Source organism: Panthera tigris, chromosome A3 (assembly GCF_018350195.1).
Source record: "Panthera tigris isolate Pti1 chromosome A3, P.tigris_Pti1_mat1.1, whole genome shotgun sequence".
In the NCBI taxonomy this organism is placed as follows: domain Eukaryota; kingdom Metazoa; phylum Chordata; class Mammalia; order Carnivora; family Felidae; genus Panthera; species Panthera tigris.
In genome coordinates, this window is record NC_056662.1 from 99,329,718 (window position 1) to 99,608,443 (window position 278,726).

A 278,726-nucleotide genomic window follows, 5' to 3' on the forward strand; every position below is an offset into this window, starting at 1 on the left:
TTGAGAGGAGAATGGAGAAGAAAATGGCAGAGTAGTCCCATGGTAGAATGTTCTACAGCTGCATGCCACAGCATGGACAAGTGTCACAAGCAGCATATTGCGTGGTGAGAAAAACAAGTCAAAGAATACATACCATGTACTTTATTTTATATCAAGTTCAAATGCATGCAAAACAAGCATATTTTTAGGGTAAAATTATGAAGAAAAGTAAGGGAATAATGAACAGAAATTTGGGAGGGGGCCAGGATGGGGAGAGGGTGGAGGAGAGGTACCCAGTGGGGCTTCAGTGGTGGGCGGATTGTAACCTCTATCTAAGTTGGGCTGTAGGTAGTTGGATGTCTGTGTTTTACATTTTGCCAGATGATTATTCTTTTGTATGCATTTAACATTTGATTTTGAAAACCTAGATAGGGGCGGAAGTCTCCTGCAAAAGATGTGATTGCAAAGCCTTATCCTCATCATCCCGGAACTCATCAACTCTGTCTGTTTAACCATCACACAAACAAAACGAAAAGGCCAAGTATATGTACGGAGCAAATATAGACGGAGAGGCGTGAGCCAAGAGCCTCGAGATACTCTGTCTTCTGGGTCGCGTTTGCCTTTCACATTGCTTCTTTTTTATATTTCATTTACGATTGCGGTCAAAAACATATCCTGAGTATCTCCTGCGCTAGGCCCGGCTTCAGTAATCAGGACCAGACAGTGGAGAGCAAGAGCGACATGGTGGAGAAAACATAATTAAGCAAATACGGATAAACCAGGGCAGGTGGCACACGGAAGTACAGGTGGCTAAGGGAGCACATGGCAGCAGACAACCACGGAGCCTTGGGAGATAGCTGTACTTCAGAGAGTAATAACAGACGCTTACTGCGTGTTGGACCGGGTTCGAAGCACTTTACGAATTCTGTACACCATAAGTCAATTCACTGAATCCTCACAACCCTGATGAGGTAGGTGCTATCATTATCCCCATTTTGCAGCTGAGGAAGTTAAAGGACACGGGGGGTTAAGTGACTAGCCCAAGGTCACACAGCGAGGAAGTGCTGAGCCAGGATTCAAACCTGGGCACGCTGGTGTCCTTAAGCACCGCACTCTGCCCCTCAGGCTTCCCTAAGAAAGTGGCATTCTGGCTGATAGCTGAGATGTGAAGAGCAGGCAGGCCGGTACAGAGGAGGGCGATGAGAGTTCTGGGCAGAGGGCCCGTGTATGTATCACTTGAAGGTGTTACAAGGAGCTAAAATAAATATTTAACCACAAAAAATGTGAAAGAGCCATCCAGCTGAGAACAGTCTGCCTTCATTTCTTTTCTCTCTTTCTTTTTTTCCCCAGACTTGGCCTAGAAGTAGCAAGGCAGGGATGAGCTGAGGTCTGGGGGAGGTGGTTCAAGCTCTGGGCGAGACGCAGACCCTGGGGCCAGGGCTCCGAGGGTTTCTAAAGGCCCATGGCAACAACTGCCAGGGCTCCTGGGAAAGTCCCCAGGCATCCAGGATCCTGTGGCTTTGGCAGTCCCTCTGTCCCCTCTTGGCCTCGTTTCCCAAATGGACCCAACATCAATCAAGGACAAGAACCTAAGGCACGACCTAGCAAACAGCTGGCAGACTATTTTTAAAATCCAATTTAAAGTTGTGTATGTGTAAGCCCCAGTGTATTTCTCTGGGGGATTCTATCTTTCAAGTGGAAAAAAATTTTTTTAAGTCAAATAAGGTTATCTCTATTTTGATTCCCATCAAGCCCTAGTGCAGGGCCCCACAGCCTACCGTAAGTGCTAATCCACATTAAGCACAGGCAAGTTGGAGCTCAGGAGTCAGGGCGACTCCAGGACGCAGAGACAAAGGTCAGGACTGCTGATATTTATCGTGTTAACACTGTTAGTGTGTGTTTTGCTTTGTCCGGCAGAAGGGAAGAAATAGAAGACATTAATTATGGCTGCTGGAAGGTGGGGAGAGCGAGCCTTCTGGGATCTGTCCATCTGTTGTCCAGCTTCCTGAATCTTGGACTCTCTCTGGCCCCTTCCAAAAGAAAAAATATGAAAGCACTCAGAAGAAACGAGAGTGAGGCGAGAGCAAGGTCTGGGGCAGCGAATGGGGCAGAGAAAATAAGAGGGAGGGTGGAGAGGGGTAGGGTGGAGAGGGGTGGGGACGCAGCCGCCAGCACTTGACAACGCCTGCTTGTCTAACTGCGGCCACTGTTTTTTTGGTGTTCTACCGCCAGGCCTTGGCTTCAGGCGCCAGTGGCAAGATAAAGCATCTTGTCCCCGCGCCAGCAGCACGGCGTATCCTGTGAGGATGACAGCATTTTGCTTCTTCTAACAAATGCCTTTTGCATTCAGCAACCCAGATTTATTTGTCTGGGCTTTTCTTCTTTCTGAGGCCTACGCTGGCTAGATACATCTAGGGAAGGATTTCTCCAGCTTTTTTTCTTTTTCTTCCTATTTTTTTTTTTCCAGGCACTTGCTAAGTTTCACTTTTCCTCTCAAACAAACAAATTCCAGGATAACCCCAAACGACCCTTGGCTACCTGAAGAGTCAAGCCTGCTGTGGCCACCAACCCAGTCCATGTCATCATCCAACATCCTTGCTTGGTGAACATTTTCAGTCACTGGAAGGAGACAGCAATGCTGGACAGGCTTCCTGGGGTAGGGATGGGCCTGGAGCAAAAGGAAGCTTCTGACAGAAACACTTTATACTTTGCTTGTGATGAGACCCAGGGAGGCGCTGCAGGAGGCTGCTCTCAGGAAAGAAGGCAGTTCTGTTAGGAGGGGAGCAGGGCAGGGAGCCAAGTCAGAGGAAGGCTTTTCAGACAAACCATGAGCCTATAAATGTAACCTCCCAGGGCTCCCCGTCACCAGGGTCTGCAGCAATGAAGTGGTCACAGTTTCACCAGGCAGCTCATGTCCAAGTCTCAATCACTAGAAAAGTCATTCTTGGGGTGCCTGGGTGGCTCATTCAGTTAAGCACCCGATTCTGGATTTTGGCTCAGGTCATGATCTCGTGGTTTGTGGGATCAAGTCCTGCGTTGGGCCCTGTGCTGACAGTGTGGAGCCTGCTTGGGATTCTCTCTCTCTCTCTCTCTCTCTCTCTGCCCCTCCCTGGTTCATGCTCTCTCTCTCTCTGCCTCTCTCTCTCTCTGTCTCTGTCTCAGAAATAAGTGAACTTAAAAAAATACATAAAATTTGTTTCTTACAAAGTCACTGTTATATTGAATTAATGGACACCAAGCCCTAAGCACATGCAGGGGCTGGTGCCTGATTAGGTCTCTAAAAATGAGCCAGTCTCATGAGTATTATTGAGCAGAAAGCTGCCTCCCACAAATATTTAGCCATTGGCCCAGTGCTCTCTTCTAAAGCAACCTGGTCCATGTCTGATCCCCTGTTTCCATTTCCGTGATAAACATCTTGAGTGTTTTCCAGCATGTGTGATCCTGCATGGCTTTCAGAAACAGCACTATCATTGCTCTCTGTAAACGATTCAAGTCATCAATGGCCCTTTTTGAACATTTTAATCCTGGTGCCCAGGACTGAATCCAAAATTTCAAGCAGCATCTGATCATCCAAGAATACAGTGGAAAAGCACCCCTTGAATTCTCCCACCTGTTTAGGCACAAACCATTATGCAGGCATGTGTGAAAGGCTGAAAATATGAAGATGAATAAAACATAGTGCCTGCTATTTGCAAAAGCCCCAAATGGGGCGACTTATCATCACACCCAATGGATTAACAAGTTGTGGTCTGTTCACGCAATGGAATATTATACGGCCATGGAAATGAACTACGGCTTCACACAACAATATGGATGACTCACAAACATGATGTTGATTAACATTTATTTAATTTCATTTTATTGAGAGACACAGAGAGACAGAGTGTGAGCAGGAGAGGGGCAGGGAGAAGGGAGTCACAGATTCCGAAGCAGGGTCCAGGCTCTGAGTTGTCAGCACAGAGCCCAACGCAGGGCGTGAACTCATAAACCATTAGATCATGACCTGAGCCGAAGTCGGATGTTTAGCCGACTGAGCCACCCAGGCGCCCCAAACATGATGTTGATTAAAAGCCAGACACGAAAAAATAAATAAATAAAATAAAAGCCAAACACGAAACAGTACATATGATTTTTTTGGCCCTTTTTTTTTTTTTTTTTTAATTTACAAAAACAGCCAAAACTAATCAATGATTTTGAAAGACTGGATAGTGGTTGCCTTGGGGAGGGAGACGGAGAGTATAAGAGAGCACAGGGAGGGCTCTGGGATGCTGTAATGCTTGGCTTCTTCACCTGGGTGCTGATTGCATGACTATGTTTAGTTGGTGAAAAGTCTGTGAGGTACACATTTACAACGTGCATTCTTCCTCATGGATGTTGTGTATCAATAAGAAGCTAAGGGAGAGAGGCATCTGGATGGCTCAGTTGGTTAAGCATCTAACTCTGGGTTTCAGCTCAGGTCTCGATCTCAGGGTTCATGGGTTCCAGCCCCACGTGGAGTTCTGCAGCTGACAGTGCGGACCCTGCTTGGGATTCTCTCTCTCGCCCTCTCTCTCTGCCCCTCCCCCATTCATGTGAGTGCCCACACACGCTCTCTCTCTCTCTCAAAATAATAAGCTTAAAAAAAAAGTAGTTGGGGTTCCTGGGTGGCTCAGTTGGTTAAGTGGCCAACTCTTGATATCAGCTCAGGTCATGATCTCAGGGTTCCTATGTTCGAGCCCTACATCCAGGTTCCGCACTGACTGTATGGAGCCTGCTTGGGATTCTCTCTCCCGCTATCTCTCTGCCCCTCCCCTGATCGTGCTCTCATTCTCTCTCTCCCTCTCTAAATAAATAAATAAATAAAACTTAAAAAAACTGTATTTAAAAAAAGAAGTTAAGGGGAAAATAGGATCAAGTTAATTGGAGGAGACAGTGAGATAACTTCAGTTCAGCATGGCAGGTGCCATGAAGAGAAATATAAAATGTGTGATACAGTGAGACAGACAGAAGAAGGAGCAATAGCCAAGACTCAGGGATGGAACAGGGTCAGTGAGGCTTCTTCAAGGGACCCTGGTGCTAAACAGAAGCTGAACCTCATCCTTGGACTGAATACTTGGGAAAGAAGGCGAATATAGCTTAAATATATTTATAGAGAGAAGGCTGAGATGTTAAAGGCATTCAACATGGGGGCCTTGCTTGTTCCTCGGAGCAAGACCAGAGAGGTCACAAAGATGAGAGTAGAAGTAAGATGTGAGAAATGAACATGGTGATAATTTAGAATAATAGGGATGAGAGCCAGAGCCAACCAAGGGTAAGTAAAAATAAATTGATGGGTGGCACAGAGAGAGCCCAGTGGAGGTATAAACCCCTACTTGGAATGGGGCCATGCTCATTGGTTAGGTGGTTTTTTTCAGGAGCAAAACCGGAAAATCCAGGGTTGGGATTTTACTGGGCAGATGTAGCAAAAGAAGGGCAATTGGCACTAGTGAGGGAGTAGCTTCAAAAATCTCCCAGTGTCCAGCCAGGAGCAGGGAAGAGTCATCTGTGACTCCAGTCCCTCCTGTTCCTCTCACGGCTCTGATCATTCACTCCTTAGCCTCACTGTGGGTCCTCTGCCCCTACTCAGCTCTCAAAAATAGGTGATCTGTAGAGTCCCACCTTGAACCAGGCATTTTTGTTTTTTGGTCTACACAACTTCCTTATACTCCATTTTCACTACCACCTGATCTGATCTGTTCCATCTCCAACTCAGAATGTGTTGAGCTCCATACTTCTGTGTTTATTCGACATGATCAAATTCAATGTGTTCCTCAACTCAACACGTTCAAAACTGAACTCATTATTTTCTTCCCCATCCTCTTCTGGCCTCTAGCCCTCTCCTTCCTTCTGTGTGTTTCCTTGAGCAGCATCACCATCCACTCAGCTGCCCAAGGCAGACGGCTGGGCCTCCTCATCCAATCAGGCACCATGGCTTTCAGTTGTCCTTTTTTTTTTAAAAAAAAAAAATTTTTTTTAACGTTTTATTTATTTTTGAGACAGAGAGAGACAGAGCATGAGCGGGGGAGGGGCAGAGAGAGAGGGAGACACAGAATCGGAAGCAGGCTCCAGGCTCTGAGCCATCAGCCCAGAGCCCGACGTGGGGCTCGAACTCATGGACCGCAAGATCGTGACCTGAGCTGAAGTCGGACGCTTAACCAACTGAGCCACCCAGGCGCCCCTCAGTTGTCCTTTTTAATAACTCTCCTACTGATATGAGGCATTCTCCACCCCCACCATCACCACCTAAATTTGAGCCCTGCTCTGTTGCAAAAACCTCTGACCAGGTGTCCTGACTCTAGTCTCCCATCTCCCCTCCATCCTCCAGCCTGCTGCCTGGGTGGTCTTCCTAAAACCCCAATGATCTGGTCACAATGCTTTTATTAGTACAGCTAAAACAAGGTGGTCCTGTGGCTGGACAAACCATAGTCTTCCACCTAAGGGATCCTACTTCTTACTCTTCCTTATCCCTCCAGATTCCTTGTCTGCTTTTTTTTTTTTTTTTTTAACGTTTATTTATTTTTGGGACAGAGAGACAGAGCATGAACGGGGGAGGGGCAGAGAGAGAGGGAGACACAGAATCAAAAGCAGGCTCCAGGCTCTGAGCCATCAGCCCAGAGCCCGACGCGGGGCTCGAACTCACGGGCCGTGAGATCGTGACCTGAGCTGAAGTCGGATGCTCAACCGACTGAGCCACCCAGGCGGCCCCCTTGTCTGCTTTTAAAATATTTAAGAAAAGTCTTCCATTCGCATGGTACAAACATACCAATATTGTGGAAAAGCATCAAATAAAAAGCAAAATTTATTTTTTTCCTCCCTCCAACCCCCCAGTGCCACTCTCCAAGTTTCCGACACGTCTTACGTGGTCTTCCTGAAAAAAAGTCTGCATATACCTGTACGTGTTTGAAAATTTAACACAAATGAGATCACATTACTGTGCACATTGTTTTGTTTAAAACAACACAACACATTTAGAAGATCTTTCCATGTTGTATCTCACGTTTTAATGATTGCATACTTTTCCATTGCATGGCTGTATTTAACTGGTCCCCTGCTGATGGATGTGTAAGTGCTCTACGGTTTTTTGTTATTACCAACAGTGTTGCAGGGATCATGGTTTTGCACATGGTTTTGGCATAATTTTGCCAGTATGTCCCTAGGGCAAATTCCTAGGGGTAGAATTGCTGAGTCAATGAAAACAAGCATTCAAAATGTTGACAGACATTGCTAAATTGCCCTCTAGAAGAGTTGAATCTGTTTACACTCCCAGGAACAGTACATGAGGGTGCCTATGTCACCATAACTTGTGAACACTGGCCATTCCCAAACTTTTATTCGTTTGCTGAATTGATAGATCGCAAATGGAATCTCATTGTTTCATGATGCATTTTTTTAAAGCTATGAGTGAGGTTGAATATTTTTCACATATCCACTAGCTGTTTGTGTTTCTTGTAGATTGCTCATATCCTCTGCCTTTTGGGTATTTGAACCATGGTCTAGTCTCCCAGGGAAGTTAACAGATTGATAGAATTCCATGAATTTTTTTTTAATGTTTATTTATTTTTGAGAGAAAGAGAAAGAGTGTGAGCAGGGAGGGGCAGAGAGAAAGGGAAACAGAATCCGGAGCAGGCTCCAGGCTCTGAGCAAGCTGTCAGCACAGAGCCTGACGTGGGGCTCGGACCCACAAACCGTGAGATCATGACCTGGGCCGAAGTTGGACGCTTAACTGACTCAGCCACCCAGGCACCCCAAATTCCATGAATTTTATCTTTGCCCAAATATGAGCCTCAAGCCATCAGAGGATTGAGTGGCCCCTGAAAGTTCAAGTAAGGGCCTACTCCTGGAACTTTCTGTCCAGTGATGTTTGGCCCAACCAGCTGACCCCTCTCTACCTCTTGTGCAACCATCACCCCAAAAAGAAACCCCATACTCATTAGCAATCACTCTCCATTCCCTTTTCCTCTCGGTCCCTGGCCACCACTATTCTAATTTCTGTTTCTGTAGATTTGTCTACTCTGGACATTTCACATACATGGAATCATATAAAATGTAGCCCTTTGTCACTGGCTTCTTTCACTTAGCATAATGCTTTTAACGTTCATCCAGGTTGCAGTATGTATCAGAACTTCATTCCTTTTTATGGCCAAATAATTTTCTACGGGATGGCTATGCCACATGGCATTTCTCCGTTCACCTGTCGACGGACATTCAGTTTGTTTCCCCCTTTCAGCTATCATGAAAAAGCTGCTATGAACACTTGTGTACAAGTTTTTGTGTGAATATGTTTTAACTCTCTTGAATATATATATATATATATATATATATATATATATATATATATGCCTAAGAGTGGAATTGCTGGCTCATATAATAACTCTGTTTCACTTTGTGAGAAATGACCAAACTGTTTTCCATTTTCCATTTCCACCAGCAATATATCAGTGTTCCAATTTCTCCACATCCTTGCCAACACTTGTTATTACCTCTTTTATTTCACCCATGCTAGTGGGTGTGAAGTGGTATCTCATTGTGGTTTCGATTTGCATTTCTCCGATGGCTAATAATATGAACATCTTTTCCTGTCCTTATTGGAGATTTGTATGCCTTCTCGGAGAAATGTCTATTCAACTCCTTTGCCCATGTTAGAGTTATATTTCTTATCTTTTTCTTGTTGAGTTGTAGGAGTTACTTATATATTCTGGATACTAGGCCATTGCCAGATAGATGATTTGTGAATATTTTCTCCCATTCTGTGGGCTGTCTCTTCATTTTGTTGATAGTTACCTTTAAGAACGAAAAGTTTTTAATTTTGAGGAAGTCCGATTTATTTATTTCTACTTTGGTTGCTTATACTTTTGGTGTCATATCCGAGAAACCACTGTCTAGTCCGAGATCATGAAGAGTTACTCCTGTGTTTGTTCTTCTAGGAGTTGTGTAGTTTCAGCTCTTACGTTTAGATGTTTGATCTATTTTAATTTTTGTATATGGTGTGAGGTATGGATCCACTTTCATTCTTTGGCATGTGCCTATTCACTTGTTCTGACACCGTTCATTGAAAAGATTCTTCCTTCTCCCATTGAATGGTCTTGGCACCTCTGTCAAACAACAATTAGCCATAGATGTATGGGTTTATTTCTGGACTCTCAATCCAATTCCTCTAAACTTTCTTTAATGTGCTTTATTACTTTAATATATATATTTAAAATAAGCTTCAAGAAATAACTGTAAAGAGGAAGGGATATCCGTATTCATTATTCAGCTTGCAAGAGGAAAACCTACATGAGGTCCATTTACTATTAAAAATTATCTTCGATGATTTGGTTGCTTAGAGCAAGAGCAAAAATTGAGTGTGGTACAAGAGTCTTCACCGCCCACTCCCCCACTTCATGTGTTGCCAGGTGTGTCTGAGGGAACTTCAGGATGGACACATGGCAGGAGGCCAAGGGGAGAGGGTCAGAGTCTGGCCAAATCACAGGTGGTAGCAGTGGGCCTGGGCATGGGCAAGAGTTCAAGGAGAGGGCAGCATCTGTACGTATCGGGCCATACCCGTAAGGGCTACCCATGGGGTAGTTTGTGTAAGTTGGTTCTCAGGGCCTAGCCAGAGTTTAGACACCATGAATGTACTCCAATCTCCAAGTAAAATTCTCATTCCAAAGGAATTACTAGGGGAGCACCTCTGTAATAGATAGATACCACGGAGCCACAGGAAGCTGGCATTTTCCTGTGGCTCTGGACCACAGGTAGTGAATTTGCAGGTCTTGAGCAATTCTTCCAAATAGGTACTTGTCCAGCAAGGGCCACTTACTGTCCAAGGTCCAAGATCACCCTAAAGGATAACAGATAGTGGCATTCACTAGTATGTTTTGCCCCCAGAATAAAGGTGAAGCACCACACAGACCCACAATCATGGCCTCACATACTCCCTGTGTTCTCTAAGTATGTGTGGCCATGATTGTGTGTCTATATGGTACTTCACCTTTAGGGCTCAGAATGTGTGGTCAGCTGGTGTTCTTGGTTCCCAAGTTGGGAGGCCATCTTCACACTACTTACAGCTTGCCTCCGGGCAGTGAGGGCAGTGCCTGCTTCACCATCCCTCTCTGCCCACGCTGCTCCCATACCCAGTGTCTATAAGCCCATCAAAGTGAGACTATTCCTTGTCAGAGGCAGAGACTCAAGTCTGTACTAGTCCATAGACAAGGCCTTATAGTCAGTGGGGTTACGGACTTCATCTAGTATGCTTCTAGGGACTTAAAATTTCATTCCAATCCTCAAAGTGAATGAAAGCAAAGCTGACTTCCAGACAGAGTACAGGTAATTTGGACCCTGATTTATGAACTCCAGCATTAACAATAACCCTTCAAAGATTCCAATAGCTCAGTGTTTCTCAACTGGGGAGCCCATTTTCCATTGTCACAACTTGGGGGAGTGGGGCCAGGTACTATGGTCATCTAATGGGTAGAGGTCGAGGATACTGCTACATATCCTATAATGCACAGAATAACTCCCCATAACAAAGAATTATCCAGCACACGATGTCAATACTGTGAATGTTGGAGAAACCCTACAAAATATCTGATTGATAGCATCAGCACACTATGCGGGACCAGAGAATGATCATACTTTTACTAACATTTCTGCATGCTACTGGCTCACATAGAGTTTCTGCCTGGACCATCCTGAGTTGTCTCTTTCACAATCACTTCCAAATAAACTCTAAATAATTCGAGGTTCAAATCTTGGAGTACCCTCTCCTCTCAAATGGGTGTATGTAGGTATTCTTTTAGTTGTTGTGGCATTTTAACTCCAAAAATAATGTTTTAAAATTATATGCTACCAGGGGCACCCAGATGGCTTCGTCGCTTAGGCATCTGACTTCGGCTCGGGTCATGATCTTGCAGTTCGTGGGTTTGTGCCCTGCATCGGGCTCTGTGGTGACAGCTCAGAGCCTGGAGCCTGCTTCAGATTCTGTGTTTCCCTCTCTCTGCCCTTCCCCAGCTCACATTCTGTCTGTCTGTCTGTCTGTCTCTCTCTCTCAGAAATAAATAAACATTTAAAAAAGTTAAAATTATATGCTACCAGTATATATATATATATATATATATATATATATATATATATTTTTTTTTTTTTTTTTTAATGTTTATTCATTTTTTGAGATGGAGAGAGACAGAGCATGAGCAGGGGAAGGGCAGAGAGAGAGGGAGACACAGAACCTGAAGCAGGCTCCAAGCTGTCAGCACAGAGCCTGATGTAGGTCTTGAACTCATGAACCGTGAGTTCACAACCTGAGCCGAAATCGACCACTTAACTGACTGAGCCACGCAGGCATCCCTACTACCAGTATATTTTAATTTAGATATCTAAAGTTTTTCATCACAAGTATATTTGAAAGGTTGTAACTTTGGGGCACCTGGGTGGCTCAGTCAGTTAAGTGTCCTACTCTTGATTTGGGCTCAGGTCATGATCTCAGTTCAGTTCAAGAGATCTAGCCCCAGGTGGGGCTCTGTGCTGACAGTGCAGAGCCTACTTGGGACTCTCTGTCTTCCTCTCTCACTGCCCCGACTCCGCTCATGCTCTCCTCCTCCCCCACTCTCTAAACAAACAAACAAACATTAAAAAAAGGTTGTAACTTTCTGGGAATGCAAGCTGGTATAGCCACTCTGGAAAACAGTATGGAGGTTCCTCAAAAAACTAAAAATAGAACTACCCTACGACCTAGCAATTGCACTACTAGGCATTTATCCACAGGATACAGGTGTGCTGTTTCAAAGGGACACGTGCACCCCTATGTTTATAGCAGCACTATCAACAATAGCCAAAGTATGGAAAGAGCCCAAATGTCCGTCAATGGATGAATGGATAAAGATGTGGTATACATATACAATGGAGTATTACTCAGCAATCAAAAAGAATGACATCTTGCCATTTGCAACTATGTGGATGGAACTGGAGGGTATTATGCTAAGTGAAATTAGTCAGAAAAAGACAAAAATCATATGACTTCACTCATATGAGGACTTTAAGAGAAAAACAGATGAACATAAGGGAAGGGAAACAAAAATAATATAAAAACAGGGAGGGGGACAAAACAGAAGAGACTCATAAATATGGAGAACAAACTGAGGGTTACTGGACAGGTTGTGGGAGGGGGGATGGGTTAAATGGGTAAGAGGCACTAAGGAATCTACTCCTGAAATCATTGTTGCACTATATGCTAACTAATTTGGATGTAAATTTTTAAAAATAAAAAATAAAATAAAAAAATTAAAAAATTAAAAAAATAAATGAATAAACAGATTAAAGGTGTAATTAAAAAGAAAAAAAGGTTGTAACTTTAAACATATTTTAATTAAAAAAAATTTTTTTAATGTTTATTTATTCTTGAGACAGAGACAGAGCATGAACAGGGGAGGGGCAGAGAGAAAGGGAGACATAGAATCTGAAACAAGCTCCAGGCTCTGAGCTGTCAGCACAGAGCCCAACGCAAGGCTCGAACCCACAAACTGTAAGATCATGACCTGAGCCGAAGTTGGACGCTCAACCGACTGAGCCACCCAGGTGCCCCCGACATATTTTAAATATTGGCATTTAAAATATAATAAACCATCATTCTTAAATATGTCCAATGGAATCTAAATACCATAGAGTTAATACTCACCATCATTCATTTTAGAAAACACATGAACAAAAAGTACTAATAAATAAAAATTAAAATATATTAACAAATTCCTCTTTAAGAGTGCAAAAATTCATATTGTTCCTTTTTCTCTGTGAACTCCAATCTATTCCCTAACAGAATCTTATACTACTGAAATATATTTTATATTTTATTTTGAAAGTCTTTTATTCATCACTCTATCATGTACTCTGTTCTAAAATGTGTATATAAATTGAAATATATTAGAAAATGTTTATTATAAGTCTCTGAGAATCAGCCAAATTTCCTTTGGCTTGACTTACCAAGATAATAATAAGTACATGATTCATCTAAATCATAAATGCATTATAATCTTTCATAATTATCACTCAAAAAAGGAAAAATATATACTCGTGTGTGTGTGTGTGTGTGTGTGTGTGTGTAATGAAGTGGGTGGGTTTTTTCTTCCTTATTAGTTTATTTTTTAAGTTATTTATTTTTGAGAGAGAGAGAGCACGTACGCGCACACCCACCCACAATTGGTGGGGGGGGGGGGGGTGGGACGAGAGGGAAGGGGAGAGAGAGAGAATCCTAAGCAGGCTCCACACTGACTGTCAGCACAGAGCCTGATGCAGGGCTCAAACTCATGAACCATGATTTCGTGACTTGAGCTGAAGTTGGATGCTTAACCGACTGAGCCACCCAGGCACCCCTTCCCTTAATTAAAATCCATGGAAGACTATTACATATTGCAAGAAAGAGACAGGATTCATTATTTATTCTAATCTGTTTTTCATTTTACAGGTATAAGTACTAAGGAAACTTGTTCATATAAATAGATATGAAAAGTTTTGTTAGAGCAATTTTACTAAGTGTTCTTAATTCCTTCTAAATGCCAAAAAAAAACAAAAAACAAAAAAAACACAAAACACCCCACCACACAACAAAACCATATAGTGATTTATCATCCAAAAGTATGTGTAATGATCAATTTGCTAATAATGTCATTAAGTCATCCAGTTGTGTAGAAAACAAAGGATTAAAGAAGATTTAACTTGAAAGAGATTTGTTAGTTATTGGAATCATTCATTTTCTCAATACCGATACCAATATTTCAGTGTGTTCCCTTGTTTAGCACCCCAATGTGGATTCAGCTGGGTGAGAGGTCTTCCCTTTCTAAATACACTTAAGAGAAGGGCCACTGTGAAAGGGACTTGGGAGAATGGGAACCCACTCTTTCATCTCAGGTCTATTATCAGGCAGATTCATTTTAGAAAATAGCTGATATGGAAGTTGGGGGATCTGGAAATTGATTCATTTAAAACTACCAATATCTAGACAGACCTTGGAAGTTTCGTGTATCCTATTCCAGTTTGCAGAGTGCTGGTCTAGATTCTTGCTTCTCACTGTGGTGCATAGTCCGGATCAGCACCTCCCGGGAGCTTGTTAGAAATGCAGAATCCTGTTAAAATATGTGATTTAAAACGATCCTCTGGTGATTTGTATGCACATTAAAGTTTGAGAATCCACTGCTTCCCACAAAGGTGTCCACGGTCCTGAAGAATAACATTCTCTTCATATATATAATAGGGATCTTGCAGGCCTCTTGAACATGTAAGGTCATCACCATTGATTCAATCAACAATTGGCTAGCCCAGTAGTTTTCAACCCTGGTTGTCCATTAGAATCACCTTTTGCTTTGAAAACCTACCTGTGCCTTGTCCCAAGCACAGAGATTCTGACTTAATAAATCTACAGGTTTAGGCATCACTTGATTTAAAGTGCTCCAGCGGATTCTAAAGTGCAGCCAGGGCTGAAACCACAACACTATTCCTTTGAATTATCTATTCGAGAAAGGTTACCCATTACTCTGAATCCCAGCTGATGCATTTGCCAAAGGACTCCAGAAACACATCCTACTAGATCTAATCTACATACAAGCTAATCCATGACAGTTGGGTTGATGTCTGCAACCCAGCTGGAAGCCTGGAAGGAAGGTACCAATGTAGGAACCTTCACAAAGGAAAGCATGATCCCAGCAGGACACACTGGGTGATCACTCTGGCAGATCATCCCATGAACCCTCTGAGATGGTTTATAAAGGGTAACATCACTCAGACCACGTTTGGGGGCAAAGACCAGAACCCTGCTTCCCCGTGTCTGAGAATATCTCAACCTCATAGATCCTCACCATGGCCTGGTTTGTATGCTCTTCCTCTGCTAGGCCTTTAATCACAGAATACAGTTAAGCCAAATTCTCTTTACATTTCTCCTTTGTGGATTGCCTTTTTCAGTTAAATGCGATTGTAAGAACATCAACTATTCAGGCTTCCTAGGGGAGCCTGAGGACTGAAAAGTTATCAAAGTATGGCAAAAACCCCAGCAAGTGTATAAGGTCTCTGTGAATTGTGAAGGCAACGCCATTGAGGACAGGGCCAAGTTCTTCCAGTTGCCCCACCACACCAGCAATCTCTGCCCTAGGGGCAGCTGTGGCCTCTCACAGAGTAGAGTTGGGTGACAAAAGACACAAGAATTCCTTCCTACTTCTACTCCAACATCCTTAGTTGCCCAGGGAATGGGGCAGGATCTTCCTTTGGCTGCCTGTGGAGGCAGTTTATAGTGGAAGGACCCTGAGGCCAAATCAGATATCAGTTAGTGGGAAGTCAAGCCACAATCATTAAGCCAAAAAAAAATTTTTTTTAAGTGGGGGAAAATGAGAGGAAAAGGGAGGTCAGGGAGGCCCAGGTACCAAGCAAACAAAGCTGGAAGCAAAAGCAAGTAGGTGTACTAGTCGGACAGAGTTGGCATTCATCCGGGGGCAGATTTTGCCCTGAATTCAGGGCAAGTCTAAACTAGGACCAGTCTCAAAAGATGAGTATGTGCCTTCCTGAAGTGTTGGGGTGAGGTCTAAAGAGGTAAGTCCCCAAATGATAGCTTGTCTGTGGAAATGGCATTGGCTTTCAGATAAAAGTTGAGGATGGCTGGTGGTAAGTCTACATAATAGCAAAAACAATTTCAATCTGTCCCAATAAAGATACTGATGATTCAAGTGGACATGACTGTAGACAATAGCCAAGTGGTGGGACTAAGCAGCAATAGAAATGGTGAGAATAAATTCTTACAGGAGTCTCTTGATTAATGAGCTGTAGCCTTTGACAGCAGATACCCACATGAATGGCATCATTAAGAAATTCTGGAAAGCATCATCAGAATCACGAAAGCTTTACCAGAGGCCAAACTCATAGAAGAGCTAAAGACTGAGCATCCAATTATTTAGATTCCTCCTCTGCCCTTCCCTCACATGGAGTGTGCCTCCTTGTTCCCAAACTTACCATACAAATGAATTAATTAATTTACTGATCAGTGCGGTTAAGCATCTTTTCACGTTTATGGACAATTTGCATTTCCTCGTTGGTGAATTACACTCTTTTTCCTAGTTTTCATTGGGCTGTTTGTCATTTTCTTATCAATTGGTACTAACCCTTTGTCATATGTGTTGCAAATGTTTTCTCCTATTGTTTGTCTTTGGATTTTACTTATAATTTTTTAATGTTTATTTATTTTTGAGAGAGAGAGAGAGAGAGAGACAGAGTGTGAGTGGGGGAGGAGCAGAGAGAGGGAGACACAAAATCTGAAGCAGGCTCCAGGCTCTGAGCTGTCAGCACAGAGCCTGACACAGGGCTCGAACTCACAAACCGTGAGATCATGACCTATGCTGAAGTTGGACACTCAACCGACTAAGGCACCCAGGCACCCCGGATTTTACTTATATAGTAATTTTTCATTTTAATGTAGTTAAGTTTATCAGTGTTTTCCTTTGTGGCTTCTGGATATTCTCTTTTTTAAAAAAATTCTCCCAAGGGTAAAAAATATTCTCTTAACCTTTTTCATTTGTCATACTGACAAAAATTTTTTTTTAATATAATTTATTGTCAAGTTAGCTAACCCACAGTGTGTACAGTGTGCTCTTGGCTTCAGAAGCATGATTCATTTCTTACATACAACACCCAGTGCTCATCTCAACAAGTGCTCTCCTCAATGCCCATCCCCCATTTTCCCCTCTCCCTTGCCCCTCCCCCCAATCAACCTTTAGTTTGTTCTCTGTATCTAAGAGTCTCTTACGGTTTGCCTTCCTGTCTGTTTGAAACTATTGTTTTCCCCTTCCCTTCCCCCATGGTCTTCTGGTAAGTTTCTCAAATTCCAATATGAGTGGAAAACATATGATATCTTTCTCTGCCTGTCGTATTTCACTTATCATAACACCCTCCAGTTCCATCCACGTTGTTGCAAATGGCAAGATTTCATTCTTTCTCATTGCTGAGTAGTATTCCATCATGTATATAAACCACATCTTTATCCATTCATCAGTTAACGGACATTGGGACTCCTTCCATAATTTGGCTATTGTTGAAAGTGCTGCTATAAACATAGGGGTACATGTGCCCCGATGAATCAGCTCTCCTGTATCCTTTGGATAAATTTCTAGTAGTGCTATTGCTGGGTCCCAGGGTAGTTTTATTTTCAATTTTTTGAGGAACCTCTACACTGTTTTCCAGAGTGGCTGCACCAGTTTGCATTCCTACCAACAGTGCAAGAGGGTTTCGTTTCTCTACATCCTCGTCAACATCTGTTGTTTCCTGAGTTGTTAATTCTAACCACTCTGACAGGTGTAAAGTGGTATCTCAATATGGTTTTGATTTGTATTTCCTTGATGATGAGCGATGTTGAGCATCTTTTCATGTGTCTGTTGGCCATCTGGATGTCTTCTTTGGAAAAGTATCTATTCATGTCTTCTGCCCATTTCTTTATCAGATTGTTTGTTTTTCGGGTGTTGAGTTTGGTAAGTTTTTTCATAGATTTTTTTTGTGCTAACTCTTTATCTGATACATCATTTGCAGATATCTTCTCCCATTCCACCGGTTGCCTTTTAGTTTTGTTGATTGTTTCCTTTGCAGTGCAGAAGTTTTTTATCTTGACGAGGTCCCATACTGACAAAATTTTTTTCAAATGGTAACACTCAGCTCTGGCAAGAGAGTTGGGAAATGATATTGTCATACCCTCCTGGTAGGAATGTGAGTTGTGACAGCCATTTGGAAAGTAATCTGGCTGTAACTAATGATATGTAAAAATGCACTTTTCCTTTGTCTCAGCAATTCCACTTTGGGACATCTTTTCCACAAAAATAAAAACATTGGTTCACAAAAGTATATGTACAAATATGTTAGGTTCATCGGCATTGTGCAAAGGGCAAAAATGAGAAATAATTTGAATATCAACCAGTAAAGGTAACAGCTGAATGAACTGAATGGCAGTCATACTATACTATATTTCACTGTTATTAGAAAAATGAATTTGCAGAACCATGTGAATGTACTTAATGCCACAAAACTGTACATTTAAAAATGGTTAAAATTATAAATATGTTTATTTTACTACAATAAAAAAAAGAAAAAAATAGAATGATTTATCTCCACAGTTTCTGGAAAAGTGGCCATGAAAATTTTTAAGAGAAAAATCCATGTTTCACATTACTTTCACATAAGTGACAGGATTGTTTTTCAGAATTTGGCTAATCTTCTGAGCGTTAAGCAGCTGGAGGCTGTTCCAAGAGGGTCTCATTCAGTTCCCCAGTGTGTGCATGTGTGCCTGTTAATAGAAAAAGGTATGAAAGGATACAAACTAAATTTTACCATTAATTATCTCAGGGAGTGTGAAGTATTTATTGTTTGACTTGTAACAAAGAGCGTGAATTTAGAGCTTAGACCTAGGCTCAAGTCCCAGCTTCACTAATGATTTGATATGTGACCTGGGTTACTTAAGTGCTAGCACCTTCATTTGTAGAACAGGAAGAGAAACAGTAACTTCTTCCTTAGTACTGTCATGAGGCATAGATATTAGAACAGTGACCACCACAATTAGATATAAATTATATATAATGTCATCATTATATAATTGTCTTTTTTAGTGTCTTCATTATACCCTATGAGTTCTTCATCCCTCACGACTTTAATTGGGATTGTCAAAGATGTGATTAAGAACTAGGAGAGAAAACGAGAAACAAAAGCAAATTCCAAGAAGCCTAAAAACGAGGGGATTCACGCTGTATTTGTTTCAGATCCCTCTACAGCTAGCTTGTGTCTGAGGCCATCTGAGATGTCTGAGCTTTGGCCCTATAGGACTGGAACAGTTACAGAGACATCTGGTCTAGATTTCTTTCTTCTTGGCCTGTCATCACATAGAAGGTACTCTTAAGATTCATAGCCTCACAGCTTTCTTCTCAATATCTCCACACCTCCTCTATTGCTCTTTGATATACCTAGTGTCATTTTCCTCTTTTCTCCTGCCCAAACACTCCTTACACTGCAAATGCTTTCTCTTAGTTATTGGAACTCTCTTCTTCACTGGGAAACTGATAAGACCTGGAGTTGTTATAGTTGCTATGTGAGTCACAAACATTAGTTTATCCAATCCCAACCTTGCCTCTTTCAAAGACTACTGCCACATTAATATTCTTTGAGAAATCTGGAGCCTTTAGCCAGTGATTAGGTTTTTTCTTGTGCTTTACAACATTTCACATTCAACAAATCTCATTAATATTAAATATGAAATAAACCAATAACTTCTCGGGTTTATTTTACCCTTAAGGGCACTAATGTATGGAATCAGAAATCCCTTCTCAGAGCAGGATGGCAAAGAACTTCCCTGTTAGTAAAGAGCCCTCAATTTTATTATAATGCTTGCAACTAAGATAAAGCTGTAGCTCTTTTCATTGATTTTACATGAGCCCCAAGATTTCCTATTTCCCTATTTCCTTCTGCCATCCCTTATCTTTATTTATTCTTTTTTAATGTCTCCTTTCCTCTCTCCAGCTCTTCTCGTTCCCTCTCCTCAAACATTCCTAATCACCTTCTGTGGGTCAGATAGTAACAAAGCTTGAGCAAAACAGACCACCTTCCCAGTGTCATGGAGCTTACAAATTACAGCAAGAAGTGCTGTAATTTCAAATACCACTTAGTAGGAAACACAGGACCCTGTGAGAAATTAGTGTAGGGGAAGGCTTCATCCAGGAAGTAGTAGCTGAGCTGGGGAGGAAGGATGAGGAGGAGTTAGCCAGGCATCTCCTCCCATTTAGAGCCCGGGGTGGGCAGGGACCAGGAATGTCATAGTACCAGTCCCTGGGTCTGCCTGCCAGAAGGGCTCATAAATATTTGTGGGAGTAAGGGACAATGTGAAAAATATAAAATCAATGAAAATGTCTCTGCCTTGTTTCAAAACTAATCAATTAATGAATGTAACTGTTACTAATTAAAAGAAATCCAAAGTAAAAAGCAGAAAGGAAGAGAAAGTGGCATAAGATGAGCAGCCAAATCACATTCAGGATATATAGGGATTGTAGTTTCTAACCTAACAGCAATTAGAAGCCACTTAAGGGTTATTTTTTACAGATGATGTTTATTTATTTTTTTTATTTTTCAGAGAGAGAGACACGTACAGCGTGAGCAGGGGAGGGGCAGAGAGTGAGGGAGACACAGAATTCGAAGCAGGCTCCAGGCTGTCAGCACAGAGTCTGACGCGGGGCTCGAACTCACGAACCATGAGATCATGACCTGAGCCGAAGTCAGCTGCTCGACTGAGCCACCCAGGTGGCTGATTTACAGCTGATGTTTAAAAAAAGTACCTATTATGTTCTAGATACTGAGCTGAAGACTTAACTTGCATAATTTTATTTAATCCTTGAAGCAATCCTATGATAGTACTATTAGTAAGCCAATTTTACAGACTGAGGACACTGAAATATAGCGGTTGTTTGCACTGCAATGTTACTAAGTGGCAGAGGCTTGACTCCAAAATTCCTCATTCTTAACCACTATATTACACATGCTATGAGCTACAAAGAAAAGTAGGTAAGCAAGTATGAACAGCTGATACTAATCTCCTTGGCAGGAACAACCCCACTGTGGAGTTGGTAGCATAGGGGTATCAGGGTTTAATGAGCTAATCATTAAATTTAACTAATCCCCTTGTTCTGCCTCCATATTAATCAAATAACCTTCTAATTATATTCTGGCTTCCCATATAGATTTTTCTGCTGGGAGATAATACACTGACCAGCCTACACATGCAATTTGTTCCAGTGGGCAATTTTATTACTCATTGTGAGTTAATAAATTGGCATTCTGCTTAAAAATAAAAAAAGATGAAATACACTAAAACAAATTATGAAAGTCTTATACAGTTGCTTTTCAGTAGTTTAAAAATTAAAATAAAAATAACATGTTGTCTCTTTTGTGATTCAAACTTGCTGCCTGCTTTGAGTCACCATGGATGTGGTCAGGAAGTCTAGAGATGATGAGCCCTTTCTTAACCTTCTTTGTCAAAGCCTCTAGCATAGCCCAAGTGCTTCCATTGTTTCCCAGTGGCAAACTCCCACCTTTCCTCCCGCGCTGACAGGATTGTTCCTCAGAATTTAGCTAATTCTCTGAGAGTTAAGCAGCTGGAGGCTGCTCCAAGGGGTCTCATTCATCTCCCCAGGGTAACGTGCATCTAATCCTAGGAGCGGGCAGTTCCCCGAGTAACATCATTAGACCCCATGTTAATGCACTCGGGGCCACCGGGACAGCAGCCCTTGTCAGACCTGCACTGAGTCACAGCCCCTGAACCAGAGGAAGTTGACACTTGCCCTCCTTTCCACTTGTGGGCTCATTCCAAACGGGGACTCCATGAAATCCGTTTCTGACTCCCTACTCCTTGTTGGCTCAAGTTTTGTTCTTTTTTCTTCTCTCCCTAGAATTCCCTTCATGGGCAAAGCTGGGACAAACACAGGTGGATATTTTAAAGTGAAAGCTTCATGAAACGGACCTTATCAAGGTCCATTTCACCTTATCAAGAGATCTGGTTAATCACATACAAGGGCTAAAAAGGGCTTCTCCCCCAAGAAAAATATGAAAAGGACACTCTAAACATCGATTATTTTCCCCTCAAAGACATAGGAAAGTCCGCAAGTGCAAGGTCAGCCTTGTGAGAGGCCTCCTTTCTTGGACAGAGAGAAGGCCAGAGCTGAAGGGCAGGAGCGCGGCCTCCACTGCAAGAGCAACAAAGGGTAAGGGCCTCTTTCAGAAACTTTAGCGCTGGGGTGCAAGTAGGACGGCAATCGTTTGAATCGATGACAGAACTCTCGTTATTCTCCTTTTCGGCCATTTCTAACACTGAGGCATGAACCAATAAATTACTAGCAAGCCTCAGAATTCCAAGTCGGCAGCAGCGCGCGGGGCGCGGATGAATAAGGCCGTGAGAAGAATCGTGCGCTGGTCAGCCAAAATGGCTACTTTCACATGGCTGAGGGCCACTGGCTCCCTGTCACCAGGGCATCTTAAGGCGGGGCGGCCGGAAAGACCCTCAGGCATAGCTTGAGGACAAAACCTCCGCCGATTCTCGCAGTCACCGCTGGGGGACGCGACCTCGCGGCCAGATAGCCCGGTCAACGGTCGGGAGGGAGGTGCCATGTCACAGCAAGGGGAACAGGCCCATAAAGTCCACGTCGCATTTCCTCCCACTCCGAACACGGAAGGGCACGAGGACGCGGTATACTCGCATGTCCACTTTATCCCTCGTTATAAGTGCTTAAGATAACTAAATATTCGCAGGAGGGGCGAATCCGCTTCCTCCCCCTGCCTCGCACAGTGGTTCAGCCCGAGCTCCCGCGTCCGCGAACCGCCCCTTCTGCCTGCCTCCGCGCGAGTGGCGCAGTGGCGCGCGGCGCCGAGGGGCGGGGCCCGGGCCGGGCGCGCGCTGGCGCTGTGTATAAATACTGGGCCGCACCGCCCGCCGCCTCGTTCGCTCCGCGCCGCCCGCCCGAGCAGATTAGAGCGCCGTCCTCTTGTGCATTTCGCAGCCGTCGCCTCGCCGCTCCCTTTTTCCTCAACGCCGCTTAATACTCACCACTACGAACCCCAGAATGAACGGGCAGCTCAACGGTTTTCACGAGGCGTTCATCGAGGAGGGCACGTTCCTCTTCACCTCAGAGTCTGTGGGGGAAGGCCACCCAGGTGAGGTGACGGGCCCTGGAGGGAAGTGAGAGGCGGGGCGTGGGCAGGGCCGGGCCCGGCCGGCCGAGTCCGGCCGGCGACGGTGCCCGTGCTAGGTGCCTTCACCCGCCGGGCGGTGGGAAGAGCGGCGGCCGCGCGCCTTCCTCGTGGCGCCGCCGGTGCCGAGCGCGTGGCCGCCGCTCCCCTCCCCCTTCCTCCCCTGCCCTCTCCTCCCCTCCCTTCCCATCCGGCCGCGCGCCTCGGCATGCGGAAGATTCTAGAAAACGAGAAGGGCGGGGGCCGGGACAGCTGTGCTCTACCCAGGGAGGGCACTATTTCCTCATCTCCGCCCTGCCGTCTGAAAGCCCTCGAGTGGGCGACCGGCCCCGAGTGCTCGCGGCCGGCCCTCGGGAGCGCGCGCCCCGCATTGCAGCCGCAACCACGTGTTTGCCGCATGTGGCATCCGGGCGAGAGGGAGCCGTCGGGCTACCGGAGCGCTCGGGTGTGCGGAGTGGGGGGTCCGTGCCTCGGGACGTCTGCCGAGTCCGTTAATTCTTGCCTTGGGCTATTACGGTACCCAGGAGAATACGGATGTGTCCTTCGGCAGTATATGGCCTTGCCGTCAAGGTGACAGCCGCCAACTAAATATAGCGCGGGTTGGGGAAGGCCTGCCTTATTTGGACCATGTTTGAAAAGGATTGGAAGCGTGAATTAAGTGTAAGCTGCCATTGGGTTGGATTTCCCTTTAAAGTCTTTGGTGCTTTACCGTTGGGCAGGGTTTTACCGAACATCTTCTCTGGGCTTTGTCCACTAGTCCGCCATTATGGAGATCAATTTACACGTGAACGAGTAAAGCTATTTCAAGGAACTTTGAATCTCAGTCTAGTAAAGATGAGTCTTTTGCTCTACTGGTTCTACCTTTTTTTAGGATGACCACAATGATCTGGTAATCTAGTCTAATGGCTTTAAAGATGCATTTCTCTAGTAAGTCTACTGTGCCTATGATGAAATCCCACAAGCAGCCTAGTGATCTAGGAGAGGACAAACCCCAAGAGCCTGATGAGTGAAGGTCAGGTGTTCTGGTGTGGGTTACCCACCTTCCCTCAGTTTTGAGAATTTGACAGGTATTTGGCCCACCTTTTATTAATTTAATACTTTAAGTCAGGCGTTTATACCAGTTTGTAGATTAAGTCTTGAACTTCTGATTTGACTGCAATGTACATTTTGCTTTAATTCCGGATGATTGTAGAAAATTCAGGAAAGTGATCTCTCTGGGAAAGGGATTTCTGTTCTCCCTGTTTTTAATAAATGGTGATACAGTGGGGGAGGAAACAAGGATTCAGAATACATGGGACATTTCCCAGTCTATTCAGCTCATATTCCTGGACTACTCCTTTGGCAAATCAAAAATGTTTCCCTGCTTTGCTTTTGGGTTTGAGGATAAACACTTCAATTTGATTAACTTGAGTTATATGGCTGTTCTGCATAACAGTGGAAATTGTTCTGCCTGGGAACTTAATTTTTCAAAATGTCTGAAATACTTAAGAGATGGAATAGAGTCCTCCTGAGGTGTAAAGTGCATATATCACAATGAATTTAAATATGTTAAACGTGCTGGGTATTCTGGCTAATCTGAATTGGTGAGTTTGTGGTGCAGCTATATTAAGACTATGGTATCAAGTTTTCAAGTAACATGCAGTATTATATCCAGCATTTATTCTTCAGTCAAAAGGTTTCTGGTAAAGCAGTGCTCTATTTAGCAGTTAAGATCTCCATACTTCGAATTGCTGAATCGTATGCTTGAAAATGGTTAAGTTCGTAAATTTGTGTTCTGTAGGTTTCACCACGATTTTTGAAAGAAAGCTTTCCCAAAGGTCTTTACAGCTGTGTTTATAAGGGCATGACAGTGAGATTGTCTATTGACAATGAGACAAATTGAGACAAATTTTTTCCCCAGATAAGATTTGTGACCAGATCAGCGATGCTGTCCTGGATGCCCACCTTCAGCAGGACCCTGATGCCAAAGTGGCTTGTGGTAGGTTCTAAACATTGCTTACCAACTGATGAAAAGGTAATCTCATGGAAATTACTTTGTAAGAGTGGCATTTGATTGTGAATTTCTCTTTTATTAGAAACTGTTGCTAAAACTGGAATGATCCTTCTTGCTGGGGAAATTACGTCCAGAGCTGCTGTTGATTACCAGAAAGTGGTTCGTGAAGCCATTAAACACATTGGATACGATGATTCTTCCAAAGGTGTGTTTTAATGAATTGGCTTTTCTAAGCTCATTTTTCCGGATATTTTCAACACTCTCTAGCTCTTTTACTTTAAAGTTTATTTATTTTGAGAGAGTCTGAGTGCATGCCAACAGGAGGGGGAGCGAAAATCCCAGACAGGCTCCTTGACCTGTCAGTGCAGAGTCTGACGTGGGGCTTGATCCCACATGAGATCTCAGTTAGTGAAAACAAGTACTAATGCAGGTCTTTCCTAAAAGTGAAGTGATGAAACAATAACTTTCAAAACGTGGGGGGATACCTGTATTTGATTTCTATAGCAGTATTTGAAATTTTAAATAACTCTTGTAAATAGAAGGCATGGGTATTGCTATGGTTGTTTTTTTTTTTTTCCCTCCTTCTTCTTAAACAAGACATTGTTTTGTTTGTAGGGTTTGACTACAAGACTTGTAATGTGCTGGTAGCGTTGGAGCAACAGTCACCAGATATTGCTCAAGGTGTTCATCTCGACCGGAATGAGGAAGACATTGGTGCAGGAGACCAGGTAGCTTGGTAGACTCTATTTGCATCTCTTCTAATGTGAAATTGTGAAGCTTGGATTGATCACATTGGTGACTTTTTCCTTTTTTAGGGTTTGATGTTTGGTTATGCCACTGATGAAACTGAGGAATGTATGCCTTTAACTATTGTCTTAGCACACAAGCTCAATGCCAAACTGGCTGAACTACGCCGCAATGGCACTTTGCCTTGGTTACGCCCAGATTCTAAAACTCAAGTAAGTGATGATCATAAAGATAGATTACACGTACTGCTTTGGCACAGAACAGTAATGTTTTTACTAAAGACTAGTATTTATCTTGTATTGTCACTTAGCTTTGCCTTGGTTCTCTATCCTATCTAGTAAACTGATGTTCTGATCATTTGCTTTGCCTTCAAGGTGACTGTGCAGTACATGCAGGATCGAGGTGCTGTGCTTCCCATCAGAGTTCACACAATTGTTATATCTGTTCAGCATGATGAAGAAGTTTGTCTTGATGAGATGAGGGATGCCCTAAAGGAGAAAGTCATCAAAGCTGTTGTACCTGCAAAATACCTTGATGAGGACACAATCTATCATCTGCAGCCAAGTGGCAGATTTGTTATTGGTGGGCCTCAGGTAAGGCCTTGCAGTATCAATTCCATTTACTTTTTTGGATTTTCTGTAATGGTTACTTGCAAATTTGGCTGCTACCACCTTTTTTTCTAGATTTGTTAAGTCTGCATGTGAATTTTCTGAGGGTGTATGTTGAGTGATACAGAAATAGGTATTTAGGAAACTTGATCTAGAACCATTTATTGGAAAGGATTAGGCATAAAGTGACTTGAATTCTTTAATTTCAGGGTGATGCTGGTTTGACTGGCCGGAAGATCATTGTGGACACTTACGGTGGTTGGGGAGCTCATGGAGGAGGTGCCTTTTCAGGAAAGGATTATACCAAGGTGGACCGTTCAGCTGCTTATGCTGCTCGTTGGGTGGCAAAATCCCTTGTTAAAGGAGGTCTGTGCAGAAGGGTTCTTGTGCAGGTATATACTTTCTTAAATAATTGGAGTGATTAGAAGGCATGCTAGTGGGAGGGCTTTTAGTGTAGTTACTTCTGTTTTTTAAATACCAGCGTATTGTACAAATGGGTGGGTCTCTTAGTCACTGACTTTTATGACATTTGAATCCTTTTAGGTCTCTTATGCTATTGGAGTTTCTCATCCATTGTCTATCTCCATTTTCCATTATGGCACCTCTCAGAAGAGTGAGAGAGAGCTATTAGAGATTGTGAAGAAGAATTTTGACCTCCGCCCTGGGGTCATTGTCAGGTAAAGATGGTAAAGCCTATTGTTAGTGAAAAATGAGGGTGTGTGTGTGTGTGTGTGTGTGTGTATTTGAGATCTGTTCAAATCGGAGAAGGTGAAGGTGGGTGTGAAGACTCCTCAAGTGGGGAAACCTTTTAATTCCTAGAATGGTTGATGTTATCTAAGTTGCCTTTCATAAAGGCTTATATTAAGAAAAATCTAAAATTACAGTGTTCCATTGCTTAGATTAACCACCCTAGAAAAAGTCTTTCACGTTTGATATTGGGCTTTGTGCTCATGTTATCTAGGGATGTTTATTTTACTTAAATTAGTACAGATAAGTGGGGATATTTATTCAAGGCCGCTATAAAGAAAATAAACAGGGTTTGGGCATGGGACCTTGGTAAGTATGCCATGATCTCAGATGAGCTTTTTGACACTTGGAATTTCTCAGAATAATGACAAATTTTCATATTTGTTGAGCCAAGGATGGAAAAACAAGAACTGTAGTTACTAATAAGGACTGTGCGAGGAGTTTGGACACCAGGGAAGTAACAAACACTTCTGCCACAAACTTTTTTCCTAGCAAACCCCAGAGAACTGAACTCATTTGCCAGAACTCTTGAAAATGAGTCTTGCTGATTGTTTTGCTTTATTTTAATTGAATGCTACATATTAAGTTACGGACTTGTATATTCCAGGGATCTGGATCTGAAGAAGCCAATTTATCAGAGGACTGCAGCCTATGGCCACTTTGGTAGGGACAGCTTCCCATGGGAAGTGCCCAAAAAGCTTAAATATTGAAAGTGTTAGCCTTTTTTCCCCAGACTTGTTGGCGTAGGCTACAGAGAAGCCTTCAAGCTCTGAGGGAAAGGGCCCTTCTTCCTAAATTTTCCTGTCCTCTTTCAGCTCCTGATCAGTTGCAGTCACTCTAGTCAATGACATGAATTTTAGCTTGTGTGGGGGACTGTAAGTTGGGCTTGCTATTCTGTCCCTAGGTGTTTTGTTCACCATTATAATGAATTTAGTGAGCATAGGTGATCCATGTAACTGCCTAGAAACAAACCAACAACACTGTAGTAAATAATGCTTTGAAATTGAACCTTTGTGCCCTATCACCCAACCTTCTAAAATCCTAATTGCATTGACTTTCCCACCAAATGCTGAAAATGTCCTGTAATGTGCACGTAAAGTATTTGTAGTTCCATTATAGCCTGTCTGGCAATGCCATAGCCCTGTCAGCATGAATTTGTAATGTCTTGAGCTCTATTCAGAATGTGAAGCCTTCCCTTATCTTCCTTATAACTTGATCCATTTCTAATTATGTAGCTCTTTGTCAGGGAGTGTTCCCTATCCAATCATTCTTGCATGTAACGCAAGTTCCAGTTGGAGCTCTAGCCTGACGTTAAAAAAAAAAAAAAAAAAAGGCAGTTACCATTAAACCATCTCCCTGGTGCTTATGCTCTTAATTGCCATCTCTTAAATAGCACCAAATCAAAATCTCTCCACTTTTCAGCTGTCTTTTGGAGGACGTACGTAATAAGGTTTTTATTTAGTAAACCAATCCTATGCATGGTTTCAGCACTAGCCAAACCACCAACTCCTAGCTCTAGAAAAACAGGCACTTGGCACCCTTGTGATGTCATACAGAGAAGTCACAGGGCAGTACCTGAGGGTCTGTAGGTTGCACACTTTGGTACCAGATAACTTTTTTTTTTTCTTTATAAGAAAGACTGAGTACTCCACACTGCACAATAATTCCTCCCAGGGTTTTAACTTTGTTTTATTTTCAAAACCAGGTCCAATGAGCTTTCTGAACAGCTGGTGTAGCTACAGAGAAACCAGCTTCCTTCAGAGAGCAGTGCTTTTGGCGGGGAGGAGGAAATCCCTTCATACTTGAACATTTTCTAATTGCTTATTTATTGTATTCTGGGGTATGGCGTAAGTACAGAGAAGCCATCACCTCAGATGGCAGCTTTTAAAAGTTTTTTTTTTTTTGTTTTGTTTTTTTTGTTTTTTTTTTTTTTTTCCTCAACACCATGATTCCTTTAACAACATGTTTCCAGCATTCCCAGGTAGGCCAAGGTGTCCTACAGAAAAACCTTGGGTTAGACCTACAGGGGGTCTGGCTGGTGTTAATAGAAGGGAGGGCAGAGCTGGTGCGGCTGGCCATGGAGAAAGCTGACTTGGCTGGTGTGGTACAGAGAAGCCAGCTTGTTTACATGCTTATTCCATGACTGCTTGCCCTAAGCAGAAAGTGCCTTTCAGGATCTATTTTTGGAGGTTTATTACGTATGTCTGGTTCTCAATTCCAACAGTTTAATGAAGATCTAAATAAAATGCTAGGTTCTACCTTAATTGTGTCCATTATTCTTTGGTTTGAATATGACCTGAGAACATACTCCTTATCCCTGAATAATTGTAATCCTTCCCATGGTTCAGGGAAATCATCTCAAACCCCTTCATCCAGGACTGCAGGCGTTTCAGTAGGTTTGTATATCCTATTCCTAGCACTAAGAAAAACCTCCCAAGATCTTACCTGTCTAGCATTGCTTTTTCTGGTTGACGCAGTGGACAAAATCTCTATGTCCTTACTATGTAGCAGCTACTCAACTGCCAGTAACATTTAAAAACTGTCCAAGATTAGGGACGTAAAAGGGACAGTGATGTTTAGTCTTGAAAATTTAAACCCCTTTTCATCTTTCCAATGTAGGGGGGAAAAGTTTATTATGCCTGAAGTGTTAATCCCTTTATTATAAACAGGTGTTAAAGGCTGCAAGTTACATGTTCAGTACATGACACAGCAAAATTTGAGCAGTGGTGAGGGGCCAGCTTCTAATTATTTTATGAGCTAGAATAAGTGAGCTACAGTGAAAAATTGAGCACAATTACAGTGATGATATTACAAGTTTCTAAAACCCTTATTCTAAATTTGTGGCAGTTTGTAGGGGTTTACAACAGAGCTTGAACCATCCCTTTTTAACCAGGAGCTAAAAGTAGAGACCAGAGCCACTTGGCACAGGTTTACACCAGCATGTATGCAATCATGTGGTTCATCTTTACTGTTGATCTGAAAATGTGAAACCCAAAAGAATGCTTGATTACACCTATCTGGAGGCTTAAATATAACTATGTTGGCAGGGGGGCAAGGTTAAGTCCTTGTATCGTTTAAAGTTTCAAAAAGCTCTTAGATGCCAGTGCACTGCTGGCCAAATAAGGGGGATAGGGATGCACTGGATGCCTATAGGCTAGTCGGATAGTACTAGAAAAATTAAGGTTAGGTTCAGTTTTTGCTTCTGCCTAACGGGAAAAATTATTTAAAAAAAGTGAAGGTGAAGAAATAGTGACCAGCCCAGGGAGAAGAGTAGAAGCAAAGGTAAAATGGAGTGATGGTGATTATAAATGGTTGAAGATCAAAGTATTAATATGGTATGGAAGGAAAGCTCAATGTGCAGGTAAAAAGGAAATCTGTACTGGACTTTATACAGTTTAAAGGAACAACTTGGTCCGGGACAAATGCCGAGAGGAGAAATAGAACACTAAGGCCTAGCAAAAAGGACATTGATAGTCCCATTTCCATAACAGCTGCACAAGACCTGATTTCTAGTGAAATCTGAATCCCGATTTACTCAGTTGAATAGCTTTTCTTAAACAGTATTAAAAAGGACATTGATAGTCCCATTTCCATAACAGCTGCACAAGACCTGATTTCTAGTGAAATCTGAATCCCGATTTACTCAGTTGAATAGCTTTTCTTAAACAGTATTAAGATGACCACCTGTCCTCTCCATCCCATCCCAACATTTTCATTGGGAAGAAGAGGTGATGCACTAACAGGTTTGGGACAGTAGCATCCTTGCCTATATTAGAACTACCACGGAGTCCCTTCCCCAAATACCAGTCATGTAATGGGCAGGGCGTGGGGGCACTGCAGGGGAAGGGATGGCTGAACTTAAAAGGACATGGTGCCGAGGTATATTGTGTCAGAGATCTGCAAAACTATTGAAAACCAGTGTTTCCCCCACACTTAACAAGTGACCAAGATACCTCGTGGCACAGTTATTGCTAGCTAACCCACACAATGCCTTGTAAGAATGAGGTCCCACTTGACTTCAGTGGGATGCCCTTATTCAGGCCCAACTTGCACAACTGTATCTGCTCAGGTCTATCTCCAACTAGATTAGAACGCAGAGGTAGTAGAAATGAATAGATTCAAGAGGTAGAACTGATGCAACTTGAAATTTAAGAAATGTGAGAAAAAAGGAAGAATCAAGGCTGAGGACTCAGGTAGCTTGGTCAAAAAATGCCATTCACTAATGAGAAGGAGGCCTGAGTTGGGGATGAACAGAAGTTGTTAGAATTTGAAAGCTTTGTGGGATATCCAGATGGAGCTAGTTAGATATATAGGTCTAGGGCGCAGGAGGGAAATTTAAGCATCATCACTGGAAACCACTGGAGAGGACATCATCAACCCAAGTGTGTACAGTGAGAAGGCAGCTGCCTAGGAAAGGCCCCCTGAGACCACTGTCCAAGGAAGTAGGGTAGGGTGGGGTGGGGTGAGGCATGGGAAGCAAAGCCTGAAAACACAGATGTAATCCTTTATCAAAGTTACTGGGACTGCCAATATACTGCCATGACCGTCTTTACTGCAAGACCATGAGCACCCAGAGCAGGGGCCTTTTTTCTTCCTTTTTCTCTATGCATTCTTACTTTCTAGCCCAATGCCAGGCTTTTGTTCATGGAATTGAGGTGCCTCCTGAGTCCCCCTGTACATCAAAGCCTACAAAATAACGGCAAACATGCCTTAATCCCTCACCAAGTTTGGTTAATTCTCTTTACATCACTTTGTGCTCACGAAAGGGTAGAAGGATGCTAAAATTTAATTTTGAGAGAATGCTAAAGCTTATTTTGAGAGAGCTAGTACCAATCATCTGAATTTCCTTATTTAACTTGGTCCTACCTATTCTCATAGCTGCTACTGAAAAACTCACTGGCTATAATAGGAACAATAAAGGAACCACAACAGTAGGGAAGAGAAAATTACTCTGTGCATTTAGAACTTGATCACCATCCTAATCTTACCTGTAATTAACAAGACAAGTTTTAGGCTAACACTATTTCATGATTCTTGTCTGTGAGTCTGCAAATTACAAGAGGCAGGGTACATCTCTTATAAGAGGGTTGTCTTTGAAATTATATGATCTCTGAGCCTTACTTTCTCCAACTGTAAAATAGGGGGCTAATGGCCACTAAGGATTAAATGAAATAATGAAGGCATATAACAAGTACTTGAGAATAGTTTGGCATTATTGTTATCATGGCACATAAATCTCTTTCCCCAAGGAGCTGGTCACTTTAAACCTGACTCTTAGCCCTTTATCCTAGAATGGCTGTCCTAGCCCCTCAACCTTGAATTGATAAATTTTATCCTTGCTTTACTTTCTTGGCTCCTCTAAGATATCCTCTCTGAATTTAAAAGAACTATGAATAAAGAAGAAAAATATATAAAATATCAATTTCTTCACATTTCCAATGCATAGGTTGATGGTCCTATGACTGGCTGCTCCCACATCTGTACCCAACATCTGCCCCCCCTCAGAACTCTGAGTGCACAGGGTCAGAATTTGGCTCAGGGGGATCAGAATTCGAAGAATCTGTGTTTGAATGACTTGACTCTCCAACTGGCTCAAAGGGTCGCAAGTTTGCATAAGTCACCTCTTGGGCCAGCTGCTCCAGGGAAGGGCGGCCTAATACCAGATTTCGAAGTGAGATGCAAGTCATCAGGAAGCTGAAAAAGAAGAAAAAGGCCAGCCAGTCCAAACTCCTGTTTCTACATAGGGATTCCTGCTGAACCCCTCATGGCCACCTGGTCCTACCTTCTTTCACTCAGGCATAAATGAAAATCTCCCCCCCCCCCCCCGTGACCCACCCATCCCAGCTGGAAGGGCACACCACTCCTTATATGGTCCAGTAAAGGATTCTAGAGTGAGGTAGGAATAACCCACAGGGAGGCTGGCGGTGAGCTGAGGCAGAACAAGACAGCAGGCCATCAGACACAGATCATTTAGTCTTCCATTACATCAGGGGGAAAAGAATGGAGAGGAAAAAGTATTTAGCACTAGACTGTCCTTTCTTGGGATTGTCCCTCCCGTTACCTTCACCAGAGAAAAGTTACCCAACTTGCAAACATCTGACGGCAATGACCAGTACTGTTGTCAGTATAACTCACCTGCGGCGGAAGATATAGAGCTTCCGTAGCAAGAAGCGGAAGAGCCGCTCATGGAAAGGGGTATTTCTCCGGCGTTCAAGCTCTTGGAGCCGTCGCTGGCGTCTAAGAAAAGTCTGAACCAGAGGTGTTGGCTCAGGGCCCCCTTTTACTTCCCCTTCCAGCAGAGGTTGCAGTTCTGGAGGTAGAGGCCCCATTTCTGCCCAGAAGATGGCAAAAAGAGGAATCACTGAGGTCATTCTCTCTTTTAGAACTCTCCTTTCACCAGCCAGAAACTTCAAGTTCATTCTTTAGTGGCTAGATCCTCATTCACAACCCTGACTTATAACCAGGTGCTTTCTTAGCCCAACTCTTCATATACTCACCAGTTCCATTCTCCACCTTCTCCTTTAATTCTTGCAGATATGCCAGGTCTTGCTCCAGTGCAAGCTCTGTAGTGTTGACATAGATGTACATGTAGCAGGAAGGACTGGGTGACATCGTATATACCTTATGGTACTCACCAGCAGGCAACTGACAAGGGAAAAGAAATGGACATACTTCACTCTCTAACCTTTCCCAGGCAGCCTATGGGCTTCCTACATTCCCCACCCCAACCCACCCCCCCTTCCCCCCTACCTAGACGTCTTTCTTTTCATTGTATTTTGGAGTCCGAAGGAACTGACTTCTAGAATCCTGGGTGAGGCTGTTCACAGCCCTGGGGACCCTTGATTTTTGAGCTCCCACTTTGGAGTCTATAGTAAATTAACTCCACTCATCTAAACTTTTCTGCCATTGTTAATTCCAACAAAATACCTGCATTTTTTCTCCCTCCTTTAGAGTCTGATTCTTTTGTTCTGCCACCAGCTCCACAATCACCTCCCCCTGCAGCAGCTGAATGCTAGTGTTGCCCAGGTCTTCACTCACAAAATTCTCCAGGTGCAGCCCTGCCAGGGGCAACAAAGTTCCCCAGCTTACCCCATGGAAGATGAAATAATTCCCTTTACCACTACCACCCTTCAGGTCTCAAGAACACTCCTCCCATCAGGAATGCCCCTCCCCTCTCCATCACAGGCAATGTCGCTGGCCAAGGAAACCACAGGGAAAGACAGCAAAGGTTCTTTGCTTTCCTCCATACCAGGGAAATCTGCAATGAAAACCACCTCAGTGTGGTTGTCCAGGCTGCTCTTGATTTCTTGTAACTTGGTCCTCCAGGGAGACAGGTCCATCAACAGTGGCTGCAGCCAAGATGTACGCTGGAATGGGGACCAAGCGGCCTGCACGATGTCCACACGAGGGTCAAAAATCCTTAGGAAAGAAAACCATGTTCTAAAGAGACCACAGCACCTACCCACCAGAATTTCTGGTTCTGTTCCCTTCATCACTGCTCCCAGATAGAGGGAACAGGGTTTCCAAATAGAAGAAATGGCTTATGTCAGCATATTATTGCCAGTCTGGGGCAGAGAGAGAAGGAGAAAGAGATTCTGGAGCATTGGGAAGAATAGGGGTTAGTGGTCACCTGAGGAGAATTGTGTTAACAGCATCTTAGGGGGAAAAAAAAAAAAAAAAAAAAAAGTCAGTTACCTTTTCTGCTGGTTGATGGTGCCCCCTGCTGGAAGCAATCAGCTATGCCCACAACCAATTCAACAGGGACATGCACCAGAGGACAGACAGCCTTTCAAGCAAGACAACACTGGGGAGCATGGGCTGTTCATCTTGGCAAAAGGAGTGGGACTTCATTTTTCCCCTTCTCTGTTCCCTGTGCCCACCTCTGCTGGAAGCGGTCATTGATGGAGACCCAAATATCAAAGTAGATCTGGGGCTGAGTGACATTGTACTTGGGAAGCAGTTGACTCAGGCAAGTAGCATATTGCTTCAGCATGTCTGCATGATCCTTCCATCGCCGGCTCTGTGTGAATACCTGCCCCAAACCCCCACATTAGTCCCACCTCATCATTATCAACCTCCCAGATGGGTCATGCACTGTCAGTGGCACTAAGAGAGTCCTGTCTGGTGCCTATTTTGACCAGGAAAAAAAAACCCTCAACTCGTCTCTGGGGAAGAATTGTTTATTGCTGGGCTTGATATACTTACCTTTCCTAAATCTAATTTCAATTCAAAGGAAGTGAATGACACTGCCCTATTTGAACTCACACAAAAGAAGGGTCAACCCGGCTCCTGAGAGGACAGAGTGGGCAGAGTGGACCCAAATTTGTTTTATTTTATAATTATATTTAGGACCAAATCAGACCCCAATGCTCAAGGGAGCTCTGAAGAACAGTAAGTTGTCAGCATCAGACATCTCACCCCAGGGTTAAGGTAGCCCAGCTCGCCAGTGCGGCCGTCACGGTAGGTGATCTTCACGTGCTGGTGGGAGCGCGAGTGTACCATCATGTCCCAGGAATAGCCATACAGCCCATTTGTCCAGTTGTTATAGCCCTGAAAAAGCAGGACAGAGGCAATCGGCCCAACAGTTCTCCTAACCCCATTCTCAACCGACACGGCCCCATACTTCCCTAACGTTGTGACCTCTGCCACTTCCCAACCTAACCCCCAGCCCACACATACCTGGGTGAGGAAATGAGAATAGGGCAGGAAGAGCTGCTCCAGGAGGTAGAGCAGGGTGAAGGCGGCACCAAGCTGATGGCGCAGCCCTGGCTTCTGGCCACCTTTGGCTCGGCTCCTCTTATACACGCAGGACACACTGGGCTGAGGGGCAGCCTTGAGGGGCAGCAGTTCTTGCAGCCTCTCAGGGAAGTGAGATACCAGCTTCCGGGGCCACTCAGGGGAGCAGAAGAGAGGGCTGCTGGCGAGCATGACGTAGGGGAACATACCTAGGAAGGCAGGGAGAAAATAAGCGTTTCAGGAGTTTGGTTGCAGGGAACATGGGTAATCCCCTCCACTCCCCTACTTCAGGAAGCCTCTCCCAGGTATTCTACTTGTGACGAAAGAAGTTCTTAACTAGAGGATTCTTACTTCCCCGAGATTCCTTCCTACACAACACGCTAGCTGAGCCCAGAGGCCCCAGTCCTCTCTTCCTGTTTACGGCCATTTTCCAGTGACTACATCTGGCTCAGTTTAACTCCAGTTCCCGTCACCATCTCCCACTCCCAGACAATGTCTCCGGCCAGTCCCTCCCCACAAACCTGTGGCTTCCCATCTCCTACCAGACCACAGGTACTGACCGATGCTGAAAAGCTGGGAATTCATGCAGTGGAAGTAGGACACGAAGAGGAGGCCAATGGACCTCGAGGCATCAAAGAAGAGCAGGAAACCGGCTGAGAGGTCGAGCAGCAGTCCACACCAGTGCACCACTAGCAGACTAGTCATCTCCTCGGACAATACCAGTCTGTAGAGACCAGGAGCAAAGGTCAGGCACCAGCCCACCGGAGAACCCAGCATTCACAGCAAACTCCACCACCCTGTCCTTGCCAAAGGATGTACCATAGCAGGTGGATAGAACTCTGCACAAAGACACCCTATGAGAGTTTCCAACCCCTTTTCATTTCCACACACTTTAGCGGTTCAATTTTTTTCCACATGCCCTATGTAATAAGTAGGGGCAGATTCCACAGAGCAAATTTGATTGAGAAGTGAGTGTACTTTAGGGAGTAGGTGTTTTTTTTTTTAACGTTTATTTTTATTATTTTTAAAAAAGAAATTTTTTTTTTAACATTTATTCATTTTTGAGAGGTGGAGAGAGACAGAGCATGAGTAGGGGAGGGGCAGAGAGAGAGAGGCAGACACAGAATCCAAAGCTGGCTCCAGGCTCTGAGCTGTCAGCACAGAGCTTGATGCAGGGCTCGAACTCACAGGCTGAAATCATGACCTGAGCTGAAGTCAGATGCTTAACCGACTGAGCCACCCAGATGCCCCTAATGTTTATTTTTGAGACGCACACACACACACACACACACACACACACACACACACACACACAGTATGAGCAGGGAGGGGGCAGAGAGCAGAGAGAGAGAGACAGAATCCAAAGTAGGGTAAGCTGTCAGCACAGAGCCTGATACAGGGCACGAACCTACGAACCATGAGATCATGACTTGAGCCAAAGTCTGAATCTTAACTGACTGAACCACCCAGGAGCCCCGGGAGTAGATTCTTCATGGAGTTTATAAATGAGAAGAAACTGGGGTACCTGGGTGGCTCAGCTGGTTAAGAGTCCGACTTGGGCTCAGGTCATGATCTCGTGGTTCATGGGTTTCAGCCCTACATGGGGCTGAGTGCACAGTCTGCTTCTGATTCTGTCTCCCTCTCTCTGCCCCTCCTCCCCAGCTGATTCTCTCTGTCAGAAAATAAACATTTAAGAAGGAAGGAAGGAAGGAAGGAAGGAAGGAAGGAAGGAAGGAAGGAAGGAATTTTAAAAGGTGAATGCCTGACAGGGGCACCTGGGTGGCTCAGTGGATTAAAGTGTCCGACTCTTGATTTCATCTCAGGTCACGATCCCACGGTTCATGAGTTCGAGCCCTGCGTCAGGTTCCACACTGAACGTGCAAAGCCTGTTTGGGATTTTTCTCTCTCTCCTACTCTCTCTGCCCTTCCTGTGCAAGCGCTCACTCTTTCTCAAAATAAATAAACATACTTAAAAAATAAAAAAATAAAAAGCGAATGCCTAACATAATAAAGTCAAACTTTTGGAACTGGGAAAGAACAGGGAAAAAGAAAGAATAAAGTAAAAGAGGCAAGGAAAAACAGAAGGAAAGGAGAATTCAAGAGAGGCAAACCTCTGTTTCCTAAAGAGCTTGCAACAATGATTTTGTCAGAGCAGGGCCGCTGACTGTCCATCTATGTACACTGGCTGAGGAGTCCCGGCGAGAGGCCGGGGCGGCAACACAAGGCACCACCTATGGCGGCTGCAAGGAGCACGGACTCATTCACCAACTCACTTCATTCTGACTTTCGTCTTTTAGTTTGTTCCCTTTGTTCTTGCCCAGGGACAGGTAAGCCTAGATCTTTTGGTATCACTGACTCTGCCTTCTGCTGAATAGGAAGATAAGTGGCCAGAGGAAAGCATGTGGCAAATTCAGGCAAAGCAGGGAGGGCAGTTGTTACCGTAAGCCTGGGGGAGGTGAGTCACCTGCTGTGTACCTGTGCCTCAACGAAAACTCTGCCCTGACTGCCACTCACTTGAAGGGACTGAAGAGCCAGTGCCGGGACAGGTACTCCATGGAATAGCCTTCAACCCAGTCTGCGTCCAGCTTTTTCACACCCGCAATGAAGTACACAATGAAGATCTGCAAACACAAAATGCAAAACGAATGTTCAAACAAAAAAAAGAACCCCGTTTTCTACAGACTACTGGCAATAACACAAGTTCTGATCTGAGTTCAGGGCCTAAGGAAGATTAGATTCACTCAACTGGGATAGTCACTCACCCAACAAGTATTTATTGACATTCTACCAATGCCAGGCACAGTATTACGTACCAAAGAAAGTCATGAAGCATATATCTCTCATAAGGATGTCAATCTAGCAGGGATAAAGCTCTATTCTTTCCATGACAAGGTAAGAGAACCCAGAGACTAGAAGACAGAAGAGGTGGCCTAGCTTTTCAGCAAAAGGAATCCAAGGAGGCAGAGAACAGTGGAGTCCGGCAGCAGGATGGCCACGCTGACAGTGGGTATCAAAGATCACCTCCCTCTTTCCTCAAATCCTGTACCTGGCCCCGCAGCACAGCATAGTTCCAAAGGGGCACGTGGGCATTCCGCTTACGGGCATTCAGCAGGCCGTCCACAGACCTACACGAAGAGAAGCAAGCAGTAAGGAGAGTTTCTTAGTCCAGCACATTTCCACCTTTCTTTTTAAATGTAATAACCTCTCTATCCCAGGAAGTCTTCCCATATCCTCTTAGGTTCTCTGGGCTATTCTAAAGGTCTTTTAGAATTACATGAGCAAATTTAACAGTGACTAGGTCATGACAGAAATGTTACTAGTGAGTGATAGTGACAAAGAGTTCAGTGTTTACCATTAGTTAGTAAATTAGTTTGTCCTAATGGAACAAATCAGGGAAGGGACCATAGTGCTAGAATATGACTGAATTTGAAAAAGAATGAATTTGAGAAGAACGGTTGAAAAGCTAAAGGTATATGTAAACATATACTGCATTAAAAAAAAAAATTCCAAAATCTAAGACAAACTGACATTTCATAGACCTAGATGCCAGGATGTAGTGCTGGAGGGTACCTGCTAACAGCTACCTTGGGAGAGATACCCAAGACACTAAGACTAGATGTATTCTAGGGAGGCAGCAGCAAAACAGGTTTTCAAGAACACAATGAATGAGCAGAGAAGTTGGGGAAGGGGCACTTTACACTTGTGGTCAAGAGCACTGCAGTCTGTAGTTAAGGAGACCTGGATTCTCACTTGTGCCTCTTAGCCTGGTGGGTGACCTTAGGCCAATCCTTCCCTATGCCTTAGTTTCCTCATTTATAAATAGAACAGCACTATAGACCTCATGGCATTGTAATGAGGAAAAATTTAAAGTATTTAGTATAGTGTCTGGCCATGTGCAAAGCCTTCAGTAAAGGATAGGTATTTTTTCAAATTGTGTAAAAATTATAAAAATGAATCTTTTTAGGAGTATTCTGTCAAAACTGTCTTAATTTTATATGATCAGAGCTGGCTATTTTGAATGAATTTAAAGATTTACCAAAGGGGCATCTGTATGTTATATTAATAAATGAAAGTTAATTAATGACTGATAAATCAGTAACACACTCAACATTTGAGATTTTTTTCCCTATACCCATCTTACTGACATTTCATATTTGCATATTTGCTTTCACTTAATGCGGAGGGTCCCTAGAGATCATCCGCCCTGCCACCCTGTCTCCAAATCCCTTCACCACCTCCCATAAAAGATGGTCGCCTAAGCCGGAGGTGGGGGAGGGTTACCTCCTCCCAGGACAGCACTGCTGAGCGGCCCTGATGGGCCCTCTCCTTCTGATATGACTCTGCCTCACAGCAACCGCTACTCTTGGCTCTAACTCTGCCCCCCTGGGCTCACACAGAGAAAGTCTGCTCCCTCTTCCACATGACCACCCTTGAGGTATCTGAAAACATCTATGTCTGGCTTTAGTCTTCTCTTCTTCTAAGAGGATTACAGGAAGTGGATAGATCAAGGCACCTGGGGAGATACGGAAAGAGTGGAGGGTTGGGAATGGAGCCATTTTCCTTTTTGTCATCCCAAGTGCCCCAACTCACTGATCCTTCCCCCTCCCGAATTCATCCGAATCAAAATGTGACCCTGTAACCACACTTTGCAAAGCACGGTTGAAAATATGCTTGCTGGGGCAAATTCTAGGACCTCACTGGGCCCCTATCACCAGTAACCATCCTGACCCGGCCAACCCTTCCCCCTTTCCCCTAGACTCATACCAGTAGTGGTTCGCATCCATGAATGTCAGCTGAAAGGCCAACAAACCATACAGATAGGAGTGGTTGTTCCATGACGTCTTGTCCAGGAGAAACACATACCAGTATGGCAGCAGGAATAACACACAGCTTATCCGGTAGCACAGGCCCAGCATCATGCCCAGTGCCCCTGGGATTTGTGGGGGAGAGAATTAAGAGATCAAAGGGTCACCACAGGCCCAGCTCCCCTGGGACAGGCTGTGGGTGGGATCAAGAAAAGTCATAGGACATTTTATCATCGGGTAAAACTAAATGAAAATTAAATGTTACTCTAATATTTTAAAAAGACTTATGGGATCACAGCTGAGATGACACACAGGTCAGCAAGATGAAATTATGAATCACAGCGGAAGTGAAATAATGAACCCAAGACTTTGGTCATTCACCAGCATGCTTTGTATTTCTTTGTTTTAGGTAGGCCAGGTAATACTCCCATCTCTCCCACACTTTCCCTCACCCAGAAACATGATGGTATAGACAAGATACATCCAGTCAAGTGGTAGTGGCTGCAGGGCATCCAGCAAGGGGAAGCGGCACACCTCCAGCCCATCCAGGTATCTTCGGTCTAGGGAGCTGAGCCCCCGTTCCTGGGGAATGTCCAACACCATCAACAGCCCTGAGAAGGTAGTCAAGGAGGGGCTGTTAGCCCTCAGCAAAGGAAGAGGTGGAATACACTGGAATACAGTGGAATGCACCCAGCTCCAGGGTCAGACTTCTTACCTAACCCTGGCTCTGCCACTCACTCATTCCCTCAACAATAATTACTGAGCGCCTACTCTGTGCTAGGCATTATGCCGGTTATGTGATCTCAGACAGCCACCGCACCTCACTGAGCTAATTCTTCATTCCCTATTTGAGAAAGGGGCTCATCTTTTACAGGGTTACAAAGAGGATTAAATGGGAAAAGTGTACAAAACGCTATAAATACTGTTTAGGTTTTGATAACTTAAAGTCTGTCCTATGAGGCATAGAAAGTGTTCTAGGGTGGTGCTTCTCAAACTTTTTCTCTTCCTAGCACACCCAGAATATAGTACTTGGCTTACACACTAGAGCAAACAAAAGCAGCTACTCAGGTTCGGAGGACAGTTCCAGTTTAGGCAGGGTTTCTCAACCTCGGGACAATCACATTTTAGTCTGGTTAATTATTTGCTGGGAGGGGCTCTCCTGTGCACCATTAGGTCACAGCATCCCTGGCTCCTAAGTACACACCGGTCTGTGGCCAACTACTTCCTCTTCCCCCAAGTTGTGACAAATAAAAATGTCTTCTGGACAGCAAAACTGCCACCAGTTGAGAACCACTGGGCTAAGGGGATGGATATCTCAGCACATCTGTAACCCGTTCCAAGCATCCTTGTGTGGCCTATGAGTTAGGAAACTCTGGATTCAGGATTCACAGCCAAAATGTCTGCCCTGTCACCTAGCCATTTCTCTGAGGTCTAGTCCTCAGTATAGTTACTGGGCAACTTCATGCCACAAGCAAAATGGGTCTCTGTTCCTCTGCCTCTGTATTTCCTATGACCTCAGATCAAAGGATTTCTGGCCTCCAAACCCTAATCAGAGGAGACAAAGCTGGATTTGATCCTAAACTCCACAAAGATCTCTTCCAGGATATCAGTATCTTCAGCTCTAAGGCAAAGGGAGGCAAATCACTAAGTAACCAAGAAATGCACAAAGGAGGATTGTTATTCTCTCACCCAGCACCACACTGGCCCCTCCCAGAAACCGGACTTACCAAAGAGAAAACGGAAGACGGCCAGGCTGGCAGGATCCGTTGGTCGGTTCAGCAGGGTCACCAGCCTCCCCCAGCTGGAAACATCTGTCCACTCAAAACCCAAGAGTTTCACCATTCCGCTGCCCTGACTGGGCCCCGAAGTCCGTCCAGCCTTGTCTTTCTGTACTTTATCTGCAAACAACAGAGAAAGCGTGTGTGCAGGTGTGGGGATGGAAGTGCTTTAAAATCGACTTCTCCCCAAATCACAGAAATCACAGCCCCAACAGCCTCAGGGTTTCTGCCTACCAGGTTATCCCACAGATTCCTAAGTACTCTAACACCCTTGCAGTGCAACCCCTCCTTCTGGATCCTCCAATGCCCCAGAACCTCTCGCGCCCTGAGTGTCATCATCAGCCCAAATCCTCGGGCTGCAATCTCTCTCTACAAGCTCCTTCCTAACAGAGGCCCCCTTCCCGGGGTCCCACAGGGCAGTGCTACCGCCCCCGCCCCTCTGACACCAGCGTCCCTCTCTCTCTCTCTCTCTCTCTCTGTGCCGCAGGGGAGGACTCTGAGCCTACGTGAGTCCGACGGGGCCCGCGCGGACCGGGCAGACACCGCCATGGCTCCAAGGAGATAACACCGCCACAGACGCGGCGCGGGAGCAGGGAGCGTCCGACGGATCACTTCCCTGAGCCCCGCCTCCCCGACACATCAGCACGCGCACGGCTGGCCGCAAAGCGCCGGGACTGTCGTGGAGGGCTTTGGCCAGCTGCGCCGGCTCCCTGCTTGGCGGCAAAGGGAGGAGCGAAGAGCCTTAGTGCAAGCGAGCCAGCGCTTCAGCGTGCGTCGCCTTGCTTTGTGACAGAGGAGGGGTGAGGATGCCCTAGACCCGCCTCGTTTCAGCCGCCAGACCTGTCTCTCCCCCGAAGCGTTCCGAAGCCCCTCTATGCCTTCAGCCTTAAGATATCTCGGAATTCTGGCAACTTCCCTGGGCTCCTCCCGCCTCCATTAGGCGTCTCCAAGTTATGGTGTCCCTGCGGTGCTCCCAGACATGAGCGATGCGGGCGCAAATGTCAGACTGTTCCCCAGAAAGGTTGACCTCTGAGTTGAGGACACACCTCGAAGGGCTATCCCGGCATAGGGAGAGGGTGCGAGTTACTTTATTCTCTCTTCCGGTACCTGCCAGGGACCGGAGGTTTGAAATCAGCTGGGGAAGCGCACAACTGCAGAGGGGATGTAGAATATGGGCAGTGTGTAGATAAAGTGTGGTCGATCAGGGAGGATTCCTAAAGAGGTGAGGCTTGACCAGCACTGTAATATCTATTTACTGCGCTGGGATTGGCCAACTGCATCACTGGAGGGCATCCTAGAACAGCGGTTCTCACATTGTTTTGGTCTCAGGACACTTTGACCCAGCTGCACATTATTGAGAACCCTAAAGAGCTTTTTTATTTACCTGGGTTTTCTTTTTCCACGTTTACCATATTAGAAATGTACACTGAGAAATGTTTAAAATATGTATTGATTCTCTTAAAAAGACAAATAAACCCATTATACATTTACATAAATAACATTTTAAAAAATGTTTATGTTTGAAAGAAACAGCTGGGAAGGGGCGGGTAGAGAAGATCTAAAGCAGGCTCCCCGCTGACAGCAGAGAGCCCCATGTGGGCGCTGGAACTCATGAACTGTGAGATCATGACCTGAGCCGAAGTCAGATGCTGAGCAGACTGAGCCACCAAGGTGCCCCTACAGAAATAACGTTTTTATGCAAAAAGCATATTTCCCACAAAAAGTTACACAAGTAACACTACTACTACTACAGTAGTACTGTATTGTTTTACATGAAAATCTCTTTAATGTGTGCCTTAATTGGAAACAGCTAGATTCTCCTATCTGCTTCTGGATTTGATCTGGTGTTGAATGAAGTATACGAAGGAAATCTGGCCTCATAGATACTCAGTTGTAAAAGGAAAAAAAACATTTTAATAACTTTTTTAGATAATTGTGGGTCTCCATCTTTGATACCTCACCTAAACTTAAAACTGGTAGTTTTTTAAAGGTTAGTTGGATGTGGACTCTGAAACCAGATCAATGAACTTTTATGCTTTGTTACATTAAATCATGGTATATCTTACACTTTGAATGGACCTTTTACAAAATCATGCATTTAGTCATTTGGAAAACATTGTTTCACTGAGTTATGCTGCTCTTCCAAATTCAGAGTCTTTTAAATGTTGGGAAGCTGCCAAGCTCACAGTGGCAGATACAAGTTTTCCAAAACTTTAATTTTCACTTGAAAGCTCAAATTTTATCATTGGCAACAAATGCTGTCTATTGTTTTCCTTTAAGGAACAGTCACACTCCTTTCTTTTTTCAAAAACTATCTGCCAAATGTGCCAGTTGGAATAACCATAGTCTGTCCAATATCCTCAAGTAAAATGATGTTTCATTTTTTTAAAAAAGAAAGAAAAGGGGTGCCTGGGTGACTCAGTCAGTTAAGCGTCCCACTCTAGATCTCAACTCAGGTCATGATCTCCTGATTCGTGAGATTGAGCCCCACATTGGGCTCTGTGCTGACAGTGTAGAGCCTGCTTGAGGTTCTCTCCCTCCCTCTCTGCCCCTCCCCCGTACATGCTTCCTCTCTGTCTCTCTGAAAATAAATAAATAAGCATGAAAAAAAAGTCTTAAAAAAAAACCAAAGATACCCAACATCTTATTTTATTAGGGAATTGCAAATTAAAACGAGAGAATTATCAGAATGGTTGAAATCCAAAGCACCACCACCAACTAATGCTGGCGAAGACGTGGAACAACGGGAAGTCTACTTCACTGCTGATAGGAATGCAAAATGGTATATAGCCCCTTTGGAAAAACAGTTTAGAAGTTTCTTAACAAAACTAAACATGGTTTTACCATGTGATCCAGCAGTTGTGCTCCTTGGCATTTACCCAAATGAAAAGTTATGCCCACACGAAAGCTGTGTCCAAATGTAAAGCAGCGTTATTCATAACTGCCCAAACTTGGAAGCAACCGAGATGTCCTTCAATAGGTGAGTGGATAAACAAACTGACACATCCATACAATGGAATATTCAGTGATACAATGAAATGAGCTACCAAGCCACAAAAGGACCTGGGGAACCTTAAATGCCTATCCCTAGGTGAAAGAAACCAATCTGAAAAGGCTATATACGGTATGACCCAAACTGATAACCCTGGAAAAGACAAAACTGGTTTTAAGGCAAAAGATCTGTGGTTGCCAGGAACTGGGGGAAGGGAGGGAGAGATGACTAGGTGGAGCACATGGGGTTTCTAGAGAAGTGAAACTATTCTGTATGATACTGTAATGGTATCATGGTACATACATGTCATTATACATTTGGCAAAACCCATAGAATGTGAACCCTAATTAAACTGTGGGCTTTGTTAATAATAATGTATCGATATTAGCTCATCAATTGTAACAAATATACCACACTAATGCAAGATGTTAATAATGGGAGAAAAATGGGAGAGGGCTAAGAGGTGTATGGGAGTTGTCACATTTTAACTACACAAGTGGTTTTTCTTAGAACAACTGTGAGACGGCCGTCATCCTTGGGTATGCAAGGCGCTGTGTGCGTATTTCCCATTTCTTCACCCAAAATAGTAAAGGATGTGTACCCCAGTGTCAAGAATTAATAAAATTAATAATTTATACTGCTTCAGGGTGCCTGGGTGGCTTAGTTGGTTAAGCATCCAACTCTTAATTTAGGCTCAGGTCATGATTTCATGGTTCATGGGTTCAACCCCACCATGTCAGGCTCTGCGCTGACAGTGTGAAGCCTGCTTGGGATTATCTTCTCTCCCTCTCTCTCTGCCCTTCCCCTGCTTGTGTGTGCATTCTCTCTCAAAATAAATTAAAAAAAAAATGTGTACTGCTTCACTGGGGATGTCCTTAATTGAAAATGGCATTATTTGAAAATGCAAGTGCACAGCAGGGAGGAATACAATGACTACTACAATTTGGTGTCTCATTCCTGCTAAGTTGCCAACAATTTTATTACCCATGGTTGCTTTTGTATCATCAGTGCACATTGCTTTTGTATCAGTGCAAATGGCAACATAATTAAAAGGACAAATAATGGATCCATATTATTACAAAGGTAGTTTTGTCCTTGAAGACCCCAGGGTTTTGTGGACCATGTGTTGAGAACATTTATCCTAAAGGGAAGGAATGTCAGGAATAGATATAAAAGTAGGGATTACTAGGGACAGATGTGTTTGGCAGGTAGAATCACTGGGCTAACTGTTCCTGCGGCTGAGGGTCTGGCCCACTTCTAGGTTATCCTAACAGACAGGGTAGGCCAAGTCACTTTGGAAGCCATTGATCTATTTATAGGGGGGAATCACTTAATCTGCTGTCAGCCCCAGTCCAAATGAATTTGGTGTGGGTTGGAAAGTTTGGGCTAGCTCTTCTAAGACCACTCAAATTAGATGGTTCCATTAAATTCAGCAATTATGATCTGTTATGTGACAAGAACTGTACAGGTTACAGAGAAAGAAACAAATTAGTAAGCTGTGGCCTCTGTCCTCTTCCTTGAAGGACAAGGAAACATAATAATAAAAGAATATAGAAATAATAGGATAATAACAGAATATATAAAATTCTGTGTATTTTTTAAAGTTTATTTATTTTGAGAGAGAGAGTACGTGCATATGTGGGGGGAGGGGGCAGAGAGAGGGAGAGAGAATACCAAGCAGACTCCATGCTGTCAGCACAGAGCCTAATGCGGGCTTGATCCCACGAACTGTGAGATCACAACATGAGCCAAAATCATAAGTCAGATGCGTAACATACTGAGCCACCCAGGCACCCCTATAAAGTCCTAAGTATTAAGTGGGGTTTAAAGTACTGTGGGAGCATTGAAGAGGAAATGAATTATGACTGGAGAACTCAGGAAAGTTTTCTGAAAACGTGAGCTGGACTTTGAAGGATGAGTATAATTTTGAGAGAAAAGAGGGAAATCAAAAGTTCTTAGTAGTCTTGGGTGAACGAAGAGCATTCTGGGTAAGAGAAGTACAGCTAATAAATGAGCTGTGGGAACTCAGTACCTCTCCACCCCATGATTTTAACTTGTTTTTGTTGAAGGGGTTGATTTCCAGTTTATCCTTTCAGGACCAGTATACAAAGACTCATGCCAGTTAGCATTCGTTTATCCATAAAATGGCCCAAAATCCAGGAAAGAGATTTCTTCATGGATCTTTTCTAATAAAAGTTATCTTTTTATATGCACTGGAGACAAGCCCTCTTTCAGATCTCTTGATTCAGTACCCCAAACATTAAATGAGTGCCTACTATGGTTATGGCATATATTATTTTCTACAAGGGTACCAAAGTGAAGACATAGCCCCTATCTTCATAGAAGTTAGAGTCTTGGAGGAGTCAAATGTATATGCAGCTAATGGCAAAGCGTATTATAGATTCTATAAAAGATAAAATGTAATGGAGATCAGAAGAGGAAGAAGTTAACTTCAATGGGGAAATCTTGAAGGCTTCACGCAAGCAATGTCTTAAATATTAATAGACTTAGTGATGAGTGAAGCAGGATATTTGCTCATCATAAGAAAAGTCTGCTTGGACAAAGATATAAAAGGGGATGGTGTGGGGGCTCCTGGGTGGCTCAGTCAGTTGGGCGTCCGACTTTCTGCTTAGATCATGATCTCACAGTTTGTGGGTTCAAGCCCCATGTCGGGCTCTGTGCTGACAGCTGAGAGACTAGAGCCTGCTTCAGATTCTGTGTCTCCCTCTCTCTCTGCCCCTTCCCCACTCGCACTCTGTCTCTGTCTCTCTCAAAAATAAATAAACAAAAAAAAAGTTAAAAAAAAGGGGGAGATGGTGTGTTTGAGGAAGCACATATAATTTGGTATGATTGAGGGGAGTGGGAGGTGAGTCTCATGGGAGATAAGCTTTGAAAACCGGGTTAAAAAGAATCTTGGGATGCCAAACCGGGAACTTTGGGCTTTACTCTGGAGACCAGGTGGAGCATACTCAAATCTGTGTTTGGGAAGATAACAAGCAGCCCTGTGAGGAATGGATGGGAAAAGAAGGGTCAGTTTGGAGGTGGATGGAATTGTCCAGAGAGGAGATAATACTGGTGTTACCTAGGAAGCAGGAGCTGGTGTGGAAAGGAGAGAGTGGATAGAGAGATGTGACCAAGATAGAATCAAGACTTAGTGATGTCCCATTGTGGGTGTAGGATGGTTTAGGGATCCCTAGCTTGGGAAACTGTGAGTTTCCCAAGAATGGGAGTGCTGCTACCCAGCAGGAGGAATATGGGGAAAAGATAAAGGGCTTGCTTTGACTGTCAGAGGTGTCTGTGGAGAGGGCATCAGAGCCGCGGTAGTAGCAATTGAAAGCAAGGTCAGGGCTGGAGATACAGATTTGGGGATCATCCAGAAATGGCTGCTACAACCATAAAGCGTTGCACTTCCCTAGAGAGACCAGGGTTTCAGCCTTAGAACTATTGACATTTTGGTCTATGTAATTCTTTGTTGTGAGAGAGCTGTAGGAAATTTGGCACCCTTGGCCTCTACCCGCTGGATGCCAGTAGACATCCCCTCAGTTGCAACAACCCAAAATGTTTCCAGATGTTGTCAAATGTCCCTTGGAGGGCAAAATCAACCTCATAGAGGACTATTACTCCAGGAGAGTGCAGAGTCAGAAGTGAAGATGGCCAAGGGCAGAACCTTCTGCTTCTAAGGTCACAGTCAGAAAGGAAGAAGGCACATTAGAAGCAATGGGGGGAGGTGACTGTGTCACAGATGGGGTGGCCAGCAGTGTAACGGTCGACAAAAGGATTTGGAGACAAAAGAGGCCTTGGCAGTGGTGAGAGCTTTATGATCCCTCAGGAAGCAATTCCTGTTGTGCCTCCTGAATGTGCCTTTCCTTACTTTCTAGCCTTTCCCCAGAGAGGGAGTAAACTGCCCACTTGGGCCATAAGTAAGAAGACTGGGACAGATGTCAGTGTACCCCCAAAGTTTGCCTGGTTGCTTTGCAGACTGTTAACTATTCCTCTTCCACTATTTTCTCATTCTACTTTCTCCATTAGTTTCTTTTTTCATTCATAAAGTGGTTTAGTAGAAATATAGAAATATATATCCATACCATTTAATCCAAATAATAACCCTGCAAAGCACCTTCATTCTTCTTCCCATTTTGCAGATGAAGAAACTGAAGCTCCCAGAGGGAAGTGGCTTGCCCAAGACTCTACAGCCAAGGAGTAGGAGAGCTGATACCCAAATCTTCTGATCACATAGGGACTGAGAATATTCTTCATCACACCGTGATTGCTTCTTTGACTGCCACTCCTACCACCTAGCATTTTTCTTTTCAGAGTGACTGATATTCCATCTCTCCTGGGATAGAGCCTTCCTTAACTGTAAGGGAATCGATGACTTGTTTCTCTTCTTGCACCCTGCCCATATTATCATTTCTTTTTCCTTTCTTTTTCTTTTCTTTTCTTCTCAAGTAAGCTCTAGGCCCAATGTGGGGCTTTAACTCATGACCTCAAGATCAAGAGGCACATGCTCTTCTGACTGAGCCAGTCAGGCACCCCCATCCGCATAGTACCATTTCTGCTCATTGTGCATTGTTTGGTGCCTGAGTGTCTCATCTTGTGAGGGCATTAGCAAGGTGGTCTTCTGCCCAAGGGTAGCATTGTGATGTTTGCACAGTGAGGTGAGGCCAAGCCTGCAGGGATTCTGCATGGTGAAGACAAGGTGGAACAGGTTGCAGTCCCAACTCTGGGCCCTAGAGAATCTCCCTAATGGCTGCTGGATCTAGGCCAAGGGTCAGCTCCCTCAGGGACATCGATGTATATCCAAGGCTGGCAGTGGCATGCTAGACCCCAGTAACTCCTCAAATACTGTCACCTTGATTTCCACCCTGGAAATCCTCCTTCATTTCTTTCTGCTCTTCTCAGACATTCTACTCTGGCCCTTTGTTTCTTGGCACCTTTCATGTTCCCCTATCCACCATTGCCTTAGCATTTGGACATTTTTTTTTTTTTTTTTTTGAGAGCGAGAGGGCGCCAGTGAGCTAGGGACACACACAGAGAATCCTGTGAGGGGCAAAGAGAGAGGAAGAGAGACACAGAGAAGGGGGACTGACCCAAAGCAGGGCTCCAGCTCACCCGAAGTGAAGCTCGTGCTCATCTGAGGTGGGACTAGAACTGATGAACCATGAGATCCTGACCTGAGCCTAAGTCAGATGCTTAAGCGACTGAGCCATCCAGGCGCCCTGGCATTCTTAATAATAGTAATCACAATAGCCACCATTTACTGAGGGTTTTTTCAGTGCCAGGCACAGACAGTGAGGTAACTGAGGCTTAGAGATGTCACATAAGTCTATCTAAGGTCACACAAATATTAAGGTATGGATCAGCATGTCTAATAGTAAAAGAAAAGAAACAGGTGAAATTAATTTTATCAATTTTTAAAATTTAATTCAATATACTACGACATTATTTCAACATGTCATCAGTATGTAAAATGACTAGTGAGATATTTACATTCTTTTTTTCATAACAACTCTTTGAAATACAGAGTGTACTTTATTTACTCTTACATCACTTCTCAGTTCATTCTAATTTGTTTAAAAATTTTTTTTGAGAGAGAGAGAGTAGGGGAGGGGCAGAGAGAGAGAGAGACAGAGAGAGACAGAGAATCTGAAATAGACTCCGCACTATCAGGGCTTTGCCTGAGGATGTGGGGCTTGAATACAAGAGCCATGAGATCATGATCTGAGCCAAAGTCAACCACTGAGCCTTCCAGGGGCCCCTCACTTCTCAGTTCAGATTAGCCATAGTTCAAGTACTATGTTCACAGTATACAGTACATAGTACTATGTGCACATGAGGTCAGTGGCTACTGTACTGGACAGCACAAGTACAGATCAAGGATTCTGACCTACCTCCACTTGACCACTTTATAGCTTTTTTTTTTTTAATGTTATTTATTTTTGAGACAGAGAGACGGAGCATGAACGGGGGAGGGGCAGAGAGAGAGGGAGACACAGAATCTGAAGCAGGCTCCAGGCTCCGAGCTGTCAGCACAGAGCCCCACGCGGGGCTTGAACTCACTAATGGTGAGATCATGACCTGAGCTGAAGTCGGATGCTGAACCTACTGAGCCACCCAGGCGCCTCTACTTTATAGCTTTTCTAAGGATGGTGAAAGCAGGCTGGTACTGTCCATCGAAATTCAGGTTTGCAAAATATAATATCTAAATTGGGATAAGATTTCATTATAAAGTAGAATAAAGTGTCTCAAAACTGAGGTCCAAAATTTGTTAAATCCTTTGAAAAAGCATGTGTTAGAGAAGCTGACATTTCCCTCTTAGAACTGATACTTCTGGGATGGGACAGGAATGTTTGTTCCCTTTTGTGTGACCCTGTTATTGTTCTGTCTTCATAAATACCATCCAGGAAGACTGGATTTTCTCTGGCCTGGAGCCAGGTGGTGGAAAAATCCTTTGCCCTGGGGCCCTTCTCTGGTCCATAGGGCAGGCATCTGACCATTTCTGACTCGGCTCACCAACCCCTCATGGTGGCTCCTGAAGGGATTGTTGAACTCTGGGAGGAAAGAAGGGGTTGGTTAGCCATCATTTCCTGGTTATAACAGTGGATAGGTCTTTGTTCTGGACACTTTGCCAGGCACACTGCATGTGCTATCCTTTTATACCTCCCCACCATCCTCTGACATCATCACTAGCACCTGCAAAACCCAGAGAGGTGAAGAGGTTCATTCAGGGTCACACAGCTAATAACCCAGAGCTTTCTGACACCACAGGCAAAGATCACAGCATTCCAGACTTTGGAGGTTTTAATACTTTCTGACCAACCATAAACATGGGAACAAGGGTTGCCGACAAGAAATTTTCATATCTGTGTTCTGTTTCTATGTTAATTAGCCCTGGCAGGGTGCTTAGGGTTGATTTCAGTCTGTAAGTTTTGGGGTCAGATATTCAGGACATTAAAAAGAGAGAGAGAGAGAGAGAGAGAGAGAGAGAGAGAGAGGGAGAGAGAGAGAGAGAGAGAGACAGCTTCCCTTTCTATATCGGGAGGTCCAGCGTCAGGAAACCTAGGAGGGCTGCTTGATCTTTCTTTTCTTGTTCCTGATGAGTTAGAAGACCTTTGGTGCCCGGGAGCCCTGTTGCTTTAAGCCTAAGCCCTGGTTTGGGAGGAGACTGGGAGGGCAATGGAGGGTGCCCGCCTACCTGGGGGAACCTGCCGGAGGTGAGGCTGGAACCGCTCGGGATGCGAGGTGGGCGGGGGCAGGCTGAAAGTTGGAGCAAGCAGGAAGTGAGCCGAGGGCCGCCCGGGAGGAAACAGACTAGGCGAGTTTGCCGCTGACAGGCCTGAGCCGCTTGGAGACATGGTGAGCGAGCTGAAAACCAGGAAGGGGCTGATTCAAAGACGGGCCAGAGTGGGCTGGGGGCTGGGGATCAGGAGAGCGCGGCGGCAAAGTCGGAGGGCTGGGCCAGGGCTGACTGGCCTTTCTCCTTTGACAACTTGACTGCAAAAAGTTCGGAGCTGCCTGGGCGGGTGTTCCTGCTTCTTCTCTACTCCCTCCCCTGACCTCTGTGCCGGCCTGGAGCAGGGTTTCGGTGGGGGTGGGGGATCCGAATTCCAGGCGAGGAGCTGCTGAGAAGCCTTTCATCTCCTCCTCCAGCCCTCCAGCCGCCGGGTGTTGTGACACCCCTGGGCAGCACCTCTGAAGTTCTCAGGGCGGATTCCAGCCCAGCGGCAGACACCCCCCCCCTCCCGCCCCCCGCGCGCCTCCCGCCTGCCTTTCACTTTAGCCCTATACCGAAACCCTAGGAATCTGTCTCTCTGCCGGGTCTGAGGAATCAGCCCCCTCTCCATAAACGTGAGGAAGAGAACTAAGGGTTTGTAAAAGAACCAGAAGTTGGATTTCTGTGATAACCCATTTAGTTTGGACCCACGGCTCCTGGCCTGTTTCAAGAGGTCTAGTGGGTCAGGGTGGGAGGAGCTTAATAATGGTTTTCCCTCCTTGTTCAAAAACCTTATCATCAGCCAGGGCAGACTGGCCCTCCATTTCCCCCAACACCCAGGCTGCTGTTTTTATTTAATATCTGCTTAAGCAGGCAGTCGTGGCTTGGTGCCTGCGCATGGTGCTGTGTGGTGGGGAAAGCAGAAGTTTGTGGCGCAATGACTGTCCCTCATGGGGCCTGGTGAGGGACTTAGAGCCTGGTTGCTGTTGCTCTGGGTCACAGCAGTTAGGCTGGAGGCCTGGGACCCGAACTGCTCTCCAGCTACTCTCTTGCAGGGAAGGGGGGGTGTGCTAGCTGAGGGTGTTCTGCTGCCCAGCACACATATTTGTAACAAGGACCCTTTGGTAAGTAATGGTTTAGGGTTTCTACTTTGTAAGATGCCTGCTCAGCAGTTCCCTCTAACCCAATCAGAGGAGCAAGGAAACAGTGGAGAGGGATTTAGTGCTGTGTTTCTTTTCCTCATCAGGGGCCCTGAGAACCTGAAAAGAAATTTGATCCAGTCTGTCTAGCATCAGCACTCAACTTCCGAGACTTAAAAATGCATTTATTTTTTGATTACATGAGTAATACGTGAAAACATTCTTTTTGTAAACAGTTCAAACATTAAAAAAAAAAAAAAAAAAAAAGCTAAAGTCCATCTTAGGCCTCCTTCTTCTCCTCTGAGGCTGAGTCTCAGTTCCTCCACTGCTTGACCTAATTAACCCCTGTGTTGCTGCCCAGGAGGAGGCCAGTGGAGGTGGAGGAAATGATCGTGTACGGAACCTGCAGAGTGAGGTGGAAGGAGTCAAGAATATCATGACCCAGAATGTGGAGCGGATCCTGGCCCGAGGAGAAAACCTGGACCATCTCCGCAACAAGACAGAGGATCTGGAAGCCACAGTGAGATGGGGAGCCCACTGGGGGTAGAGGAAGAGAGGGGAGGGTAGGATTGTTGAGGTTTGGGGGTTGGTGGTGTTGGGGGCAAAATGAATAGGAGGAAAGTCTGCCTTTTCACTTGTTTTGGGAATTGATGAGCGAGTCCCCAGTTCTGATTCTGCTCTATTCCACTGATTGGGACTGGGATCCAGGGAAGGGGTCCAACGATGGGGGAGGGTGGATGGGGCTGACTGTTGAAGGTATTTTCTGAGACAGACGACCCTGGTCAGGCCTTGCATTCTTAGGCTTCTCTCCCATGAAACTGATTTTTCTCTTTGAAGGCTTCCCTTGACAATCATTTGGAGCTGACCTCCCCAGGGCAAAAATATTGGCTCTGGAAAATCCTCCTAGGGCCTTTGGCCTTCTCTGGGAGTTATTTGGCAGGGGGTAGAAAACTGCTGGAGTTTTGCTGAGTCTGCTTTCAAAAGAAGCTGGGAAGAGCAGTGAAATTCTTTGATCAAAGGGTCCTCTGCTAACTGAAGGCTAGAATAATATCTCCCACACATCTTGCTAGACCTCATTCCTCTCTCCCTCCAGCCAGGGGCTGAAGCCAGCTGCTCAGGGAGGGAGTAACTCTAACAAAGTAACTCCAATAAAGGCTGGAGCCTAAGGTTCCACGTCCACAGGGAGAGACTGGCCATGGCTTTCTGAGTCCTGTGTGTAATTTTGGGTATAGGTCCTTTGTCTCCTGTCTCCCTGGGACTTAGTGTTTCTTTCCATAGCCTAATCAGGGGAGCATGGCCCAGGGAAACTTAATTTCTGCAACTTGAGTTGAGGAGAAAGAGCAGTTTCTGTCACCTCCAACCTCCATGCTGCCCTGGCCCACCCTCCAGCCTCAGTAGTCCCCGTGGGGTGAGGGGTCATGGATCCAGGGAGATGTGACCATCTGGAGCTTGCACCCCTTGGCCCCAATGTGTGCCCTCCCAAGGTGGATCGTGCAGACAGTATCGCACCCCTGGGTGTGAGCATAGGTGCTTCAAGGTGCATGATGGTGCAGGGTAAGAAGAGAACGGGGAAAGCAGGGGGCCAAAGGGAGTCCAAGAACTCTAAATTTGAACGTGGCCCACCAGACTGTCATGAAGGCAGGAGGACAGAACATTTTTTGTCTAACAGTCTGTTATTTCAACCGATCACTTAAGTATTTAGATGTACGGCGTGTGGGCCTCTGTTCCAGTGGGAGGATGCACTGGTTCACTCTGCCTTATCCCCCAACAGTCGGAGCACTTCAAGACCACGTCACAGAAGGTGGCTCGGAAATTCTGGTGGAAGAACGTGAAGATGATTGTCCTCATCTGTGTGATTGTTTTTATCATCATCCTCCTCATCGTGCTCTTTGCCACCCATGCCATCCCAACTTAGGGAGCCCCTCCCCTGCCCCCCGTCTTCCTCTTCAGGGAAGCCCTCCATAGTGGGTGCCAAGAAGGGCCCTCTCTCCCATCCTCAGCAGGAAATGCTGCTCTGTCCTCCCTCCCCTCATTCTGAGGCCCCGCTGCCATACTGTCTGCCCCAGGGAGCACCTTGGTCCCCTGGAAGGAGAGAGCCGGACCATGGCTGCATTTCATGGGCTCTCAGAGTTGGTTGGAGAGACACCCAGAAGGCCCAGCATGTGGCTGGGAAACTGATGGTGGCCGGTGGGCAATAAAGACCTTTCAGTATCTCTACACATGTGAGGTAATTTCTCCCCTTCCATTTTGCCTTTGGCCCTTCTATTTCTTTTCCCCCTGGGCACGCCTTCTGGCTGAGATTCTCGTATTTGAGGTCCAAGTTGTTGGAGGGGTAGAGAGTGTATATTTGGAGAAGAAAGATGGAGCCTCCTCATTCTTCTCTATTATCCACAGGTCTCAAGAACCAGAATTTTCTGAGGGTCTCAGCAAATGGAAAATTCAAAATCATTTTAGGGTGGTGTGCAAGACTCCTAAGTGTCCATCTTGGGTCTTGCCATGCTGCAGGAAGCGTTAGCCGAGACAGCCTGAGGGCCTCCTGCCTCTCCTGTCATTGCCATCTCTCTTCTGTGGCCCTGTTGCAGTTGAGTGAGGGGTTGGAGGAACCGGGCTGCTTTTCCTTCTCTTTGGTTCTTCAAAGTTCTTTTTTTTTTTTTAAGTAATCTCTACAACCCATCATGGGGCTTATCCTCACAACCCCGAGATCAAGAGTCTCATGCTCTTCCGACTGACCCAGCTGGGTGCCCCTGGTTCTACAAAGTTCTATTTGTCTTTTGTCTGCCCCTGCCCCTTTGGGACTTAGCAGGGCCTCTGGGTCTCAGCTGAGGGGGCGAGCATCTCTCCCCATGTCTCGTGGTTGGGCCCAGTCAGTGTCATAGGACAGGGCCTATGGCCCTCCTTCCCCTCCATGTACAATGGGCCTCTTTGTCTTTGGGCTTCCCTCCTCCCCACCAGGTTCCACCTCATCGCCACTCTTTCCTCTCTCTTGGTTTGGGGAAAGGGTTCTTGTCATTTCTGTCCCTATTTCTCCCCTGGGCTTTCCAGTATTAAAAAAAACCCCAAAAACCTGTTTTGGGGAGGGGGTGTAGAAGGAACAGGTTTGGGAGACAGAATCTGGGACTCCTACTGGCAAGTCCTGGAATCATACTCTGAAAGCCAGGGAGGAAAAAGAAAAAAAGAAAAAAAAAAAAAAGCCCTCTGGGCTGTCTTTGTCCTCCTAGGTCCTCCTAGGTCAGACTACAGCCATCCTCTCTCCTCAGGCCACTCCTGGACTCAAGGTCCACAGAACTGGGGTGAAACCTCTTCCCTGGGACCCAGAGTGCCCAGGGTGGGGATGAAGGCTGTGCTCACAGGGGCTCAACCCAAGGAGGGAAGCCCTCAACCTCCTTCCTCAAGAGCAGCCACAGTTGTGTTGGTAGTGGCAGGGGGTGGGGTGGAGAACAGGTGGCTGTGACTTGTTTGCAGCAGTGAGAGGAGAGGGCGAGAACGGGTAGAGTCAGGAAGGCTCTGGAGGGGTGGCCTCGCCCATCTTCCGATGGAGGAGCAGGGTCATATGAGGGCAGGGCTGCAGCTGCCCTTGTGGTGAAGAGGGAAATACAGAAAAGCCAGAACTAGCACCTTCTTCGTGGGGGTCCGTTTTCTTTTTTAAGCGAGGCGCCATTCACACAACATACAGTGTATACGTGTACGTACAATTGTAACACACAGCGGTGCCGTTTCAAAGTAGACAATTCAGTGGTAGGTAGTGCATTCACAATGTTGATTGTGAATAAACTTTCTTTCGTTCCAAAACTTTCTTGCGGAGTCGGTTTTTGGGTACCGGTGGCATGCATTCACCGAGGTGGCAGAGACCCCGCCTGGCTGGCGGTCCGCGTCGTCTCTAGCACAGCGCCATCGCCGTGGCACTGGGACGGTTGCTTGTTGCGGGCGATGCCTGTCTCCAGAGCCCACTTCACTGGGCCCCCCGACGTGTGGGGGTGCCGAGCGCAGAACGAGCCCCGGGCTGCTCAGGCACAGGCGCCCGGTTCCGGGGGCTGGGGAGCCAGGCGAAGCTGGGCCGGACGCCTGCAGCTTTCGCTTTTCGTTGGCCCGGGTGCGGGCTCGGGGCAGGCGCGCCCCCCGCCCCCGCGGCCGCGGCCCCGCCCCTCCGCTTCCTCCCGGGTGTGTGGCACCGCGGCAGCTCGGCGACAGAGGAGCGGGAGCCGGCCCAGCGGCGGCAGCAGCGATGGTGAGGGCCCCGGGCGGGGCGGAGCCGACCGCGCAGGGAGGCAATGGGCGACGTGTGGGTGGGAGGCCGGAGTCTGAAGTCCGAGGTGGGAGGCGACCTCCGGGATCCGCGCCGGTCCCCCGGTGAGGTGGCCACCGCCAGGAGCAGGATGGGGGCCAGAGCCTCCACTCGGGGCGCGCGGGCTGGGGAGAGAAAGTTTGGCCGCCTTGGCGCAGTGAGCGCGACTCGGGCTCCCCCCTTCCCTGAGCCTCGCGATTACGGAGTCAGACTCCAGGCTGAGATCCTGGTCGTGGCCACTTACCGGCTGGCTCTGTGAGCCCGGGCAAGTCACTTAACCTTCCTGAGCCTCCTTTTCCGCATCTGTGAAGTGGGGTCAGCAATACCCGCCTTGCCGGTCCTTGTGAGGTTAAGGGAGATCCAATGGCAGAGCCCTGCCTGGCACTCAGAACCTTCTCCTGAGAAGTGGTAGGTAATGTGATGACCTCTTCAGCCTTTCCTGGAGCTGTGAAGAGCCAAGTGTGGCCTGGGAGTTGGAAACCTGAGCAGATGGGCTGCCAGAGGCTCTGCCAGCCCCATGGCAGGGTGTTGGAGGGCACACTCCTTCCCCTGGGGAAAGATCAAGGGAGATGTTTACCATGAAAGTTCCACTGAAGTTACCAGAGTGTGGCACAGGCCTGACTCCTAACCTCTGCCTAGGGACACATTCTGGAGGTGAGTCATCCCCCACTCCTGCTGCAGACTCTGGCCTGTGTCCCCACTTGCCAGCTATGAGGCAAAGGTGTCAGGAACAGGTGGTGCCAGTTGCTTCCTCTGTCCCCTGGACTCCTGGGAAGATGGGCTGAGCAGGAAGCAGGCTTGGTGCTTTAAGATTCTGCCCTGGAGAAGCTGGCAGAGGTGTGATGGATGTGGCCTGGCTGGGGGTTATGATGCCTGGATGGCCTCATCTCTAGGGAACTGGAGGCAGGAAGAGGAAGTGGGGCAGGAAGGTTGCACTGAGCTCTAAGGCCATGCCAGGAAACTGAGGGAGGCTCCAAGAATGGGACAGAGCTCAGAGCCCACTTCCTAGCATGCAGGGCAAGGGATCAGCCAGGGCTAGGGGTGGGCTTCCAGTTGGCCTCTAGCACTTGGGGAGAAGAGGAAACTCCTGAAATGAAGGCTGAGGCCAGGATAATTTACTGAGGGGTACTGGAAAACTCTGGCACTCTCATAGGGTCATCTGAGGCAAATAGTGAATCAGAGCCCAGGGAAGGTACATTGACCTTTCTCCCCTACCCGTCTCCTAGCCCCATCCCTCTGTTTCTTTCAGTCTTGCCCCTTTCTCTGCCCCCAGCGCTTTCCCTTCCTTCTTCCACCCCCTTCCCTCCTTGGTCTTTCTTCCTTGTCCTCTCCTCTGATTCATTCAATCAACAAGTATTTCTTGGGCATTTCTTCTGTGCCAGTCATGGTGGCAGGTATAGGTGATAGAGCAGGAACAAAGAGTGATGGGAAAGATGACAACTGAATGGGTAAGAGCTTGAATTCATTCATCTTCTGGACGGTCCTCTCGTATGCACTGTCCAGTGAACGTGGGTTTTGAACCATGGGCTTCCCTCGTGTGCGCACAAGTGGAACTGGCAGCATCAGAAGGTCTGGGGAGTCTTTACCTAGCCAGCTAAAGTATTTGACCTCCCTGTACTTGCATTCACTTTAGCACAGTGGTTAAGAATGTGATTCTTGGAGTTTACAGTGTATTGGTTCAACTCCCAGATCGTCTACTTACTGCCTCTGTGACCTTGGACAGATGGTTTAACCCCTCTGAGCCTCAGTTTCTTATAAAACTGGGATAACAGCATGCCTTCGGTGGGTTGTGAGGATTAAATAAGCTAAGGAGGACAAACAGCAGGCAGTGCTTAGCTCTGTGTCCATTGAATGGTGGCCGTTATTACTGTCAGGATGTACAGCCTTCTCAGCAGCCTGTAGTGCTTGATGGAAATACTCGATGCAGGTTATCAAAGGCCCCTGTAAAGTTAGAGACAATTAAGCACACAGGTTTGCAATAAGGAAGAACTTGCTTGGCTGTGTATTTTGTAAAAATATCTAAGAGGTTTTAATGATCACATATATTGTGTAGTTCTTGAGATCTGACTGCTAAGAAAAAAAACATCAGTGAGGGAAGATTGGGCTTCATTAATAATAATAGCTCTTGTTTATTGAGCACTTAGTATGCGACAGGTATTGTGACAAGCACTTTGTTCGTAACATGTCACGGGCCCTAGCTAACATTATGGTAGATATTATTCCTGTCACCACTTTACGGATGAGGCAGTGGAGGATCAGAAAGGTCATGTAGTGGACAAGTGGCAGAGGCAAGATTTGAAGGAACCCAGGGCTGCAATGCTGAGCCCTCGTTCTTAACTCTCAGCTCAGGTAAGTGCTGACCTAGGAAGGAGCTGATACGCCCCTTTGCTGCCCCAGTCCTCTGACTATAACAACAGTGACAGCTGGAATAGGGATTCTTGGGCACTAGCCAAGAAAGAAAGGAGACGGGAGAGTTACGACAGGGAGGTTTGGGAAAGCTTTGTTTTCAGAGGCACCTAGGGTATTTGGCCTGGAGAAACCGGAGATGTTTGAGGGTTGAAGGCAGGATATTCTGTACAGAGGGCTAACGGTCTATCAAGAACATTTCCTGTGTAACTGCCACCCCCTGTCTACCAACCATGCTGATGCTCCCCCTCCACTGCACAACCTCAGCCCTGCAGACCCCAAGCAGGGCTGGCAAGTGCTCCTCCCACCCATCCTTCCTCTCTATGCTCTTTGCTCCCCATTACCTGGCAACCCCACACCCCTGCTGGTGGCATTTGTCCACCTCTTCTGGCTGTTCTCTCTGCCTGGGAGTTTTCTCACTGCCGTCTACCACCAATAGAGAAATTATTCTGAAGCCCCTCTCCAGTGTCCCCCACTTGGCTCAGAAGTCTACACTAGGTCGTGTTCTGTTCCTCCAAGTGACTGTCCCCTTCTTGACTTTTACCGCGTGTGTTCTCTGGCCCCACCCTGCCCCCCTCCGCCCTTACCCTCTGCCTGGTGTGTCTTTGCCTGAATGCCCCAACTCCACCCCATCCTGCAAGGGCTCATCCGCCCGGTCTGTCTCAGTTCACAGGAATCCACTCTCTGAGGGAGGCTCCAACACTGGGTATGTGTATCTCACAGCACAGCCCTTCACTCTTCTCTCATGATGTCCTATATGTCTCTTTCCTTCAGTCTATAGTGGGCTTCTTAAGAACAGGCACAATTCATTCAGAAATTTTTTTCCGCGTGTCCACTGTGTGCCAGGCACTATGTTGAGTTCACTGTGGCAGGTGTAGTGTGGCCCTGCCCTCTGGTCCCTTACCTCCTTCCACATTCTGTGGTTATTTCTCACTGTGCCAGTAGGGACCTATGCATACAGTGTCCTTTTTCTGCCAGTTGAGAGAGGACCCAGGAGGGCCAGGGACTTGAGCCCGGGGCCTCTGTGTTCCCTGGAGCGAATGTGTTCTTTTAGGCCTGGTCCCACCTTGGGGCCTCCGGACAGGCCTGGCTTCGCAGTGGGGGGAGGAGGCTGCAGATTGCAGCAGGAAGCACAGCCAACTCTCTTGGGGAATGTGACCCAATGTCACCCCACGTTGGAGAATAAGAGAATAATAGCTGGAGTTTTCAGAGTAGAAACACAGTCATATTCAGCATCCCACCAACCTCTAGCAGTGATTTGTCATTTCGGATCTTTGTCCATTCTCAAGTTTTTGCCTTGGGCTGTTATGAATGGGGGGATGCCTTGGGCCGTGTGAATGTGAACTATGTGAGCTCGTTGACTAAAGTGGTAGTAATAAGAGTGGTGATGATTACTGGGGAAAAGTTAGCGATGGGGGCAGCTTCCCTGCTCTCTGCATTATTGCTTTGTTCCCCAGTTTCTGCCGCCCCCCCCCCCAGCCTGTGAGTGTACCCCTCTGTCATAGTTTGCCTGCCCCCTCTCCAAGCAGGTTGCTTTTCTAAGCTCATGGGTAAATATTGACCTACTTGGGTTTCAGATGCCTGCCCCACGAAACTCCTGCTGGGCTAGATAAACACACTGGGAAAACATCTCTTGAGACTAAGAGCTGCTCTTGGATAGGCTACAATGCGATGACCCGCTCAATGAGTCCTTGCAATGGTCAGCACTGTGCTGGCCCCCCCCAGGTCACCAGGATGGGGGACAGACAGAGGCAGCCCTTCCCCCTGGGGCCTGTGGTCTAGCTGGGGAGATAGGACTCATGTACTGGGAATGCTTGGAGGTTGTGTGCAAGACAGCTGCAAGGATCCTGAATGCGGATTCTCGCCTGAGTAGGAGTGGCTCTCCGTGAACACTGGATCCCTCCCCTTTCTCTGGTTTTAAGTGGAATTCAGTCAAGTGCCAAAATGTCTGCTGCAGACAATGGGCAATATGGTCTGGCAGGAAAGGGAGCTTGGCTAGTGCTCTGTGGGGAGGAGATGAGAACAGGGACGGGCTGCGGGGGAACTAGGCTGGGAGAAGGGAGTTGCTGTGGTTTGTTAATCTGCTGGTATTCATCTCCCTGACATGTCCCTGGACCTGCTCCTGGACTTACAGTTTTTACTGGGCCCTCCTGCCCTAGATCTCACTCAGTTGCGTGTGTCCAAAGCCCAGTCCCTTTCTTGCTTGTGATGCATGCTCTCTTCCTCTCTCCTGTTCTCTCAGCCCCCCGCCACCTCCCCACTTGAACCCTGCATCTGCCTTCCTCTGAAATTACCTGGGTTCTTCTGTCTGGTGTGGTTGCTGCCCAAGCTGAGAAGTCTAAGAGTAGGTCTCATCTCTGTGAGTTGGACCCTAGTGAAGACAGTGGGTGGCTGGAAGGCTGAGGCCAAAGGCCAGGGAGGCTGAGGTTCCCAGGCAGACAGGGAATCAGTTTTGAGCACTGATACGGGAGCAGGGTCATCCCAGGAGGCAGAAGTGGCCTGACCAGTCAGAGGGAGGGTTGATCTTCCCAGTTTGTTTCTCTGTGTGTGTCTGTGGGGTTAGGCAGAACCTATGATGTGTGGTGGTCTGAAGTGACCTTCCTAGCCCCGTGGGGGTAGATCTCCTCCCTGTCTGGCTTCTAGCCATGTAGCTTGGTGCCCTCTTCTTTGGTGCTTCCTTAGGCCAGTGGGAAGCCACAGGGCAGGTACACATTGGGGAGAGGCCATCCTAGAGCGGGTGAGCAAAGTATCTACTTTGTGGGAGGGTGAGATTCTGGGAGGTTTCCATCCTGAGGCATCTTAGAGGATGCTGAGATGCTGAAAGCCAAGGCTGACCTAGGACCTGCCTTGATGGGCAAGGAGAAGAAGCTGTGAGAGCAGAGGCAAGCCACACACACTCAGGAGACTGGTCCTTCCCTCTGTACATATCATACCCTTGCATGTAAGATGCTGTTACCCTATCCATACATCATCCCCACCCCACACACAGTGGGGGCAAGGAGGCCGCTAGGTCTCAGGATCAGGTGGGGGCCTCCTGCAGTTCTGACCTTGGGCTTGGCGCCCAGGCAGGGAAAGAGTTGGAACGGTGCCAGCGGCAGGCGGACGAGGTGACGGAAATCATGCTCAACAACTTCGACAAGGTCCTGGAGCGCGATGGAAAACTGGCAGAGCTGGAGCAGCGTTCTGACCAACTCCTGGACATGGTGTGAGGCCTGGGGAAGCAGGGATGGGGGAGGGAGAGGCCAGAAGGGGTCCTCAGAGAGAAAGTTCTCAGGCCGTGCTCAGGGTCTCCTTGGTGGGGTCTGAGGCTTGCCTGTGGGGCAGTGTGAGGCCTGTGAGTTTGTTGAGGCACCTTTAGCCTAGATATGCTCCAGGTAGGCCTCATGAAGTAAGAAGTCCTTCGTATGGAGCTGTGGAGCTTTGTAAAGGGCTGGTATTGTTAACTGGGGGTGAGTCTGTAGGGCTGTGAGTCAAGGGCTATACCAGTGTCTGAGACAAAGAGTCAGGCTGGGAGGGTTCCAGGGCAGGCTATGTGGAGAAGGGGAGCAGACAGGCTGGGAAGATGCAGAAGGAGACTAGGCCCTTCCGGGGAGGTGAGGTTGGGAGACCCTAGCCCTGGATCTCTAGGGGAACCACTAACTCCCACCCTGTGTCTGGCGATGTCCACAGAGCTCAGCCTTCAGCAAGACAACCAAGACCCTGGCCCAGAAGAAGAGCTGGGAGAACATCCGATGCCGGATCTACTTGGGGCTGGTGGTGGGTGGCGGCCTGCTCGTCATCCTGATTGTGCTCCTGGCCATCTTTCTCCCACAGAGCAGTGAGGGCAGCAGTGCCCCACAGGCCCAGGATGCAGGCGCTGCCTCAGGGCCTGGGGACTGACCCAGCTGGGCCTGAGGAGAGGCCGATGGCCATACTGGCTGGTTCTGGTCTCCAGAGAACCCTGGTGTTTGCTCCCACCTGAGCCACCCAACTGAGTGCTGAAGAGCATCCCTGATGTGTGCACCTTTGCATTTCCTATCACGCCACAGACTGGCCCTTGAGGGCAGCCTGCTGCACTGGCCATGCCAGGCCAGCCCCACCTGGAGCTCAGTAAAAGCTGCTGTTTGGTTAAAAGCTGCTGTTTGGCTAAAAGCTGGAGTGTCTGTGTGTGTGTATGTCTGAAGCTCTCCAGGTTGCCTACACTCCTGGGGTTGCTTAGAAAGTCTACCGTCCAAAGGACTTTATCCCTGGGAGATGGCCCCTCTCCTTTCCCTTCCATACTTGATTCAGCCCTACCCAGACAGATCCTTCTGGAGTGCAGGTGGAAAGACAGAGTGGTTCTCAAACCAGACCCTTCAACCAGCACCTTCAACCAGCACAGGGAAACCAGCCTGTTTCCCTAGGAATGAAATCTATTATTTTTCTGATGTCTTGAGGATACTCAGTATAGGACTCCAGGAGAAGAAAGTACTTCAAAGATGTTTATATGACAAGGCTCTCACCTTTGGATAGGCTTTTCCCTCTCTGAACCCCACCCGCCTCCCCAGCTCAATTTCTCTATGTTCTTCCTCAAGCTTGACACCTGATTACAGATGAGGCAGACAGCAGTGAAAAAGGGAAGGGCTTCAAAGGTGCAGCAGTGCGCAGTCACAAGGGACGGCCTAGGGTTTGCCCTGTAGGAAAGAATTTGGCCTTTTCAGAGCTCCATGGCCACACAGGGCCAAGCAGGCAGTGCCTTCAGGGTCACAGGAAAGAGGATGAAAGAGTAAAAGCCATGGAAGAAGGAAAGAAGGTCCTACCAAGACTGAGGAAGCTGGGCAATCTCTGCCTGGCTACTTGACTGCCTCCCAAACTCAAGTGTGGGTGGAAGGAAAATTCAGGGTCAAGTATGTAACAGAAGCAATTCCTTGTTAGGCAGAGTGAGGACTACTGACAGAGAAATAAGAACAAACCTGAGAGTTGTGTGAAGCTTTACCCATCACAGGGCTTGTTACTTCTACTGGGCTCATTACCATCTTCTTTTCCTGAGAAAGATGGAGAAAAACACTTGGCCCTGCAGTTGGTCAGCAAAACCACTTAGAGGCCATGTGAATTTGGGCAAGCCACTTCCTGGACTTGGGTTTTACATATGTAAAAAGGGACAACTTAACTCCCAGAACAATCATGAGGATTGTTTATACTGAGTGTAAAACATCCATCAATGTAATGGTTCTAGATGCCAAATAAATGGTAGCTATCATCCAAATCATTTAGTGCAGTAGTCCTCAGCCCAGCCTCACAGTAGGAATCACCTGTAGAGGGGCGGCTGGCTGGCTCAGTCAGTAGAGCATGCGACTCTTGATCTCATGGTTGTGTGAGTTCAAACCCCATGATGGTGTGCAGCCTACTTAAAACAAACAAACAAACAAACAAACAAACAAATAAATAAATAGAATCCCCTGTAGAACTTCTAAAAACACCACCCCTAGGCCTCAATCAGTACCAGAGCTAAGATTTAAACCCAAGTTTGTGGGATGCCTGGGCACACACATTAGCCACTGCCCTACACAGCCGCCTTATGGGGCCTAGATCTGTTAAGTCAGAATCTTTGAGGGTATCTGGCAGGGTTATTTTCTCTTAAAGCTGCAACCCCTCATTCTCCCTCCAGAATATTCATGGGTAGCCAGGGATGCAAACCACCTTTTGAATTCAAGCCAAAGATTTTACAGAAGCTAGGGGAGAAGTTGAACAACGGGCTGAAGGTCACACACATAGTCTCATGAGCCGGTAAAGTCCCAGATTTCCCGGCAGGGATCTTTCCTCTTTCGGTTGGGAAGTTTTGCTTTGCTCTTTATTGGGCCTAATAGAGAAGAAATGAACAGGAAATTTTTGTTTTGTGGGTATGGGAGGAATCAAGCGCCAACTCCTGAACCAACTAGAGTGCAGGAGGTGCAGAAGTACCTGGCGGGGCCGGACAGAGCAGCGGGAAACGCGGTGATTCCAGGTTCGCAGTACCCTCAGCCCCTAGGCCAGCGCCTCCCTTTCTCGGAGGGCCTTTAACACCTGTGCGTCCTAACCCCGCTGAACCGCAGAGCGGACTCAGGACCCCCTACAGCCTCGACACTTCCCTTTTCACCGCTCTGTGGACGCGAATTACGCGACACTCCCACGTACCTACCCCAGGTTAGGAGTCCAAAACAGACGTTTCCTGACCAGCCCCAGATCCTGCCATTGGCTTTAGCCTTTGGTCACCTGACTTACTCGAGCCAACGAGAGGCGGCAGAATTAATACTTCCGCTTTCAGTGCGGCAAACGAGCCTCTGTTCCCGCCTTTCGGGTGCTCTGATTGGTCTTCCTCTCTCAGCTCGTCAATTTATTGGCCAGAGCCACGGGGCCGCAGTCCAGCGGGGTTCGAGGGCTGTGTGAGACAGCACCGCTGCGATGGCGTCCTATTTCGATGAACACGACTGCGAGCCGTTGGATTCCGAGCAGCAGGCCCGAACCAATATGCTGCTGGAGCTCGCAAGGTGGGTACGCGATGCTGGGAGGTGGGGGCGCAGGCAGCAGGTTTCTGGGCTGGGGCTGGCTGGAGAAGGCTGATCATATAGGGCCTCCATTCTGAGGAGGAAGGATGAGTAAGCTGGAGAGTTAGTCCAGAGACGATATTCGAGGGAGATCAATAATTTGGATCATCCATAGACGGGCCGGGCAAAGAGATTGTGGGAAAGACTGGAACTGGAGAGTAGGGGGAGTAGGGAGCGGGAAGGCAGCCGGTTGTAGCAGGTGAGGGAGAATATGGGTGATGGGGGTAAGGGAAGGGCCGTGTGGGTGTGAGTAGGAACGTTAGTTAGGAACACCAAGCACGGCAGCCAGCGCTGCCACTGGGAATCTGGCTTTACCAGGTCATTCCTACATAGCCTGAGTAACTTCTAAGCCTGTTGCCTCATGTGTAAAATGGGACTAAACTGCTTGCATGCTTGGGGTTGTCTTATAGCAGCTGTAAACCACTTCCCACTGTGCTTTTAATCTAGTGAGCACTTCTGCAGGGTACTAGCTGCAGGGCATTTATTTGCTATAATGCCTAGTGGGCTGTTGGGGCAAAGAGAAAGTATGGTTTTCTGTGGTTCTGACCATGCACCGTTCTTCCCAGGTCACTTTTCAATAGGATGGACTTTGAAGACTTGGGGTTGGTAGTAGATTGGGAACATCACCTGCCTCCACCTGCTGCCAAAGCTGTGGTTGAGAACCTTCCTAGGAGAGTCATCAGGGGCTCTCAAGCCGGTGAGAACACTAATTCTTTCCACTGTTTGGGGCAGGTTTGTCAGACCCACTCCCTCCCAAGCTAGACTGGTCTGGCCCTTCAGTTTTCCAGGTCAGGTTGGGGCAAGAATGTCCTTGAAGAGTGGGAGCTGGGAGGTAGGGCCTGTAGCGGCTCTCCTGATCAGCACTCCCTCCTAAAGAGCTCAAGTGCCCCGTGTGTCTTTTGGAATTTGAGGAGGAGGAGACTGCCATTGAGATGCCTTGCCATCACCTCTTCCATTCCAGCTGCATTCTGCCCTGGCTAAGCAAGGTACTACTTCCTTTTTCTCAGCCCTCACCTTGCCCTGGGCCCAGTTCTCAAGCCTCTCGAGTTCTGTTTATGAACTGTTAGGGGATCAGAAAAGGGAGAGGGGTAGGGGTGGGTATTGGGAGCAGGGGACGAATATTAACTTATGAAGACCAGACTTGGGCTGGAACACTGTCCTCCTTTCCTCAGACAAATTCCTGCCCCTTGTGCCGCCATGAGCTGCCCACTGATGATGACACTTACGAGGAACATAGACGAGATAAGGTAGGGGCTGGTGGTAAGTGGAGAGGGTGGTAATGGGGCCCCCCAGTCGCTGTCCTTTTGTTCTCATTTCCTACCTTAGCAGGTCTGGGTAGGCTTCAGGGTCCTTGGCTCTTGTTGTCTTCCTGGTGACTCTGGTGAGGGGCAAGAGCCTTGGCAATGCACATGCTAGGAGCCTGAAAACAGTGATAGCTCCATGATAGCTGTCCCATTGCTCCACCCACAGGCCTTCACATATGGCTCTTGCCCATTGTGCTCTCTTTCCTTCAGGCTCGCAAGCAGCAGCAAAAGCACCGACTTGAGAACCTCCATGGAGCCATGTACACATGAGGTGCCTGGGGCTGAGTACCAGTCCTCCACATCTTTCTTTTGCACCTCAAATCCTCATTAAAATTTTCTTTACCCACCCTGCACTGCATTGCTCACAAGCCTGGGCAGGGGTTCCGTACCCTCCATGAGGTCCCTACTGCTGTTGGGGAAGGTGGTCCTGAACCGCAGAAAGCACCAGGCTGTGTGTCCCTTCCTGTTAAGTGTACACACTGCTCAGTCTGGCCTGAGAGAAGTGGAGCCCAGGTCAAAAACCTGGCTACTAGATCAGCCAGGGCTTGGGCCTGTGCATTCATTGTTGGAAAGCAAAATGTGTCAGGGTCTGGCATCCAATAGTTACTTACAGATGGTAAAGAAAAAAAAGAGAGCCTACATCTGTCCCCTGCAATTTTTAGTAAATCTTGGAATCCCACAGGCTTTCTTTAGGTTCATTGTGAAAACTGCTCCTATCGGTTTGAAGTTGCTCTGTGGATTCCCTCCGCCCCCACCTCTGCCCCACCCCATTATTACCTACTGAGGAAGCAAACTTCAAACCACACTCTTGAGTAGAAGAAGGATCAGGTCAGTTCTTTAGACTGTTTAAAGTCCTAGAAAGGGTTTCAAGCCCTTGAGGGGTATTTGGATAGCACCTGGCAGTCTTTATTCTTGGCAGCCCTGTTCTCAAAGAGCAGTGGCCACTCAGGACTCTTTCTGGGGGCAGGAGATTTTGCCCATCCTTTGCCTAGGGAAAGCCAACCTGGGTTAGTCTCTCTCTTGACTCTTCAGAACAGACTACAAACATGCAAATTAGAATTCTTTTAATAGATATATATATATATATATATATATATATATATATATATATGTATATATATATAAAAGTACTAAAATACCCACATGGTTCTGCTGTGTTATTTGCCCGAAAGAAAGAAAAGGGCAGAGTGAAGAATCCCAGTGCAGCTCAGTGGGCCCCAAAGTGGGCCTTCCCACAGTCTAAGGAGTGCCTATCCCTCCACCCCAAATTCTATCCTTCTTGCTGTTCCCAGCCCCCAATTCCTGCAGCAGGAAACCCCAGTGGTTTGGCTTCGGCACTGGGGAGTAGAAGGCACCTGAAGGGCTGGCTGGGTGAAATAAGAATATGTGACCTTTGAACATAAAAACAACAGTGCAGAGTAAGGGAGTAGGTTGTGTGCAGCCCAGGCACCTGCCGGGCCTGTTCCTCCGTGGCACGGGTGGGTGTGGGATGGCCACTGCTCCAGCAGCAAGGAAGCCTATATCCCGACAACACTTCCTCAAAACCATTTTTGGTACAAAATAAATGCAAAGTTATGAGGTGGGGAGCTGGTGAGGCTGGCCCGGCCACCCTCCGCAGACCTCAGATCATGGCGATGCTTTCGGGGGCACAGGTGAGGTGAGTGGAGGTGCGACCGCTTCCAGAGGACTTGGCGGCCCGGCCAGGGGCAGGCTGCAGCGCAGCCACCAGCGTCTCTGACGACACTGCTCCGAACTCATAGCTGAAAGTGCCGTAGAAAATGAGGATGTCAATGACAAACACCCACTCGCACAGGGCTGCCCCATGCTGCAGCTGAGAGCTCTCGTGCATAAAGAAGACCGCACCTGGAATGGGGCTAAGGAAATGTTCAGTAGGATGTGTGGAAGCCTGTTGACACTCCTACCTTCCTAGATAGATAACTAGGCTGGGGCCAAGAGCCAGGTCTCACCTCCTGGGAGGGTAAGTAGGAAACCACACCAGGCAGTATTTTCTGGATATATGTGTACCAAGCTCTCCTCCAACCCCACAACGCCCCCCACCCCCCACCCCAGGTCTTGGGTGGGGAAAGGCTGAGATAGAGGATTAGTTCCTGGCTGCCCTGTCCTGGAAGGATACTGAGGATCAGGGTGACAAAGGCGATGGCTGCCAGCACAATCCGCACGTAGGCCATAGCCAGGTCCTGGGGGGCGGTGGCCCCGTGGTAGCAGAGGGCACAGTGCAGGCAGACAAAGAGCAGCCCGGCGGAGAAGGCCACACCAGTTCCGATGTAGTGCAGAGACTTAGCATGATCCACCTGGTCCGGAGAAAGCACCCATCTGTGAAGCAGCCCTACCTCCTCCACCCCCATCCCCTTTCCCTCTCAGAACCCCCTATCCCCACCCTCAGCCTTGTAGGGCTGTCTCTGTAGCTTGGGGCAACCTTCAGCTGAGGACACCCGTTCGTGAAAGTTCAAGAGGCAGGCAGGCGGGCACACCTGGAAGTTGCCGACCACCACAAGGCCCGCAGCGTTGGTGCAGCCTGTGATGAGTGTTGTGGTGTTGACCCAGGAATGACGACTCTGCTCCAGGAGCTGCCCGTAGCGCAGCAGGCAGATCAGAGCCACTGGGGGAAGACAGCACAGGTGGGGCCAGCACTGGTGCTCTCCTCCCACCCCATCCTGGCCCAGCCAGCCCACCAACTGCCCCGGCCTCTGCCCCTGCCCCCCACTCTGGTCTGAGGGCCAAAAGGGAATAGAAGGGCAGGTGGTGAACTGGGTGTCCTCAGCCTCCAGCCAGCAGGGTGGCTGTGTGAGACACTTTGGCCCTTGTTCAAGAACAGGAGAGATGTGACTCCTCTTGCCTTAGCCCTTGGTGGGGTGGGCCGCACTAGGCAAGGGCTTCCTGGGCCCTTCTGGGAGGGGGGTGGGGGAGTGGGTTGGATTGGGCTGGGCTGGCTAGGGGGGGCTGAGGGCACAACTCACCCATGAAAGCACCCATGTTGCCAATGAGGCTGAAGAGGCAGCTCTCTGGGGGATATGTGCCACACTTGCTGAGGGGGGGGGGGCAAGGACAGAGTGAGAGAGGAGCAGGAGCACTAGCACCCCCATTCTGGCCCATCTGTCTCTTGCTTTAACCGTGCCTGTTCCTTAGCAGCAAGCCACTGATTTAGGAGAAGGGCCAGTTGTGTTCTATAAACAACTGGCTGCAGGCTGGGCCCTCCCCCAAAGCAGAGCACATGTGTGTGATGGGTAAGGGAGTGCCCAGGATTGCTGGGCAGAGCCCAAGACTCCTTGGACTCCCTGAGACTGTCAAGGTCTGCAGCCAGTCTGGCTTTCCTTGGGCCAGAACTGGGCTGGGCAATCAGAGGGCTTCAGCTTAAATCCAGGTGCCTCCACTTACTAGCTGTGTGACCTGGACGGATGACATAACAGTCTGTTTCCTTGCCTATAAAACAGTGAGAACGATAGCTGCCTCAATGTCAGGATTAAATGGTGTTCTGCGCATAAAGCATTCAGCACAGGGCCTGGCACACAGTGATTGGCAAGTAGTATTGTTATTAAGTGCTTTTAATATACTTAGTATTTCTGAGACCCAGGGATAGGGGTTTGAGGGGCTGGGGTCTCCCTTACCTGCCCAGAGTCCAGGCCTTACCTGATGAGGGGGACATCATCCAGGGTGCAGCAAGTCTTGGGGCCCCCTTGTTCAGCGGGGTCAGGAGAGCAGGACTCGTTGTAGGACCTGGCAGGCAGGACAGAGAGTAGACTGGGGGAAAGGGGTTCTCCCAGCCTGTACCCTCCGGCTTCTCAGAGACTACCCTCCCAGTATTCTCTTGGCAGGGGCAGGAGAGCCCACCTCCCAGAACTGGACTGAGACAGATGCCAAAGGGGTGAAGGGATGGTGGGAAACAGGTGGATGGGCTTGAAGTCATGCCTGGGGAGGGGCAGGCATTGCCAGTGTCAGCTAAGAGCAGTGAGGGCCAGGGTCTCCAACTGGCTTGCTCACAACAGCCCCGACCCAAGAGGGAGCAGAGATGAAGGGAGCTTTGGAGGGAGGCTGTCTGCAGAGTGCGCCATACCAGTTCTCCACAGGGCATGCGTGGCGGTTCATCACGGCCATGGCATACCTGCGGGAGCAGAACTGTCACCTCACACCCGTGACCCTCCCAGCCCAGCTTTCCCCCCTACTGACTCTTCTCTCTTGACTCTTCTGTCCCCATTCAGCCTCATTGTCCTTGTTGGGGACTCAAGTTGGGGTGGCCTGAGAACTGACACCACATCAGAATAGCATGGCCTCAAACTAGAGGACCTCGGGGTGTCCCTGGCTAGAAGTATGTCAGGGTCACCATACCGGACAGCATCGGTGCCAGCTCGCCCGAAGTAGCTCTGTGCCCAGGCACCAGGCCAGGCTTTGGAGACAGCTAGAGTGATCCTGGGTACCACCCCAGAGCGTGCACAGGACAAGGGGCTCTGTGTGTGCCATCAAGCTCCTGTTGGGTCCTGGCTGGGCCCTATCCTCCTCAGCCTGGGCCCATTCTGTCCCCCGTTGTCTTCCCCCTTCCCTCTATTTACTCACACAGTCCATAGGCCAGTGATAGAGAATGCTGACAAGCTGACAGGAAGGAGGATCCAGGCGGTCATGAGGGAGGGGAGCCAGGGTGGTGGTGGTGTGGGGGGAAGGGCAAGAGGTAGGTGGGAAAGAGGGGGCCGGCCCAGCTACCTTAGGGTACTTCGCCAAAACCATCAGCGGCCCAAGCCTGGTGGAGAGAGACAGGTCAAAGTCCAGGGCCCAGTGACTGGCCAAGGCCGGTGGTGGGCAGAAGGTGGTCAACACCTGATTCACAGCTTCTGCTGGGGCTCCGAGGGCCTACATTTTGGGCTGAGCCCACGCCAACACGTGGACACCTTCTGGCATCCCCCGGGGGCCTCCGCGTTCCACCCGAAAGCCACCGGTGGGCCCAGGCACTCAGGCGGGGCCGTAACATCTGGGGAGGGAGTCGCGCTCCCTCGCCTGCGGGACCGGGCTGGGGGAAGGGTGCGGTTAGGGCAGTCGAGGGGGCCGCGCCGAGGAGAGCCTGAGAGCGGGTGCCGGTCCCGGCGGAGCGGCAGCCACGCGCAGGCAACCACCTGACCGCCGGCGCCCCGGGGGAGAGGTGGGTTCGCGCAGGAAGCGCGGCTCGGCCCCCGCCCGCGTGGGCGCACGGAAAGCGCCCCGGGAGCCGGGGACTCGAGCCTCCCCAGGGGCCCAGTACGCACCTCCCTGGAGAGCCCCGCCGCCTCCGCTCCCTGCTCGGCCACGCTTGGTATGGTCTCTGGCTGCGGCCCTCGGAGCAGCCCTGGAAGGTTTAAAGGGCCGAGCGGCCCCGCCCCTGTCGCCCGGGCAGCGCCGCGCCGCCCGCCGGGACGTGGAGTCCGCGCCGCCCCGCGCCGGGCCGGAGACTACAACTCCCGAGCCCCCGCGCCCGCGCTCCGGTGCAAGCGTGGATGGCGCCCCGACTTCGGGGAACCTGAGCGCCGAGGGACTCGGGTGGAGGCTCTGACTCCGAGATGCCGACAGTCCCGCGTACCCTGTTCCTGCGGTGGAAGCTTCGGGAGGCGGGAAGCTCCGGGGCTGCATCGCTGTGATTGCCATCGCCTACAAGGCTGGAGGAAGCCTCCCTTCGCCGCTGGGCACATTTTTGCAGCCTGGACTGTCCGGCAGTGAGACTTCCGGGAGCCTCCCTCAATGTGGCCGGGCCTGCCTCTCTGTTCTGGGCGAGGTGGGTCCGCGGAGAAGCGAGCACAAAACCTTGGCTGTTAAGTTTCAAGCGCCTTGGATTTGGCTTATGCTTCCCCTCCGCCCAGCAAACCCTGGAGGAGGGCTACTTTCATCAGATACTTTTTTTTTTTTTTAATGTTTATTTTTGAGAGAGACAGAGTATGAGTGTGGGAAGGGCAGTATGAGGACAGAGAGGGAGACACAGAATCCGAAACAGGCTGCAGGCTCCGAGCTGTCAGCACAGAGTCCGATGCGGAGCTCGAACTTGGGACCGCTGAGATCATGACCTGAGCTGAAGTTGGACGCCCAACCGACTGGCCCATCCAGGCGCCCCCAGATACTTTTTATTTTCAAGGTACAAGTACACAAAGTACTGTCAGTGTCATGTTTCCCGACTGATGAGCGCTTACTCGAAACAAGGCCACGGAGATAGTAGATATCCATGGTCACACATGGCCAGGTGTTGGTAAGAGAGGCAGGCTGGAGACCCAGAGCAATCTGGGAAGAGGAAACAGGATAGCGTGGGAATAAATTACCATTGGCTTCACCAAAATGTACAGGCCAAGGGTGCCTTCCTGGACATTCTTTTCATGATAAAAAAAAGAGTGGGAATACTTCTTTCTCACATAGCCAAAGGGAACAGAGGCCCAGACTGCCAGGAACAGGGGAAGCTTAGGTGTGGCAGCACTGGTGAGTCAAAGGTAATGTGCAGAAACAGGGGCCCTGTACTGTGGGGAAAATGGAGATATACTGGGAAAGGGCTTGAAGGAGCAACCTTTTTTTTGACCCAGTGGAAGGTAAAAATAGAAACAGGAAATCTGTGGGAGAGCCCTTTTCTGAATTGCAGCAGGACAAGTAGTTAAAGCAGGGCCAATAAGTATGGCTGTGCAGAGAAATCACTGTACAATGAAATCACTGGCTGAATGGACTAGTGGGGTATAAAATACAGTCCACTTTCTGGGCGCCATGTTCTGTGCCCCAGAATACAGAGGTGCCTCTTGCTAATTCACAGAGAAGCACCACCTTCCTGCCCAGGTGTGTTCCCATTGGAGCAGACACCTTCTTTTCACCTGCCCAACGGTACTGTGAAACCTCAGCATTTCCTACCTCATTGGAAGTTTTGCAAGTCTTAGTCAACACTTAACTACACTCAGTTGAGCTGGGTTTGAGTTGCTGTCCAACCGTTATCATGGGAAGACCTGAGAAGCTACTTAGGTCCTAAACTGGCTGTTCTAATGTAAAGTAGAGGTAAGACAAGCACTCTAGAACTGTGACCGAGACAGATTTTGGCTTAATATGACAATCTCAGTAATCCCGAAAGTAGAATTACCCCAAGACAGGACTCCCTATGACAGAAGGGCTCTTTGTGTGTAGTCGGTAGGGAGGAGTCACTTATCAGAAAACAAGTGGGACCAGACATCTTTAATAGTCCCTTCTAGCTTTAATGCTACGTGAGTCTAGTTGTTATGCTCCAACCAGGACAGTTCTTAAAATAGTCAAGGCAAAGCAAGAGATGAGATTTCAAGTGCTGATTTGGTGGTGCTGAATGACTTTAGGGCAGGCATTTAATCTGTACTTCTCTTATGTACACAAGCGATTTCAAAACTCTTGGCAAAAACAGTGCTGTAAAAATAGTTAAGTTTATTGCTCAAAAAGAATACTGTTTTTGAAAAGTACCTTTCTTCCAGGATTTTCAAATAATTTGCACACTTCACTTCATTAATCCATCCACACAGCAGAAACATTGGAAATGAGGAAACAGAAGAACAGATGGCTTGTTACACATTTAACACCACAACTCAACCAGTTGAGCAACCAACCTCTCATCTGGTGGCACTGAGAAGGCAAAGGAGCCATTTACTCAGGTTTTTACTTCTAGCGTCACTCTAACTACTGGAGAAATTTGGGGTACGTGCCTATGGCGTCTTGGCCATCTGATTTCTCAGGGACAGGGCAGAATTCAATGAGGGAGCTTAAAATGTTTCAAATAATTGTCAACATTCCATGCTGATTCTCCCAGAAGGCTCAGAGGTAGGAAGAGAATTGTCCTCCTTCCTCTTCCTATATGCAAGGGCCTCAGTTACACTTGGGAACCGGCTGGGGATCCACTACTCTACTATCCACGCATCCTGGCAAATGCACAGCAGGCTGGATAGTCACTACCCCAAACGGTTTCTTCCAGCCCCACGGGCTGATCTCTAGTTGGCAGTGTCTTGCAGAGTGGATCATGAAGGTGGAATGCCCCTTTCAGAGTCTCATCCACAGGGAGAAGTGTTTGTTATTGCCCACATTGGTCCTACTGGCTGGCCAAGCTCCACAGACTCCTACACTCAGTACAAAAAGCTTTACGTTCTTCTTTTCCATTCTTGCATTACATTCTTCAAAGACTTCTATGCTTGCCAACTGGCTAGAACTCAAACTCTAGTGTTTACTCTTATACAGCCGAAAGCCCCTAAAAACTCGATTCCTTCTATTTATAATATCAGCCATCATGGCCCAGGAAACACAAACCCTTAAACTCCAAGGCCTACCCTCGGTAAGAACATTCAGGGGCGTGAGATAGGTCTATGAGGCTCCCAGACTTTTTTTTTCAGACAGCCAAAAAAGTACCTAGTCAAATTAGGACTGATTCTGAAGCAGCCTGCCAGAAAGCTCCAGTTAGTCCGACATGGTTGCCACTGTACCAAATAGCCATGGCAGACCTTTCTGTGACATCTCTAGAGCCCATGGGAAATGCTCTGGAACATGCTCCTTGATGGCGAAGCACTGATTTTTGAAAACTGCCGGAAGATGTCTGGAGGCAAGTCTGGTGAATACACTAGAGGGTGCCAGTACCATCATGGAGCCCTGCTGAGGGGTGGCAACAAGCAAAGAGCCTGAGCTAGAAGGCTGTCAGCTGGTAGAAGGCCATCACCAGAGAAGCATTTCAGGCACATCTGGAGCAGTGGCAGCAGCATCACCAACAGGCCTCCCCTAGAGGACAACCTCTCATTTCAGTACCAGGCTTAGTGGTTTCTAGTCCTGTTGCTTAAATTAGCTAAGAGTTAGGATGCTTTCTTGGGTGGAAAATATTTTATATGCACTTGATAAGCAAAATGCCTCAAGAAAAAAGCTCACAAACAAGAAGTTCCTGTGAGTCTCTTACCTGAGAGTGTGAGGATTACATGACAAACACATAAAAGGTCACAATAGGTACACACTTCCCTTCTCACAAACAGGAATGGAGGCTAAAATTTCAGGTGCCATGCCCCCAACCTCTTCTTCTGGTCTTGTTTCTAAATTCTGTAATAAATCCGTGAAACAGGCCATCCAGTTGTGAGAAGACAGATGCAAAAAGCATTTCCAGACTAGGAAGCCTAAGAGTTCCAGTGAAATCCTATGTCCAAGTAGGAAGGTCAGTTGAAGAGCTGGAAGACTAAAATCCCCAGTCCTCTGAGCTGCAGGAAGATTGGGGATAGAGTATGGCACAGCCTCCCTGACCTGGGAGGCTCTGGAGGGTAGTTAACATTAGAAGTCAAAAGGCACTTCCAGCCAGGCTGAGTTAAGTAGAGGGCAGACTTTCTCCTCTGAAAGTACAACCGAGCCCAGGACTGGCAAGTTAAGGCATTTAACCTTAGGCCAGCTCTATGGGTCAGGAACCTTCTGGTCCTTGGCCTAACTTATCCACCTCACTCACCTTCCCAGAATTCCTCTGGTACTGCAAGCTGTGGCTTGCTAGATTCTAATGATGTAGTTTAAGTAGCTGCCTTGCCCCATTCCTGAGGCGGTAGATTTTCAGGGGTGTAGGGCACAAACCAACAGTGCCCTCAGGTGTCCTTTAAGAGAAAAGCTGCTGAGATGGAAAGGCCAGACTAATCTTGAGACCCTGATGTAGAGAAACCCCCGGGGCAGGGGGACTTTGGTTTCAAGAAGTCTTAGTGTTCATGGGCTCACTTAAACCCCATACTTCAAGTCACTTAGGTCAGGTCAGTTGCTGGAAATCTGAAGTGGCTTGGAACTGCAGTGCACAGGATGTCTTGTGGACTTCTCAGATCTCAACCTAACCCTGTATAAAGGAAAATGTTCACTGAGGTGAAAGCAGTGATATTCCTAGGATCTTTAGTCTAAGGATCTCAGTTTATATACTCTTGGGAGATAGGAAAGGAAAAAGACTGAGGCAGGGGAAGGGCAGAGGGAAGAGGCTCATTTTACTGCCCTTTGGGCCTTTTCTTCTTCCTCCTCCTCCTCCTCTTCTTCTTTTTTGCAACCACGGCTCCCAATAGGCAATTATTGCTTATGTTGAATTTCCCTTTGTATGTACATTCAAGACTGTTATATCACATTGGGAGAGTCGTTTCACGCTTGTTTTGCTGATCCCTCTCTAGCCTGAGCAGAGGATGGTCTGTTCACAGCTGGGGAGGCTGAAAACTGGAATCCTGTAGCCATATCCAAGGCAGGTTGTGCTGCAGGGAACCCCTGCAGTTTGGTTCTGCCATCATCTTCTAGCTCTATCTAGACAGTGCAAAGCAGGGGGGTGTGAGAGGAATCTGCAAAAGCCATGCAATCTGCAAAATGAAAATCTCCCACTTCACTGGTATCAGAGTAAGTGGGAGAGCTTGTCCACAAGGTAGACCTGCAGAACTCCCCACCTCCACAGTCCTGAGCAGTTGGGAGGTGCACAGTCATATTGGGAGGTAGGGTGGAACTCATGGATTCTGAGACCAAAAGAGGAGAGAATGGAAAGAACAAAGAAACAGCTGAAAAAAAAAAAAGACCTAGGAAAACATGGATGGAAGTGAGCAGAAGCTAGGAACAAAGGAACCATGAAGCAACAAACACAGTTCAGTGAGCTGGGTGGAGTGCAGCAGCTAGGTGTCCTATGGCATCTGACCTCAGTAAGAAAGCAGCATGTTAGCACAAGCTATTATAAACCTCAGTTCTCCCTGGAATCTCTGCTTCCAGGACACCAAGCTAGCCAAACAAAATTTTTGAATTCCAGAATACTAGGCTGGTCAAATGGGCCAAGATACAAGAAAGAATGGCTGCAAAGGAGGTGGCCAGGCTTGTCTCTGCAACACCTTATTCCTATGGATGTGTCAGCTTGGGGTGTGTCGGTGTGCGTGTGTGTATGTGTATGTCTCGAGATCAGTTCAAACTGATCTTGGCACCCCCAAACCAGGAGTGAGCTCCCTGGGCAGTGAATCCAGCCTGGTGAGAATGCCTTCAGTCTGGTCAATGTCGGCTCTGGCGCTTTGCAATCTCCTCCTGGATGCGCAACTTGAGGGCCTCTCGCAGGGGTGGGTCCAGAGGCGTGTGTGCTGACACCTCCTCACTCACCCTTCCTGGATCATCGTCCTACGTGGAGGAAGAGTCGGGAAGCTCAGGGCCTGGCCTCTTCTGGAAAGGCGACCTGCCCTGTCCCTAGACAACACTCTCACAGAACTCCATTTGACTCATAGCTTCTTGCCAGTGCCTGTCATTTCCCAGGTGTCCCCTGTAATAGTGATTTTCACCTGGGGGCCACATGCCCTCCCTGTTGCCCGCTGAGAATCACTGTGTGACAGGTGTGAGTTGTGCTCAAAACATCACCCAGCAGTCTATGCTCCTAACTGGAGCCGACACTTCCCACTGGCCCTGAGGAAAACAGTGGCTGAGGCTCTGGCAGTGATTTCTAGCATGGCCCAGGACCTTCAGGCTGCAGCTGCTTCCACGAGGCATACCTGATACACGATAACTGAGGTGACCTCTCCGCTGTCTGCCTCATATTCTAAACAGAAGAGCTGATGGCCAGAAGGCTCTGGCTCGGAGCTGCCACTACTGCTGCTTTCACCGGATTCCTCACAGTCTGGATTGCTTGGGTGGGTAGAGCCATCTGGAGGGATGAATCACAGTGAGAGGGAAGAGGGGAGGGCTGTTGGAGCCCCTGCCCACATGTATGAAACATGAAAACATACCATAAAGAAAGTCCCAATCTTCCTATGGACCCTGTATGTGTGTGCATGTATTAAGTGTGCTGCCAATCAGTAGTTTCCTTTACCTTTGTATCCTTGCTCTGGGGCCAGCAGTCTTGTCACACACACAGTAGATATACAATGTACAGTCACATAGTAGATATACAATGTACCTTCGCAGGAAAGTAGTGGAGAGGTGGATACAGCCCTGCCTGGGTTCAAATACAGGCTCTGCTATTTATTAGCTCTGAGATCTTGGGCAAGTTACTTAGTCTCTCTGTGCTTCTTTCCTGATTGTGAAACAAATGATAATAGTTTCCGACTTATGATATCCCATGAAAACTAAACGAATGAACATACCCAAGATCTAACACTAAACAAATTTAGTAATGCTAAACAAATCTAGTGCCAAGTTAGGTACTGTTATCTCTAGGTATCTGGGAAGCTTGAGAAATGGCTTTTATTGTTTTTCTTTAAAGAAAAAAACATTTTAAATACTGACTTTTGAGTTTCATTCCACAAGTATGTCCTGGTCAAGTACAGCTGTGCCAAGCTTTCTCTCCGTCACGGAGTGAGAACTCTCAAGTATAGCATGGTGGGCAAACCGGTAGACAAACAACTTCTTGCCGGCTCCCAGGTATTTCCTGTAATAGTGATGCTTAACTGGGGGCCATGGAGCCTTCCCTGTTTTCAGGGAGATTCAGGGAGCGGAGAATGGGGAGCGTCGAGGTGGGGGTTCCGGGAAGGGACGACATGAACTGAGCCTTGGGGAATAAAAAGTGTTTTTTTGTTTTTGTTTTTGTTTTTTTTTTCCATTTAAAGAAAAGAGCGCATAAAGGCTAAGGGCTGGGGGCCGAAAGAGCGCGCGGGCTGGAGGAGGCAGGCGGGGTGGGCGGCCTCACCTCGGTGTCGCGGCAGGTACACCTGCAGGTCGGGCTTTCGGGGCCGCGTCGGCGCCGGCGTGTGCCGCTTCCTCGCCTTCTCCTTGGCTGCTTGTTTCACCTTCTTGTCATAGTCGTCCCTGCGGGGAGCCGAGCGGGAGTCAGAGACTGCCGGGCCAAGCTAGGCTGGGGGTGGCGGCGGCAGGGCGGGGCGGTACCGGGCGAGTTGGTTCCGTCGGATGTGGTGCACGAAGCCGTGGCTCATGTCCAGACGCCCGCCCGGCTTGCAGCAGAGTCCCGGCCCGGGATCCGGCGTCGATTCCATCTGGAGCCTTGGGGTCGGAGCCGCCGAGAATCAACGGCCCCAACGGCCGCCCTCCCGCCTGGCGAGCTTCGCACCCCGACTTCCGGCCCCCGGCCCTGGACCCGCCCCGAAAGAGCCTGCCGGGCCGAGCGGCCCGGCGCGCGGAGTTGCCTGCGCGGGTGCTGGGATGGGGCATGCGCGGCTTCCACTCTCCGTCGGGGCTTTTCTTTGTGAAATTAGCAATAGGAAACAGGACTTAGGCTTACTGCTGATGCATCAGAAAATTCAGAAAAACACAAACGCTGACTCCACTCAGCGTTCGGTGTGGAGTCTTCCTTTGCTTTTTGTGTGATAAAATGCTGTGAAACTCCCATCGCCAGTTGCGTGACCTCAGCTATTGAGCTCCGGTGCTTCAGTTTTCTCATTTGTGAACAAGGTAACTGAGAGCATCTACCTCAAAAGAGGTTGTGAGGAGGTAAGTGCCCTGGCAGGGCACAGAGCAGCACCCCGCCACCAGGCAGCCCCAGGAAGACTGCTGGGGACCGGGACACCCCTTCCAGCCGGCGAAGCTCCTGAGCCCACCCTACCCATGTCTTAACTGTCCCTGCAGAAGGACTCAGCGCTTGTAGAATATGCAGGACTGGTTTTCTAGTCTTTTTTTTTTTTTTTTTTTGAGGTTTACTTATTTATTTTGAGAGAGAGAGCAGCAGCACAGGAGTTGAAGGCGGGAGGGGCAGAGACAGAGGGAGAGAATCCCAAGTAGGCTCTGTGCTCTCAGCATGCAGAACCCGCCGTGGGGCTCCATCCAGCACTGTGGGATCATGACCTGAGCCAAAATCGAGAGTCAGAGGCTTAACCGACTGAACCACCGAGGCGAGCCAACAGCTTCTACACCAATGAAAGGTTCCCCCTGTGTCAGCTGCAAATTTTGGGAAAGGTGGCAGTAGGCCCGCATGGTGTTCTCAGGCCCCCGCCCAGACCTAAAGGGACCACAAGAGGCGCAGCACTTCCCAGAAGTTTCTCCAGGGGAAATGTGTCCACAATGCGGACTCGTAGAGAGCCCTGGGCTGGCTAACAGCGCCGCTCCTGATTGGATGCCTGCCGCGCGCTCTGGCGTGCTTTGAGCTTGCGCAGAACGACCCGGCCGGTAGTGGCAATGTCCGGTCGGTCCAAGCGTGAGTCTCGTGGTTCCACCCGCGGGAAGCGCGAGTCCGAGTCGAGGGGCAGCTCGGGTCGCGTCAAGCGGGAGCGAGATCGGGAGCGGGAGACAGAGGCGCCGAGCTCCCGGGGCAGCCCAGTGCGTGTGAAGCGGGAGGTCGAGCCTGTGAGCGCGCGCGAGGCCCCGACGCCGGTCGTCCCGGCCGTGCGAGTGAAGCGGGAGCGCGAGGCTGACGAGGACTCCGAGCCTGAGCGGGAGGTGCGAGGTGCGCGGGGCTGGGCCGGACGCGGGCTCCACTCTTGCGTTCTCCTTTTCCTCTCGACTTCCTTTCCTTGGGAGTGAGGGTGGGGGTGGGGCATTCACCCTCCACTCGTGTCGGCGACAGGCCTCCACTGCGTTTTAACGAGGACAGCACTAGTCTTAGTGACAACCGCACCTTTGATGTTTTAACAGTAGAAATAACAGCGTCTGCCCTTTATCGAATACCTAACGTGTGCCAGGCGCTGTGCTAATTACTTTTGTAAATAACTGGAAAATCACTTACTAAATTATGTTATCTCCTTCAGTGTTTACAAAACACCTGATTTGTGAGTTCTGTTGTAGTATCTGGAATGTGACCATGTAGCGTCAAGATCCTGAACCCTGGGCACCTCTGCCACACTGCTTTGCCATTCTTTACCTGGACTGAGTCACTGTGGTTTGGGAAAGTGGGTCTTACGTGGCTGTCCCTATGAAAATTAGTGGAGGTAGTTCTGGAGGCTGTGACCTTTGGGAGCCATTCTAACAACTGCTAGTGAGTCTTAACTCCCTTCCGTGACTGCAGCCTTTTGCCAGCTTTCTCTGGATTCCTGCTTCGCCTGACACTCTCTGATTCCTAGAGACCTCTTTACCCATCCTTGGCTTCCTTTTAGTGGGCTGCCTTTTCCAATTTGTTGATATCCTACCAGTTGTTAAGTACATTTCCACCACTTGTGAAGCTTTCCCTTTTCACTGCAATTACATTTCCTTCACTGAACTTGAAACTCCTGACTTGAACCTGTTCCTGTATACTTGCTTTGTGGAGAGTTAGTAAAAGCCTACTGAAGTAGCAGGTGAATATATCACTATGCTTACATGCTAAGGGTGGGATTCATGGGAGGAGTTCCTAGTTCTCCAAGACTTTATAATTCTGCCTTCTGGTCCTGGTTATCTGTATATGATTATATTTTAACATTAACTCTTAAAGTTCTTACAGTCTTCTGTTTGACATATTTTTGTATTACGCGGAGGGTCCAGAATAGCACCTTACTCATAGAAAGTGCTTGATAAATATTCTTGAGTAATTAATAATTTCAGGGCATTCTTTGCCCTTCTTAAATACCTTATCAGCTTCTGGTTTCCCTTTCTTTGGAAGAGAAATTGTTTTTTAGGTATCTTGCTTAGTTGTGATAAAGGAGATTATTTTCTTTGGAACAGGCTAGAATCCCAGTTGCTATTCTGGCTTGTCTCCCCCCCCCCCCCCCCACCCCAACTCCCTTTTATTTTTATGGTGAAATAGATCACAGGTACTAAGATGGATTGAATATAATGCACAATTATAGTTTAAAGAAGAAAGAGCAATCCCTATCAAAATAACACCAGCATTCTTCACAGAGCTAGAACAAACAATCCTCAGATTTGTATGGAACCAGAAAAGACCCCCAATAGCCAAAGCAATCTTGAAAAAGAAAACCGAAGCTCGAGGCATCACACTCTCAGACTTCAGGCTGTATTACAAAGCTGTAATCATCAAGACAGGATGGTACTGACACAAAAGCAGACACTCTGATCAATGGAACAGAGTAGAGAACCCAGAAATGGACCCACAAACTTATGGCCAACTAATCTTTGACAAAGCAGGAAAGAACATCCAATGGAATAAAGACCGTCTCTTCAAATGGTGCTGGGAAAACTGGACAGTGACATGCAGAAAAATGAATCTGGACCACTTTCTTACACCATACACAAAAATGAACTCAAAATGGATGAAAGACCTAAATGTAAGACAGGAAGCCATCAAAATCCTAGAGAAGAAAGCAGGCAAAAACCTCTTTGACCTCAGCCGCAGCAACTTCTTACTCAAGACATCTCCGGACGCAAGGGAAACAAAAGCAAAAGTGAACTATTGGGACCTCATCAAAATAAGAAGCTTCTGCACAGCAAAGAAAACAATTAGCAAAACTAAAAGGCAACTGACAGAATGGGAGAAGATATTTGCAAATGACATATCAGATAAAGGGTTAGTGTCCAAAATCGATAAAGGACTTAACAAACAACACTCGAAAAACAAATAATCTAGTGAAAGAAATGGGCAAAAGACACGAATAGACACTTCTTCAAAGAAGACATCCAGATGGCAAACAGACACATGAAAAAAATGCTCAATCAACATCACTCATCATCAGGGAAAGACAAATCAAAACCACTATGAGATACCGTGTCACACCTTTCAGAATGGCTGACGTTAACAACTCAGGCAAAAACAGATGTTGGCGATGATGTGGAGAAAGAGGATCTCTTTTGCACTGTTGGTGGGAATGCAGACTGGTGCAGCCACTCTGGAGAACAGTATGGAGGTTCCTCAAAAAATTAAAATAAAACTACCCTACGACTCAGCAGTTGCTCTACTAGGTATTTACCCAAGGGATACAGGTGTGCTGTTTCAAAGGGACACGTGCACCCCCATGTTTATAGCAGCACTATCGACAATAGCCAAGATATGGAAAGAGCCCAAATGTCCATCGACGGATGAATGGATAAAGGTGTGGTGTGTATATATATATACAATGGAGTATTACTTGGCAATCAAAAAGAATGAAATCTTGACATTTGCAACAACATGGATGGAACTGGAGGGTATTATGCTAAGTGAAATTACAGTCAGAGAAAGACAAATATATGACTTCACTCATATGAGGAATTTAAGATACTGAACAGATGAACATAAGGGAAAGGAAGCAAAAAGAATATAAAAACAGGGAGGGGAACAAAACATAAGAGACTCTTAAATATAGAGAACAAATGAGGATTGCTGGAGGGGTTGCGGGAGGGGGGATGGGCTAAATGGGTAAGGGGCATTAAGGAATCTACTCCTGAAATCATTGTTGCACTATACGCTAACTAACTTGGATGTAAATTAAACAATAAATAAATTTAAAAATATATATTAAAAAAATAAAGAAGAATGAACATTTACATCCTTAAATTTACCACTTGTCAATAACTGTGAAGGGTTTGAGATTTTATTTGCAAGCTGCCTAATTAGCCTGCTACAGTTTTTTGGATGCTAATGAAGATGGGACTAGTTCCTATAGTGTCATTTCCCACAGTGCAATATGAAGAGGACACATACTCACAGTGGGTGGCCTTACTGGAGAGGAACTCTGGGCTTACAGAACTTAAATCTTTCATAATAGTCTGAATTTGCCTCCCCTTTGCTCTGTAGGGCGACTCTCTGTCTTCTAATGCTGTTTGGTATACAAATATTCTTGACAAGATAGTCTGGAGGCAGACAGTGCCTTTGATCACAATATGGGCAGAAACACGAGAGACCTATGGAGAATTGTCTCCTAATGCTATTCAGCTTAAGAAGCTGAGTGGTATGTAACCAGTACCTTAGGAAGGTCCCTTAGGCCCCTTCCTAGTTGTATTTGCCTTCCTTGTTTGGGAATTCACTATTCTATATATTGGAATACTCTTATGTGCTATTTTGAATTTTTTTTCATTTCTACTTTTATTTATTTTTTAAGTTTCTTTGTGTTAATTTTTGAGAGAGAGAGACAGCACAAGTTGGGGAGGGACAGAGAGGGAGACATAGAATGTGAAGCAGGCTGCAGGCTCTGAGCTGTCAGCACAGAGCCTAGTGCAGGGCTCAAACTTGTGAACTGCGAGATCATGACCTGTGCCGAAGTTGGACACTTAATTGACTGAGCCACCCAGGCGCCCCGTATTTTTCGTTTTACTTCATATATGTATCCCTAAGTAGTACTGTGTTTTATTTTGTATTTGATGTAAATGGAATCATATGTATGTGGTCTTCTGATTTACCTTTTTTTTTTGCTAACCATATTTTTGAGGTTCATTCAAATAGATATTCATGGCTACATAGTGTTCTATTGGTGATACCAGAATACATTTATTTATTTTATTTGTGGCGGATATTTGGTTTGTTTCCAATTTGGGCCCTTTCAGATATGCTGCTATAAATATTTTTAGTTAAGCACTTCCAGTGTACATGTGCAAAAGTTTCTCTCAGGTTTATAGGTAGAGATTGCTGGGTCAGAGTTCTGCATATTTTCAGCTTTGATCTTGCTGTACTATTTTCCAAGAGGTTGTAACAGTTTACATTCCCACCAGCAGTTACAGGAACATTTCAATTGCTCTATGTATTTGCCAACACTTGGAATTTTCCGATTTTATTTCTTTCCTTCTATGGTAGATATGAAGTGGTATATTATTGTCCAGGGAAATTTGCATTTTCTTGGTTGTTGAGGATATTTTCCTCATTTTCTGTTGGGTTGTCTTTTATTGTTTCACCAATTTCTTTATGTAATCTGCAAATGAATTGTTTTTTGGTTCTATGAGTTTCACATATCTTCTCCCAATTTGGCACTTGTTCCATTAGTGGGCTTTTTGGTGTATTGCCATGCCTCCTGTGTAGGAGCTCATCCTGTTTAGTTTTTCTCATTTCTGGGTTTCTTTGTACTAGTAGTTCACCCTGAGTACTGGTTTCCCATTTTCACAGCCTGTGATGATTTTCCTTTCAGCAAAGAATGGCCGCGTGGATTCTGAGGACCGGAGGAGCCGCCATTGCCCGTACCTGGATACCATTAACAGGTTAGTAGGACAGGGATGCCAAGGGCAGCACAGAATGATGGAATCTATGCAGGAAGTGCATAGATTTGACTCTATGTCAAATGATCACAAATTTTATTCTTTTTAAAGCTTTCTGCCCAGAAGATTGTGCTTCTTGCCGTATTTATTAATCTTTGTTTTTTAATATAAAGTGTTAGAGGGCATTTTTTTTTTAAGGGTGGGCACATGCATAAAGAGCTTTTAGCTTAGTTTGAATTTGGTGGAATAACAGAGTGCATAGTATACTTAAAATGACGGTAACAAATTTAAATATTTTTTGAGCAATCACTACGTGCTAGGTACTACTCTAGGTGGCTGGAATTCAACAGAGAAAAGAAAAACAGATATGTCCTAAAACAGGTAGTCATCTCATCCCTGTTTCTTTTCTTTGATTCCAGATGGCATCTTACAGTGCTTTTCAACTTATGCTCTAAGGTTGTAGTGCTAATAGAAGTTTTCTTAGTAGTGGAGTTACTCTTCATTTTTTTTTATTTTTAATTTTTTTTTTAACGTTTATTTATTTTTGAGACAGAGCATGAACGGGGGAGGGTCAGAGAGAGAGAGAGAGAGAGAGAGAGAGAGAGAGAGAGAGGGAGACACAGAATCTGAAATAGGCTCCAGGCTCTGAGCTGTCAGCACAGAGCCTGACGCGGGGCTTGAACTCACGAACCGTGAGATCATGACCTGAGCTGAAGTCGGACGCTTAACAGATTGAGCCACCCAGGCGCCCTGTGGAGTTACTCTTTATAAGGGCTAGCTGTTGTGGCAGGCACAAGCCATTTATGGCTAATGAGGACTTGAAACATGGCTTGAGGAACCAAGTTTCAAATTTTATTATTTTTTTTAAATGTTTATTTTTGAGAGAGAGAGAAAGAGAGAGCACGAGAGCATGTGCACAAGTTGGGGAGGGGCAGAGAGAGAGGGAGAGAATCCCAAGCAGGCTCCACACTGCCATTGCAGAGCCCGACCCAAGGCTTGAACCCATGAACCGTGAGGTCATGACCTGAGCACAATCAAGAGTCAGATGCTTAACTAACTGAGCCACCCAGGTGCCCCAAATTTTAATTATTTAAATTGAAATTTCAGTATCAACTTGTGGCTCTTGCTTCCTTTAATGGACAGTATAGCTTTACTGGGACCAGTACCAATTAATTAGAGTTAATATTTGAGGAGAAATCTCTTTGTCACCTGTGGATTCAATAAAAGTAAAGTTTTTTTGTCCCTTAACCTACCTGGTACTCATATAGCATTACTTTGCAGTTGAATAAGTAGATCGATTTGTAGGTATTCTCCTAATACTCAGGTTTCCCATTTACTTTTATGGACAAAAATAGGTTTTTCTTCTATAAAAGGTTTTGTTCACTCTTGATATCCTTCCACCCCCAGCCTTTTAATTTGGAATGCTGTTGAGGTCCTGTCACTTTAGTCCTACTTGTAGCTTTTCTTCCAGAGAAAGCGACTGCAATGAAAGGTTCTCTACTGGTTGTAAATTTAAAAAAAAGAAAAAAGATGGTCACTGGCATTGTGTGTCTAGTACAGATACTTTTTGATACTGCTTTGGGACTTGGTGGGTGAGGTTGCTATAGTAAATGTTGAGGGGAGGAATAGTTAATGTTTCCCACAGTTTATAGAAGGTTGTTGAACTATCTCTGAAGGATGCTATGTGACATTGTGCAGTGTGGAGCCAATGCTGCTTCTCTTGAGTGCTTTCCTAGACCTCTGTCCCTATTAATTGTTTTTTTCTTTGGTTTGGTTGTTTTAGGAGTGTGCTGGACTTTGACTTTGAGAAACTGTGTTCCATCTCCCTTTCACATATCAATGCATATGCCTGTCTGGTGTGTGGCAAGTACTTTCAGGGTAAATAAGCATTGTGCATTTTATTTTATTTGTTTTAAATGTTTAAACAATGTTTATTTGTTTTTGAGAGAGAGAGAGAGGGATCGTGAGCTGGGGAGAGGCAGAGAGAGAGAGGGAGAGAGAGAATCCTAAGCAGGCTCCATGTTGTCAGTGTTGAGCCCTATGTCGGGGCTCGATTTCATGAACCGTGAGATCATGAGCTGACCTGAGACCAAGAGTCAGATGCTTAACTGACTGAGCCACCCAGGCTCCCCAGTGTTGTGCATTTTAAACTTGTGAAGTTTTCAGTGCCAGCTACAGGTCTCCTCTAGAGAGATTTTTTTTTCTTCAGTTTTTAATGTTTATTTTTTGAGAGAGAGACAGAGCTCAAGTGGGCGAGGGGCAGAGAGGGAGGGAGACACAGAATCTGAAGCAGGCTCCAAGCTCTGAGTTGTCAGCACAGAGCCTGATGTAGGGGTTGAATCCATGAACCGTGAGATCATGACCTGAGCTGAGGTTGGACGCTTAACCAACTAAGCCACCCACCCAGCCCTCCCTAACCAGTGTCTTAATGCCATCCAAGGAATAAAGTACTTATGTGCTATTCTTTCTTGCTAACTTTTGTGGTGAGAAAAGTTCATGTAGGAGATTCATTGCACAGATGGTGTAGTACTTTGTTTTTGCCGATATTAATACGTTCCAGTACAAAATACTGAAGGAAAATCAAATCTGATTTGTCTCTCTCTGGCATCTGCCCTACACTGCCTTTCATTCTTCCCTACAGGCCGGGGTTTGAAGTCTCATGCCTACATTCACAGTGTCCAGTTTAGCCACCATGTCTTCCTCAACCTCCACACCCTCAAGTTTTACTGCCTTCCAGATAACTATGAGATCATCGATTCCTCGCTGGAGGATATCACAGTATGTATCCAGGAGGCTGGTTTGGAACTAGTTCTCTTGGGAGCCAGCCTAGGGCTCCTGGGGATCTGCCCGCCCCAAGGTTAGGGAAGAATCTCCATTTCTCGGGCTTGGAGAGGCTTCTTTCCCTTTGGGAGCAGCAAGAGAGACCTTAGTAAGAAGGTCTGGATTCATAAGTGTGGCCTATGGTCTGCAATCTAGCGGCTGTTTCTGCTTCTAACATTGTGGGTTAGGACTAAAGAAATGCAGCTACTTTCTAATTGGGGTGAAAGCATTTTTGTGAAGTATATTACCTTCCACACTTAGGAGGAAGGATATGAATTAGGCCTGGTGTAGGATAGTGGATACCAAGCTGCATACCAGCTCATGACTACTTTTGATATGATGCAGCCCAAATGGCCAGTGCCTCCCATCTGTGGGCTCTGGTGTGTGATCTGTGCCAAGAGTCATTGTACTTAGGAAGAGATCATAGAAAGTCTTCTTGGGTTTGATTAATGTTGGAACTATTGATTATTGTTTATTTTTTAGCAAGTGTCTGTGTATTCATGCTGAATGCTTTGTTCATTTTTAAGGAAAGCTTAGTGTCGAGTGTTTGAAACACTATGCTACTTTTATAAATTTTATATGCCTGTTAATAGTTGAGGTTAAAGTAGTTATGGATAGTAATTAGAGAGAGGAACTGAAGTAAGTACAAGGTCCCCAAGAGACTTAGTAGAGACCTCTCTTCAGCCCTTTATGTGATGACCCTTATGGGTCTAGGACCGGGGAAGGTTCTGCTCCTGCCCTTCCAGCCATAGGGAGTATGAGATCTCAGATTTGCACAGAGGTGGGGAGGCATTCCTGCTTCTGCGCTGGGTCCATACCAGTCCTGTGTGAGGTCTCACCCGGCACTCAGACTCCTGCTGCCTGCAGAGACGTGTGTCCTCCAGTTTTGGACCGTTTATCATGGAGTTGGCCAGATGTGAGGTCTGAAGAAAGACCTGGGGATTCAGTGATTTTGGGTTAAACACAGAGATCCCCTTCTAGATTAGTAAGGAGAGGGCCTGTTCAATGTTACCTCAGCTTTTATACCTATTGTTGGGAGCTCTTTGGTTGGGAGCCCTTTGGTTGTGTGTTGAGACATTCATGACCAAAGTATTTTTTGTTTTTGACAGAAATTGCTATTTCACATAGCTCTTGTGAACTCCGTAGACAGTCCTGAAACATCTTGGAATTTTCTTTTGCTTTGCAGTATGTGTTGAAGCCCACTTTCACAAAGCAGCAGATTGCAAACTTGGACAAGCAAGCCAAATTGTCCCGGGCATATGATGGGACCACTTATCTGCCGGGTATCGTGGGCTTGAATAACATAAAGGCCAATGACTATGCCAACGCTGTCCTTCAGGTAGGATCAAGATGGGAACAGTGATTGGGAGAGGAGGTAACCTGAGAACACTGTGAAGGTCAGCCAGAAGTGACTGCCTTCTGGTAGAGTCAAATGGTACCTGGAGACACCAAGTCTTGCTGAGGATTCTACTTAACTATTTGCACCAAACATAACATTCCTATGTCTGCTCAAAGGGCTGTTGCCCGATGGTGAGTCTGTTTCTAGCCTCTGGGCTCATGGCCTCTGGAGTTTTCAGGGAATGAAGGATAGAATGAGTGTGTGGCCTGGCAGTACTGAATAAGAAACACATGTGTTAGATGATGCATCTTTTCTTTTTTTAATAGCGCAGATGTTCCTTGTGCTGGCTATCTGAGGTCTTGATCCTCCTCCTGCGCTTAAGCTCCAAAGTGGGGCATACAGAAAGCCAAAGTTCTCCTGTTTGCAATTAAGTTTTGTCTTCTAAAAAATTAACAAGTTGGGGTGCTCGGGTGGCTCAGTTGGTTAAGGGTCCGACTCTTGATTTTGGCTCAGGTCATAATCTCACAGTTCGTGGGTTTGAGCCTTGCATTGAGCTCTGTGCTGGCAGTATGGAGCCTGCTTGGGATTCTTTCTCTCTCTGTCCTTTCCCCACTCTCTCAAAAATAAATAAACATTAAAAAATTATATGAGTATTACATATACATTGTAGAAAAATTAGAACATGTTAGTAAGCACAATTAAGAACATTAACAATAATCTTGCTTCGTTGACCACAAAAATTAATTAAAATTTATAAACATAAACACTCAAGGGATGGGTGGAAGATGTAGAAAGTATAAAGAATGAAGGCTTCATTCTTCCCTTTCTCTAGTACTCTGTCCTGCTTAAAATGTATGAAATCAATACAGGCACACTTTATTTTATTGTGCTTCACTTTATTGTGCCTCACAGACATTGTGCTTTTTACAAATTGAAGGTTTGTGGCAACCCTGTGTCAAGGAAGTCCTTCAGCACCATTTTCCTGGCAACATTTGCTCACTTTGTGACTATGTCACATTTTGGTAATCCTTGCAATGTTTTAGGCTTGTTACTATACATATAAGATATACATATATATGTATATGTGCTGTGTGTATATATGTGGTCATATACATATACTATATATGTATATTTTGTAGCTTATTTATTGGGGGGACAGGGCAGAGAGAAGAGAGAGAATTCCAAGCAGGCTTTGCAGTGTTAACACAGAGCCTGATGTGGGACTCATACCCACGAACTCATGAGGCCATTACCCGAGCCAAAGTCAAGAGTCAGATGTTTAACCAACTGAGCCACCCAGGCACCCCTGTTAATTATATTTGAATCGCTGCAATTTCATGGTAAAACTTTAGTGGATGAGGAGTTGCTTCTTATGTCTGAGCAAAGAATAGGGTTTCTTGAGATGGAATCTACTGGTGAAGACGCTGTGAGGATTGTTGAAATGACAAAGGATTTGGAATGTTACATAAACTTGGATGACAAAGCAATAACAAGGTTGGAGAGGATCGACTCCAATTTTGAAAGTTCTGCTGTGGGTAAAATACTAACAAACAGCATCACATGCCAGGGAGAAATTGTTCATGCAAGGAAGAGTCTGTTGATGCGGCAAACTTCCTTGTCATCTTGTTTTAATAAACTGCTGGAGTCACCCCGGCTTCAGCAACATGATCAGTCAGTAGCTATCAGCATGGAGGCAAGATCCTCCACCAGTATAAAGATGACTCACTGAAAGCTCAGATGTTGGAGGGCATCTGGGTTGCTCAGTCAGTTCAGCATCTGACTCTTGATTTCAGCTCAGATCATGATCTCACAGTTGCTAAGATCAGGCCCTGCATTAGGCCCTGCGTCAGACTCTGCACTGACAGTACAGCGCCTTCTGGGGATTCTCTCTCTCTCCCTTTCTCTTTCTGCCCCTCCCCCTTGTGGGTGCACATTTGCTCTCTCTCTTAAAAAAATAAATCTTAAAAAAAAAACCTCAGATGATAGCATTTTTTTTAGCAATAAAGTATTAATTTTTTTTAACGTTTATAGATTTTGGAGAGTGGGGGAGGGGCAGAGTGAGAGAGAGAGAATCCCGAGAAGACTTCACACTGTCAGCGCAGAGTCCTACTCGGGGTTTGATCCCATGAACCATGAGATCATGACCTGAGCCGAAATCAAGAGTTGGGCGCTTAACCGACTGAGCCACCCAGGTGCCCCTAAATTACTTAACTTAAAAGTATTTTTAAATTAAGGTATGCACGTTGTTTTTTTAGACATAGGCTATTGCACACTTAATAGACTATAGTATAGTAGAAACATAACCTTATGATGGACTGGGAAACCAAAAAATCCCTTTGACTCTCTTTATTGTATTATTAGCTTTATTGTAGTGGTCTGAAACCTAACCTATGCCTGTACATATTCTTGTTCAGCATCTTTAATGATTACATGTTAATTCAATTCGTGAATGAATTATAGTTTATTTAACCATCATTTCTTGTATTAATGCATTTAGGGCCTAGATTCTAGGCTGTAGGCTGTTTGTAGCAATTTACAAACCCATCAGCAACACAAAAGAGAGTTCTTCATCTTGCATTGTGTCTGTTACACTGTTATTTTTTTCCCATTTTGATACATTTAACTTATCTTTTGTTTATTCACTTCTGAAGTTGATTACTTGTATTTTTTCAAGTGTTGATGGGCCGTGTGCTCATTTTTCTGTTGGTAGTTTATTTTGCTGAACTCTGAAAAATATATATTAGTGTTTTTCTGTTATATATGTTGCACAGATTTCCTTCTAGTTCTTATTTGGCCTTTAAACTTTGATTATGGTATTTTTACATAAAGAATTTGGATAAAAAATTATGAAAGTGTATCTGTCAGTTTTGGCATCTGCCACTGATGTCATACCTAGACCCTGGAAAGGTTAAATGCTTAAGTAGAGAGAAAAAGACTTACAGGTTGAACAGATTGGATTTGAACATGGTCAGTACAGTTAGCCTTGGCTTTGTGAGGGGTTTTAGTTCCCATAGGAAGTTTTTATTTTTAAAATAAGTAGACGAACAAATCCTCTGTGATATAATTGCCACTACAATGGGATTGAATGGACGAAGTATTCCATCTGGAGGCTGAATGATTTCCGTCTGACACATACTTTTTTGTATTGTTGCTGAAAGCAGAGAGCAACCTCTCTCCACAGCTTGGATAAGTGAGAACTAGGATGAACTTTGTCCATACTTCTTTATTTATTAATTTATTTTTGTAAAGTTTATTTATTTTGAGAGAGAGAGTGCATGTGTGCACACATGTGCAGGGGAGGGCGAGAGAGGGGAAAGGAGAGAGAAAATCCCAAGCAGGCTTCACCCTGTCAGTGCAGAGCCCAACATGGGGCTCGAATTCACAAACTGAGATCATGACCTGAGCCGAAATCAAGAATTCAATGCTCAACCGACTGAGCCACTCAGCCCCCATACTTCTTTCCTTTCGATAATAACCCTTTTTTTTAGTAATTATTCTCTAGGCATGAAGTCCTTGTTTATTTAGGTGAGCTAAGCTTGTAGGGGCTTTCCCAATCATCTCTGTTGCAGTATTCCCTGTGTCCTGAGTTGTCTTCCTCTAAGATGCCTAGGTTTATTGTATTTAGCAGAAACCTCTATCCTCCTTTCTAAACGGATTACCTTGCCAAAGAAAGTTGTGCTCATAGTAAGCACAGTGCTGTTAAGGATTCACAAACCCATCAGGAGGGACCTGTAGGGAGATGGCATTTATTTAGGGTCTGTTCTGTGGTTTCCCTCCCAGTTTTGTAGCTCATACTAATGAGCATTATTTCTTCCTGAACCAACATGGCTAGTCTTTATCTTTCTTTAATGAGGTAAAATTTATTATTATTATTATTATTACTATTTTAATTTAAATTTTAGTTAACATACAGTGCAATATTGGTTTCAGGAGCAGAATTCAGTGATTCATCAGTTACATACAACACTCAGTGCTCATCATAGCGTGTGCCCTCCTTAGTACCCATCTCCCACCCACCTCCCTCCATTACCCATAGCTTGTTCTGTATCATTAAGAGTCTCTTGTGGTTTGTTTCCTTCTCTTCACCCCCCTGCCCTGCCCATTCCCATATGTTCATCTGTGTTGTTTCTTAAGTTCCACATATGAGTGAAATCATATGGTATTTGTCTTTCTCTGATTGACTTATTTTGCTTGGCATAATACATTCCAGCTCCATCCATGTCATTGCAGATGGCAAGATTTCATTCTTTTTGATGGCCAACAAATACTTCATTGTGTTTATATACACCACATCTTCTTTATTCATTCATCAATCGATGGACATTTGGGCTCTCTCCATAGTTTGGCTATTGTTGATAATGCTGCTGCTGTATACATTGGTGTGCATGTACCCTTTTGCATCTGTATTTTTGTATCCTTTGGGTAAATAAATACCTAATGGTGCAATTGCTGGATTGCAGAGTATTTCTGTTTGGTAAAATTTATTTTTGTTCTCCTAAACCTTTTGACCATTTTTGATCATAACAGAATTAATCACTTTTATATATATGTTCATTTTGTATCATTTTTATATATAATTATATTAATTTTTGTTATTTTATTTTATATTTGTTTATTACCACTCTTTCAATAAATACCACACTTGGGAAAAACACCAAACTTTATTAAGATGACTTTCATGTTATTGAAAAAAAATTTTTTTAATGGTTTTATTTATTTTTGAGAGAGAGAGAGACAGTACTAGTGAGGGAGGGACAGAAAAAGAGAGAGACACAGAATCCAAAGCAGACTCCAGGGTCTGAGCTGTCAGCACAGAGCCCAACACAGGGCCTAAACTCGTGCATGGCGAGATCATGACCTGAGTCTAACTGAAGTTAGACGTTTAACCAACTAAGCCACCCAGGCACCCCATTTTTTTTAAGTTTTTTTTTAATGTTTTTATTTGTTTTTGAGAGAGAGAGAGAGAGACAGAGTACTAGTGAGGGAGGGACAGAGAGAGAGGGACACACAGAATCTGAAACAGACTCCATGCTCTGAGCTGTCGACACAGAGCTCAAATTTTAATGTGCATTTGAGAGATGGGAGAAGTTTGGCCTCCAGATAGTTATCTCTGCCCTAGCCAAATGGAATATTTGGATTTCTAGCTTTTAATTCCTATGAATGCAAATATAGTCACAAACCTAATTAGAATAAATGAAGGAAATTATTAAATAAGTTGGTCAGTGAATAGGGACTTGAATTCTTTTTTTATAAAAAATTATCATTTATTTTTAGAGTGAGAGAGTGCACAAGAGAGGGAGGCAGAAGGGGAGAGAATCTTAAGCAGGCTCCATGCTTAGTGCAGAGGCTGATGTGGGGCTCAATCCCATCACCCTGGGATTATGATCTAAGTTGAAATCAGGAGTTGGATGCTCATCCAATTGAGCCACCTAGGCGTCTGAATACTTTTTTTTTTTTTAAACTTCTTGTTTGGGTTGCCTGGCTGGCTCATTTGGTGGAACGGGTGCCTCTTGATCTCAGGGTTTTAAGTTTGAGTCCCATGTTGGATGTACAGATTGCTTTAAAAAAATTCTCTAAAAAATAAAAAAAATAATAAATAAAAAACTTCATATCTAAAACAAAGTATCTGCAGAACTGGACTTTATGTGAAACTTAGTACAGAGGATGTTTCTATAATAATGTGAACTTTAAACCTAAGCATTTCCTTTTGACTCTTTGAGGCCATCACAGGCCTGGTTCTATAACCCTTGGCTCCCAGGGTTGTGCATGGGGGCCCTTCGCAGGGGCTCTGGATTAATTGGCTGGAGTATTTGACTTCCAGGCTTTGTCTAATGTTCCTCCTCTCCGGAACTACTTCCTGGAAGAAGACAATTATAAGAACATCAAACGTCCTCCAGGGGATATCATGTTCTTGTTGGTCCAGCGTTTTGGAGAGCTGATGAGAAAGCTCTGGAACCCCCGAAATTTTAAGGCACACGTGTCTCCCCATGAGATGCTTCAGGCTGTTGTCCTTTGCAGCAAGAAGACCTTTCAGATCACCAAGCAAGGTAAGGAACAAGTCATTCATAGTTTTTCTTTTTTTTTAACCTTTTTTTTTTTTAAATGTTTATTTTGAAGGAGAGAGAGAGAGAGCGCGCGCGAGCGTACGAGCATGAGTGGGGGGAGGGGCAGAGAGAGGAGGAGACACAGATCCGAAGCAGGCTCTGGGCTCTGAGCTGTTAGCACAGAGCCCAACGTGGGGCTGGAACTCATGAGCTATGAGACCATGACCTGAATTGAAGTCGGATGCTTAACCGACTGAGCCACCCAGGCACCCCAGTCATTCATATTTTTTGATGTTAGGGCAACAAAATTAGTTTGATGAGCAAATTTACTTGTACTTGCTGTAAGCCTTGTAGTAACCAGGTGAGTATCCAGTTCATCATATGATTATGTTCCTGATTCTTCTTTCATCAGCCTGCCCTGTTCAGAGTCCTGAGATTTCAGCTGGAGAGAAAGTCTGTCATATGTAGTAAACTAAACTGTACGGTTCTGGGGGAAAACCAGGAGGCTGGGAAAGGTGCCAACCCTTAAGCACTTGCCACATTTGTTTCTCATTTTGTCATGTTGCAGACTAGATATTCCAATGACCTATTTTGACTGTTTTCATCCCTCCAAGTCCAAATAGTTATTGCCGTGTGGGTAAAGTGGACACTGTAGCTCTTACTACCTGGATCTCATACAGTGTCCTCTGGCCTCATGTCAGTTTGTTCATCATCCATTCCTGTTGCTAGTAGGTTTTAAGGCTGCAGGGATAAGCAACAGTTTTTTTCTTCCAGGAGCTCCCATTCTAGTGGGGAAGATAGTTGTGTAAAAAGGTGAGCACAGGGTGGTAAGCGCTGTGATTGAGGAAGGGAAGTATGCTCTGGGAGGGAGTGTGGAGCAGGGAGCCCCGGCTGAGCACATGGGATGTCGGCTGGAGTCAGAGTGGAGGAAGAGCTAGCTGAGTTCTAGGCACAGAGGAAATAGGTTGGGGCTGGGCATTCCAGGTTAAAGAAGACACTGCCAACAGGAGCGTGGATGTGCCAGGAACAGACACAAGGCTGCCAGTAGCCAGACGCTTGGATTCCAGGGGACAGTGTGAGAGCTGAAGTGGAGGTGCGAGAGAGGGACTGGATTATCGGGTTTATGTGCCACTAGAAGGAGATGGGTTATATCCTGACAACAGTGGGGAGTCAGTGAAGGCTTTTAAGCCAAGATGTGATGTCAGATTTAGGTTTTATTTATTTATTTATTATTATTATTATTATTATTATTATTTTTTTTTTTAATGTTTATTTTTGACAGAGACAGAGTGTGAGCAGGGTAGGAGCAGAGAGAGGGAGACACAGAATCCGAAGCAGGCTCCAGGCTCCGAGCTGTCAGCACAGACCCCGACATGGGGCTGGAACTCACGAGCCATGAGATCATGACCTGAGCTGAAGTCGGACACTTAACCGACCCAGCCACCCAGGCGCCCCACAGACTTAGGTTTTAAAAACAAGATTCTGGCCAAGAAGTGATTTAGAGGGGAAATTCAGTACTGGCTTTTGATGGGTGGTGAGATACACATTTGAAGTAGAGATGATAATGGAAAGTCCTGGTTGGGTCAGAGAGCCCAGGGAGAGAGCAAAGATCAGAAGACTAAGAGCTTGACCTTGAGGAGTGCCAGCATTTAATGTCCAAATAGAGGAGGATGCCCAGAGGACAGGATGGTGTTGCCTGAAAGGAAGAAGGAAAACCAGGAATGTGGCATCATGCCAGCCACATGGTTTGGACTATACTAATTTGCAGCTTCGAAATGCCCTACCCTTCCTTCTCTTCCAGGGGATGGAGTTGACTTTCTGTCCTGGTTTCTGAATGCTCTACACTCAGCTCTGGGGGGCACAAAGAAGAAAAAGAAGAGTAAGTCATGTTATTTTGTAAAAGGGAGCTCTTTTTTTGTTTGCTTCCTTTTATAGGCACTTTGCAACTTCCCATCCTTTTCTTAACTTTTTATTTTTTTGCATTAGGGTAGTGTCTGTGTATACATGGACTAAATTTTATTCCTGAATAGGTTCCTCTCCATTTTTAAAAATTAGGATATGGTTATATCCAATGGCATGTTTAATACATGGAAATAGATATAATAATGCTCTAAAATCCTGATCTAGTTCCAAACTGAGGGGCTGGGCAGCATGTTGTCGACTGCTAGTCTCCTGGCAGTGCAAGAGTTAATGTGAAGAGGACTCACTGCATGGTTTGCCTGGCTTCTAAGTTGACTGGTAAAGCAGAGTAAAAGCTAGTTCCTTCCCCTGGGCCTATGCTTGGAGAAATGAGGCTTGCCTCCATATTGATTCTCAGACTTTAAGTCCGATGGTCTCTTAACATCCATGTTGGCATAGCAGTAGTTAGACAGTTTTCATGAATGCCAGAAATAGTTGTTAGCTTAAAGAGTGCTGAGCTAGATAAATAATTTTGGAGACCTAATGCAGCTTTTTCCTTGTCCTTTTTCTCTGTTCTGCTGGTGTTAATGTTTATTAATGTGGAATTGTGGGCTGATGCTCTACCAGATGGCCCTACCACCTCTACCAGGTGTCTTCAACCTGTGTACATCCTCTGAGTTCTGTTACTTGTGTCCTATTAGGATTCTGGAACCCTGTTGTACTTTCTGTCTCAGTGCTTTGGTTCTGTTCTGCTCTGTCCCTCAGTCTGCATTTTTGTTTTATGTCCAGTGCAGGGTGGACTTTATCTTCCTTTGCACACAGCATAAGGTTATGGGAAAGTCTTTGGATCTATCTTGTTTTGCTTGTGATTTTTTTGTGATTTATAAGTCTCTAGGGTTTATAAATCATTCATTTCATTCATTCATTAAGATGCACTTAATTTTTCTCCTATGGGACAGGCCCTGTGCTAGAGGGTATCTTATGGAGAAGGCAGACACAAAGTAATTATTTACACAAATAATGATGAAGGTACCATGGTGGTATATGTTGCAAAGGTACTTCTGTGTTTACTGAGAGCTTTGAGTCTTAGCTGGACAATGCTGGTTTATTTCAGAAATTTAGAAGTTAGGACTATATTCTGGAAATGCTTTCCAACCTGACAGAATTTGCATTTTGATTTCTGTTTGTACAGCCATTGTGACTGATGTTTTCCAGGGTTCCATGAGGATCTTCACTAAAAAGCTGCCTCATCCTGATCTGGTGAGTGGGGGTTGAAACTGACTCTTGGCCTGATTTATCTTACCTGAGGGGATTCAGGGTTGACAGAGAGAGGCTTAGAGGTCTATCAAGGCCTCTTGCCTCAAGATGAGGTTCTACAAAAACACTTGTCAAGTGACAGCTCCTCGGGCTTTTGTTGTACCAGTGTGCTTAAGTTGGGCAGTTACGGTAGGGTAAAAGTCTTGCTGGTTTAAGTGGTCTGGCCATTGGGTGGTGCTGGTGTGATTTTTCAGAAAGCTCAGATAAGCTTTCTAGATCATCTAAAAGGGTTTTTAATAGTCTGGTATTTAAATACAATCTCTCTAGAGTCTTCTGGGTGGCTTAGTCAGTTGAACATTTGACTCTTCATTTTGGCTCAGGTCATGGTCTCAGGGTCATGGGATTGAGCCCTGTGTCAGGCTCTGCGCTGAGCATGGAGCCTGCTTAAGATTCTTTCTCTCTCCGTCTCCCATGCTTTCTCTCTCTCTCTCTCTCTCAAAAAATTTAAAAAGCCATCTCTCTGAGGATGGAAGTCCCTCAGTGTTTGCTTACTCTACCCAGGCAGCGATGCTGTCCATGAAATGCCCAGTCTCTTGGGCGCTGTCTTCACTCCGATACAAAATGAACAAAAACATTGTTTCTTTCTGTGTGTGGTGATATGCATACTGCTTGCATTCCTTCCCTCCTTTTTCTTCTTCCTCATTTCTAGCCAGCAGAAGAAAAAGAGCAGCTGCTGCATAATGATGAGTACCAGGAGACAATGGTGGAGTCCACCTTCATGTACCTGACACTGGATCTCCCTACCGCTCCCCTCTACAAGGACGAGAAGGAGCAGCTCATTATCCCTCAGGTGCCGCTCTTCAACATCCTGGCCAAATTCAACGGCATCACCGAGAAGGTAGTCCATTTGCACAGCTGCGCTGCTGATGCTCCTTTCTCTCTCTGGACTTTTTTCAGTTTCTTTTTATACTTGGAAGTCGCCACGTTTGTGGAATGCATTTATTATAAAGCGTATTGTGTGTATTGAGCCTCCCAGACTCCACGCTGTTTCTAGCTGGTCACCCCAACTCTTCGCTTGATTGGCAGTGCCCTCTCTTACACTTCTCATATGTTCCTTTCAGCCATCTGCCTCTGGGTAGGATGGAGAAAGGAGCGGGTATTTATGATAGTAGAAATTTTAAAATCTTTTAAAAAATGTAGTGTTAGTATTCAAGTGGAAAAAAATAGAGCTAAAATATAGATGAAATAATTTGTTCTTACTATCATATTACTTTTTAAGTTAAAAGTGTCTTCTTATCTACTGAGTTAACTGTTTCTCGGTTTAATTCCCTTCTTTATCCTAGACAAATTTAATCCTTTCTGTTCTTTACTGGGAGAATTTTATTCACCTGATGTCTCATTCCAAACCCTTTCTGCTCTTCTCTTCATTAGCCAAGTTTCTTTTGTTTTCAGATATTAAATAGCAACAGAAAACTCGCTAGACTAAAAGAGGAACTTTATTGGAAGGCATCTCTTGAAGGTCTTAGGGAGACTTGAACAGAGCAGGACTTGGGAAGGACAGAACTAGGGTGACAGGGTTCTCAGAAGTGGCGGTCTGTTGATTGTCCCTTGCACAGGCTGCCATTACCTTACTTCAGTTGCTCCAAGGCCCAGCCTTCTGCTACTCTGCTTCAGGATTCCTAGTGGGTTGAAAGGCCCACTTGAATCAGGTGTCCTTTCTGTTCAGGGATCCTGTGAATCAGGGCCTTTCCTTGAAAAGGCGGAATTGGGAGCTAGGCAGCTCACGCCTAAAACATGCCTTTACTAATCTCCATCTCTGTTTCCGTTCAGTATCCAAGTCCATTGTCAGGTACTGTTAGCAAGTTTAATAAGCAAAACAAGCCCTGGATATCCTTGTACAGTGGCACCTGCCCGTGTCACACCCACACACGTGTGTGCACACACACGCTCAGAGATTGGTAAGATGTCGAACACTGTCTTTTAAAGACTCATTTTGGGATGGTGAAAGAGAGACCTTAGGGTTTGTAGTAGCTCAGTTTGTTTATTTTATGGTTTTAAGTGTCAGAACCAGGAATCTAGACTCAGATTTTTCATCTGACTTTTTCAGCCATGCTACTTGGTCCCTCTTATCACTGTTTGTTCAAATTTAAGTAATATTAAGATTCCCATGAACCCTCAGTATTGATTTAAATTTATTCTTTTTTTTTTTTTGCAATGTCCTTATCATTTATATCTTTATATTTTAAGGTGATACCGTATTTAATGCATATGTACAAATTTTATTTTTTTTCTGCTTATTTTTTTACATCCAAGTTAGTTAATATATGGTGTGATTAAATTTATTCTTCTATGTTAACCACCTTAGTATGCATGTAAATGTTGGTATAAGCTCCTTACACCTACAGCTTGTAAGCAAGTATGAAATTATGACAAATTTACAATGTAGACAAACAAAACTTTGAGACCAATAAAATTAACAGTTCTATTACAATGTAATATGTAGTTAAAGCCAAATCGTTCCTTGCTATTTGAATGTGGTACTGATGTCCATGGTGAAATTCTTTCCTCAGGCTTTCTCAGGAACTCCTGAGAAACGTTTGTTAAGTTAGGCCGTGACATCACTTAGGTATTAAATCCTTCGCTAGTCTGAGAGATGATTAAAAAGAATGCTTATTTATTTATTTAATTTAAATTTTAGTTAATATACAGTGCTGTATTGGTGTCAGTGATTCATCACTTACATGCAGTACGCAGTGTTCATTATGAGTGCCCTCCTTAATACCTATCACCCATCTAGCCCATCCTCTACCCATATCCCCCTGTCACCCCTCAGTTGTTCTCTATCATGAAGAGTCTCTTGTGGTTTGTTTCCTTCCCTCTTGAAAAGAGTGGTTTTGATGTCAACTTGATCATAGATTCAGATGTGGGCAGTGAAATCTCTTAGCATTTACCTGATTAAAAAAAATGTTTTGCTTTTAATACAGTATTTTATTTCAACCACACAGAGGTTACTTGATACCAACAAAAAAGACATTTTTTCCAGTAGTGCTTATACCCTTAGATGATCAAAGATTTACCTGAAAGGTATAGCTATGATGTGTGTACTAGAGACAGAAAGCTTATTTCTCCAGTGCTCTCAGGTTATGTATCATGTGACAAGGGAACTTGATTTTTAAAAAAAGTAATGGCTTTATTGAGATATAATTCATACCCTATACATTTAACCCACTTAAAGTTATATAATTCAGTGGGTTTTACTGTATCCACAGGCATGTGCTACCACCACCACAATTATTTGCAGAACATTTTCCTCATTAGTGTTTTCATTACCCTTTGGTTACCAACCTCCTCGTCTCCCCCAACCATAGGCAACTACTCATCTACTTTCTGTCTCTGGATTTGCCCATTGTGGACATGTCCTGTAATGGAATCCTTGTAATGTGCTCTTCTGGGATTTGCTTCTTTCACTTAGCATAATGCTTTCAAGGTTCATCCATGGTGTAGCATGTATCACTACTTCATTCCTTTTTGTGGCCAAACTAGATCCCATTGTATGAATAGACCATATTTTGTTCATCCATTCATCAGTTGCTGGACATTCGGGATCGTTTCTACCTTTTGGCTACTGTGAATAATGCTGCCATAAATATTAGTCTACAGGTTGTTCTGTGAACATGTTTTCATTTCTCTTGAGTGATGATTAAGAAGTGGAATTGCTGGGCTATATGGTAACTCTTATGTTTAGCCATTTGAGGAACTGCCAGACTGTTTTTCCAAAGTGGCTACACCATGTTGTATTCCCATCAGCAGTGTATGAGTGCTCCAGTTTGTCTACATCTTCACCAACACTTGTGAATTTACAACACTTGTGAATATATCTCACACTTGTGAAATACAACACTTTGTATTTCCCTGATGACTAATGCTGTTAAGCATCTTTTCACGTGCTCGTTGGACATTTGTATATCATCTTTGGAGAAATGTCTATTCAGGTCCTTTGTGCATTTTTAAATTGGGTTATCTTTGTATTATTGAGTTGTAAGAATGCTTTATATAATCTAGATACTGTTCCTTATCAGATATCTGATTTTACAAGCATTTTCTCCTCTTATATAGATTGCGTTTTCACCATCTTGATAGTATCATTTGAAGCACAGAAGTTTCAAGTTTTGACGAAATACCGTCTAGGTGTTCTTTTGAAGCGTGTGATTTTGTTTTCATATGTAAGAATAGATTGTCAAATCCTAGGTCATGAAAATTTACCCTTATGTTTTCTTCTAAGAGTTTTGTAGTTTCAGTTCTTCCATTTTCTGGAATATCCTCATTGATGAAGGGGCCTTCACTGCTTCAGAAGTACTTATTCCATGGCAGTACGCCTCTACTGAATAGTCGGCAACTTCTTCCTTATTTTGAATTAAGTGATGCTCTCATGGTTTTGTTTTATTTCTGCAGCTTTTAACAACTCCTCTTTTTCATTTGACATTTTTGTTTTCCTTGTAGAAATGGATACCCACATTGCTATGGGTAGAATTCAGCAGTATGTTCATGTACTGGCTTAAACATGTTCCCCACTTGTATTTTAGGTAGTCTTAGTCGTGTTACTGTTCCTAAGACCTTAACATGGCTTCTGCAATCAGGTGTCTTCTGAATTCTTAAGTGTAAGGCAGAATTATATTTAAAAATCCAAACCAAAACAGAACTCCTGCCCCTGTCCTGATATTCCTCCTGCCCCTGTCCTGATACTCCAACACTAATTTGATAATTTTCTTCTCCCCCGTCTCTCTCTCTCTAGGAATATAAGACCTACAAGGAAAACTTTCTAAAGCGCTTCCAGCTCACCAAGCTGCCTCCGTATCTAATCTTTTGTATTAAGAGATTCACTAAGAACAATTTCTTTGTGGAGAAGAATCCAACTATTGTCAACTTCCCTATTACGTGAGTATTACCCTGCTTCTCTTACTCTCAGGGAGAGTGAGCCTAAATTTTTTATATTTTTATACTATTATTAATTTTGGACTGTCTTATTTAGAGATTGCTGGGAATAGAGCCTACATACACTATGTAAGTTAAGAGTTCTTGGAAGGATACAAATATTTCAGGGACCTCAGGGATGGATGTGTCCCTAGAGGCAGTCCTTTCTCCTCCTCGCCTGTTGCTTGCTGGAAAATGTAGTCTTTCCATATAGGGAAAACTGGATGAAAGCAGGGCAGGACAGGTAGGATTCTGCCTGGATTCAAAGATGACCCCGAGTCTGTCCATCTGTTTGCTGGTCATTGCATCTTCTTGCATACTGTGGTTAGGCATGGACAGTGGGGATGGTTCCAGATTTGTCTTGCCATCTTGGGGTCCTTCTGTCTTATTTTTTGCCAGGTAAAATCTGGAATGTGTTTAATTTCTATTGGTGAGAAACATAAATTTTGATGTATAGTCTTATTTTTAGTTTATCATGCAGTTGTCTCTTTATGAACATTTATGAGTATTTTAATGCAAACTGGGAGAAGTTGTACCAGATGCTTTTAATTTGCTACTTTCTAACTCAGAAATCTGCAAGATCCTTTTGGAGATAGACAGTTGGTTTTCAGTTCTCAAGAGACATGGTTTTCATACTCTGAAGAAGATCTCTCTGAGAACCCGGAGAGACCTGGTGGGAGGGCTAGCAGGAGGAAGTGTGGGTCTCTGTGTGCTGGCATTTAGGTAAGGAAGAGTGGAGCCCTAAGGCACTTTCTTATTGAGAAGGATTTGGGTGGATATATGATAGGATTAACTTGTTTAGCTCATTAGGGTTGTTGTTTTTAAACCTTCACAAAGTAGTTTGGGAGCTCTAACGTATCCATGCTCGTCCCTTCTTTTCTTTCTCTCTCCATCCCTCTCCGTCCCTTCTTTTCTTTCTCTCTCCATCCCTCTCCGTTTCTCAGTTCCCCAAACCATATCAAGACTGCCAGTTTTCTCTTTTGAAAATGGTTCCATGGGGTGCCTGGCTGGCTCAGTAGGTGGAGCATGCGACTCTTGATCTTGGCATTGTGAGTTCAAGTCTCATGTTGGGTATAGAGATTACTTTAAAAAGTAAAATCTTTAAAAAGAAAGAAAGAAAGAAAATCGTTCTAATTCTTAATTCTTTGTAGTGTTTAAGAGGGTAGTCTCTGAAATTAAAGAGGCCTGAGTTCTGTACCATCCAAGCTTTGTGACTTTGGACAGGTCATTTGCATATTTTCTGGATTTATTCTCACATGGGTAAAATGAGAGGCTTGGTCTAGATGAATCCTATTGGTCCTTCCAGGTATAGCATTTTATTTTTCCTGGTTCAGAGATCACCAAGAATCTGAGTTGAAGAGAGGTAACCTTTGTAGTTAGCATTACAGGGGAATCTCTTACTTGCTTTTCCCACACTCTTCTTCACTAGCATCTTGTCTATGTGATAAGTAGAGTGAAATTGGGGCCCATGAAAGCCAGCTCTCTGCCACCTTGAGTGGACCACAGAGAACCTTCCTTTGAAGGCCCATGTATTGGGGATTTCTTTCAGAACTGGACTCTTATGAATTGCCACAGTCACCAGTGTGTTCCTGGTAGGAGGGAGTGCTCTTGACTCCAGGGCAGTTCCCGGGGAGGGAGGCTAGGGACCAGGCGTCCCCAAACATTGTGGCTGCGGGATTCCTGGACGGGGCAGAGGGTAAGGTGTTAGACTTAGCCTCTCCTTTCATCTCACTGTCCCAGAGGAGATGGTGACGCTCATTCTCATATCACACAAGAGCCTTAGGTTGTGTAACCTGCTTAAACTCACACATGGCTCTGAAGGGGCAGAGCCCTCATTCCATTTCTAATCTGAAGGACTCTAGGCTGTGCCTTTTTAATGGTTAGACGTGCTTCTAAAATGTACTTTTCCTGTAGAGCCAGTCTTTCTAGTTTAACTCATTTTTGTGGCAAAGTATGTGAATTTCCCCCAACCTGGGCTTCCATGGCTCTGCCAGCCTGCCTTGTTTCAGGTCCTAAACTAGGGTCCAATAACTGTGGTCCACTGGTGTAGGACAGCTAACCTCTGTATCCTTTGATCTCTTGGCTTTCTTTTCTTCATCACCAGAAATGTGGATCTGAGAGAATACTTGTCTGAAGAAGTACAAGCAGTACACAAAAATACCACGTACGACCTCATCGCCAACATCGTCCATGATGGCAAGCCCTCTGAGGGCTCCTACCGGATCCATGTGCTTCATCATGTGAGTGGTAAAAATGGCGGTTGTTCCTTTGGCATTTCAATGGGCAGCTCTCTTCAGTCTGTCCTCTCTTGACCTTGACTTTGGAGCTCTGCAAGTAATAGAGCTGTCAGTGGTGAGTTTCAGGCAGTGGTTCTCAATTTTGGCTGCACATTGGACTCACCTAGGGAGATTTTAAAATCCTGATGCCTAGGCCACTCCAGGCTAAGTACATTAGAACAATGGAATTTATGCCTGTTGGTTTTCACCTGGAATAGAGGTCAGGGATGCTGCTAAATATCCTACAGTGCATAGGTAGCCCCCGTAACAATTAATTTATCTGGCTCAAAATGTCAGTCAGAGTTAAGAGACTGCATTAGATTATCGGGAGGTGGGAGCCAGGCATCATGATGTTTAAAGTTATCTAGGAGATTCCATTGTGAAGCCAAGGTTGAACACCACTGTCCTAGACTAGAGCCTTACCACCTGAAGTGGAGTGAATCCTCTTTCTAGCAGCATTGACATCATATGAGAACTCACTAGAAATGTGGAATCTTAGGCCCCACCCAAACCAACTGAATCAGAATTCGCATTTTAACAAGACCCTCTGGTATATAATTAAAGTTTATGAAGCACTGGTCTAAAGGCTTCCTTTCAGCTAAAAACTTTTTTGAATTTGTCTCAAACTGAAAAGGATGAAACATGTACTTAAGATATATTTGGTATCACACAGGTTATTAGCACAGATTGTTTTAGTTTGATTAGTCGTCTGGGACTATGAGTTTAATAATAACTAGCTCTGTTTGTCAAGCATTTTACTGTGCACTGGAAAGTATGCCAAGCACTCAGTGTATGTTCATCTTATTTGTACTTTTAAAATACACCTATAAGATAGGTGTTAATGGTACCATTCTTTTCTATTTTAGCATTTATTAAAAAAAAATTTTTTTAATGTTTATTCATTTTTTTGAGAGAGAGCATGAGTGGGGTAGGGGCAGAGAGAGAAAGAGACACAGAATCCAAAGCAGGCTCCAAGGCTCTGAGCTGTCAGCACAGAGCCCGGCATGGGGCTCAAACCCACGAACTGTGAGATCATGACCTGAGCTGAAGTCAGATGCTTAACTGACCGAGCCACCCAGGCACCCCATGTTTGTTTATTTATTTTGAATTTATTTTGAGAAAGAGAGAGCCTGTGCATGTGCTAGAGGGGGAGGGGCAGTGACAGGGAGAGAGAGAATCCCAATCAGGCTCTGCATTACCAGCATGGATCCTGACCCGGGGCTAGAACCCACGAACTGTGAGATCATGACCTGAGCTGAAACCAAGAGTTAGATGTCCTACCAACTGAGCCACCCAGGCACCCTACCTACCTTTTTTTTTTTTTTTTTTTTTTTTTTAATTACAAACAAGGAAACCTAGGCTCAGAGTTTGAGTAATTTATCTGAAGTTGATAGATTTGGGCTTTGAACCCAGATAATTAGTTCCACCATGTTCTTAACCACTACTTGAAACAGGAATGGGGACTTGATTACATGATCTTGAGCTTTAACAAAAGCTCAAGGTTTTGTATATTCTGAACTATTGACTATCTGGAATATCTATAGTCTGTAGTATCTATCTTTGGCATTTCTTTGAAGTTTGGATGGATGAGGCAGGTGAGCTTCCAGAAGTGCCTCTGCCATAATCCAGAAACTTCTTTTCCCCCTTGTTTATGGCAGCATGAAGTAAGGTAGATTTTGCTGAATTTGCCGCACAGGTTTTATAGTCCAAAGGAAATGGGTTAGTATTGTGAACAGTGTCCATGAAGGACGCTTTTCTTGGCTGTTGCTGTGTTCTCTGTCATTGGGGGTGGGGATGTCTACTTTTAAGTTTCCCAGTAGTTAACATTGCACCTGCTAACTGTGTCTAATCTAACATTTATGGGCAACAAGGAGTCATCTTAGGTGAGGAGTAGAGGGCTTCCTCTTTTTTCTCTTTATTGCCCATCTAAATTCTTTTTATTTATTTATGTATGTATGTATGTATTTATTTATTTATTTACATTTATTTTTGAGAGACAGAGAGAGACAGAGGACAAGTGGGGGAGGAGCAGAGAGAGAGGAAGACACAGAATCCGAAGCAGGCTCCAGTCTCCGAGCTATCAGCACAGAGCCCAACGCGGGGCTTGAACTCACAAACCGTGAGATCATGACCTGAGCTGAAGTCAGAAGCTTACTGAGTGAGCCACCCAGGCACCCCTCCCCATCTAAATTCTTAAAAGTGTTGGGAGACTCCACTGTACTTCAAGGAATCCGAGGCAGGGATTGAGTTTGCCAAAATCAGCACCCCAAGAACTCTTTAAATTGAATGATGGCAGCAGAAGTCATGCACCCTCTTAATATGACTCTTGCTGAGTGATAGTCTAGTGGCTGTTCTTCTGATTTTTCTCGCTTTTTGCTGCAGTCTTTTCTTTCTACACCTTTTGGTTTTAGGGAGCAGACTAACCCATTTCTTCATACTTTTTTGCAGGGGACAGGCAAGTGGTATGAATTACAAGACCTCCAGGTGACTGACATCCTTCCCCAGATGATCACGCTGTCGGAGGCTTACATTCAGGTGGGTTGGGCACAAACTTGGTGAGTGTTGAACAGACGGGGTGTGAGGCCGGTGAGAGGAATGATGTGAGTCAAGGCAGGAAGTGGGATTGAGTTAAAGCCTTGGTTAGACTGGGTACCTGTTGGGATGCACTGAGGAGTGAGGTGGGGCCACGATCAGATTGCCCTGAGAGCCCAGGAGTGATTGTCAGAAAAGAGAAGGGCAGGGAATCTTAGAAGATTTATGGATGAGCAAGGAGGTTATATGTGTGGCTAGGTTAGTTTTACAGATGTATGTGGTTTGGTTTCAAGGAGGAAGAGCTTAGAATCATCAGGACACCCAACTAGGAGTCGGCTCTCAAGCTTTCCCCAGCATCCTAAGTCAAGTTAGCACTCTTCGTGACCCCATGCGCTTTCTGCATGTCTTTGCTAGAACACCAACCTTATTTTAACTGTCTTCTCTATTGGATTGAGAACTCGTGGAGCAGAGTATCTCTACTTCTTATAACTGTCCTGGTACCTAACAAAGAAGGAAGACTGAGACTAAGAGAAAGCAATAGCCTTATAAAAAGGAAGGGAGATGCTTTTCATTCTAGAAATAAGTCTCTCTCTTTTTTTTTTTAAGTTTTTAATGTTTTTATTTATTTTTGAGACAGAGAGAGCATGACCAGGGGAGGGGCAGAGAGAGAGAGGGAGACACAGAATCTGAAGCAGGCTCCAGGCTCTGAGCTGTCAGCACAGAGCCTGACGCGGGGCTTGAACTTATGGACTGTGAGATCGTGACCTGAGCTGAAGTCAGACGCTTAACCGACTGAGCCACCCAGGCGCCCCTAGAGATAACTCTTTCTTTAATGACTTTGTCTATGGTTATAGGCTTAATTATGAGTTCATTTTTAGAAAGTGAGTTTGGGATGGAAAGTGAGGAGAGAAGCAAAAGGGAATTTTCTGAAAGATTATTACGAGTTAGTTTCAGGGGGCATACAAATATGGAAGTGGAGGGACAGACAGGTTGTCCATTGCTTAGGGTAGGAGAGGCACTTGATAGATATGTGTGGATGAATGCCAGCTGCTACATGTCTGTTGTATTAATTTCTTACAGATTTGGAAGAGGCGAGATAATGATGAGACCAACCAGCAGGGGGCTTGAAGGAGGAGTTTAGGGCTTTGCTCCCTGGGGCTTTGGCTGAAGATGTAGTAGTATCAAAGTTATTGCTGAACGTAGGCTGACTGGCACATTCCCTGGGCCATCCCGTTTTGTGGGTTCTGGTTCACGTCAGAGGGGCCCACCCACCTGGGATGGCTCTGGGCTGCCACCTGGCTGCTCTTTCATCAGGTGATTATAGATCGATGCTCCTTTCTCCTTTCTGTCTAGCTCCCCCTAGCTTCAGCAGGCCAGAACTCTTTTTACAGATGTGTGTAATTTATTTCTGGGTATCTGGGAGTAGCTGAAGGACCAGATAATATCTTCTAAGCATCAGAGCCTCAGGATTCTAGGAATAAGAGCATGAAGCCAGCAACATCCTTCTTCCATCATAGGTATTTTTCCCGTGGTTCCTGATGTGTTTTTTGGAGTGGATTAAATGTTTTCCTGTTTTTAAACCAGCCTCTTGTTTTATATCCTTCCCTTAGGCTATTTATCTGCTTGTGGGTGCTTTGTCATTTGGGATGCAGTTTGTCTCTAGGTAACAAAATAGCTGACTGAAAGCAGTGAGTTATTTTGCCTAGCTAGATGTCTGGAGGTGGGTGGTTTCAGCCTACAGTGCAGGGGTGTGTGAGGGAGGAGGGAAGGAAGGAAGGTAGGAAGAGCATCTGACTGCAGTACAATTCTGAGAAAGCCTCAGCCAGGCCAATGGGGAGCCCAGAGCACAGAGTGCTGGTCAGAAGAATGATTCAGAGATGGCTTTCTTCAAGTTCAGTCATTGATTAGGAACAGTCTGGAGAAAGGTTCACCTTCATTTAGTTGTATAAACTGGACATTTATGCAGGAGTCCTCCTCCCCCTGCCCCTATTTCCCTTGTCTAATCTATTACCAAGTCCTGTCGATTTAATCTTGTGTCTCTTGAATCTCCCTACTTTCATCAACTCTTCCACTGTCTAGTCTGAGCTAGTGCCAGCTTAGTCCAGGTCCAGTTAGAAGAGAGAAACCATACAGTAACTTGATCAGGGAAAGCTTCATTTCAAGAATTATTAACTGTAACCGGGGATTGAAGTAACAAGGGATTGGCTGGTAACAAGAGAACTCTGAAGAATGTAGGAATAGCAGGTATAAGGAACAGCTGCTACCTGGGGCTGACATGGTGTCTGAGGCTGAGATCCAGATCTTGCTGAAAGTCTGACGGCTGGAACCTGTCAGAGGTCTTTCTAGTGCGTTTATGGGGAGGCGTCTCACTCCTCTTCCAAACTACCTGAGGAGGAGAGGAGAGCTGGGTGAAGCTGGTGTGTACCGTAGGAGCCAGGCACCGGAGACTGCGAGCACCACGACAGCCTGCTGCTGGAGAAGGCTGCACGTGTTGCTTTCGAGTGAGCACGCTGGAACTGGGACGCAGAGCCCTGTGTTCCTGTAGGCTGTCTCCAGCACCCTCTTTAGACAAAGCATCGATGGCAGCTGGCAAGGAAAAATCTAAAGGGCTCGAATTCACCTTCACAGAGCAGGCGAAAAGGGTTGAATTTGGAGTTGAGAGGCACTAAATTGGTAATAGGTACAGTCCACCCCTCGATGACTCAGCTTCCATTTACACTCTTTTATGCACATTTAAACTCCTATGCAACAGCAACAAAACAATTCTGTATTTCTGCCTAACAAAAAACTGCTCCCCTTCTTACAAGTGAATGTTTTCAACCTTTCCTAAAATGAGATGTCCTAAGAGTCCTGTATCAACCGATGGCTATATCGGTTACTCTTCCGATCCAGTCATAGTCCCACTGAATATTCTGTTACCTAAAGACTAAATTGTGAAGTTAATTTCCAACAAGTGGTTTATAAAATGAAAGTGGAGGGGCGCCTGGGTGGCTCAGTTGATTGAGCGTCTGACTTCAGCTCAGGTCACGATCTCGCGGTCTGTGGGTTCGAGGCCCGCGTCAGGCTCTGGGCTGATGGCTCGGAGCCTGGAGCCTGCTTCCGATTCTGTGTCTCCCTCTCTCTCTGCCCCTCTGCCATTCATGCTCTGTCTCTCTCTGTCTCAAAAATAAATAAACGTTAAAAAAAAAAAAAGTGGAAAGGAGAGAAAAAATGGTTTCCATCTACACATTATCATGTGTATATAACAAGCAAGTAGAAAATAAAGTTACAGTCAGTATTTCTGTAACAGGGCAAAGGCTGCAATTGATATGCATACTTCTTCCATTCCTCCTTCTGAATCTAGTCTGCCCTCAGCCCGAGCCTGAGCTGGTTGGAGCTGTGTACGTGGGAGGGTGACCCAGATCTTTAGTCCCTAAGGACCTGACTAATCATCCTGCCCCCCCACCCCCTTTGGGTTGCTGTAGTTTTCTGTTAACCTTTACTACTGGACATAGGCCATCTTGCCTGCATTTTGTAAGAGCAACCAATTTTATCTTGGGAATCAGGATCAGTCACTCTGACAAGGCGATGACACTCTCCACCTGTCCCTCCCTTCCCCCCCTCCCCCCCCACCCGCCTAGTTGGGTTAGTAGCATAAGGAGCCCCAAATGTCCATGTGATAGTCTGCTCTTCTGAGTTGAACCATTATTGTTTTCTCTGGTGGAAGCATTTCTCTCTTGGGAATGAAGATCTCTAAACAAGTAAAGCTTAAAGTTGCTGGGACAGAAGCAAAAATCCTGCAAGGTTGTTAGGTGTAAAAGAGGAATCACACCAACATCCACCCATTTTTTTAGATCTATGTATTTTGGCGATGGGGGAGAGAGCACCGTATAATGAATCAAAGCATGTACTGCATCCTGTAAGATGAGCACCGGCTGGTATTGTAGCCGAGTTTTCAGTAAGCCATTCTACCTTTCAGTGAGGCTCTCCTTCCAGATGATAGGTGTATGTGTTAAGGCCAGTTAAATCTATGGACATGAGCCCATTGCTGAGCATCCTTTGCTGTGAAGACAGTTCCTTCACCAGTTGCTGCATGAAATGCCAAGATGGTTGATAAGGCATTCTGAGAATCCATGGGATGGTGTTGCTCCTAGAAACAGGGGCAGGGAAGGCAAATCCATATCCAGAATGTGTTTCTATTCCTCTGAGGACAGATCTCTGCCTCCATAACAGAGGGTATAATCAGCCTGCACCAGGTAGCTGGCTGATGCCCACAAGGAATAGTGCCATACTCACTGTTAATTCTTGCTGTTGGCAAATTAGATATTCAGAAATGCTGCTCAGGTCGGGGAGGGGAAGTCTGTGTTGTTGAGCCCATGTATAAGCTTCTGTTGGCACACAAATGTGGTATATGTTGTCTCCAGAAGCAAAAAAAACCCCAAAAACCAAAAAACCCTACCAAATATTGGCCCTTTTTCTTTGGACCTGCCTGGGCAGGTGGTAGGGTTGTGGTGACAGGTGCTGTGAAGTACAGCAACCTGTCTTTCACAAAGGAGGGGATATTTTGTTATACTCTAGACCACACTGTAGACCCCAGAAACTTCTCTGAGGTGGCAGGCCTCTGAACTGTTCTAGGGTTAAATCTCACTGTCTTGTTTGCTTATGTCTTACTAAGATACCTAAAGTACCTGGGGCATCTGAGTGTCTCAGTTGCTTAAGTGTCTGACTCTTGGTTTCAGCTTAGGCTATGATCTCATGGCTCGTGGGTTTGAGCCCCATGTCAGGCTCTGCAGCTGGCAGAGTGGAGCCTGCTTGGGATTCTTTCTCTCTTTCCCTCCCTCTTGGTCCCTCCCCCACTGGCACTGTCTGTCTCTCTCAAAATAAATAAACTTAAAAAAAATACTTGTTATTTCCTGTTCTTCAAATGACATCATCATAATGTCAATAGTATAGTACACTAGTGTGATATTTTGTGGAAGTCAGGGTGATCAAGATGTCTGTGAATGGCATTATTGTAGAGCAAGAGAATAGACATTGTCCTGAGGCAACACTGTGAAGGTGTACTGTTGGGCTTGCCAGGTGAAAGCAACTATTTCTGGTGAGCTTTATAAACTGGTATGGAGAGAAAGGAGCCAAAGCAGCATGCCAAGGGCCAGGGGCAGTGCTGTGTCAGTAAAGATGCTGTATTTGGGACAATAGCTTCAATTGGAGTCCCCATCTGATCCATGTGACTTCTGCACAGGCCCTGTCATTCTAGTCTAAGCTCTTGCTAGTTGCTGTTTACAGTGGTCCTCTAACAGGTCTCATCCCATTCCCTTGTCCCCTCCCCCCCAATTCATTCACACTTTGGCCAGACCAGTCCTTTAAAGCACACACCTAACCAAGTGTTTCTCCCCCATACCCCGATCTCCCACTGAAGACATTTTGTTGGCTCTTAGGATAAAGATGGAAGTCCTTAGCCTCTCAGCCTCACTTGGGAAGTTTCTTCTGGTCCTTGATCCCAGGCTCACTGTCATTCGTTCCATCGCTCAGATGTGCCACAAAATGCAGGCCTTTATGCCATCTGCTTCCTCTGCTAGGGGTGCTCTTTCCCTTTTAACTTGCTCTTTCTTCACCTCTCTGACCTCTCATACCTCCTCAGTACCATTTATCTCTGATTGATAGCACGTATCACACCTGAGGTATTCGTTTTTTTTTTTCCCCCTGTGATTCTTTGATTAGTGTCTGTCTTCCCAGCTAGACTCTAAGTTCCAAAAGGGCAGATAGGAACTGTTTCTTTTGTGCCCAGCCCTAGGGAAATGCTTGGTACTTAAGAGTTAGTTGTTAATGTTCATCGAGCAAATTATATAGTGCTAAGTCTGTGTTCTCCATACCCTTCTTTCACACAAATATTTTTCTCTCTTTAAACCCACCCAAGATGGTGACAATAGACACCATTCCCTGAAAGGGTGGGGACCACTGTCAGAGCTGACCGTCATGTTCTGTGTGCAGAAGCTTCAGGTCCTTTGTGGGTGACACGTGGCTTGCTTCCACCACTGCTGTCTAAACCAGAGTCATATGTTTTTATGACTGTGATCTCCACATTTGCTTCCACTTTTGGAGCCTTCAGGCTCTGGCTGGTCTGAACCATACATGAGAAAGAAGTGGAATTCATGTTTTCTTAGCCAGAAGTCACAAAAGAAGAGATAGACACGTGGAAAACACAACCTAAATATAAAAGACATGACAGGGTAAAGTTTGGGGGGGAGGGGTACAAAAAGTTGTTTAATTTATGAAAGCACGGGGACAGGACCCATGGGCAGAAAGAGCTGCCGTGACGGTAAATTTTGCAACGTGAAGTAAAGAAATGAATTTACCTGATATCTTTTTACTGGCAAGACAATAAAAAGAATAGTTCCATGGAAAATTGGGCAAAAGCCCCAAATAGACATTTCATAAAAGGTAAAATGTAAATGGCTAACGAACATGTAAAAAAGTTCACTTAGTAACTGAAGAAATGCAAAGTAGAACAACCAGGGAGGTCATTTTTATATTTTAGATTAGCAAAGATTTGAAAGATTGCTACTACTTAGCTTTGTTGAGAGTGGAGAAGGGGTACGCGTTTGCTATTGGGATAGAAATTGGTACAGCTGGTGCAGAGGGGTAGTTCGGTAATGCAGCCTATATTAAAAGTAAAGATGTGCATAGTTTTTGTCCCCAAAAGTTCATGTCTTGGGATTGACTTCAAGAAAATAGACTAGTAAATAAAGATGCAAGAGCCAGGATTTTTATTTTCCACCACACTGTTGACAGTAGTTGTTTAAAAAAGCGAAGAGTTTGTATCCAGAAAAAAATATATCATGTGACAGTTACCAGTGATGACAGATGACTATCTTTTTAACGTTTATTTATTTTTGAGACAGAGAGAGACAGAGCATGAACGGGGGAGGGTCACAGAGAGGGAGACACAGAATCCGAAACAGGCTTCAGGCTCTGAGCTGTCAGCACAGAGCCTGACGCGGGGCTTGAACTCACGGACCGTGAGATCATGACCTGAGCCGAAGTCGGCGCTCAACCGACTGAGCCACCCAGGCGCCCCGACAGATGACTATCTTGACCTGGAAAGATTATTTTTATTTTATTTTATTTTGCTTTATTTTATTTTATTTTATTTTATTTTTATTTTACTTATTATTTTTATTATCTTTTAAAGATTAAAAAAAATTTTTTTTAATGGTTTTTAAATTTATTTTTGAGAGAGAAAGAGTGCAAATGAGGGAGGAACAGAGAGAGAGGGAGACACAGAAACTGAAGCAGACTCCAGGCTCTGAGCTGTCAGCACAGAGCCCAGCGCAGGGCTTGAACTGACGAACTGTGAGATCATGACCTGAGCTGAAGGTGGACACTTAACTGACTAAGCCACCCAGGCGCCCCTTAAGATTTTATTTTTAAGTAATCTCTATACCCAGTGGGGTTCAAACTCACAATCCTGAGATCAAGGATCACACTCTCCACTGACTGAGGCAGGTGCCCCCAAAAAGATTATTTTTAAATGAACAAAGCAGTTGTTCAGTTTACAAAGCAGCATGTGTAGGATGTTTCCATTGTTGTAAATCTGTTGTGTCTATTTTTGTGTATGTGCAGAGAAAAGTTTGGAATGGCCTATAGTAAAATGTTATAATGATTGTGTTGTGGATTTTAAATCTGTTATTAATCAGGGGGACATAAAAGTAACTGTCTTTATTTCTTTATAACTGAATTCATTTTGGCTCTTAAGCCCCCAAAATATAATATTTCCATTTGAAAGTGACTCAGTTCCTTGTTTAATAGTCAGCTCCTCTTGGGTTCCTAACCCCTGGATCCTCCTTCCCTTTTCTCTGGGAATGATTTACCAGCTGCCTGGTCATGAGGAGAGGTATTGGTGATGGTGCTCTCCCTGGTCCTCTAGGTCTCCCTCTCTGTGTGCCTGCTCTTCTCAAGGTCCACAAGATCTGTCAGTGCTTTGTCCCCAGTCACGGGCTCTTGTGGGCCCACCATTTTGTCCAGAGCTGATTTGGATGGCTTCTTGGGCTATGGGGGTGGAGTTGCTCTTCTGTGTCACTGCAGGGAGCACTCTCTGAGGCAGTCCTCAGGCCTGTCTGCCTAGGTCCCTCTGTAAGGCTGTGTTTTGTACTCTTTCTAATCTCCTGTTGGAGGCAGCCTTCTCTAAAGGACTTGTGTTCTCCTCATGCTGCACCCTGGAAAGTCCTCTCTGCTCTTAGGCCCCCACACCTCCTGGGGCTTCTCCTTTCCTACCCTGCTCTGGGGGTGCAGGATACTGGGTGTGTCTTAGGGACCCTCTGAGTCTGAGCTGTAGCCACTTCCTGCAGTTCTCTCCTTCCACCGGCTGCTCGATTCCTGACCTCCTGTTGAATGAAGCCTCCTCTTCCATTATCAGGAGCTCGTTCCCACACTGGCTTCAGTGGTAAATTATTTTGTTTATTTTTTAAACTGTTTATTTATTTATTTTGAGAGACAGAGAGAGAGGGGAAGGGGCAGAGAGAGAATCCCAAGCAGGCTCCGCACTGTCAGCACAAAGCCCGATGGGGGGCTCAAACCCTCGAGCTGTGAGATCATGACCTGAGCCGAAGTCGGACACTTAATCACCTGAGCCACCTAGATGCCCCTTTGGTGGTAAATTATCAATGCCTCACCTCCTTCATGCTTTGTCTCACCGTCTTCACAGCCAAGTTTTTAAAAAATTTGAAACTCTCTTCTCTTTAGAAGAGAGTCTTAGTCTTGTAATTGAAATAATGGCTTCCAAGACAATAGACTGCTGTAGTTTTACAAAAATCCTCTTAAAAGTTCAAATTCAAAGGCCAAGGATTTGTGTACAACATCCTTACCCCAAGAGCACATTGTATAGAAAGCTTTTCCCTGGAGCTTGAATGGCACAGATGTGGGGAAAATGGATTAAAAATGTGCTGTCTATAGCTCAGTGTCAAAGTATACATCCTGCTCTAGTCCTTTTCTGGGATTGGTAGGATTGTGGGTGATTTCCACTCCTTTCTGAGTTTTCAATACTAAACATGTATTTCTTTCATAACAGGACACATGACAAAAGTTCTTTTATAAATAAAGAGGCACTTCCAGGCACCTAGATATTTAATGGTAAAGGTTTATTCAGTTTTTTGTTTTGGTGTGTATTTTGAGTTTTTGGTACCCTAACCACCTCATCTCATCACAGTGAGTGGACTCTTTGGGAGAAGGGGTGGGGGCAGGCTGGAAGCCATTACAGGATGCACTGTGGGCATCTACACTGTGAAGGAGGAGAATGACTAGGTACCCTCGGGGGGGGGCATCTTAAACAACTTTTTCCTTTTAGTATGAAGCAATAGATGTTATTAGAATTGTTACAGGTATTGTAGTACAGAGGAACCGATTTTTAGCACGTGCCCCAACTGAGCTTTGAGGGGAGAAATCCTAGCAGAAATGGAGTCATGCTGGAATTTCAATCAAAAGTTGGAAGCTCACTTTACAAAAAGATAAAAAGAAAACCCCTTTTTACATCTTAAAGTGACAGCTCTTAAGCTGCAGAACATTTCAAATAATGAAAGTTTCTCCAGTCAGCTTTACACCATGCTTGAGCCCTGCGACCTGATTTTTAAAAAAAAGTTTGACTTCATCTATCCATCTTTTATGGTACTTTATGTTCCCATTTTTTTTTATTCTTCTGAATTTGAACTTTGTGAAAGTATTAGCAAAATAATTGTAAAAGCCAGTATCTTGCACACGTGGAGATCAAGTGAGGCAGGCCCCAGTTTCTACCCTGTTGTCGTCTGGGAGCCAGGGAGGGACTGTGTGGCTGATGGGTTCCCCTGGACCCAGCTCCTGGGTGTTGTAGGAACTGGACTGGCTCCAGCGCAGTGTGAAGTCTGGCCGGAAGTTCCCAGGCCGGAGGCCCCCCCTTGCAGACCTCTTTCAGCAGATGCTGCCTTGGCTGTACCTCACACCCAGAGAGGATGGAAGTCGCACTGGCTTGGGCTGTGGCTAGAGACAGGACAGGTAAGACTGACACAGGACTGAGGTTACAAGCTGCAGGTTTGTGGTGCACCAGCTTAACGTCTTTCTGAGGAAAGGAGGTGGGGAAGGTGACTGTGGGAGTGAAGGGTGTTTCTCAGTGTGGGCAGGCGGCAGGGAGCCTGAGGAGGAGCCTTGTCACATGCAAGAACCCAAGAATCCTAGAGACCACCTTATTCGATCCTCCTTTGCCTCTGAGGAGAATGAGAGGCAGGGAGGGGGCAACATATCTTGGCTGGGGATTCATGGCTAGTTGATGGCAGAGTTGGGATCAGAGCTCAGGTCCTCTGTGTCAATCCGTTGCTTTTCCTGTTTCAACAGGCTGGAAGACCCAGCTCTTCCTGGTCCCGGAAGCCCTGGTTGCTGGGGAGAGGACACTGCCCTGGTCCCCTGGGCAGCTCCCCGGCCCTCAGGGTTCCCCTCAGCTGTCATTAGGATGGAGGGAAACATTAATCTGGTCCCTGTGGGATAGGTCTGAGTTGGGGCAGACGCTCCCTCCCCTACAGGGGCTTGTGATTCAGGAGCAGGAAGAGTCGGAACCTGGGGCTTGAGCTCCAGGAGGGCACGGGGTTCATTGTTTTATTCCCATCTGTAGATCTTGTGCCTAGAATGTGGCCTGGCCAAAGGCACCCACGTTTTTTTAAAAAAATGAGTGAACAAATGGATAAATGGCTGTCATGTTAGGGGCTGGCTCTGAGCATATTGGCAAAGTGGGCCAGGTTTGTTCTCAGTGACACTTCAAGCCCATGGTTGCTATGTCTGTCGCTCTCAGGTTCATTTCCCTGTCCTGGGGCACCTGGTCACAGAGGCTGCATCTGACTCGCCCCTCACGCTCCAAGGTGCTACCTCTGACTTGGACAATGATAGGGAGAGAGAAGTGCGTCTCTGGAAGGCGGGATCCGATGATGGTGGGGCTCCTGGCATCGGAGGAGACGACATTTTTGTGCAGCAAAGTCTGATTTCCCCTGAACCTCAGGAAAGGTTTGGCTTGGTACATCAAATACAGAGCATCAGTGGGTGCAGAGGGTGGCTGCAGCTCCCCTTGAGGGCCTGGGACAGGGCAGGGGAGGTGGGAGCTGGGCCTGGCACCAGCGGCAAGGATTCTGAGGAGAGGGTGTGAGAGAGGCCATTCTTGAAGTGGTGTTGTCAGCGACCCTCAGGAGCCTTGAGCTGTGGCCTGTGAGGAGGAGCATAGGGCAACCAGCAGCACTGGGCACCTCTTCCTGCTTGGGGAGCAGGGGGCTCCCTGTCCCGATGGGTGCAGGACCCACCCACCTCTTCCTCCCTCAGCTAGAAAGCCCGGACTCACCTGGCATGGCTTTGAGTTCTCATCAGAAGTGAGGAATGTGGATGCACTGGAGAGGACTGGACGTGGTCCCACACGCCCCCAGGACCTGCCACAGGGACAGCATGAGGGCCTGAGGCCTGTTCCCCATTCCCAGTTCCGAGGGGGACAGGAAGCTCCAGCTGGAAGGGGCAGCTTGCCACCTGCCACCTGGTGGGTGCTGTTGGTGTGAGACCTCTTGAGCCATTCCTGAGCCATGGGCCTTCTGGGTTTAGGGCCTGCAGAGGTAGGGTGCTTGCCCCAGAACACTCACTTCGCACCCCCTGCCGAGCACACACTGCTCAGTGAACAACCCCCGTCCCCAAATGTGCATCAGACCACACTCCTTAAAGCTGCCCTTCCCATATGTCTCCTTTTCTGTTTTGTGGCTTTTTCTTGACCCATCCGAGACTATCTTTTCTGTGTTAAAACAGCATGGGGGGACCTCCCAGTCCTGGGCCTGCCCTCCTGGGGTTGCCCTGGGCCCAGAGGAGCAGGGCCTCTGAAGATCATGGACGAGAGAGGGTGGGGGCTCTGGGATCTGAGGAAAGTCCCAGCACCAGCTGGGAGGGTGAGCATACCTGGCAGGTGGTGTGGGCATCCCCACCCCTGGACACTAGGGTCTGCAGCTGGGGCATGTGCTGCTCCACAAATTGTTCACACTGAGGAAGGGGACAGAAACAGGCGTGGGGTAGAACCGGGCCCATTGCAAGACTCTCCCACCTAACCGTCCTGGCCTCTCCCCTTATCTGGATCTCCCCAGGGCTCCCTCCTGACCCAGTGGAGATCCAGCCATCGGCCTCCACTGAGCAGCTCTGGCTGTGAACGAGCCGGCATGGGCTGAAATGGAGGGTTTCTGTTGGGAAAGCCAGAGACACTGGAGATGAGGGCTTTGAAACTCAGGCACAGGGGCTGACCTGTGCCACCAACTCCCCATCCCCCCCCCCCCAATTTAAAGCTCTTCTGGTCTTGGCAACCTGATGTTGGTGGGCGGTGGGGAGCCCTAAACATCACTGAGCAGGGCGGTACCATACAGAAACCTGCCTCCTGAGAAGGTAGTCATTAGGCTTCCCTCAGGGTTTTACTTTGTGAAGGGAATTTACTGTATGGACTCTGAGTCCTGGACTCTGGGACCTTCAAGCCCAGCCCTCTCCATAGGTGGGTTTGTCCCCAGTGAGTTACACTGAGAGGAGGGATGGGGCGAAGACAGGACGGGGGCCCTGGAGAGAAGGCCAGGCCCCCTTCTGCTCCAGTGGGCCCTGGTGTTATTCAGCTCCTCATAGATAACTGGGCCTCATTCTTTGCCCAGGAGGGAGGCCTGCAGGTCCTCTGGAGCCCGAGCCCTTCGTCCAGAGGCAACTTGTGACCTTAGCAGGTTTTGCCCTGAGTTATTGTTCCGTGTTTTTTTGGTCCCTGGCCTGTCCGGCTGAGCTCCCCAAGGGCAGTGGTCAGACCACTCTGTGTGTCTCTGACTGGGAAGACTTTCCTGGGCTCAACCGCTACTGTGGGCAGGCCCAGGGTCCCAAGTCCCCCACGTGCCTGTCCCGCACCTTTTGCCTGTCCGGCCAGGAGCTGAGGCAGGCCTGGTGTATTGCCTGCAGCATGGCCGGCCCACTGCTGTTCCCTGCCTGGCTGGTTACAAACATGCAGAGGTGGCACGTGGACTCTTCAGGTAGCCATTCTCCGGGCAGGGACTCCAGAGCTGTGAGGACTAGAGAGGACACAGTGAAGACTGCTCTGCAGAGGTACTCAGTTCCTGTCCTGCTTGGTGCAGTGTGGGGGGACTGGGGAGGGGGAGGGTAGTGCAAGGCCAGGGGCAGGGGAAGAGAAGAGTGGGCAGTGGGAGGGGGCTGAGGCAGCAGGCTCACCTGGGCCAGCACCGTCCTCGTTGGAGCAGCGGAGGACGAGGCCACAGACCAGCTGGGGCAGCACGCGGCCCAGCAGTGCGTCCAGCAGGAGGACGGTGTAGCGCTCGGCCAGGCACTGGCAGATGCCCCCCACCACCAGGGGTACAATGTGACACACCTGGCCCACGGTCATGGCCAGCACACCCTGGGGTGGGGGCAGAGAGAGGGCGGGGTGGGACCTTCCTTGGCAGGATCTACTCCATGCCCAGCGCTAGTGGTTCTACCCTGTTCTCAGACAGGTGAGCATCACCAAGGCCATATGGTGGCCCGGGGCATAGGTGCAATCAGACCTGTATCTTCTCCCTGCAGACCCAGGGCTTGCTATGTTTCCCTGAAGGTGGATTAGCTCTCATTTGTGGCTTCTGGAGCCAGCATGTCCCTGGTTTCAGGAGCCCCTGGGGGAAGCAAGGAGTTTCCCCAGCCCATGCTGATCCCAAACTCAGCCTCCTAGCTGAAGGGCAAGGAGAGAGGCAGAGGTGATGAGCACTCTGGCTCATTCGCTCATCCTTTATTCATTCAATCAATACGCGTAAAGAAGCTGGATGCCACAGACTGGCCTTGGGTCTACCCCTGCTCACGGTCCCACTGCCCCCATTGCTGGGAAGGTGGAGTTGGGAGCGGGACACAGTGAACTGCACATCTCTGGGGTGTCCTACCTTCCGAAGGGATACATTTCACCAAATACTCGCATCTGCTTGTGTCAGAATCCACACTTGGCTCAACCTCCCCACTTTAGTGACAGAGGAGTGGTCCTGCTCTATCAAAGGCCAGCCTGTCGCGCACTGGACACCTGCCCCTACCTTCTCAAGTACTTCACCCCTATGTTATGCTCTCCCCCCACCTCACTGCTTCTCCCACCTGCTGGCCAGTCTCATCGGCACACAAACATGACTCACTTGTCTCTGCCTCCCTTCCCGGAGAAGCTTCTTGAAGGAATTGTGGATATTTGCCATTCTACTTCTTGTCCTCCCTTCTCCCTGGGGCCCACTCCATTCGGGCCTCTGTCCCCATCACACTGGTCGTGCCTGCCTCCACCTCACAGCAGCTCTCAGCCCCTCCTTCTTGAAATGCTTCCTTCTCTCTCTGGTTCTATGACATCACGCCATACTGTGCCCTCCCCTCCCCTGCTGCTCCTTCCTGGCTGTTGCTTATGCTTTGGTGCTGGCATTTCCCCTTGCTGAACCAGGCCTTCTCCTCCACCCTGTCCACACCATGTCCCTGGATGTCCCTACTCTTTCCCTCAGATTTAAATCTTGTCCACAGCCAGCAACTCTCAGATGGATGTCTCTGGACCTAAGCTTTTCCCTGAGGCTTGGGGGTATTCAGCTACCTGCTTAACATCTCCTTTTGTAGGGCACAGAGGCGTCTTGGACTTCATGGCTAAGGAGCGCTTTAGTTTTCTGGTCAAGCCTGTATATTCTCAAGTTTATGCATCTCAACTGGTGGCATCACCAAAGAGCCCGTTCCTCAAGGCAGTTGTCCATCCTAGATTCTCACTCCCAGGCCCCTCCCGTCACCCAGTCCCAGTGAGCCCGCCTTCTCTCACCGTGGTGACTGCAATCATCTCCTTAATGTTCTCCTTTCATTCTTGCCTCCCACCTGCCCAATCCGCTCTTCAAACTGTAGGAGAGCCATCTTTCTAAAGCACGAATCAGATCACGGTATCCCCCTGCTTGAAATCCTTCCAGAGCTGCAGATTGCATTCACAACAAAAGCCAGTGTTTCCTAACTTGGCTTAGATATTTCCGCATGGCCCAGCAGTGCCTGCCCCTCTGTCCCCTTCTCCGACTGCTCTGCTGGGGCCCACCTGCCATGGCCACACTGGCTCTCTGTTCCTCAGGCTTGCCATGCCTGTTCTTGACCGTGACCCTTCGTCTGCCAGGGCCTTGTCCTCTTAATCCCCACCTCCCCAGAAACTCTCCCTGACCAACCAGCTCGGCCCCTCTCGTCATCGGTTTTGATTCTCTGCTCTGAACCTAACTGCAAAAACCCTTTCCCCCCACAGTGCCAACTTGGGAAAGTGGGGACCTTGTCCGCTGCTGTGAGCCCTCAGTGCCAGGAGGACTGCAAGCTGCCATCTGGGAAGAGCTCAGGGGGCAGGGCCTCGCTACCTTGTACCCTATTCCAAGGCAGGGCAGCCCTGGGCCGAGGAGACCCTGGGTGATGGTCACTACAGGTCTGGGAGACTCCCAAGTTTGGCGCGGGTAGGGATGGGGAATGCACCTGCAGAAATTCTCCTTTTGACAAATTAAAGCACCTTTCCTACGGAGACAACTGGGATTCTTTGCTATCAGATGATGAGCTGCTGGAGGACAGGACCTGGGTCATTTTCATTTTTGTTCAAAGTAGGGACAATGCCTGGCATAGACGGGGGGCTTTACAATTGTTGAGTGAACCCTAGGCCCCGGCAGCCCCCGGGTCCTGAGCCTGAGCTCCGGGGTCCCTTGTGAGGGGGCAATGCACCGATGTCTCCCCCCTGCCTACTTCTCTTGATGGGTGTGAGGAGGAGTGGGGGAGGGTGGAGCTGTGGAAGGGCCTGCAGAGCAGAGCAGCTCCGAGTATTCCTGGATGCCTCACCTTGGGAATCATGGCTTGGATTCGCTTGATCAGCATCCTGCAGAGCCAGCAGAAGGGGAGGGGGATGGGGAACCGCTGCTCCATGAGGTCCTTGGGGAGAGAATCGCCTCCAGGTGAGGCCTGCTGGGCTGGACACTGGGAGAAGGCATTCTCCGGGCTCCGCCTGCCCCCCCCCCCCCCCTCCTCCTTTCCCCTTCCTGCTTTAGGCCCTGCTTAGAGCGTCTTTTCCCTTTCTGGCTCTGCCCTTCCCAGAGCAAACACTTATGGGCCTTGGCTGTGGCCCCAGCTCTCTGGATTCCCATCTGTCTGGTATGAGGGGCCAGCAGTGCAGGGGGCCTCCCTCACCTGTGTATGAGGCCCAGGCCTCGCCTGGAGGGCTCTGGGCAGCACGGGGAGGGTCAGCTTGTCCAGCAGGGGGTCTGACAGCTCCGGCTCTTGCCCTGGCTCTGGACGCTCAGGTCTGCACAGGCCCAGGTACTTGCAGATGACCTTTGGGTTCTAGGGCACAATGCAGGGTGAGGGAGGGAGCCCACTTCCGCCCAGCCTGGCTCAAGGACTTGTACTAAGACCACTGGCTTTGAGCCTGGAGTGGAGGCCAGTAGGCTGGTTGGGAGCTGTGGCTTAGGGTTCTGTGGCAAGGGTGGGGGAGCTCAAAGGCAGAGGTGGGACTGTGTGGAGTGTTTGGGCAGGTGTCCGGGAACGTGTGTGAATGAGCACGAGGGTATATGTTTGTGAGAATGGATGAGTGCAAGCATGGGTGTGAGAGTGTGTTTGTATGTATGAGTGATGGTGTGGGTTCTACGTGAGACTGAGTGTGTAGTATGAGTGTGTGTGAAGGGTGTGAGGGTGTGTGGTGGGTCTTTATAAGCCCACCGTGCAGGCCCACTCTGTATGGTATAGCGGAGCAGGTAGGGCTGTGATCTGGGGCACCTGGCTGAGGACCACTGCATTTCCTGGAAAGGCCATGGGTGGAACGTGGGGGCGGGGGGGCTGGGGTGTTGTATGTGTGGGTAACTCGGCATGAGTGGGCATGGGGGCTGTGCAAGGAGGCAGGTTGGAGGTGAGGTTGCTGGGCTCTCACAATCTGGTTCTGGAAATAGTCGATGACCACTGGGAAGTAGGTGTCGAGCATGTGATGGCACTGGGGCACGAGCAGCTTCAAGGGGAGAACGTCACACTCACGCTCCAAGAATTTCCGTATCGAGTCCTGGGAGGCAGTGGGAGGCCGACAAGGTTGGAGAAGGGACAGTCAGGCTGGCCTCTCTGAGATCTGTCCCCACCCGAGTCCTTGGATGCAGGACCACCACCAGGCGGACTGGCCACCCTCTCCCAGGGCTCTAGAGTTCAGAGAGTGCCAAGGAATTAAGTAGTTGGATATAGGGAGGGCTCTTCCCCCTTAGGAAAGACGATTTCTGGCTGTGCTGCTGAGCTCACTCCCGGGGCCCTCTCCTGGCCAGGAGGATCCTGGAGTCCCCAGGCAGACCTGAGCCTCACTTTTGGCCTGGAAATGGCTCCTATAGGGGGCTAACCTCTGTGCCCTGCTCTGTCCCCCAGCTGTTGGCCCATAAGCTTCATCCAGTATTTGGGCCTCATCACCTGTAAAATGGCCTCCTTGGTCATCTTGGTGAGGATGCGGACGATGTCCTCGCATTCCTGGCACAGGTCATCCTGGGGAGGGGGCCCCAGGTGGGGCACTTGAGTGGGCAGCATGCCCCCAGCTCAGGTGTGTTAGGCTAACAGAGCAGGTAGAGGCTGACAGGACACTCTAAGGCACAGGCAACTGCCTCCCATCTTATCCCATCCCATCCCATCCCATTCATCCCATCCTATCCATCCCATCTTATCCCATCCCATCCCATCCTATCCATCCCATCCCATCCATCCTATTCCTCCCCTAGTGGGGCTTGAATCCCCACAAGTCCATCCAGAGGTTACCCAACACCCTTTATACCAGACTTCCAGTCTCGGTGCATCCATGGGTGGTACTCACAGCTCTTACGTAACCCCAGACTTCCTGTAGGCAGTGGCCCAGCGCTCTACACTGCAAGGCTTGCTCCAGGCTTTGGCACCAGAACTCAGGGCCCCGGGCACAAGTCAGAGATGAGGCGGTCCGGTCAGCTGCAGTTTGGGGCCAGAGAAACCTTGGAATTTAGGCCACATCTGGCACTCTGACTTCACCCAATCTCCAAATCCAATTTACTGGAAGCAGTTGGCCATTAAACACGGTGAAGTCAGATAGCTCTGCTTTCCTGCTCTAGCGCCCACCAGCTGTGGAACCTTGGACAAGTCCTGGAGCCTCTCTGAGCTCATCTTGAAATGGGGCTATTGTACAAAGTAGGGATATGCCTGGTTCAGAGCCAGAGCTCAGTAAGCATGGAGATGCCCAGGATGTCTCACCTGGCCCCAGGTGAGAGGGAGGTGAGGAGAGGCTGGGGAGACTCACCAGCGCCTGGGCCACAGAGTGTGGAGAGCAGCAGCAGCCACGGCAGCAGGTGTGACTTGGCCATGTCACCTCCACAGCCTGGATACCCTGCTTGGGCGGGAGCCCTTATAATAGGCGGGGGGGGGGGGGGTGCGGGTGTGTGGCGGGGGAGGGGTGTGGGGGCAGGGCTCTGTGGGAGCAGCAGGGACCTCAGTGTTTGCCTTTGCCCTGGAGAGCCCTCCAGGTGCTTTGATCCCTGCCTCTTCTGAGCAGTGACACTCCTGCCAGCCACCATCTCTCCACTACCGACTCCTGCTTGATGCCCAGTTCCCGCTCTTCTGTCCTCCTGCCCTGAGTCCCATGAGCCTGGACTACTGGCGGCTTCTGAGTGTCCACATCTGGTCCCATCTCTCTGGGCTATAGAGGAGACTGAGGCAGGGCCAGGGCAACCAGAATGAGCCCCCTCCCATTTCTTCCCCCGTCCCTCGAGCCTCCTCCACTCTTGAGCAAGCTTTGAAGGGCTTCCTGCCTGGCTCTTGACCCTGGGCAAGCACTGAAGGAGCAAACCCAGGACCATCCTAGGCCACCTACCTCTACCCTCTCCTTACTCTTTTCCCAGAAAATTCCTCTGGTTCTAGGGACTCATGATTGTCATTACTCAAGAGAGCATTTACATGAAACGAACAAACAAAACCCCCCAAGGTCCCAAGAGTCTGAGACAAGGCTGTGGGGATGAGATTTCCAGAGTGTCTCTGAGCAGCCCTGTCCAGTGATGCTGCCTATGTCCCCTAGGGACCCCTCCAGGGTGGGGGCTGGGCACAGCTGGTGGTTCAGGAGAAAGAAAGTGTCCTCTGCAGCGGCACAGGCTCCAGGGTCAGGTCCCATTGTGGGGGGGGGGGGGGGGGGGACGTGCACCCTGGGGACAAGCTCACCACCTGCCAAGGGGCAGACACTACTGTGAGTGCAGGGGTAGAGAGCATTAGCTTCTTAGCTCCTTGTCACCATCTTGGCGATCAGTTTATCTGATGACTAAGGCACCCTCTGCAGTGGAGGCTCCTGGCATCTGTGTTCCAAGAAGCGCCCTGATACTCATGGTGCCAGTGGGGCGGGAGTTAGTGCCACTGTGCACAGGATGGTCATGTGACACGCTGGGGGTCCCCCAGCCATTTGTGTGGTTTCTGTGGGCCTCAAGCCCCTGCCAGTATGAGAAACACAGTTGCCATCAGGGAGCGTGTGTCAATGGGTGATGAAAGATTGGGAACAGGGTGACGTGGGTACACTCCAGGAAGGTGGGACTGGAATGTGCTAGTAGTTTACTAGGTGTGGAACAAAGGAGCCAAGCCAGATGCAATCAGGACTGAGTGAGCAGCAAAGCGGGCTTTGCGGATGGCTGCCTCCAGGGGACACTACTCAGGGGAGTCTCACAGCTCTAACAAGGAGCCCTCAAGGCCAGTAGCATCCATGGTGGTTTCTCACTTAAGTCCCTGGGCAGCGCAGGTTGTCTTGGGTGGGGAGGCTCTGCTTCCCAAGGTCATTCGGGAGCCCAGGCTCCTCCCTCTGTCTGTCTTCCTGTCTGCAGGGCTGGAAGTCTTCCCTGGGATCCTCTACCTCTGGCCGGCAGGGCAAGGAGAGGAAGACTGGAAGATATGAGGACAGTGTGGGGGCTGGGCCTGGGAGGGGTGCCCATCATTTCTGCTGTCAGCTCATTGTCCAGAACTCAGTCAGAGGTTCCTTTTAACCACACCGCAGGCTGGCAGGTGCACTGTTCTTCTTTGCCCAAGGGAAAGGGGAATGGCGTTGGACACACAGCATGGTCTCACATCTACCCAAGTGAATACAAAACTGTATGTTTTGTAGATAGCAGGTCTGTGGCTTCCATCGAATCCTCCAAGAGGGGTTGGATTCTCCCCACTGCTGAGAATTGTCATCCAAAAGCATAAATTAGAGAAAACCCAGAAAGCCAACCATTGCAGAGACCCTGGCCCAGGTGGCGAGGTGGCGGGGGGAAGCAGGCAGCAGTGCGGGTGCCCTGCCTCATGGTCCCCAGGATGGTACCTGGGTCCCTTTGCTCCGACACCACTGTCACCACCATATCTGATTAAAGTTTGGCTTTTCATGGGGTGTGGATGCAGCCTGCACAGATCTGTCCACTGCCTCCTGGCCCAAATTCTGGAAAAAAAAAAAAAAAACAAAACAAAACGAAACAAAAAAACAAAAAACTCCAAACACTGTTAGCCATCCAGGATCTGGGACCCTCATGAACTTGAGTTTGTTGATAAGAGATGGCTCCCCTCTTGGTGTGTAGACAATTGACATTTCTGAAGGCCACTTCCTGGTGATCACTCTGTTTTCACTCCTGCCTCCTGCCTCTCACTCTGTCTATACTGGTCTGGGTCCCCATTGTGCCCACCAGTCTGTTCTTGCCTGCCCCCAGCAAGAAAGTGGCTTCGGCACCCTCCTGGAAGCAGAAGGCCCGTGGATCATCTCACTCCATCCCTGGCCAGAGCCAGCTAGACACCTGCCCCAAAGAGAATCAATGCACAGGCTCCGGTGGAGTCCACTGGAGTTTGAATTGGGAGATCAGAGCTGTGTCAGCTGCTGGTGGGACAGCAAAGGTGTAAAGACTCAAATTAATGGTGCATTGCAGAGAGGGGACTCAACTACTCAAGGCGCAGTGGCCTGCAGCAAATGAAGCCTCCCTTCACACCCTCTAGGGTGGCTGTTCTTAAAAAGCCAGAAAGGACAAATGTTGGTGAGGATGTGCAGAACTGGGACGCCAGTGTGTTACTGGCAGGAATGTGAAGAGGTACAGTTGCTGGAAAAGCAGACTGTGCAAAACAGTTCTTCACAAAGTTGTCCCTGCACTTACCTGCCACTGAATGATGTACCTAAAAGCGGTAAAAATGGTAAATTTCATCTATGTATATTTTACAACAATTCTGAAAAATTGATGATAGGAGGAAGAGAGAGAGAGATAGAGAGGGAGAAAGCCAGCTGGGGTGGAGCAAAGTTTGTTTTTCTTTTTTCTTTCCTTTTCTTTTGTAAATGATTTCTTTTTTTTTTTTTTTAAAGTTTACTTACTTATTTTGAAAGAGAGAGAGAGTATGCGTGCACATGAGCAGGGGATGGTCAGAGAGAGAGGGAGAGCGAGAATCCCAAGCAGGCCCTGAGGCAGGGGTTGATCCCATGAACTGTGAGATCGTGACCTGAGCCAAAATGAAGAGTTGGATGCTGAACTGACTGAGCCACCCAGGCTCCCCAGTAAATGAATTCATTTTTAGTGCAGTGTAGTTGCCAGGCTTGATTCTCTGTCTGTGGAAAACGTGAGGAGTCTGGGCTAGAAAGAACTGGGGGCTGACACGGGCAGCAGATATGTGCTGTTACAGGTTCTATGACCAAATCTCTGGGGTGTCCGTGTGGAGGTGCAGGCGAGAGCCCACTTCCTTGTCACTCTTCTGTGGCTCTGGGCTGCGTCTATGTGACATCGCTGCTCACCACAGGCTCTGGGCTGCTCACTAGGGGCTTAAGACTGTTGTCCCTCACCATCCCCATCCCCATCTGGACTTGATTTATTCCCATGCAGTTTATGGTTTAGGGGTAAAACCCAGGGAATGCCTGGAAATGACACCTTGGGAAGCCTCATGGGAGCCTCTCCTATAGCATTGCTTCTTTCTTCTAAGTTCTTTCCAATGAAGGAATTTCCCTGGGGAGGGAGGGAGGGCAGGGAAGCTTGGAGTTTATAACAGAATTCTCACTGATTGATTCATTTGACCAAATACTGGTTAATGGTCTGGGAGTTGGAAGCACAGTGGTCACTGTCCTTGTGGACTTCAAGTGCCTTGGGGGCCACAGAGCAGTGATTAGAGTAGGGGTAGCCACTAGGCCCAGGAAGAGAGGGGAGGCTCTCTTGGCGGGGCGGGGTGGGGGGGGGTTGGTGGTGGTGGTGGCGGGACCACTGGGCAGAGACTTCAGGAAGCCTAGGAGTTGGGCTGGTCAGATGGGTGTTGGGATCGGAGAAGCACTCTGGGCAGAAGGAGCATCTCCTGCAAAGGCCTGGGAAGGAGCACGCTGGGCTGGTATGGGGCTTGTTTTGTTCTCATTCGATGGAGGAGGCAACTGAGGCTCCTTGCAAATAGTGACTGCAGAATATGGGGCTCAGTGTGTGGTGATGGCTGGCCTTTTAGCCTTTGCCCCATGTGGGGATACATTTCTTTTGTTTTAATTCATTCAGTTTGGTAATTTGCAAGGGAGCTCTCAGAAAGCACACAGTTGCCCACCATACTCAGCCCATCCATCTCCCTCTCCTACACCAACAGCCTTTGCCTACGCTTGCAAATCCGAATTAACATCTGCCATGTATAGGGCCTCATGGTTACTGGTCAGCGTTGCTGTGCGTGTTTTTGTTTTCTGTGACCAAAGGGTCTGATACAGGTAGAGGCTGTGGTGTCTAAATGGGGTGTCTCTCTATAGAATTGGCACCCCCCAAATGTGGGGCAACGAGTGAGTGCAAGCTGGTGGCAAGGGAGGTGAAAGAATTCACCAGAGGCAGAACAAAGGAGACAGAAGTTTATCGAATGTACTGCATGCGAGTGGCGTGCAGGACAGCAGAGGAGAGGCTGCCTGCAAGGAGGTAGTGGAAGGAGGCTTTTTTTAAAAAGGGAAGGTGAGGAGGGATGGCAATATTTGGAATTTTCTGTTATTTGGTAACTGCGCCTGGTTGTAAGTAGCCCATTGTTCAGTGGGGCCTATGGATATTTTGAGGTGGGTTGCCCCGTGGGCCTCTCTGTATTCAGCCAGGTGGTCACTGTGGGCCCTTTATACATTCATTCCATCTTTCAAGCCTGTTTGCCTAAAAACGGTCTCTTATAGAGGCTTTTGGGAAGAACACAGTTTCTGGGTATTAGGAGAGCTGAGTCTCTGCCCTAGTCTCTGCTCCATGATTAGGTTAAGCCCATCCCCTTTACCAGTAATTACTTTGGGGTAAACATGTGTTCACATTCTGGTCCAGCAGAAGTCCTCCGGGGGCTGCAAACGTGGGTGTATTTCTGAGCAATGTGTCCTTCCTGGTTAAGAGACAGTTGGGAACAAAATGCTTCTTTCTCCCTGTGGACATGCCCATGCAAAGATATGATGTTGGAGTGATAGCCACCATACTGTCCCAAGGAAGGAGAGACAGGAGAAGCCCAGAGAAACAGTTCGGAGTCCTGACCTGACAGAATTAAGTAATTCTGAATGCTTTTTGACTGCTCATACAATTTCTAGTGAGATATTTCTTGGGTGCAGCCCAAATAATCTAAACCAAAGACAGAATGAAGGGAAGAAGGAAGAAGGGAGAAAGCAAGAGAAGAAGGAAGTCAGTCAAATCTTTCCATCTTTTCTATGCAGATTAAATCCCGTATCCTCCAAGGGGGTCTGTGAGTTCCCCCCACTGGAGTCCATCTCCCCTCCTCTTGTCCCCATTGAGCATCTGTCTTTTGTGACAGCTCTTCGCTGTCAGGTTGCTTTCCTAGAAAGAGTGGGTCAGGCACTGTAACAGAGCAGTGGACGAGGCAAGATTCAGGTAGCAGGTATATACTGACAAAAGCCAATATCCAAGTGAGGCCATAGGGGAAGCCAGAGTCATGTCAGTGATTCTGGGATGGAGCTGGTAGGTGAGGGTGGTGAGGGGGGGAGAGGTGGACTCAGAAGGGGTATAAGAAGCCCACTTTGAAGGCCTCTGGAGCCAAGGTCTCACCAATCCTAAAAGCCAGAGATGCAAGTTGCCAGTGACTTTGGAGCTTCTCAAAGGATAGGGCCCATGTAGGGGTGATGCTGGGATGGGAGATTATGAGAAGTTTGTGAAGTTATGAATAGAAGATGGACATGAGGCAGAAAAGGAGATAAAAGAATTAAAATCTGAGAAAAGAGGCCTGGGTGAAGCTGGGCCCCTCTTGTGGCCTGGGAACTTGAGAAATTGGTCAGGGGCAGTTCCGATGAGGTTTGCTAACTCTATGAGAAACCCTCGATCTCTCCTCTGTGTCACACTCTGAGTTATCACTCAGGTGGTGGGGACCATGTGGCCTGGAGTGTGAGCTCAGTTTTGATCAGGAACACCAGAGAGGTTCAAGAATCAGCCCTCCCCATCTGCAATGCCTAGTTGATCAGAGTGGTGCATTCAGGAGCTTCTATCCAAAACACAAAGCAGGTATGCTGGTCATTTCTAACCAACAGTCAGGCTTCCAGGGTCAGGAGGCTGCCCAAGCATTGGAAAGGGCTTTTAGAATCAGTTGATACATAAAGTATGTCTGGAACATGTAGTTCCAGAGAAATGCATCCAAAATATTAGAGGAACCTATACCATGTGGAGCTGCTTCCAGTCATCCATCCATCCATGCATCCAACCCATGTATCATTCAGATTTCCTTCAGTCACTTCCTTCCAGATCAACTCCATCCATCCATCCATCCATCCATCCATCCATCCATCATCCATCCATCCATCCAAAAAGACACAAGGAAGTGATGGACATGTCCACCTTCTTGACTGTCTCAACGGATTGATAGGTGCAGAGATGTAACAAAACTGACAAAGTTGTATACAATAAATGTATGCAGGTGAGTGTACTTTAACTATATCTCAAAGTTGGAGAAAGAAAGGTAATTAGTATGTACCGGAAGGTCAAAATTGATAATAACTCAAAATATCTATCAACAGGACAGTAGATAAATTATGGAATATTTGCACAGTGGAATAGTGCCTGGCAATAGAAACGAACAAACTCCTCACACACACAATACCATGCATGAATCTCTTACACATTAATGCTGATCAGATGTCAGACACAAGAGAATGCATTATGTCTCATTCTATTTACGTACATTACAATACTAGAGAAAATAGGACTATAGTGTTTAAGAGCATGTGCTCAGATGATTACTACAGAGTCAAGCAAGGTCATGAGTACCATTAAGGTCAGGGTAGCATTGCCATAAGGGAAGAGATGGAAGGGACTTCTGGGGTGCTGGCAGGGTTCTTGGCCAGAGTGGTGGTTACAGAGATGTTTCCTTCAAAGGAAACAATTGAGCTGCCCATTTTGTTTTGTGCACATTCCTGAATATGTTTTCCGTTCCATAACTAAGAATGGAACAATGTATGTGTACTATGCTTGTATGGAAAGATAAAAGAAAGTTTTAACAGTAGTTTCCCCTGAGGAAGAGGCTATGGAATAGTGGGGTATGGTGGTGGGGAATGATTATATCTGATTTCCTTGTGCTTTTTGTAACTAAAAAATTTAAAGATTTTCCTCATGCTGTTCATAAATAGAAGTGAAAAATTTTAAATCAGAAACTCGTTGATGATAGAACAGAGAAGGGAGAAAGAGCTCTCCAGTGGCAGGTGGTAGCATGGGGATCCAAGCAGAGTAGAAGAAAGAGCCAGAAGGATGGCTGTGGGCATTTGTGAGTATGTGTGTGTTCAGTGGTACACAGAAAGATGGTACTTGCAGAGATGCAAAGCAGAGAAGGACTTGATCCTCTATTGCTGGCATTGAAGACAGAGGGGGTCATGAGCCAGGGAATGCCAGCAGCCTCTAGGAGCTGAGAACGACCCTCAGCTGACAGATGGTAAGCAAATGGGAACTTCAGTCCTACAAGCCCAGGAAACTGAATTCTGCCAACAACCTGAATGACCTTGGAAGTAGATTCTTCCCAGATAAGAGCCTGAGCAGCTAACACCTTGATTTGACCTTGAGAGACCCAGAGCAGAGGAACAGGTTGAGTCCACCCAGATTTCAGAAGAAGGAACGGTCAGGCCCTAAACGGGTGTTGTGTTAAGCTAGTATGTTTATGGTAATTGCTACAGCGACAAGAGAAAATTGATATAGCCATGGGCTGACGAGGGCAATTGAAGTGATTTCTCACCATGTTGCATGAGGGGGCCCTTGGAGACAACATTGTATGGGTCAGGGGCTTCTGGAAACAAAATGAAGAGAAACTCATAAAGGACACTGAGAGGCTGCATTAAAAAAAATTTTTTTTAATGTCTTTATTTATTTTTGAGAGAGAGAGAGAGAGAGAGACAGACAGAGTGTGAGCAGGGGAGGAGCAGAGAGAGGGAGACACAGAATCTGAAGCAGGCTCCAGGCTCTGAGCAGTCAGCACTGAGCCTGACACAGGGCTCGAACTCACAAACTGTGAGATTATGACCTGAGGCGAAGTTGGACGCTTAACCAAATAAGCCACCCAGGAGCCCTGCCCAAAGAAGCTGCATTATTGACCCAACTCCACTTGGACATGGGGAGTGATGGGAAAAACTGGCATTCAGCCTCCCAGCATAATCTGAGTCACCTTGACCATGATCTACTCTTCAAAGGTACGACTGCATCCTGCTGACCACAACCCTGGCAGGTTAAATCATCGGGTTAACAGAAGGAACAAACGCATGTGCATGTGTGTATGTGTGCACATGCATGAGTGCCCACCACACTCCCAGGGTACCCTGAATATATAGAGGACACAGTGCAGTGACGGAGATGCTCATCTCTGGTAGAGTATGTTAGTCCACTGCCACTTCTTTTACAGGAGGATTACAGGGATAATGAAAGCTGTCTCAGGCAGGGCTCAGTGCAGAAAACAGGACAACACCAGGGCTCTCAAGAGGAAGGGACTTGAAAGAAGGAATTACGTCCTTACAAACTCTAAGTAGGACTGAAGGAGCTGGTTCTGGATTGGGCCTCAAGGAATAGGCCTAGAGCAATAGGTGTCTCTGAGGTTGCCCCTGAGTTCGGAGTTCAAGGACACACATCCAAAGCTGCCGTCTGGGGATTGCAAAGCCCAACTTAAGAAGCCTTTGGGTACTGGTAGGCCTCCTTCTCCCAAACCTCACATTTCCAGGACATTGCTTACCAGCCAAAACAGTCAGAAAGAGACGGAGAGGCGGCCCTTGGGGTCAGCCTCCCACACCCCACAGGGTTGCATCTGTCTGTAGATCCTGATTTCCTCCAGACCCAAGGTGCAATGAGTTCTGAGAAATGTGAGTGCAACTTTTCAACCTCTCCAGCAAGAAGGAGGGAAACACGAAGGGTGAGTCTAACCACCCAAAGGTAGACTTTGGGTAGCCACCCAAAGGTCTTTGTTCTTGCTTTCTTCTCTCTTGTTTATATTTTGAGCGGTGAGCTACTGCTTGGAGTTCCTTTTTATTATTATTATTATTTGATAAAAATGTTTACTTAAGTTTGTATTTAGAGTTAACAGTGAATCTCATGTTTACAGAAAGCTTGCACAGAGTACTTCGTTGGGTAACACAAATATCAGTATGGCCAAATGTTAACTCATTTCACTGATTGAATCAAAGTGATATTGGTAATATACAGTGTTCCCAAACAAGTGTAAACACATTTCCTAGAGTTATTTTATTTGTAAAAGAAAACATTATGTAATAAATAGAATTATATCCCCAAAAGATACATTATGAAAAAGTATAAAGTTTAGGGGGGAAACCTTCAGTTCAGTTCTTTTTTATACGTCCCAGCTCATCATTCTTTCCCATTTTAAAAAGGATTCTTATTGTAGTTGTAAGTTTTGATCAGTGTTAAGGGTAAAACTAATTTGTTAAGTCATTCACAAATTATTAAAAATTTTTAAATGTTTAGATTTTGAGAGAGAGAGAGAGAGAGACACAGAGTGAGAGTGGGGAGGGGCAAGAGAGAGAGGGAGACACAGAATCTGAAGCAGACTCCAGGCTCTGAACTGTCAGCACAGAGCCGGACATGGTGTTCGAACCCACGAACCAGGAGATCATGACCTGAGCCGAAGTCGGACGCTTAACCAATTGGACTTCCCAGTGTCCCCAAATCATTCATATATTATTATTGATCATGAACTGTAAGTGAAACAAAGCAGCATTTCCAGTTGACAAATGCAACCTCAAGTATTTTGATGTCTCTTAAAACTGTAGCAACGAGAAAACTATTGGCAAAGTACAACCAGGGATTGGTCTTCCCAAAATACACTGGAGTGTGTACTTTAAGTAAAAGGATGATTGCTTGAAGTAGCAGAGTTGGTAAGCAGGTACCAAGAGAACACAGGATCAGTTTGGAGAAGAGTATTTTCTAGAGCTCACATTATAATTGGATGGGATGAAAAGGGAAAATATAGGATAGTCTCACTCACAGAGGAAGTCACCCCAGCAGCCTGTATTGAGGTCATAACTTCTGACCAGAGGTTCCAGAAACCAAACATAGAATCATCACCGTGGAAAATGACGGCAGTAATCCTGAATGCTCACGTAGAGAGGACCGTGAAAGAAGAAAGCTTCTGTGCCTCAGGCTTTGATCAGTTGCTGGATCTCTCAAAACATCAGCAAGGACCAAAATCCAAATTAAAATTATCGTAAAGAAAAAATGAAATTACAGTAAAGAAATAAAAATAGGTTTTGACACCTGAGTGGAGAGTTGGTGATTTTAGAGAAATGCAGGTGCTAATCTGCACAAACTATCAGGAAAGCTGGATAATGCAAAAAGCTGGCGGTAAAGGGAATCACTGGAGTAAATAGGCAGATGTAAATAATTGGAGTACAGAGGTCTCCAGAGCCTGAGGCCTAAAATTACACATCCCTGAAATAGAACACAGTGGAAGTGGTCACTGAAAGTCAAAGATGGATGAATGCTAGTGAAATGTGCACGTAGTCCATAACATTCGGAAGGGCGTTTTTATTCTCATTCCAACTGTGAGGACATTTAGTGCTGTTTCCCCAAGTATAACCAAGTAGAGCACAGTTAACATGGAGGCGCTGGTTCGGTCCAGTGAACAGAGCCATTCTATAAAGTGAAAGCAGTCGTGTGTAGTTAAATTTCAGGCGGTCTGCTGAAATACACACACTCAAACCCTGCTTCCCTGTTTTCTCTCCTGTGCTTTCTCTGCTGGGTCTTTCTGTGATGGTCTTCTGATTTCATTTCCTTTTTACTGCCTTTCATGAACTTCTGGTTCCCTGCATTCATTTTGTTGTGGCCACATGCCCCATGAATAAGCTCAGGGTCCTGGCACAGTGTGGGAGGAGGAATGATTCCTCGCAGCTCAACCTTCCTGGTAAGGCAGATCTGTCCCGTGGCTGCGCCTGGGAGATGCTGAGGAAATGTCCTGTGGTCACCTTGGCAGCCGCACTGCTGGAGCTTGGTTCCTGTGCCTAAGATTCTTCCCAGCACACTTTTGAGAGACACAAAAGATGACTTGGAAGAACAAAAGGCCATGCTATGCTCACGGTTGGAAAAGTGACTAGAAAGGCGTAAACGTTCTTCATGTCAATGTTTCATTCTAACAAAATTAAAATGAGAATTACAATGTGATATTTTACTTGTTGATTTAATTTCTAAAGTTAAGTATTGTCTTTAGTAGTTCATATATATTTAGTATATAAGGTATGCTTTATGTATACTTTTGGTATATAAATTATTACAGTAATTAAAATATCTGCTGTGTAATTTCATTTTTCAATTGATTAATTAATTAATTAATTAATTATCCCCCCCCCCCAACAACGACATAGTTGACACACAGTATTACATTAGTTTCAGGTGTACAACATAGAGATTTGACAGTCTGTATGTCACCACAGGGGAAACTACCAGCCATCACCATGCGATGTTATTGCAATACCATTGACTATATTCCATACGCTGTACGTATATTCCTGTGACTGTTTTGTGCCTGTGACTGATTCGGTCCATTACTGTGTCTCCCACTCCCCTTTTTCCATTGTGTCCATCTCCTCAAGATGCTCCCCTCAGGCAACAATCAGTTTGTTCCCTGTTTTTATAGATCTGGTTCTGCCTTTTATTTGTTTTGCTTTTAAGATTCCACATATAAGTGAGCTCATATGGTATTTGTCTTTCTCTGTTTTACTTCACTTGGCACGACACCCATAGGTCTATTCGACGTTGTTGCAAATGGCAAGATCTCATTGTGTTTTTGGCTGAGTCAAATTCCACTGTGTGTATATACTACACCTTCTTCATCCACTCGTCTATCCGTGGACACTTGGGTTGCTTCCATATCTTGGCTATCGTAAATAATGCTGCAGTAAACATAGGGGTGCATGTATCTTTTTGAATAGTATTTTTGTTTTCTTTGAGTACATACCAAGTAAAAGAATTACTGGATCATATGGTATTTCCATTTGTAATTTTTTGAAGAACCTCCATATCGTTTCCAAAGTGGCTGCACCAATTTACAAGCCTGCCAACAGTGGGTGAAGACTCCCTTTTCTCCACACCCTCAGCAACACTTGTTATTTCTTGTCTTTTTGATTCTAGCCATTTGATTTGTATTTCCTTGATGATTTGTGATGTTGAGCATCTTTTTTCTTTTGCAAGAGAGAGAGAGAGAGAGAGAGAGGTAGTGGGGTTGGGGCAGAGAGGGGGTGTGACCTGTGAGCTCACAGCTTGTGGGTTCGAGCCCCGCGTCGGGCTCTGTGCTGACAGCTCGGAGCCTGGAGCCTGCTTCAGATTCTGTGTCTCCCTCTCTCTCTCTGCCCCTAACCACTCACATTCTGTCTCTGTCTCTCTCAAAAATAAATAAACATTAAAAAATATTAAAAAAAAAGAGAAACAACTATAAAACCTAGAAGAAATCAAGAGGATACCTTCATGGTCTTGGAGAAAGCTAAGATTTCTTACAGAGGATACACAAAGCAATGACATTCACACAGGAAATCCTGAAGGGTCTGGGCTTGACTTGCAATGGGCCAATCCAGGGAACCCCATGAGTAGGAAGAAAATAGGACATGTCTAGGTGCTCTTCACTGGGACTCCAGAGACTTGGGTGGAAGCTTGTGACTACTGAACCTCATCCTGTATCCCTCAACTCCCCAGGCAAGAACTTACTGGACTATCTGGTCTTACCAAATACCCACAACAAAGATAGAAATGAGCCACCCTCCAGAGGCTTTTCCCCTTCATTAATGTGGTCTTCACACATTAGACCGAGGTCTGTACATGCGGTTAGAGAACAGGAAGCCTGCTGACAGCCGGGAAGCAACGCCTGGGCTGGCTGTGAGAGGGGTAGCAGCTCCACACTGGACACCTAGATAGGGACAGTGTGAGATGGGGGAAAACTTGGACTGTGGAGTCGGCCAGACCTAGGTTCTCATCCCCAGCCTTATCCTGTTAGGCTATGTGCCCTTGGGGCAATTCATTGGCCCTCTGAGTCCTGGTTTCCATACCTGAGGTGAACCAGTCTAACATCATTTGATCATTTGGTCTGAGGGCTGTCCTAGGCATGGTGGGGGGGATGCTGTCGGCAGAAGCGAACCTGCCCTTGCGTGGGCCACTGTAGCTGCACACAGTGCAACACTTCAAACTTACCTTTTCACAAACAAGCTCCTTTTCCTGCTTTTCCTGCTTCCCAACCAGCCCTCAGCCTCCTAGGCCTGAAATATTGTAAGACTTTGGCCTTCTGTCTCCTCTATTTCCTGTATATCCTATCAAGTCTTCCTTCAAAATGCCTTTTAGCAAGAAGTCCTCCTGTAGCCCATACTGCTACTGCCTACTGATTCCTGTTGCTTGCCCTCCTTCCTGGCAGAATCCCAATTTTGTTCGAAGTGACAATGAAAGTCCAACAAAAGGCTTTCTTCCTTAAAGGCCTTTGCAGCTGGGGGTAGCTCTGAGACCCATGCATGAGATGGAGGCTAATGGGTTCTGGGACCACCCCTTCCTGCTTCATTCTTTCTATTTTCCCATCTGGGATGGAGGACCTATGGCAGCCATCTTGAGATCTTCTCTGAAGACCTTATCCGAAGAAGGCGTCCTATCACTCACATAGACTCTTGCGCCAGCCATCAGAGGGCTTTTCCCAATTTCTGCTCTGCCAGAAAGCATTGTGAAAGCATCGTGGTGGACGCACGAGGCCAAAATCAAAGGACTCCAGTTATAGCTCATCCCTAAAGTAGAACAGTAAGAAACCTGTGGAAATGAGGAAGGAAATCTACATAGACTGATGTGGAACCATATTCATGATATTTTGTTAAACTAAAAAGGTTGCTTAAAAGTAGCCTTTTTGGTATATAATTATAAACATAAACTCATTCTGAAGTATATGCATTTTAAAGTGTGAATGGATATTCCTGTGAATCTTCAACAGGGTCATTACATCTGCCTGATGAATTCTAGGTTGTATTTGTTTTCTCTTATCTGATCAAAATATTTTTCAATAAAAATAGAAGCAGTGGACAAAAGAACTTAAAATGCTGAAATTCCATGCTCCTTAATCTGGCATTCTGTGGCTTCCACAATGGACAGGAATGAAGACACTGTGTGTGTGTGTGTGTGTGTGTGTGTGTGTGTGTGCGCACGCCTGCACGTGAGTGCCCACAAGTATGCCAGTGTGAGCATTTATGAGTTCTTCAGAGTGTGTCAGTGTGTGCGTATATGTAAATGTGTGTATCTAGGGTCAATGAATGTGTGTGTGTGCTCTGTGACTTAGTGTGTGAGTGCTTTGCAGAGTGTGTGGGTGTGAGTCACTGTGAGTGTGTAAGGAGTGTGATGTGAGCGAGCGTGTGTGTGGTGAGATGGTGGGTGTATTTGTCCTCCTGGGCTCAAAGAGAAGAGGCAGAAAGGATTCAGGAGCCCCAACTTTCTCAAGCCAGTCTGATCCATCATGGGGTACAGCAAGCCTGCCTTCCCCACCCTCCACTCTGCCCACCTAGAAGCAAAAAGGAATGACAATGAGGAGGGCCTCAGTCTGTCTGTGGAGGGGCCTGTCTGTCTGTTTTTATTCTCCATGACAGCTGACCCCCAGGCTCTAACTGGCTGCTAAGCTGGCAATCCGCCTGGTCACACACCCTGAGAAGACGACCAGGTCAGCTACTCCCTCTCAATCCTTCCAAAGCTCCTTGAGCAAAAGGTTTTGTGGCCAATGATGTTAGGAAACCCGGAGAAATTGTGGGATCCACAAGAGACGCTGGCGTGTTAAGGGTGCTGAGAAATCCCTTGGGAGGGAAGCCTGTTGCACCTTCCTAGACTAGCATTCACTCTTGAGAGCAGGAACCCCTCTACTCCCCTCGACAGCACCTGCTCACCTCCCATGGGAGGAGGTCTCACAGAAGCCACGTTGGGGAATGCTGACCCAGCCTACCTGGCACATCGCAGGCTGTAAAGCTCCCTCACCCACACACACACACGTCACTGGGGCCCTGTGAACAGATGACACTACACCCATTTCACAGGTAAGGGAAATGAGGCTCCAGGAGGTGGAGTATGTAGCTCAAGGTGCCCCCAGCTTGTCGGAGGCCTGCTTGCCTGGACTCCACCCTCTTTCCTTCTAGGCAGAAGCTGAGCGGAGAGCAGGGCTCTGAATGGGCTCAGGAAGTAGAGTATTTCAGAGAAAAAGGCCAGGCTGAGGCTCAGCACTAGCCCATGATGGGATTCCCGGGCAGGTGGAAGGTGTGGAGGGGTCCCAGCAGATACTGAAGGGGGACGGGGGGCTGGGAGGTGCTGAGGGGGCCTTGCCAGCTCGTCCTGGCTGCGTGCCTCTGCCGTCTCAGCAGCTGGAGGTGGGGGAAGTTTCTAGTCCAAGCAGGACCCCAGGCGACCCCGAGGCTGAGGTCAGGGCCCCTGCTCTCCGCACCCAGTTTCCTCCTCTGAGCCGCGAAGGAGGTGGGGGAAGGTTGCCAGACAAAAGGTGGGATGCCCAGTGTAATGTGAGTGTCAGGTAAACAGCAAACACATTTCAGTGTGAGTGTATTCCATGCAATCTCTGGGACACACTTAGACTAAACAATGACTTATTTTCTATCTGATAGTGGATGTGACCTGCGCAGCTTGTATTTTCATTGCAGATGAGGCCAGTGACCTTCATGGCACAGATGAGGGGAAAGACCCAGGAGTTGGGACTAGATCCCTGTCCGTGGCTCACTTCCTTCTCAAGGGCCGTCTTTCCCTATGGACCAGGTGAGGGACGGCTGGGCTGGACCTGGCTCTGAGGGAAAAGCCTGCCTCCGTGATGGTGGCCAGGAGGCTGGTGAGGGGCTGGGGACCCAGGGTGTCTGTGGTGCCCATGCCCGGGGATCACCAAGCCCGAGAGCAGGGCTGGGAGGAGCTGTCTGCATCTACACTGAGGGACCTGTCTCTAAATCTGGAGGAATCTGGTGGTGCTCCATTGGCTGAGATGGTTGGGGGAGAGCAGGGATACAGGAGGTGGCTGGTGGAGGGACACCAGCATAGACCCCTGGGAGAGGAGGGGAGGGAAGGGGGAGGGGTGGGAAGCTCCAGGGCCAAGGGCCCTACCTGAGCCTTCAGGTGCAGGGATTGCTCTGTTCATTACCTCATCTGAGGGCAGGGGGTGGGGGGCATCATGGTAGCTGCTGCCCTCCAGCACCCCTCACTCACTGGGAAAGCTCTAACAGTGTGTGGGTGTGTGTGTGTGTGGCCGGGGAGGTGGAAGACAGTGTGGAGTCTCTGAGGAAGAACTCCTCCCCCCACTTCTCCACAAACTGGTGTCTGTGTTTGTGGTAAAGCCAGTGACACGGGGACATGGCCTATAAGAGGAGCAGGACCCGGCAAGGTCAGATTGCGAGGTGGCCAGCCACATAAAGCGGGGTGTGAAGAGTGCTTCAGCAGCTGCCCCACCATGACCTCCTGGGCCCTCCTGCTCCTTGCCTCAGTGCTCCTGGCCACCCCGGGTAAGGACATTCCCCCATGCACATCCTGGCAGCTACTTCTTAGCAGAGGGTAGGGACAGTCTGGAGACTGGGTTGGGCTGGGCCACCAGATTTGAACTCCTGGGGGAAGGCAAGAGAGAAAGAACGACCTCTGAAAGGAGATGAGGGTAGTGTTCTCTTAGAGCAGCTCCAAATCCGTGTGTGTGTGTGTGTGTGAGACAGAGATGGGGGGGGGGGGAGAGAGAGGAGAGAGAAAACAGAAAAACAGAGACAAAGACAGAAAAGAGCTTCATGGATGATGTTGGTGGGGGGCGGGGGTGGGGGGCAGATAATCTTCTCCTGTTTTCCAGAAAGAATTGAGAGCATGTCTGTTGCACAGAGACTGGGTCAGAGCAGCTCCAGGGCAGAGCGCAAGGACAGGCCTCCTGGATTCCTCACAGATCCCTGCTCCTGGCCTGTTTTCTAGCTACCTCCTGGGCTCCCACCAGCCAGGAGATCTGTCTCCTTCCACTTGTGAAGGGGTGCTGATGGTGTTTCTTCCCCAGGGCTGACCTTTTCTGGTTTGAACCCTGAGGACAATGACTTGATGACCGCTGACTTGGGTCAGGAAAAGCAGTTCTTAGAGAGCTTGGTCCTGGAGTCCCCCCAGGTTGGTGGCTGGTTCCCTGCTCACTTCCCATAACCACCCCCTCACACATTGTCTCCTCCCCGGGAGCAGCAGGCAGGGCTGCACATCTCGCTGGGCAGAGGGGTGGGGAGGCAGGGCTGTGGGCTGAAGATGCTGGTTTTGTGCACCATTGTGCCCGTGGCAGAGGTCGGGGGGCTACCTGGGTCTGGCTGAGCTCTCCCCAGGAGGGTCCCCCGGGTTCTGACCAGAGTAGAGAACAGGGTCAGGGGCTGCTCTGGGTGAGGTGCTGTGGGTGTGGGGCAGGGTCTGGGGTGTGTCAGCCCTACCAAGACTAGCAGGAAGGTGGGCAGGGACCAGCCAGCCTGCTTCAGGCCTGAAAGCACAGAAAGATCCTCGATGATCCTGCTGGCCTAGGAGACACCAGAGAGCTCCTCCTGGGTCCCTGCCAAGGACTGTTGGGGTGTCTGAGACACCATCCCAGGATGCATTGTTTTCTGACAGGGTGACCAGCTGGCTATCAAATGCAAGATTTGTAAGGTGACAATCCAAGCTCTGAGAAAAGCCTTGGGAAATGATATCACACGGGTGAGGCTTGTGATTTGGGGAGCCATTTGCAGGGCGGCCAAGGGTATGAGTGGGCTTGTAGGGCTAAGGGTGACACTGAGGAAGGGGTTGATCCCTGGTTGGGCCAGAGCTTCTCAGCAGGGGATCTGTGGTCCCCCTGGTATCTGGGACTGACTTCAGAGAATCCCTTGAAATCATGAAGCTCTGTGAGTGTGAAAGTAGGAAGAGGAGGGTGCGTGATTTCCGTCCCATTGTCAAAGGAAATTTGTTCCCAGAGCAGGTAGGAATCTTTCCCCTTTGGCCCCTCCATGTGTGTCCAGGGACGAATTTTGTGAGATTGGTTGCATGGTGGTCTGGGCTAGACTGATATGCCCCAGATCTCCCAATTCCTAGAGCATGGCTTGGCCAAGCCCTTAATGCTTTCTGAGCCTCAGTTTTCTTTTCTGTTTAGTGGGATGGATCATAATCGCCCCTTGTAAGTTATCGAAGCCCTTTAAAGGAGCTGAGGGGTGGAGGAGCTTAGCTCCATGCCTGGCCCTGAGCACCTGCTGAACAAGGGATGTGTTACTACCAAGAAGCCCTGCTTCCCCTCCCTCCCTCCCTCTGCTTTGTTCCCTGATCCTGCTCATCTCCCTGGCGCTGCAGGGCCCACCCTCAGCCCTGGGACTCAGCTTTATCCTTCTCCACTGGATTGTGGGAGAAGGTACGTCCAAGTGGAATGTGCCAAGACTTCAAGTGCTTTCTTTTCCTAACCTTCGTCACACAGCCCTGTGCACGAGCCCCGTCAGACTGGGACCCAGGAAGCTTGGCAGGCAGAACCCTTCCTGTGGGTCTAGGAGCCGTGGGCGCTGTTCTCCACACAGAAGGCAGGGGGGGCAGGATAATGATGTACAGGGGAGTGGGACACTACAGGGTCAACTGTCCTTCTCGCAAGAGCCCCTCCTGGCCAGGCTTGGGCCAGGGCCTTGGTGCCTGGGCGTGAGGTCTGATCCCTGCCTCTCTAGCCTCTGCTCCGTGGCCGCCTGGCACCAGGCCCTCCTCCCAGCATGCCCTTGGTCAGGGTGCCCAGGGCCTAGAGCTGCTGGGGTCTGAGGGGGGCGGCAGTCCTGGGCCGAGCTCACCTGAATTCTCTGTCTTCCTATGGTGCTGTTACTGCAGGAAGCCATCAAACAGGCTGCGTCCCTGGTGTGCAGGGAGCTATTTCCACTGGATGGTATTTGCAAGGAAATAATCAATAAATTTCTTGATAAGATCACCCAGGGTATCATGAATGGGAAAAGCCCTGAGGAAATCTGTGTGAAACTCAGGATGTGCAAATCTGAAAAAGGTGAGTGCAGAGGTGACAGCAGGGACTCATTCCTGGAGGGCTCACATCATGTCCCCACATATGTACAATACGGTTTCGACCCACAGAAATCCAGCTGTGATACACATCCCACCAAGCTTCCCTGCAGTGACATGTTACCCCCACCACTGTGTGGAAAGTGGGGAGAAGATGGGTAGGTGGGCTGCAGCTGGAACCGGTTGAGAAATACTCCAGGCCATCCTGGGGTGCCATCAGGTCCCCATCTCCGGTCAGCTGTGTACTTGAGCAAGTAGCTCAACCTCTGTGAGCTTGAGTTTCCTTCCTTGTGAAGGGATAGGCATCCGTATTTCTGATTTTCAACAAGGATCGAATGAAATGATTACGTGTAAAGAGGTTAAGACCAAGCAAGCTGCCTCAGACTGGGATATTCAAAGACATCAGAGCCCTGATTGAACTCCCATCCCCCGGCCTAGTATGGGATCCCTGGGCATCAGAGAGACAGGTCACATCTTTGCCCAGGACACTAGGGACCTGAGAGCTGAGCTCAGGAACCCCGCTGGCAGGGAGGGCTCTCAGTCTCTCCCTCCAGGGCTGCTCAGCTGTGCCCGCAGATCAGGCCACGGCTGCAGCACATGGGCCGGGAAGGGCCCCTGATTGGCTCTGGCAGCTCGTGTAGCCCTGACCGAGGCTGTGGGACTTGATGCCGGCAGATCGGGGGTCACCTCATACTTTGAGGTCCTCACCATTTCCTGCGATTAGAGTCTGCGGTTTTCATCTCTGAAGCCCCACAACCCACACAAACCCCTGACTGGGTTCCAGGATGTGACTCCAGGTGTGCTCAGTAGGGACAGGTGGCTCTAGTCCCCATATCCCCCGGACAACACACACCCCTGCCCACTTGTCTGCTCTTGTCTCCACTCCAGGTCTCGGAGCCTCTGGGGTCTCTGACGCCACTCTGGGGAGAAGCACAGAGTCTCCCACAACCACCACCTGCTTCTGCCCTCCCAAATCCAGAGCCGGCCCTCCAGTGTGTCTCAGCTAACTTCTCATTGCCTTCCCCTGCAAGAGAATAAATGCCATGCAAACTTTTAGCCACAGCTTCTTTTCCTTTGGTGGACTTGAGGGGAGGGGCTCGGAGGCATGCTTGGGTGACTCATGGGTTCGTTCAATCAATGGGTATTGTTTGTCCCACACTATTCTAGACGCTAGGGATTTCATGACGAACTGGTCAACGTTAGCAGCCCTTACATATATGGTCATGAAATACTTATGAACAGTCACTAGAGAGACACACACTCCTCTGAGAGCCTGGGGTACACAGTGGATGTACCCCCAGATGCTCTCAGACCATGAGGAAGAGTAGCAGGGTTGTAGGTAAGAGTGTTCTGGTCATAGGGCACAGAAACCCACCCTTTGCTTCTCTCTGCAGGGAGCTGTCTTTTTGTTTTGGGAGATATATTATTTAGGATTTATTCTGTGTAAGCTACAGAAATCTTAGCTCTTTCTGGTTCAAATAAAAAAGTCAATTTATTGGCTCAAGTAATTAAACAGTGTAGAGATAGCTTCAGGCACAGAATGGTCCAGAAATGAGTGGTGTCCCCAGAGGTCCAGTCCTGCCATTCTCTCAGGTCTTTTCACAGCTGTATAGTGAGACTGATCTCAGCCAGCTTCCTTCTGGCAGCAGCCATGGCCACATTGGTCCAAACTTTACATTCCCCAGTATGTCATCAAGAGGGGAAGACAGTTCTTTGGTAGCCTCTCTGCCCTTGGAAGAGAATGGAAACTTCTTTCCTAGAAGCCCCATCAGATGTCTCCTGTGTTCTCATTGGCTCGAATAGGGCAGGTGTCATCTGGAACCCACCACTATGTTCCGAGGGCATGGGACACACAGATTAGCGTGAGCTGAGTCAGGGCACACCCCTGGCCAACCAGTCACTCGTGTGAAAGTGGACATGAAAATCTGGGAGATCATTGCTGGGAGAGGGACAGGGATACCAACATCACTAGACGCAAAGGTGCATCAGGCAGGGCTCAATCCAAAAAGCAGTTCCAGGACTCCCAGTGTGAAATCTGAAGCCATTTGAGTGTTAAAACACATAAGGAACATATGGGATTATAACCCATGGATTAAATGAGGATTAATGAATTCATAGAGATATAAATAAGACATTAATAATCAAATAAGGGAAATGGAGACATGTTACCTTATTCTAGATGCCAATTAATACATATAGACATAGTTGCAAAATTTATTCCCACAAAACACATATTGATTTGATATGTGCGACCTTAGCAGGTACGGGCAGCTTTATTAAGGGACTAGCAGTAAAGAATCGAAGAGAAATGGGGCCGAGCTGGAGGCCATGTGAAATTAGAGGTGGGGTCTGCGATTAAGGTGTTTACATGCAGGGGAAATGGTCCCAGGAGAGGGGAGAGGCCCATGGTGCTGGACAGATGTGAGGTACAGCCCCAGGGAAGGCCTTGTGAAGGGAGAGGAGGGGTCCAGGGCACATGGAGCGTCAGCACAGACTCCCAAAGGTGGGAGCTTTGGGAAGGTGGCCTCACCCTTAGGGATAAAAGCTAGTAAAGGACAGAGGCCAAGTCAGCTCCTGTAGCCTGTCAGGAGGTAGCGTGAGTGCACTGGCTTCATAATCCAGACTCCACTGGGGGTACCTGCTCACCGCCAGGCCCTTCTCAGTTCTCTACCATTTCCCCTGTCACCCACCCAAAAGCCCAGGACAGCAAGCCTGTGTCATGTGACATCCCTCCCTCCAGGCCACGTCGACCCCTGACCCAAACTAGAGCAAATGACTCCCTCCTGGGAAGTTGGAATTGCCCCATCCTGGTGCAGACCCCTTTGCCCTGGCCAGGCTCTGCATCTGTCTCTGGCTGGTCTTCAGACTTCCTTCTGCCTTGGCTCCCCCATCCCTTCTGGACAGGGCAGCCCCAGGCTCTTTCCAAACCGCAACCACATCTCCTCACCTTCCAGTGGCTTCTCTCGGAGCTCGGGACAAGTCCCTACTGTGTGTCACACCCTGGTGTCAGAATAGGAAACAAACGAAATAAAGACACTTACCTCAAGCACCTGCCAATCTACAAATGACTAGTAATACCACATTAAATTTACCTAGCACCCTAACTCCCCTCTGTTTGTAGAAGAAGCAACAATTATTCATTTTATTAACTGGCATTGCCTGAGAGCCTGTCCTATGGCCTCCTGTGTGATGAGGTGGGAAGGATGCAGAAGGAAGTTCTAATGCACAGGGACGTTGGTGGTTATCTCAAGGCGAAGCATTTGTGTGCAACGTGAGCCACCTCCTTCTATCAGGAACGCTATTTTTTCATTGCTGTGAGAAACTCAACAGAATTTACCATCTTAGCAATGTGGAAACGTACACGCAGCAGTGTTGAGTATATTCACATTGTTGTGACACAGACATCCAGATCTTTTTCATCTTACAAAACTAGAACTCCAGACTTATTGTGAAGGCACAACTTGCCTTCGCCCCCGTCTTAAAGCCTGAGAAAACTACAGTTTCTCAAAAGTGGTCCACATATTTCTATTTTATATTTCCTTTAATTTGACTACTTTAGACACTTTGTACAAATGGAATCAGATATTTGTCTTTTTGTAATTGCCTTATTTCACTTAGCGTGATGTCCCCAAAGTTCATCTTTGGTGTGGCAATCGACATGAGTTTTTGTTTTAAGGTGAAATAACGTGTGTGTGTGTGTGTGTGTGTGTGTGTGTGTATTTATATATATTTGAGGAACCACCACATTGCTTTGGGTAACGGTCTTACAGTTTTACAACAGTGCACACTTTCTCCACATCTTTACCAACACCTGATATTTTCCTTTTTTTTGATAAGGGTCATCTTCATGGGTGGGGTGCTATCTCCTTGTGGCTTTGCCTTGCATTTCCCTGACGATTATTGATGTGGGGAGCATCTTTTCATATGCTTGTTAGCCATTTCTATATTTTGTAGGGAGAGTGCCTGTTCAAAGTCTTTTGAGCTCATTTTTTATAATGTTTATTTATTTTTGAGAGACAGAGTGTGAGCAGGGGAGAGACAGAAAGAGAGGAAGACGTAGAATCTGAAGCAGGTCCAGCGTCTGCATAGCAACCCCCCCAACGTGGGGCTCAAACCCACAAACCGTGAGGTCATGATCTAAGCTGAAGTTGGACGCTTAACCGACCGAGCCACCAGGGGCCCCTCTTTTGCCTTTTTTAAATTATTTGCTGTTTATTTGTTGAATGTTAACATTTCTTTGTACTTTCTGGGTATTACTCCATTATTAATGATTTGCAAACATTTTTATGTATTCCATAAATTGCCCTTTTACTTTGTCAACTGTGCTATTTGATGCACAAAGGTTTTAAGCTTGATGCAATGCTATTTGTCCATATTGTTGCATTTCTTGGCGTCATATCTGAGAATTCACCACCAAGTCGGAAGTCATGCAGCGTTCCCCTTATGTTTTTTCTAGCGATTTTATAGTTTTGGGTCTTACATGTTAGGTGTTTGATCCTTTTCTAGTGACTCTTTTGCATATGGTGGAACATCAGGATCTACCTTCATTCTTCTTCATGGGGCTGTCCAGTTTTCCCAGCACCACTGTTTGAAGACATTTAAATTCCCTTTTATGAGCACGTTCTTCATAGGGTCTTGCAGAAATTGGTGAGCAGAACGGCAGTTTCTCAAAAGTGGTCCACATATTTGGTTAGTCACACGAGTACAAAGGTTATGAGGATTTTTAAGGGCAGCCTGTTAGCATGCTCTTTTCAGGGATTTTACAATAATTACACAAACAACCTCCAAATCAGATTAATCAACTCACATAAAATACAGTTAGAGGCCTCACTCCAGCCACGGAGTAATTTTCATCTAGTAAATCTACCGTTGGACAGTCTGAATCACTGGAAAATGCAGGTCTATGGCACCTAAACACATCTCAGTTTAATTCATTTTGGGGATTTTTAAGTATTTTCTGTGTGGAGGAGATGTTATCTGTAAATAGAGAGCTGTACGTCTTCCCTGCTAATCAAAGTGGGTTTTTTTTTCTTTTTTTCATTTTTTTGCTTAGTTCTCCTGGCTAGAATCGTCAGTACAATACCGAATAGATGTCTGGAGAGCAGACATCCTGTCTTGTTCCTGGTCTTTGGGGGAAGGTATTTAGTCTTTCTTCAGGAGTCTGATGTCAGCTCGGGGAATTTCATAGATGCCACCTATCAGCTTGCAGACTTTCCCTTCTATTGTTAGTGAGTGCTTTAACAAGAAGAGATGTTGAGTTTTTTCAAATGGTGTTTCTGTGTCCATCGAGAGGATCATGTGGTTTGTTTTTAAGCTTATTTATTTTTTGAGAGAGAGAGAGAGAGAGAGAGCGAGCACGTGCGTGCACATGCCAGCACATGAGCACGTGAGTGGGGGAAGGGCAGAGAGTAGGAGACAGAAGATCCGAAGGGGGCTCTGTGCTGACAGCAGAAAGGCCCATGAGAAGCTCGAACTCAGGAACCACGAGATCATGACCTAGGCCCAAGTCGGATGCTTAACCAGCTGAGCCACCCAAGCACCCCAGGATCATGCGGCTTTTATTTGGGTTCTGTTGGTACAGTGAATTACATAAATGATTTTGGGGTGTTAAATCACTTTGCATTCCTGAATAAATTCTGGTTGCTCTGGTACAGAATTCTTTTTATATGTTACTGGATTCAGCTTGCCAGGATTTTGAAGAGGGTTATGGCATCCATATTCAGGGGAGATATTGGTCTGTACTTTTCCTGTGTTGCCTTTTTCTGGTTTTGGCATCAGGGCATCCTTTTCTATTTTTTGGAAGAGTTTGGGAAGAATTCATACTAATTCTTCTAATGCTTGGTAGAATTCATCTGTAAAGATATCTGACCTGGATGTTTGTTTGTGGGTGGTGTTTGCGTGACTAATTCCATGTCTTTACTTATTATACATCTATTCACTCTTCCCATTCTTTTCAGTCTGTTTCGATAGTTTGTATCTCGACAGGGATGTGGTCCAATTTAATAACATATAACTGTTCATAGTATACCCATTCTCCTCTCTGTAAGGTCAAAATGTCCCTTCTTTTATTTCTGAATCTAATAACAAGGCAACACCCACTACTGTGTTAAAGTGTATCTGTCATTTACTCTTGATGACAGGAGCCCCATCCCCACTCCCCCTGCACAGCACCCGCTCACCTCCCACAGCAGTAACCCTTATAGAAGTCATGTTGGGGAATGCTGACCCAGGATACCAGATTACTTCTGCTTGGCACATCGCAGGCTGTGAAGCTTCCTCACACGTGTACACACACACACACACACCACTGGGGCCCTGTGAACAGGTGACACTACACCCATTTCACAGGTAAGGGAAATGAGGCTCCAGGAGGTGGAGTATGTAGCTCACGGTGCCCCCAGCTTGTCGGAGGCCTGCTTGCCTGGACTCCACCCTCTTTCCTTCTAGGCAGAAGCTGAGCGGAGAGCAGGGCTCTGAATGGGCTCAGGAAGTAGAGTATTTCAGAGAAAAAGGCCAGGCTGAGGCTCAGCACTAGCCCATGATGGGATTCCCGGGCAGGTGGAAGGTGTGGAGGGGTCCCAGCAGATACTGAAGGGGGACGGGGGGCTGGGAGGTGCTGAGGAAGGATTGAGAGGGAGTAGCTGACCTGCTCGTCCTGGCTGTGTGCCTCTGCCGTCTCAGCAGCTGGAGGTGGGGGAAGGTTCTAGTCCAAGCAGGACCCCAGGCGGCCCCGAGGCTGAGGTCAGGGCCCCTGCTCTCCGCACCCAGTTTCCTCCTCTGAGCTGCGAAGGAGGTGGGGGAAGGTTGCCAGACAAAAGGTGGGATGCCCAGTGTAATGTGAGTGTCAGGTAAACAGCAAACACATTTCAGTGTGAGTGTATTCCATGCAATCTTTGGGACACACTTAGACTAAACAATGACTTATTTTCTATCTGATAGTGGATGTGACCTGCGCAGCTTGTATTTTCATTGCAGATGAGGCCAGTGACTTTCATGGCACAGATGAGAGGTCAGACCCGGGGCGCTGGGTCTAGATCCCTGTCTGGGGCTCACTTCCTTTGCACGGGCTGTTGTTTCTCCCTATGGACCAGGTGAGGGACGGCTGGGCTGGACCTGGCTCTGAGGGAAAAGCCTGCCTCCGTGATGGTGGCCAGGAGGCTGGTGAGGGGCTGGGGACCAGGTGTCTGTGGTGTCCATGCCCGGGGATCACCAAGCATGAGAGCAGGGCTGGGAGGAGCTGTCTGCATCTACACTGAGGGACCTGTCTCTAAATCTGGAGGAATCTGGTGGTGCTCCATTGGCTGAGATGGTTGGGGGAGAGCAGGGATACAGGAGGTGGCTGGTGGAGGGACACCAACATAGACCCTTGGGAGAGGAGGGGAGGGAACGGGGAAGGGGTGGGAGCTCCAGGGCCAAGGGCCCTACCTGAGCCTTCAGGTGCAGGGATTGCTCTGTTCATTACCTCATCTGAGGGCAGGGGGTGGGGGGCATCATGGTAGCTGCTGCCCTCCAGCACCCCTCACTCACTGGGAAAGCTCTAACAGTGTGTGGGTGTGTGTGTGTGAGTGGCGGGGGAGGTGGAAGATAGCGTGGAGTCTCTGAGGAAGCACTCCTCCCCCCACTTCTCCACAAACTGGTGTCTGTGTTTGTGGTAAAGCCAGTGACACGGGGAGGTGCCCTACAAGAGGAGCAGGACCCGGCAAGGTCAGATTGCGAGGCGGCCAGCCACATAAAGCGGGGTGTGAAGAGTGCTTCAGCAGCTGCCCCACCATGACCTCCTGGGCCCTCCTGCTCCTTGCCTCAGTGCTCCTGGCCACCCCGGGTAAGGACATTCCCCCATGCACATCCTGGAGCTACTTCTTAGCAGAGGGTAGGGACAGTCTGGAGACTGGGTTGGGCTGGGCCACCAGATTTGAACTCCTGGGGGAAGGAAGAGAGAAAGAACAACCTCTGAAAGGAGATGAGGGTAGTGTTCTCTTAGAGCAGCTCCAAATCTGTGTGTGTGTGTGTGTTTGTGTGTGTGTGTGACAGAGAGAGAGAGGAGAGAGAAAACAGAAAAACAGAGACAAAGACAGAAAAGAGCTTCATGGATGATGTTGGTGGGGGGCGGGGGTGGGGGGCAGATAATCTTCTCCTGTTTTCCAGAAAGAATTGAGAGCATGTCTGTTGCACAGAGACTGGGTCAGAGCAGCTCCAGGGCAGAGCGCAAGGACAGGCCTCCTGGATTCCTCACAGATCCCTGCTCCTGGCCTGTTTTCTAGCTACCTCCTGGGCTCCCACCAGCCAGGAGATCTGTCTCCTTCCACTTGTGAAGGGGTGCTGATGGTGTTTCTTCCCCAGGGCTGACCTTTTCTGGTTTGAACCCTGAGGACAATGACTTGATGACCGCTGACTTGGGTCAGGAAAAGCAGTTCTTAGAGAGCTTGGTCCTGGAGTCCCCCCAGGTTGGTGGCTGGTTCCCTGCTCACTTCCCATAACCACCCCCTCACACATTGTCTCCTCCCCGGGAGCAGCAGGCAGGGCTGCACATCTCGCTGGGCAGAGGGGTGGGGAGGCAGGGCTGTGGGCTGAAGATGCTGGTTTTGTGCACCATTGTGCCCGTGGCAGAGGTCGGGGGGCTACCTGGGTCTGGTTGAGCTCTCCCCAGGAGGGTCCCCTGGGTTCTGACCAGAGTAGAGAACAGGGTCAGGGGCTGCTCTGGGTGAGGTGCTGTGGGTGTGGGGAAGGGTCTGGGATGTGTCAGCCCCACCAAGACTAGCAGGAAGGTGGGCAGGGACCAGCCAGCCTGCTTCAGGCCTGAAAGCACAGAAAGATCCTCGATGATCCTGCTGGCCTAGGAGACACCAGAGAGCTCCTCCTGGGTCCCTGCCAAGGGCTGTTGGGGTGTCTGAGACACCATCTCAGGAAGCATTGTTTCCTGACAGGGTGACCGGCTAGCTCTTAGATGCAAGACTTGTAAGCTGGTAATCGAAGCTCTGAGAAAAGCCGAGGGACATAGTATCACACGGGTGAGGCTTGTGATTTGGGGAGCCATTTGCAGGGTGGTCAAGGGCATGAGTGGGCTTGTAGGGCTAGGGGTGACACTGAGGAAGGGGCTGATCCCTGGTTGGGCCAGGGCTTCTCAGCAGGGGATGTGGGCTCCCTGGTATCTGGGACTGACTTCAGAGAATCCCTTGAAATCATGAAGCTCTGTGAGTGTGAAAGTAGGAAGAGGAGGGTGCGTGATTTCCGTCCCATTGTCAAAGGAAATTTGTTCCCAGAGCAGGTAGGAATCTTTCCCCTTTGGCCCCTCCATGTGTGTCCAGGGACGAATTTTGTGAGATTGGTTGCATGGTGGTCTGGGCTAGACTGATATGCCCCAGATCTCCCAATTCCTAGAGCATGGCTTGGCCAAGCCCTTAATGCTTTCTGAGCCTCAGTTTTCTTTTCTGTTTAGTGGGATGGATCATAATCGCCCCTTGTAAGTTATCGAAGCCCTTTAAAGGAGCTGAGGGGTGGAGGAGCTTAGCTCCATGCCTGGCCCTGAGCACCTGCTGAACAAGGGATGTGTTACTACCAAGAAGCCCTGCTTCCCCTCCCTCCCTCCCTCTGCTTTGTTCCCTGATCCTGCTCATCTCTCTGGCGCTGCAGGGCCCACCCTCAGCCCTGGGACTCAGCTTTATCCTTCTCCACTGGATTGTGGGAGAAGGTACGTCCAAGTGGAATGTGCCAAGACTCCAAGTGCTTTCTTTTCCTAACCTTCGTCACACAGCCCTGTGCACGAGCCCCGTCAGGCTGGGACCCAGGAAGCTTGGCAGGCAGAACCCTTCCTGTGGGTCTAGGAGCCGTGGGCGCTGTTCTCCACACAGAAGGCAGGGGGGCAGGATAATGATGTACAGGGGAGTGGGACACTACAGGGTCAACTGTCCTTCTCGCAAGAGCCCCTCCTGGCCAGGCTTGGGCCAGGGCCTTGGTGCCTGGGCGTGAGGTCTGATCCCTGCCTCTCTAGCCTCTGCTCCGTGGCCGCCTGGCACCAGGCCCTCCTCCCAGCATGCCCTTGGTCAGGGTGCCCAGGGCCTAGAGCTGCTGGGGTCTGCAGGGGGGCAGCAGTCCTGGGCCGACCTCACCTGAATTCTCTGTCTTCCTATGGTGCTGTTACTGCAGGAAGCCATCAAACTCGCTGCGACCGTGGTGTGCAAGAAGAAATTTCCACTGCAGCATGTTTGCAAGGAATTAGTCACTAAATGTCTTGATAAGATCATCCATGGTATCATGAATGGGAAAAGCCCCGAGGAAATGTGTGTGAAACTCAGGATGTGCAAATCTGAAAAAGGTGAGTGCAGAGGTGACAGCAGGGACTCATTCCTGGAGGGCTCACATCATGTCCCCACATATGTACAATACGGTTTCGACCCACAGAAATCCAGCTGTGATACACATCCCACCAAGCTTCCCTGCAGTGACATGTTACCCCCACCACTGTGTGGAAAGTGGGGAGAAGATGGGTAGGTGGGCTGCAGCTGGAACCGGTTGAGAAATACTCCAGGCCATCCTGGGGTGCCATCAGGTCCCCATCTCCGGTCAGCTGTGTACTTGAGCAAGTAGCTCAACCTCTGTGAGCTTGAGTTTCCTTCCTTGTGAAGGGATAGGCATCCGTATTTCTGATTTTCAACAAGGATCGAATGAAATGATTACGTGTAAAGAGGTTAAGACCAAGCAAGCTGCCTCAGACTGGGATATTCAAAGACATCAGAGCCCTGATTGAACTCCCATCCCCCGGCCTAGTATGGGATCCCTGGGCATCAGAGAGACAGGTCACATCTTTGCCCAGGACACTAGGGACCTGAGAGCTGAGCTCAGGAACCCCGCTGGCAGGGAGGGCTCTCAGTCTCTCCCTCCAGGGCTGCTCAGCTGTGCCCGCAGATCAGGCCACGGCTGCAGCACATGGGCCGGGAAGGGCCCCTGATTGGCTCTGGCAGCTCGTGTAGCCCTGACCGAGGCTGTGGGACTTGATGCCGGCAGATCGGGGGTCACCTCATACTTTGAGGTCCTCACCATTTCCTGCGATTAGAGTCTGCGGTTTTCATCTCTGAAGCCCCACAACCCACACAAACCCCTGACTGGGTTCCAGGATGTGACTCCAGGTGTGCTCAGTAGGGACAGGTGGCTCTAGTCCCCATATCCCCCGGACAACACACACCCCTGCCCACTTGTCTGCTCTTGTCTCCACTCCAGGTCTCAGAGCCTCTGGGGTCTCTGACGCCACCCTGGGGAGAAGCACAGAGTCTCCCACAACACCACCTGCTTCTGCCCTCCCAAATCCAGAGCCGACCCTCCAGTGTGTCTCAGCTAACTTCTCATTGCCTTCCCCTGAGGGAGAATAAATGTCATGCAAGCTTTTAGCCACAGCTTCTTTTCCTTTGGTGGACTTGAGGGGAGGGGCTCAGAGGCATGCTTGGGTGACTCATGCATTCGTTCAATCAATGGTTATTGTTTGTCCCACACTATTCTAGACGCTAGGGATTTCATGACGAACTGGTCAACGTTAGCAGCCCTTACAAAGATGGTCATGAAATACTTATGAACAGTCACTAGAGAGACACACACTCCTCTGAGAGCCTGGGGTACACAGTGGATGTACCCCCAGATGCTCTCAGACCATGAGGAAGAGTAGCAGGGTTGTAGGTAAGAGTGTTCTGGTCATAGGGCACAGAAACCCACCCTTTGCTTCTCTCTGCAGGGAGCTGTCTTTTTGTTTTGGGAGATACATTATTTAGGATTTATTCTGTGTAAGCTACAGAAATCTTAGCTCTTTCTGGTTCAAATAAAAAAGTCAATTTATTGGCTCAAGTAATTAAACAGTGTAGAGATAGCTTCAGGCACAGAATGGTCCAGAAATGAGTGGTGTCCCCAGAGGTCCAGTCCTGCCATTCTCTCAGGTCTTTTCACAGCTGTATAGTGAGACTGATCTCAGCCAGCTTCCTTCTGGCAGCAGCCATGGCCACATTGGTCCAAACTTTACATTCCCCAGTATGTCATCAAGAGGGGAAGACAGTTCTTTGGTAGCCTCTCTGCCCTTGGAAGAGAATGGAAACTTCTTTCCTAGAAGCCCCATCAGATGTCTCCTGTGTTCTCATTGGCTCGAATAGGGCAGGTGTCATCTGGAACCCATCACTATGTTCCGAGGGCATGGGACACGCAGATTAGCGTGAGCTGAGTCAGGGCACACCCCTGGCCAACCAGTCACTCGTGTGAAAGTGGACATGAAAATCTGGGAGATCATTGCTGGGAGAGGGACAGGGATACCAACATCACTAGACGCAAAGGTGCATCAGGCAGGGCTCAATCCAAAAAGCAGTTCCAGGACTCCCAGTGTGAAATCTGAAGCCATTTGAGTGTTAAAACACATAAGGAACATATGGGATTATAACCCATGGATTAAATGAGGATTAATGAATTCATAGAGATATAAATAAGACATTAATAATCAAATAAGGGAAATGGAGACATGTTACCTTATTCTAGATGCCAATTAATACATATAGACATAGTTGCAAAATTTATTCCCACAAAACACATATTGATTTGATATGTGCGACCTTAGCAGGTACGGGCAGCTTTATTAAGGGACTAGCAGTAAAGAATCGAAGAGAAATGGGGCCGAGCTGGAGGCCATGTGAAATTAGAGGTGGGGTCTGCGATTAAGGTGTTTACATGCAGGGGAAATGGTCCCAGGAGAGGGGAGAGGCCCATGGTGCTGGACAGATGTGAGGTACAGCCCCAGGGAAGGCCTTGTGAAGGGAGAGGAGGGGTCCAGGGCACATGGAGCGTCAGCACAGACTCCCAAAGGTGGGAGCTTTGGGAAGGTGGCCTCACCCTTAGGGATAAAAGCTAGTAAAGGACAGAGGCCAAGTCAGCTCCTGTAGCCTGTCAGGAGGTAGCGTGAGTGCACTGGCTTCATAATCCAGACTCCACTGGGGGTACCTGCTCACCGCCAGGCCCTTCTCAGTTCTCTACCATTTCCCCTGTCACCCACCCAAAAGCCCAGGACAGCAAGCCTGTGTCATGTGACATCCCTCCCTCCAGGCCACGTCGACCCCTGACCCAAACTAGAGCAAATGACTCCCTCCTGGGAAGTTGGAATTGCCCCATCCTGGTGCAGACCCCTTTGCCCTGGCCAGGCTCTGCATCTGTCTCTGGCTGGTCTTCAGACTTCCTTCTGCCTTGGCTCCCCCATCCCTTCTGGACAGGGCAGCCCCAGGCTCTTTCCAAACCGCAACCACATCTCCTCACTTTCCAGTGGCTTCTCTCGGAGCTCGGGACAAGTCCCTACTGTGTGTCACACCCTGGTGTCAGAATAGGAAACAAACGAAATAAAGACACTTACCTCAAGCACCTGCCAATCTACAAATGACTAGTAATACCACATTAAATTTACCTAGCACCCTAACTCCCCTCTGTTTGTAGAAGAAGCAACAATTATTCATTTTATTAACTGGCATTGCCTGAGAGCCTGTCCTATGGCCTCCTGTGTGATGAGGTGGGAAGGATGCAGAAGGAAGTTCTAATGCACAAGGACGTTGGTGGTTATCTCAAGGCGAAGCATTTGTGTGCAACGTGAGCCACCTCCTTCTATCAGGAACGCTATTTTTTCATTGCTGTGAGAAACTCAACAGAATTTACCATCTTAGCAATGTGGAAACGTACACGCAGCAGTGTTGAGTATATTCACATTGTTGTGACACAGACATCCAGATCTTTTTCATCTTACAAAACTAGAACTCCAGACTTATTGTGAAGGCACAACTTGCCTTCGCCCCCGTCTTAAAGCCTGAGAAAACTACAGTTTCTCAAAAGTGGTCCACATATTTCTATTTTATATTTCCTTTAATTTGACTACTTTAGACACTTTGTACAAATGGAATCAGATATTTGTCTTTTTGTAATTGCCTTATTTCACTTAGCGTGATGTCCCCAAAGTTCATCTTTGGTGTGGCAATCGACATGAGTTTTTGTTTTAAGGTGAAATAACGTGTGTGTGTGTGTGTGTGTGTGTGTGTGTGTATTTATATATATTTGAGGAACCACCACATTGCTTTGGGTAACGGTCTTACAGTTTTACAACAGTGCACACTTTCTCCACATCTTTACCAACACCTGATATTTTCCTTTTTTTTGATAAGGGTCATCTTCATGGGTGGGGTGCTATCTCCTTGTGGCTTTGCCTTGCATTTCCCTGACGATTATTGATGTGGGGAGCATCTTTTCATATGCTTGTTAGCCATTTCTATATTTTGTAGGGAGAGTGCCTGTTCAAAGTCTTTTGAGCTCATTTTTTATAATGTTTATTTATTTTTGAGAGACAGAGTGTGAGCAGGGGAGAGACAGAAAGAGAGGAAGACGTAGAATCTGAAGCAGGTCCAGCGTCTGCATAGCAACCCCCCCAACGTGGGGCTCAAACCCACAAACCGTGAGGTCATGATCTAAGCTGAAGTTGGACGCTTAACCGACCGAGCCACCAGGGGCCCCTCTTTTGCCTTTTTTTAAATTATTTGCTGTTTATTTGTTGAATGTTAACATTTCTTTGTACTTTCTGGGTATTACTCCATTATTAATGATTTGCAAACATTTTTATGTATTCCATAAATTGCCCTTTTACTTTGTCAACTGTGCTATTTGATGCACAAAGGTTTTAAGCTTGATGCAATGCTATTTGTCCATATTGTTGCATTTCTTGGCGTCATATCTGAGAATTCACCACCAAGTCGGAAGTCATGCAGCGTTCCCCTTATGTTTTTTCTAGCGATTTTATAGTTTTGGGTCTTACATGTTAGGTGTTTGATCCTTTTCTAGTGACTCTTTTGCATATGGTGGAACATCAGGATCTACCTTCATTCTTCTCCATGGGGCTGTCCAGTTTTCCCAGCACCACTGTTTGAAGACATTTAAATTCCCTTTTATGAGCACGTTCTTCATAGGGTCTTGCAGAAATTGGTGAGCAGAACGGCAGTTTCTCAAAAGTGGTCCACATATTTGGTTAGTCACACGAGTACAAAGGTTATGAGGATTTTTAAGGGCAGCCTGTTAGCATGCTCTTTTCAGGGATTTTACAATAATTACACAAACAACCTCCAAATCAGATTAATCAACTCACATAAAATACAGTTAGAGGCCTCACTCCAGCCACGGAGTAATTTTCATCTAGTAAATCTACCGTTGGACAGTCTGAATCACTGGAAAATGCAGGTCTATGGCACCTAAACACATCTCAGTTTAATTCATTTTGGGGATTTTTAAGTATTTTCTGTGTGGAGGAGATGTTATCTGTAAATAGAGAGCTGTACGTCTTCCCTGCTAATCAAAGTGGGTTTTTTTTCTTTTTTTCATTTTTTTGCTTAGTTCTCCTGGCTAGAATCGTCAGTACAATACCGAATAGATGTCTGGAGAGCAGACATCCTGTCTTGTTCCTGGTCTTTGGGGGAAGGTATTTAGTCTTTCTTCAGGAGTCTGATGTCAGCTCGGGGAATTTCATAGATGCCACCTATCAGCTTGCAGACTTTCCCTTCTATTGTTAGTGAGTGCTTTAACAAGAAGAGATGTTGAGTTTTTTCAAATGGTGTTTCTGTGTCCATCGAGAGGATCATGTGGTTTGTTTTTAAGCTTATTTATTTTTTGAGAGAGAGAGAGAGAGAGAGAGCGAGCACGTGCGTGCACATGCCAGCACATGAGCACGTGAGTGGGGGAAGGGCAGAGAGTAGGAGACAGAAGATCCGAAGGGGGCTCTGTGCTGACAGCAGAAAGGCCCATGAGAAGCTCGAACTCAGGAACCACGAGATCATGACCTAGGCCCAAGTCGGATGCTTAACCAGCTGAGCCACCCAAGCACCCCAGGATCATGCGGCTTTTATTTGGGTTCTGTTGGTACAGTGAATTACATAAATGATTTTGGGGTGTTAAATCACTTTGCATTCCTGAATAAATTCTGGTTGCTCTGGTACAGAATTCTTTTTATATGTTACTGGATTCAGCTTGCCAGGATTTTGAAGAGGGTTATGGCATCCATATTCAGGGGAGATATTGGTCTGTACTTTTCCTGTGTTGCCTTTTTCTGGTTTTGGCATCAGGGCATCCTTTTCTATTTTTTGGAAGAGTTTGGGAAGAATTCATACTAATTCTTCTAATGCTTGGTAGAATTCATCTGTAAAGATATCTGACCTGGATGTTTGTTTGTGGGTGGTGTTTGCGTGACTAATTCCATGTCTTTACTTATTATACATCTATTCACTCTTCCCATTCTTTTCAGTCTGTTTCGATAGTTTGTATCTCGACAGGGATGTGGTCCAATTTAATAACATATAACTGTTCATAGTATACCCATTCTCCTCTCTGTAAGGTCAAAATGTCCCTTCTTTTATTTCTGAATCTAATAACAAGGCAACACCCACTACTGTGTTAAAGTGGGTCTGTCATTTACTCTTGATGACAGGAACCCCATCCCCACTCCCCCTGCACAGCACCCGCTCACCTCCCACAGGAGTAACCCTTATAGAAGTCATGTTGGGGAATGCTGACCCAGGATACCAGATTACTTCTGCTTGGCACATCGCAGGCTGTGAAGCTTCCTCACACGTGTACACACACACACACACACACACCACTGGGGCCCTGTGAACAGGTGACACTACACCCATTTCACAGGTAAGGGAAATGAGGCTCCAGGAGGTGGAGTATGTAGCTCACGGTGCCCCCAGCTTGTCGGAGGCCTGCTTGCCTGGACTCCACCCTCTTTCCTTCTAGGCAGAAGCTGAGCGGAGAGCAGGGCTCTGAATGGGCTCAGGAAGTAGAGTATTTCAGAGAAAAAGGCCAGGCTGAGGCTCAGCACTAGCCCATGATGGGATTCCCGGGCAGGTGGAAGGTGTGGAGGGGTCCCAGCAGATACTGAAGGGGGACAGGGGGCTGGGAGGTGCTGAGGAAGGATTGAGAGGGAGTAGCTGACCTGCTCGTCCTGGCTGTGTGCCTCTGCCGTCTCGGCAGCTGGGGGTGGGGGAAGGTTCTAGTCCAAGCAGGACCCCAGGCGGCCCCGAGGCTGAGGTCAGGGCCCCTGCTCTCCGCACCCAGTTTCCTCCTCTGAGCCGCGAAGGAGGTGGGGGAAGGTTGCCAGACAAAAGGTGGGATGCCCAGTGTAATGTGAGTGTCAGGTAAACAGCAAACACATTTCAGTGTGAGTGTATTCCATGCAATCTTTGGGACACACTTAGACTAAACAATGACTTATTTTCTATCTGATAGTGGATGTGACCTGTGCAGCTTGTATTTTCATTGCAGATGAGGCCAGTGACTTTCATGGCACAGATGAGAGGTCAGACCCGGGGCGCTGGGTCTAGATCCCTGTCTGGGGCTCACTTCCTTTGCACGGGCTGTTGTTTCTCCCTATGGACCAGGTGAGGGACGGCTGGGCTGGACCTGGCTCTGAGGGAAAAGCCTGCCTCCGTGATGGTGGCCAGGAGGCTGGTGAGGGGCTGGGGACCAGGGTGTCTGTGGTGTCCATGCTCGGGGATCACCAAGCATGAGAGCAGGACTGGGAGGAGCTGTCTTCATCTACACTGAGGGACCTGTCTCTAAATGTGGCGGGGTCTGGTGGTGCTCCATTGGCTGAGATGGTTGGGGAGAGCAGGGATACAGGAGGTGGCTGGTGGAGGGACACCAACATAGACCCTTGGGAGAGGAGGGGAGGGAACGGGGAAGGGGTGGGAGCTCCAGGGCCAAGGGCCTACCTGAGCCCTCAGGTGCAGGGATTGCTCTGTCCACTAACTCATCTGAGGGCAGGGGGTGGGGGGCATCATGGTAGCTGCTGCCCTCCAGCACCCCTCACTCACTGGGAAAGCTCTAACAGTGTGTGGGTGTGTGTGTGTGAGTGGCGGGGGAGGTGGAAGATAGCGTGGAGTCTCTGAGGAAGCACTCCTCCCCCCACTTCTCCACAAACTGGTGTCTGTGTTTGTGGTAAAGCCAGTGACACGGGGAGGTGCCCTACAAGAGGAGCAGGACCCGGCAAGGTCAGATTGTGAGGCGGCCAGCCACATAAAGCAGGGTGTGAAGAGTGCTTCAGCAGCTGCCCCACCATGACCTCCTGGGCCCTCCTGCTCCTTGCCTCAGTGCTCCTGGCCACCCCGGGTAAGGACATTCCCCCATGCACATCCTGGCAGCTACTTCTTAGCAGAGGGTAGGGACAGTCTGGAGACTGGGTTGGGCTGGGCCACCAGATTTGAACTCCTGGGGGAAGGCAAGAACGACCTCTGAAAGGAGATGAGGGTAGTGTTCTCTTAGAGCAGCTCCAAATCCGTGTGTGTGTGTGTGTGTGTGTGTGTGTGTGAGAGAGACAGAGAGAGAGAGAGAGAGAGAGGAGAGAGAAAACAGAAAAACAGAGACAAAGACAGAAAAGAGCTTCATGGATGATGTTGGTGGGGGGCGGGGGTGGGGGGCAGATAATCTTCTCCTGTTTTCCAGAAAGAATTGAGAGCATGTCTGTTGCACAGAGACTGGGTCAGAGCAGCTCCAGGGCAGAGCGCAAGGACAGGCCTCCTGGATTCCTCACAGATCCCTGCTCCTGGCCTGTTTTCTAGCTACCTCCTGGGCTCCCACCAGCCAGGAGATCTGTCTCCTTCCACTTGTGAAGGGGTGCTGATGGTGTTTCTTCCCCAGGGCTGACCTTTTCTGGTTTGAACCCTGAGGACAATGACTTGATGACCGCTGACTTGGGTCAGGAAAAGCAGTTCTTAGAGAGCTTGGTCCTGGAGTCCCCCCAGGTTGGTGGCTGGTTCCCTGCTCACTTCCCATAACCACCCCCTCACACATTGTCTCCTCCCCGGGAGCAGCAGGCAGGGCTGCACATCTCGCTGGGCAGAGGGGTGGGGAGGCAGGGCTGTGGGCTGAAGATGCTGGTTTTGTGCACCATTGTGCCCGTGGCAGAGGTCGGGGGGCTACCTGGGTCTGGTTGAGCTCTCCCCAGGAGGGTCCCCTGGGTTCTGACCAGAGTAGAGAACAGGGTCAGGGGCTGCTCTGGGTGAGGTGCTGTGGGTGTGGGGAAGGGTCTGGGGTGTGTCAGCCCCACCAAGACTAGCAGGAAGGTGGGCAGGGACCAGCCAGCCTGCTTCAGGCCTGAAAGCACAGAAAGATCATCGATGATCCTGCTGGCCTAGGAGACACCAGAGAGCTCCTCCTGGGTCCCTGCCAAGGGCTGTTGGGGTGTCTGAGACACCATCTCAGGCAGCATTGTTTCCTGACAGGGTGACCGGCTAGCTCTTAGATGCAAGACTTGTAAGCTGGTAATCGAAGCTCTGAGAAAAGCCGAGGGACATAATATCACACGGGTGAGGCTTGTGATTTGGGGAGCATTTGCAGGGTGGTCAAGGGCATGAGTGGGCTTGTAGGGCTAGGGGTGACACTGAGGAAGGGGCTGATCCCTGGTTGGGCCAGGGCTTCTCAGCAGGGGATGTGGGCTCCCTGGTATCTGGGACTGACTTCAGAGAATCCCTTGAAATCATGAAGCTCTGTGAGTGTGAAAGTAGGAAGAGGAGGGTGCGTGATTTCCGTCCCATTGTCAAAGGAAATTTGTTCCCAGAGCAGGTAGGAATCTTTCCCCTTTGGCCCCTCCATGTGTGTCCAGGGACGAATTTTGTGAGATTGGTTGCATGGTGGTCTGGGCTAGACTGATATGCCCCAGATCTCCCAATTCCTAGAGCATGGCTTGGCCAAGCCCTTAATGCTTTCTGAGCCTCAGTTTTCTTTTCTGTTTAGTGGGATGGATCATAATCGCCCCTTGTAAGTTATCGAAGCCCTTTAAAGGAGCTGAGGGGTGGAGGAGCTTAGCTCCATGCCTGGCCCTGAGCACCTGCTGAACAAGGGATGTGTTACTACCAAGAAGCCCTGCTTCCCCTCCCTCCCTCTGCTTTGTTCCCTGATCCTGCTCATCTCCCTGGCGCTGCAGGGCCCACCCTCAGCCCTGGGACTCAGCTTTATCCTTCTCCACTGGATTGTGGGAGAAGGTACGTCCAAGTGGAATGTGCCAAGACTCCAAGTGCTTTCTTTTCCTAACCTTCGTCACACAGCCCTGTGCACGAGCCCCGTCAGGCTGGGACCCAGGAAGCTTGGCAGGCAGAACCCTTCCTGTGGGTCTAGGAGCCGTGGGCGCTGTTCTCCACACAGAAGGCAGGGGGGCAGGATAATGATGTACAGGGGAGTGGGACACTACAGGGTCAACTGTCCTTCTCGCAAGAGCCCCTCCTGGCCAGGCTTGGGCCAGGGCCTTGGTGCCTGGGCGTGAGGTCTGATCCCTGCCTCTCTAGCCTCTGCTCCGTGGCCGCCTGGCACCAGGCCCTCCTCCCAGCATGCCCTTGGTCAGGGTGCCCAGGGCCTAGAGCTGCTGGGGTCTGCAGGGGGGCAGCAGTCCTGGGCCGACCTCACCTGAATTCTCTGTCTTCCTATGGTGCTGTTACTGCAGGAAGCCATCAAACTCGCTGCGACCGTGGTGTGCAAGAAGAAATTTCCACTGCAGCATGTTTGCAAGGAATTAGTCACTAAATGTCTTGATAAGATCATCCATGGTATCATGAATGGGAAAAGCCCCGAGGAAATGTGTGTGAAACTCAGGATGTGCAAATCTGAAAAAGGTGAGTGCAGAGGTGACAGCAGGGACTCATTCCTGGAGGGCTCACATCATGTCCCCACATATGTACAATACGGTTTCGACCCACAGAAATCCAGCTGTGATACACATCCCACCAAGCTTCCCTGCAGTGACATGTTACCCCCACCACTGTGTGGAAAGTGGGGAGAAGATGGGTAGGTGGGCTGCAGCTGGAACCGGTTGAGAAATACTCCAGGCCATCCTGGGGTGCCATCAGGTCCCCATCTCCGGTCAGCTGTGTACTTGAGCAAGTAGCTCAACCTCTGTGAGCTTGAGTTTCCTTCCTTGTGAAGGGATAGGCATCCGTATTTCTGATTTTCAACAAGGATCGAATGAAATGATTACGTGTAAAGAGGTTAAGACCAAGCAAGCTGCCTCAGACTGGGATATTCAAAGACATCAGAGCCCTGATTGAACTCCCATCCCCCGGCCTAGTATGGGATCCCTGGGCATCAGAGAGACAGGTCACATCTTTGCCCAGGACACTAGGGACCTGAGAGCTGAGCTCAGGAACCCCGCTGGCAGGGAGGGCTCTCAGTCTCTCCCTCCAGGGCTGCTCAGCTGTGCCCGCAGATCAGGCCACGGCTGCAGCACATGGGCCGGGAAGGGCCCCTGATTGGCTCTGGCAGCTCGTGTAGCCCTGACCGAGGCTGTGGGACTTGATGCCGGCAGATCGGGGGTCACCTCATACTTTGAGGTCCTCACCATTTCCTGCGATTAGAGTCTGCGGTTTTCATCTCTGAAGCCCCACAACCCACACAAACCCCTGACTGGGTTCCAGGATGTGACTCCAGGTGTGCTCAGTAGGGACAGGTGGCTCTAGTCCCCATATCCCCCGGACAACACACACCCCTGCCCACTTCTCTGCTCTTGTCTCCACTCCAGGTCTCAGAGCCTCTGGGGTCTCTGACGCCACCCTGGGGAGAAGCACAGAGTCTCCCACAACACCACCTGCTTCTGCCCTCCCAAATCCAGAGCCGACCCTCCAGTGTGTCTCAGCTAACTTCTCATTGCCTTCCCCTGAGGGAGAATAAATGTCATGCAAGCTTTTAGCCACAGCTTCTTTTCCTTTGGTGGACTTGAGGGGAGGGGCTCAGAGGCATGCTTGGGTGACTCATGCATTCGTTCAATCAATGGTTATTGTTTGTCCCACACTATTCTAGACGCTAGGGATTTCATGACGAACTGGTCAACGTTAGCAGCCCTTACAAAGATGGTCATGAAATACTTATGAACAGTCACTAGAGAGACACACACTCCTCTGAGAGCCTGGGGTACACAGTGGATGTACCCCCAGATGCTCTCAGACCATGAGGAAGAGTAGCAGGGTTGTAGGTAAGAGTGTTCTGGTCATAGGGCACAGAAACCCACCCTTTGCTTCTCTCTGCAGGGAGCTGTCTTTTTGTTTTGGGAGATACATTATTTAGGATTTATTCTGTGTAAGCTACAGAAATCTTAGCTCTTTCTGGTTCAAATAAAAAAGTCAATTTATTGGCTCAAGTAATTAAACAGTGTAGAGATAGCTTCAGGCACAGAATGGTCCAGAAATGAGTGGTGTCCCCAGAGGTCCAGTCCTGCCATTCTCTCAGGTCTTTTCACAGCTGTATAGTGAGACTGATCTCAGCCAGCTTCCTTCTGGCAGCAGCCATGGCCACATTGGTCCAAACTTTACATTCCCCAGTATGTCATCAAGAGGGGAAGACAGTTCTTTGGTAGCCTCTCTGCCCTTGGAAGAGAATGGAAACTTCTTTCCTAGAAGCCCCATCAGATGTCTCCTGTGTTCTCATTGGCTCGAATAGGGCAGGTGTCATCTGGAACCCATCACTATGTTCCGAGGGCATGGGACACGCAGATTAGCGTGAGCTGAGTCAGGGCACACCCCTGGCCAACCAGTCACTCGTGTGAAAGTGGACATGAAAATCTGGGAGATCATTGCTGGGAGAGGGACAGGGATACCAACATCACTAGACGCAAAGGTGCATCAGGCAGGGCTCAATCCAAAAAGCAGTTCCAGGACTCCCAGTGTGAAATCTGAAGCCATTTGAGTGTTAAAACACATAAGGAACATATGGGATTATAACCCATGGATTAAATGAGGATTAATGAATTCATAGAGATATAAATAAGACATTAATAATCAAATAAGGGAAATGGAGACATGTTACCTTATTCTAGATGCCAATTAATACATATAGACATAGTTGCAAAATTTATTCCCACAAAACACATATTGATTTGATATGTGCGACCTTAGCAGGTACGGGCAGCTTTATTAAGGGACTAGCAGTAAAGAATCGAAGAGAAATGGGGCCGAGCTGGAGGCCATGTGAAATTAGAGGTGGGGTCTGCGATTAAGGTGTTTACATGCAGGGGAAATGGTCCCAGGAGAGGGGAGAGGCCCATGGTGCTGGACAGATGTGAGGTACAGCCCCAGGGAAGGCCTTGTGAAGGGAGAGGAGGGGTCCAGGGCACATGGAGCGTCAGCACAGACTCCCAAAGGTGGGAGCTTTGGGAAGGTGGCCTCACCCTTAGGGATAAAAGCTAGTAAAGGACAGAGGCCAAGTCAGCTCCTGTAGCCTGTCAGGAGGTAGCGTGAGTGCACTGGCTTCATAATCCAGACTCCACTGGGGGTACCTGCTCACCGCCAGGCCCTTCTCAGTTCTCTACCATTTCCCCTGTCACCCACCCAAAAGCCCAGGACAGCAAGCCTGTGTCATGTGACATCCCTCCCTCCAGGCCACGTCGACCCCTGACCCAAACTAGAGCAAATGACTCCCTCCTGGGAAGTTGGAATTGCCCCATCCTGGTGCAGACCCCTTTGCCCTGGCCAGGCTCTGCATCTGTCTCTGGCTGGTCTTCAGACTTCCTTCTGCCTTGGCTCCCCCATCCCTTCTGGACAGGGCAGCCCCAGGCTCTTTCCAAACCGCAACCACATCTCCTCACTTTCCAGTGGCTTCTCTCGGAGCTCGGGACAAGTCCCTACTGTGTGTCACACCCTGGTGTCAGAATAGGAAACAAACGAAATAAAGACACTTACCTCAAGCACCTGCCAATCTACAAATGACTAGTAATACCACATTAAATTTACCTAGCACCCTAACTCCCCTCTGTTTGTAGAAGAAGCAACAATTATTCATTTTATTAACTGGCATTGCCTGAGAGCCTGTCCTATGGCCTCCTGTGTGATGAGGTGGGAAGGATGCAGAAGGAAGTTCTAATGCACAAGGACGTTGGTGGTTATCTCAAGGCGAAGCATTTGTGTGCAACGTGAGCCACCTCCTTCTATCAGGAACGCTATTTTTTCATTGCTGTGAGAAACTCAACAGAATTTACCATCTTAGCAATGTGGAAACGTACACGCAGCAGTGTTGAGTATATTCACATTGTTGTGACACAGACATCCAGATCTTTTTCATCTTACAAAACTAGAACTCCAGACTTATTGTGAAGGCACAACTTGCCTTCGCCCCCGTCTTAAAGCCTGAGAAAACTACAGTTTCTCAAAAGTGGTCCACATATTTCTATTTTATATTTCCTTTAATTTGACTACTTTAGACACTTTGTACAAATGGAATCAGATATTTGTCTTTTTGTAATTGCCTTATTTCACTTAGCGTGATGTCCCCAAAGTTCATCTTTGGTGTGGCAATCGACATGAGTTTTTGTTTTAAGGTGAAATAACGTGTGTGTGTGTGTGTGTGTGTGTGTGTGTGTATTTATATATATTTGAGGAACCACCACATTGCTTTGGGTAACGGTCTTACAGTTTTACAACAGTGCACACTTTCTCCACATCTTTACCAACACCTGATATTTTCCTTTTTTTTGATAAGGGTCATCTTCATGGGTGGGGTGCTATCTCCTTGTGGCTTTGCCTTGCATTTCCCTGACGATTATTGATGTGGGGAGCATCTTTTCATATGCTTGTTAGCCATTTCTATATTTTGTAGGGAGAGTGCCTGTTCAAAGTCTTTTGAGCTCATTTTTTATAATGTTTATTTATTTTTGAGAGACAGAGTGTGAGCAGGGGAGAGACAGAAAGAGAGGAAGACGTAGAATCTGAAGCAGGTCCAGCGTCTGCATAGCAACCCCCCCAACGTGGGGCTCAAACCCACAAACCGTGAGGTCATGATCTAAGCTGAAGTTGGACGCTTAACCGACCGAGCCACCAGGGGCCCCTCTTTTGCCTTTTTTTAAATTATTTGCTGTTTATTTGTTGAATGTTAACATTTCTTTGTACTTTCTGGGTATTACTCCATTATTAATGATTTGCAAACATTTTTATGTATTCCATAAATTGCCCTTTTACTTTGTCAACTGTGCTATTTGATGCACAAAGGTTTTAAGCTTGATGCAATGCTATTTGTCCATATTGTTGCATTTCTTGGCGTCATATCTGAGAATTCACCACCAAGTCGGAAGTCATGCAGCGTTCCCCTTATGTTTTTTCTAGCGATTTTATAGTTTTGGGTCTTACATGTTAGGTGTTTGATCCTTTTCTAGTGACTCTTTTGCATATGGTGGAACATCAGGATCTACCTTCATTCTTCTCCATGGGGCTGTCCAGTTTTCCCAGCACCACTGTTTGAAGACATTTAAATTCCCTTTTATGAGCACGTTCTTCATAGGGTCTTGCAGAAATTGGTGAGCAGAACGGCAGTTTCTCAAAAGTGGTCCACATATTTGGTTAGTCACACGAGTACAAAGGTTATGAGGATTTTTAAGGGCAGCCTGTTAGCATGCTCTTTTCAGGGATTTTACAATAATTACACAAACAACCTCCAAATCAGATTAATCAACTCACATAAAATACAGTTAGAGGCCTCACTCCAGCCACGGAGTAATTTTCATCTAGTAAATCTACCGTTGGACAGTCTGAATCACTGGAAAATGCAGGTCTATGGCACCTAAACACATCTCAGTTTAATTCATTTTGGGGATTTTTAAGTATTTTCTGTGTGGAGGAGATGTTATCTGTAAATAGAGAGCTGTACGTCTTCCCTGCTAATCAAAGTGGGTTTTTTTTCTTTTTTTCATTTTTTTGCTTAGTTCTCCTGGCTAGAATCGTCAGTACAATACCGAATAGATGTCTGGAGAGCAGACATCCTGTCTTGTTCCTGGTCTTTGGGGGAAGGTATTTAGTCTTTCTTCAGGAGTCTGATGTCAGCTCGGGGAATTTCATAGATGCCACCTATCAGCTTGCAGACTTTCCCTTCTATTGTTAGTGAGTGCTTTAACAAGAAGAGATGTTGAGTTTTTTCAAATGGTGTTTCTGTGTCCATCGAGAGGATCATGTGGTTTGTTTTTAAGCTTATTTATTTTTTGAGAGAGAGAGAGAGAGAGAGAGCGAGCACGTGCGTGCACATGCCAGCACATGAGCACGTGAGTGGGGGAAGGGCAGAGAGTAGGAGACAGAAGATCCGAAGGGGGCTCTGTGCTGACAGCAGAAAGGCCCATGAGAAGCTCGAACTCAGGAACCACGAGATCATGACCTAGGCCCAAGTCGGATGCTTAACCAGCTGAGCCACCCAAGCACCCCAGGATCATGCGGCTTTTATTTGGGTTCTGTTGGTACAGTGAATTACATAAATGATTTTGGGGTGTTAAATCACTTTGCATTCCTGAATAAATTCTGGTTGCTCTGGTACAGAATTCTTTTTATATGTTACTGGATTCAGCTTGCCAGGATTTTGAAGAGGGTTATGGCATCCATATTCAGGGGAGATATTGGTCTGTACTTTTCCTGTGTTGCCTTTTTCTGGTTTTGGCATCAGGGCATCCTTTTCTATTTTTTGGAAGAGTTTGGGAAGAATTCATACTAATTCTTCTAATGCTTGGTAGAATTCATCTGTAAAGATATCTGACCTGGATGTTTGTTTGTGGGTGGTGTTTGCGTGACTAATTCCATGTCTTTACTTATTATACATCTATTCACTCTTCCCATTCTTTTCAGTCTGTTTCGATAGTTTGTATCTCGACAGGGATGTGGTCCAATTTAATAACATATAACTGTTCATAGTATACCCATTCTCCTCTCTGTAAGGTCAAAATGTCCCTTCTTTTATTTCTGAATCTAATAACAAGGCAACACCCACTACTGTGTTAAAGTGGGTCTGTCATTTACTCTTGATGACAGGAACCCCATCCCCACTCCCCCTGCACAGCACCCGCTCACCTCCCACAGGAGTAACCCTTATAGAAGTCATGTTGGGGAATGCTGACCCAGGATACCAGATTACTTCTGCTTGGCACATCGCAGGCTGTGAAGCTTCCTCACACGTGTACACACACACACACACACACACCACTGGGGCCCTGTGAACAGGTGACACTACACCCATTTCACAGGTAAGGGAAATGAGGCTCCAGGAGGTGGAGTATGTAGCTCACGGTGCCCCCAGCTTGTCGGAGGCCTGCTTGCCTGGACTCCACCCTCTTTCCTTCTAGGCAGAAGCTGAGCGGAGAGCAGGGCTCTGAATGGGCTCAGGAAGTAGAGTATTTCAGAGAAAAAGGCCAGGCTGAGGCTCAGCACTAGCCCATGATGGGATTCCCGGGCAGGTGGAAGGTGTGGAGGGGTCCCAGCAGATACTGAAGGGGGACAGGGGGCTGGGAGGTGCTGAGGAAGGATTGAGAGGGAGTAGCTGACCTGCTCGTCCTGGCTGTGTGCCTCTGCCGTCTCGGCAGCTGGGGGTGGGGGAAGGTTCTAGTCCAAGCAGGACCCCAGGCGGCCCCGAGGCTGAGGTCAGGGCCCCTGCTCTCCGCACCCAGTTTCCTCCTCTGAGCCGCGAAGGAGGTGGGGGAAGGTTGCCAGACAAAAGGTGGGATGCCCAGTGTAATGTGAGTGTCAGGTAAACAGCAAACACATTTCAGTGTGAGTGTATTCCATGCAATCTTTGGGACACACTTAGACTAAACAATGACTTATTTTCTATCTGATAGTGGATGTGACCTGTGCAGCTTGTATTTTCATTGCAGATGAGGCCAGTGACTTTCATGGCACAGATGAGAGGTCAGACCCGGGGCGCTGGGTCTAGATCCCTGTCTGGGGCTCACTTCCTTTGCACGGGCTGTTGTTTCTCCCTATGGACCAGGTGAGGGACGGCTGGGCTGGACCTGGCTCTGAGGGAAAAGCCTGCCTCCGTGATGGTGGCCAGGAGGCTGGTGAGGGGCTGGGGACCAGGGTGTCTGTGGTGTCCATGCTCGGGGATCACCAAGCATGAGAGCAGGACTGGGAGGAGCTGTCTTCATCTACACTGAGGGACCTGTCTCTAAATGTGGCGGGGTCTGGTGGTGCTCCATTGGCTGAGATGGTTGGGGAGAGCAGGGATACAGGAGGTGGCTGGTGGAGGGACACCAACATAGACCCTTGGGAGAGGAGGGGAGGGAACGGGGAAGGGGTGGGAGCTCCAGGGCCAAGGGCCTACCTGAGCCCTCAGGTGCAGGGATTGCTCTGTCCACTAACTCATCTGAGGGCAGGGGGTGGGGGGCATCATGGTAGCTGCTGCCCTCCAGCACCCCTCACTCACTGGGAAAGCTCTAACAGTGTGTGGGTGTGTGTGTGTGAGTGGCGGGGGAGGTGGAAGATAGCGTGGAGTCTCTGAGGAAGCACTCCTCCCCCCACTTCTCCACAAACTGGTGTCTGTGTTTGTGGTAAAGCCAGTGACACGGGGAGGTGCCCTACAAGAGGAGCAGGACCCGGCAAGGTCAGATTGTGAGGCGGCCAGCCACATAAAGCAGGGTGTGAAGAGTGCTTCAGCAGCTGCCCCACCATGACCTCCTGGGCCCTCCTGCTCCTTGCCTCAGTGCTCCTGGCCACCCCGGGTAAGGACATTCCCCCATGCACATCCTGGCAGCTACTTCTTAGCAGAGGGTAGGGACAGTCTGGAGACTGGGTTGGGCTGGGCCACCAGATTTGAACTCCTGGGGGAAGGCAAGAACGACCTCTGAAAGGAGATGAGGGTAGTGTTCTCTTAGAGCAGCTCCAAATCCGTGTGTGTGTGTGTGTGTGTGTGTGAGAGAGACAGAGAGAGAGAGAGAGAGAGAGGAGAGAGAAAACAGAAAAACAGAGACAAAGACAGAAAAGAGCTTCATGGATGATGTTGGTGGGGGGCGGGGGTGGGGGGCAGATAATCTTCTCCTGTTTTCCAGAAAGAATTGAGAGCATGTCTGTTGCACAGAGACTGGGTCAGAGCAGCTCCAGGGCAGAGCGCAAGGACAGGCCTCCTGGATTCCTCACAGATCCCTGCTCCTGGCCTGTTTTCTAGCTACCTCCTGGGCTCCCACCAGCCAGGAGATCTGTCTCCTTCCACTTGTGAAGGGGTGCTGATGGTGTTTCTTCCCCAGGGCTGACCTTTTCTGGTTTGAACCCTGAGGACAATGACTTGATGACCGCTGACTTGGGTCAGGAAAAGCAGTTCTTAGAGAGCTTGGTCCTGGAGTCCCCCCAGGTTGGTGGCTGGTTCCCTGCTCACTTCCCATAACCACCCCCTCACACATTGTCTCCTCCCCGGGAGCAGCAGGCAGGGCTGCACATCTCGCTGGGCAGAGGGGTGGGGAGGCAGGGCTGTGGGCTGAAGATGCTGGTTTTGTGCACCATTGTGCCCGTGGCAGAGGTCGGGGGGCTACCTGGGTCTGGTTGAGCTCTCCCCAGGAGGGTCCCCTGGGTTCTGACCAGAGTAGAGAACAGGGTCAGGGGCTGCTCTGGGTGAGGTGCTGTGGGTGTGGGGAAGGGTCTGGGGTGTGTCAGCCCCACCAAGACTAGCAGGAAGGTGGGCAGGGACCAGCCAGCCTGCTTCAGGCCTGAAAGCACAGAAAGATCATCGATGATCCTGCTGGCCTAGGAGACACCAGAGAGCTCCTCCTGGGTCCCTGCCAAGGACTGTTGGGGTGTCTGAGACACCATCTCAGGCAGCATTGTTTCCTGACAGGGTGACCGGCTAGCTCTTAGATGCAAGACTTGTAAGCTGGTAATCGAAGCTCTGAGAAAAGCCGAGGGACATAATATCACACGGGTGAGGCTTGTGATTTGGGGAGCATTTGCAGGGTGGTCAAGGGCATGAGTGGGCTTGTAGGGCTAGGGGTGACACTGAGGAAGGGGCTGATCCCTGGTTGGGCCAGGGCTTCTCAGCAGGGGATGTGGGCTCCCTGGTATCTGGGACTGACTTCAGAGAATCCCTTGAAATCATGAAGCTCTGTGAGTGTGAAAGTAGGAAGAGGAGGGTGCGTGATTTCCGTCCCATTGTCAAAGGAAATTTGTTCCCAGAGCAGGTAGGAATCTTTCCCCTTTGGCCCCTCCATGTGTGTCCAGGGACGAATTTTGTGAGATTGGTTGCATGGTGGTCTGGGCTAGACTGATATGCCCCAGATCTCCCAATTCCTAGAGCATGGCTTGGCCAAGCCCTTAATGCTTTCTGAGCCTCAGTTTTCTTTTCTGTTTAGTGGGATGGATCATAATCGCCCCTTGTAAGTTATCGAAGCCCTTTAAAGGAGCTGAGGGGTGGAGGAGCTTAGCTCCATGCCTGGCCCTGAGCACCTGCTGAACAAGGGATGTGTTACTACCAAGAAGCCCTGCTTCCCCTCCCTCCCTCCCTCTGCTTTGTTCCCTGATCCTGCTCATCTCCCTGGCGCTGCAGGGCCCACCCTCAGCCCTGGGACTCAGCTTTATCCTTCTCCACTGGATTGTGGGAGAAGGTACGTCCAAGTGGAATGTGCCAAGACTCCAAGTGCTTTCTTTTCCTAACCTTCGTCACACAGCCCTGTGCACGAGCCCCGTCAGGCTGGGACCCAGGAAGCTTGGCAGGCAGAACCCTTCCTGTGGGTCTAGGAGCCGTGGGCGCTGTTCTCCACACAGAAGGCAGGGGGGCAGGATAATGATGTACAGGGGAGTGGGACACTACAGGGTCAACTGTCCTTCTCGCAAGAGCCCCTCCTGGCCAGGCTTGGGCCAGGGCCTTGGTGCCTGGGCGTGAGGTCTGATCCCTGCCTCTCTAGCCTCTGCTCCGTGGCCGCCTGGCACCAGGCCCTCCTCCCAGCATGCCCTTGGTCAGGGTGCCCAGGGCCTAGAGCTGCTGGGGTCTGCAGGGGGGCAGCAGTCCTGGGCCGACCTCACCTGAATTCTCTGTCTTCCTATGGTGCTGTTACTGCAGGAAGCCATCAAACTCGCTGCGACCGTGGTGTGCAAGAAGAAATTTCCACTGCAGCATGTTTGCAAGGAATTAGTCACTAAATGTCTTGATAAGATCATCCATGGTATCATGAATGGGAAAAGCCCCGAGGAAATGTGTGTGAAACTCAGGATGTGCAAATCTGAAAAAGGTGAGTGCAGAGGTGACAGCAGGGACTCATTCCTGGAGGGCTCACATCATGTCCCCACATATGTACAATACGGTTTCGACCCACAGAAATCCAGCTGTGATACACATCCCACCAAGCTTCCCTGCAGTGACATGTTACCCCCACCACTGTGTGGAAAGTGGGGAGAAGATGGGTAGGTGGGCTGCAGCTGGAACCGGTTGAGAAATACTCCAGGCCATCCTGGGGTGCCATCAGGTCCCCATCTCCGGTCAGCTGTGTACTTGAGCAAGTAGCTCAACCTCTGTGAGCTTGAGTTTCCTTCCTTGTGAAGGGATAGGCATCCGTATTTCTGATTTTCAACAAGGATCGAATGAAATGATTACGTGTAAAGAGGTTAAGACCAAGCAAGCTGCCTCAGACTGGGATATTCAAAGACATCAGAGCCCTGATTGAACTCCCATCCCCCGGCCTAGTATGGGATCCCTGGGCATCAGAGAGACAGGTCACATCTTTGCCCAGGACACTAGGGACCTGAGAGCTGAGCTCAGGAACCCCGCTGGCAGGGAGGGCTCTCAGTCTCTCCCTCCAGGGCTGCTCAGCTGTGCCCGCAGATCAGGCCACGGCTGCAGCACATGGGCCGGGAAGGGCCCCTGATTGGCTCTGGCAGCTCGTGTAGCCCTGACCGAGGCTGTGGGACTTGATGCCGGCAGATCGGGGGTCACCTCATACTTTGAGGTCCTCACCATTTCCTGCGATTAGAGTCTGCGGTTTTCATCTCTGAAGCCCCACAACCCACACAAACCCCTGACTGGGTTCCAGGATGTGACTCCAGGTGTGCTCAGTAGGGACAGGTGGCTCTAGTCCCCATATCCCCCGGACAACACACACCCCTGCCCACTTCTCTGCTCTTGTCTCCACTCCAGGTCTCAGAGCCTCTGGGGTCTCTGACGCCACCCTGGGGAGAAGCACAGAGTCTCCCACAACACCACCTGCTTCTGCCCTCCCAAATCCAGAGCCGACCCTCCAGTGTGTCTCAGCTAACTTCTCATTGCCTTCCCCTGAGGGAGAATAAATGTCATGCAAGCTTTTAGCCACAGCTTCTTTTCCTTTGGTGGACTTGAGGGGAGGGGCTCAGAGGCATGCTTGGGTGACTCATGCATTCGTTCAATCAATGGTTATTGTTTGTCCCACACTATTCTAGACGCTAGGGATTTCATGACGAACTGGTCAACGTTAGCAGCCCTTACAAAGATGGTCATGAAATACTTATGAACAGTCACTAGAGAGACACACACTCCTCTGAGAGCCTGGGGTACACAGTGGATGTACCCCCAGATGCTCTCAGACCATGAGGAAGAGTAGCAGGGTTGTAGGTAAGAGTGTTCTGGTCATAGGGCACAGAAACCCACCCTTTGCTTCTCTCTGCAGGGAGCTGTCTTTTTGTTTTGGGAGATACATTATTTAGGATTTATTCTGTGTAAGCTACAGAAATCTTAGCTCTTTCTGGTTCAAATAAAAAAGTCAATTTATTGGCTCAAGTAATTAAACAGTGTAGAGATAGCTTCAGGCACAGAATGGTCCAGAAATGAGTGGTGTCCCCAGAGGTCCAGTCCTGCCATTCTCTCAGGTCTTTTCACAGCTGTATAGTGAGACTGATCTCAGCCAGCTTCCTTCTGGCAGCAGCCATGGCCACATTGGTCCAAACTTTACATTCCCCAGTATGTCATCAAGAGGGGAAGACAGTTCTTTGGTAGCCTCTCTGCCCTTGGAAGAGAATGGAAACTTCTTTCCTAGAAGCCCCATCAGATGTCTCCTGTGTTCTCATTGGCTCGAATAGGGCAGGTGTCATCTGGAACCCATCACTATGTTCCGAGGGCATGGGACACGCAGATTAGCGTGAGCTGAGTCAGGGCACACCCCTGGCCAACCAGTCACTCGTGTGAAAGTGGACATGAAAATCTGGGAGATCATTGCTGGGAGAGGGACAGGGATACCAACATCACTAGACGCAAAGGTGCATCAGGCAGGGCTCAATCCAAAAAGCAGTTCCAGGACTCCCAGTGTGAAATCTGAAGCCATTTGAGTGTTAAAACACATAAGGAACATATGGGATTATAACCCATGGATTAAATGAGGATTAATGAATTCATAGAGATATAAATAAGACATTAATAATCAAATAAGGGAAATGGAGACATGTTACCTTATTCTAGATGCCAATTAATACATATAGACATAGTTGCAAAATTTATTCCCACAAAACACATATTGATTTGATATGTGCGACCTTAGCAGGTACGGGCAGCTTTATTAAGGGACTAGCAGTAAAGAATCGAAGAGAAATGGGGCCGAGCTGGAGGCCATGTGAAATTAGAGGTGGGGTCTGCGATTAAGGTGTTTACATGCAGGGGAAATGGTCCCAGGAGAGGGGAGAGGCCCATGGTGCTGGACAGATGTGAGGTACAGCCCCAGGGAAGGCCTTGTGAAGGGAGAGGAGGGGTCCAGGGCACATGGAGCGTCAGCACAGACTCCCAAAGGTGGGAGCTTTGGGAAGGTGGCCTCACCCTTAGGGATAAAAGCTAGTAAAGGACAGAGGCCAAGTCAGCTCCTGTAGCCTGTCAGGAGGTAGCGTGAGTGCACTGGCTTCATAATCCAGACTCCACTGGGGGTACCTGCTCACCGCCAGGCCCTTCTCAGTTCTCTACCATTTCCCCTGTCACCCACCCAAAAGCCCAGGACAGCAAGCCTGTGTCATGTGACATCCCTCCCTCCAGGCCACGTCGACCCCTGACCCAAACTAGAGCAAATGACTCCCTCCTGGGAAGTTGGAATTGCCCCATCCTGGTGCAGACCCCTTTGCCCTGGCCAGGCTCTGCATCTGTCTCTGGCTGGTCTTCAGACTTCCTTCTGCCTTGGCTCCCCCATCCCTTCTGGACAGGGCAGCCCCAGGCTCTTTCCAAACCGCAACCACATCTCCTCACTTTCCAGTGGCTTCTCTCGGAGCTCGGGACAAGTCCCTACTGTGTGTCACACCCTGGTGTCAGAATAGGAAACAAACGAAATAAAGACACTTACCTCAAGCACCTGCCAATCTACAAATGACTAGTAATACCACATTAAATTTACCTAGCACCCTAACTCCCCTCTGTTTGTAGAAGAAGCAACAATTATTCATTTTATTAACTGGCATTGCCTGAGAGCCTGTCCTATGGCCTCCTGTGTGATGAGGTGGGAAGGATGCAGAAGGAAGTTCTAATGCACAAGGACGTTGGTGGTTATCTCAAGGCGAAGCATTTGTGTGCAACGTGAGCCACCTCCTTCTATCAGGAACGCTATTTTTTCATTGCTGTGAGAAACTCAACAGAATTTACCATCTTAGCAATGTGGAAACGTACACGCAGCAGTGTTGAGTATATTCACATTGTTGTGACACAGACATCCAGATCTTTTTCATCTTACAAAACTAGAACTCCAGACTTATTGTGAAGGCACAACTTGCCTTCGCCCCCGTCTTAAAGCCTGAGAAAACTACAGTTTCTCAAAAGTGGTCCACATATTTCTATTTTATATTTCCTTTAATTTGACTACTTTAGACACTTTGTACAAATGGAATCAGATATTTGTCTTTTTGTAATTGCCTTATTTCACTTAGCGTGATGTCCCCAAAGTTCATCTTTGGTGTGGCAATCGACATGAGTTTTTGTTTTAAGGTGAAATAACGTGTGTGTGTGTGTGTGTGTGTGTGTGTGTGTATTTATATATATTTGAGGAACCACCACATTGCTTTGGGTAACGGTCTTACAGTTTTACAACAGTGCACACTTTCTCCACATCTTTACCAACACCTGATATTTTCCTTTTTTTTGATAAGGGTCATCTTCATGGGTGGGGTGCTATCTCCTTGTGGCTTTGCCTTGCATTTCCCTGACGATTATTGATGTGGGGAGCATCTTTTCATATGCTTGTTAGCCATTTCTATATTTTGTAGGGAGAGTGCCTGTTCAAAGTCTTTTGAGCTCATTTTTTATAATGTTTATTTATTTTTGAGAGACAGAGTGTGAGCAGGGGAGAGACAGAAAGAGAGGAAGACGTAGAATCTGAAGCAGGTCCAGCGTCTGCATAGCAACCCCCCCAACGTGGGGCTCAAACCCACAAACCGTGAGGTCATGATCTAAGCTGAAGTTGGACGCTTAACCGACCGAGCCACCAGGGGCCCCTCTTTTGCCTTTTTTTAAATTATTTGCTGTTTATTTGTTGAATGTTAACATTTCTTTGTACTTTCTGGGTATTACTCCATTATTAATGATTTGCAAACATTTTTATGTATTCCATAAATTGCCCTTTTACTTTGTCAACTGTGCTATTTGATGCACAAAGGTTTTAAGCTTGATGCAATGCTATTTGTCCATATTGTTGCATTTCTTGGCGTCATATCTGAGAATTCACCACCAAGTCGGAAGTCATGCAGCGTTCCCCTTATGTTTTTTCTAGCGATTTTATAGTTTTGGGTCTTACATGTTAGGTGTTTGATCCTTTTCTAGTGACTCTTTTGCATATGGTGGAACATCAGGATCTACCTTCATTCTTCTCCATGGGGCTGTCCAGTTTTCCCAGCACCACTGTTTGAAGACATTTAAATTCCCTTTTATGAGCACGTTCTTCATAGGGTCTTGCAGAAATTGGTGAGCAGAACGGCAGTTTCTCAAAAGTGGTCCACATATTTGGTTAGTCACACGAGTACAAAGGTTATGAGGATTTTTAAGGGCAGCCTGTTAGCATGCTCTTTTCAGGGATTTTACAATAATTACACAAACAACCTCCAAATCAGATTAATCAACTCACATAAAATACAGTTAGAGGCCTCACTCCAGCCACGGAGTAATTTTCATCTAGTAAATCTACCGTTGGACAGTCTGAATCACTGGAAAATGCAGGTCTATGGCACCTAAACACATCTCAGTTTAATTCATTTTGGGGATTTTTAAGTATTTTCTGTGTGGAGGAGATGTTATCTGTAAATAGAGAGCTGTACGTCTTCCCTGCTAATCAAAGTGGGTTTTTTTTCTTTTTTTCATTTTTTTGCTTAGTTCTCCTGGCTAGAATCGTCAGTACAATACCGAATAGATGTCTGGAGAGCAGACATCCTGTCTTGTTCCTGGTCTTTGGGGGAAGGTATTTAGTCTTTCTTCAGGAGTCTGATGTCAGCTCGGGGAATTTCATAGATGCCACCTATCAGCTTGCAGACTTTCCCTTCTATTGTTAGTGAGTGCTTTAACAAGAAGAGATGTTGAGTTTTTTCAAATGGTGTTTCTGTGTCCATCGAGAGGATCATGTGGTTTGTTTTTAAGCTTATTTATTTTTTGAGAGAGAGAGAGAGAGAGCGAGCACGTGCGTGCACATGCCAGCACATGAGCACGTGAGTGGGGGAAGGGCAGAGAGTAGGAGACAGAAGATCCGAAGGGGGCTCTGTGCTGACAGCAGAAAGGCCCATGAGAAGCTCGAACTCAGGAACCACGAGATCATGACCTAGGCCCAAGTCGGATGCTTAACCAGCTGAGCCACCCAAGCACCCCAGGATCATGCGGCTTTTATTTGGGTTCTGTTGGTACAGTGAATTACATAAATGATTTTGGGGTGTTAAATCACTTTGCATTCCTGAATAAATTCTGGTTGCTCTGGTACAGAATTCTTTTTATATGTTACTGGATTCAGCTTGCCAGGATTTTGAAGAGGGTTATGGCATCCATATTCAGGGGAGATATTGGTCTGTACTTTTCCTGTGTTGCCTTTTTCTGGTTTTGGCATCAGGGCATCCTTTTCTATTTTTTGGAAGAGTTTGGGAAGAATTCATACTAATTCTTCTAATGCTTGGTAGAATTCATCTGTAAAGATATCTGACCTGGATGTTTGTTTGTGGGTGGTGTTTGCGTGACTAATTCCATGTCTTTACTTATTATACATCTATTCACTCTTCCCATTCTTTTCAGTCTGTTTCGATAGTTTGTATCTCGACAGGGATGTGGTCCAATTTAATAACATATAACTGTTCATAGTATACCCATTCTCCTCTCTGTAAGGTCAAAATGTCCCTTCTTTTATTTCTGAATCTAATAACAAGGCAACACCCACTACTGTGTTAAAGTGGGTCTGTCATTTACTCTTGATGACAGGAACCCCATCCCCACTCCCCCTGCACAGCACCCGCTCACCTCCCACAGGAGTAACCCTTATAGAAGTCATGTTGGGGAATGCTGACCCAGGATACCAGATTACTTCTGCTTGGCACATCGCAGGCTGTGAAGCTTCCTCACACGTGTACACACACACACACACACACACCACTGGGGCCCTGTGAACAGGTGACACTACACCCATTTCACAGGTAAGGGAAATGAGGCTCCAGGAGGTAGAGTATGTAGCTCACGGTGCCCCCAGCTTGTCGGAGGCCTGCTTGCCTGGACTCCACCCTCTTTCCTTCTAGGCAGAAGCTGAGCGGAGAGCAGGGCTCTGAATGGGCTCAGGAAGTAGAGTATTTCAGAGAAAAAGGCCAGGCTGAGGCTCAGCACTAGCCCATGATGGGATTCCCGGGCAGGTGGAAGGCGTGGAGGGGTCCGAGCAGATACTGAAGGGGGACGGGGGGCTGGGAGGTGCTGAGGGGGCCTTGCCAGCTCGTCCTGGCTGCGTGCCTCTGCCGTCTCGGCAGCTGGGGGTGGGGGAAGGTTCTAGTCCAAGCAGGACCCCAGGCGGCCCCGAGGCTGAGGTCAGGGCCCCTGCTCTCCGCACCCAGTTTCCTCCTCTGAGCCGCGAAGGAGGTGGGGGAAGGTTGCCAGACAAAAGGTGGGATGCCCAGTGTAATGTGAGTGTCAGGTAAACAGCAAACACATTTCAGTGTGAGCGTATTCCATGCAATCTTTGGGACACACTTAGACTAAACAATGACTTATTATCTATCTGATAGTGGATGTGACCTGCACAGCCTGTATTTTCATTGCAGATGAGGCCAGTGACCTTCATGGCACAGATGAGGGGTCAGACCCGGGAGTTGGGACTAGATCCCTGTCCGTGGCTCACTTCCTTCTCAAGGGCTGTCTTTCCCTATGGACCAGGTGAGGGACGGCTGGGCTGGACCTGGCTCTGAGGGAAAAGCCTGCCTCCGTGATGGTGGCCTGGAGGCTGGTGAGGGGCTGGGGACCCAGGGTGTCTGTGGTGCCCATGCCCGGGGATCACCAAGCCCGAGAGCAGGGCTGGGAGGAGCTGTCTGCATCTACACTGAGGGACCTGTCTCTAAATCTGGAGGAATCTGGTGGTGCTCCATTGGCTGAGATGGTTGGGGGAGAGCAGGGATACAGGAGGTGGTTGGTGGAGGGACACCAGCATAGACCCCTGGGAGAGGAGGGGAGGGAAGGGGGAGGGGTGGGAAGCTCCAGGGCCAAGAGCCTACCTGAGCCCTCAGGTGCAGGGATTGCTCTGTCCATTAGCTCATCCTGGGGCAGGGTGGGGGGTGCATCATGGCAGCTGCTGCCTTCCAGCACCCCCCATTCACTGGGAAAGCTCTAGCAGTGTGTGTGTGTGTGTGTGTGTCTGTGTGTGTGGGAGGGGAGGTGGAAGATAGTGTGGAGTCTCTGAGGAAGCACTCCTCCCCCCACTTCTCCACAAACTGGTGTCTGTGTTTGTGGTAAAGCCAGTGACACAGGGAGGTGCCCTACAAGAGGAGCAGGACCCGGCAAGGTCAGATTGTGAGGCGGCCAGCCACATAAAGGGGGTGTGGAGGGTGCCTCAGCATCTGCCCCACCATGACCTCCTGGGCCCTCCTGCTCCTTGCCTCAGTGCTCCTGGCCACCCCGGGTAAGGACATTCCCCCATGCACATCCTGGCAGCTACTTCTTAGCAGAGGGTAGGGACAGTCTGGAGACTGGGTTGGGCTGGGCCACCAGATTTGAACTCCTGGGGAAAGGAAGAGAGAAAGAATGACCTCTGAAAGGAGATGAGGGTAGTGTTCTCTTAGAGCAGCTCCAAATCTGTGTGTGTGTGTGTGTGTGTGTGTGTGTGAGAGAGAGAGAGAGAGAGAGAGAGAGAGAGAGGACAGAGAGGGATACAGGAAGACAGAAAGGAGTTGCATGGATGGTGGTGGTGGAGGTGGTATAATCTTCTCCTAATGTTTCCAGAAAGAATTGAGAGCATGTCTGTTGCACAGAGACTGGGTCAGAGCAGCTCCAGTGCGGACTGTGAGGACAGGCCCCCTGGACCCCTCACAGATCCCTGCTCCTGTCCTGTGCTCTGGCCACCTCCTGGGCTCCCCACCAGCCAGGAGATCTGACCGTTCTGTCTCCTTCCACTTGTGGAGGGATGTTGATGCTGTTTCTTTCCCAGGGCTGACCTTTTGTGGTCTGACCCCTGAGGACCATGACCTGGACATGGCTGACAGGTGTCAGGATGAGCCGTTCTTCCGGATGCTGGCCCAGGAGACCCCCCAGGTTCACTGCTGGCTCCCTGTTCACCTACCGCAGGCCCTCCTCATCCTCTCTGTCCTGGGAGCAGCAGGCAGGGCTGCACATCTTTTTGGGAGGAGGGGAGGCAGGGCTGTGGGCTGAAGATGCTGGTTTTGTGCAGGGTGGTGCCTGGGTGGGCGTCTACCTCGGTCTGGCTGGGCCCTACCCAGAGGGTGGTCTGGGGACTGACCAGAGAACAGAAGAGGTGCACGTGCTGGCTGGGTGAGGTGCTGTGGGTGTCGGGAAGGTTCTGGGGTGTCTCAGCCCCACCAAGACTTGCAGGAAGGTGGGCAGGGGCCAGCCAGCCTGTTTCAGGCCCAAAAGGACAGAAAGATCCTAGATGATCTGCCAGCATAGGAGGCACCAAAGCCACCTGCCAAGGGCTCTTTGGGTGTTTGAGAAACCACCTTGGGGCTTCCTTTCTTCACAGAGGGACCTGCTGAACAAAACTGAAGGGCTGATTTACAACTTTTGGCCCTCTTGGAAGATAATGTCTCTGCTGAAGAAAATGGTGGGAGAGGAGGCCAGTCAGGTGAGGACTTGTGGTTTGTGGAGCCCCCTGCAGGCTGGTCAGCACTGTGGGTGGGTGGGGTCAGGGGACTGGGGAGGGGCTGAATCCTGGTTGGGCCAGAGCTTCTCAGCTTGGGATCCTTCGCCGCGCCGCACCCCACCCCCCCCCCCCCCCCCCCGCCCCTTCAGTGTGGAGATTCCTCCAGAGAATCCCCAGAAATTGTGTAGCTCTGAGAGCTGGTAAGCAGGTGCAAGAGTGTTCCTGTTTCCGTCCCATTGTCAAAGGAGACTTGCTGCCAGAGAAGGTTAGGAATCCTTCCCCTGCAGCCCCACCACATGTGTACATGGCAGAGCTTTGTGAGGCTGGGTCCAAGACTGATCAATCTGAGATCTGCCCCTTCCTAGCTGCATGGCTGGGCCAAGTCCTTAATGCTTTCTGAGCCTCAATGCAATGGGATTGTGCTTGGCATGGATCACATAAGTTGCCTCAGCCTTTAAAAGAGCTGAGGGGGTGGGACGAGTTTAGCTCCATGCCTGGCCCTGAGCAAGGGCTGGACCAGGGGATGTGTTACTACCAAGAAGCCCTGCTTCCCCCTCCCTGCCTCCCTCTGCTTTGTTCCCTGATCCTGCTCAGCACCCTCTCGCTGCAGGGCCCACCCTCAGCCCTGGGACCTCAGCTTTATCCTTCTCCACTGGATGGTGGGAGAAGATAGTTCAAAATCGAATTTGCCAAGGCTCCGAGATCTTTCCCCTCCTAACCTTCGTCACGCAGCCCTGTGCACGAGCCCCGTCAGGCTGGGACCCAGGAAGCTTACCTGACAGAACCCTGTCTCTTCAGCCTCTGCTTCCATGGCCACCTGGCACCAGCTCCTCACTCCCAGCATGCCAGGGGGCAGAGATGCCCAGGGCCTAGAGCTGTGGGGCCTGCATGGGGGCTGCCCTGGGCAGAGCTCGCCTCTTTCCCGTGTCCTGCTCTGTCACCACTGCTGCCACAGGAAACCATGAAAGGGGCCGTATTCCTGGTGTGCATGGAGGTGATGTTGCTGAGAGGTTTCTGCATGAGAATGGTGACCAGATTCGTTAGTCTCATCTCCCAGGCATCCTTCGTGGCAAAACTCCCAGGGAAATCTGTGTGACACTCAGAATATGCTGCCATCAGGTAGGTGAGTGCAGAGGTGACAACAGGGACTCATTCCTCGAGGGCCCCCATCACCTTTTCAAGCATGTGTGACATTTTAAAAGCATAAAAATACACCTGTCATAGAACTTCATAAGCAGCTCATACATGTCCCTCCAAGTTTCCTTGTGGTGACATAGAACCCCTATTGCCAACATAGGAAAGTGTGGAGAAGTTGGATAGGAGGGCTGTAGCTAGAAATGTTGGAGAAATGCTCATTGGGCTTTTGGGGCACCTGGGTGGCTCAGTCAGTTAAGTCTCCGACTCTTGGTTTTAGTTCAAATCATGATCTCACGGTTTGTGGGATCGAAACCTACCTCGGTCTCTGTGCTGTGCAGAGCCTGCATGGGATTCTCTCTTTGTCTCTCTCTTCTATGCCCCTCCCCTTGCTCTCTTTCTCTTTCAAATAAATAAACATTAAAAAAAAAAAAAGCTTGGGCTTTTTATACGAGGCAATTCTGGGGTGACATTGGCTCCCATCTCTCCTCACCTATGTGACCTTTGTCAGGTAGCTTAACCTCTATGAGCTTGAATTTCCTTCCCTGTGAAGGGGATAGGAATCCTTATTTCTGATTTTCAACAAGGATTCAATGAAATGATTACGTGTAAGGAGATTAAGACCAAGCAAGCGACCTCAGACTGGGATATTCAAAGACATCAGAGCCCTGATTGAACTCCCTTCCCCCGGCCTAGTATGGGATCCCTGGGCATCAGAGAGACAGGTCACATCTTTGCCCAGGACACTAGGGACCTGAGAGCTAAGCTCAGGAACCCCGCTGGCAGGGAGGGCTCTCAGTCTCTCCCTCCAGGGCTGCTCAGCTGTGCCCGCAGATCAGGCCACGGCTGCAGCACATGGGCCTGAAGGACCTCTGATTGGCTCTGGCAGCTCATGTAGCCCTGACCGAGGCTGTGGGACTTGATGCTGGCAGATCAGGGGTCACCTCATACTTTGAGGTCCTCACCATTTCCTACGATTAGAGTCTGCGGTTTTCATTTCTAAAGCCCCACAACCCACACAAACCCTGACTGGGTTCCAGGATGTGACTCCAGGTGTGCTCAGTAGGGACAGGTGGCTCTAGTCCCCATATCCCCCGGACACCCCACACTCCTGCCCACTTGTCTGCTCTTGTCTCCACTCCAGGTCTCAGAGCCTCTGGGGTCTCTGACGCCACCCTGGGGAGAAGCACAGAGTCTCCCACAACACCACCTGCTTCTGCCCTCCCAGATCCAGAGCCGACCCTCCAGTGTCTCTCAGCTAACTTCTCATTGCCTTCCCCTGAGGGAGAATAAATGTCATGCAAGCTTTTAGCCACAGCTTCTTTTCCTTTGGTGGACTTGAGGGGAGGGGCTCGGAGGCATGCTTGGGTGACTCATGCATTCGTTCAATCAATGGTTATTGTTTGTCCCACACTATTCTAGACGCTAGGGATTTCATGGCGAACTGGTCAACGTTAGCAGCCCTTACATATATGGTCATGAAATACTTATGAACAGTCACTAGAGAGACACACACTCCTCTGAGAGCCTGGGGTACACAGTCGATGTACCCCCAGAAGCTCCCAGACCATGAGGAAGAGTAGCAGGGTTGTAGGTAAGAGTGTTCTTGGTCATAGGGCACAGAAACCCACCCTTTGCTTCTCTCTGCAGGGAGTCTTCTTTTGCTGTTTTGGGGGGTATATTATTTCAGGTTCTTTGGTTGCAAGCAACAGAAGTCTTAGCTCATTCTGGGTAAATAAAAAGGCAATTTATTGGGTCAAATCATTTAGCAGTCCACAGATAGCTTCAGGCACAGAATGACCCAGAAATGAGTGGTGTCCCCAGAGGTCCAGTCCTGCCATTCTCTCGGGTCTTTTCACGGCTGTATAGTGAGACTGATCTCAGCTAGCTTCCTTCTGGCTGCAGCCATGGCCACATTGGTCCAAACTTTACATTTTACAGTATGTCATCAAGAGGGAAAGAGAGTCCTTTGGTAACCCCTCTGCCCTTGGAAGAGAATGGAAGCTTCTTTCCTAGAAGCCCCATCAGACGTCTCCTGTATTCTCAGTGGCCCAAATGGGGCAGGTGTCATCTGGAACCAAACAGTATGTTCCAAGGGAATGGGACACACAGAGTAGCATGAGTCAAATCAGGGCACACTTCTGGTGCTGAGACAGGGTTTATACCACCCAATTGTTTGGGTGAGAATAGACATGAAAATCTTTAAGACATTGTTACTGGGAGTTGGGCAAAGGAGTACTGGCCATGATAAGGAGTAATGGTGTACCTGTCACAGATGAATCATAAAAGTATTTCAAGGACTCCCAGTGGTAAAATCTGGGGCCATTTTACTACAAAAATAGATAACGATAGCACATTATAACCCATTAGGTAAATTAGATCCATGAATTTATACAAATACTAAATTAATAAATGAGGAGAAAGGGAAAGTGTTACATTACTGCAGAATGCTAAATGATAAATGTAGATGTAATTGCAATCTATGTTTCCACAAATACTTATGTTGGTATTAATTACTAATTTGCATAATTAATTAACTAAACCATAGAGAATCCTAGCAGACAGGTGATAAACACTTTCTGTTCCTCCTGCCCCAAATGCACAAATCCTAAGGAAACCTCAGACAAACCCAAACTGACTTCCTCCAAGTAGCGGGCGCGTACTCTACAAAACTGCCAAGGTCATGAAAGAGAAGGAAAGATGGAGAAAGTGTGCCGGATCAAAGGAGACTAAGCAGATACTTGAGGTAATTGTAAACAGATGACCCCGCTGTGGACCTAGACCTGTAAAGGACATGATTGGGGTAATCTATGAGATTCTTTGCAGTCTGCGAAGATACTGTTGTGCCAATGTTAGTGTCCTGGTGTTGATGGTTGTGCTAGCTTCTGTAGGACGGTGTCCTTCTTGTAAGGCAATGCACCCTGAAGAATTAAGGGGGTCATGGGGGCATCATGAAGGCAATCTGCTGCAAATGGTTTAGAAGAAATGGTAATATGCACGTACAGGCAGACTATGATGAGACACACACCGCATACGTGTAGTGAAACGTTACCAGTGGGGGAGTCTGGTTAAGATGAAAAGGAGCTCTCTGTTGTAGAGTTACAGCTTTTCTCTACATTGGACACGATTTTAAAAGAAAAGAAACGACTTGTAGGAATTTGACCTTAGCAAACGGGTGGATGGCAGAGACATTTGCTGTTGGGAAAGACATTTGGACAGGTGGATCTGGAGAGGATAAGGAAGAGCTCTGCTTTGACCCGAAGAAGTGTGTCTATTCCATATGCAGGTGGAGGTGTCAAGAGGGGAGGGTGTCTGGGCCAAGGCCACATTTGAAGTCCTTGAACTGGATGTGATGGACAGGGAGAAGGTGCAGAAGGATAACATTCCTGTCTGAGGACAGAAGGGACTAGTCAACACGTGGAGGCCTGGTTGTGGGGGGGTGGGGGGAGGAGGAGCCCTCAAGGAGATCGGGAGGGAGGAGCCAGCGGGACAGGAGGAACACCAGACAAGGGGCCAAGGAGCCAAGAGAACAGAACAGCCCAGGAACGAGGAATGGCTGACCACGTCCAGTGCTGATGGGAGTCAAGACAGTAGAGGATGGAGGGCTGGCCACTGGCTTTTGGGGCCTTTGGGCGGTGCTGACCTTAGTCAGAGGGTTTCAGTGCTAGGAGATCATGCCCATGTGGCGGGGGGGAGTGAAGGATGTGACGTCAGCAGGCACGGACAGGTTTATGACGGGGTTCATGTCAAGAGTTGGAGAGAAGTGGGGCAGAGCCCGAGGCCATGCGAAATTAGAGGTGGGGTCTGCCTTTAAGGTGTTTACATGGGGATGGGAATGGCCCTGGGAGACGGGAGAGGCCCATGGTGCAGGACAGAACCAAGGAAACAGGCAGGGAACGTCTTGAGGTGGGAGCGGAGGGGTCCAGGGCACATGGAGCGTTAGCACAGACTTCCAAAGGTGGGAGCTTTAGGAAGGTGGCCTCACCCTTAGGGATAAAAGCTAGTAAAGGACAGAGGCCAATCAGTTCTAGTACCCTGCTGGGAGCCTGCATGAGTGCATTGACTTCATAATACTGACTCTTTGGGGAGTACCTGATCTCTTTCACAGAGAGCTTCTGTTTTCTGTTTTTTCTTCCCCTTTTTATGGGTCATTCTTATTTGTGTATAGTTTGTAATTGTTTTGTTGAAAATATTTTAGATGATAGTGTGGCAGGTCTGGCTACTGGTCAACCCCTCCCTACTTTGCTATGTTATATGCCTGTTTACTTGTTTCATAACTGCAGAATTAATTTTAGTGCTATCCCACCACTCCCCCACCAGGTGAGGCCTCCGATGTTGCACCTCCCGGGGGAGCAGCTTTGACTCTGCCCACAGTTACTCCTGTGCTGTCAGATGTTTGGGCAGGGGTCTCTGTGGAACAACACCCATTTGTTAAGCTCCACAAATTCAAGTCTCATTACTCTATTGTTTTCAACATTGCCTCAAGGAATAAATTCTTCACGGTGGAATCTAATCCAATCAACGTGTCTTTGTAAGTATACTGCCTGAGGTCAGTGTTTGAGATTTGTTTTGACCCAAGGATGCCCCTTCACCTTGTGTCTTTCCCCATTTCTCTCCAGCAAATTAGCCTGCCTACAGTTTAGCCTTCTTTTATTTTTTTTTTAAATGTTTTATTTATTTTTGAGAGAGAGAGAGACAGAGTATGAGCAGGGGAGGGGCGGAGAGAGAGGGAGACACAGAATCGTGGAGCCTGATGCAGGGCTCGAATTTATGAACCAGGAGGTCATGATCTGAGCCGAAGTTGGACGCTCAAATGACCGAGCCACCCAGGCGCCCCTAGCCTTGTGTTCAATGAATCTATCAGTCTCATAACAAATGTCTTTCACCATAACTTCCATTGTTTTCGATTGCTCCCTGAAGATTGCATCTCTCTTAACCTGTGCAAATGAAGTCAGTTCCTTTAGGGAGGAGTTTGGAAGTCTCTGTCTATGGTCTGCTTCTCCCTCCTGGGGGAAATCTTGGACCCAAGGTTCTGTGCTGGTGGTGGTGGCAATTGATGCAGGCTGGTTGGGTCTGAAGACCCAGATCAGGTCCTGCAGGGCCAGCCAAGAGAGTCCTTGACTTCATGCAGGATGAAAATCAATCTCGAGCCGAGAGAAAGTAAGAGCAGAGTTTACTGAAGACAGAGCAGATAAAGACAGAGCATCTGGGAGACTCAGAGAGGAAAAGGAGCATAAGTCTTGTCTTTGCTCGGGGACTGGGTTTTTACTGAGGACAGTGGTCTGGTGTACATGTCTTCTCAGGCATCCAGGAACTGGTACAAAGAAAGAGGAGTGTTCAGGTTTTCCTTCATAAATCACTTATGCCCTGAATTCCTTAGGTGCTATCCATTGTGTTGGAAGATTCCAAAGAAATCATTAACTCCTTGACCTTTACAAGGAGGACATTCGTTATCTGTACCAAAGCCATGTATGGGGCAAAGCAGCAGGTGTAGGTCCTAGCAAGAATCTTGGCACCAAAAAGTCTTTCCTGACATCCCTTCAGTTTCCTGGTCTCACAATGATAGGCATCTCTTAGAGCGACACCCCCACTCCTGTAGCTGAGTGCTCAGTGGATTGGGAAGCAGCAGCCCCAGGCTTCCCCGCCTTGCCTGTCCTGGTGGGAATTCCTTGCCCATGAGCTGTCCAGGAGGAAATGACAGCTCCAGGAGCCTCAGCCCTGCCATGCTCAGTGCAGAGCCTCAGGCCCACAGGCAGGGTCTGAGCAGGAGAGACACCCCCACCTCTTTGCTGCCCTCACCTGAGACTTAGTCTGGGCAACAGGTAGCTGGGGGCAGGATGACAGGTGCTTGTGTTTATCTCTGCCAGGAAGACAGCCTTATGGCTGGGATCCGGGAGGAGAGAGAGACCTGGGTTCTTGTGTGTACCAGACAGGAGTGCAGTTTCCATATTGTTGAGCTGCGAGGGGAGCGGGAAGGTGGGTCTTGGGTCAAATACCACAGACTCCGTGTAGTTCTTCCTGAGTTTTAGTAGATTTTCTCGAATAAATCTTTCTTCATTTGCTCTATGCACTTCGTCAGATTCCAGAGAATTGAGATGGTTGTTTGAAAAATAATTTTTGCCAATCTCTGTGGGGCATGGGTCCGTGGAACATGTGGCACTGTGAAGCCAGACGTGGAACTGCTGTGAATGTTTTCTTTTGTCAGATGTAACTACAGATAAACCAGAGAAGGCAGGCCATACAGCTTCAGTTGGCTGCTTAGCATTTAGTGGCCTGATGCTATTGAAACCGCTTAAAAGCATAAAGTGGAACAAAAATCAAAATGGCTACACTAATGGTTCAGCGAAGCTCGATTTTAAACTAAACCACACTGTTCCTCTCTTTTGCAAATGTTCCTCCTCCCTTCTTAGCCTTTTGTGGCAGGAACCTGGTTGTCACCCTGAAAACACGATGAATGAGGCTGCAGCCAACATACAATTCTCTCAAAACTGACTGGATCTTATATTTCCTTATAACTCCCCTCCACCCCCCCATCACCCAGCCCCTTCCTCCAGGTGGAACTGCAGTTTTGAAGACCTTAGCCAACAAAGCAATAAAGCTATTGTTCTTCTTTATCCCAAACTCTGTCTTTGAGTTGCATATTTCAGCTCCAGAGCATAGAGGTTGGTTTTTGCCATACCATGGCAAGGTCAGGATCACAGTAATGCAGGGTAACAAGTTTCCCATTTAGGTGTTTCTCACATTTAACCTGGAAACCAGTTTTACAATTATTGAGGCTGAGTCATTGAGAGATTAAAGGATATGTGGAAGGTCCCACAGCCTTGGCAGATTTGGGATTTGAACCTGGACAATCTTGCTTTTCTCCAAGGGATAGGGGTTTGGGTTCCATCAATTAAAAAAAAGACAACAGTGGTGCCTGAGTGGCTCAGTCGGTTGAGCGTCTGGCTTCAGCTCAGATCATGATCTCCCTGTTCATGAGTTCGAGCCCCACATTGGGCTCTGTGCTGACAGCTCAGAGCCTGGAGCCTTTTTTGGATTCTGTGTCTCTCTTTCTCTCTGCCCTCCCCTGCTTGTACTTTGTCTCTCTCTCTCTAAAATAAATTTTAAAAAATAAAAAAAAAAAAAAGAGAGAGAGAGAGAGACAACAGGCCCATGTCATCAAACCAAGACTTAATACCTAATTTAATTCCAGTTTCAACCTCTCCCAGGAATGGAAATCTGGAACTACTTGGTCAGCACTGCTGAGGGAGTCTGCCTCATAGACCCCTGCCATCTACCAAAGGCAAGTGACCTTGCCTGAAACAAGCCACTCCTTGCTAGTAACTTCTGTGTTCTGCCCCCTTCTACCTATAAAAGTCTTTTATTTTGCATAGATCTTTGGAGCTCCTTTCTATCTGCCAGATGGAATGCTGTCTGATTCATGAATTGTTGAATAAAGCCAGTAAGATCCTTAAAATTTACTCAGTTGATTTTGTTTTTTAACATTTTAAACTTGGAGTCAATGCCCATCATCATAAGTAAGGGGGGCACGTGTCCTTCAGGGAAAGCAAGACGGGAAGGCTCTGCATACAGCTTGAAATGGTGAGGGACAGGAATCATTTCCTCCCTCCTCTGATGCAGTGATCTTGACCCCGCACTGTTGCCAGCACAAATCTGAGGAATAATACAATAGAGTAGGTAATCATTAGACTTCTCTTATGAGTTGAATAAACACTTGAAATTCCACCCCTCCCATCCCTTTCATAACAACAGGTGGCCTAACTTTGTCAGGTGAACCTGGAGTTTCCCATGTTCCTATCAGAAGTTACCAGCTGGCAGATGGCTAGGTTTTGTGAATTATATAAATAAATTCTCCTCCTTCTCCCTCTTCCTCCCCCTCCTCCTCCCCTTCCTTCTCCTCTGCCCCTGCCTTCTCCTCCTCCTCCTTCTTCTCCTTCTTTTTCTTCTCCTTCTTCTTCAACTTCTTCTTCCTCTTCTCCATCTACTCTTCTTCTTCTCTTCCTTCTTCTCCTTCTCCTCCTCCTTTTCCTCCTCCTCCCTTCTCCACCCCCCTCCTCCTCCTCCACCTTCTTCTGCTTCTTCTTCTTCTTCTTCTTCTTCTTCTTCCTCAAGAATCTTGGGAAGTTCATATCCCACGGGTAGAAGGGTTACATGTGGCCTTGAATCCCACATTGGACTTTCCTAGGGAGGAGAAATGGGAAATTCTTCTTCTTTAGTTTGAGCTGGTATATCAACCAGGTTCATTGATGGTAAGCAATAGAAACTGATTCAGGCTAATTTAAGAACAGGGAAGTGATTGGACCACCATGGATGCCACAGGGTGGAAGGGAAGGCCTAGAACTGAGTTTGAAGACAGGAGCCGGGCAACTCAGAAGATCTTGGAAGTAGGAACAGATTCATGGTCTTGCCCAGGTGCAGTCAATGGATGAATGACCTTCCATTCCTCTGTCCTTGTGTTTTGGCAAAGCCAAATTTCTAGGAAAAACAGTCCAATTGGCCAAGCCTGGATTGGATGCTTGCCTTTGGTTGTTCTAAGGTGATGAAAGATAAGTTAGGCAGCAGGACATTTGGATGACATTTTTGAGTAATGAAATAGGGGGATGGATCCCTGGGTGGATTACTGTCCACTGAAACTGTACACAGTAGGTGCCAGATAATTCCCCAAAGGAAATTAGAGTTATGTTGGGAGGAAGAGTAGATGCTGTATGGCCAAACCGCATCAAATGTCCAGCCTACCTTATAATGACAGGTAGGTGCCACCCCTGTAGTACTTCCAAATAGGAAGACATTTCTCTGACAGAAATTGGAAACTGTGGGTTCCTGGTTCTAGGGGCTTGCCTGCCCTTAAGTAAGATGTGCTTCCCTATATACTCAGGCTGAGAACTTTGGAATTCACTCAACAGACATCCAGAGTACCACCGGAGGGCAGTTGTCCCGGGGGCTATGCTGTCACCTTTGATCCTCTATGGTACAATGTGCGTGAAGGTTTAAGTTGAGGAATCGCACAAACGTGTTACGACTCAGAACTAAAGTTCCGTAATTTGTGGATAATTTATTTAAAAAAAAAAAGAAAAAAAAGAAACAACCCTGGGGCACTTGGCTGGCTTAGTTGGTGGAGCATGTGACTCTGGATCTTGGGGTTGTGAGTTCAAGCCCCATGTTGGAGATAGAGATTACTTTCAGGATAAATTATTAAAAATTTTTTGAAAAGCTTCAGGGTTAACTCTAAAATAATGACACTGTATGATGTGGTATGTTGAGTGGAAAAAAAGGCGACGTGTGCTGCCAAGAACGTTGGGCACAGCCTCAGAGGTGTGTTGGGTTTGTGAACAAACATCGCAGTTGTGTGGATCACTACCGCTTCCACTTTACACATTTTTGAACCCTAGACCCACTAACTATCCAGGAGCCCTCTTCTGTACGTACTAGCTTCATTTAATGAATGAATATTTTTTAGGGAACAAAGATTGCGCCTCTCCAGGCTTGACCACCTACCCTGGAGGACTCTGAGAAGTCCTGGAACCTTCTTGGAATTACCAGCTGGGAAAAGATAGGCTCAGGAAGCCCAGTCATCTAACCCCTGGGGAGCCATGGTGCTCAGAAGCCTAGTCCAGCTTTCTGAATCAAGCTTTCCCCCCAGTATCCTTTTTTTTTTTTTAATGAACATAATTTACATATAATAAAACATGCAGATATTAAGTTCTCCATTAGGTGAGTATGACATTGTCTGTACCAAGTACCCACCAGCTCTATCAAGCATAGAATAATTCTATCACACCAGAGAGCTCCCTCATGCCACTTTGTAGTCGGTAACTAAGCTTCAGAGAGAACCTTCTCTCAGAAGCAGAAACACTGTCTGTGGGGCCCACCTTCCTTTTCAGCAACACCTTTCAAGGGACAGAGCCCCAGTGAAGTTCTCAGGCTTCCTCAGGGTCCAGTCTTGGCCCATGGAGGTGTCCATACAAACGGCCTGAGCCCCAGCCTATGGCCTGGGGCACAGCCCAGGGCCCCAGACAGACCTGAGTTTCGTTCTGTTGCTAATGCTTCATAAGTGTTGATCTTGGCCAGCTGCTTCGTCTCTGGCTTCCTTATCTGACACAGGAAACCAACAATTCTTTCCTTACAAGTCTCCTGTGATGCTCTGTTGAGATAATTTACATGTGTACCTAGCTTTGTGCTGAGAGACTGGGGCATTACCTATAAGGTTCTGGGGGAGGGGCAGTGAAAAATTTTAGGCAGATGATGAGGTGATCAGAATTGCAGTTGTCCCTCGTTCATAAAACAATTCTCCTCTGCAGGCTTACCCCAGAGAAAAGTTGGAGCCGTCAACTTGCTGCGCACTCAGCCCCTGTTCTAGCAGTTGGGCAACTACCCTGTTTCCTCACTCCTGGAACCCCCAGCATAGAGGTGGGATCCTGTCCTGCAGAATAAGATTCATCCCACATGCCTGCCTTATGTTTCTGCCTCAGATGTTATGATTCCTCCTAGTGTCCTCCTGAGGACCAGCTTCTCACTGTGTCCTCAGAATTGTTGGACGTCCCTCCTCTACTGTCCAGGTCATTCCCACCCAAGGAGATGCTTTTCTTGGGAGTGGAGATGATGCTCAAGGAGAGCACCTATAGGCACTTCTAAAAATCAGAGCACTCAGGCAATGGCTCTCTTCAGCTCAACCCAGGCACTACAGGCTGGGTGCTCATGGCCAGAGGCCAAGGGTGTGAAGGGGTACGGACTCCAGGCCAGTGGGACCCCAGGTAAGGGGCAGGGTGGGAACGTGCACTGGTCTAGGGATCGAAGGCTCAGTCAGCTGCTTTGAAGGTTGACCTGAAGTAGCCCGTTGCTGTATAGGGGGATTGTACCTCAAATTTTTGAGGATGAAGACACTTTTTACAATCAGAGCATTTTACGGAGGGGCACCTGGGTGGCTCAGTGGGTTAAGCATCTGACCCTTGATTTTGGCTCATGATCTCACCGTTGTGAGATTGAGCCTCAAGTTGGTCTCCATCCTGAGCATGGAGCCTGATTCTCTCCTTCCCTCTCCCTCAGCCCCTCTTCTGCTTGTGCTCTGTCTCTCTCAAAAAATAAAAAAAAAAATTTTTTTAATAAAAATAAAATGTAAAAATATTAAAAAAAACATTTTATGGAGACCACATGGTAAATTCCACACCTTTAGTTAATTAAGATAATTCATATTTATTATAATAGTAAATATTATATAAACTATTAATAAGATACTATTGTATAAAATAGAAATGGTATTATTGGTAGCATTAGTAATTAAGAAAGTTACTATGCTCAATAACACCTTTAAATGAATTTATTTTTTATTCATAACAGCACACATATATCTTTGAAAAACGTTTAACACGTATGTCGACTTTAGTCTGGCTGTCTACTCTTTGGGAGGAGCCCTTTGCCATGGTGCTGGTTACCCCCAGTGACCTTGTTACTTTTCCTTCTCTCCACCCCCAGCCAAATTTGATTGGACCAGGGAGGGGCCCACCCACATGGATGGAGCCTAGCTTGTGGCCTCAGGCACAGTAATGTGCTCTGACCAGAGACCAGGCTCTGGAATTTGTCCTAACAGACCCAGAGCGGGGAGGCTGCCAAAAGTTAGTCTTGGGGCTGGGGCAGCCATAATGGCTGTAAGCAAGCAGGATTTATGGAGGACCAGAAACCAAGATGAAGCAGTTAATGAAAATATAAATAATAACAATAATAATTGTGGTAATAAAAATAAAAGCTAACTTTTTTTATGCATTCTCTATCTGATGGGCTCCATTCTTGATACTTTACAGTATTATCTCATGTAGTCTTCGTGAAAACCAGACAGGCCTGTGAGGTTTCCAGATGAGGAAACTGAGGCACACGGAGGGTGAACAACTTGGGCAAGTCCCACAGCTAGGATTCAGCAGCTCTGGAATTAGAGCCCAGGCCATCTCTTGCCTTCTCCTGCCACTCAAGGGAGCAGGATTGGTAGTGCTAGGATGGTGACAGGAGATGGTGACTCATGTAGCCACTTCGATTTCCTGAGTCTGAATATCTTCTATAGTTGGACAGCCACCGGATTCCACCAAAGAGCCCCCTTGTCCTCCCCCAACTCTTTAGCCAGGTTGAGGGGGGTCTCTGCTTCTTGGCTCAGATCCAGACACTTGTTTCTCCGGTCCAGTCAGTGAGGGTGAGCATGAAGGTTCGTGTCCATTTTTAAGTCCCTGGGACCCTAAACTATAAAAGGACAGGTCCTGAGAATCTGTTCCAGCTTCTCTCCAGGCTGTAGAACCTTCAATAAGTCCAGTTCAATTTGCTCTCCACCCTCAACTTCACCCCAGGGATGGCATTTAGAGGCCTGGGGGACCTTGGTGGCACCCACCTGAGGTGGTGCCCTGTGGCTTGTGGGTTTGAGCATGCTTACTTGAATTTCACAAGTGTGCTCAGATGTGGGGCATTTTTAATTTGTTTTTTTTTAAGGTTGTGGATTATTTTTCACATTTTATCTGAGGCTGTCAATTCAAAACTTGCTTCCCAACTTCAGCAGGCTTGGGTGATCTACCCTGATGACTTAATTACCAAGACCCCACTCAAAGTCAAGTGTACAAGTGCTGCCATCTACTGGAGGAAAGTTAGCTTTCATCACAACTACATGAGAAAAGAAATACGACTAACCTCAAAACTTCCAACCTCTTTCTTTTTCCCTCGTATCAACTGATACTATGGGTCAACTTTTCATAAAAACGATTAAATATCAACATAAATTTTAAAGTTTCCTAATTAATAGCTGATAGAAATGTGTATTGTTTATCCAGGGCTTCCTAGGTGCTAAACACTTCACATACATGAACTCTTTCATTCTCAATACAATCCTGTGCGCTAGATATTGTTATTATCTCTATTTTATATATATGAGGTAAGTGAGATTCAGAAAGATAAATAATTGCCTACTTCCAGAGCTCACTCAATTAAAAGGTGAGATTCAGAAAGATAAATAATTGCCTACTTCCAGAGCTCACTCAATTAAACATTAGGCTGTATTGCTTCACCTTTACCCATAACATTGGATCATTAGCATTTCATTATTTGACTAACATCACACAAACTTGAAAGAAAAGGCATTACAGATCCTGAAAATAAGTGTATTCCATGATGAAGCAAAGAAATAAATATATTATGGATGGTGACAGCCAGGTTTTTCACTGGTAAAAAGGAGTAACAAAAATAGAAAGCGAGGAGGTCAGAATGCACCTTGTGGTATTGGGTTGGAATCAGAAGGGTTGGTGCGAACTCATGGTTTTATATACAAGCTTAGATATAGAACTAGAAATAGATACAGGTATAAATGTGTGTGTGTGTGTGCGCGCGCATGTGCACGCGCGTGAGCGCGCCTGCATGTGGACATCTATTTACTAGCTTTGCCCTGTGAGAGTGACTGGAAATAATGACACCACAGTAGCTATGAGCATACTAGCCCCTAGACTTCGTTTCAAAGTACGATTCTGAAATAAGGAATCAGGGATCCTTGGAGAAATGGCTAATTCTAGGGCTGGAGCGGGAAAAATATAAATCAACTTGGAAGACTTTGCAGTGCTAGAAAAAGTGCTCAGAAATGATGAGGACTTTGGGGCAGTTGAGTGGCTCAGTCGGCTAAGCTCCCAACTCTTGATTTCGGCTCAGGTCATGATCTCATGGTTCATGAGTTTGAGCCCGCATCAGGCTCTGTGCTGATGGTGCACAGCCTGCTTGGGATTCTCTCTCTCCCTCTCTCTCTCTGTCCCTCCTGTGCTCGTGTTTATGTGAGCCCTCTGTCTCTCTGTCTCTCTTTCTCTCAAAATAAAATAAATAAAATGTTAAAAACTCTTCCAAAGAAAGGATGAGGACATTATAAAAAGACATAAGAGCCACACTGAAGGGGCTCCCAATGGTCACATCTGAGACGATTTTAGTGACAAAATAAATAATGCTAGTAACAGATTATATAACTCATAGAATGAACCAAATATCCATGACTTCATGTTGGTAGAAATAAATAATTGCATAAATAAATAAATAAGGAGGAAGGGAAAGCTCTTCCTTACAGTAGAATTCTAATTAATAAAGGCAGAAAGAATGATGGAAATAGGAAAGTCACCATTTGGCTAACATCATGGTAATAATTGCTATAGGCAAGAACAATCGATGAATGCTAAAATTAGTGGGTAAATGCATGACAAGAAGCAAGACATGTTCATAGTCTCAAGCTCTCTCCCCACAAGATGCTTATTAATTACAAAAGGAGAAATAGTAACTTTGCAGTGGATAAATCAGATAGGTGCCACTATATCCAAGTGGACAAAATCCGTATCACCAGCAATGTGATGAATCAACTTCATGTGACCCTTGGCCTATGAGGCACAGAGAACTGGAGGACACAGCATCCCTTCTGTGGTGCTTGTGCCAAAAATGCATAACCTGAGTCTAATCATGGGAAAACACCAGGCACACCCGAATGAGGAACCTTCTACAAAATAATGAGCCCAAAATGTTGCGATCATGAAAAACAAACACAGAGGGAACTGTCCCAGACTGGGAGGAGTCTAAAATTTTTAAGTCTAAAATTTTTAGTCTAAAATTATTTCAAAATGAAAAATGAAAAACAAGCTTGTAATAAACTATAAACAGCTTAAAAAATGCTCTTGAAAAAGCATTACGAAGCGCATTGGGATTTTGATTACCAAAAGTTTGAAACCCCCCCAGGCCAGAGCCCAAACTCTCTGGTTTCTGTTCTCTTAGTCTGTCAGATGAAAACCTCTGCTTGACTTTTACATTTATCACAGCCCAGAAGTAGAAAGAAGGGAAATATTTGGACAAATACCGAGGAACACACACATAAATGTTCATGAGCTGTTTTAGCTAAATTTTAGAACACACTTCGGACTGGCCAAACCCTCCATTCCGGTTCTGGAATATCCTGACCACAGCTGATGTTGCTACGTTCCACAGACATCCCCAAAGCTGCACCCAGTGTGATCTTGAGGACTTACACTTCCTGCTTTCACAATCCTGGCTCTTAGGTGTTACACTTAAGAGGCTAAAGGAAGCAGATCATATCTCGTGGGGGCTTGAAATAGTAATGATGATGGTAATGGTAGCTAAGCGGTCACATGCCAGGCAGAGTTCCAAATGCATTCATGCTTAAACGAACCCTGGGAGGAAGAGTCTGTTACTATACACACATAAGGGACACAGTAAGTGACCCTAAGCAGAGAGCCTCCGGAGCCCACGTTATGATGAAGGAGAACGTGCAGGGGGTGGGGGGCTGAGGTGTGGGGTGCTAAATGCAAGGCTAACTGGAGTTAACCTCCAATCCCTTTTGGGTTTGGTATAAATCCTTCTCACGGAGTCTCAAGACAGATCAGTGATGGTAAAGCAGCCCCAGGGCCTCTGGGAGGCCATTCTTCTGGACCTGGCTCTCACTTCCGGGGCTGCAGATATAGTTGGAAGGAGCTACATCCAGCATTGCGTGGACTTCCCCATGATACCAAGTCTTTTATTATTAGCCATGTACCCAGCCATTTGGCGCTTTCCCCTGCTAAGTGCCCCAAAGGGGACACTCGGAGGTACTGACTCAGGGAGGATCCTGATATTCCCTTTTCTGGGCAAAGTCATCTTTGGTACCCAGAGTGCTCCAGACTGTTCCTGCTGCCAGATGGGGCCCCCGTGCTTGCCCCGAGGTGGAACAAGCATTCCTTCTGAGCAAGTGTAGAATGGAGACGTAAACAGAAACAAACCCGCATCAGCCACAGCCTCCCTCAGATTTTCCTTCCTCGTGTCTCGTGAGAAGTGTCTGTTATGGAAGTAAAGGAATAGACCAGGAGTCCTGACCTTGCTGTGCGACCTTAAGAAGGACTCTGTCCCTGTGCTTTGGGGATCCTAGCTGTGAACAGGGACTGGGATCTGGCGATTTCCAGGGTCTCTTCCGCTTCTTGCGTTCTGTGGCGCCAGGAGCTTGTGACTGGGCAGAAGGAAGCCAGGCCTCTTCCGGATGGACTTGAAGGTGTTTGCTTTTAGTCTCGCGGAAGAGCTTGGCCAAGGTGTTGGGGAGGGATTGTCGTTGCTCCGGCCGCACACAATTAGGGCTTAGGTGACTCAGAAGTGAACACGCCATGTGTTAAAATAAGAGTTGGCATTTCTGAGAAGGGAAGTCCAGGAGCCGGCCAGGATGGGATTAGCTGTTGATAAGGGGCCCTGCATTGTTCTAGCTCTCCCCTGAGACCCACACCACATCCTAGAAGAGGAGAAGCCAGGTCCCTAGGCCCTAGTTGGGACAAAGTCGAGGCCGAGCCGAGGATGCAGCCCTGGGAGTCTGCCTGGAGCTGTGGCCAGGAGGAGGCAGGGCGGAGCAGTGGGCAGGAGTGCAGCTGGCGTCAAGGCCGCTGTGCCCTGGATGCTGAGTGTCCTGGCCTGTCACTGGACTCCAATTCTCACTCCAGGTTAGAGTAGGGCTGAGTGGGGACAGCGGAAGCCGACACAAAGCCTCGCCCAAGGATCCTGAGCAGCGCCCCCCACCCCACAAGGTCCAGGTGGAGCAGAGAGCTGGGGAATGCAGTGTGGGGAAGACGGGAAGCTCTCCAGTTTAAGACTCTTCAGTCTTGGACAACAAAGGCTGATGGGAACATGAGGAAACCACTGTTTACTCTGCTTTCAAAAGTGTTCCACTCAAGTGTGTTCTAAAATGTGTCTAGGCAGGACACGATGGGGGAGCTGAGGCCTGAGCCGTGGGAACTGGAGATGTGGTCAAGGACCCCGGGCTCCGCAGGAGCCTCGGGGAGGAAGCACAGATTTGTGAAGAGGTCATTGCTCTTTCTACTCCAGGGGAAACAGGCCCACAGGGGCGGTGGGAGGCAGTCCTCTGTGGAGTTCAAAGGAAGCCAGAAAAGTAATGGGCTCAGGGGATGTTGCTGGAGCAGGAAAGGCTCATATTCAGGTTTCCAGAAGGTGCTTATGGGGAGCAGTGGACATTGGTGACTCTCCCAGGAAGAAGTTGGTGGGTGGCTGGCAAGTGACAGAAATCTACTAATGCTGGCTTAGCTAAAGAGGAAATTAGGGCAAGGATCTCATAGAACCTAAGGATACCAAGAGGAGGAAAGGGGAACCAGGAACCTTACAGAACAAAGTCAGGCTCCAGGTCAGTGCCTCAGCCCTCCTCACCTGGGCTGTCTTTACCCATGTGGCAACCACAGACTCTGAGACTCATGACCATCCAGATATAGCACATGAAGTCAACTGGCAGCTAAGGGCCTCATGGTGCAGAGGGGTGCTTTTACCACCCTCATTTCTGTCAGTGAAGCCACCCAGCCTCTTAGCAGGGCAGCTCTGAACCCGTCTCTGCTAGCTCCTCAGGCTGTTGTCAAATGTTCACCAAGTTGGGAGACCTCTGGAGCATCCTGAGCACCAGAAGCTTCTAGTAGTATTGAACGATGGAGGTGGTACTCACAGATGCACAATCCTTGTAAGGGGACCAACTGTCCTGGTTTTCTGGAACTTTCCCAGTTTTAGTACTGAAAGTCCTGCAACCCGGGAAACCTCTCAGTCCTGGGCAAACTGGGACAGGAGGTCACACTGCACAGCAGCTTACTTGAGGCGGAACACGTGTGGGGAAAGGCACTAAGTTGAGGATCAGAAGAGCCTTGCTGACCGCTTCTAGTGCCTACCCAAGCCCTGCACCCACGGCCTTCCAGAAGCTTCTCTTACCAGGGTGTTCCAAGTTCTGCATGTCTCTCAGTGCTGGGCTCTGCCCTGTCTTGGAGAATGTTGACTTTTCTCACACCCACACTTGCATATACACAAGCAAAAAACAGAGAGAGAGAGAGAGAGAGAGAGGCATTGTTTAAACTTATAGCACGTTATATTCTAGGAAAAGGTGGTGTAAGTAAAAAAGATAAAAATTGGATCAATTTTCCCACAGAAACAATACCCTGATGAGAAACCCCGAGCAAGGGAAACAATTCTATAAAAAGTCCTACCCTGGCCATGAAAAATTTCTCCAAACTTCTCTAATTTTCTGAACTTCTATAATTAGTTCTCTGAATCAACATGGAACGAAATGGTCTCTTAGAGAAATCAGACCATAGATACATAGAGAAATACCTGTATTCTAGGCCACGTAAGACCTCTCAAACTGCATGCACATCAAAGAAAATGGCAGATTATTAATTAGTCATGTGCAATGTTATTTTATTTGTTTTTTTAAATGTTTATTTATTTATTTTTCAGGAGAGAGAGAGAGCAAGAGCACAAGCAGGGGAGGGGCAGAGAAAGAGACACACAGAATCCAAAGCAGGCTCCAGGTTCTGAGCTATCTGTATAGAGCCCAACACGGGGCTTGAACTCACGAACTATGATATCATGACCTGAGCAGAAGTCAGATGCTTAAGCAACTGAGCCACCCAGGTGCCCTGTTATTTGTTGAAAGGAGTCTTTGTGTGGGGGTCCTCGAGTTAGAGTAGTGGTTTCATCCATGGCTGCACACTTTGAATCACTAAGGAGCTATAAAACCTATTGATGGCTTGGCTCCCACCTTAGAGATGCTGATGAACTCGGGTGTGGCTTGGGAGCTGATGGGTGGCAGCTGTATCTGGGACCAGGGCCTTGGAGGCTTGTTGGGAGGAAGAGGAGACTGCCTGAGGTCTGGGGTCAAGGAGTAAGTCAAGCACTTCCGTGCTGGAACATTGAGGCACATACTAATTGAAAACGAAGTCTTAGTCATCATCGAAGTCAGCCTTCTTGTTTTGTGGATGGGGAAAAGATCCAGGAAGGTGAAGGGATCTACCTAAGTCCTTCAGCATTTAGAAGTAAAATGAGAACATAAACGTTTTTTAAAGTTTACTTATTTTGAGAGAGAGAGAGCAGGCACGGGCACAAGCGGTGGAGGGGCAGAGAGAGAGGGAGAGGGAGAGAATCCCAGGCAAGCTCCACACTGTCAGTGCAGGGTCCCATGCGGGGCTTGAACTCATGAACCATGAGATCAAGACCTGAGTTGAAACCAGGAGTTGGATGCTTAACGAACTGAGCCATCCAAGCACCCCAGAACATAAGCATTTTGACTCCTTATCCTGTACTGTTTTCACATCTTGGTGATTTAAAAATATGCCCTAAATAAATAAATAAATAAATAAATAAAAATATGCCCCCAAATTCCTTGACATCCTTGTCACCGAAAGGTGAAGCTTTGTTTCCTTCCCCTTGAGTGTGGGCTGGACTTAGTGACTTCTTTCTTTTAAAAATAAATAAATAAATAAATAAATAAATAATAAAAAGTTTTATCTATTTATTTTGAGAGAAAGAGAGAGTGTGAGCAAGCGTGAGCTGAGAAAATTTCGAGCAGGCTTCACTCTGTCAACATGGAGCTCCATGTGGGTATGTGGGTATGTGAGTATGTGGGGCTCATACTCACGAATGGTGAGATCATGACCTGAGCCGGAATCAAGAGTTGGCAGCTTAACCAACTGAGCCACCCAGGCGCCCCTGGATCACTAACTCTGGGGAAAGTTAGGTGACATATTCCATGACACTTGAGCAGCCTTATGGAAAGGCCATGTAGTGACTCTGAGGCCTGAGGTCTCCTGCCAGCAGCTTTGTGAGGGTGCCGTCTCGGAAGCAAATTCTCTAGCTCTGATCCCATGGATGACCACAGTCCAGCTGACATCTTGACGGCAACCTTGTGGGAATTCCCAAGCCAGAACCATCCAACTAAGTCATTCCTTAATCCCTGACCCACAGAAATGGGGAGATAATAAATGTTTATTGGTTTAGACAGCTAAGTTTGGCATAATTTGTTACACAGCGATTGATAACAAATACACACACCACCCTAAAATATTGTTCTGAGTTGGTTATATCCAATTCAAGCACCAACTCTAGTGGAGCAGGAGAAAAGAATTAAAGGCACACAAACTATAGCAACATTTTCCTTCTAAGGGAAGATGAAGCCAGGGTGGTGGGGGGAACCACTCTCTACTAATCCTTTCTATTTATAGAGGATGGCAGAGCGTGGAGAAAGGAAAGTGGAAACTTCAAGGGTATGGCAGTTCTTCCATCTGGTGATGCTTACTAGCTAGAGTAGATGACCTTTGTTTTAGCTCACAAAGCAGGCCTGAACCTGAGTAGGGCTTGGGAAAAAGGGACAGAGCAACTTTAAGAATCACAGTGACTGGGGCGCCTGTTGGCTCATCTTTTGGGTGTCTGACTTCGGCTCAGGTCATGATCTCATGGATCATGGGTTCGATCTCTGCATCAGGCTCTGTGCTGACAGCTCAGAGCCTGGAGCCTGCCTCGGATTCTGTGTCTCCTTCTCTCTCTGCCCGTCCCCCACTCATGCTCTGTCTCTCTCTGTCTCTCAAAAAAAAAAAAATCATCACTGTGCCTGACATTTCATTTTATTTTGTGTTGGTGTGAGGTATAACTCCTCTGCTAAACTCTGAGCCTCCTGTGAAGTCCACTGCCTTGGCCTTGGGCGGGGGGGGGGGGGCTCCAGGAAGGGGACTGAGTACTCTAAGTGGGTCACTGCTGAGCTGGGGGTGGAAACAGAGTAAGGGTGGGAACATGAGGCTAAGGGCTGAGAGGAGGTTGGACCTTAGAGCCAGATAGCAGAGAGATCCTGAAGGCAGAGACATGGGTCAGGGTAGGTCAGGAAACAGAGGCCATTCTGCATCTTGAAGACCTTGACCTGAAACCCTGGAGTGTGAGGGGAGAAACTGACCTGAGGTGGGAGTGCTTGGAGGTCTGTGATGTGTCTGCATCTCATGTTGTGAGTTGTGCACTGTGCTTGCAGACCTGTGTGCCTAGGACCTTGACGTGCTCTCCATGTTTGGGTTGTTCAAGTTCCTCGGGGGGTTGAGGACATTCTACCAGCTTTCACTTGGACCTATTGAAGGTCCTTTAAAGACAAAGTGTATTTCTAAGACATAATAATAATAATGATGATGATACTAATAACAATTCCACCTTTCATTCTTTACTAATCCTGTACCTCCTCTGCCTGCTGTCATTTGATTAGTAGAAAGTTACTAGGTGCCCATCTTGTCCTGTCCTATTCAAAGGGAAAGCCACTCACCTCTGTGGGCTCTTCCCCACCCTCCCCAGCTGCTGGATTCATATCCTTGCTCCTTTCTCCTAGGTCTGTGGGAAGCTCCAGAAGGGATTCCAGGAGACCTTCTTGGAACAAGTGGCCAGTGAAGCTTGTGGCTGGATCCCCCAGAGTCCTTCTTTGTTAGAGGAAGGAATGTTTGTGGGGTGAGGGCAGCAGTTTGGGTGGCCGGGCCGGCTGTGAGGTCTGGGGAGTGAGCTGGACAAGCGGGAAAAGTATCCAGGACAAGAGGTGAAAATGGACGCCTCAGATTCAGGCAGAAAAGAGCTGGTCCTGGGGAAGTCGGTGGGGAGGGCAGAAGAAACTGTTCTTCAAGAAGGGAATAAGGGTCAGAGTTCACAGGCAAAGAGCCCTCAAGAGCAAGTGACACACTGATGAGATCAGTCCTAGGACAGAGGCTGTGGGACTTTGTTAAGCATGTTCCTTGTGTGGAAGGTTCTGGTGGGCAAAGGCATGGGGTCTGAGATGGGCGTCTGACTTGGAATTTGAATTCCAGTTCATCTGTCAACTCACCACGTGACTTTGGAAGAGACCCCTGACTCCTCTGAGCCACAACATTCTTGTCTGTGAGAAGGGAGAAGGCCCACTCTCTCCACTTCAGAAGCGTGTTGGGAGGACAGGCGGTTGGAGGCCTGGGGGTTCTTTGTGAGCAAGGAGGGACACAGGGTTCTGTGGAGGGTTGGCTGGAAATTAGGGAGCTGCAGACCAGGATCAGAGATCCCAGTAGTGGGGTGGAGGGAAATCTGGGACTGGAGTCTCCCCAGATTTCTGCATCTGTAGGGGACGGAAGCACCCCACCTTGACCTTGGGCTATTTCTAGAGCTGGCCAGGGCGCTCTCCATGACGGCAGCCTCTGGCTGCCTCCTCACTGGGGCTGGCTGCCCGCTTGTCGGCCCTTGCTGGACTCGCTCCAGGCTGGGCTGTCACTGGGTGAGCTGTCAGAGCTGAGAAGAAGCACAGAGCCCCAGCTGGGTCCTCTGCAGAAGCCTGGTATCTGACAGGCACTTCAGCTTCTGAGGGGAATAAAAGACCTTGAGAGGAGCGTGAGCCGTGGCCACCTGTGAGAAGCCAGCCAGCAGGGCGAGTCTGAATTAACCTTTGCTTAATACGCTACACTTTGCAACGGCCTTCTTATTCAGTCATTCCTCCGCTCAACAAATAGTCATTGAGGGCTGAGGGCTCCCACAGTGAATAAACAAGTACATAAATGTGAAAAGCAAATGCAATTCCAACTTGTGGTTAAGAGCTAACCAGGAAAGGAGCAGGGTGCGGTGGCAGGAGGCCTCCTGGAGGAGGTGTCGTCTAAGCTGAGGCTTGAAGAAGGAGAAGGAACCAGCTATGTGACTAGTGCAGGGAAGTGTTCCAGGCAGGGGGAACAGAATCTGTGAAAGCTCTGAGGCAGGAAAGGCTCAGTGCCTTAGAGATAGCAAGGAGGGGAACTGGACTTAACGAATGAGGAAGGGAGAGTAAGAGACCAGGTCAGAGAGCAGGCAGGGCTCAGATCTTATGGCCATAGGAAGGAGTTTGGATTTTCTTCCAAGTACAATGGGAAGCTGCCAAAAGGTCTCAAGGAGGGAGTAATGGGGTCTGTGATCGTGTGGAGGGCAGAAGGGTAGAAGCAGAAGGCTTCTGCAATGGTTTGGGTGGGACCATAGGACTACATTAGTGTGTCAGACAGGATGGGCTAAGCTGTGCCACAGTAATGAACAGCCCCTAAGCCCGATGGCTTAACATAATAACTATTTAGTTCTTCATGCTCAGTGTTTTGTGGGTCAGCAGAGGGGCTCTGCTCATCTTAATCACTGGGGGATTCAGGCTGACAGGGTTCCCATTTCAACATGATTTCCATAATCCCTGTCGCAGGAGGAAGTGTATTGGCTCTTAAAATTCCCCACCAGAAGAGACAGATGGCTCTTCCTCTCACATGTTATTGGCCAAAGAAGTCACATGGGCATGCTGAACGCCAGATGGGGAGGGAAAACACCATCCTACCAGGAACCCAGGACAAGAAAAGCTGGGCCACCATCACAGGCCATGCCAGTGAAGAGGGAGAGTATGTAGGTTCAAGATATGTTTTGGTGGTGAAAATGACAGGTCTTACTGATGAGTTATACGTAGAGAGTAGGGGAGCAGAAAGAAGAGTCTAGATGATTCCCAGGTTTGCGGTTTAGGCATCTGGTGGTTGGGGGTCCGTCTGGGAAATGGGACCCTGGGTGTGAAACAGGTTTTATGTGGAGGACAGGATGAAAGGTTGGGAGCTGACACGCTCGAGTCTGGCAGTTGAATGACGCCAATTTTCAGGAGCTCGGAAAAGAGGTTTGTTTGGGCTGGAGACAAACTTGGGTGCCATCCAGTAGAGGTAGTAGATTAACATCTTGAGAATGGGGGGGCTCACCTCGGGAAAAGGTGTGCACAAAGAAGAGGGTGCAGGGATGAGTCCTGGGAACTCCATCACCATAAGGCTGGGGGGAGGGAGTGAGAGGCAGCCAAGCAGAAAGGGAAAAGCCGGAGAGATGGGAGGGAAGCCGGGGAGTGTGCCCCACAGACGGTTAGAGAGCGTGAGGTTTCTGACAGAAGAAGAGGCAGCTGAGAGATGCTTTCTGATGAGGCAGGAAAGCGACCCCATGTTGAACATGAGCAATTTTGCAGGTTGAGAAATGAATGGGGGGCACCGGAAGTGGACATGGTGTGTGTGGACAATCCAGTGGAGAAGTGAAGCCTAACCTAGGCCGAATCATGTCCCTGGAGGTAGTTTTCTTCCTCATTCCTTGGCTCTCATCAGACAGGCCTTCCCCCAGGAGGCAAGAGAGTGGCCTCAGCTCCATCCCCAATTCCTTCATGCAAGGAAGCATTATCCTAGTAACAGCATGCATGTCTTTCCTAGGAATCTCAGCAGCCTTATCGCGGCTTGCATTGGGTCATGTTTCTTTCTTTGCCTGAACTAACCCCAGAGCCAGGGAACTGGGGGCTCTGATTGTGCCAGCCTGGGCTGTGCAGCACATGGCTCCTAGAACAAAGGGTGGGGGTCAATGACCCTAGGAATGTCATGAGGAGGTTGATCCCAGAGGAAAAGTAAGACACACATTCCGGAAGAATGGCATAAATAATAGATGCTCCCTAAATCAAGTTAAGTCTGAATTTCCCAAGTCTAAGTTGGTATTTGCTGTAGCACTTACGTAAAAACCAAGAGCCACCAGGGGAAAGAAGTCCCGAAAGCATTTTGTTTCGGGCCACTCTGGACTCCTGTGTGGCATCATGGCGTGTCCAAATGGTCTGTTGCCCTTTCAGAGCCTACGGTGTCTGGGAGCTGTGGCACACCCCAGGGAGCAAGCATCCTGACCCCAGAAGGTGCCGACTGAGCTGAGGTGAAGTACATGCTGGCCATTGTTCCCAGAGGCAGGAACCCCTGGAGTGGGAGCACTGCCTAAGTCATAGAGTTAACTACTCACAGAATTTAGTTTAAAAAAAAATTCCAGGGGTGCCTTGGTGGTTCAGTCGGTTGAGTGTCCGGCTCTTAATTTCGGCTCAGGTCATGATCCCAGGGTCGTGGGATCGAGCCCTGTGTCAGGCTTCATGCTGAGCTAGGAGCCTGCTTGGGATTCTCTCTCTCTCTACCTCTGCCTGCCCCCTCCCCAAAAGGAAAAAAAAAACCCAAACGGTACAGAAGGATATATGGGGAAATGTAATCTTACCGACCCCAACTCCCATCTCTCATGTCACCTTCCCATAGTCAAACCTTGTCACCTCTTTCCTATGTGTCATTTCAGAAATGGTCAGTGCAAATGTGAGCATATACGTGTATGTTCCTTGCCTCTCTGTCTGTGTCCTTTCTACAAAAATGATTGCATCTTATATTCACTGTCCTGTATTTGCCTGTTCCTTCTTAATATTACTTGGCAATTGTTCACCTCAATACAAATATAGTTGCCTTATTCTATTTAATGACTGCACAGTACTTTATTGTATGAATGTACCATAATTTATTTTAGCCAGTTCCTTGCTAAATCGGTTGTTTTCCATCTTGGACTGGTACAACAAATGATGAGTCTAGATAGTGTGCCTTTGTGCGCATGTGCGAATATATGTGTAGGATGATTTTTTTTCAAAAGTCAGAGTACGTGCACTTACAATTTTTATACGATTGTCAATATTCCCCCTCAAAACTTTTTTTTTAACCAGTTTACATTTCATTGGTGATATTTAGGACCCCTGCTTCTCCATCCCTCATCAATACTGAATGTATCTGAATCCTTGTGGCTATTTTAAAGTTTTAGTGCAGCAGTGAAAAAGCAGAGATTTGGAAGGAGGCTGACTTTGGTTGGCATCCTGACTTCTTATAGTTATTAGTTTTGGGGCCATGGGCAAGTTATTTAACATCTTTGAGCCTTATTTTTCATATCTGCACAGTGGGATAATGGTCGTATTAATTACAGTCTTTTGTGGTAAATAAAAATTGCCTCTGATTAGCTTAAGTTGACAGGTTATTTACTTCTTTATTTATTTTTAAAGTTTATTTATTTATTTTGACAGAGAGAGAGAGAGAGAGAGAGAGAGCATGAGCTCTGGGAGGGGCAGAGAGAGAGGGAGAGAGAATCCCAAGAAGGCTCTGCACTGTCAGCCCAGAGCCCAATGCAGGGCTCAAACTCACGAACTGCAGGATCATGACCTGAGCCGAAATCAAGAGTCAGATGCTTAAGTGAGCCACCCAGGTGCCCCGACAGGTGATTTATTGATAAGACCCAGAAAGGCTCATGTCTTCTGAACCTGGATCACCTAACATCAGGCAGGGCCTATAAGGCCAGATAGCAATGGGTTCATGGACTTACGTGGTAGATCAGGATAGCCCAAACTCTCTGTGGTTGAAGGAGTGGGTTTTTAAAAATTCCAAACATCGTATTCTAACGTTTTTGAAAATGCAATAAAAGCAAATTACTAGAAAAATGAAATTAAAAAAGACACTCATAATACAAACCCCATTTTTAATTATTGGGCCAGGCTTAGTGCACTCACTTGTCATCAGATTTTGGTTTTGCAGACATCTAGGCCACCATGGGCATCATAATTATTTCCTTGGGTACAGATTCTTTGCCAGCACTGGGAGGTGGTGGCAGGCAGGGGAAGGGGGGTGGGGGAACCAGACTAATGGAGAGAGGATCCCATGGAAAAAGAGGATGGCAGAGAGAGGAGGAGGAGTGAAATGGGGAGGGTCACCAAGATTCTCTGTTACAATAATAGCAGCACTTTCTTCTTTGGGTCTTTGCTATGTGCCAGGCAACTTGCTAAGCGATTTTCACATATTATCTCTTGAAATCCACACAAAACTCATATGAGGTAGGATCCATATTATCATCCCTGTCTTACAGATCAGAAAACTGAAGCTTAGGTAGGTGAAGGCCAATGAAGATCACATCATGAGTTAAACTGCATGCCCACTGTTCTTAGCTCTCCTTGGTGGTTTGTTGCAAAGAGGCATTTCCTGGGCAGCCGCAAAGTGTGGCTCCAGTGAAAAAAATTTTTTCTGCGTTCAGGCTGTGGAGTGGGGTGGGGATGTCCAGAAGTTTCCCAGTAGGCAGAAACTGGGGCTCTGGGAGACTCTGCTCACCTGAGGTCCAGAGGACCACCAGGGGGCAGCAGAGGCCTGCGCTGGCAGGGCCGCCTTGTCCCCAGCTGACTGCAGGCTCCCAGCAGCTGTCCCGAGTCAAAACCTGAACCGCTAGTGGCCAAGAATAGCAAGGGGCTGTAATTCACATGGGTACTCCTTCCCAGGGTTTCCAAAGTCCCTCACGTCATCCCTGTCATTTCACAATCCTGCTCACAGAGCACTTTTTCCATCTTCCCCAAACAGGTCCTGGCTTGGCCAGTGAGGAGAAGGGCTTCAGGGACATACACTTCCTGCAGATGGCATCTTAGATGCTGGGCTGTGTGCTGGGATTAAACGCGCGCGCGCACACACACACACACACACACACACACACAGGTCTTGCCCCCAAGGCAGACTGTCATGTAAACAAATAGCCAACGTACACTGGGTACAGTGCAATAATAGATATGCATATGAAATCTGGTGGTAGCACGAAGTGGGAGAAAGAAGGGTGGGATTATAACTTAGCAATTTAGCTCAGAGGGAGCCCAAGAGAGTGTGTGTGCCTGCAGGAGTCATCTTTCCTGTGAGCTGAAGCAGAGAAACAAGCTTAAAGTCGTGGTCTAGAAGGATGTTGGGTGAAGGGCGTCAGCTTGAAAGTTATCAGAGACTAAGAGAATATCAAATGTTCTACAAATCATAAAGTTCCTATCTCTCAAGTCCTTTGTCAGATTGTGGGTGGGATAGTTGAAGCAGGCCGAACCTGGGCTCAGGAAGATGGCGAGGGAGGGTAGAGGAGGTTGGTTAGAAGGTTATTACGGATCTGTTGTCAAGGCCAGTGGGGTCCAGGACCCAGCAAAGCCAGTGGGCAAGAGACCTAGCCTTGACTACCGCCTCTTGCTTGCCACAGTCCTTCGTCCCCAAGGATGACAGGAGAGCTGGGACCAGCCCTAAGCCACCAACACAGGCTCTCAGGCTTGTCCCGGTGGGATTCCAATCTCTACCCAGCCCATATCCTTTCCCCAAAAAAGTTTGAAATGAGCCTCGGCTGGGTCTTTGACAACCTGGACTCACTCTCAGTTGATAGCCTGTGTGGTCCCTGGAGCTCTGTGCTCCCTCCCGCAAGATGGTCCCAGAAGGGAACGGGGTTGCCAGGGGAGATGGGGGCACTGGAGAGACTGCCAAGGCTCTGTTTGCCCCTGCAGCCCAGCAGCTTTCAGTCATACCCTGCCCCCACACATGGACACAGGTGTGTGCGCCACCAGCCACGAGAATGCCTGTGTCACATGGGACACCCCTGCTTTGCCAATCTTTAATTTTATTCCCAGGCAACTTCCTTCTCGGCGGGCTAGTCCCAGATGGTGGTTTTGGGCAGTCATCCTCAGCATAGCCAAGGCCCAGGGAGAGGGAAGAGCACCAAGGCCCGGGGTCTCGGCCTGCAGTGGCCCCACCACAAGCAGAATATTTTATTGACCTCTCAGGCTTTTTTTTTTTTTTAAGTTCCCATGCCTTTCGCCTTCTACTTTTTAATGTGTCTTGGCAAGTTTTAGCATAAAAACAATGTTTTAAATGACTTACAGTTTATTTATTTATTTATTTACTTAATGTTTACTTTTGAGAGAGACAGAGTGTGAGTGGGGGAGGGGCAGAAAGGGAGGGAGACACAGAATCTGAAGCAGGCTCCAGGCTCTGAGCTCTCAGCACAGAGCCCGATGCGGGGCTTGAACCCATGAACTGCAAGATCGTGACCTGAGCTGAAGTGTGGCGCTCAACTGACTGAGCCACCCAGGCACCCCCATTAAATGACTTACAGTTTAATGTAAAGCAAGCTGAATGGCTGATTTAGTTTTTCAGTTCTCAGATGTTGTCTATTGCAAGAAGCACCATGGATTTAAGAACATTTAAAAAATTTTTTCTTTTAGGAGCCAGGAACATGCGGCATTAACAAACACATCAATGCATTCAGATTTTTAGAAATGTTTATACAAAAAAAAATGCACAACTTAGAATTAGGGAAATTCTTGTTGGTAATTTTTGGCGTCAGAAAAAAATTTCAGAGTAAAAATTGGCTCTCCTGGAAGATGTGTGACATTTGTCTTTGGTTTCATGTCCCCATCATGTGGTAGCAAGGGGCATAGGGTGAGGTCATGCTTGTTCTGTGAATTTTTTCTGGTCCCCCAGAATGCTCAGGGGCTAGAGTTCAGTTAATCAAACCATTCTTGTTAAATAAGGGCCACTCTCAATACATTCAAGAAATGTGACTTCTGCAGTTAGAAATGGTTCTAGGTAGTATTGACATTTTAACAATATTTATTCTTCCAACCCATGAGCACGGAATGTTTTTCCATTTCTTTATATCTTCTTCAATTTCCTTCATAAGCTTTCTATAGTTTTCAGCAGACAGATCTTTTACATCTTTGGTTAGGTTTATTCCTAGGTATTTTATGCTTCTTGGTGCAATTGTGAATGGGATCTGTTTCTTTATTTGTCTTTCTGTCGCTTCATTATTAGTGTATAAGAATGCAACTGATTTCTGTACATTGATTTTGTATCCTGCGACTTTGCTGAATTCATGTATCAGTTCTAGTAGACTTTTGATGGAGTCTATCGGGTTTTCATGTATAATATCATGTCATCTGCAAAAAGTGAAAGCTTGACTTCATCTTTGCCAATTTTGATGCCTTTGATTTCATTTTGTTGTCTGATGGCTGATGCTACAACTTCCAACACTATGTTAAACAACAGTGGTGAGAGTGGATATCCCTGTCGTGCTCCTGATCTCAGGGGGAAAGCTCTCAGTTTTTCCCCATTGAGGATGATATTAGCTGTGGGATTTTCATAAATGGCTTTTATGATGTTTAAGTATGTTCCTTCTATCCCGACTTTCTCGAGGGTTTTTATTAAGAAAGGATGCTGAATTTTGTCAAATGCTTTTTCTGCATTGATTGACAGGATCATATGGTTCTTATCTTTTCTTTTACTAATGTGATGTATCATATTGATTGTTAAAATGTCAATACTACCCAAAACTATCTACACATTCAATGCAATCCCAATCAAAATTGCACCAGCATTCTTCTCGAAGCTAGAACAAGCAATCCTAAAATTTGTATGGAACCACAAAAGACCCCGAATAGCCAAAGTAATTTTGAAGAAGAAGACCAAAGTGGGAAGCATCACAATCCCAGACTTTAGCCTCTACTACAAAGCTATAATCATCAAGACAGCATGGTATTGGCACAAAAACAGACACATAGACCAATGGAATAGAATAGAAACCCCAGAATTAGACCCACAAAAGTATGGCCAACTAATCTTTGACAAAGAAGGAAAGAATATCCAATGGAAAAAAAAGACAGTCTCTTTGACAAATGGTGCTGGGACAACTAGACAGCAATATGCAGAAGGATGAAACTAGACCACTTTCTCACACCATTCACAAAAATAAACTCAAAATGGATAAAGGACCTGAATGTGAGACAGGAAACTATCAAAACCCTAGAGGAGAAAGCAGGAAAAAACCTCTCTGACCTCAGCTGCAGCAATTTCTTACTTGACACATCCCCAAAGGCAAGGGAATTAAAAGCAAAAATGAACTATTAGGACCTCATGAAGATAAAAAGCTTCTGCACTGCAAAGGAAACAATCAACAACACTAAAAGGCAACCAACGGAATGGGAAAAGACATTTGCAAATGACATATCAGACAAAGGGCTAGTATCCAAAATCTATAAAGAGCTCACCAAACTCCACAACTGAAAAACAAATAATCCAGTGAAGAAATGGGCAGAAAACATGAATAGACACTTCTCTAAAGAAGACATCCAGATGGCCAACAGGCACATGAAAAGATGCTCAATGTTGCTCCTCATCAGGGAAATACAAATCAAAACCACACTGAGATACCACCTCACACCAGTCAGAGTGAATAAAATGAACCAATCAGGAGACTATAGATGCTGGCAAGGGTGTGGAGAAACGGGAACCCTCTTGCACTGCTGGTGGGAATGCAAACTGGTGCAGCCGCTCTGGAAAACAGCGTGGAGGTTCCTCAAAAAATTAAAAATAGATCTACCCTATTACCCGGCAATAGCACTGCTAGGAATTGACCCAAGGGATACAGGAGTGCTGATGCATAGGGGCACTTGTACCCCAATGTTTATAGCAGCACTTTCAGCAATAGCCAAATTATGGAAAGAGACTAAATGTCCATCAACTGATGAATGGATAAAGAAATTGTGGTTTATATACACAATGGAATACTACTTGGCAATGAGAAAGAATGAAATACGGCCTTTTGTAGCAATGTGGATGGAAGTGGAGAGTGTTATGCTAAGTGAAATAAGTCATACGAGAAAGACAGATACCATAGGTTTTCACTTATGTGGATCCTGAGAAACTTACCAGAAGACCATGGGGGAGGGGAAGGAAAAAAAAAAAAAGAAAGGTTAGAGAGGGAGGGAGCCAAAGAGACTCTTAAAAACTGAGAACAAACTGAGGGTTGATGGGGGGTGGGAGGGAGGGGAAAGTGGGTGATGGGCATTGAGGAGGGCACCTGTTGGGATGAGCACTGGGTGTTGGATGGAAACCAATTTGACAATAAATTCCATATTTAAAAAAAAAAAAGAAATGGTTCTAAATTATAATCTCATCAATAAGCATTTAACGAATGTCTAATATGCATCTACCTCTCTCTATTGTCCTCTCCATAACATTAATGGATTCTTACTCCAATCGCTAATGATTTCACGGAGGTTGTCAGGGCCTTTGTAACTGACACCAGTTTTCTAGAACTAGAAATTAGAGAAGTGGGAGAGGAGGAGGAATGAGAATCTATGCCATTGGTGTATCATAGTTATTGGCCAACATTTTGTCATATGTCATCTCATGTGGTTCTTACAACACTGGGAATATTATTACCGTAAATATTTTCTTGTGACCAAGGAAGAAACCGAGGGTCTGACTGATACGGCTCCTCACCTGGCACCACGTAGCTAGTGAGTGGCAGAACAGACCTTCTACCAGGGTCTCTCTCCCTCTTCCTTGCGTAGTTTCTGTGGTGTGGGAAACACCTGGGCTGCTTTTGTTTCATTTGTCCCAACAAAATCAGAATGCCTTTTTAATCATCTTTTCCTCACACTGAGGGCTGACCCCCAAATAACTCTAAGACATTGAAGAGAGAGAGAGAGGGAGAGAGAGAGAGAGAGAGAGAGAAGTGCTAGGGAGCTCTGGGATGTGTGTGGATATATGACAAAGGCCTATTTAAATGCATTTTTTAAGTTTATTTATTTATTTTGAGAGAGAGAGAGAGAGAGAGAGAGAGAGAGAGAGAGAATCTCAGGCTGTCTCTGGGCTCCACGCTGAGCCCAATGCAGGGCTCGATCTCATGAATGTGAGATCACGACCAGAGCCGAAATCAAAAGTCAGGCGCTTAACCAACTGAGCCACCTGAGTGCCCCTAAATGCACTTAATTGGTAACTATTTGTTCAAGTCTCAATTGTGTGCCCACCATGGGACAAACAAGTCACAAAAGTGGGCTCCCTATTGCCCTCAGCTGCCTCAGTGAGTCCTGAGGCCTGTGTGTGACCCGCCCAAGGACAGACCCTGGTGACCACATGTCTGTCAGAGGACCAAGTCATGCCTGAGCTCCGCCAGGTTTCGGCCTGCCCTTGAGGCACTCCTTGTCCTTTGCCAGCAGACGGATGGGCAGGTGGGCTGTGAACCCATCTGCCAACAAAGCAGTGTGAGCTCAGTGTGGTCAAGTTGCTGCCCGAGCTCAGAGGAAGGCTCTCAGGAATCTGCGATTGGAGAAGGGGCAGAGGGTGGGGTCAGTATTGGGAGGAGAGCTGTATCACTGAGGAGGTGACATTTAAGCCGCCCTGTGAAGGATGAAAGAAATTCACCAGGTGGGTGGAGGGCATTCCTGGCAAGGGAACAGCAGGAGCAAAGCTCAAAGGCTTGGGAGTACTTAGCACAGAGAGGATGGTATGGGTATGAAAGTCTGTGTGTGTGTGTGTGTGAGAGAGAGAGAGAGAGAGAGACAGAGAGAGACAGAGAGAGACAGAGACAGAGACAGAGACAGAGACAGAGAGAGGTAGGCTCCTATTTGTGTCCACGTGTCTTTCCTTAGCCTCTGGCTCCTGGGACACCCTCCCTAGGGCTCTCGGCCTGGCCCTGAACTCCGTGGGCCTCTCTCTGCTCGCCTCTGGGCTCAGAGCTTCTGCTCTTCAGCCCCACAAGTGCTTCCCTGCTCCCTCAGGAGCTCCCCGCCTGGACTTTGTTCTTCCAAAGCCGCCCTAAGCTTGGCCTCTAGAAGGACACTTGATCCCCTCTCCTGGCTGGCAGTGGCGCACAGCCCTCAGAGCAGCTGCAAGGATGGCGTTGACTCCAGATGGAAAGTGTTTCGAGAATTCTGACCTGACATCATACCATCCTGACACTGAGCTGACAGTGACTGATCTGGGCGTGGCCAGGTGAAGCCATTCCCTTTGGCTCCCCTCAAGGGCTGGCTCAGATCAAAGAGCTGGGCTTGGGAGGTGGTAATCTAGAACTGAGGGGCCGCTTACACAGGGAGAGGCCTTCTGGGTGTCCAGACCGTCTCTGAGAGCAACCTGGAGGCAAGGAGTCTCCCTGCATCCGTCCCCTGTGATTTGAGCCCAGCAGAGGCCCCACACTCATGCCACTGTAGGCTCTCCTACCCCATCCTGGGGCTCAGGCAGGCCAGGCCTTCGCTCCCAGGGGGCCGCTGGAGCCCAGCCCGCGTGTGGCGTCTTGCAGCTCGGCCCTCCCAGCCTCACTAAGCCCTGCTTAGCCAGGTGAAGAGCTGGGACTGCCCCAGCCGCACGCCGCAGGATGAAAGGGGAGTGCCCCTGCCACAGCTGACATCCGCACCCTGGGCTCAGACCCAGGACTTGTCTTCAAGGCACCATCTGTCGCCCGCCAGGGCTGAGTGGGGACAGCAGGCTGGCACTGGGGCTCAGAGGGCAGAGCTGGGAGGGGAAGTCACAGGGACCTGTGCTACAGGTTTTGAGGGCCCCCGGGTGAGAGAGCCCCCTCACTGCCCCTTCTGCCAGCATTACCCACCGTACAGTTTGAACCCAGGCATGGAGAATAAACGGGTTAGAAGGGGTCAGCCCCCATCTTGGGCTGGCTTCAGCTGCCATCTAAGAGCATTCCCTTCTGGGGAAGCCAGAGGGCACAGCCAGATGGTCTCCAGCGCAGGCAAGCATCCAGTTCCAGGCATCAGAGCGGTCACCGTGGAATCATGAGACAGGCATTGGGCACTGGGCATCAGGCCACGGGATGGGCTGCCTGTGGTTGGAGCCCTGGCTGGCCCTCTGCCCCTCCCTGGGAGCAGGCCATCCTCAGAGAACAGAACTGGACATGGCGGGGAGTCCTCTGGATGGGGACAAAAACCCCTGCTGGGCAGGGCCCTCGGGACAGGGACACATTCACAGGGACTGGGAAGAAAGAGGGCTGCTGACTCCTGCCACTTTGGAAGGGGCCAGTAGGTTGGAGAGAAGACAGAAGAGGGGAAGGTGAGCGGATTGAAAGATCAGGAAGGAAAGGGAAAAGGAAGACAAAAATATGAGAGGGGAGAGGGGAAAGAAGGGGAGGAGAGGCGAAAGGAAGGGCTGGACTCCAGGTTACAGAGACCTGGAAATAAGAGTGGCTCAAGCAGAATGGCAGTTTCTCCTACACAAAGCTGTAGGTGTTGGTCTAGGGCCAGCGTGGGAACCCAGGCTCCTTCCCTTTCCACCATTCCCCCCAGTGCAAGCTGCAGTGTAGAGGAGGGGTGGGGGAGGGCATGCCTGTCATTGTTGGACCCAAGTGGTTGTTGCACACATCGTTTCCCTCGCTGTATCACTGATCAGAATGTAGTCACAGGGCCGCCTCTAGCTGCAAGAGAGGTTCTGGAAGGCAGTCTTTGTTTTGAGCATGATGTGTCCAGAGTAAGAAGCTCCATGAGAAAGGAGAAAATGGGTGTTGGGACAGAGGGAAATAAAGAGGAAGAGAGGCTCTTGGAGGGGGGAGGAAGGGAACTAGAAGGAGGGAAAGACTCTTAGGAGCAACTTGTACCTATGGCCAGACCTGACCTCCCAGCACACCTGGACCAACCCCCAGGGGTTTGTCATAGGCAGGCTCTGTTGGAGTTGGGGGTGGTCTTCCTTTCCCCAGAGATGGATTAACCACCTGCCACATGGGCCCAGACTTCATGTGGGTCGGGGATACCTTGGCAAGGGTTTCTGGAGAGGGTCTGCATCTAACAAAAGGGAAGAAGTTGAAGTGCAGGGTTTTACTTTCCTACTTAGGCAAGAAGAGGTTCCAAGGTGCACTCTGGTCATGAAGGAAGATGTGATGTCATACCGAGCAATATTCTTTAGGGATGTAAGGAAGGAACTTGTCCAGTTTTCTTCAAGATACATGAAAGTTCATAAAATTGGGATCATTTCACATATCAGTTAGGTCACTCTGGGCCACATGTAACAGAAAACTCGACCAAAATGCTCAATGAGAGCATTTATTATCTCTCCAAACAAGAAGTCCAGAGGAGAGCTGTTCTGGAATTGATTAAGTCAAGATGATGTCTGGGTTCTGGTTCCATTTCCTGGAAATTCTCACAGCTTTTCCTTTTGGTTGTAACATGGTAGCTAGACGCCCAAGCATTATATTCTCCTAAATCTGCTTTCAGAGGAAGAAAGCATTCTCCTCACCAGGGCCATTTTATCTACAAGGGAAACCGTTTCCAAAACCTCTTCATCAGAATTGTTTGGAATCAGAATCCTTTCTTGGCTAGACTAGGTTACATCTCTATCTTTCAACCAACCATTGGCAAGAGTGAACAGGGTCACCCCTTCCCATGGGATGGTTGATTTAGGCCAATAATGGGTTATCGTCGGGGGCCCACTTTCTCTCAGCACATTGTGGCTGGATCCTGAACAAAGACAAATTCTGTTATCAGAGAAATAGGGTGCCACGGCTGCTGGTTAGTCTCAGGGCAGATATTAATAATCAATTATACCTCTTTTTCTTAGACAGTCATTACCAACCAGACAAAGTTGGCACAGGAGATAAAGTATACATGTCATCTCAGCCTTAGATAACGGGAAGGAAGGAAGCCATAATTCAGGGCACCTTTAGTGACTCAGTCATCTTGTCATTGCTTCATGTGGGGTCTTTAAATACGTCTAAAAATTCTTTTACAGTCCACCCTTCAAAGGGTGGCAGGTAGTTCCCTCCCTTTGACCATGATCTGGATCTAATAATTCATTTCTAGTGAATAGAAAATGGCAGAAGTGATGGTGTGTGAATACTGAATGGCGCTATGAAAGGCAATGTTGCTTTCCCCTTGCTCTTTCTTGGATCACGTATTCTGTGGAAGGCCAGCCACCATGTCATGAGGATGTTCCAGCAGCCCTACAGAGGGAAGTCCACATGGGAAGGAGCTGAGATTTTCTGCTAAAAGCCATGTGAGGAAGTCATTTCGGAAGTGGGTCTTCAGGCCCCAGTCAAGTCTTCCTATGACTGGAGTCCTTGCCGACATCTTGATGGCAACCTCAGGAATCACCCAAGCCAGAGCACCCCAGCAAAGCCACTTTCAAATTCCTGACTCCCAGAAACCATGATATAATAAGAGTTTCTTGTTTGAAGCTACCAACTTTTGGGGTAACCTGTGATGCAGTCAGGGCTGGGACTAGGGTGAAGTAAGTGAGGAACCCAGGGCACAAAATTTGAGGCCCAACCCTGAGAGTGAGCTTCTCCTTAAATTTTGTGCCCTGGGTTTCTCACTTGCTTCACCCTAGTCCCGACCTTGTGTCTAGCAGCACATAACCTTCCATGCCTCTTTCCATTTCCCAACATTCTTCAGCTTGCCCTTGGGGCTCCTTGGGTTTCTGAAGAAGCTGAATCCATCTCCGGTTCCAAGGGTGGAGTGTGTGACTAAGTCTGTCAGCACATTCCAGTACCCTTAGGTCTCAGCGACTGGATCAATTGGGGCACGTGACCTGGTCCTGTCCAATCAGAGGAGATATCAAGCCTTTTGCTAGGGATGCTGAGACAGATATGATTCCACTCTTGTCATTAAACAAGGTACATGTAACTGTGGGGGCTTCTGGCAGTCTTTTTGGGACCCCTGAGGACAGCCAGTTTGGGGATAATGCTCCCAGCAGGATACAAAGAAGCTGAGTCCTTGGAGATACTGTTCAGCTGCTAGTGCTTACCTGAAGCCGGCCTCGTCTCTGGACTTTTTCAGCCCAGTGAGCTAGTAATGTCCTTTTAAAAAATTTAAACCAGTTTGAGTCTGGTGTTCTGTTACAGGCAAAGGAAAGCACAAATGTGATGTTAAACACACAGAGGAGACCCCACATCAGTGACTCTGGCAGATGCTGCCAGGGATCCAGCTGTTTCACACTGTGCAGAGTGAGTATCCAGATGTTCCGTGAAAGTGTTCTTGTTTCAGCCAGATGTTGAGTATCTTGTAGATGGAAGGTTAACATGATTTAATGCTTAAAAGCAAACTTCCTTCCCTTCCCCACCTCCAACCCCCCACCCCCACCCCATCTGATGCCTGCTCCCTTACAGTCCTTCCAGATAGCCATGCCCTGCCTCCCCCGCACTCAGGGTGGTGCCCTGTTTTGTATCCTGGTACAACCTCCAGTCCACTTGTCCTCTTTTTCCACAGCTCTTTGGGCCAGAGATTGGTATGTAGACCAGAGAGCCAGTCTAGAAGCTGGACAACCTCCCACGTGTGGCCTGGCTTCAAGAGATGAGCTAGGGAAATCGATCTTTCTTTGCCTCTCCAAACTAAGACGGTCTGAAGAAGGAAGCAGTTACAGGCAGAGCCATGAAGCAGAGACAGGGCCGTGCAAGAATGATAGGCAAGCAAAAGTTATGTGGGAGCAGAAAAGAGGAGCAGGTAAAGCTACAAGGAAAGAACTACCCCAGAGTCCAGGGCAAGAAGAAGTTGGTTGGTAGGGAGAAGAGGGTGGAATTGATTCACGGAAAGAACAGACTCCCTGAGTGGGGAAGAGTGCTACTAAGAAGGAAAGAGAGAGCAGTTAGTCAGGATAGGCTAGACTCAGCTGTGGAAACAAACAGTCCCAGATGCCAGTGGCTGACCCAGCAGGAGTTTATTCTTGACCACACACTACCTGTCCATCTCAGGTGAGCCAGGAAGTCGCTGCACGTTCTCGTGCCGCACCTCAGACCTACAAGTACCTCCACGGTTGCAGAGGCAGCGGAAGGAAATTCAGCCAATTGCTCATCAGCTCTTAAGGCTTCTGCTCAGAGGTGACATGTGACCCTTCCACTTACAATATGGCTGTGCCTAATTTTAAAGGTAGAAGAGTCATGTGATGCTACCGTGCACACGAAGAGAAACAAGAATGTTTGTGGCCAGTCTTATTGATGTCCAGGGAGAAGGGAGCTGGTCCCCAGAGCTGCTTCAGATTGCAGAGGTCCAGATTTCACAAGGCCCTGCCAAACTGTGGTCCTGGTTTGTACTCACACAAGATCTTCATCCCCTTATTGCCCCATGCATGCCCTGCAAGGCCCACCACCCTCCACACACACATTGCTCATTTCTTTTAACCTAAGACCTCATTCCAGGGACTTCTTATTTCCTTTGAGTGCTCCTTTCTCCACTGGGCACTCCCCTCTCAAAAGCCTAAAGCCAGCACAAACCACCTTTGTGTCCCTGTTTTACAGCACGATGGGGATCTACAGGCCTGCCTGCCTCAGGAGAGTCAGAGAAGACTGCTGGAAACTCTATTTGCACACACCAAAACTTTGTAGGTTCCCCTGGCAGGTAATAATACAAAGCCATAAAGTTTTCTAGTGCTTACTGTTAGCTAAGCACTGTGCTGAGAACTTCCTTTGAATCCCCTCATTTAAAATACTTTCAACCTCACTTTTCAGGTGAAGAAACTATGGCATGGAGAGGTGAGCAACTTCCTTGGGGTCTGATTTTTGTATCTGTGTTCCTCACATTATAGAACACACCCAAGAGAGATGGTGAGGAGGGCTTTGGGGCTGACGGGCCAGCCCTGGGGGACAGAGATTGATCTTTGGAGAGGGAAGAAAGACAGAGGCTTCCTCAAGTGGGTAGAGAGCTTACTTCCAAGGAGGAGACAGCTGGGATTCGGGAGAAACACACTTACGGGGGCAAGGTGTCATATCCTTCAGATGCCCTTGGGCCCAGACTCAAGGCCCTCTTGGAGAAGATTAAGAAACTCAAACAAAATAAGCTGTCTTTGAGCATATATAGTGATCACATTGTGGTCTCTAAACATCTTTTCTCACGAAAAAAAAACAAGGCTTCTTGGAGAATTGGCTGTTTCCAGGTCTGGAGCAGGAAACATATAAAAGGAGCCCAGAACATCTTGTACCAGAAGCCAAGAAAGCTATCAAACACCACCGGAGTCATGTCAAAAGGACACAGGTGCCAACTTGAAGGAGCTCCTACTGGACAGAAGGGGATCATTTGTGCATCAAAATCAAAGCTAAACAAACAAAAACCTTGCAGTGAATTGCAACATATCAAATATTTTTAAAATCTGTAAATTCAAAATGATAATAATAAAAAACATTCCGCAGGATGTTTACAGAAAACTCACTCTTCTGAGAACTGATAAGTAAAGGGAAAGAAGTTCTGTAAAGCTAACTTTGGGGCCTCCCAATAATGTAGTGAGCTTGAGGCCTAGTTGGAAGACTGCTCACGTATTCCCAAAACTCTCCCTCTGGCTTTCTCTGGGCCTGAATTTCCACCATTAGAGACTCATTTTCTTTGGGTTAAGAGATGTTCTGAGTCAAAGCCAAAATCCCCTTGGGAAAAGTTTGTTAACTTCTACCCTCATAGATTGTGATGGTCCTATGATTCCTGGGTCTGGACAGATAAGGGTACAGCTAGACAGGAGGGGCTGGGAGGGTCAGAGAACTTGGCCACATCATCTAGGGGAGGAATTCAACTTGACTGTGCACAAGAACCCCCTGAGATGCCTCTCCAAAATTCAGCTCCTCAGTAGCCTAATCAGATGGCATCTGTTCCAGCAGGTGGAAAAGATGGCAGAAATGCATAGATTATTATATGTCACAGGTGATTTGGACATAGGTGGTTCTGTCACCATTTTCTGGGAGACACTAGACCAGGGCTCCTGGATCTCTTCTATTGGCCCATGAGACTTTCTGCTCCAGCAGTGCTGGTCTGTCTCAGCTGAGCACTTCCAGCCTCTGCAGACTTTAGCAGGCCCCTCTCCCTGGGACCTCTTTACTACTGCCAGGTCCCTCGCAGGTGCCAGGCCTTTCCTTGTGTGGGGCAGCTGGCACAATGGAGAAGGGACCCAGCCACACGGGTCCCGGTGTGAGCTCTGAGCTCCCCTCTCTTGTGGCTTCCTGAGCTGTCCTGACATGCCCAGCATCTCATGTGACAGCCCACTCACTCCTGATGACACTTCTTAGGCTCTACTGGGCCTGGGACCCTGCATCTCAGCTGAGGGATTCCTCTCTCCTCTCTGGTGCCCTCATGGGACACTTGTCCCTGGGTGGGAGGTTCTTTATAGCCCCTCTGATCAGCTCCGTGTCTCAGCGGGATTAATGGTTGATCTGCCCTCACTCTGGAGTCTGTTAACCACCTCTCGCTGTCGTCTTTCCCACCCTATCACCTCACCAGCCCCTTCCTATCCCTTGGACCTCTCTCCATCCCTCCCTCCTCCTTCATGGCCCTCCCCTCCTCAAAGGGGCATCTATATTCCAGGCCTGAGCCCATCCTTCTAGTGACGCCCCTTGGTCCACCTCTTCCCCAGGGACTGAGCACTCGGTTTGAGATTGACCTTCTGAGTCCCCACGCCCCGGCCCTTGACTAATGGCCCCAGCTGAGCTCTCCTCTTTAGACACCTGGCCTTTGCCTGACCCCAGGGCCAGGCCTCGGCACCAGCCCTGGCCCTCCCTGGCTGGCCTGTCCCCCTGCCACCCAAGCCTGGGTTATGACATCTTTCCACCGAGCAGCTCCTATTCGAGAAGGCAAACACAGGGGTGCCCACAGGCATGTGCACACGCTAGCACACGCGCACACACACCCCCTCCTCGCACTGATGCCTCACCCGTTGCCGTGAAAATCCGGCTGGCCGTGTTTATTTTTCTTCCTTTCATTTCCCCTTTAGAACAAACACCAGCCCTGTACCAGCGACCACCCTCTCCTCACAGATCCACAGCCTCCCCACCCTCGCCCTGTCCTCCCTCGCAGCTGTGAATGAGAACAGAGTGAGTCTTTTAGCAGGAGGCAGTGGCCTGAATGAATTGATCACAGCCTCCAAGCCAGCAGGGGAGGGGTGGCGAGCATGTGCGTTTGCTTCTTAGAAACTCTTTGCACATCCCGAAGCTCATATTTTTCCATGCGCCTTAGAGCAAACGCCTCCCCACCTCACCCTCCTCCTTTCAGATTTTAATTCATTTTTGGTCCCATGCATTTTGTTTTCTGTTTTCTACAAGGGAGCCTGAATCAGGGCCTCAGAAAAACAAGGCCGAGCTGCCAACTGGAAATGTTTGCTCTGGGGGCGAGTTCGGAGGCTGGCGTCAGGCGGGGCAAGATCCGTGCCAGTGGAATGTGATTTGGGGGGGAAGCTTCAGGTCACTCAATCGCTGGCAGCCTGCCCAGGAGCAACTGGATGCTTTCTGGGCTGTGTGTGTGTGTGTGTAGACTTTTCTCCCTCATGCAAACAGAGCCCTGGAGATGTGGAGACAGAAGCATTAGGAAGAAACTAGACAGGGGGTTGGAAAATCAGGCAACCAGGAGATTAGGTGGGTGGGGGTGAGAGGCTGGTGCCAGGATCTGTGCAGCCACTTTATCTAGCACCCATTGTGTTCCCAGCCCAGAGTTGGGGGCTCTCGGGAGGGAGGGGAGATGCAGACCACCCTGGCTCCCCGTGACTCATAGGCTCTTATGGGGAAACAAGTCTCCCAGTACAGAACACAGTCGGGCCAGCCTGGAAGTTCCCCAGAGTGGGATGCATGAATGACTGATGGTGTTCAGGGAAGGCCTCCCGGAGGAGGTTTCATAGGGTCTGAGCCCTGAAGCATGAAGTATTGCATTGAAAGGAGAGGAGAGGCGTTCAGGATACCGTTCGGGGTTACCATGTGCCGAGCCCTGGGCTAAGCACTTTACGTTGACAATCCCCTTCAGTCTTCCCAGCAACCCTACAAGGGTCACCGATCTCTCTATTTGACTTTACAAACAAGGAAACTGAGGCCCAGAGAGATGAAGGAACTTTGCCAAGCTCCCAGCTTGTAAGTGGCAAGCTAGTGTTCAACTAAGAGTTGTCCCACTGTAAAGACCGATTTCTCCCCACCACAAGGAGGGGCCTTTTCCATTTAGCCAAGTTGCCCAGGTAAGGGCCTATTTTTGTTTGTTGATTTTTTTTGCCCCTGGAAGGAAAACTGTTAAATTCAAAGACAGGATCTAAGATGACTCCCAGAGGCAGTGTGACAAGTGCATGGAGACCGGAAAGGAATCTGCCTGGCCTCACCATTCCCAGGAGGTGGCAGTTGGGCCCCTTGGCAGGCCTGCCAGGTTCCATACCAAGCCAGGCCTTTCCCGCAGCCCGAATCACCTTCCTAATGACCCATGTCCCCTCCTACAGCCCCCAGGATCCCTCCTTCACATGCCAAGTTCTTTCCCACCCTAGATGTTCACTCTGGGAGTGCCCACTTTGGGGATCCTCAGAAGTTATCTATGCTACTCTGACTGGTGCCTGAAACTGAGGTGAACCAGACAGAATGGGTTTCTCAGGGCAACCAGCATGACTCTAGACTTGGAGTCAGGAGACCAAGAGCTGCCACGACTTCCTAGAGATGTTTAGCGAGTCCTTTCCCTGCTCAGGACTCAGTGTTCGTAGTTCTGAAGTGAGGAATGGCCTGGATGAGCTGTCGCAGATGGAGGGGGAGAGTCTAAGATGTCAGAGGTGATAGGCAGGTGTTGGGTGGGGGGCGAGATGAGCTTGTCTAAGGTGGCCAGCCCACCTCTGGCAGAGGAAGCGGGGTCTTTCACAGGCTTGGGAGAGAAGAAGGAAATAAGCCAGGCATGGCAGGACAGGAGAAGATGGAGTGAGGGAGGTGGAGTTATGCTCAGGATGGTCAGACCCAAGCTTGCCAGGTAGAGACCAGAGGGGATAGTAATCTATCTGATTAATTTGGATGACTCCACTGACCACCTGGGGACTTTATTGTCCTGAGGTCAAATAGTTGGTTAGTCTCACCCATTGGTTCTTTTTGACCTAACTGACCACTAATATTAGGTAAGCACCAGCTTGGGGTCACCTGGGCCTGCCAGATCACCTTCATTGGTTGAACTGATTTGTCAATTCCACAAGAGAACTGATTTTACCAATTATTTCCAGGAAACGGGTAATTGACTGAACTCACCAAACCCAGTAATTGTTCTGGATTTTCAGAGATAGTCTTTAGGTCGGGTATCTTTGGTTCTCAGACACACGTAGGCTACCGGCTACTTACCAGCAACAGCCAGACTCCTGAGAAGGCTGGGAAGAAAACCCTATGAACAATAAGCTTTGGGATTCAGTCTCTCCAACAATAAAATGGGAAGGTTGGGCTAGATCAGGAGTGGCAAACACACGGTGTGCATACTACCACTCTTCCCCTTTCATCCATGGCAGACATTGCTAATCGATTACAGCACTCATTCCCATGGGACCCAGATGAGGGTCTCAGAATCCTTTTCAACACAGGGCTTCAGGCAGCCCCTACCAATCAATTAGATTTGGCACGCATGATAAAAAGCGTTTGTCCTCTGGGCACTAGAGGATCTCGAAGCCTCCCTCCAGCTGTGCTGATCTAGGATTGCAACTGATTAGGTGTCTGAGGGCTCAGCCTGGAGACCACCAGATCGACAGCTGCCCCTGGGGCTTCCTAGGTCTGTGGAGCTGCCCTTGAGCTGGGCCATGGCTGAGCTGGTGCCTTATTAATTTTCCTCACTGCTAATAAATGTGCATTGCGTCAGCTCTGCTCTGCCCCCTCATGTTCTCCGGCTGCCGCCAGCAGCAGGGACTTTTTCAGAGAGCTGTAAAAATAGTTTTTTTTAAGAAGCCTGCACAGAAGAAGCAGTCAAGCCTTTTTTGTTTCCCTTCTTTTAGGAGGGAATGGGGGAGATGGGTAGGGAATACTTCACAATGAAGGAATGTGCTCCTTGGGGAATTTAAAGTTGTTTTCCTAAAAAAAAAAAAAAAAAAAAAAAAAGGAGTTATCACACTCTGGTTTCACATCTAGCCACAGAGCAAGTCTGTGAGGATTGGTAACCGCTCCCAGGAGATCACCGGCTTAAGCCGGGTCTCGTTAGGCTGTTGACAACTTGGTGCTGATGAGCAGAGCCCTAATGAGCCGCCTGCTTGCTCACTGCCTCCTCCCTGGCTGATCCAGCTTCAGCGTTCCAGTGGGCTCGATGGCTCCCTGAGACAGCTTTTCTTGTCTGCAATGGAGGTTAGGCATGCAGGAGAGCTTTCTCTCCTAGGAGTGAATGTTGTACTTTTCCTTGCTGGCGTTATGACAAATGGAGAGATGCTGGGGATGGGGCGGGGGGTGGTTTCTCAGGAGAGGCAGGCTCCAGCTCCTCCTCACTCTTCCCATTTTACAGATGAAGACACTGAAGCTTGCCGCGGGGAGAAAGGCAGGGGAGGCAGGTGCCAAAGGGAAGGGTATTTGCCAATCCCGGGAAGAGAACGCATCTCTTGCTTCCCAGACCAGCAAGTCAAAGCTGCAGAACTCCGACAGCATCTAGCCCAGAGCTTCTTGGACCCGAGGAATGTATGCCCTTGTCTGAAAGGACAACACGTTGTCACAGAGCCCGATGACATAATTGTACTCTTACTCTATGACATAAGTGCACTCAGTCTTATGTAACTAGAAACCAAAACAAGTTAATAAATTAATAGACAAAACAACAAAGCTGATCGAGCATTAGCGACATTAAGTTAGTGCGACAGATAATATTGTTTTGCTGAAACAGAACCCATAGGGCATAGAAGAGGAGCAGAGGAGAAGCGACAGAAGACTCTGGGCCTTCCCCATCAGAGGCCGTTAGAATGAAGGAATCTGGAGGACAGTATGAAGTCAGGGTGAGGGAAGAGGACAGGAGAGGGCAGGGCCAAGTCAGATGTTGGTCAGAGGAAGCTGAGAGCTTGAAGACTTAGCTACTCCAGGGCACTCCGCCTGTCCTCTGGGGGTGTATTTGCCCAGCATAGGCCTGGCTAGCAGTGTTTCTTCCTTGGGCAGGTCTCCAGGAGGCTCAGATAATCCCCTTGCTTTTTAGCAAATTCTCGAAAGTCTGGGCAGTAGCACGTGACCATCCCCTCTCTCCTCTGCCATCTTGCCTGCCAATGGGAAGAATCCTTGCTGGGCTTTGCAAGGGAGCAGGTGTTGCTCCTTCCTGTCTCCTTTGGGTGAGAACACAGACCGTGAACATGGTGTGTTAGCAGCAGGAAAGTGCTGGCGGTTCAGTTGTAAATGGGTGGTGAGGGGAGGCTGCAGTGAGGACGTGACATGACAGCGAGGAAGTGACATGGTGGGGAAGGCTTGAAGGAGGCAAGGGAGCAAGCTGTGGGCCTTTGCCCGGGAGGCAGTCTGCCAGGCCAAGTCCGACCGTTCTCAGGCCTGATTTAAATGTCCCTTCCTCCAGGAAGTCTCCCAGAGCTGTTCTGCCAGACTTGGAGTTCCCACAGCTTTTCCTGCAGGGTGCAGCACTTTGCGCTGTGTCTTGCAGCTCTCAACAGACTTGAGTTATCTTTCCACTGGGCTCGGGGCCCCTTGAGGTGGACATCATGTCTCTTCCCGCTGGAACGCCCACCCCCTGAGGTCAGGGGTGTTTGCTGTCTTCACTGCTATATCCCCAGCCTCAGTTGGTGGTCTACAAATGCATACTGAATTGTCAGAGGTGGACCAGGGAGGGAAGGGATGGGAATGGTCTGCTGTTTGCACTTAAGCTCCGGATGTGGACACTTCATCTCTTTGCCCCAGTCCCACCATGAGACCTGAATGGGCGCAAGATCTGTCAAACGAATGGGTGACTGTTGATTAAAACCCATCATCCCCCACTCAGTTTATCAGTCTAGAGGCCAAAAGTCAGAGAAGAGAAACCGAATCTGACATGACCACCAGTTCTCAGTAGTGAGAGCAGCCATTCCTGTGATGTGATCAACTCTGTCTCTGGATTCACTGGTTCTTCTGTCAGAGCAGCTGAGCAAGCCCTGGTCCATACTGTGCAGTGGGCCTTTGCTCATTCAGTAAGTATTTTTGAGTGCCTACTGTGTACCAGGGATTGTTCTAGAGGCTGGGATGCAGCAGTGGACAAGGCAGGCAAAAATCCCTGCCCCCATGGAGCTGACATTCATATATATAATGACCGATATATATAATCTGACATATATATAAAATGTCAGATGATGGTAAGTGCTTTAAAAATTAGAGCAGGTTAGGGGAGGGATATAAACTTTACATGGGTGCTCAGGGACAGCCTTACTAGGGTGACACAGAAACGCCACAAGGGGTGAGGGAATGAGCCATGGGGATACCTGGGAGCATTGCAAACGGAACAGCCAGTGCAAAGGTCACTTGGATAGAGGAAGATAGAAGGAAGACCAGAAAGTGAGTCCAAAGGAGCTTCCTGCCTGCATGACTCATCCCTGTCCTCTGGATCCAGCGTCCTGCTGATTAATGCTGGCCGTGTGGACCCTGTGCCGGAAGATAGGGAGGGGCTTTGGAGCCACCATGCTGACCATATTCTACTTCATGCTCACTCCCCTGGGTGGTCCTCTCTAGGGTTGCTTCAAGCACTGCTCCGGGTGCTCTAGGCATACACACCCTGTTTCCTTCTGGCCACCCAGCGTCCACTCTTCCTCCCTTTCTTGAATAGGTGACAGACACACCCACTCTGGAACAATTGGAACAGCCAGAAATGAGGACTGCAGATTCAGGAATGTAGAATTTCATGTAGCAAGTGTCTAAGGTTCTATCCCATCCAGCTAAGAAGACAGCCATCATTGGACATCACCAAGCTGTCTCTTGGTCACCCATGGGTGTTGCGTGTGCACCAAGGGATTGCTGGGCAAGTTCCACTCAGTAATGATGGGAAGGCACCAGTGCTTGGACATCCAAAGATCTGAGGTCCAGAAGTGGCTCCCTGCCATCTAATCCTGACCTGGAAGGAGCTGGAGGCACACTGGGCTGGTCCAAGGAAGGTCAGTGGCTTCAGATGAGAGGTGGACAGCAAGAAGCTCACCCAGGCTGCCAGCATATGCAGGGACAGCCAGGATGCCAAAGCAGCCAGTACAATAGGAAGCCCAGCTACACAACTCCCCAGATGTTAGTCACCGAGGTCTCAAGAGGCAGCAAACCACAATGACTCAAAGCTTGGGTTTTTGGGTCAGTTGCCCTGGGTTCAAATCCCACTTCTGTTATTTCCTTTCTGTTGGCAAGTTTTTTCCTCCAGGAATAGTTTCCTTATCTGTAGAATGGGCTTACCTCCTTGGATTGTTAAAACGATTTAGTGAAATAGAGCCTCTGATCAATCCCTGCGTGGAGGTAATTATTGCTGCCTGACTGTCTAGTATTTGTCCCCAGGGGCCTAAGCCCTAAGCTCTTGCCTTCCTTTCCCTTTCTAGCTTCGTTCTTGTTACTTGGACCAGCCATCCAGGGGATGTGGCACCTCCCAATGGCACCATCGTGCTAGCCCAGGGTAACAACATCAAACAGTTGATTCAAGGAGGGATGTTTTTAATGTAGGGCATAGGTTTTCTGGAGTGCCTGCGTTGTGCCATCCCAAGCGGAGGGCGATACCACCTTGAGCCTCAAGAGCCTTTTTATCCTGGCAACTCTATGAATTCACAAAACGCATATGACTGTCATTGCAGAGCTACCACTCCAGGCGCCAAGATCAGCAAGTAGTTCCTCATAGGAGATGTGCAGTACAGGCAGCATCATACCACCAGGGGGCGCTGCCCAGCTGGTCTCTCTCCCCCATTTCTCAAGGAGGCTGATGGGAGGCAGAATGAGGAGCCCTGGATGCAGGTTTGCCCTTAGGCTGCGGTCCACGGGCAGCTAGTCTGCACCTTGAAGATCTGCCACCTGGTGGGCTGGGAATAGCAATAACAGGGACTCTTCACGTCACTTGGGTCCTTCACAGTTTGCCTCCCGTTCCTGTACATGCATTCTATCTTATGACTAAGGGGATAAACCCCAGATAATGAACTAAGGCTCAGAGAGGTAAAGTGGCTGCTTAAGGCCACACAGCTGGTAAATGGCAAAGCAAAGATCCCTCCTAGGCTTGCCTGCTGCCAACCCCGGGGCCCCAGTGTCTGACCAGAGGAGAGGCAGCATGGTGAGGGGGCAGGAGGGTGTCCTGGGAGACTGGAGCCAGGTCTGAGTCTTTCCCTTCCCATTCCTATCCATTCCCTTCCTCTCTTCCCACACTGTGGGATTTCAGCAAACTGCTCTATTTTGGGGAAAGATGGCAAGGGGCTCAGGCAGCACAATACTGAGAACCCTCGATGCTCAGCCAAGATATGTACTTTTCCTGGAGTGCAGCCTGGGCTCTTTAGGGATGATTTTCAGTCCTCCCAGAGACTTCCACACTAGCCACCCCCACTAGCCATCAACACCACAGCCTGCAACTGCACCCCTAGTCTGGGGGCAGATGCCAGGATGCAAGGAGCCAAGGCAGCGTGCTAACAGAGGATGCCTAAGGCCACCATTCACTTTACATCATCACTATGCTCCATGCTGTACATGCAGCCTCATGACAGCCCTGTGAGGCACAATATTATGATCTCCATTTTACAGGTGAGGAAACTGAGGCTCAGAGAGTACCTGAGCAACTCTGGAGAGGGGGACCTGGCTTTCCTCCCATCTCTGCCACTGACTGACTAGATGCACGAGGAGTGGGCAAACATGGATCTTAGCCTCTGCTTGGGTTCTGGAGAAGGTGAAGAAGGGCATAAGGGCTGGTTGTCCTTCAGCAAAGGTTTCCTGAGCACCAACTCTTGGAGATAGGGAGGAAGGAGCCCGCAGGCTTCCAGGAGCTCATAAACCTAGGGAGTCAGCCAGGTCCTCAGTGAAGGATAAATTGCACCCATACCTGTGAGTGATATGTGCAGAGGACAGCAAGAGTGAGACAGGGGGCTCTAGTGGTCAGCCAAGGTTTACAGGAGGAGGCGGGACTGGAGCCAGTCATCAAAGGGTGAGGATGAGCATGCTCTGACGCAGGGAGATGTGGGAGATCTATGAGCGAAAGCCAGGGCATTAGGGTCGTGGGCTGGGGCGGGGGAACAGCAGGTGAATGATGGCTCCTCTCTGGGGCACCCTCTTGGTCTTAGGAGAGAGATAAGGTGCAGGAAGACACTGGGCGTCCATGAAGGGGGGTGCCCCAGGGACCACATGCCTTATGGAGACCCATCTCAGTGGGAAGAAAAGTAGTTTTGGACTTGCTGTAGTCAGAAAATTTCATGCCTCCGTGTATGTGAATGTGTATGTGTGAGTGTATCTTTGAAGCCCTATGTCAAAGTAGTTTTGCCTCCGCAATCTCTTTTCCCTTTCCCAACTACCCTGAGAGGTTTGCTGGACAGAAATATCATCCTCAGGGACAGAGGAGCGAAAAGAACCCTAGTGGGATGATGTCTGGCCCACGGTCAGGGGGCTCAGTAGTTGAAAAGCCAAGGTCTATCATGGATGGGCTCCTGGCCCCAGCTCTATGCTTCTGCCCCAAAACTTTTGCCTAGACTGCTCTCCTATCTCCCAGGACCCTGCATGCCACAGGCCACCAAGCCACCTGCCTCCTCCTGCATTTTTACAGGAAAACCCCCAACCTGGTCTGGTAAGTATGGGGGCAGGAGTGAAGGAATGAAACCAGAAGATGAGGTGCAGTGGCTGCAGAGGCCAGAGCCCAAGACCAGGGTTGAAGGTCCATCTTCTTCTCCCAAACTGTTTAAAGTGCCCACCACTGCCTTAAGGAGGAGCTGCCATAAGAAAGGACCTGGGATGGGTAAAGCCCTGTGCTGGTCCTCCAGGGCAGACTTGGAGAAATGGTCCCCCTAGCTTGACCTCTCCTTTCCAAATCTCCAGTGGGATGGCACTGAGGACTGAAGGTCTGGGGGGAGCAGGGAGTCAACTTCTGCTTCCTGCCAGTAACTGTGGGCACTTGCAAAGCTATCCCTTAGTGCCAGACACTGCTCTGAGTGTTACACACACATTCTCAATCTTCACAACCACCTCGGCAGGAAGGTATAATTATTACCTCCATTTTACAGGGAGGCACAGAGAGGTTCAGTGACTTGCCTAAGATCACTGTTTGTAAGTGGAAGAGCTGGGGTTCAAACCCAGGAAATCCGCCTCTAGGAGCTACTCTGCCCCTGTTATTAATAACAATTATAAGCAAAGCCACCATTTGACTAGTACCTCTGGTGTGCCTGGGGCTCAGCTCCTCACAGCAAGGCTGGGACTTGGGCACTGATGGCCTGCACATTTCTCATTTCATAGATGAATAAATCCGGGCTTAGCAGGCGGCCTAGCGGGAGGCAACTTCACAATCTCACAGATGCTAGGTCCACCTAAATCCGAAGTGTCCATTCTACTCAGCCTCTTTGGGGGCGTCTTTGACTCCCTGTGTGACACTGGGAAAGCACATTTCTTTTCAGAGCCTCAGTTTCCCTATCGCTTAGGTCTTCTACTCCTGGCCTCCCTGCTCCAGCGAGTGCCAGAGTGGGTGGGGTTGCGGTGCTGTGGGAGTGAGGGTCTCCACTGCTCAGGACCTTTTCCTTCCCCCACCTTGGTGCTCCCCCTCCCCCCACAACGTCCCTCGCAGAAGTTGCCGATCCGTTTCTGCTTTTTTTTTCTTTTTTTTTTTCTCCAATGGTGAGTTGGGACGGAGAGCTGCTGGGTGCAGAAGGTCGCTGGTGCATCACCCAGAGGTCAGCTAGCCCGGGTAGAGAAGGCCCAGCTCAGATTTGGGGACGGGCCCAAGGGCCCAGAAGCCACGTGCTCCGGGCAGTTCTGCTGGGAGCGGACCGTCCTCTGGGGAAAGAGAAGCGCCCGGGACTTGAGGAGGGGGCGGGGAGGGGGAGCCTGAGGAGGCAGGTTCTGGACAGAAGGGATGGGGGTGGGGGGAGGTAGAGAGGACGCGGACAAAGGAGGCGGCCGGCAGCCCAGCTGTTTTGAAAAATGCTTCCTGTTTCTTTAAAGGCGCTCGTGGCTCGGGCGGCCGGGGCTGGGGAGGCGGCGGCGGCGGGAGCTGCCTCCTCTCCGGGCGGCGGCGCTGACTGATCTCGCGAACTGGGCTTCTGTGTAAACTGAGGCTAAACAAACACAGATGGAGCGCAGCGGGCGTTCTCCAGAAATGCTGGCAAGGCGGCAGCGACTTCAGATGACACTCTGAGCGCTCCGGGAACGGACAGCCCGGCGGCTTCGCGGAGCCGGCGGCGCAGCTGCCCCGGGCGAGGGGGAGAGAGGGAGGGAGGAGGGCGGGCGCGAGAAGGGGGAGAGCCCGAGACTCCCAGGCGCTGAGCGCGGCGGCGGCCCGGGCAGAGCCGGCGCGCAGCGTGCAGAGCGAGCGCGGCGGGCGCGCGGCCCGGGCAGCCCCACGCCCCTGCCTCTCGCGCTGCCCGCGCCATGAAGCACATCCCGGTTCTCGAGGACGGGCCGTGGAAGACCGTGTGCGTGAAGGAGCTGAACGGCCTCAAGAAGCTCAAGCGGAAAGGCAAGGAGCCGGCGCGGCGCGCGAACGGCTATAAAACTTTCCGATTGGACTTGGAAGCGCCCGAGCACGGCGCCACCGCCACCAACGGGCTGCGCGACAGGACCCAGAGGCTGCAGCCGGTCGCGGCCCCGGTGCCAGCCCCGGCGGCGCCGGCGGTTCCTTCAGGTGGGGGTGCGGACCCAGCCGGGGAGCGCCGGAGCGCCCGAGCGCCGGAGGTCTCGGACGCGCGGAAACGCGGCTTCGCCTTGGGCGCAGTGGGTCCGGGACTCCCCACGCCGCCGCCGCCGCCGCCGCCGGTTCCAGCGTCCCAGGGCCAAGTACCTGGGGGTCCCGAGGCGCAGCCTTTCCGGGAACCCGGCCTGCGTCCCCGCATCTTGCTGTGCGCACCGCCTGCACGCCCCACGCCGTCGGCGCCCCCTGCGCCCCCGGAGTCTTCAGTGCGCCCGGCGCCCCCCACGCGCCCCGGAGAAAGTTCTTACTCGTCAATTTCACACGTAATTTACAATAACCACCCGGATTCCTCCGCGTCGCCTAGGAAACGGCCGGGCGAAGCGACCACCGCCGCTTCGGAGATCAAAGCCCTGCAGCAGACCCGGAGGCTCCTAGCGAACGCCAGGGAGCGGACGCGGGTGCACACGATCAGCGCAGCCTTCGAGGCGCTCAGGAAGCAGGTACCAGCTCCCAGCCGCACACCCTCACTGCGCCCGAGGGATGGTTGCGGGAGTGGGTGGGTGAGTGGCGGGGGGATTTTCGGGCGGATGAAGGTGTGTGTGAGGCGCATATTGTTCCCGCCCGGTCGGCCCCAGGGCCCAGACACATTTGAGCCCTTCTAGGTCAGTAACCTTTGTCACAGCGTTGGTACGGATCTTCGCTTGCAAAGTGAGGGCAAAGGTTCGAGATCTCTGGCCAGGCACGCCCCGGTTCTTCCCCCAGCCCCCCAGGGTGACCCTGTCTGCGCGTCTGACTTCAGCCCTCATAGTTCACTTTTATGGCAGCGAGTTATTTGTCTCCCCGGGTCCCTTGGGCGCGGTGGGGAGTGGAGAGAGGGAATGTGGGAATCTGTCTCCAGCGAGGAAGAGTGGGGAAGACCCTTTCCCTTCGGGCATTTAGTGTGGTCTGGGTCTTGGAAGGCCCAGATGCTGCGGAGGGGTGGACCTAGTTTTGCTAGCTCCTCTTCAGCCCCTACGTCCCAAAAGAGATACCCCTACACTCTGGCTGCTTGGGGTTCTGCACCCTTTTCCCTGGTATCCTTAAGGATCTGGGTTACAAGCCTGCGTCCCCTCCCCAGGGGGCAGCCTCAGGAATTGGCTGGTGAGAGCCTTCCTAGGGGACGCCCTCCGCTGCTCCCTTTCACCCCACGGTGAAGCAGGTAGGTCTACTGAGGGGACCGGATGGTTAGGGGATCTTCAGAGCCTAGTTCTGAGGCGGGTCAGGGGCTTCTCAGTTTGGGGCTGGTGGGCACTGCCCTTACCAGCGTCCTCTGGGGGGATGAGTGACGAAGAACATTTGCTAGAGAATTACCCTTAGAGGAGAGGGGCAGTTTTGCAATTACACTTTAAACAAGACTGGGACTGCCCTGGGGTTCTAGACTTCTCATTTTCTTAGAAAGAAGGGAGATCTTAGAAGAGGGTAGTAAGTGCCCCTTGCCCCCAGCCCCACAGGGCATGGGGATGGATTAGGGGTGGATGGGACTGGTTTAGATGTTCAGGTTTTTTGCTTACTCTATAGCTGATTTCTTGTGTGACTCCAAGAAAGTAACTCAGCCTCTCTCTTTAGCCAACAACAAAGTGTCTTAGAAAACATGATCTTCTTTCTGGATCCCACTCTCTTCTTCCTCCTGCGGGCGGAGTAGACAGGGACATGTGTCCATCCATTGGAAGGGAATTGAGCTCCTGGGAGAAAAGAGGCTCTACAACTTGAGCCAAAGTGTCTTGCTTGGGCTTGGGTAAGATGCTTGGTCAGTGAGGTGGCCAGCCACACGGGTTGGGACCCTGGGCAGTGGGCCCAGTGGAACATTCAGGCTTATTCTTGGACAGCAGCTCTGTGTCTGAATGCCTGGGGAGGGTGGCAGCCTGTAGAGTGTCCTACAACCCACCCCAAGGATGGAAGGATGACAGAACGGCAGAAAGATGCCTGTCCACTTGCTCCCCTTGCAACTGGGGAAACCTCCCAGACTGGGGAGGCCACGTGCCTAGAGCATCACAGCCGGTGAGTAGCAGGGCAGGGCTGTCACCTAGGTCCCTTTGGCTGCCAGTTCAAGGCCCCTTTTGCCTCGTTCATTTCTGAGAAAGTATTCACGGTCTCTGTGTACTCAACTACATCTCATTCACCCAGTGGCTTTAACTTCTTTCAATAATATTCCATCTTGTTTGATCTTAACATCCCGGCAGGTTGAATTAGCCCATTCAATGGAATGGAAAACTGAGGCCTGGGGAAGGAAGGAAGGAGACTTGTCCAAGATCACCTAGTGGGTAAAGGCAGATGACAGCAGTTTCTGGAACGACTGCCTGGCCAAATGCTTTCCACCGTGTCATCTTTGTACCAGTGTCATGTTTATTAACAATCGGAAGCTGGTTAACACGTGGCTGAGTCAGAGATGAGACTATTTAAGTCCTGGTCCCTTCTTGCTTCTACCCTTCTGGTGGAGAAGTTCTACATAAAAAGGACAGATTCCGGGACATACCTATGGCTATGTCATGATCATTACACATGCCTAAGAGCACACACAAATACACGGTCACAGAGGTGCCTGCTCCTGTTCGTTCTCTCCTTGCTCAGACCGTTCTGTCCCTTCCCCAGAATGCTGCTGGGCCATAGGGGGCATCTGCCTATTGTCTGGGAGGAAAGGAAACATGGCAAGGGCACTCGTGGTCTCAGAGCCAGGGGCTGAGGCCACACCCACCATGGCATCCATCAGATGGAGAAAGTCCTGTGTCCCGAAGGAGCGCCTTCCTCCTCAGTCCCCCACCTGTAAAAGGTGCACACATCCACATCCCAATCCAGATACTCCAGTCCACACAAGCTGTCGCTCTGGTTTGACTGTTTGAAATGGGCCCTTGGCAAAGGAGGGAAAGGAAGGAGGATGGTTTTGCCTGAAAGGAGGGCTTGGCCATCATACCACCGAGATCAGTTCTGGGACTGTGGCTGTAATCTGGGGTCTTGTTTCCCTGAGCAGCTTCCTGGTATGGCTAAAAGAGCACTGGATGAGGAGTTCAGAGGCCTCCTCTGGGTTTGAATCATGCCTCTGCTGCATGCTTTCTGTGGGATCATGGAAAGTCACTTCCCCTCCCTGGGCTTTAGTCGCTAGAGCTGGAAAATGGTGATAAGGCTCCCCCCAACACCTCCCCGTAGCTTCTTTGCAAAGAGCAAATGAAGAAAGGAATGGGGCTGTAGGAGGAATGAACAATCCTTGAGCATTTATAGTGTCCTCAGTGCCAAGCAAAGCCTTGAGAAATAAGTGGAAATAAATATTCTATAATCATTTTATTTTATTTAAAATTTTTAATGTTTATTCATTTTTGAGAGAGAGAGAGAGAGAGAGAGAGAGACTGAGACAGAGCAGGCTCCAGGCTCTGAGCTGTCAACATAGAGCCTGATGCGGGGCTCAAACTCACAAACCACAGGATCATGACCTGAGCCTAAGTCAGACACTTAACCCACTGAGCCACCCGATACCCCTATAATCATTTTAATAACAATGATAGAAGCTACCATTTATCAGATGTTTGCCTTGGGTAGAGCACCAGGCTAAGCATATTATGTGTGTTAGTTCGTTTAATGAAATAGGTATATTATCCTCTCCCCTTTTCACAGACAGTGAAACTGAGGTTCAGAGAGCTTATGTGAGTTGGCCGAGGTGGCAGCCTTTTGCCACCACGTGGGGCCTTGCGGGTTTTGCACATCTCCTTGGCAAACAGTCTTTAGATTTGTGTGTGTTGGTGCCTTCTTGGCATGGTGTAGGCACAGCCTGTGTAGCTGTGTTCCACTGTCACTGTAGGGCCGGGATTCAGATCAGAGTCAGTGAGTCACTCCAGTGCCCAGGCTTTTAAGAGCTCTGCTTCTCAGGCTTTTGAATGCCCCGGAGCTGTCCACCCTCAGCACCAGGAAGCCTCCTGTTTGGTCCAACGCACTCTGCTCTTAACCAGAAGGGGAAGTGGGGGCAGCTGCTTGGCCAAGGAAGTGCAGGTGGGGAGAGGCCCTCTGGTCTTGGTGGGGGGGGTGTGCGGGGCAGATGGTCAGGCCACAGCACATGCCACCAGCCCAGCTGCGTAGGGCCCTCCCTGCCGCCTCATGTGAAGGCCATGTGTGCACAGCTGGGCCTGGCCCGTGTGCAGGGCTGCTCAGGGCCAGGTGGGAGGGGGTCAGAAGGAAAGCCTGGCCTTGCTGGGTGAGTGAGGGGAGAGGCCTGAGTTCTGGCCTCAGCCTCCTGGCAGAACACTGGGACATCTGGTGTGAGTGCAGATTTCCTCTCTCCCCTCAAAAGCCCCTCAGCCTCGATGGAGGAACGGTAACCGGACAGGGCCAAGGCCTGGGGTGGTGGTGAGGAGCCCTCAGGGCCTGCTGAGGTACCTCTTCATGAGTGGGGGGCCAAGCAAGTTGGGCCTGGGGCCCCTACCCTGCTGTCTCCCAGGGGATCCTCACCGAGTGAACTCAGGGTGGATCATGAGGGGGCATTGGGATGGTGCCCCCAGCCCTGTACCTCCCTTAGCCCCTACCCCATAGGATGCCGGGGGCTGTGACCCCACAGCAGCCAGTGCGTTCCTCCTCAGGGAATGGGGGGCAGGCCAGCTTTGGGGACTCCATCCACATGGTTGAGGGGTGACAGAGGGCTTTACTCTGCCCCCTCGTGACCACAGTCACCAGAGTGGCTGTTTATTGAGCCTCATTGCACTGGGTGAAGTGCCTTACCTGAGCCTGTCGCACATCTCTGCTGTCACCTTCCCATTTTACAGATGAGAACACTTACAGAGAGGTTAAGCAAGTGACCAGGACTTGTACCCGGGTTTGTCTTGCCCTGGGGTCATGGCTCTTAACTACTAAGAGCCAGGTTCTCAGGGTCCAGCCTCACGGCTGTGTGGAAAGGGGATTTTCGAGAACCTATTTCGGTAGAACTTGACAAGGACCTCGCACGGCCCTGCACCAAGTGGCTTCACCCCAGGCAGCCAGCACCCACTGAGCGATTAGAGAATAGTTTCAAATGAAGTCAGGGGCTCAGCTGTGTGCCATGACATGGTGATATTGGAGCTCGGTGGGTCCGGGAGTCCCGATGGGCTACCAGGAGGGCATCCTGGGCTGGGTCCGAAGAGGGGGAGGGCTTTGAGGACTTTCCCGCATGGGCTGGTAGGTTCTGGACTTTGTTTCTCTGTAGCAACTTCCTATATTTGCCTGCTGGGCTCCCACTGTGAGGTAGTGGGTATTCTGATGATCATTTTGTTGGTGAGGAAACTGAGGTCCTTTACGGTTATGGAACTACCTAAGGTCACATTGGATGGCCAGGAATAGAGCCAGGTCCTCAGGCTCCCAGGCCAGTGCCCTTCCCACCGTCTCCTGCTTTCCAGAGCCAGGAGAGAGTCTGGCTTGAGGTAGGTGGGATGGAATGTTTGCGGGGTCATAGGGGACCTTGTGAAAATCCCCACCCTGGTCCTCTGAAGCTTGAAAATCTTGATGGGGTGAGCACGGGGCAGGTTCCTTACTTTGCTGGAAGTTGGGCAATCTGTCAGGAATTGAAGCCAAGTGACCTTGCTGTCTCCTGTGCCCTGTGTCCTCTGACCAGGGTCGCAGACAGCTGCTGAGGGGTTCCCCTGCAGGTGGTGGGGTCGCTGGTAATGCACAAAGGCTAAGGTCCCATGGGATTATCAGTCCAGAACTCTCCATCCCCAGCTCAGAAGGGCAGGCTGCCGGTGCCCTGACCTTTGGCTATAAAGGCTCATCCAAATCCTCAAGCAGTTGCTTCCAGCTCATTGGAAGGAGCCCAGCTGAGGCATCAAATGCTTCTCTGTAAAGTGGAAGTGATCATTTCTACCTCACTTTTTAAACATAAATATAGGCATTGTATTAAAACTATAGATAAATAAAGTTTAAAGATAAATATAGGCACTGTATCAAAAATACCCTTAGTAGATCACAGTAAACAGCAAGAGGTGGCCCCGTCCCCACAATCATGTGGAGTCCCCAGGCATGGTCATCCCCACTCTCTGGGTGAGGGAACTGAGGCTCAGAGAGGTGAAGGCACTTGTCCAGAGTCACACTACTGATAAGTGTCTGTGATTCAGACCAGCTCTTTCCACCCTACCTCGACCTTCCAGAACTAGGACCTGCTGCTAGACTCTTACTTTGTAGCAGCCAGGCCAGGCCAGGGTGCTTCTGAACGGGGCTCTGGGGCTTAAAAATTCCAGGAGGGTCTGGAATTAACCAGTGGGCTGAGGAACACCTCCCTCCAGGGGAGGGGAGGAGGAGGAGGAGTGAGCTGTCCAAAAGGTGCCCTTGGTGTCCCATATATAGCCACCTGTGGTGGAGGGATCCTGGGGAGCTCAGTGGCCATGTACCTTCCTTGGGTACTAGATAGATAAGCTCCTGGCTTAGCTTAAGCTCTTAGCTGAGTGAACTGTGGTCCAATACGTCACTTTTCTGTTTCTTCATGTGCAGATGGGATAACCATCTTTATTTGGGGGAGGGTTTTAAAGGGGGGACAAACGACCTGTGAATTGCTCCCATAGTACCAGATATACAACTAGAGCTTGATGGATAGTTTCCTTGTCAGATGTGGATTTTGAAAGAAGCAATGGGACAGAGTGACAAAACTGGCCCCAAGCCTGGCACAGGAGCCCCTAGGTTGGCCTTGACCTCATCTGTTGCTCTGTAATCCTGCAGTGACCCTGGATCCCCACATGCGGCTCCTTCCTGAGATCCCTACTCCCCACTGGCAGGAAAGCCCCTCTGTTCAGGGGCCAAGAGCTCAGTGAGCTGGGTAACTCCCCGGCGTGGCTCCTGGGTGAAAACAGCAGCAGGGACCTGTGTCACAGAGCTGCGCTCAGTGCCCGAGGGCCTCTGCCAGATAGGCACTCCCTCCTGGGGTGCAGAGGAGCCAGAGGTGCTGGGCTGGCTTTTGAGATCCCCCCTCCCTGCCTCCCAGGATCCTTTCTGTCCCACAGACCTTGTTTATTTGTTCAGGCTGATAAAGCAGGATTCTCTGGACTCTGGCTGGGAACAGGCAAAGTGCATTGTTCTGCTGGCCTTTTTCTTGGCTTTTCTTGGATGGGTTTGGAGCCGCAGCCAGGGCTGGGCATGGGAGGTGGGAAGGGGGAGCGCACAGGAGTTGGCATGCTGTCTGTCACCAGGCGGGTCCTCCTTCAGTTTCCCAGCTTGGTGAGGGGCAACTCCTTGGCTGCTGGAGGATTTCAAAAGGAGACAGCAAACCTTGCCTCTGACGTGGGTGCCCTTTCAGGACCCCAAGTAGTGGGGGAGCGGGGCGATGAGCCGGCATTGTGTCCTGGCTTCCGGCCTCTTGCTCCTCACCTGCTCTGGGGCCCCTCTTTGGAGACGTTCTGCAGTAATAACTCACCGACTTGTATCAGGCCTTACTCTGTGGAATGTACCCATCATCTCACTTAACCCTACCGTGCTGCAAGGGCAGTCCCGGGAGCATCTGAAGAGGAAACCCAGGCTTGGAAAGTTGATGTCACTCACCCTGGTGAGAGCTAGAGTCAGGAGTTGAACCCAGATGACCAAAAGGTACGTGTGCTTCAGCTCTACCCTCAATAGCTAATCTTCATCCTCCGAGAGAGAGGGAAGGGTTTTGAACCCATTTCTAAACATTCTGGAGACACCTGGGGAACATGGAGGTAGATCAGTCATTTATTTATTCATTCATTCCCTCATTCAACAAATGCCCTTGAGGGCCTGTTTATGGCCGACGCCTGTGCTAGGTCCTGCAGACATGGGCCTTCCTCCAATGGCTCACAGGAAGACGGGCCATTAAATTAGTTGCGATGATTGTGAATTAAGGACAGTTGGGGGGCTACTAGAGCACTGTTAAGGGCAAGTGCCCCCTCCTGCACTCTGCCCCTTGCCCCCTGGTTTAGGGTTGGGTGGGGAAGGTCAGAGAGAGCTCCTGGGCAAGGTGAGGTTTCAAGTGAGATCAAAATAGATGATGCATTTAGAGTCCCCATCTGAGTGACTGTCTTCTTCATGCTTTCTCCATCTCTGCACCAGTGACAGTTTGGGCCAGGCAATTCTGTGTGGTGGGGGCCTTTTAGGCCCCTGTGCACTGCAGGCTGTTTAGCAGCAACCCTGGCCTCTCCCCAGTGGGAGCCAGTTGCACCTCCCCTCCATTGCTCCCCAAGATGGACAGTTAGGCATGTCTTGCAGACATTGCGAACAGTCCCCCGAGGGACGGAATCATCCCCTGTTGAGAACCATTGGCCCAGAACAGTGCCTGGCAGATGGGGGATACTCACCAAATACTTGCTGAATGGATGTGCTGGGGTGACCCAGTCTATGGCATGGGGTTGATCAGTACCAGCGGCGGTGGTAGGGATGGATGCTGGGTATAGATCCTGGAGAGCCAGAGGGCAGAGGAGACCAGAGCCCTGGTTGCTGGGTCAGCACGTTTCAGCCATTTAGGTGAACGGTGTGCATCAGAGGGGCAGTCGGCTGTACCGGTTAGCACCGGTCACATGGGCCTTGTAGTATCGCCTGCACGTCACCGCGCAGAACTCAGCTGTGGTCTGCGTTGCCTTTTGCTCACACAGGACAATGTTAAAAAGGTAGAGGCTCCATTGCTTCATGCCGCACACACCCGTGTGCAATTAGTTAGTGTGTACTTGGCGATGAGTCACTGACAAGCATGTCTGGTTGGGGCTGTATTTATTGTGTACCTGTTGTATGCCCAGCAGCACTTAGGGTCCAGAGGGCATCAAGAAAAAGAGAAAAGAAAAAGAAAACCATGCATATGTGTGCCCTCCCAGCTAAGCACTTGCGTTTGACCCAGGACCCTGGGTACCTAATTCCATTATGACATTGTAACGTAACTCTTGAGCGTGAGTTCTCCGAAGCCAGGAATCAAGTTATTGTTCAGAGTTGGACCCCCAGGCGCCCAGCAAAACAAGTGTCACTGCGTGAGTGAATGAATGGAACGTGGGAGCTGACAAATGTGTCCGTTCTCTCTGAGAGACTCCTTAGGGAGGGTGGGGGACAGAGCTCTGTCACGGTGGGAACTCATATGCTTCATTCCTATTGCCTCATGGGCATGAGCTGAGCCTCAGTTTCTTCCACTACAAAGTGGGAATGTGGATGCTTCCCGGAGTTTGTGAGTGGATGAGTTGAGATGTATGCGTGGAAAACAGCAGGTGCTTCAAAGATAAACTCTGCGTTAGGGGATTAGACAGGCCACCTCTGTTGCCCAGCCATCCCCTCTCAGGCGGTGGGATGTCACTGTGAGGGGCCCCACGCCGGCCTGGCCGGGGTGCCCTGCTGGGCCTTGCTCAACACAGAGACCCCCGGCAGCCCCTCCTGATGCCTTCTCAACCCACAGGTGCCGTGTTACTCATATGGGCAGAAGCTGTCCAAACTGGCCATCCTGAGGATTGCCTGTAACTACATCCTGTCCCTGGCGCGGCTGGCTGACCTTGACTACAGTGCCGACCACAGCAACCTCAGCTTCTCCGAGTGTGTGCAGCGCTGCACCCGCACCCTGCAGGCCGAGGGACGTGCCAAGAAGCGTAAGGTATGTATGTGCCAGCCACTCGGGCAGCAGCCTCCGGAGGGGGACGGGAGAGGTGGGAAGAGAAATCGGGGCACCCCACGCTCACCGAGGCTTCTAAGGGGGCCAGCGAGATCAGCCTCTTAGAGGTTTGCTGGGGGTTGCTCCACCTTCAGAGCTTCTCACGCCCCTGGGATTATGGGGGTGACTCTCTACTGGTCATGGGCCTGGTGGGTACCTTGGACAGTCACCCTGGGCCTCTGGGCCTGGGTTCGCTCACTTACTGCGGAAGATGATGTATCTGAAGCTCTTTCTGGTTTTATGTATTCTGGTGCTGGTTTGCTCACACGGCCCCTAATAAATTTATATTAGAATGAGATCCTCTGAGCAGGGTGACAGCCCAGGAGAGCCCTTTGGCACGTTTTGGGAGTGTGACTTGGCCTGTGGATTACCTGAGGCCGTATATTAAGGCGGGTGATATTTGTAATTCATTTATTCATTGTGCAGAGATTTGCCGACCCCACCCACGTACAAAGCGTGCTGGGCAGGGGCTATAAAAGTGACAGACATGTGGCCCCAGGCCCCATGAAGCTCACAGCATGGTCAGAGTGACCCTTCTGCCAGTAGATATGGATGGTACAGGGTGGCAAGGTGGTCTCGGAGGTCTCTGCTGAGGGCAGTGGAAGGCCAGGCAGAGGAGGGACAGGTTACCTCTCCTGCCCAACGTGGTTTGAAAGGGCATCTTAGTGTAAGTGGTATTTGATCCGGGACCAGAAGGATAACCAAGAGTTCGCCAGGAAGATGAAACATGGAAGAGCCTCCGAGACCGAGGGAACAGCCTGTACAGAGCTTGATGTGTTTAGAGAAATATGTGCAGGAGGAAAGGTGGTGGGCACAGCTGTGGTCCCTGAATGGCCTGTGCTTCCAGCCTTTGCATTTGGGGGTCAGTGCCAGGCAGTGCTGGGCAAAGCTGTGGCAACCCTCTGGATGCCTGTTCCTGGGAGGCTAGGGGAAGAGACACAGAGGGTGGGACCCAGCCTGTGTCCATGAGGAGGGTGGAGGCTGTGAGAGACGCCTGGCTCCCCTGGGCATCCAGGGATGGGGAAGGTGGGGGAACCCGGTGGCTGGCATCCTCCCTCCTTCCTGCTGCCTCCTTCTTCCTTCCTGACCTGCCTCTCCCTCTTGTCCCTGACATTCCTCCTCCAGCCCCCCTTTCCATCAGGCTCCTCTCTGGGTTCTCCCAGCGGCCTCTGGGCCCTGAGCCAGGGAGGCCCCCCCTAGACTCTCCTGCCTCCACCAAGGAGGGCCAGGCACGTCCTCACCGCCAGCCACTGCTGCAGTAATTGTACGTTGCATTCCTGGGAGTGATTTAACATGGACCAATTAGATGAAATCCTCATCAAGTGGGTGAGAGAGGAAGCGCCACTGGCTGCTGGCAGGGCGGCTTTCCTCTGGAAAGTGACACGGGTAAATTAAGGGCGTGATTGATGGCTCCATGCAGGGCTCTGTGACAAAGGAGGTTTGTAAACTCTGGGTGAACTTCCCGTGGCATTCGGGCGGTCCCGAGGTGTGGATGGGCAGGGTGGTCAGGCGCCATTTGCTCCAAATCCACCCCTCATCCCCTCACCTGCCCCCCAAAGTCCCCCCATGCAGCAAGACAGTGCTGAGGCCCCCTCTCTTCCCTGTTCCTTGATTGGAGCAGACCACATCCTGGGCTGGGGAGGACAGCAGGGGAGTGGGGTCAAGATGCCCAGCAGAGATGAGCTTTTGGCTTCCCCTAAAATCACTTCAAACCTAAGACACCTTAGAGGCCATCTGGTCCAACTTCCCATTGTCCAGATTGGGAGACTGAGGTGGCAGACTGCAGTTCAGAGCAACAAAGAACCCTGAGTTCACAGTCACCTAACAGCTGTGTCTGTGTCATCTTGGACCCATTTCTTAACCTCTTCGAGCCTCAGTTCTCTCACTGATAAATGGGCACAGTGGGAGCATCATCAGTGATTTCTCAGGCCCTTTCCAGCCTGTGTGTCCACACAGAGGTCTTGCCTCACCTCAGAAGGGCATGGGGCTGCTTGCAACCCACATCCCATCCTACTAACGGTCCCCGGGCTGCTATCTCCCAAGGGCTATGCCTACCCAGTCAGCTCTGCTGAGAGGACTTAGACTGATAGGGTCCTGGAGTTGCCGGGACATCTGAGGACTTCTCCAGCCCCAGCATTCTGCCCTGGCAGGTAGGGGGTTCACGGCACCACCCCATTTCTGTGACCTGTGCTTCCCTGCCTCTCTGTCACCAGGCAGGTGAGGTGAGTTCTGAGATGTCCTTCCTCAGGGATGGTCTCTAGTGACCTGCCCAGTGGCCCTGAGTGGCTGGGGCAGGCCACCTTTTTGTTAACCAGAACGAAGGAGACCGGTATCCCTGGAAATTCACTTGATCATTCGCTCATTCATTCATTCATTCATTCACTCAATGTTCATTGAGCATGTGCGGTGAGTTCCATCCACACTGAGACTTGACCCTCCATAGTCCCTGTACACAGAGTATATGGATTTGGGGCTCAGATCAAGCCTCTGTACCCCTCCCCTGTGGCCACTGAGGATTTGGGGATGGGGCTGAGCCAAGCTTAAATCCTAATGAGAGAGATAAAAAGTAAAGAAGGGAACAAACTAGAAAACACGTGCCAATGTAAGTGGCTCAAAGGAAGTCCTCTGTAAACAGCTGCTGTGATGGCAGTGACCCTCACCGGTATGACTGATAGCATCTTTAGCCAGCTGTCCCACTTGATGGCTCCCTCACACAGTTCATGTGTCCCCAAGAGGCCGGGCGACCCTTTCTCAGGACGCCTCCTTGAGAGATTGTACACCGTGTCATCTGAGATCCCTTGTAGCGCTAATGAGCTGCCTTGCCCACCCGCCAGACCTGTGTTAAGAATGGGATTGAATCTGAATTCAGTGCTCCCCACCCCAAGTCCCAGGTGCATCCTTTTGCCTCACCTCAGCCCTTCCCTACCAGGGGTGGGAGATGAGTGTCCCTTGACCGGTGGGTCTTCTCTCTCTGGTCCTCATGGGACACAACTCTGAGGTTTCAGAGCCTCGTTTGGAAGCCCCTGTTGTGCGGTGAGGCCTGTGTCAGCCGGTGAGGCCGCCCAGCCCAGAGATGGTGGGGAGGAGTGGATGGGCCCTGGAGAACGCAGTTCTGACTCTGGCTGTAGCTGGAGATAATGCACGTTAAGCACCTGGCTTTGGGCCATGTTTCTGCAGCTCCTGTTTTTAAAGCAGCAACTCCTGGGAGCTTTGGAGGAGGAGGGGGAGGGGGAGGTGGAGGAGGAGGAGGAGGAGGAAGAAGAGCAGCAAGACTGTTTCACACCTGGGCCGGGTGGGCCTTGCCAGACCTGCAGAATAGGAAAGGACCAATTTCCCACAATCGAGGACGCCCCTTACCAGCGCCTTTAACCTACTGAGTAATAATAATAATAGTAATAACGACAGCTACTAACACTGAAGGCATAGTTTAAACGGTAGTGCTAAATGGCCAGTAAGTCCGTGCCCTCAAGTTGCTTGCAGGCTATTTGGGGATGGGGAGAGAGAAAACGTCATGATGCACCGAGTTAAGGGCTGTCCCAGAAGCCTGGGCAGCGGTTAGGGACCCCCAGGGCTGTGCCAGATGGAGGGAGGCTGGCTCTGCAAGACTGGAGGTTGCTCCTAACGCGTTGGGTGATCTGGGCCGGAGGAAGCCCTGAAGCTGATGCAGCTCCATCACACTCCTGTCTTCCCTCTTTTCCTGCTGCTTTTTAGGCAGGGGAGGCTTTTCTTGGTGATGGCAGGTCCCAGGGTGACCTGCTCCTTTTCGGAAGAACATCTTGTGTGCAGACTTCTGTAGCTTTGGTGCTGGGGACAAGCGGAGGTGGTACGTTGGTTTTGGGTTGGGGGTCCATGGGAGCCAAGGGTGTTTCGAGGGGCCCTTTACTGACTGCCTGAGCCCAGAGCCTTATGTGGACTGTACCCAAGCCCCGGAGCATGTGGCCCAGTCTTAAGAGCTCCTGCTCTGGCTGGACCCAACTGCTGGTGTGCCTGGCCTCCTGTGTCCCTAGAGTATCCGCCAAGGGGCACAGCCCTGGCTCCGTCCCCATTGCATGTACATAGTCATCTGCACTGGGGCCTCAGTGTCCACTTCTCTGAGGCGAGTTGTCACCAGAAGTGATTTCTGAGGCCCTTTCTGGTTGGGCTTTCTGAGCTGAGGTCACCTCAGCCCCTTTTTCTGTCTGAATGACTAAACATGGTACTCTTACTTTCCCTGTGCCCTGCATGGGCATCTTACACAGACCTGAAAGTTTCTCACAGGGACTGCTGGGTCTCCAGTGCATTGTGTCCTGGGAACACCGGTAATACCTGATGTTCTTAGAGCCTGGACTACGTGTCGGGCATGGTGCTTAGATCTTGTGATGTATCGACTTGTGACTCTTTCTGCCAAGCCTACGAGGGAGGTACTGATGCTGTCCCATTACACAGATAATGAAGCTGAGGTCCAGAGACCTAAGGAACTTGACCAAGGTCCCTTAGCCAGTCAGAGAGGGGTGCAGGGGCCCTACCCTTCCCTGTTCTGCCTCCCACATGGAAGTGGGTGTGTGAGAGGAGGTTCTATTTCCAAATCCTACCGGCCAAGTGACTGAGTTAAATACCATTTGCCTTCAAAGCCCATAGAGTCCATCTATGCTGGGAAAAAAGGGGGGTGGGTGGGAAACCACCATCAAATTCCCTTCTAGTCATAAAAATGGATGCAATTTATTTTTTCTGGCATTCCAATTACATAGACGTTTGTCGCCAGCTGTTTGCTCTAACAGAGTGTTCTCTCAGCTGCCGTTTCTCCTCTCACATTTGACATCGTTAGTCCACAAGTCTGGCAGGGACTGGGTTGGAGGGATCATTGGCTGGGGAGCCTCACAGGTGAGCTCAGAGCCAGCTTTCCCCGGAAGGAAGGCAGAAGTCAGCCCTCCGATGTTCCCCGGGTGGTCCCAGGGTGGGGTAGAGGCTGGTGCTGCTTTACTCTCTGTTTTCACGCACTCGTCACCCGCCTCCTGTCCCCTTTTCCAAATTGCTCTGCTCCTGACATGCACCCTTCTCCCCAGCATGCTGTCCACGAGTGAAAACTTGGAATCTTGGGCACAGCGAGAAAGAACCAACCACTCATGGTCAGAAGGTCACAGAGACATGGGAAGACCCCGCTGAGGCTCTAACGGATCACCCTTGGGAATGTAGAGACCCTTCCGAGAACCCCCCTCCCATCCTCCTGCCAGCTGCTCTTTGAGCCAGGGTGTCCCTCTGGAAATCTCTGCAGAAGCTCAATGACCCTTGGTCCAAGACACTGGAGAAAGGGTGTCTGTGTAGGTTGGGGGAGGGGTAGGTTGAACCCTACAGTTGTCTTCAGTTCTCTCTGGTGCTGTTGTGTAACTTTAAGCCATATGAAAGCAGAACAGGGAGACCTTCAGGAAGACTGTGAAGTAGGCCAAGAACAGAGTTTTGTGGGGGAGAGTCCTGACATGGGCAAGACCTAGCTGTGTGGCCTTAGGTGTGTCACTTAACCTCTCTGATCCCCCATTCCCTCATCTATAAAGTGAGAGCCCACATGCCTTCCTTGCCACCTTGCTGGAAGGATTCAACAGGTTGCCATATGAGAAGGGGCTGGCATTTTCTCCGGGAGTGCCAGAAAGGAAATCTCTGGAATTTATAGCAGTAAGGTAACAACTTCATATGGAACCCCAGGAAGGACTATCTCTGGAAGGGGCGGTGCCTGGGGTGGACGAAAGACTGACGAACCAAAAGGCAGATAAGAATGAATAGTTCTGAATGGGGGACCCCTCCCCTCTCCAGCACTTCAGCCCAAACCCCTGGTCTCACACCCATAAGGTGAACGTGCAGCCAACTCAGAAATCCCCTGGCTTTTCAAGTTCACGGACTCATACCAAAAAACATGCATAATGTTTGGTTGTGCACAAGTAATAGTGCTAATAAGTTGCCCCCTACGGTCATGCCGACCATGCAGTGAGTGCCCGTTGTCTGCCAGGCACCTCACGTACGTTGTCTCTGCCTCACGTTACACTAACCGCACAAGTTAGGACCTCCTTCCCCATTGCACAGAGGGGAAACCGAGGCCAAGAGGAGGGCACTTGCCCAAGGCCACATGGCTAGCAAGCGGTCGAGCCGTTTCCAGCCTGTGTCTCTTTGGTTCCAAACTCCATGCCCTTCAACTCTGGAGGCCTGCCGGGCCCCCAGGCTCACCCACTGCCCATTGGGGTGGCCTGCGCCCAGAGGGTCCCCAGCAAATGCCGGGTGCAGCGCCTTGCCCCGAGCAGCAGCTCTTATGTAAGCGGCCGGGCCGCAGCACGTGGAGGCTGCATTTAGCTGCAGGGAGCCAATAGCCCGCCGGTGGTGGCGCTGGGGGTGGCGCGGGGTGGGGTAGGCTGGGGGTGTCATCAGCCCCGCGCACCCCCAGCGCTGCACCGCCAGCGAGGCTTGACACCGGGTTAAGTCGCCTGGCGGCCTCTGGCTGCAGCTGGGAGCACGCCTGGTTCCCATTCGGGGCGCTGTGGTTTTGATTAGCTGTTCTGCGAGGCGGGCCTGGTGGCGAGTCCATGGGAGCTTCGCTGGAACAGAGGGTCCCCCGCCCGGCCGCCGCGGCCCCCCCTCCTGGCAGCCCCAGACTCCAGATGTTCCGAGCGCTCGCTGGGAAGGCCTGCTGGCGCCACGGAGGGCAGAGGGCAGGGAAAGCACGCGAGCTGGAAGCCCAAGCACTCAGTCACCGCAGGCCTTGGCAGCCCGCCCAGCCCTCTGCTGGCACATTCCCCAGCTCTCCCCTGGCCATCTGTTCCCAAAAAACCCTTTCAGAGCCTCATCATCACTCAGGATACAACAGCGTGAGCAGCTGGTTTGGAGGCAGAAGGGAAAACCGTGCAAAAGGTCCTTTGTGAGAGAGGAAACTCACTTATGAATAACAGGGCTGGACGCCGTAAAAGTTGGCGGCTGGAATTCTTGTTTCTCAGGCGCCGCCGTTTTCTCTTGACTTTTTATCTCTGGTTTTTATTTTGTTTCCCCTCGTTTTCTTTTTATGTTGTTTCTTCCTCTTCTTACACCACTTATGACTTTTCTTCTTCCTCTAAGGTGCCTGAAGACCACCTAATTAGTTCTCCTGGATGCTGCCAGAATCCTTTCCTTCTCAAAACTGTTAGAGTTGGAGGGAGTTGGAAGTGACTGTTTTCATAAAACCTGGGTGGGGGGTGGGTGGGTGCAGGGTGGGTAGGGAAGGACAGACGGGAAAGAAGGTGCCTGGGAGGGCACGCTATGGGCAAGGCCCAGGCCATGAATGCTCAGGTCTTGGACGAGAGGCAGAAAGTCATAAACCCAGGCACAAAAGATGCCAGAGACGTCAGTGGGGCAGAGATAACGCAGAGACCCTCGTCGGCTCATCAGAGAGCAACGTGGAGATGCTTTGGGAGAACAGTGGCATTCATAAACACCCTTGTGCTTGGGCCCCTCAGCTGATTGCAGTATGACATGAAGCCTTTTTAAAGAACTGGCTGTCTCTGCCAGAAGCTTCTGGGAGATGTGTGCCTGGAATCTGGGCACCTCTTGGGAGCAGTCACCCTGTGGTCTGTCCGGAGGCCACGGGTACTGGGGCAGGGCCGGCAGCTGTGACACCAGCTTCCGGGAGGAAGCAAGATGGCAAGGCGTGGCCCGCCTTCCTCATACCCCTTGGAGCACTGATGTGGAGCTGAGACTCAGGCCCCAGGCTGCCAGGTGGAGGTGGGAAGAGGGATGCCTCCCAAGTGTCAGAGGGTGCTGATTTGATATGGGGGGGGGGGGTGTGGGACACAGGTCAGGGCCAAGGGACTGGGGTCTCCCCTTTCCTTTCTCAATTCCCTGCACCCCTTTCCCACTGTCTGCCCCCACACAGCCCCAGCAGACCCAGAAGCTCCGGAACCCCTCACCGCAGCAGTGGGAAAAGTCTGTTGTCCCGTGGCTGTGGGTGGCTGGCTTCTTACAAGCCAAGGACTGTGGGTGTTGGAGGGCATCCGTGTGTCTCATCTACACTGTACCCAGGCCCCTGCATTTCATTCCTTTGCCCTCCTTTTCTCTCTCCTCCCCTCCCAGTTTTAGTTGGAGAGAGGCAGCTCCAGAAGGACCAAATATTTATGTTTATCACAATTTCAGGGCCATTAATCTCACCGTCTGAAGGGCTCAGAGGGGGCTGAGATCTACCCTCCCTGCTTGGTGTCAGTGGGCAGGTGTCTGGGCCCCGGACTCTGAAGCCAGCCTCAGCTCTGCCCCGGGGCTGTGTGACTGGGTGGCCGTGTTCAAGTGTCCTGTCTGGAAGATGCCTAGCCTGCCTTCCAGATCTACTCAAGGGTTGATGCACAAAGTATGTGAAGCTGTTTCGTGAACTTCCTCCTCTCTCCCATGTCCTCTGCCTGAGAAATTGGTCTTTGTGGGGCCAAAGGTGCGGAGGGGCGGAGGGCTGGGCAAAGAGGAGTGACTGCTGGCCCCAGGCCCCTGGTTATAATGTAGAGTCAGCCCAATGACCAGAAGTTGCTTTCCAGCCCTGAGGCTTCCCTGCTCCCTACTCAGCCTTGAACACTGTACCCAGCACAGCAGAAGGCCCGGATCCGAGGGGTGGCTGCAGGCCCCCGTTCCTCGCCTGTCCTTGAACTGCTTCTCCCCTTTTATTTGCCCTAGCACACCAGAAAGCTGGTTCTAGGGGAAGATATCAATCCCTGCCTTCCTTGAGCTCCTACTAAAAACATTTCTGGAGGGAGAAGTAGGGAGCCATTCCTTCCTTCAAGACCTTCCTGCCCTCCACCCAGAATTCACAGCCACCTGGGACCTGGCCCAGCTGCCCAACTGCTCCGGCTCTGTGGGCCCCCACCTGAGCCCCTCCTAGCAGCTCAGCCAGAAGCCAGGTCTGACCACCTCACTCCCTGCTCGGGACCCTCAGGGGCTCCCCACAGGCCAAGAGTAGAGGCCATACCCCCTCGTAGGACACCTGACCCTCCCCCAAGTGACCTGGCTCCAGCCGGTCACTCCCTGTGTCCCAATTTACACTCTAGCAACAAGGAACTCCTCGCCCAAAGGGGCTATTTTTGGCCTCTGTGCTCATGTTGTTCCTTCTGCCTGGAATGCCCTTCTCCCCTGTCTGGCTGGCTAACTCCTGCTCATTCTGGAAGGCTCAGTTCCTCCTGGAAGACCTCCCTGACCCCTACCCCAGCCTCCTCCTCAGGGCCTCATAGCATGGCCACTCTACTTGCCTTTACCACAGTGGTGTGTATAGTCTAATTCAGGAGAGTGTCCTATGATATACTGTGAAGTAACGATGTAAGATGTTCTGTTATGTGACGTGCTGAAGCCCATGTTATATTGTTACACTTTTAGCTGGTATGTTACAGGATATATTATGTGATACTATAACCCCCACACTACACTACCTTAAGGCATACAGTGTTTATTTAGTGCCTGCTTCTCCAGTCAGACTGGGTGCCCTTTCATTTTTGTATCCCAGTTTCTGGTGCATAGTAGGCCCCCAAATAATGACACACCATTCCTTCAACTAATATCCACACAGCTGGGACTGAGTATTCCTAGGCTGAAGGCAGAGACTCGAGGGCAGAGACTCGAGGGAAGGATAAACTAGGGACTTCAGGATACAACCAGGGAAATGCTCCTGTGTTCCCTCAGCCCCCTGTTTGGGGAATTTGTGTCCTTGTTCCCTTGAATCAGTGAGGAAAACTTTGCATTTCAGATCACAGAGCCAGCACCTCAAGCAGCAGCTTAAACTAAGTAGGGGTTCCTGTTTCTCAGGAAAGCTGAAGGGAAGCAGCTGCTTCCTGGGCTCCAAGGCTTCTTTCTGTCTTTGCCTCATGGCTACATAGTGGCTGCCACAGCACTGAGCACTTCATCCTCATGTTACATCCAAAGGCAGAACAGGGGCTTTGCTGGAGAGAGCCTTTCTCCTCATCAGTTCAGTCGTCCTGCCCAGACATCCCCTACCTGTCCTAGAAGAAGGGGTGCTCCCCCTGAAAGTGAGAAAGACATCAGGATCTCTCAGTTGGGAGTGCAGCAGGCTCGTGACATGCAGCTACGTGACATCCCTGGAGCATTGGCCCTGATTTGTGACAGGGTGGTTTTCTTCTCAGTGGGGCTAACCGGTGTCCTAACCTTAACCACAGTGCCAGAACCCCGCCTCCGTGAGCTTGCTCCCTCTTCGCCGTGGCTCTGCAAAGTGAGTGCCAATAGCTCCATTTTCAGTTGACGACACTAAGGTTAAAAGAACCTGGGTGACCAGGCTAGGCCACTAGTGACCATGTACCTATCTGTGCTGTGCTTTACACTTTGCAGAGCCCTCTCATGCCTGTTACTCACTTAATTCCTATAGCAACCTCTGGAGACGCGCATTTCTTCCTTCCTTCCTTCCTTCCTTCCTTCCTTCCTTCCTTCCTTCCTTCCTTCCTTCCTTCCTTCCTTCCTTCCTTCCTTCCAAGAGAGTGGGGGAGGGACAGCGACAAGGAAACAGAGGATCTGCAGCGGGCTCTGTGCCCACAGCAGAGAGCATGATGTGGGGCTCAAACTCACCAACCCGCAAGATCATGACTTGAGCCAAAGTCAGATGCCTAACTGATTACACCACCCAGACCTCCCCGAGACACATATTTCTAACCATGGCAGCTAGATGGGGAGGCTGGGACCCAGAGGTGAAGTCACCCAGGTCACACAGCTGGGCAGGCCAGGTGGGGTAAGGCAGGCTCCTCAGCCCCATGACACAGGTGCTCCTGAATCTAGACCATCTCTGTCCTCTGCTGCTCCCAAGGTGGGTATGAGCTGCAGAGAGTGTCTGGCAGTGAAAGGCCCAGGACTGGGAGATGTGGGTCTGAGTCTCAGCCCAGCCACTCATGGGCTTTGTGACCTCAGGGTCTTGCCTTCTCTATGCTCTGCTCCTCCTAAAACACGGATGGAAATGGCCACAGGTGAGCCGGCTTCAAGGAAACAATGGCTGAGAAAGGGCTTTGTCAGCTGGAAATGCTGTGTGGTCAGAGAGGTTCCACGTCCATCAGGGCACTGGGCAGAGGGGCCCCAGTGTCCCCTCCCCACCCAGTGATTTAGAGAATGGATATCAGACTGGGCTGGCCACAGAGGACTTGATTGCATTGCCGCGCAGAGGACACCCTGTCCATCCTGCGCACACACACACGCACGGGTGTCCCGCTGGGTCGGTCTCTAGGCACCGTCTGTCAGGATCAGATGGGGGGCCTCCTACATGGTAGGTTGACTTCCCGTCCAGGTGGGTAGAGGTGTTGCTGAGAATCACCCCACCCAGTCCGTGGCAGTGGTGCTCTCCTGCCCCCCGCAGCCCCACCTGCACGCACACATGGGACATGGGTGGGCGGCCAGAGTGGTTACTGGCAAAGGTTGGCCCACTTTGGCCCACTCACCCCCTCAGCCTATCCACACAGTGATTCTTACTTGTTCAGTCTCTTGAGTTAACAGGAGCAGTAAAAGATGAAGAAAGCATGAGGGTCCTGCACATTTGTTTAAGAATAAATACTTTGGAATGTCCACTGTGCGTCAGACATTGTTCTGGGTGCCGGGTCACGTTGGAGAACAAAACAAACAAAGGCCCCACCCCTTGGAGGGCAGGGCTAAATGACGCAAGGGCCAAGCATAAAAGCTCATAGGGGAGCCCTGGAGGGGCCGTCTTCAGAGCCCACGGCCCTTAATCTGTGCATAGTTCTGACAAGCTGGACTCCCCGGTGTCTCAGATCAGAGCAGCTGAGCAGAAATAACCTATTGAAGTGGTAACCTGGAGCAGGTGCAGGGACAGCGCCCAGAGTCACGGCCAGCGGCCTGATGGTGTGGGAGGAAACAGAAAAACAAAGAGAGCAGTGCCAGAGGCTCAGAAGAGCCAAGAGGCTTGGAGCCGTTTAGTGTCTGGGTAAAGGGCCCCCGAAGCCTCGAGGACCTGTGGAGTCTTCTCTGGCCCGATGTTTCTGGGCTTGACCTTGGGTTGTCAAGAGGAAGCTAAAGTACATCCAGTAACGTCAGGCTGAGAATGCAGGGAAGTGCATCAATTATTAGGAAAGGACCTGTCCAAGCTGTTTTGGCACAGAAAACACGAGGCTTCCTTTCTCTGGGGAAGTCTGCTTCTGTGCAAGAGCTGGTTCTAGGATGTCAGTGCGGGGAGGGCAGGGCTCTGTGTCTGTTTTGCTGTTTGCAGCATCCCCAGTGCCTCAAAGGGAGCCTGGCATGGTCTAAACGCTCCGTAGATGTTTGCCGAAAGAACGGACGAGTGGAAGCCATAGGAAAGGAGGGGTTTCCAGTTGTCCTCCCCAGGATCTAATAGGCAGCTCCTTGCTCTGCCACAGTACTGGGTGGGACCCTGGCAGTCTGAGGTGGAGACACAGTCCTGCCTTGAGGAGCTAACGGGCCAATGGAAGGGAGACACAGATGCACACACGTGTGCTCTGGCACGTGACTGCCTAGGGGCCGGGTGCTTCACGGGGCCGCCACTGTGCTCTTGAGTCCTCCCTACAACCTCCTGCGGTAGATTACTATTATTACCATTTTATAGGTGAAGAAACTGAGGTACAGAGAGGTTAAGGAACGTGCCCAAGGTCACACAGCTGGTAGAATGAGGAAGTCAGGATTCAAACAGAGGCCGTGTGGTGCCACGGCTGGCACATTCAGCCACCGCGCCGTGTTGCCTGTCAGTAGGTGTGCGTGTGCACACGCGTGTGGGTAAAATAATCGTTTCTTGTCCAGTCTCGGCCTTTCCCTTATGTGGCTGGGAGCTACTTTTGTGGTGTCACTGATGGACAGGGTGGCAGTGAGTAAAGAGCCCTGATCAAAGATGTCCCCCACTGTGCCTCCGGAATCTGGCTGTGAGAGGCCCAGGGATGATGAGAAGGGGTAGGGGTGGTGTTTTTCTCACCTTAAAACTGCATTTGCACGCTGTTTTTGTGGAAGTCATTTGATTGTTTGGGCTCTCCAGGGGCTCCATGACCACATGTTATTGCCCCGCTGGTCCTGAAATATCCACAGCTAGACTCCTTCCTGGAGGTCTCCTGGAGAGATACATCGTGATCTTTGCAAAGGCGCGCTGGCCAGCATTTGGGCGTGAATTGGCTTGTCTGCTTGGTTCCCCATCACCCCTGCTGTCAGTTGCAGTAAGGATCAGGGGGGGAGGCACTGAAAGATGCAGGGCAGTGATGGCCAGCGATCCCCAGCTGGGGAAGAAGCAGGTCTGACAGGGATCTGTCAGCACTGCGGTTAGGTGTGTGTGTGTGTATGTGCATAGCGGGGGTGGGGGTGGGGGTGGGGTGAGGGGCATGGGTCAGGGCCCACCGGGAAGCTGCCAGGGAGCAGGGCCTTCCTCACCTGGCTGGGCCACCTGTCTGCCCAGCTGTCTGCTCCCCTCCAGCCTGAGTGCCTCCCCTGGCTGTGGGGCAAGGTCACGGGCTCCTTGAGCTCCTGGGGTCTGGAAGAGCAGTGTGTAGCCGAGTGGAATTGGCTGGACAACATCACAGAATGGGAAGCAGATGGGAAGCTGCAGCAGCTGGGCCTCAGGCCTCTCTCGGGCCAGCTCGACCCTCCCAGTGCTCTGTGCTCTGGGTGGGGTGGGGTGGGGGCCAAGAAAGACAGACAGGCTGATGGACGGGGAGATATAAACAAAGGAGAGGCCAAGAGAAAGTTGGCACAGAGACACATAGGCAAAACATGGAGAAAGAAAGTGAGAGACTGGCAGCCAGAGAGAGCGGCCTGTAGCCCAAGAAGGCGTCAGCGTGGCGGGGGCCGCGGCTCTCCCTGGCCATCCCCTGCAGGCTCAGTGGGCTCCTTCTGGGTTCTGGCCCTGGCTCTGGGAATGCCAGGCCTCCCACTGCCAGCCACCTTTCCCTTAGGCTCAAAGGACAAAGACAGAGATTTTCTTAGAACCAAGGAAGGTGGCAGCTGGGTGGATGGCTTGGGGACTCACCAGCCCGCTTTGCAGTGAAGAAGCTGAGCTGTCCAGAGGTCAGGGGGTCTGCCTTGCTCTGCTGCATCTTAGCAGCATGACCCAGGCCAGTCAGGAAACCGGACCGGCCTCCATTTCCTCATCTGCAAAATGGGAGCAGAGATGGCCACCTCCCAGGGAGTGTGTAAGACAGCACATGCAAAGGAGGGCAGCGTGGTGCCCGGCACGAGGCAGTAGATGGTAGCTCTGAGCGCCGATTCACTCACTTCTGGCCTTAGGCCTGGGAGGACAGCGGTGGACAGGACGACGCGACCCCCTCCTTCCCTCGGGAGCTCGCAGTCGAGGTATGTGGGGTGAGCGAGGGGATGATGATGGCAATCGTACCAACAATAATTCGTGGCACGGAGGGGTGTGGGAGTCCACATACAGTGCCTTGGGAGTGCAGAGGAGAGGCACGTTTTTCTCAGCCTGCAGTGGAGGTGGGGCCTGGGGGGTGAAGAGACTGGACTCGAGTTAGCCCCGATTATCCTGGACCGGGAGACAGCAGGGACCCAGCCACAAAACCCCGCCCTCCTGGAGTTTATGGTCCAGCCGGTGGGAGTAACTCCAAGTGAAGCTTCAGGGCAGCGTGGGTGTGTGGACTGTGCTCTCCCAATGCTTGCCCAGCATACCTGGATCCGGTTCTGCGGCTGGTGTCTTAACACAGGAGGGGGCCCCAGGGTTACCTGCTCTCATCCTCAACGTTGTCTGATGAGGGGGTTCATTCTTCCCGGTAGGACAATTCTTCTGTATGTCACTGACTGACTGAAGTTTGGTCGTCTCCACTGGCCTCAGTCAATGGGGGGCTTAGACTGCTGGACCCACCCATGCTCCCACCTGGGGAGCTGGGGCCCGCAGGGCAGGGGAGCCTCTTAGCTGCCCAGGCAACTCTCTGCACACTAGCCTAGAGCCCCTGGCCACCTCAGCCGCTCCTCTAGTGAGGAGCGAACACAAGGGGGACCGGGCGAATCAATGGCATGTACCAGCAGCAGTGGTTTTCAGTCTCACCCTGGAATTACATCGTCAGCTGCCCCAGGGCAGGGACTCTAACCCCGTGCCTGTCACAGAGCTGGCACCCAGTAGGGACTGAGTACATCTTTGATGAGTGAATGAATTCTCCCAATTCATGGTCCCCAGGCGGATTCCCCTGGCCCACAAGGGGCTCTGGCCGTAACTTTGCAAATCTTAGATGGCTGGGACCTCAGAGGGCCCTCCCAGCCCGGACACAGTGGGATCCTTGATTCACACCGTGTTCCCGCCCTCAGAAAATAGCAGCCAACTCCAACTGCTCATAAATTTCCTGCCTGTCACCCCTGGCGCCCAGGCCAGGCGGGGCGGGAGGCGCTGGGGGTGGGCTGGTCCATACCTGCTTCCAGTTCCCTGGGAAGTTGGGAGGCCAGAAGCCCAGGCCTGTGCTTGTGCCCAGAATAACCTCAGCACAGCCTGGCCCGTGGAGATGTGAAAACACATCTGCCAAATGCAAAGGTGTACAGGCTGGGGTGTTGGAGAAAACACAAACACCAGCAGTTACACAACATAACTCCACTTTCATAAACTGCTATATAGGTGCCAAGCATACTTAAATAATAAAAATTTTAAAATACAAGTAAACAAACACCCAGACAAACAAAAAAAAAATACTATACAGGTAGGTCTGAGCATAAAAATATATGGAACAATAAGTCACCCAAGGCTATCAGTGGTTTGCTCCTAGTGGGGAGACTGAGGTGATTGAAATGTTGTTTCTTCTGTTCACTCTTCTGTATTTTCTAGTTTTTCTATAATTAACATGTCCTACCTGTGTAATGTTTTTTAAAAACTTAACTGCTTTATTGAGATCATATATAGTTCACCTGTTTAAAGTGTCCACTTCAGGGTCGCGTGGGTGGCTCAGTTGGTTAAGCGTCCCACCCTTGCTTTTGGCTCAGGTCATGATCTCACAGTTGGGAGTTTGAGCCCCACATCAGGCTCTGTGCTGATGGTGCGGAGCCTGCTTGGGATTCTCTCTCTTTCCCTCTCTCTCTGCCCCTCCCCTGCTTTGTGTGCACGCTCGCATGCTCTCTCTCTCTCTCAAAATAAATAAATAAATTTAACAACAAAAAAAATTACTTAAAAAAAAATGTGTCCACTTCAGTGGTTTTTAGTATTTTCACACCTATGTGCAGCCATTACCACAATTTTAGAACTTTTGTATCAGGCAAAAAAAAAAAAAAAAAAAAAATACCCTGTATGCTTTACTATTTCTTCCTACCCCACGGTCTTCGCTGTCCCTCAGTCCTAGCCTACTCTGTGGATTTTCCCATTCTGGACAGTTCGTGTAAATGGAATCCTGTGACACATGGTCTTCGGTGCCTGGCTTCTTTCACTCAGCGTACTCCTCTCAGGGTTCATCCATGGTCTGGAAATGTATTGGAGCTTCATTTCTTTTTGTGGCTGAATAATATTCCCTGGCATGGATACACCACACTTTGGTTATCCATTCATGAGGCAAGAGACATGCCTTATGTGATTTTAGAAGTTGTGTCTACATTTTTAAAAACAATCCATTGAAAGCAAATTGGTCAAGATGACATAAACTTACTTTGAGACTTTTCAGCCTGTGATGCCTTTTTATGTTTCTAAACACCCATTAGTCAAACCGAGGACCCAGCTTTTTCCAGGAATGTGAGCCAGCACCTTCCAGTGTTCCCACTGTGTGCCAGGCCCTGCTTGGGGGGGGCAACGCTCCATTGTCTCATTGATTCTTGGCAACTGGAAGGTGAGTACTGTTACTAGGTTCACTATAAAGATGAGGAAACTGAGGCATAGAGAGGTTAACTCACTTGCCCAGAGCCCCATAGCCTGCTGACTTTGGGGCCAAGGTGAACCCCAATGTTCTGCGTTTAGAACCAAACACAGAACCCCCTTCCCAGCCCAAACGTGGGTGTACTTAAAAGTGAAAGAAAAAATAATACCTAATAGCATGGGTCTTGAAAAATACTTTTCCCACGTCCTCTCTGTTTGTCTTTCATATTTTTTTTAAATTTTTAAAAATGTTTATTCATTTGAGAGAGAGAGAGAGAGACAGTGCGATCAGGAGCGGGACAGGGAGAGAGGGAGACACAGAGTCCAAAGCAAGCTCCAGGCTCTGAGCCATTAGCACAGGGCCTGACACAGGGCTCGAACTCATGAACTGTGAGATCATGACCTGAGCCAAAGTCGGACGCTCAACCAACCAACTGAACCAGCCAGGCGCCCCTCGTGTTTTTGTTTTAAACTAACATCTGAAACCTGACTATTCTTTTTAGGACAAACTAATGCAAAAAAAAAAAAAAATAGGGATTTCCGTTTCACTAGATGTCTTTTTCTGCATGTGGAAGGCTGTATCCAAATTGCTAAAATGTAAAAAAAAAAAAAAAAAAAAATGTATAATTTAAAAATAATGAAAAATGGTTAAGTAGATAACATGGACTGAAAATGAATTTAAAAGGTAAAATACCTTAGAAAGCAGACACAGTCATTTTTAAATGCCCCTAAAATGGTAAAATTGCCCTGCAATACACAGAAGTGATCAAAAGAGGAAACCAATCCACCTAAAGCCAGAGACAGACTTGGTAAGCAGAGGACAGAGTCAGAATAAGAAACTGGAGGTGAACAAAAGCAAAAAAAGATGCAGAATTGTTTCAGGATTCACAACAATTACCCCAAGTTTCCCTAAAGCATAGGTGTATTTTCAAAAATGCGAAGTTACATTTGAAACAGGAAACATACTCCATGGTATATAAAAGCTATGGTGAATAAAAAGCCTGTGACTGGAAATATTTATTCACGTGTTCAACAAATATTTATCAAGATGCTAGTATGTGTCCAGACTGTTCTAGGCTCTCGGGCTACGTCAGGGAACAAAACAGACCATGTCCCTGTCCTTGTGGAGCTGATGTTCTGACCACAAATGATGTTCTGACCACAAATGAACAGATTAAAAAAAATGATTTCTAGGGGCGCCTGGGTGGCGCAGTCGGTTAAGCGTCCGACTTCAGCCAGGTCACGATCTCGCGGTCCGTGAGTTCGAGCCCCGCGTCAGGCTCTGGGCTGATGGCTCGGAGCCTGGAGCCTGTTTCCGATTCTGGGTCTCCCTCTCTCTCTGCCCCTCCCCCGTTCATGCTCTGTCTCTCTCTGTCCCAAAAATAAAATAAAAAACGTTGAAAAAAAAATTAAAAAAAAAAAAAATGATTTCTAAATGTGATAGACTCAGCCACTTTGCCACTCTGACCAAATCACCTCCATCGGACTCAGCATGTCAGGCCTCGGAAAGGGACCTGGGAGGCCATCTTGCCTAGTCGTGTTCAAAGTTTATTTTCACTGCAGAACCTGTTTAAAGGGCATCTTCTGTGGTAAGGGGCTGGGATGTAGGAGATTTCTGTGAGCAGTGAGCCAAGAGCCTTTCCCCTCTGTACCCAGAGCCTTGGCCCAAAGAGGAAACACCACCTATAAATCCCAGAGCTGGATGGGGTTCGGGAGGCCCTCTCAGGCTGTGCTTCTATATGAGGTGACATAGGATGTTGACACCAGTTTCATGAGAAGGGGTCTATAGTACGGTTGCCAAAGTTGGGGGTATTTGCCAGCCCTCTCTGTTGCATTTGTAATTATGTGCCTGTAATTAATACACACACGCATACACCCTGCCCCTTCTGAAGGGGCATCCATGGGTTTGTCTCCTAACCCCTCAGCCACAGCTGATCTGTGGAGGAAATCTGATTGAGGCTGGACCACCGGCTGCCTCCACTGGGACATTTGAGTTGGGGCACTGAGAGACTGGGCCAGCTGGTAGGCAGGAAGGAAGCAGTTACTTGATGTGGCCGAGTGCTGCTTCTGGGAGGCACCTAGAGGGAAGGGCCACAGATTGACTCAGGGTGCAGTTGTGATCACAGGATCATAGGAGTTCAGAAAACAACGAGTAAATAAAGTCTTGTGAATTTCTTCATTGCAGGACTTTTCAGTCCTTTAATACGCTAATATAGGTAGTGACTTTCCAAGGTGGGGTCAAGGTCTAAAATGTTTCCCAGATTCCCAGATGGGATAACCTCACCTGCCTAACGTTCATACCCTTTGGGGGGAGTGCAAATCCATGTGTGTGCTGTACAAGTGAAGGAATTAAGCACAGAGAGGGAGAGTGAGTTCCCCAAAGTCACAAAGCTGGTTGATCACAGAGGAGGTCCTGGCACCCAAGGCCTCCTGGTGTTTTCCCACCATGCCCCATTTGACATAAGACTTCCACGTATGGATGATACGTGTGCTGGGATTCCTGTACCGAGGTGGGCGGTGGGAACACAGGTCCAGTGTAGACACCAGGGAAAGGGTGGGAGCAAGAACTGAAGGTCAGGCTTTGGTGAGAAGAACCTGGCTCCCCTTGCTCTTGGGTGGTAGTCATGGCTTCCGCAGGGCCTGAGGGCCAATAGCGAGCCCGGGCAGGGCCCTGGCGCCTTGACCGAGTAGCCAGTGGGACAGCTCCGGCCCGCCTGCCCAGCCAGCCTTCTGCCCGAATCCCCAGACCGCAGGCCGGCTGGACAGAAAGGAACTCTGGGCCCTTCTCCGCAGGGCCCGCCCAGGCAGCCAGCGACTGGCTGACGCGGGCTGTAAATCACCCCGTGGACCACAGACCCTGTGCCATCCCCACGGGTTTCCTTTCCGCCTCTTAATCCTCCTCCTCAGACTCGGTAACAAAAAGCAGATTCCTGCTGGGGCCAGCCACGCACCGCACTGTGGGCTCAGAGGATGTGAGCCGGGACTCACCCCATCAAGATGCTCCCTCTTCTTTCCTTTCTCCCTTCTCAGCCTCTGTTAGCTAGGGGACGCCCCCTCCTCCTGGCCCAGCTCTCGCCCTCCTCGGACCCCACTTCCAGCCTTACCCCAGCCTCACACCCTGGCCGCTGGCCAAGCCCGGCGCCCCACGCCTGCGAGGCTCACCGGGGCCTGTGGTTGGCAGGCCCTCCAGGCTGTGGTTTGGCCCCATCCCGGCTCCCCAAGCCTCCGGTTCAGCAGAAGCAGCTTCTCTGTGGTAGAACAAACATTGTCGATCCGCATTCGAATCCTGACGGCCGCCAGCTTCCAGCGCCCCCTCTCCACCAGCGATGGCTCACCTCTGAGATGAGGGTGCGGAGAAAGCCCCCCTGGCATGGTGGAGGTGCCTGACAGATGTTTTGCTTCAAAAACGAGTACTTAGCTGTTTGTTCAGGGTTGTTGCAAGAATCCCAGAGAAGCGGTATTTGGAGCTGCTTTCGTAGGAGTGTGCTGTGCCAGGTTAGGGCACTGCTGTTGCTCTTTGGCGTGTTTGGGTAGACTTGGAGGCCTCGCAGACCGCCCCCCCCCCCACCGCCACAGTGCTGACCTCCCCCAGAACCTGAAGTCCCAGCAGCCCCTGTGACCTTTCCCTGTCTCCTGTCCCTGGTAGCAAGTCACACCCTGCGGTCAGTTTTCTCATGAGCGACACCAGGTTCAGGTGCCAGAGTGAGGGTTCCAAAGGTCAGGACTGCGAGACGCACACGACGGTGCAACCTAGTGGTTTTCAAACTAGGCTCCTGCGCACCCTAGGTTCTCAGAGATGTCCCAGGCCTCCGTTGGAGGGAATACACCCTGTGACCCCCTCTCCCTGTGTCCTCCCTACCCTGCTGCTGCAAACACACCAGACCATGTTTATCTGTTTTCTGTGTTAGGGTTTCACGGGTTAGACTTCACTTCTGCTGCTTAAAAGAAAGTTTGAAAATTACTGACCTGCTCTAGCTGTGTCAGGAGAACACTGAGGCCCAGAGGAGTTAAGTGACTTGTCTCAGGTCACCCACCTGGTGGGGTGGATGGACAGCACCTAGAGGAGGCCCCTGGACGCCTGGCATAGTGCTCTTGTCTGAACAGCGTAGGGAAAAGGGGCTGCAGGTGGTCATTCCTGTGGGGGGGGGGGCAGACCTGACTCACATACCTCAGAGGTGTGACCCGGAGGACTGTGTTATCAGCACCAGGTGTCCCTGAGTCCCCCTCTAGCCCCTGCAGCCCTGCCCATATCCCCAAAGCGGCCAAGTCAGCAATGGCTCTGAAATGCAGAGTGAGGAGTAAGGGGACAGTGTGGGCTCTGGAGGCAGCCAGTTCTGGGTCCAGATGCCGGCTCTATCACTTACTGAACCCCTCAGGATGCAGTCCCCTGCCTGAGCCACACAGGTCCCTCCCGGGGCAGGAGCCAGCAAGGATCAAGAGAGAGGAGGTGCTGGGGTGCCAGCTCCTGGGATCAGCTGGCCTTTAGGAAAGAGTCAGGAGAGTCAAGTTTTTCTGATGGTTGGTTGTTTCTTTCAGGAGTGACTGGCCCCGGTCTAGACCAAGGATGCTTCCGTGGGCCCTCGTTCTGGTCAAGCCCGAGGAGAAGGTGAGCTCTCCAAGTCCAGCCTTGTCTTCTCCAGGATTCCACCAGATGCTCAGACCACTGCCTCTCAGGGTGGGGCAGGGGCACACCTGCCTCCCTCTTGCCCTCCTGTCCCCCCTCAGCCACTCTGGTGACTCTGCACTTTGCCTCGGCCTGGTGGGGAGGGGAGAGCAAAGCCTCCCCCTTGCCCAGGGCCTGAGGCCCCTGTCTGGCTGCAGAAATTCATTGCCAAAGATTCCACAGAGACACTGAAGAAATGGTGGTGACAAAACCCCATGGCAAAAAGCCACCCCATTGCTCTAGGACTTTTGCTCCTCCTGTTGCCCGAGTTCCATCTCAAGCCAAAGACGAGTCAGCGATCCCACAGGAAACTCATGGAAGGGATGGACATTTGGTGACCATTGGCAGCACTCAACCTTCTGACCTGGCACTCTCTTTCTACGCTGGGTCCTGAGCTGGTTGGGTATAAGATAAGCCTTCTGGGGGCTGTGAGAAGGGGCTGGGGGTGCTTATATGGAGTGGGATGTGAGATCCTGGCCCTCTTCTCTCCTTCCCACTGGCTGCCTAGGCCTCTGACCCTGTTTGTCAGTGTTCTGGTCCAGGTTTCTTGGGCCCTGAGCATCATGGCAAGGGAGTAAGGGGGAAAAGAAACCAATTTGACCACCCTGTACCCCACCCCAGGGTCTTGTCCCCCAAGGTGACCAGCCTAAAAGGTCTTTGCTCCCCAGCCAGCCCAGCCAGCCACTCCTTGCCCATGGCCCACCCTCCTGGCTGGGAAAACAAGATGGTGCCCTGTATGAAGGCCAGTAGTCTGTTCCCGGTTATGCAAGGGGTGGGCAGAGGGAAGGAAGGGACCAGGGAAATGGGCCAGTACGGTGGCGAGGGGCATGTTCAAAGCCAAGGCCTATTCCTTCCTTGTGCTCAAAAGGCCAAAGCTGTTCACATCTGTGCTCAACCATCTGCTTCAAATTGAAGTAAAAGCCCAAACATGTAAAGAAAACACTTGCTCGTGTTGAATGGACTCTGTGGGCGACCAGGACTTTGGCTGGTCAGTTAAGGGGGAGTTGTGGGAGGAGGGGAGAGGCTGGTGTCGGCCTAGAAGTTGAGCATGTGAGTGTGTGTGTGTGTGTGTGTGTGTGTGTGTGTGTGCGTGTGTCAGGGTGTAGGGAGCCCTCACCAAGACCTCAAATCTGGACTAGTGACCAGGAGGCCTGGTCAGAAACATGTGAGGAGCTCTTTCCACTTCATACCTCACTTAATCCATTCCACGAGTTTATGAGGTGGGAACTGTCATTTTAATCCCATTTTACAGATGAAGAAATAAGGCCCCAAGGAGACAGTGATGGATCTGGCCCCCAAATCAGGGTGATCTCACGCCACATCCTGTGCTCTTACCCCCTTTCTGTCCCCATAGTCCAGTCCCAGCCCAAAGTCTTTGTGTGGCCTTGTCACATCACTTCACCTCAGTGGGCATTCGGGGGTGGGGAAGAGGTCATAAGATAAGAATGGGGAGAGGACTCTCAAGGGCAGGGCTGCCCAGGGAGATGGGAGGTGATGAGGAAAGGAGCTATGCTCCTGCAGGGTGCACATTTGTCCCTTGGTTCAGCCCAGCCACGCCGTCTCTGTCTGCTCCCTGGGATCCTGGACCGGGTCCTGAATGTCTGCAGGTGCAGCTGACTGACAGGAACTCCTCCCCCTGCACTAGTGTTTCCCAGGCACGGCCCTTTGCCAAGAACCAGGTTGTTGGACAGGTCCTGGATCTGGGACAGAAGTAGGGGACCCAGACTGCTCAGAGCACTCCTCAGAGCAAAGGTGCCCTGCAAGACAGAATGGACTTGGGATGGGGGCTACAAGGGGATGGTCACTGGGGTGCCCAGGTGGCTCAGTCGATTGAGCATCCAGCTCTGGATTTCAGCTCAGGTCATGATCTCATGGTGGGGAGATCAAGCTCTGCGTTAGGCTCAGCACTGACAGCATGGAGCCTGCTTGGGATTCTCTCTCTCCGCCCCCCCTCCCCCCCCCCCCCCCCGCTCTCTCACTGCCCCTTTCCACTCTTTCTCAAAATAAACATTAAAAAAAAAAAAAGGTTGGTCACCTAGGGCTCCAGGCACAAGGCATAGCCCCACTCACTTGTCTCCCTGACTTTCTGAGTATCTCTGGTGACACTTCCTAGGGAAGCAGGAAATGTGGACCAAACAGCATGAAACTTATTGACATAAGAGGACCCTTTCTGTTACCAAAAGGTGGGGAGGTACCCTCATCCTGCCACCAGGGGACCAGACCCCATGGCCTTACCACCTAGAAACAACCCGTGGCCTCCACTCCCACCCCTCTCTTATTCTTGGCCTTTGTAACATACTTCCCTTTCGTTCTGAAGCATCTATTGGTCATTAGCTGCATATCAGACATTAAGCTGGGTGTTCACAATGGAGGAATGGATCTCACACAGCACCTGTCTTCATGGAGCTCATGGACCTGCAGGCAGATAAGCAAATAATTATGATACAGTCAGATGACTAAGATGTTGTTGGGAATTTCAGGCAATTCCTCCAAAGAGGCCTTGGGAGTTGGGTCTTGAAGGATGAACAGAAGTTTTCTCTGTGCAGAAGAATGGGAAAAGGGCTTTCTGTGCATAGGAATACATAGCCCTGGTGGGACATTGGAATCACCTAAGGAGATTATGATTACTGATATGAAGTATTTATGCCAAAGTCCCATCTCCAGAAACTCCGATGTATTGGTCTGGAGTGTGACTTGGGCATTGGGATTTTTTTATGTTTAATTTTGAGAGAGAGAGAGAGGGGGGGGGCAGAGAGAGAGGGAGACACAGAATCCAAAGCAGGCTCCAGGCTCTGAGCTGTCAGCACAGAGCCCAACACAGAGCTTGAACCCATGAACCGTGAGATCATGACCTGAGCCAAAGTCGGCGCTCAACCAACTGAGCCACCCAAGTGTCCCTGGCACTGGGATTTTTAAAAGCTCCCTAAGTGATTCCAAAGTGCTGGCAAGATTGAGAGCTACTGGTTTAAGTGGGCTCAGGTTTCTGACAAAAAAGTGATTTAGAATCACTGATGTGGGATACAGGCCGGGCCAAAAATGTGGATGGGTGGACGTGGGTGTGTGTGTATAGCTCTGTGTGCACATGCGTGCACATATGTGTGTGAACGATTGAAAGTTCATGCTTTTCTTTCTTTTTCTTTCTTTTTCATGCTTCTCCCCCAGCACAGCCGCTTGTGTTTGTGCATACACACACACACACACACACACACACACACACAAATGTACACTCCTTCTTGCATACACATGCACACCTGTATACACGCTTGCAGATATTCCCAGGGAAGGGCGATCCATTTGAGGTAGATTGAGATTGCCAATTTCACTGGCAGCCTTTCAGGCCATTTTATGGAAGCAGCCAGGCAAGAAGACCCTCGACAGGATAAAAATTATGAAGAGCCACCCCCCTCACATCCCAGTCCAGCGGAGGGTTTGTGATCACAGAGCCCTGCAGGTTTGTTTGCGGCACAGCCTCCTGCTTTGTTGTTTGCTCTGCGTCCTGAGCCCACGTGCCGGTGATGGCTCATCAATCACCAGCCACAGAGGGACCCAGGGGACCTGCGAGTGACACATATGTCTGTGTGTGTACCTCTGAGTGCCTGCCTGGTTCCTGCAGCATGTGTGCTTCCTGCTCTCCGCAGGACACAAACCACAAAGAACTGCTCCAGGACTCGGAGTTCCCAGCTCCACCCAGCTTTATAAAACTTCAAAAACTCTGTGCACATCAGCTGCACTGCTTCCTGGTTCCGGCCCCACATCATCCCAGAAGAGAGGCTTAAGTTCTGGGGAGGGCGGTCCATGAGTCCCTGGGCCTTTCTGGGCTCACAGCTGGGCCAGGGCCCCAGGTGGATTCTGTCTCCCCACACAGTGACTCCTTCCTGTCCCCATCACCATCACTCTGGCCTGAGACATCCTCCTACCCTCCCTCTACCAACCTGAGTCCTCCAAGGGCCCTGGGCTGTCCTTCTTTCTCCGACCCACCCTCACCCCTCTCCCCTTTCTCACCAGCCTGCCAGGAGGAGGGGCAGGTCCCAGGGGCCAGAACAGGTAACAGCATGTAGGGACTGTGCTGGGAGCTGGAGGAACCCACAGAGCCCCTCATGCCCGTGATCCAGGGCGGAGATGTGGGCAAGTGCTGTGCTGTGGTCAGCCATGGTAGGCCAGCTGGGGGGCCGGAGCTGGTAATGCACTTGCTTCCCTCTGTCCATGCTGTTTTCTGAGCAGCAACGTAGTCATCACCAGTAGCCCAGTGACAGTCTGGCCTTCTCAGAGCAAGACTTGGACATCTCCAAGTGTTTCCTTCAAGGGGACTTGTAATGCCATTCACTCCGACCTCTTGCTGCCGCCAATCCTGCACAGCTGTGTTCTGTTTCCAGGCTCCAGGAGCACAGGGAGGCATGGAGGGGGACCTGCCTGGGAGGCGGGGTGGGGGTGGGGGGCCAGAGGAAAGGCAGCTGGCTTTTCCTTTGCTACCGCCCCCCCCACCCCATCCTGGTTCTCACCTTGGCACACTCCTCCCCTCTGATACCCCAGACCCCAGACAAGCTCTGTTTGCCTTCCTGAAGCCGGGCACCCCCAAGGAACTTGTATTTATAAATAACGACCTGGTTTTACAGATATTTGGGCACATGTCTAATCTCCAGATGAGGTATGAATTCCTAGAAGGCAAAGATTGGGTCTACTTCATCTCCAAATCCTCGAAAAGGCCTTGCAAAATGTATATATCGGTTTCTTTGTTAAATGAATAAAAAAGTGGAAAATATGGTGATTCCCGCATTTACTTTCTTCCTTCCACAAATAGCTACCACGCAGCTAATTTGTTCAAGATCCCGAGAGAGTGGGACACAGGCGTTTTCCAAAACCTCAAAGAGGCTCCAAGGGAGAAGGGCCAGAGCAGAGTGGAGCCTGGGCTGTGGGGCCTTTTGCTCTTTCTGCAGCTGAGCCTTTTGAGACCCTGCGAAGAGGACAGCTTCATAGCACACGGGCCAGGCACGGAGGAGGTAAACTGCTGTGGACCGGGTGTGGATGAATGAATGAGCGCTGCCACACCCCCTGACCGCCTGCCTCAGACATCACCAATCAGCGGTGGCTCTCCTTCCCGGGCTCTGCGGTCGGAGTGTCTGACCGCGCTCTGGGCAGTCACTGTTAATCAATCGAAGAGATGCGCTCTCTCTGCCTTCCTGGAGCAAGTTTCGGTAGGAACACCCTCAGACCAGCCTGCTGGGTGCACCGCCAGGAAGACCGGACTGAGGCTAGGTTAGAAGGCCTGCCTTCGCTATTGCTCATGGGGCTGTGTGGCGCCCCTGGCTGGCCTGTCTTTGATATGTTCCCGGCTGACCCTTCCTCCGCTGTGGCTGATAGTGGTTTATTTCTGAAGTCCTTCCCCTGGGCCCATCTCCGCCGGGGCAAAGTCCAGGTTCCTTAGCTGCCCAACAGATCTGTGGCCAGTGGTCCCTGCTGTCTTCCAGCGTCTCCAACGTCCCCCCCAGTCTCCATGACCCCCAGTTTGGCATCCCGGGGTGCTGGCCAAATTTCAGGTTCCTTTTCTCTGGCTGCCCCTGAAACAACATGCTTTCTGAACCCTAGTGTTTGCTGCAGTGGAAACGGTTCCTTTTCAATCTTTCCTTTGCGTCAGATCCACCTAGGCCCCCTGGTTCCTCCCAGAACTGGAGTTCTCCCAGTCCCGAACCTGGGCACCCAGAGGGACCCTGCTTTACCCAACAACAGTGGCCTAGGTCCTAAGGGTTCCTCTCTCCTGTTGAGATATGAATAAAAACATCTCCACCTCCATCCTGTCTTCACAGAAGGCCAGCATCGCTCCAGATCTCTGAGAATTCTCGGGGGCCTTATATCCCCATGGTTATCTCAGCTTTGACTTCTTGGGTCCAGTGAATTCATAATCTCTCTGCCAGTTGCCTCCTATGGCTGATGCTGTCTCTCTAACCTGCTTCAGCTCCAGGGAACACAGCCACATTTCCTCGATTTCCCCCAAACATCACTCACATATGGCAGTTGTATGTAGAGGAATTATTTTTCTCTTTCTTGATGATTTTTAAAGAAATGTTTATACTCACACACAAAAAACAAACAAGGCCTTGCCTTTTTCTTCCCAATTTATTTAGCTGATTTCATATATTTTTGACAGGTTCATCATGTTTCCGGCAGTTATAAATATTTTCCCCTCTGGCTTCACTCCCTGACACTACATTTCTGGGCTGTGACTCACCCTAAGTTGTCCCACAGCTGGGGCTTGAATCCAGCCTTTTTTCTTCAATCTAATATCCCCCTTAACCAACCCCAGGTCCCCACCAAACCCAGGCCAGACAACATGAGACTATTAAATATGATGTCCAGTGGAAAGGTCACGAGCAAATAGGGCAGCTGGCTGGGGCTCTCACCCACCCTCAGCTGAGCAGTAGCCAAGGTCCTGCTTCTGGGGCAGAGATACATGGGGATGCATGCCCTGGGGCAGCCACATTTCTCCCTTCAGGCTTTCCTGTAAGGGAAGCCTGTCCCTCCTAAAACAGCTGACTGATGACACCACCAGGAACAGGGGACAGGACAAAGCCTGCCCCTCCCCCAGGAAGCAGACAGAGCCCTGAACTTAGCCCTGTGCCAGCCCCATACCCCAAACCACCTTCAAAGCCATCTGGCCCACAGACAACAAGCATTCATCCTCTGGGGTTTCATTTTCAGCTCCACACCAGAAGTTTCTAGAGAATTTCCCTCTTGCACACACATACATGCATGCAACACACAATTTTTTTTTTTTTTTTAAATAAAGAACTCAAAATGTTTCCAAGTTCCAAGAAAGAAATCTCCATTTTTGGGGAAGAAAATAAAACAAAAGCAAGTTTTTTGGCACACTTTGGGATAGCTATGTTGACCTTTATTTTCTAAATAAAAACCCGGATTTGAAAAAGATTTTGGTGCCTCTTTCAGGTGTGAGAGGCAGCCAAGGAAGCCAAATTTGTAATTTGGGGAAGAGCTCTAAGATGAACAGGACTGGGCCTTCTAAGAACAAAGGGTTCAATGGTCCTCTCCATTGGGAGCCTCAGCTTAATATACTCCTTTGAAAAGTCCTGCAGGAGGAAAACATTTAACTTTGAGAAACGAGCGCCTCTCCAACTTAGTTCAGCACTTATTCTCTTAAAAAAAATGCTGGGACACCTGGGTAGCTCAGTCAGTTAAGCATCTGACTTCAGCTCAGGTCATGAGCTCACAGTTCGTTTGTGAGTTCAAGCCCTGCATCAGGCTCTGTGCTGACAGCTCAGAGCCTGGAGCCTGCTTCAGATTCTTTGTTTCCCTCCCTCTCTGCCCCTCCCCTGCTGGCGCTCTGTCTCTCTCTCTCTCTGAAAAATAAACATTAAAAAAATTTTTTTAGTGTGGAAAAATATATGTAGCATAATATTTGTCATTTTAACCCTTTTTAGTGTCACAATTCAGTGGCATTAAATATGTGCACAATGTCGTATAACCATCACCACTATCTATACCCCAAACTTTGTCCTCACCCCCGTAAAAACCCTTCCCACCTCCCCACGGCCCCTGGTAGTCT

General features: G+C 48.7%; 13 protein-coding genes and 1 long non-coding RNA gene across 38 annotated transcripts; 10 read left to right on the plus strand and 4 right to left on the minus strand.

Moving 5' to 3' along the window:
• The first annotated feature begins 22,447 nt into the window (after window positions 1-22,447).
• On the plus strand, window positions 22,448-29,072 carry MAT2A (methionine adenosyltransferase 2A). The gene is made up of 9 exons (XM_042981871.1): window positions 22,448-22,677; window positions 24,614-24,691; window positions 24,789-24,911; window positions 25,322-25,434; window positions 25,522-25,665; window positions 25,828-26,046; window positions 26,271-26,453; window positions 26,605-26,738; window positions 27,416-29,072. The coding sequence occupies exons 1-9, from the start codon at window positions 22,587-22,589 to the stop codon at window positions 27,516-27,518; spliced, it is 1,188 nt and encodes a 395-aa protein (XP_042837805.1). The 5' UTR covers window positions 22,448-22,586; the 3' UTR covers window positions 27,519-29,072.
• A 1,717-nt stretch (window positions 29,073-30,789) lies between these two features.
• GGCX (gamma-glutamyl carboxylase) lies at window positions 30,790-49,269 on the minus strand. Of its 6 annotated transcripts, XM_042981865.1 has the most exons (16): window positions 42,634-42,851; window positions 42,077-42,247; window positions 40,802-40,960; window positions 40,309-40,474; window positions 38,591-38,669; window positions 38,059-38,165; window positions 36,105-36,268; window positions 35,488-35,753; window positions 35,227-35,358; window positions 34,689-34,840; window positions 34,058-34,227; window positions 33,736-33,866; window positions 33,306-33,453; window positions 32,944-33,139; window positions 32,430-32,502; window positions 30,790-31,494 (listed from the first exon to the last, which is right to left on the minus strand). In XM_042981865.1, the coding sequence occupies exons 1-16, from the start codon at window positions 42,674-42,676 to the stop codon at window positions 31,411-31,413; spliced, it is 2,241 nt and encodes a 746-aa protein (XP_042837799.1). In that variant the 5' UTR covers window positions 42,677-42,851; the 3' UTR covers window positions 30,790-31,410. The 6 variants fall into 6 exon arrangements, with proteins under 6 accessions (XP_042837799.1, XP_042837801.1, XP_042837798.1 ...); XM_042981867.1 differs by lacking the exons at window positions 30,790-31,494; window positions 42,634-42,851 and adding an exon at window positions 49,205-49,269 and having other exon boundaries at window positions 31,859-32,502; XM_042981864.1 differs by lacking the exon at window positions 30,790-31,494 and having other exon boundaries at window positions 31,859-32,502; window positions 42,634-42,850.
• Window positions 49,270-52,228: 2,959 nt separating this feature from the next.
• On the plus strand, window positions 52,229-55,688 carry VAMP8 (vesicle associated membrane protein 8). Its single transcript, XM_007082290.3, has 3 exons — window positions 52,229-52,475; window positions 53,833-53,991; window positions 55,243-55,688. The coding sequence occupies exons 1-3, from the start codon at window positions 52,473-52,475 to the stop codon at window positions 55,384-55,386; spliced, it is 306 nt and encodes a 101-aa protein (XP_007082352.1). The 5' UTR covers window positions 52,229-52,472; the 3' UTR covers window positions 55,387-55,688.
• A 1,953-nt stretch (window positions 55,689-57,641) lies between these two features.
• On the plus strand, window positions 57,642-65,098 carry VAMP5 (vesicle associated membrane protein 5). The gene is made up of 3 exons (XM_042981878.1): window positions 57,642-57,696; window positions 63,225-63,362; window positions 63,829-65,098. The coding sequence occupies exons 1-3, from the start codon at window positions 57,694-57,696 to the stop codon at window positions 64,036-64,038; spliced, it is 351 nt and encodes a 116-aa protein (XP_042837812.1). The 5' UTR covers window positions 57,642-57,693; the 3' UTR covers window positions 64,039-65,098.
• A 1,401-nt stretch (window positions 65,099-66,499) lies between these two features.
• RNF181 (ring finger protein 181) lies at window positions 66,500-68,356 on the plus strand. Its single transcript, XM_007082294.3, has 5 exons — window positions 66,500-66,644; window positions 67,268-67,398; window positions 67,578-67,687; window positions 67,874-67,948; window positions 68,216-68,356. Exons 1-5 carry the CDS (start codon window positions 66,559-66,561, stop codon window positions 68,273-68,275), a joined length of 462 nt encoding a protein of 153 aa, XP_007082356.1. The 5' UTR covers window positions 66,500-66,558; the 3' UTR covers window positions 68,276-68,356.
• Window positions 68,357-69,132: 776 nt separating this feature from the next.
• Window positions 69,133-73,869, minus strand: TMEM150A (transmembrane protein 150A). Of its 6 annotated transcripts, none has more exons than XM_015537603.2 (7): window positions 72,719-73,238; window positions 72,078-72,125; window positions 71,654-71,740; window positions 70,984-71,051; window positions 70,498-70,625; window positions 70,140-70,317; window positions 69,133-69,868 (listed from the first exon to the last, which is right to left on the minus strand). In XM_015537603.2, exons 2-7 carry the CDS (start codon window positions 72,116-72,118, stop codon window positions 69,627-69,629), a joined length of 744 nt encoding a protein of 247 aa, XP_015393089.2. In that variant the 5' UTR covers window positions 72,119-72,125; window positions 72,719-73,238; the 3' UTR covers window positions 69,133-69,626. The 6 variants fall into 6 exon arrangements, with proteins under 6 accessions (XP_015393089.2, XP_042837810.1, XP_042837808.1 ...); XM_042981876.1 differs by having other exon boundaries at window positions 72,575-73,236; XM_042981874.1 differs by lacking the exon at window positions 70,984-71,051 and adding an exon at window positions 73,255-73,869 and having other exon boundaries at window positions 71,654-72,125; window positions 72,719-72,755.
• A 1,508-nt stretch (window positions 73,870-75,377) lies between these two features.
• CA3H2orf68 (chromosome A3 C2orf68 homolog) lies at window positions 75,378-80,992 on the minus strand. Its single transcript, XM_007082296.2, has 4 exons — window positions 80,786-80,992; window positions 80,589-80,707; window positions 79,456-79,607; window positions 75,378-79,090 (listed from the first exon to the last, which is right to left on the minus strand). Exons 1-4 carry the CDS (start codon window positions 80,890-80,892, stop codon window positions 78,968-78,970), a joined length of 501 nt encoding a protein of 166 aa, XP_007082358.1. The 5' UTR covers window positions 80,893-80,992; the 3' UTR covers window positions 75,378-78,967.
• Window positions 80,993-81,998: 1,006 nt separating this feature from the next.
• Window positions 81,999-111,599, plus strand: USP39 (ubiquitin specific peptidase 39). Of its 2 annotated transcripts, XM_007082297.3 has the most exons (13): window positions 81,999-82,295; window positions 86,815-86,884; window positions 88,665-88,759; window positions 89,523-89,659; window positions 90,888-91,040; window positions 96,862-97,087; window positions 98,886-98,963; window positions 100,176-100,243; window positions 100,950-101,138; window positions 105,033-105,175; window positions 107,316-107,451; window positions 109,936-110,022; window positions 111,100-111,599. In XM_007082297.3, the coding sequence occupies exons 1-13, from the start codon at window positions 82,028-82,030 to the stop codon at window positions 111,145-111,147; spliced, it is 1,698 nt and encodes a 565-aa protein (XP_007082359.2). In that variant the 5' UTR covers window positions 81,999-82,027; the 3' UTR covers window positions 111,148-111,599. The 2 variants fall into 2 exon arrangements, with proteins under 2 accessions (XP_007082359.2, XP_042837813.1); XM_042981879.1 differs by lacking the exon at window positions 88,665-88,759 and having other exon boundaries at window positions 81,999-82,288.
• Window positions 111,600-119,116: 7,517 nt separating this feature from the next.
• On the minus strand, window positions 119,117-128,358 carry SFTPB (surfactant protein B). Of its 2 annotated transcripts, none has more exons than XM_042981880.1 (11): window positions 128,288-128,358; window positions 127,835-127,962; window positions 127,441-127,512; window positions 126,926-127,051; window positions 126,190-126,342; window positions 125,845-125,934; window positions 123,229-123,343; window positions 122,911-123,071; window positions 121,942-122,022; window positions 121,346-121,430; window positions 119,117-121,213 (listed from the first exon to the last, which is right to left on the minus strand). In XM_042981880.1, exons 1-10 carry the CDS (start codon window positions 128,349-128,351, stop codon window positions 121,368-121,370), a joined length of 1,053 nt encoding a protein of 350 aa, XP_042837814.1. In that variant the 5' UTR covers window positions 128,352-128,358; the 3' UTR covers window positions 119,117-121,213; window positions 121,346-121,367. The 2 variants fall into 2 exon arrangements, with proteins under 2 accessions (XP_042837814.1, XP_015393064.2); XM_015537578.2 differs by having other exon boundaries at window positions 123,229-123,412.
• A 15,900-nt stretch (window positions 128,359-144,258) lies between these two features.
• Window positions 144,259-146,917, plus strand: LOC122237369 (antimicrobial peptide NK-lysin-like). 3 transcript variants are annotated; one of them, XM_042981881.1, is made up of 4 exons: window positions 144,259-144,916; window positions 145,441-145,544; window positions 146,025-146,108; window positions 146,539-146,917. In XM_042981881.1, the coding sequence occupies exons 1-4, from the start codon at window positions 144,865-144,867 to the stop codon at window positions 146,551-146,553; spliced, it is 255 nt and encodes an 84-aa protein (XP_042837815.1). In that variant the 5' UTR covers window positions 144,259-144,864; the 3' UTR covers window positions 146,554-146,917. The 3 variants fall into 3 exon arrangements, 1 of the variants encoding a protein (XP_042837815.1); XR_006215850.1 differs by lacking the exons at window positions 146,025-146,108; window positions 146,539-146,917 and having other exon boundaries at window positions 144,259-144,965; window positions 145,441-145,542; XR_006215849.1 differs by lacking the exons at window positions 146,025-146,108; window positions 146,539-146,917 and having other exon boundaries at window positions 145,246-145,542.
• Window positions 146,918-147,382: 465 nt separating this feature from the next.
• On the plus strand, window positions 147,383-156,425 carry LOC122237370. 2 transcript variants are annotated; one of them, XR_006215851.1, is made up of 5 exons: window positions 147,383-147,414; window positions 154,404-154,519; window positions 155,086-155,250; window positions 155,574-155,872; window positions 156,353-156,425. It is a non-coding gene; the product is annotated as an uncharacterized LOC122237370 (long non-coding RNA). The 2 variants fall into 2 exon arrangements; XR_006215852.1 differs by having other exon boundaries at window positions 155,769-155,872.
• A 621-nt stretch (window positions 156,426-157,046) lies between these two features.
• Window positions 157,047-179,473, plus strand: LOC122237371 (antimicrobial peptide NK-lysin-like). 8 transcript variants are annotated; one of them, XR_006215857.1, is made up of 14 exons: window positions 157,047-157,116; window positions 157,572-157,740; window positions 164,733-164,848; window positions 165,414-165,578; window positions 165,912-166,210; window positions 166,691-166,774; window positions 167,202-167,449; window positions 167,905-168,073; window positions 175,066-175,181; window positions 175,747-175,911; window positions 176,239-176,537; window positions 177,018-177,101; window positions 178,236-178,404; window positions 179,307-179,473. XR_006215857.1 is itself a non-coding variant. In XM_042981882.1 (10 exons), exons 6-10 carry the CDS (start codon window positions 175,860-175,862, stop codon window positions 179,453-179,455), a joined length of 558 nt encoding a protein of 185 aa, XP_042837816.1. In that variant the 5' UTR covers window positions 165,414-165,578; window positions 165,912-166,210; window positions 166,691-166,774; window positions 167,905-168,073; window positions 175,066-175,181; window positions 175,747-175,859; the 3' UTR covers window positions 179,456-179,473. The 8 variants fall into 8 exon arrangements, 3 of the variants coding, with proteins under 3 accessions (XP_042837819.1, XP_042837816.1, XP_042837818.1); XR_006215856.1 differs by lacking the exon at window positions 167,202-167,449 and adding an exon at window positions 177,529-177,780; XR_006215854.1 differs by lacking the exon at window positions 167,202-167,449 and having other exon boundaries at window positions 165,414-165,627; window positions 166,107-166,210.
• A 5,914-nt stretch (window positions 179,474-185,387) lies between these two features.
• LOC122237050 (antimicrobial peptide NK-lysin-like) lies at window positions 185,388-195,858 on the plus strand. 3 transcript variants are annotated; one of them, XR_006215251.1, is made up of 6 exons: window positions 185,388-185,489; window positions 186,754-187,404; window positions 188,221-188,541; window positions 191,170-191,302; window positions 192,877-193,087; window positions 195,749-195,858. XR_006215251.1 is itself a non-coding variant. In XM_042979779.1 (5 exons), exons 1-4 carry the CDS (start codon window positions 185,396-185,398, stop codon window positions 188,516-188,518), a joined length of 441 nt encoding a protein of 146 aa, XP_042835713.1. In that variant the 5' UTR covers window positions 185,388-185,395; the 3' UTR covers window positions 188,519-188,541; window positions 191,170-191,422. The 3 variants fall into 3 exon arrangements, 2 of the variants coding, with proteins under 2 accessions (XP_042835713.1, XP_042835714.1); XM_042979779.1 differs by lacking the exons at window positions 192,877-193,087; window positions 195,749-195,858 and having other exon boundaries at window positions 186,754-186,857; window positions 187,303-187,404; window positions 188,378-188,541; window positions 191,170-191,422; XM_042979780.1 differs by lacking the exons at window positions 191,170-191,302; window positions 192,877-193,087; window positions 195,749-195,858 and adding an exon at window positions 189,701-189,956 and having other exon boundaries at window positions 186,754-186,857; window positions 187,303-187,404; window positions 188,378-188,541.
• A 43,651-nt stretch (window positions 195,859-239,509) lies between these two features.
• On the plus strand, window positions 239,510-272,116 carry ATOH8 (atonal bHLH transcription factor 8). The gene is made up of 3 exons (XM_042981886.1): window positions 239,510-240,669; window positions 249,531-249,722; window positions 271,045-272,116. The coding sequence occupies exons 1-3, from the start codon at window positions 239,911-239,913 to the stop codon at window positions 271,048-271,050; spliced, it is 957 nt and encodes a 318-aa protein (XP_042837820.1). The 5' UTR covers window positions 239,510-239,910; the 3' UTR covers window positions 271,051-272,116.
• Window positions 272,117-278,726: the final 6,610 nt, after the last annotated feature.

Coding starts and splice junctions, on each gene's coding strand:
- VAMP5 (XM_042981878.1), top strand. Junction 63,363..63,828: donor CTGACCAACTCCTGGACATG/GTGTGAGGCCTG, acceptor CGATGTCCACAG/AGCTCAGCCTTCAGCAAGAC.
- CA3H2orf68 (XM_007082296.2), bottom strand. CDS start 80,892: ATGGAATCGACGCCGGATCCCGGGCCGGGACTCTGCTGCAAGCCGGGC. Junction 79,608..80,588: donor GTACCTGCCGCGACACCGAG/GTGAGGCCGCCC, acceptor TCATCCCTCCAG/ATGGCTCTACCCACCCAAGC. Junction 79,091..79,455: donor CCTCAGTTATCGTGTATCAG/GTATGCCTCGTG, acceptor TCCTCCACGTAG/GACGATGATCCAGGAAGGGT.
- LOC122237371 (XM_042981885.1), top strand. CDS start 165,527: ATGACCTCCTGGGCCCTCCTGCTCCTTGCCTCAGTGCTCCTGGCCACC. Junction 166,775..167,904: donor AGGGACATAATATCACACGG/GTGAGGCTTGTG, acceptor CTGTTACTGCAG/GAAGCCATCAAACTCGCTGC. Junction 168,074..168,975: donor GATGTGCAAATCTGAAAAAG/GTGAGTGCAGAG, acceptor TCTCCACTCCAG/GTCTCAGAGCCTCTGGGGTC.
- SFTPB (XM_015537578.2), bottom strand. CDS start 128,351: ATGGCCAAGTCACACCTGCTGCCGTGGCTGCTGCTGCTCTCCACACTC. Junction 127,513..127,834: donor TCTGGGGTTACGTAAGAGCT/GTGAGTACCACC, acceptor CCCCCTCCCCAG/GATGACCTGTGCCAGGAATG. Junction 126,343..126,925: donor ACTATTTCCAGAACCAGATT/GTGAGAGCCCAG, acceptor ATTGTGCCCTAG/AACCCAAAGGTCATCTGCAA.
- TMEM150A (XM_042981872.1), bottom strand. CDS start 72,742: ATGGTTTTGGCGAAGTACCCTAAGGTAGCTGGGCCGGCCCCCTCTTTC. Junction 72,126..72,574: donor ATCACTGGCCTATGGACTGT/GTGAGTAAATAG, acceptor CTGCTCCCGCAG/GTATGCCATGGCCGTGATGA. Junction 70,626..71,653: donor GATGATGTCCCCCTCATCAG/GTAAGGCCTGGA, acceptor GTCTTCCCCCAG/TGGCTCTGATCTGCCTGCTG.
- MAT2A (XM_042981871.1), top strand. CDS start 22,587: ATGAACGGGCAGCTCAACGGTTTTCACGAGGCGTTCATCGAGGAGGGC. Junction 24,692..24,788: donor TGATGCCAAAGTGGCTTGTG/GTAGGTTCTAAA, acceptor CTCTTTTATTAG/AAACTGTTGCTAAAACTGGA. Junction 26,739..27,415: donor CGCCCTGGGGTCATTGTCAG/GTAAAGATGGTA, acceptor TGTATATTCCAG/GGATCTGGATCTGAAGAAGC.
- VAMP8 (XM_007082290.3), top strand. Junction 53,992..55,242: donor CAGAGGATCTGGAAGCCACA/GTGAGATGGGGA, acceptor ATCCCCCAACAG/TCGGAGCACTTCAAGACCAC.
- ATOH8 (XM_042981886.1), top strand. CDS start 239,911: ATGAAGCACATCCCGGTTCTCGAGGACGGGCCGTGGAAGACCGTGTGC. Junction 240,670..249,530: donor TCGAGGCGCTCAGGAAGCAG/GTACCAGCTCCC, acceptor CTCAACCCACAG/GTGCCGTGTTACTCATATGG.
- GGCX (XM_042981864.1), bottom strand. CDS start 42,676: ATGGCGGTGTCTGCCCGGTCCGCGCGGGCCCCGTCGGACTCAC. Junction 35,359..35,487: donor ATTCTCATTTCCTCACCCAG/GTATGTGTGGGC, acceptor CTGCTTTTTCAG/GGCTATAACAACTGGACAAA. Junction 33,867..34,057: donor TTTCATTGCAGATTTCCCTG/GTATGGAGGAAA, acceptor TGCCCCTGGCAG/GGCTGCACCTGGAGAATTTT.
- LOC122237050 (XM_042979779.1), top strand. CDS start 185,396: ATGGCACAGATGAGGGGTCAGACCCGGGAGTTGGGACTAGATCCCTGT. Junction 185,490..186,753: donor TGTCTTTCCCTATGGACCAG/GTGAGGGACGGC, acceptor TTTCTTTCCCAG/GGCTGACCTTTTGTGGTCTG. Junction 186,858..187,302: donor TGGCCCAGGAGACCCCCCAG/GTTCACTGCTGG, acceptor CTTTCTTCACAG/AGGGACCTGCTGAACAAAAC.
- LOC122237369 (XM_042981881.1), top strand. CDS start 144,865: ATGACCTCCTGGGCCCTCCTGCTCCTTGCCTCAGTGCTCCTGGCCACC. Junction 144,917..145,440: donor AGTGCTCCTGGCCACCCCGG/GTAAGGACATTC, acceptor TTTCTTCCCCAG/GGCTGACCTTTTCTGGTTTG. Junction 145,545..146,024: donor TGGTCCTGGAGTCCCCCCAG/GTTGGTGGCTGG, acceptor GTTTTCTGACAG/GGTGACCAGCTGGCTATCAA.
- USP39 (XM_007082297.3), top strand. CDS start 82,028: ATGTCCGGTCGGTCCAAGCGTGAGTCTCGTGGTTCCACCCGCGGGAAG. Junction 89,660..90,887: donor CCTCGCTGGAGGATATCACA/GTATGTATCCAG, acceptor TTTGCTTTGCAG/TATGTGTTGAAGCCCACTTT. Junction 101,139..105,032: donor TCAACGGCATCACCGAGAAG/GTAGTCCATTTG, acceptor CTCTCTCTCTAG/GAATATAAGACCTACAAGGA.
- RNF181 (XM_007082294.3), top strand. CDS start 66,559: ATGGCGTCCTATTTCGATGAACACGACTGCGAGCCGTTGGATTCCGAG. Junction 67,688..67,873: donor TTCTGCCCTGGCTAAGCAAG/GTACTACTTCCT, acceptor TCCTTTCCTCAG/ACAAATTCCTGCCCCTTGTG. Junction 67,949..68,215: donor AGGAACATAGACGAGATAAG/GTAGGGGCTGGT, acceptor TCTTTCCTTCAG/GCTCGCAAGCAGCAGCAAAA.